At 36.3% G+C, this 288,358-nt stretch overlaps 1 protein-coding gene and 2 pseudogenes across 1 annotated transcript in view; 2 read left to right on the top strand and 1 right to left on the bottom strand.

Moving 5' to 3' along the window:
- The first annotated feature begins 218,922 nt into the window (after nt 1-218,922).
- Nucleotides 218,923-219,394, top strand: LOC141502570 (large ribosomal subunit protein uL23-like; annotated as a pseudogene).
- Nucleotides 219,395-276,054: 56,660 nt separating this feature from the next.
- On the top strand, nt 276,055-277,843 carry LOC141498488 (DNA-binding protein RFX5 pseudogene; annotated as a pseudogene).
- Nucleotides 277,844-283,842: 5,999 nt separating this feature from the next.
- Nucleotides 283,843-288,358, bottom strand: part of NPTX2 (neuronal pentraxin 2) — a 19,835-nt gene continuing 15,319 nt past the window's right edge. The window contains exon 5 of the mRNA XM_074202605.1: nt 283,843-285,337. Coding sequence (XP_074058706.1) covers nt 285,110-285,337 — 228 coding nt within the window. The 3' untranslated portion in view covers nt 283,843-285,109. The remainder of the gene's footprint in view (nt 285,338-288,358) is intronic.

The following is a 288,358-nucleotide window of genomic DNA, read 5'->3' as shown; positions in this document are numbered from 1 at the left end:
AGGTCTTATGCTCTCTAGCCTGTGCTTTGATATATAGATTGCCCCATACTTCCCTCTGCCCTGTGGCTATAAGGAGAGATCCATCTTGGTTATTTAGTATGGAAACCCAAACTGCAATATTTGAGTGTAGAAAAACAGAAGAGTCCTACCCCTGGGAGAGCAGAGAAATCTTTGCAGACTTTCCTTACCATCTCTGGGGGTACAGACTGCTTTCTCCCGATTCTTGCTGCAGATTCTGTGCTGTGCTCCTCACTGCACACTCACCCAGGTGCAGCAGAGTTCTCCCCCTGTCCCTTCAAGCTGTTTTCGGTGATCTCTGGGCTGTGCTGGGCTGTGCTGCCCTGGGTTGGGCTGGGCTGGGCTGTGGCTTTTTTTCCAACCCCCATCCTGGTGAAACACACCTTTCCTGTGGAACTTCTAAATTGTCTTGGACTGGGAAGATGTATGACTTGGTCTTTCTATGGGTTCTGCCCCTCTAAATTTTGGCTAGATCCATCCTTTGCTTGTTTTTTGGGTGGTTTGGTGGGTCAGAGTTCCCTGGAAATGCTGCTTTCATGCCACCATCTTGGCTCCACCCCCCCCCCCCCGTACATATATATATTTAATAAACATGTTTACAGATTAGTAATTTTCAGTATAAGGAATTAGGATTAAGGGAAAGAGATAGATACTAAGAGATAATTTTTATAAAGTATTCATCAGATTCTGAAGGTTGGGTTTTTATGAGTTTTAGTTTTGTTTTCTTTTTCTTCCTCTGGATGGGGATAATAATATAGTTCATAACCTGTCTAATACAGTTGTTTTAGCTCAATGGACTGCTGAGAGGAGCTGCTTCCATCAAGGTTGTTCATCTCACAATATTGTTGTTGATGTGTACATTGTTCTCTTCGTTCTACTCCCTTCGCTCAGCATCAGATCCTGTTAAGTCATTCCATGCTTCTCTAGAGTCTGACCATTTATGGTTTCTTATAGAACAATAGTATTCCATAGTATTCATGTACCATATCTTATTTAGCCAACAAAATCTTCTTTAAGGGATTTCCATGCTGGATCAAGTTTTCTCATTCCAAATTCCTTCAGGTAGAACTTGAGAATGTCCTTGTATTGCTTCTTCTGATTTCATTGTGAATAATTTCCACGTAGGAGTTCTCTGTAAAATAATCTTTTAAACAAAGGTATGTTTGGCATGTGAAAATGTGGCCAGCCCATCAGAGATTTATTCTCTGCAGTAGAGTTTGAGTGAAGTAGGATATAAGAAAACCAGGGAAGAGTTCACTTATCACAGTAAGCCACCAAAGTCAGAGCAGGACCTATGCTTCCCATTCCCCATACAAAGAAGAATTTCCTATAGATTGTGAGGTTCCCCAGTCTTTGCCTGGGGAAATGTTGATTTCCCTCAGTCCTACCCTGGAAGAGAACCTCTTTGAAAGAGATTGCCTAGTATCCACAAAAGAATAATTTATTTAGGAGTAGGGAAAAGAACAAACATTTATTAAATGTTGATTATGTCCAGGCACTGTGCTAAAGCATTTTACAAATATTATCTCAATTGAATCTCACAACAATCTTGGAAGTTAAGTGTGATTCTTATCCCAATTTAATAGTTGAAGATACTGAGTCAGGAAGAAATTAAAATGGATTACAGCTAATAAGTATCTAGGGTTGGATCTAAACTCAGATCTTCCTGATCCTAAGCCCAGCACTCTATTCACTTCATCACCTAGCTGGGGAAGAATGCTATTTAACCATTATGGACAATGAGCTGTACTCAGATTTGAATAGGGAGAACTTGGGCTTGATTTTATTTGGGAAATTGTCCAATAGCTTTCAATGATCTCTACTTTAAACATTCCTATTATTTCAGTTATTTTATATATCCAAAGAATTATGGAACACCAAAATCCTCAATAAATCAAAATTAAATGTGACCAAAAGGACACTGGAGAAATATTTGGTGGAATTCCCTGTTGGGAATAGAGAAAATGCTGTCTGAACCTTTTGATTTCAATGGTATAGAGAATTCATAGCTAGCATTTACCTAATGCTTTAAGGGTTATAAAAGTGCTTTATCAATCTTATTTGATCCTCATAATAGCTCTGGGAGGTAGATACTATTATTATCTTCATTTTATGAAAGGGGATACTGAAACTGAGAGAAGTTAAGAGACTTGTCTCTGGTAACACAGCCAGTGACTGTGGTAGGACTTGAATCTATTCTTCCTGAATCCAAGTCTAGCACTCTGTGCTCTGTGACAACAAGCAGTCTAGGATAACAGATTAAGAGCTTGAAGGGAGCCAGTTATCATTAATTCCATGTAAGGATACTGATTTGATAAGGGTACTATATGATTCCTTATCATACAGATAAGGAAACTGATTTGTCCCTCTACCAATGGTAGTACCTTTTCCTCCAAGATATTGTTTTAGAACTGAGGTGTCAAACACATTTCCTACTTTGGGATCAGACTACATTATTGCCTAGTATGGCAAAACCAGATTAAAATGTAGTTCCTATCTGATTTTATTTTGTATTAATGTAATAATTCTGTTGTTTCTAGCTTGTATCATCCTGGGCAAATCACTTAAACTCTGTGGAACTCAGTTTCCTCATCTGTTAAGTGAGGGTCTTGAACTCTATGACCTCTAAGCAACCTCCCAGCTCTAAATAGTTTTGTTCTGTATCATACTGATGCTGGTCTAGTGCTGATAGAAAGGGCTTAGGGACATTTATTATTATTTTTCTTTGGTAATATTTTCAGCCTCATTGGTCAAATTTTAAGTTTTACAACTTGTTGATTTTATTATCTCTTTCTAGATTCAAAGAAACTACACGAGACCTTGATCCTCGCTAGTCTTTAGAAGAAGCTCTCAAGTTTAGGCTCTAGTATTCATCCAAGCAAGTCAAACTTAATGGCAGTATTCAGAAAGGTCTGTTTTTGATTGGAAATAAATAGTCTAATTTATCTTCACTTAATTCAGATATGATTTCCTATTTGTCAGACCAGGGATGAATATGGCCAATTGGAGGGACCCAATTAAATGCTCTTCAATGTTGTATTGGTAACAGATGTGCATTATTGACCATTCTAAGTAAAAGTGATGGTTACATGCTGTCCAACCTGCATAATAAGTGAATTGAGGACACAGTTATCTCAATAATAAGCTCCAAGCTTCCTTGAATAAAGAGCAAGGGAAATCTTTTTTTAAGTATAATTAAAACATAAGCAAAGAGATGATTTGAAATTCCCTTTCTGTTCAGCAATCAATTGATTTTCATTTTGAATTTTAATTCTCTGATGACTTATCTGCAGGCATGTTCATTATCAGAATTCAGAGCTTGCTACAGCTCCCTCCTTTAGTTGAGCTATACGTGTCCCCATGGTATCCAGAAATAAAGCCTTCAAGTAGCAGAAGCTAAAATGATTAAATCTGACTTTCTTGTACCTTGCTGACTATACTAGCAGATGGCCATGTCTGTGATTATTGGATAAGTTAAGACAAATACATACTTTCATTGTGGGGAGGGAGGATTAGGGGTATGCTTAACAGATATTAGAACAAAGGTTTTCAAGACACCATCTGCAGCAATTTCCTTTCTAAAAGCACCTGCTCCAATGGGTTTAAAGTAGTTGGATTTCTCCTTAATGCATTGTTAATGTATCTATTCATAAACCAATATGAAGCTATTAAGAAAGCAGGCTCTTAATACCTTATATGCCCTTCTGACCAGATCCTAAGTGATCTTGGTGGACCAGGAGAGTGAAAAAATATTTTCATTCAGAGTGTCTGAATTTCTTGAGTGTCTACTATGGACAAGGTAATCCCCTAGATTCTCTGAAAGATATAAAATAACTGAGATTTAGTACAAACTTTCAAGGAGTTTACAATCTAATATGGTTGCATTTTAGGCAAAGTTGCTGCTATATACTTTATATCAATAAGACCTTTTTGGTTTAGTATTTTTATTCCTGACACCTAATATGGTGATATGCATGTAGTAGGTGTTTGTTAAATACTTGTTGAATTCAGGTGACACAGTTAAGAGCATACTAATTAATGCCAGAGCTTGGACTAAACTCCAATTTCCAGGTTTCTAGTGTACATTCCACCAAATAGATATGATCACTTCCCCTGCATATTGCATTTCAAGAAATGACTTTTTCTAGAGACAACAACTGTTACCCTATTATTGTCTCAGATGTTTGGCTTTTGTCATTTCATAAATGGGACAGAGGATATTAATCATAGATGACGTCCCTGACTTCTTTTAAGTCTCAATTAAAATTTTACCTTTTCCAAGAAGCCTTCCCCAACATCTCCCAATTCCAATACCTTCCCATCCATCCTGTATACAATTTGTTTTACATGTTTGTTCATATCTTATCTTCCTATTTAGATTTTAAACTCCTTGAGGGAGGAAATATCTTGAATTGTATTGTTGGAATTATTATGGAATTATTAATTGATTTATTGAAACTAAAGAAAAAAATTCTCTTTCTGAAAGGTAACACAAGATTCAGCTGCCCACCTTTGCTTTCTATCATGAATTTCTCACACCACATTTGTTCACATGTAGGTGTGGCTATAAACATTATATATTCTAAGTCCTGATACTCTCAGTTTATGATCAAAGGAATAAGACCACTAAGGAAGTCCTGTAGGTTCCAAATACTTTAGGATACTCTCCAGGAAAGACCATAGTGACTGCAAGCAGGGAGTAAAACTTCAGTCACCTTTTAATAAGTTGTAGAGAATACAGAAGAAGACAGGGTGGGGACAGGAATGGGGTGATGGAGGAGGTAGGCAGTGGTGGGAAAGAGAATGGAGACGGGGAGGCACACAAAGAGTCATTTATGTAACTGTAGATAAGATTTGGAAAGAATTGGGCATCATGGACTCTTAGAAACTAGAGGAGTGTCCAGGGGACAGGGGTTTGGAAAGCCTTTTTTTTATAGGGTTTTGAGAGGGGTGGCTATCATTTATCCATGCCACTTAAGTATTAGTTCATTAACACATAAAAGTCATCTCAAAATTATTAGCAGCTCCTTAGAGTTTTATTAGCATTGTGTTTTTCTGGTGTTTTTTTTTTACTGGTCTTACTGAACATATCTGGAGCTTATCTGAAGCTTACAGACCAAGGACAATTAGCAGTTCTGAACTAAGACCTAGATAGCTTTCCCTAATTTAGCACATATCTAAGGATATGGCCTTAGTTAATTTCTGAGAACATTTGCAAGAAACTGTTATATACCCTTAATTTATAGAAGGCCTGTCATTGGCTTCTCTTTTACAATCTTACTTCCTAATATTGATATTTAGGTAACAAGAACAATGTAACTTCTTAAAAATTTACTAGCACTGGTGGCCAGAGGCACTAGGACAAGATTTAATTTCATCACAGGAGGGGAAAGTAATGAAATTGTTGTAAAAATAGATATAATCATAATCAGAGTCAAAATGATGTTTAAAGATCAGTTGTTTCAGACCTCATTTTACAGATAAGCAAAAAGATCTAGAGAAGGTAAATGACTTACCCAAGCTTACAAAGTTAGAGGCAGCACCAAGAATCCAGATCTTTTGAGTCCCACACCAGTGCTATACCATACTGTCTCTGCAGAATCGAATTAGTGAATTTTTTTTTCAAGATATTCCAGCAACAAAGTCTACCTTCAAGAAACCTTTCCTTGGGCAGCTAGGTGGCACAGTGGATAGAGCACCAGCCCTGGAGTCAGGAGTACCTGAGTTCAAATCTGGCCTCAGACACCTAATAATTACCTAGCTGTGTGGCCTTGGGCAAGTCACTTAACCCCATTGCCTTGAAAAAACAAAAAAACAAGAAACCTTCCTTCTTTGCTACTAACCCATGGCAACCTGCACTACCTTTTCTCTCTCTCTTTGTTGACTGACTGCTTCAAGGGGATGCATTCTCTCTTTCTCTCTCTCTCTCTCCCCCTCTCCTTTGCTTTTATCATATATAAAAATACATATATATGTGTACATATGTATATAGGTACTGGACAGGGTGGCAGAGTGGGAGACTTTAAAAGTAATTAATAAAATTCCTTACCAGTTTTATCCTTGTTTGTAGCATTATAAGGACAAAGGAAACTATCAGATTTCTGGAGCCTATCAGATTAGTCTCTGAACAAGACACAGAATGTACATGAAATGACTCATGGGAGTGGGGGTGGATTTTGCTGAACTAAATCTAGAGCTGCATTAAGCTTAGTGCATTATTTCTTTTTAGTTATCCCTCCCTCCCTTTCTCCCTCCTTCCTTCTTTCTTCCCTTCCTTCCTCCTCCCTCCCTCCCTTCCTTCCCTTCCGTTCTTCCAGTGACTTTGGCTACCTCTGACTATGTGACATTATATAGTCAATGGCTTAAATTCCTCTTCAGTATTGTCCTTTAAATGAAAGTGAAAGGATAAAGTTAAACAGATTCTTTATTTGGGGAGAAAGGGGAATGAATGATAGATCAATATTCATATGATATTATGAAATATTGCTATTGTCCTTAAGAGAGAACAGTTGTAGGTTAATATGAATGGATTAGATAGAAGTATGCTAGAGGAAGGAAGATTAAGAATGACTTATTAAAGTCATGGTGCTACAGGTAAAAGTCATTTAAATATAACTGTGGTCTGGTGATGGTGATGTAGGGTGTGAGAGAAGGGATACATATATACATCAGTAAAAAGTGGGTGGAATTGTTTGTGGAATGGCAGTGAAGGCTAGAATTAGATTGTTTCAAGTAGAATAAGGTGCCAGTACTTAATACTGCTTAATAAATTGTAATATACAATTCATCCATAGTCATTCATAGAATAGAGTTAAAGAATAAATTAGGAAACAAAACCCCCAAATTTTCTACATATAAGAACACTTGAAACATGAAGACGATGTAAGGGGCATAGATCAAAGGAGTTCCTACTCAATTAGAAGAATTCCACAATTAAGCCTAAAGACATGGACCATTATGTAAAGGTAACTACAGAACTCAGTGATTAGCTCATTGAGGATCAATTACCTTTTATAATGTTCTATAAAATAAATCAGGTTACATTCTGTCATTCTTTTTCTCTCCAATAATCCTTCATTTTCACCTTGTATCTTCTTCCAGAGAAATCTGAGGGTAAGGAGGTAATTTCTTCCACTCTCTGTTACAGCTTGGTATAGATAAAGCACATGGAAGTGGTAGATATGTATTATCAAATGAGAATTTCAAGGATCTTATTTCTGAATCACAACCTCCTTTGTAAAGGAGGGAAGATTTTTAATTTCCCAGGCAATGTGGCAACAGATATGGCTAGTAAATAGAGATTTTCTGGGAAATCTTTCCTAAAGCACCAACTTTGGGAATTGCCCCATGAGTAAACAACCCCAAGTTTGAGAATTCTTAAGTTCAAATGCTCAGTCAACAGCTCCTCTACAGAGAAAAGATTTCCTGAAGAAGCATACTACTTGTAAAAAGAAAATAGTCCACGTTTTCTCTGAAGAATTCTGTTTGGAGAACAAAATCAGTAACTTGCTTGGGCAATGAAGCTTTAATGAGAAGCAGCTTACTTTTTCAGTAAACTCAAATATATGTTTACCTTCTGGGATATGTCTTAACTGAATGGCACAAGACTGTTTCAATAGTAACTTCAAGTTCAATTTCCTTCTTGTGGGAACAGATTGGGCTCAGCCTGTGTGAGTTAAGAACCCTTTACAAAATTATGGGACATAGGTTAAAGACATACATAAAATGTATTTAAAGTAAAATTTTATTTCTATTTTTCTTTTTATCATCAAAATTTTTTGATGATTTCCTCTCTTTCCCAGAGAATTAATTTATATATGCTTTTATATACTTAATTTTATTGGTTTTATAATAAAAATTAAAAAGAAAAGAAAAACATTGAAATAGAAAATATCTGACATTATGTACAGTATTCTTCACCAACAATCCTTCATTTCTGCAAAGATCCAGGTGGAAGTGCTTTCTCATATTTCTTCTTCAAGGACAAACTTGGTCATTATAAATTTTAATTGCTTTGTTGTTATTACTTCTGCTACATTGTTGTAGTCATTGTGTACTTTGTTTTTCTGATTCTTCCGGACTGTGTCCCCCCTGGATTCTAACACAATTAGATTAGAAAAGATTAAAAGAACTAGAAAAATATATGATTAAATTCTATATTATTGGGCCCAAACTCCTTCTTGAACTCTAGTCCTACATCATCAACTGCCTACTGGATAGTGGGTGTCTCCTTCTGGATGTTTCATTGACCTCTCAAACTCAGCATTTCCTTTTCTCTTCAATTTCTTCCTTCTTAAAATTCCCCTAATTCTACTGAGGGTACTGTACACCACATTCCTAGTCAAATTCTGTATATTCTATTAATATCTAATTCCAGATATTAATTCTTTTTTAAAGAATGTATTTGTTTCCATTCTAAACTTAACTAACAATAGATAAATTGGAGATTTCTGTACACATAGAAAAAAAAGAGTGGAACATATGGTTAAAGTACTATACTTGGAGTCAAGAATGTCTCTGACACTGATTGTTCCTAGACAGATCACTTAACCTTTCTAAATCTGTTTCCTTTTCTGAAAAAGGAGGCTAGTCCAAAAAGTTGGACTAGAGGACTTCTAAGTTCCTTTCCAACTTTAGAGCTATAATGACCTTATGATTCCCTTATCATTCTATCCTATATCTGGATCATTACTTCCCTGCCTCTACCTCTCAGAATCTCTCCAGACTTTCCTGGTCTGACTTAGTTGTCACCTGTTAGCTGTCTAGACTTAAGTAAGCAGATTAGTAAAGCGGATGAAACTTAAAAGTGGATGTGAAACTGTTTTTTTTTTTTCCCCACCAGAGTCTGGTTGTTAAATATTTACCAACAAACCACTGTATTACTCTATTATAACTGATTGAGCTCAGCAAGAGTGCAATAGGAAATGAAATCAACACCACACTGGAAGTCTAGTGATTGAAGAGTAATGATAATAAAATAAGAACATGAACAACAACTGCTTTTGATAAAGAGGTTTATATAGGGCTTTACATCCATTATCTCCATTAAACCTCATTCTTTTAAAACTCTGACTAGACAGTTTATCTTAAGAGCAAGTTTCAATTCTGTATCAAATAGTAGTGGAGCATTCCTTCCCCATTTCACTTTCACTTCATTCTCTATAATCAGAGTTAACATTTAAACCAGACCTTAAATTTTCCAAAGATGACTTCATATTTGTAATGTGCTTTCTATTCCTTGCCTTCTTGGGGAGGATGCAGGAAGTGTAGGGGGTGGGGAGAGAATTGAATCTGAAAAATTTAAATTAATTTTTTTAAAAGTTTACAAATAATATTTTTACATATAATATTTTATTTGATCTTCACAACACTTGTGTAATAGGTATCATTATTGTACTCATTTGACAGATGAAACCAACCTTGAGAAAGATCGAATATTTTGCCTAGGATTATATTGTTTATAGATGTCAGGATATGAATTCTGATCTTCTTCATTCCAAGTCTAGCCCTTTATGAACTCTGCCACTTGAATCATAACTAAATAACCTCATAACAAAGGTTTCCAAAAAGAAATGAGAAAACTGAGGACCAATAGAAATGTTAGTTTGTCCTAAGCAAAATACTAAGGCAAGAAAAGTCTGTGAAATAGGTAAAGTGGGTCTTTGGGGCTCCCCACCTCTACTTATCCTCTTAGAGATCTCTCTTTTCCTCTTCATTAGCATCATCTTCTACCCCTGGTGACTTTCAGTATACTACCTGAGTCACCAGGACCCCAGCTAAACATATACTCCTTATTAGCCATCCATGCTCTGGGCAGCAACCTCCATTCCTATCATGAATTTGTTCTCAATATCATTCCCTCAGAGCCTTACTTTGTACTAGATAATCTAATAAAGATAATAAAACAATCAGGTAAGGGATAATGTCTTAGCTCATTAATGCATTATCCTTTCCAGAAAACACTGAATTTCTACAGGGATCTTTTAAGATAAAGACAAGATGAAAGATGAGAATTTCTGTCTTCATGGAAGTCCAGTAACGGAGAAACTTGGAAATAAGAGGAGTTATATGGGAGACTTCTCACACATAAGCAAAGAGTAGGAGTCCTTAGTTTTAGCCTTCAGTGGGCAAGTTGACAGATGTCTGTGAAATGACAGTTTCAAATCAGCATAGGAAAATGTGAAAGCAAAAAAGAAATAAAAAAAAAACATTCTGCAATGAGGGCAGGTGACATGAATACTAATTCACTCTTTAAAAACACAACAAAAACTTAGTATTTTTTCCTGTACCTGAACTAATAAAATCAGTACAGATATAAAAATCCCAGTATCTTTTCTCCCCCAAATGCAATGAGGTAAATTGGGTTAATAATAAAGATGATAAGCCCAGGCTGCTCACCAAATGACCTAGTTCATTGCCTTGATCAGAATGCACTGCTCAGTTTCATTCTTGGGCAAAGATCACCAGCATGTAATCATCAACCACATCTTACCACCACTGAGGAATTCCTAGTTAAAAAACATCTGTAACTTGTTCTGCAGTACAAATTCTGAATATGAGTAATTTAACCCCTTCCTTTTGCAACCATAAGAAAAAATAAAAGCCACCTGTTAACAAATTCAATCATTTCTCATATTCCCAATGGCTATCATCTACCTTTTGTCTCCAGCAGCTCTCCAGGGACTAGAAATCATGTGCAGAAATATTTAGCTTTGCTCACCTTTACAAAACACATATGAGTTTAGTTAGAGTTCTATAGACTGTAGGAGAAAAGGGTAATCACTGTAGCTGAAAAATGAATTTGTCACTAAATTATAAATTGTAGATCCCAATGAGTCTAAGGATGTTGGTCTACCTCTTAATAACTTTTTGTTTGTTTTATGGGGGGGGGGTTTGTGTGTGTTTAGTCCAAGTGTATTTTCCATAGTATCATAGATTTAGAGCTGAAAGAATCCATCTATTGTGACCACCTCACTTTATTTAACATTTGAGAAACCTGAAGCTCAGAGTGGTTGTGAGCAAGGCATTTCATTTCTTAGCTTAGCTTGTAGCATTATCTCTATCTCTGACTGTTTCCCGTGCCAGAAATATACTCCCTCTTCCACTATTACTACTTACCTCCCTGACTTCCTTTGTCTGATTTTAAGATCCCAACTTCCATAAGAAACCTTTCCCAACCTCTCAATTCCACTTCCTTGCTTCTTTTAAGTATCTCTTATTTATCTTGCATATAGCTTGTATCTGTACATATTTGTTTGTATGCTGTCTTCCCCATTGCATTATAAGTTTCTTAAGGTCAGAGACTCTTTTTTGCCCCTTTTTTGAGGTATTCCCAGCACTGAGCAGAGTGTCTAACACATTATCATTGTTGTTGTGTTTTCAAAAAGGACCAATAACATCATGGAGTAGAGACTTGGCTTGCTCATGAATTGGACATAAGTAAAACAGAGTTGTAACTTTTTTGCATGGCACATGGTGAGTATTTAATAGATGTTTATTAATTGATTGACTGAATGCATAAGATTGTGGGAGTGCTAAGTTGAATAGTTATCTGTAAAAGGAAGTTTTCTTTCTGGACCAGTGTTTGGGGAAAAAAAAACACCTAATATTTGCCTGGAGGCACTCTTCCTGACTTTTTTGTTAGCTGGGTTCATGACTCTGAGGAAAGAGATGGCAGTCATTCTTATAAGGGAGAATTTCTAGCTATTGTATTCTATCAGATTGAAATGGCTTGACCAGCCTTGAAGAGGGAGCAATGCTCAAGCAGAGAGAGACACTATGGTAAGCAAAGACTATGAACACAAGACCAGCATAGTCTAATAGAGCACAGACATTATGCTTTGGAAGAAAAAATCCAATCAGGTGAGCACAATGCTATGACATCATCAGAAGTCTCAAACTCTGATTGTTAAGGATTGACATATATTTAATATTCTATAATCTCTATATTATCTTTTTGCTCCTGGCAACATCTCTAACTTCTGTCCCTGACACACAGAACCACATTTTTTCCCATGCAGAGATAACTTATAGCTAATAATAGTAACAGACAAATATAGAATTGTGATATTTTTGGAAGAGTGACAATTGGAGATAAGTAATTTGCCCAGGGTCAAACAGCTTATAAATAATTTGAGACTAGACTTCCACTCAGGTCCTCCTGACTCCGTGGTCATAGTGTGATGGTTTTAACTTCATTGATCTCCAAAGAAGACCAATCTAGAGGTGCAGGTGTTTTCAGAGCTTGAAGCATCAATAAAGTATACTAGCCTCTGCCAGTCCTAGTACTCAGTTTTTCATTCTCTCATTTATCATCTACTTGTTTCCTTTTCTTTGGGATGTCAAGATCCATGCCAGCTTCACCCATAATCCTAGTCTCTTATTCTATCATCTTTTCTGATGCATCTACTGACTCATAATCATCTTTGTACCCATATTTTACTTCATTTAGCCACCTCTTCATTCTGGAATAAACAAAGACAGGGATTAAATTTTGTACCATTCTGCCAATAAAGTTAGGTCATCAGAGTCAAAAGAAGGTCTTGATGCTGTCTTGAAATTTGGGGAATAATTCACGATGGCAGACAATTGTATGAACATTTGCAGTTTCCCATTTTCTGCTTTCTTCTTGGATTTTCAACTGTAACATAGGTCTACAATGCTAAGTCTGATTATCTTGGTATTTCCACAAACCAGTTAAAATCAAGGTGCAGCCACTTTCCAGTGTCTCTAGCTCCTCAGAAATATCATTTCCATCTTTATTGTGCTAGCAAGAAGACAATCAACACACATTTATTAAATGTCTAATATGTGCTAGACACTAGGTTTAATATGAAAACAAAAAATAAAACAGCCTCATGGAATTTACTTCCATCAGGTATCTAGCTTTGAGTATTATTCCTCTATAATTAATCAAAAAAATAATTGTTAAGTAAATTTGAGAAAGACATAAAGAAGATGGCATGCAATGCAGATAATGAAGGATGAATATTAAAGTAAGGAATGGAATTATAATATCTTTATATCAAAATGCTGAAACTTAGAATAAGCTGAAAATGGCAAAGGGTTAGGATAACAAAAATGAATTGTATCCTTTTTGCTTGCTTGTTTTTTAGCTTGACTGGGGAATATAGAAGGATCAAGTAATGATAGGAATGCACTACTATGGAGAGAAAATGATGATGATTTATAATACAAAGAAAACAAAGCTACATAATTTTAATTTTGTTGCTGTTTTCTCTGCCAAGAAGAATGATTTTAGGACAGGAAAGGACATGATCTTCTTTTTCATTATTGTCATAGTAATAACTCACTTTTAGATAGTACTTTAAGGTTTGTGGTTTTATTGTTGTTGTTGTTGTTGAGTCATTTCAGTTTTATCTAACACTCCATGATCCCATTTAGAGTTTTCTTGATAAAGATATTGGAGTGGTTTGCCATTTCCTTTGCAAGTTCATTTTATATATGAGGAAACTGAGGCAGACTGGATTAAGTGACTTGCCCAGGGTCATATAGTTATTGAGTCTCTGAGGGCAGATTTGAACTCAGGATGATGAGCCTTCCAGACTCCAGGTCTGGCACTTTATCCACTGTGCCACCAACTTGTCCCTAATGTTTGTATAGCATTTTACATATTAACTCATTTCCTCCTCACAGAAATTTTGCTGGTACTATTATCCCCATTTTACAGATGAAGAGACTGAAACTGAGAGATTAAGTGATTTTTTCAGCATCTTACAGTTATTAAGTATCTGATCAGAATTTGAACTCAGGCCTTCCTGACTCCAACCATTTTCTTTTCTATTTTTCTTTTTTTTAAATTTATTTTTATTAAAGATATTATTTGAGTTTTACAATTTTCCCCCCAATCTTACTTCCCTCCCCCCATGGAAAGCAATCTGTCAGCCTTTACTTTGTTTCCATGTTGTACATTGATCCAAATTGGGTGTGATGAGAGAGGAATCATATCCTTAAAGAAGAGACAATAAGTCTAAGAGGTAACAAGATCAGACAATAAGATATCTGGTTTTTTCTAAATTAAAGGGAATAGTCCTTGAACTTTGTTCAAACTCCACAGCTCCTTATCTGGATACAGATGGCACTCACCTTTGCAGACAGCCCAAAATTGTTTCCAATTGTTGCACTGATGGAATGAACCAGTCCCTCAAGGTTGATTATCACTCCCATGCTGCTGTTAGGATATACAATGTTTTTCTGGTTCTGCTCATCTCACTTGGAATCAGTTCATGCAAATTCCTCCAGGCTTCCCTGAATTCCTGTCCCTCCTGGTGATTCCAACCATTGTCAACCATTCCTCCACTTAGCTGCTTAGGAGTTAGTACTCTGCTAGTGGACAGGGGAAGCATTTCTTCCATCCCTGATGGGGTCAAATGGTCAAACTTGTGAATCCTATTCTAGTTTGAGACTCTGTCTGACTCAGATGAACTATATCTTAAGGTCCTGAAAGAGGTGGCAGATGTAATTGCTGAACCAAAGACTGTAGAGACCAGAATGAGTAAGACATGAAATTGAGATCTTAACCTAATCTTAGAAAAAAAATTGAATGCTTTTAAGGACCTGGCAAAAAGAGATAAAGAAAATCCCTGCTCCAAATGAATTTACAGATAAATTCTCCAAAACATTTAAAAAGCAAATACTATCTATACTGCACAAATTATTCTCAATAGCTGAGAAGCAAAAAAGAATTGTCCAATTTTCTTTATCAGATAAACATCATATTCCTACTAAAACAAGAGAATCATAGGTCAATCTCTCATAAATATTGATGTAAACATTTGAAATATAAATTCTAGCAAAAAGAGCAGAACAATGTATATTTCTTAAATATCAAATTGAATTTATGCCAAGGATAGAAGTATGGATCAATATCTGAAAAACAACAAGTATAATTAATCATTAAAAACAAAAAATAGCCTAACCCAAATGATTATATCAATTAATGCTAAAACAAATAAACAAAACCCAAACATTACAAAGTATAGATCAAAGACTTATTCAGAAGCCTCACAAATCTTATCATGACTACTTTCTTCAACAAATGAGTTTTAAGGCAGTGTATATGACAAACACAGTATAATAGCACAAAAAGTAAAATTGACTATATGTTAACATATAGAAAATGACTACTGATATGAGGATAAATTCTGAATTAACCAGATTACCATCTTGTTAGTACAAAAATAAAAAATCAACATTAAGCTAGAGTACAGACAAAATGAAAAGGTACAGAATGAAATTATAATAGTTCCTACCTGCCTGTTCTATCCAAAAAACCCTATTGATATTGAAAAATGGGAAATGGACAAAGGAAATACATCGATACAGGAAACCTTTATTTCCTACAGACAACTCCCTATTGAAATTTAGCTAATGCACTGCAAATGCCACAACAATAAGGCCAATAAAGTATAGAAAAGTTTTCAGCCAGTAGCAATTGATCTTTCTCTTTTGTAGAGAGGGATCCAAGGACAGTACTAATTTAGAAATTTTAAGAATATGATAGAGAAAAATGTTGGAAAATTATGAGCAATGTTGCCTTATAAAGTGGTGGAAATCAGCAGGGGGAAAAAACCAATCTTCAGGAACTTTGATTTGAGTCCCAATTAATCTAGTTTATCCAAGGTATATGTTAAGGGTGAGACTACAGAGACAAACAACAGATGAAAAATAGAATAGATATGTCTATATTTCTAAAGTATTATCATCTTTGTTGTTAGTAGAACACTGAAATTTGGATTCAAACAATATGCTATATAAAGAATTAAGGAGGATATGATTGGTTTATAGATATCCACCTCTATTCTTACAACAGTAACTTTAAATACATCTGATGAAAATGGGTATAACAGGGATTGGCTAATGAAAGTCTTTTATTCTAAATGTGAAAAGGATCACTGATTTCTACCCAGGAGCATACTCCAGTAATCTGGGACTACTTGATGATCCATTTATCATGAATGGCTTCACATGGAACTGATTATATAGTAAAGATCACAATAACTGTAATCTCTTTTCTTTCCTGATAGTGAGTGAAGCAAGTATTGCTGCTAAGCCTCTAATTGGGAAGGGGCACGGTAACAAGGACAGCAGTGGCCTTCTGCAGCTAGCTACATATATCCTCACCTGTACATGTTCATGCATGTAAAGTCCCTAGTTCTTTCTCCCTTTATATTTATTCTTTCCTGCTCTGAGAAGAATTAGTATTAGAAATGAATTACAACTTGGGAGATCTCAAAAGGTCCAGGAACATTCAGTTTCAGATCACTTGACAATGGTTCAGCATTACATCTGCCAGTTCTTTCAGTACCTTAAGATACAGTTCATCTGAACCTGCAACTAGAATAGGATCCAAGGGTTTGACCAGGCACCACTATCTGGAGTGGAGGAAATGCTTTATCTATCCATTAGCTGAGGGCAAACTCTACTAGCAGAGGACAACTAAGTGCAAGAAGAATGGATGGAATATAGAATTTGGAGTCAGAAAAACCTGACCCAGGTGAGGCACCAATGCTGCCTTGAGGAGAGTCCTGTAGAATCCATTCAACCAGTAAATTTAGGCCCCCACCCAAGAAAAAGACTCCATCCATCAAATCAATAAACATTCATTAAATGCTTACTATAGAGGGCAATTAGGTGGAGCAATGGATAGAGCACTGGTCTTAGAGTCAGGAGGATGGGAGTTCAAATCCAGCCTCAGATACCTTGGGCAAGTGACTTAACCCTGATTATCTCACATCCAGGACCATCACCTATCATCCTGATTCATATCTGGCCAGAGGAGAAAGTGAGGTTTGTGATTTAGCACAGCATCTGCTAACTCAAATCTGTTTCATATGCTTGTCATGGCATTACCTCCCCTGATATCAGGGTCTTCTTCCAGAAGGTAAGACAAAGAGCAGCTATATTGCCACCACTGTCCTAAGTTGGAGTTACAAAGAAAAGCAAGAGTTAGTCATTGTTCTCAGGGAATTCATTCATAGCCTAATGAAGGAAACAATACTAAAATTACTTTGTATAAACAAGACATATACAGGATAAATTGGAAATAATCAACAGGGGAAAGACATTGGAACATAAGGAAATCCGGAATAGAATGTAGCATTTTAGAAGTAGGGAAATAGAGATGAGGAGTTTGAAAATTCCAGGTATGGCAAGGAAAATGTCAAGAGTCAGTTATGCTACATTTGGAAGTGAACTTGCTGGGACAAATATTTTTGTATATTTTAGCCCATTATCCCCAGAGATCAATAGGAGAGAGCAGAAATTAGATTTATACTTTGATTCTTACTATATCTTTTCAGTGTATATTCTTTATAAAAAGTTAATTCATGGACAACTAGGTGGATAGAGCACCAAAATTCAAATCTGGCCTCAGACACTTAATAATTACCTAGCTGTGTGGCCTTGGGCAAACCACTTAACCCTGTTTGCCTTGCAAAAACCTAAAAAAACCAAAACAAACAAAAAGGTAATTGATGCTCATTGGCCAAATTACTTGTTGTTCAGTCATTTCAATCAAGTCTAACTCTTTTTTGACTTAATTGGGTTTTTTTTTTTGGCAAAGATATTAGAGTGGCTTAGCTACCAGAAGAGCTAAATTGTCCTGCACTACTAATTGCTAGCAATTGACATAGAGAAGTGGAGTTCTTGAGTTGATAACATTACAAAAGTTCCTCAATCCCTCAGAAGTACTCTTACAACTTTCTGGGGAAAATGTAGCTTTATTCTGGGACCTAACTTCTCAATGAGAATGGGAATTGGAATGAGGATTTCCAGAGCTAATAAGGGCTACAGGGACATAATAACTGAATAATTATCACAGTCCATTCAACTTTCCACTTAAACTTGTTTGTCTATGCAGTAGCAAGAAAACCGATAGAAAATAAGCAAATGCACAACTTAGATTGAGAGGATTTAGCCCTTGCATCAGTAGCAGCTGGTGTTCCAAGTGTCACTTTTGAGTTTTTAGGATTTATGGGAGTTCTGTTTATAGAGCCAAAATGTAATTTGAGTCCTGAAAAAACCCTCATGATAGAATCAATCATTATATATGAAATTGCAGGGTAGGTTAATGAAGCTAGTATAATAATAATATATCCTAGCCAGTGCAGTCATTTTTTTAATATCACCATTTAAAGAACTAGTTTTGGAAGCAAGAATTCTCTTTTCCTCTTTCTTGTTTGGTCTCTACACTTGACAGAGATTCATGGGTCATCCATTTTATTGCATCTGAAACCTCAGTGCTCTCATAACTCCATAGTAATTCAAGAAATAAACCTGAAGGCTAATCACCCCCAAAATTGCTACCTTGGAAGATGAATTTTTCTCATTGCTTAAAACACAATTTAAAAATATATTTCTATGTCAAATTGGACCAGAACCATGTCCTTGGATGACTTCTCTCTGTCTCTATTCATCAGCAAGATCCTTTGGAGAATTCCATTTTTAAAATGTAATTGACCATGTATAAAACAAAGACAGTTAATAGTTATGTGTGTGCATGTGTGTGTGTGTGTGTGTGTGTGTGTGTGTGTGTGTGTATGTGTACAGTGTCTAATGGGCTAATTTTCCCACATTTTAATTACAATACTGGATTGCATTATAATTTTGTGTTCAATTAGACTCAAGCCATCAACTTTTGAATAAATTATAAATTTTGTTAAATCAGCCCAGCTAATGTTATAAACAGCACCATATCGTCAAGCAAAGATTCCGTTGTCATATTAAAGTAACTCTACCCTTCCAAAGAGAAACATGTAGTTGTTGAAATGGTTAAATGAATAATAACCAACATTTATGTAACACTTAATGATGTGTCAGTGCCTAACAAATATCTCATTTGATCCCGTAACAATACTGGAATTTATTAATATTATCCCTATTTTATAGTTTCAGAAACTGAGGTAGGGAAAGGTTAAATGACTTGATCACACAAAGAAGTCTCTGAGGTGGAATTTGAACTCAGTTAGTTCTTCCTGATTCCAGGACTTCATCCACCTCACCATCTACACATACATTGTCATTACTACACAAGGACTAAGAACACCAGGACTGTCTAAGGCAATAACCCAGAGGTTACAGGAACAATAATGTGTGAATCTGGCTTTGGAAGATGCTGAGAAAGAAAGGAGAAAGTTAAACTTGTCAGGCCTTGGGGGAGGAGCAGGGGGTAAGTTGAAATGATATACTGGCTCTTTACCTGACTCTTTATTTTTCCCTTGTCCTGAGAGTCTGGCAAGTTGCCATTGCAGGATGATCAAAGATTCACAATGCATCAAAGAAAGTGTGGGAAACTAAGAGAGTGCACTGGTGAGACAAATTCACATACTCTCGTCCTTCATTTCTCTTCATCCCTTTCTTCATTTCCCCTTCTTCCTGTGATCTGCATTCCAGATAAAAGAGCAGGAGGCAACTAGCTTGGTGCAGTGGATAGAGCACTGGCCCTGGAGTCAGGAGGACCTGAGTACAAATCCAACTTTAGACACTTATTAATTGCCTAGTTGTGTGACCTGGGGCAAGTCGCTTAACCCCATTGCCTTGCAAAAACAACACCAAAAAACCAAAAATATTGGGAATAACAGGGCCTCATCTAATACATTAGATTTCTTTTATTCCTCTCTTCTGGAGAAAAGGAAAATATTAAAGGAAGAGGGGTATTCTTTTTCTGTAACTAGCAGTAAGCAACTTGGTCAAATAAATTGTTCTCCTTTCCAACCCAAAGCCCATTTCAACAGTATTCAACAGTATTATTCCCTTTGATATAAATGAAAATTTTGTGAGTGCTAATTCTGAGTTGGGGGGAGATTTTAGTCCTTTTTTTTTTATAAGGCTTTTGCAAGGCAAATGGGGCTAAGTGGCTTGTCCAAGGCCACACAGCTAGGTAATTATTAAGCATGTGAAATCAGATTTGAACTCAGGTAACTCCTGACTCCAGGGCCGGTGCTCTGTCCACTACGCCACCAAGCTGCCCAGAGATTTTAGTCCTTTAAAGAGATGGCAGACAGTTTTTTTAAGCAAAATATGATTCAGACCAAAAGCAAGATATGGGTCTGTCAACAGATAAACAGAGATTTACTTAACAGGAGTAGGATATTCAACAACTGAGACCAGTTTGAATCAGTTAAAGGAAGCTCCATTGTAAAGCATCTGAAAATTCTCTTTCCTTCTTTCAGGTTGTTGCAGTTGCTTTTGTAGTCAGGCAAAGAGAAAGTGAAGTTAGTAAAGACACTAAGTGGCACATTGAGGAACATTTCAATACATTTTAAGAAAAAACTTTGCCACAGAGATGATTAAGATATGATTCCTTCCACAGGGAGGGTGAGAATGCTTCAAAGTTCCTATAAGAAAGACAATGTACAAACCAAAATCATCTCCTAGATTTATAAGAGAAAGCATGTATTTTTAAAAAATATTGATTTCCTTTTATTAATTTTATTATTGGGTATTCAAAGTCATTTCTTCTGGTTAGGAGGTTATTTAGTTACTTGGAGCTAGGGGATACCCATCTATTGGGAAATGGTAAATGGTTGTAATGGAATATTATTATGCTATCAGAAATGGAAAAACTTTATATGAACTGATGCAAAGTGAAATGAACAGAACCAGGAGAACAGTGTACACAATAACAGCAATATTGTGTGATGATCATCTATGAATGACTTCATTATTGTCAGCATTACAACGATTCAAGACAATTCTGAAGGACTTAGGATATAAAAATCCTATTTACCTCCATAAAAAGAACTGATAAAGTTAGAATATAGGCCAAAACATACTTTAAAAAAGTTCCTTCATTTTTCTTGGTTTTGTTTTGTTTTAGTCTGTGTTTTCTTTTACAACATGACTAATGTGGAAATATGTTTTCTATGACTGCATATGCATAATCTATATCAAATTGCTTGCCTTCTCAATTATGTGGGAGGTAAGGGGGTAGAGAATTTGGAATATTTTATTTTCCCAATTACAATTTTTACATCCATTTTTCAAAATGTTGAATTCCAAATCCCTTCCCTCTCCCTGAGATAGTGAGCAATTTGATAAAGGTTATACATGTGTAATCATATAAAACATATTTCCATATTAGTCATGTTGTAAAAAAAAGACACAGACCCAAAGAACCCCATAAAAATAAAGTGAAAAATAATATGCTTTGATATGCATTAAGACACCATCAGTTCTTTCTCTGGAAATGGATAGCATTTTTCAACATAAGTCATTTGGAACTGCTTTGGATCTTTGTATTGCTGAGAATAGCTGATCATTTTACAATATTGCTGTTACTGTGTACCCTGGAACACAACATCTGTAAAAAAATGAATAGTAAAATTTTTACATATATTTGGAAAAATATTTTTTATTAAAAAAAAAGAACTATATAAACTTTGTTAGAACCCTAATGTGGGTTCAGAGTTATTCTTCTGAGCTCTAAACCTATGCTTTGAAACAGTAAAGATCTAGGTCTAAACTTCCAGAACTTTTACATTGCAATAGTGATTCAGCAACAGTTACCTATTACATAAACTCAATGGAAAAGTTTTTCCTATATTATATTGGAGTCATATTATTCTAATGCTTAGGACCAACACCATTACATATGAGAACTCTTTTCTCTCAATGTGAAGATCTATCTGTAAGAATAAATTGTAATCTTATGCCATCATTAGACAAGCACTGTTCACCCTCCCCTTGCATTATGTATCATTTCAAATCTTCAAGAGAGAACTTCCAGATTATATGAGGCAAAGAAAAAATACTAACAAATTATCCTGTCTCCTCATTATGTATAGAAAGAAACTGAGGTCCAAGGAAAGCAATTATTTTATACAAAATTATATAGTAAATTGCTTGCAGATTAAAACTCAGGTCTCTTGTCTCCAAGATGAATGTTTAATTCCAGTTCTCATCATGATTCTATCCCTCTTTCTTTCTGTCTTAAAAAAAAGTCAGTTTCTCTACTCACCATGGGAGGAAGAAAATTAAGAAAGCTATCTCAACAATCCATTTAAGAAATGTGTTGTGCTATTTCTTCAGATCTAAATGATCTACCACTGCTTCTCCAAGGCTGCCATTTTTAGAAAGGAGTAGGGAGTGATTCATCCTGATTATCAGTTTACATTGGTCAAATAAATACTCCTGATAATTGCTCTCAGTCACTTTGTTAGTGTATCTTAGTGTTTGCAAAGCATTTTATCTTCAATGAATGAAATATGATATAATGGAAGGAACCCTGTGCTTAGCATTTCAGTTCCATCCCTTACTAACTCTGTGACTGAATAAATTTCTTTATCTCTCTGGGTCTCTGTTCCTTTATTTGCAAAAAACCAAGGTTGTATCAGTTGATTTTTTGAGATCCTTTCCATCTCTTACATAATGTGAATGAATGATGCTAATTTCATTCAATTCAACAAAGATTTTTAAACCTCCACTATATGCAGATCAGAGCAGGGGTGATACAAAATTTAGACATACTATAAGGCAGTTGGCAGAAGAATTCCCTAACTAACTTGATGAAGTTACAGGAGATTGTGAATATAATCCAAGATGGGTGTAAACAGGTCCATTAACATCTCATTGAGGATAAGTGATTACAATTATCCCTTCCACATACCAGGAGTCAGGGTCAAGGGTGTCATCCCTGAATCCCCTGTAAAATTCTTGGCCTTCCCTTCATAGAATTTCTGAATTTTTAAACTTTTTCCTGTATTGTTTGCTGGCCTTCCTATATCACCTACAGCATCCACAAAACTCTGGAAAAAATTCCCATTTCATTTCTTATACCAACCTGTGATATATCTAAACTGTGATGTGGAAAAGATAACTGTACTTTTAAGAATTTGGAAATGATTTGCTTATTGAAAACTGATGTTTTTGGACCTATAAAAGAGAGTCTTGATTGAAGAATTGGGTTTTTTTCCTGAATTATTGAGAAAAGAGGCATAAGAAAAGGTTTTGTCCTCCAAATCTACCCCCAAGAGGATAAAGCCTACACATTAAGGCACCTTCTTTGCATACCCACCAAGATCTTATTACAACTAACCCACAAGACCAAAATAACAGCCTTGCAGAGCAAGAGAATTGCAGAATATCTAAATCTGAAGAAATTATAGGAACAGTTCATGGACCCTGAGTTCCTTAACCCATCCATGGAGAGCTAGTGACAAAGGTAGATTCTAATTTCATATGTTTTCAATCATGGAGACCTCAAAAAAGGAAAACCATATGGTCAAATGGTAGAAATTCCTGAAACTCAGGAGGGTTTCTTCTGGAGGAAGGTCAAGCATTTGAGGCAATAGGATGGAATGAAAATGTGAATTTTGCTATCTAGTAGTATCATGATTTAGATATACAATGCAGATGTAATGCTTTGTGAATGAGACTGGCTTTTATCTGATGACATTAGTTGCCTTTCTAGAGGAAATAAACCCCCAACTGAATAGTCTAAGGTTTTTTTTTTTTAGGTTTTTGCAAGGCAAATAGGGTTAAGTGGCTTGCCCAAGGCCACACAGCTAGGTAATTATGAAGTGTCTGAGACAAGATTTGCACCCAGGTACTCCTGACTTCAGGGCCGGTGCTTTATCCACTGTGCAACCTAGCCGCCCCTATTATAAGGTTTCTAAGATGCCTAAAATGGCTTCGCATGGAGAAGAAAAGACTCAGTGGAGTATCTAGAGATTACCTCTCTGGTAACCCCACATTGAGGGACTATAAATCATATAGTTACACTTGGAATCTTTAGGACTATATTGATCCCTGGACAAGTGAAAATTCAGAAAGACTTGCATTATCATTATTATTAGAGGTTACTGTGATTTTTTTTTATGTGTTCTTTCTGTAGGGCGAAATAAACTGACTTGTTTTATGTATATATTGTTACCTTGACTGCTTTCATAGGAAGTTGGAATTCTTTTACTCATTAATAAGAGTGAGATTCTTATGAGATTCTCATAAGAAATTATAGGTGGGGGTCCAAAAGACGTAATCTGGGGAGGGGACTTTCTTCAAGACTGAAATTAGTATGTATAAGTCAGAATGCTAGAGCCAGCTCTAACTGGGCTCTTGAGAAACAATTGCTAAATTTTCAGTGAAAGCATTTACTTATAGGAAATCAACAAAATACTATAAATCAAAACTTGATTTATTATTTTGTTACCTAGACATAAGAAAATGATGGAGAAAATGTTGATGATGAAAATTAAATTTTTAAGTTTATCAGTTAATATTCCATCTCTTCCCCCAGATAGCTGTTAAACATTTATCAAAACATCATTGTTTTGAGCCTAGAATCAGGGATACTAAGTCATAGGCTTGAAATATAAAACAAGGTCCCTGCCTCCAGAGAGTGAATTTGATTTTCTTACTTTGCTTTACAAATTGAAGTCCTAAAAATGAAATGATTGATGATTCCTACTTATTCCTACAGACCCATTTTATCCTAACTCTGATATTGACAGTATATAATCAAAGTAACTGTAGAAAATTAAATGAGCAGAACTTGATCACAGAATCATAGCTCTGTTTTGCAAGGAAAAAAAAATCCCTTACTCATCAAGAAAATTATTGGAACTTACAGTCTCAATTAACATCTTTTTATCATTATCTAAATAAAATACTTTAACATCAAGTTATTCTTTATTATCTTCAAAATAATATCTAAGGAGTCTTGGAAGGAGAATTTGCTTGATCATAGAACCACATAATTTCAAGGTTGACAAGGTCTTTTAAGATCATCTCCTGAGTCAAGAGTTACCTGAACAAGAATTCATTTCACAACATACTTATCGAGTTCTTTTCTAATCTTGCCTAAAGATCTTTTAAAAAGGGAACTCACTATTTTCTGAAGAAAATCAAATTACCAAAGACCCCTGTAGTCACAAAAATGATAAATACTAATTTGCAGTTCTCTCTGGTTTTAGCATAATATTTTCTGAGAATTATTTAGAAACAAAGGCCTTACTTCTGAAGGAAAATTTAGCAAGTGGAGGTATTTGTAGCAGTAGCCTTGAAGAACTCATTAATCATGTGAATAGTCTCAATTTTATCATATATATGAGCCAATATTTTTGCATCATGCCTGTTCAATATATGTATTATTTAAAATTAATACTGATGAATTTAAAGGAATCAAGAAGGTCAAGAATAGAGTGGACTGCTAGAGATGTTCCTGAGTAGGTCTTTAGACAGCCAAGGAGTTCTATAAGGAGGCAGCATAAAGTTAAACATTTTGAAGTGGGAAAAAGAAGTCATATGATAGGAAGGTAATTGACAAAAATGTAAAGAAATTGCCACCCTTTAAGGCCTTGCAAAATATCAATGATGTTATAGATCCTTTAAATAGGAAAAAAAAAATTAGAACTCTGAGATTTCATTTCATACTTATCCAATTAGGAAAGATGATTAAAGATGGAAATAGTCAAAGCCCCAGTCACTGTGCTCCCCCCACCTAAGATAACCAATTGAAAATATTTAGTTTTTAAATGGGGTATTTATTAAAATGGCAAAATAAGAACAGTTGATATAAAAATATTCATTCCCTCCACCCACACTCCCACAAGTTGGTGATACATATATATGCAACTATTATGTATGTGTATATATATATATATATATATATATATATGTGTGTGTGTGTGTGTGTGTGTGTGTGTGTGTGTATTATATATATATATATATATATATATACATATAAAATATTTATCTCACAAGTATGTATAGAATCTAGGGGAGGTGGGCTCAAGTTTAGAAAGTTTGACAATTCATAATTCACCATTGCAGGAAGATCTGTTCTCCCCTTTGTATATTACTCAAAAAGTTCTCTTTAGATATGGTATAGCTTCTTTGTTGAGCAATTTGTTCAGTTGTGAATTGGCATCCAATCTGTCATTGATTTCCAATTTAAACAAACGACTGCTGTCCTTTGAGTATAATGTTAGGACCACAAAAGAAATGTGAGAAGTCTGAAATTCTCTGGACTCTTTGAAGCTCATGTTGGAGATTCTGTTCTGACAAAAGGTGAAGAAGAAAGGGGAACAGGAGGGAGGAAAGATACCAAACTGCCCATCCTTACCCTGCCCAAGCAACTCTTTCTGGAGAGGCATAGATATAATCTTTCCTTGTTCACTACTCAAATCAGAAAGCTTGAAAAATATGGGTTGTAAATTAGCCCTCTATTTAGAGATTATCTACAGGATGTGACAAAGTTTCCTCAACCAGTTTTAACATTCTTCCCATCAACTTCATTCTGGTTCATCCAAGAAATTTCCAAACTTAAAATATTTGATTAATTGGTTGAGACTTGCTATTAGCTCATTTTATTATTAGCTCTTTTATTTTAAATGATTAGAGATGACTTGAATGATTTACTTAATCAATAGTACTTAATTTAACTTAGTAATCAATTTAAACAATAGGGGAAGACAAAATATGTAGAATGGTGTGTCTGGGAAGTTTTTATTTGGTAAGTCATAGAGCAATAGATTGGCAAATTCTTTCTAATTCAAATGGCATAGTTGATTTGGTTGATTTGATTATGGTTTCAAAGTCATAAATGGGAGTGGAGATGAGGGAGAAAGTCACATGAACATGATAATAGTCAAGATGGTCTGGTAGAAAATGATACCTGATTGGTGTTAACTAAATATAGTAGACCATATGAAATACTCATCAATCTGATTAGGGAAAGGCTTCAGTGTGAGAATTCCATAGTTGTAAGTGGTGTGCCCTCTTCTGTGGGTAGAAAGAAAATAGGTGAGAGAGAAGGGGGGGGTGGGTAGAGAGGCAGAGGCAGAGAAAGAAGAGAAAAGGAGGGAAAAGAAGGTGAAATAGAAATATTGTTTGTTATTTTTCTTTCCTCCTAGAAACCTTTAACTGTCAAGTAATATGCATATATAGTAGCAATTTATATAGCCCCTCTCACAAAGACTATAGATGCTATCACTCTTCATAGGTAATAGAATGTTGGAGAAAGACAGTTTAATTGTCATTCTGGAGAGAGTTAATGGTAATATTAAGAAAGATTTCATGAAGCACACAGGGAAAATATTTATAGTGTTTCTTTCTCAAGAGAATGAAAGAGTTAACTGTCATGTATGAGAAACATTGAAGAAGCAATGGGAAATAAATGATATAAATTTATTGCTTCTGGATGAAACATTTTAAAAAGATTTCTTGAGTTACTTGAATTATCATACTGAGAGAACTGTAGTTCTAGAGGTATGGAGTCATATGGTTAGAGATGATTTGGCTATAATTCTTCTCATAGCTAATACATTGCTGAAGTATTTAAATATGTCATTTTATTGTTTGTTATACTAATAATAAATTATATAATCAATGATATCAATGTTATTCAAGTCCATGAATGAATGATTGAAATTTTTATTAAACAAATTGGGCATAAAACAGAAAAATATGACAGTTCTTATTCTCTAGGAAGGCATTCTAATAGGGGAGACTACATATATAGTAGGTTTCAGCTATAAGTTAGGTAGAAAGATCCCAAGGTCCTTAGGGTATAATAGTGAAGTGGATGGTGATGTTTCCTCTTTATAAAGTAATTTTCATAAATCATATTAGTTTCTATTGTTGAATAATTTGTCAATGCCATAAGAATCTTCTTTCCTGGATCTCCAGTTGCTGTTGCTATAGAACCTGTTGGAGTAGTTACCAGGCTGCATCTTCATAGCATCATTAACCACAGGAACTGAGTAAGAAGCATTGCTATTCCAGAGACTGTTGGGTTTAGAGTTCTAGACTGCCTCCATCAGATTCAGAGGGAATGTGATGATCAAGGTGGGGAATAGTGATGCGGCCTCCTGTCTCTCCCTCAAGGTGACTAGTTTCATCTTTGATCATTTGTTTATCTACCCTATGAGTGTCAACTGTTTGGCAGTTGACAGAAATGACTAATTTCTCCTCCAGGAGTTGTTTCCTTTGGATGATGGCTCTGAGATCTGAGCTGTAAGTAGGATCAGTAGATTGGATGCCCAGTCATAAAGTCAGGACTCTTGTTTTGTGACTATTGGTGACTGCTGGTCAGCATTTATTGCTGGTGGTGATAAGTAAAGTCTGCTCCTTCTTCACAACAATTTCCTCAATGCTGACTGCAGCAGCTGAACCAGGAGTTCTAATGATTTGGACATATTGTTATTTCTAAAGCTCTTGGGCCCTGGGTCCTAAACTATTTCCATCATTGGGATGATGGTTAAAGCAGTAGAAGGAGAGAGAGAGAGAGAGAGAGAGAGAGAGAGAGAGAGAGAGAGAGAGAGAGAGAGAGAGAGAGAGGCAGAAACAGATACAGACAGAGAAACAGAGAAACAAGGGGGTGGTGGTGAAAGGTCCTGATTTCTCTGATTTATTTATAAACAGTAAACAGGGGGTGGGGGGTTCAGAGATAATTGATTAATTAATGAGAAATTGTTCATTTTGGTTAAGAAGAGTAAAATTGAAAACATATCCTCTTTATTGCCTTAGAACATGGGTAGTAAATTAGCAAGTAAACGTGAGTTTCAGGCACTGCACAGTCATATTCAAATTCTACCCATATAGTATGTTACTTGCAGTGATGGTACCCCTTAATTTTGTTCCACATAAGACTAAGGAAGGGTATTCTGATATCTTTCTCATTAGAGCATCAAGAGCAGTAAATGCAAAAGGTTATTTGAAAAATATTGTGAGCTCCCCAAAAGAAATTTGCTGCCTCTCTACTAGGCACAGTTTTCTCCTTTAACAGATTTCCTAATAGGTTTCAGATAAACACAAATGAGGTCTGAGTTAAATACACTGAATATTTTGAACTCACTAAGCTGAGATAAGTGAAATTTTCTTCCCCAGGATTTCAAATTTAAAATTTAGCAAATATCATCTAATAGTATTTCGCCATTCCCCACCCTTCCCTTTCTAATTTCAGTTTCCTTGGAAGGTTATATTTATTTTTTAAGTGAAGAGAAGATTTCACCCTTATCAGCATCATTTCTAATTCACTATTTTCTTTTCAACAATAAAAAAAGCCTCAGTGGCAGCTCCATTTATGAGAGTATCTAGAGGCATTTGCATTCTGACAGCCTAAATCAAATATTTTAAGACTGGTCATGGAGAAAGCAGTAAATCCACAGCTGGGCTGCCATCCAAATAAATAATAAAAAAAGATTTTACATCAAAGTAATAAACAATAGTAACACCAGTAACACATTAGAATTCAAGGTCTGCTAACATGACTGACAAATATTTTAATAAAAAGGGAAAAGAGTTTCAAGAAATCAAAATGTTGGTTTTTCTCCACTACTATTCAGTCTTTTCTGTGTTTTTAGGTTTCATCATTACATTACTATCTGATTAGTTCCTGGGATAAGAAAGTACCAGTATTGCTTCAGTTTTGATAAATGCTGCCAGTAACAGAAATGGGTGGGGAGAGGGTATAAAGGATAAAGAAATAAAAGCTGTGGTGAGCAATCTTTTCTAGGTGAATTTCACAGTAGTTAAAAGCAGTCAAGACAATTCAAATTTTATAAATAATCCTCTTCTGCTCTCACAATGTTTTATTTTTTGACCCAAATTACTCATCATCTAAAGGGCATATGTGATATCGATTTAAAAGGGAGCATTTTGTACAATTATGATTACTTACATGTGGGTGTGGATAAAAAGAACTGAGGTCATAATTGTCATCTATAGTACAGTCCCAAAAGGTACAGTGAGAAGGCTGATGGATTTGGAATCAGTTCTACCACTTATTGCTTGTGTTTCCTTGAGCAATTTAGTGATTGTCTCTGGGTCTCAACTTCCTCATAGATAAAATGAAGGCATTAAGCTAGATTCTTTAATCCCATAAATTAACCCCCCAGGCCAATCAAGCACTGTGAGGTGATATAATAGGAAGAGTGTTGGGAATTCAGATCTGGATTCTGACACAAACTGTGATCCTAGACAAGTCACTTAACCTCTATCTGTCTTGGTTTCCTTGGTTTCCTCATCTGTAAAAGGGGGATGAAAGTAGCACCCATCTTCCATTATTTTTCTGAGGATCAAATGAAGTAAATATTTGAAAAGTGCTTTTAATACCTTAAAATGATAGTTATTTCTACTATTGTTATAACTGCTGCTGTAGCAACTGCTGTAGCAACTGCTGCTACTATTACTTTGTTGGTTGTTGTTGACCTTCATTCTCAAATAGGACCAAAATGACATCACTACATTAGATTCAAGTTACTGTGTGTCTGACTGGGGCTGATTCATGCCTATATGAACTCAGAATGCTCTACCCACAGACTGGGAATACATAGGCCATGTGAACATTTGAGGTGGACTCTCTAAACTTGTGCATCTCATGTCTCTTTTGAAACTACCACTACTACAATTACTACTGTTACTTCTACTTCTACATCTACTACCACTAATAATTACTGCTACTTTCTACTACTATTATAGTTACTACTTTGGATGTTGATGGATTTTTTTGTCCTTTATTCTAGAAGACCATGACATCAAGGAGATGATACCATGACAGGCATGTGAATTGTATTTCAATGAAGAGATACTGTGCCAAGTCACTAGCCTTACTTTCTCCTCTGGAGCCATCTAGGTCCATTGCTCAGGCCCTGGATATGAGATAATCAGGATTAAATATCTTACCTAAAGTTACACAGTAAGTGTCAATTATCTGAGATCACATTTGAGTTCAGGTCCTCCTGACCTAGGACTCTTTCCACTTCATCATCTAGTTGCTCTTTTTTTTATTATTACTATTACTTCTACTACTATTACTATTTCTATTTCTACTCTACTATTACTATTACTTTTACTTCTACTATAGTTACTACTAATACTTCTATAACAACAACTACTATTATAGTTATTATTTCTACTACTACTATTACTACTTCTACTACAACAATGTCTACTTCTACAACCACTACTGATGCAGGGAATTATGGGCATAGGAAATATTGCAATTGGAAACAAATTTTGTAATCTTTTTACACTATTAAAATCCTATAATCTTACTGATCCTTGTCAATTCCTCTTGACTTTTACTTTTGACCTTGGCCATGCTTATACTAGTGAGTCAAACTAGAAGCTAGAATACACAGGTGTGACAATCATCTTAAGCCACAGAAAATGACATGTTGGATTCAAAAGTCACACCCTTTGGGACAGTGTGAAGACCTTCACTGTCTTGGCCACTCCTTGTAGGGCTGCTTCTATGGCATGAATATTGGAGAGTGCCTGGAGTCAGATGCTAAACCACTTCCCAAGCACCACTCTTGTCCAATCCACCATGAAAATATATTTAAATAAGAAATCCTGGAAGAGAATCTCTCTTCTTTCTTCTTCCCCCCTAGCAGGATAAGCTAGAACCACCAGCTCTCAGCCTAGGCTGCCTCTATTCTTAACCTCCAGCAATCTCATCTAAAACTTCACTGTTCACCCTGTCCTCAAACTTAAGTCCTCTCCTCCCTGGCGGGGACCTCACCCAAATCTCAGATCAGTCAGGCCTTCTGACAGCTTCCCTTTCACTCCTCTCAGGTACCTCCCTAGTCTTTTGTTTTAATCTGTGAATTATGTAGGCTTATTAAATAAATGCTAAGCTGTTTCAATTCCAGGACTAGTAGTGAATTCTTTTACTTTCACAAGAGTTCTCAATCTTTATTAGCAACAACAGCAATAGTACTCCTTCTACTGCCACCACCACCACCACTACCACCACCATTACCAATAGTACTACTACCACTACTACTACCACTATTACTACCACCACCACCACTACTACTACTACTGCTATCACAACTATTACTACCACAACTACTACTATAATTATTATTTCTTTTTCATATTTATTATTTCTACTACTGCTATAGCTATTACCTGTACTGCTTGTACTAACACTACTATTTCTACTAGCTATCCTATAACCAAATGTACCTACCTGAAGATCTTCAAAATAGTCTTATTTGGTTAACAAATCCTTCTAAGAAGGATAAACCCATAAGCAAGATATCATCAGGGATAAGAAGAGAGATAAAAGGAAAGTGAGAGGATTCCATAGGATTTAGCACTGGAAGGGAGCTGATCACTAAGATGATCAGCTAGTCTAACACTCTTATTTTGCAGTAACAGAGACAGAATAAGAACCTAGGCCCTAATTCTAATATTCTATTGTTCCATAGGGATTTTGTGGTTGCTATTGTTGCTCTTGCTAATGTTTAGGAATGAACTTGATTTAACTTATTATAAGTAGCTATGTGATACAATGAACTAGGCTTGAAGTCACAAAGACCTGAGTTCAAATTCTGTCTCAAACACTGGCTCTATAACCCTAGGCTAGTCATTTAATCTCACTCTTAGCTTCGGTTTTCTTCTTTGTATGTAGCTGACCTTGCTCTGGGAGAATGAGGTTATAGTCTTTCTACATGTAGGGTTCATTTGGAAAAAAATTGAGGTTTTGGGATTTTCAGGACCCAAGGAGAGATTCTCTATTCAGTGTCTTTCATTTTTAGATACCCTAGTTTGACGGCATCTCCATTACAGAAAAAAAAGTCTCTCTTTGTTTAGGCTGTAATTGTCTAGTGTTTCCTTACAAGTTAATTCTTGTATAGACGAATTTTGCAGACTCTAACATTTGGTGGTTCAGTGAATGTTTAAGTACTGAAGCTTACTGAATCCTGTATAAGTATTGATATGGAGGTTAATATGAGAAGCACAGACTTTGAATCATTAAAATGCTGGCAACTGTCTGAAAAATGCTAACATTTTTCTTTTTTGGGTATTGCAGACATAGCTAGACTACTAGCTTTATTCTGAGACTCTTCTACACTGCAAATCCATGGATTGATGTTTGCCTGTTGGCCTAGGAATTCTAAGTAACCAAGCCTAAATGTTTAATCTCTTTTTGGGGGAAGAGATCCTTACCTTAATTTATGAATTATTTCATCTTATTTTTTATTGTCACTATCTGAGCTTTCTTGTCTTGGTATAAAGGAAGTTTAGCATTTTAATGGTGATGCTCTTGTAGCAATAATGATCCACTGGAATAAATTTCATATTCTTTTTGATTTTGGTACCTAGATTACCTGCACCTCCAAAGGAACAACTTACAAGGATCCCTGGAGAAATGTTGGTGAACCCCTACTTAGAAAATTTTATGTAGACCTTAGTTGGAGGAGATGATCTTATGTGCTAAGGGAAGCAAGGAAGAGTTTTCATATAGGATAATTTGATGTCTCAGCTAGAAAGGTGAGAGGGTGACTGTCAGAAAATACCATGTGCTAAATCACCTTGTTGTCTCCCAAAATTGGGAGCTTATCTGGGAATCTCTAGGAAGATGATTTTCTTGCCTTTTTCTTTTCTTTATTGTCTTTGGATCAGACAAGGATATTTGGAGCCCTATGAGAGGCCTTGCTTAGTTGAAAATTAAGTAAGCTATAAGCTTTGGTAGACTTTGATAAAGTATTAGTCTATTAAATCTTCATAACTTTGTATTTGAAGACAACAGCAATTTTTGCTGATACATATTATATCATGCCACATTGATTGTTTAGAGAAGTAAGTGAAAGGACAATGCTTCCTGAGACCTCAGGAAAGTATTGTTCTAGCTGTGGCTCTGGATAATATGTTCAAAGCATACTCCTTACAATTTGCTGAAAAGAGTAAATGTTTTAAGCGGTATGTGGGGTGTTCAGGAGGACTAGCACCTCTGGTATGAGGTCTTTCCAAGCCATTTTCAAGAGTTCATCTATTTATCTATCACCCAATTTTCACCTGTGGCTCCAAGACATGCACATTAACCACACTTTGGTAAAATCATCTGAACAGAAGAACTGATCTAGATTTAGGGTAACTGACAGGCCTCAAACCAATGGATAAATTCTAGGGATGTTTACCCCAAGCCTGTGAAGATTTTTCCCCAAAGGAATGAATGGATGAGAACAATTTATTCCAACACTCATAAAGATGGTTGAAGTAGACACTGTAAAGCTTGGTCAGATAATGAAGATGCCAAGGCCATACTCTGCAAACTAGTCCATTGACTTTGTCCTGACTTTTATCATTCCACTGGACTTCAATGATGCTACAAGAGAGAGTGAGGCAAACAACTTTGTACAACTCTGTTTCACTTGAATCAAATTCACATGTCTTGACATCATTCTAAGATGTCACTGATCCTTTTTGAAAATGAAGGATAAAGGACAGATTTTTAAATGTGAAAGACATACACTGTGATCATGTGGCTGATTATCTATATAGATATTGCCAGACAATATTTAAGGGGCAATGAACAACAAAAGCAAGATTTTTGCTTTTTTTTAGTTCCTTCTTGCCTAAATGCTATTCAGGTGAAAGAGACAATGATATGAGAGGAGAACCCTCAGACCCTTCCCATCAAAAACTGATTATGGGCCTCTAATCTTTGTCTCTGTATTTGTTCTTTGCTATTTTAGCTGGAATATGAGTAGCAATGTTCTGGAGTCTTCTTTACCTGGTTGTTGAGAGCCAATTATTAAATTATCAACATGAGTACTTGAATCTCAGAGATATCAGGTCATGAGTTATAGTTTTAATGATTGTCTAGACTGAAAAAAGTGATGTACAAAATGTTAATAAAAAAGATTAAGCATAAAAGTGTGTCTTGAATACATTCCACACCCCCATCCCCAGAGGAAGGGCTAGCTGCTAAATATTTGCCAGCAAATCTCTGAGTATGGGAACTATCTACACCCTTATAAGCTTTGAAAGGTCAAGATAGCAAACCACAAGAAGAAGTTCAGGGCTAGAATCTATGCTAGAATTTGTTGAGTCAGATAGTAAAGAGCAAGTCCTAAATTTCCTCAGTCCAATCTAAAAGGGCTAATCAAATCATACTTACTTATTTATCAGTCATGTTGTATTTGGAAGTAAATTTGGAGTAAATGCTTTTTAGAAACTGTTTTAAGTCTGAATTCATTCTATCCATGAACTAAAGTAGTACAGGAGAGTGTATCCCCTCAGGTATTGGGAATAAATGTTTATCACTTCTGTTCTTTCTATATAATCAAAGTAAATAACTCCTTGTACAAACTATTTGATGCTAATTGGTTAAATAATACTGCAGGTGCTAATCACTGATTAACACTGAGAAAAACATTGCAATTGAGGCTCAAGCTGAGAATATTAGCAGAAATGGATGGGGTTTTATCCAAAAACTTTTTTTCTACATTAATTGATATAATCATAATGTCTACTAGTATTAAGAGAAAGACTTCTCCATCCCTGTAGGAATACCACTAGAACTCTGAGTGGAAGATATAGCCAGTCTCACTCTTGAACAGTGAATTCAGGGTCTCACTACATATAAAATGAGGGCATAAGACTCAGTGGTCTCTAAGGTCCCTTCCAGGTCTTTGATCTCCCCCCACCTTATATCCTTATTTAGCCTTCTAGTGGCAGCTTTCAAGTAGTGGGTAGAGAATTCTGAATTCAGTGCCTCTAAGACTTACTGTTTTGGACCTATCTAAGCTTTCTTTATTTGTAAATGGTAGATAACCATACGTAATATTCAAAATCATTAAGGCTCTCATAAGATATTTAAAAACATGATCTCCAAATTTTAGAGCACTATCTAATTGTCAATTGTTGCTATAATAAATAAGTGAAATGAATTTATAGGAAATAGACCAATTAAAAAACTAACTTAGTAAAAAGATATTTAAAATACAGCTGAAATTATCTTGATTTTTCTCCTTTTCTTCTTCCTAGGATTAAAGTAAAAGTTAGGCCACACAGGGCTTCATTGGACCTAGACTCAATAGGATTTTCACTACTGGGCTAATTTAGTTGTGATTTGTTGGAAACATTTACAGTTTAATAAAATGACTGTTCAGTATGGTGCATTTATCACAACTTAAGACAAGGAATCTCACTGGGAAAGCATCTGGTGCTGGTTATTATTAAAATAAAAATACTTTTGTAAGTAATTTTATCAGGCTCATTTAAAATTTGACTCAACTTACCCAAAGCTAAATTACATATTTTATAAAAGATGAGCACACTTATGAGAATGGGGTAATGGTGTGAGAATTATAGCATCCTAGCGTAATGCATTCTGATAAAAAGAGGTGAGAAACTAATTAAGCCTAAAAATTCCCTTTTGCCTGTGGAGCAAGTCATTTAGTCAATCAATAAACATTTATTAAATGCATGCTATGTGTCAGATCCTGGGGTGGGTGGGAGAACAACATGAAATAAAAAGCTATTAGAAGATTAGGTTGTGGAGAAGGTACCAGTTACAGGACATGGTAAAGTCCAGTTCAAGGTGCACAGCTAGTGGGAAATGAAGAATTGCCTTATCTGTGAGCCTTCTTCAAATGAAGGCTTTAGAAAGAATTCTTTGCTCTGCTCTCCTGTCTTCCAAACAGAAGGGCAGTAGGTACTGAAGGAATATAAGTATCAAAAGTGATGCAACCTCACAAGACAACTAGAGAAGGACTGAAGGACAAACCGAGCTTCATTCCAGATGCCTTATCATTATGTAAACTAACACTTGAAAAGAAACATTCCTTCACTTTACCAACCTTTAAGGAAGTATGTTCCAACTAATAATGAGACATACAAGAATTACTTTGAGTTCTTAAGGACACAAGTTCCAAATGCCACATGAGGAACAAGAGAAGCCCAGTATTCAGATCAGTTTGAAGTAGGTGAGTGGTAAATGTCAGACTAGCTAGTGAAAGTTATGAATTATAGACTCTTTAAAGAAACCTGGCTATCTCTTTCAGTGTAGGAGCATCTTATGTTGATAAATACATGTTTTCTGCAAGTTTTATTTGTCATTTAGTTGTTTTAGGTTCATTTATAGGGTAGTTAGGAAGAAAATAATGTAAACTGCAGTTGTAATTGATCCTTTGTGAAAAATCATGTTTTGGCCCAAATTTGGCACCTATTAAATATTCAGCACTGGGACAAAAGAAATTTTTTTCCAGCACTGAATGGATTAAAGTAAATTAAAAGAACTATTTAAAAAATTTTAATATATACACTAATAAGGGCTATCAAGTATTTCAAGAAAAGCTCCTACTTCATTGAATAGATAAATGTATTTGTAATAATGCCTTCCCTTTGTGATTATCTTGTTTGTACATAATGTGTTGTAAATGGTCTCTCTCATTAAACTGTAAATTCCTTCAAGGAATTTTCCCCCCCTTTCTTTATATTCCCAATGCTTGAAACATTTTAACAAATGCTTGTTGACAATTTGTCTTAGTGGTCTCTATTGGTAAACAAATATAATAATATGCTAAATTTCTCAAAGCAGTTTATAACCTTTAGACCAAAACATTCAAAGTTCTGGGATTATACCAGTCATATTCAGTCTTGGGGGGTCTTCTTACACCCCAATCCAGGATCTTCTCTGGATCATCAGAATTTAGTTTCTGTCTGGGTCCTTACAACATAAGAGAAAAGAACCTTAGATCTTATACATGCATATAGGCTAATAAACTATGAAACATAGGTATTGAAACCATGAGAAAAATATGAAGACTCTTAACCAAGTCCATAAACCAAGTTCTTTAATTGGGATTGAGCTTTTCCCAGAGAACTGCAGTATTCTCAAACCTGAAATTATTACCTTGTTTCTGAGGGTAATGTTACCCTCCATAGATACTACTGCAATCCATATTATTCCACAAAGAAGAGGGAAAGTAGTCAGGGTAGTAGAAAATTAAGAATCCTCATGGTTAGCCCTACTTCCCTCAGGCCTTTAGATTGATATTACTATCCTCAGGGTTCTGCTCACCAACACTGCTAGAAAAGAGAGCAGGTTTCCCTAAACCTGCACAGTCCTCATGACTCACAGTGTCAATGAAAGACATGCTCTTAAGGGAGTAGCCACTAGTCTTTGTTTTAATATTTGTATTCCCTGTATGGGAGTCAGGTGACACAGTGGATAACTAGCCCTGAAGTCAGGAGGACAGGAGTTCAAATCTGTACTCAAACACTACATTTCCTAGCTGTGTGACCATGGGCAAGTCACTTAACCCTGAGTACCTCACATTCAGGGCCATCTCCAGTCATCCTGTTTCATATCTGGCCACTGGACCCAGATGACTCTGGGAGGAGAAAGTGAGACTGGTGACTTAGCACAGCACCCCCTCACTCAAATCCAATTCATGTGCTTGTCATAGCATCATCTCCTTGATGTCATGGTCTTCTTCAAGAACAAAGGACAAGAGTGGCTAGGTGGTGCAGTGGATACAGCACCGGCCCTGGGATCAGGAGTACCTGAGTTCAAATCCAGCCTCAGACACTTAATGATTACCTAGCTGTGTGGCCTTGGGCAAGCCACTTAACCCTATTTGCTTTGCAAAAAAAAAACAAAAACAAAAACAAAAAACAAAGGACAAGTATCATCATCATTTCCTGTCATTTGCCATGATTTGGAGATAAAAATTTTAATAAATTCACTTTAGCTCATTTGAGATAGAACTCAGTTTCATTTTTGGAGCCAGTTGTCTAAAGATAGGATTGCTTAGATTAGTGAAAACTTATCTTCATGTCATGGATCTGTCCTTTAGTTCTCCTCACCATTGGTTCCTGCCTGATCCACAAACAGCTCCATTTTGCTTTGGAACTAACTCACTGTTTTCCACAAATTCCTTTTCTTTACTCAAGGAACTTAATCCAGGAATTACTCCTCTAATCTAGGAACTCTGCTACCACTCCTCGACTTGCTGTCCCACTGATACCCACTCAAGTTCCTACTGCTCCCTGTTTGGTGCAAGAACTTTTAACTATTTCACTGCTGCCAGTGAAATAGTATCTCTGGTATTATGTGACTCTCTGATGGGTTTAATTCCCTGGAGGGGTCATACAGGTTTCCATCTAGTCAAGTAAAAGTTCATATGTTTCAATTACTTTTCTCTCTGACCAGCTTAGTTCTATTTCTTTCAGTATCTGTCTGTTGTCTTATATTGCCTTTAAGACTAAGTCCCAGAATAAACAATAAAAATTCCTTGGAATGTCATTAAAGAGGAAAAAAATTATTTCTTCTTGTGGAAGTAATATCTCATCAAAGAGGTAACCTTGTCAATGGCATTGTACTTTGTCCAGGAGGCAAAAGGGTTTCAGAAAGGTCCTTTCTGGGTATATTATAAATATTTTCATTTAGGTAGATTTAACATACCCTAATTCTAACTCCTCATATTGTCTACATTATTAATTTGCTTAGCTAAATCTCCTTACCAGAGAGAGCAAAGTTATATTTCAGTTCTATTGACATCAAATTCTTCCATATTCTTAATTGGTATGTCTATATTCATAAGGATTAATTGTAAATATACATATTATTATCAGTAATCGATATCACTGTCTCCAAAATTGTTGCCAGCAAGATTCAAAGTTTCCAGGTCTTTCCACCTGGAGAAGAGAAGGTTAAGTAAAGATGTAACCATTATCTTCAAATATACGATGGGATATCATTAAGCAAAGGAGGGTGACTGGACCAGTTAATTTCCATTTGCACTGAATAGGGCTCAAGAAGAAATCAGTTTAAATTATAACATTAGTCATTTAGGCTCATGGTAAGGGAGAACTTCCTGAAGAAGAGTGGTCAGACATATAAAATGAGACTGCACTACATTTATGGAATCTTATTTTCTGATGATATAGAACTCCACATATGAGTATTGATGTTGAGTTAGTGAGCCTAGGGCCAGATGCCCACACCAGATGACCTCTAATTTAGAGGTCTTTTCCTCTTCCTTTCAACTTTTTCAACTTCATCTCACTTTTTCCACTGTACCCTCCTTCCCTCACCCTTTTTATAGCAAGACATTTAAACTAGTCTAGTTACAGCAAATCTTCTGTGGCATAAAACTAAAAATAAAAGCTAATGAGTCACATTCTCCCAGGGCAAAAGCTCCTCCCTGGGAGTAAGTTTGGTACTTCAGAAACTGCATTAACACTTTGAGGTTACCTAGGGAGCAGTTTGTAAATTGCCACCTCAGTGTCTGATCTAATTCTCCTGTCTTTAGACTGCTAAGAAAAATGATATTGGGCTCCATTTCAGATGGATTAAAATTAATGTATTTCCATTTGCATTGATTTGAAAATATAAAAATTGAACCAAATAGCAGCAGTCAGTTCTTTGGTGGGTGGAGACTGTCCTTATGATCCTATGGACAACATATTGGAGCTACACACATACAAACACCAATCTTGCCTATGTTTATTTTCCACATGTGACTCTCCAATTGATCCCACATAAACTTATTTTAATATCTCATTAACCTTGAAACCTTATCTCAGGGGGAGGGGGAGGATCTGATTTATTGAAGGAAAATCTTAGAGAAACTTATAATTACCATGAAAAGAGCAAGATAACTAATTATATTAATTTGAGCACATTCTCTGTCCATTTTTTGCTTATTATGATGAAATTTTGTTCTAAAGAATAATTGGATATATATTGAATAGGAAAGATCCTAATTTTTCACAAAGGATAGCTATTTTTCATTCTTTCCCCTTTAAGTCATTTGCAAGTATGAGACAACATGTTTTGACTAGAGTTTAATGAGGACAAAGAAACATTTTATGTCTTTGTTGTGTTCAGTCATGTCTAACTCTTCATGACCCCATTTGAGTTTTTATTGCAAAAATACTGGAATGGTTTCCATTGTTTTCTTCAGCTTATTTTACAGTTGAGAAAACTGAGACAAACAGGGTTAAGTGACTTGCTCAGGGTCATACAACTAGTAAAGGTCTGAGACTGGATTTGAACTCAAGAAGAGTCTTCTTGGTTCCCAATCTAGCATTCTAGCCATTTCACCACCTAGCTACCTTATTTGTTTAGTCTATTTAATTCCTTTATTTATATATCTCTAATGTTTAAGTCTGGACATTCCCAGTAACTACAAATGCTTTACCTGATACATTTACTTCACCTTTTCTATCTGTGGGATTCTGTGCAATTTCTAGGTCTTTCTTGTCCCTTCCTCAATTCTATTCACTTCTTAGTTTTCTATGCAAGATTGCAATTCATACCAAGTATACTCCTACCTATGCTTTATTATTTTTCCTTCTCTTTTTTCCATTCTCCCTCTCTTCTTTTTCCTTCCCCTCCCTTTTGCCTTTCTCTCATCCCCTCTGTTTCCTTTCCTTCCTTTTCCTTTATAGCCTGAACATATAATATCCCAGATTTACAGAATCACTGAATTTCAGAGTTGAAAGATATCTCAGTGTCCTCCCACTCCAAACCATACCCAAACAAGAATCCTTTCAACCCCACATCCTGGAAGAAGTCAACCAGTTTTTGCTTAAAAACCTTCAAAGAGAGGGAGACTATTAATTCTGTACACAGTTCATTTCTTCTTTTGGACAACTCCAGTTCTTAGAAAAATTTCCTCTATATCAATCCTAAATTAGCCTCCTTTTTACATCTTTTATTCTTCTTTTCAGAGTCAAGAAGAAAATATTTATTACTCCCTTCCAAATAAAAGCTTTTCACCTACCTTTAGATTTAACAATTTGTTCCTTAAGAACTTTGCCTTAATATAATATCAAACAAGCAGCAGAGTGAAGCACTTTGAATCCATCCTATGTGAGAACCAGTTAAAAACATTTGGGGTATTTAGTTAATGGAAGAGAAGATTCAAGGAGGACATGATAGCTATTTCCAAGAATTTCATAGAATTATAGATTTAAGCTGGAAGAGACATTATTAAGTTACCACGTCCAACACCTTCCTTTTACACTAAGGAAGCTGCACTTGAGAAAAGTTGTGATTTACTCAGGGTCACTTAGCTAGTAAATATCTGAGACAAGATTTGAATATAAGTCTTTACTCCAAACTTAGGTGTCTATTTATTGTGATGATTCTTTTCAGTGAGTAGAGGTTGTAAAGAGGCCTTATGTGCAAAAAAAAAAAATTGAAATTTGAGAAGATATCCATTAACTGGGGAAAAAGTTGTGGTATATGATTGTTTTAGAATACTATTGTGCTATAAGAAATGAATAGCAAGATCTCAGAAAAATCTGGAAAGACTTAGTCAAAATGATGCAAAGTGAAGTGAAGAGAACCTGAAGAACATTGTATTCAGCAACACAAATATTATAAGAATGATCAACTGTGCAAAACTTACCTACTTTGATCAATACGATGATCCAAGAAAATTTCAAAGGACTCATGATGAAAGATACCATCTACATCCAGAAAAAGAACTGATGGAATCTGAATGCAGATTAAAGCATACTATATTTTTGCTTTATTTTGTGTGTTTTCCTTTCAATCTATTTCTTCTTTCAGAACATGACTAATATGGAAATGTGTTTTATATGATTGTACATATGTAGCTTGTATTAAATTTGTTTACTGTCTTAGGGAGGGGGGAAAATGAAAGAAGGTAAAAATTTGGAACACAATTTTTTTTAAATGAATGCTAAAAATTGTCTTTTCATCTAATTGGGGAAAATAAAATACTATGAAATTTAAAAAAATGTAAAGGTCTTATGTAAGGGAAGACTCCCCCAACAGAGTGTTCCAAAAACAAAATGAATTTTTGGAAGATGAGGGGGTGCATTCCTCCTCAGTAGTCTTCCAGCCAATGCTGCATAGCTAATCACTTTCTAGATAAATTATAGTAAGAATTCTTTGGGGATAAATATTGGACTAGATGGCTATGGAGATCCTTCTAAGAGTTCTTTTCCTTGCCTGTAATGCTCTTCACCACTCCTTAGTACTCACCTGTCTTACAACTTAGCCAAAATTTTCATCTGTAATGGGCAATACTTCCCATAGTAACCTTCCTCCTGACCCATCAGATTATGCTACATTTTCAACATCTGAATGCTCTGTTTGTACCACAGTATAGTCATTTATTTGGGAGGTGGGGTTGGTTTTAGTTTTTGTTTATTTGGGTTTTTTTTAGGTTTTTGTAAGGCAAATGGGGTTAAGTGGCTTGCCCAAGGCCACACAGCTAGGTAATTATTTTAGTGTCTGAGATTGGATTTGAACCTGGTACTCCTGACTCCAGGGCTGGTGCTTTATCCACTGCGCCACCTAGCTGCCCAGGTTTTAGTTTTTTTAGACTTACTCCCTCTAGATTACTCAGGCTGGAAGTACAGCAGTCACCCGTGCTGAATCCCATTACTGATCTCCATGGAAGCTGTAACTTTTTCTCTTTTTCCAATCTGGGCTGGTTCACTCCTTCATAGGCATCTTGGTAGCACCTCCCTGCTTGCTGTATTTATCTCTCTAGTCCCTAATCTCTCTTTAGAGTTTACCATATAGCTTCCACCAATCTTAGCCTTTCCTAGCCTCAGGGATTATAGGCATGCACCTTCACTGAAGCCAAGGTATTCTTTTGTATAGAAATATTTTTGTATAGTACAAAGAATGCTGGACTTAGTCAGGCAGACAGACCTGTGTGCAAATCTTTCCTCTGACACTTATTAGTTGTGTCACCTTGGGTGAATCATTTATCTATGTGCTTTAAATTATAGTCTAATAGAAAGAACTATTCCTCATAAGGAGTTTTCTATACTGGAAATTCACTTGATCACTTAGCCTGCAATCCATCTTTCACCTTACTGCTACATACCAACACCCACTACTGTGTCAGGTAAAATGTGCCCTCCATAGGCTGAGCATGGAAAGGATAAAATTCTAGAGACTAATACACAAAATAGCTAGATGACACAATAAATAAATTTCTGGGTCAAGCGTCAGTAAGACCCGAATTCAAATCCAACCTCAGACATTTATTAGCTGTGTGATGCTGAACAAGTCACTTGATCCTGTTTATCTTATTTTTTTTCATCAGTAAAATGAGTTGGAGAAAAATATGACAAATCATTCTAATATCTTTGCAAAGAAAACCCTGAATGATTGAGGCATTATACTCCACACCACAGACAAAAATAAGTTTATCCCTGACCTGAATTAGCTTATATTCTACTAGGAAGGAAGCAGTTTCTACATAGAAATTTAAATTCTAACTATATACAAAGTAAAAAAAAAATGGGGCAGGGAGTTTTTTTTGCGGGGGGGTAAATAAGGCATAAAGGAGAGAGCTGGCAAGAACAACTATTCTGGGTTCAAATTCAACCCCTGACATATATTGGCTGCAGTCGCTTAACTTCTAACTTCCCTATGGAAATAACTCTAAGACTATCAATTGCAGAAACGGTACCAACATGTACTGGTAGAACACTAGTGTTCTCCATACCTAGGAAATCACAATTTCAGTTCCCATTCCTATTGTTAATTATAGAAGAATTGGAATTTAAAAAACACCTTGATGGACCAAGATGCATCACTTGACACAGTGCATTTTTTTCAGTAGAAAAAGTCATGAAACGTGAAGTAAAAATAGCTAAATCTTTTTGAGTTTCAAGTATTATCAGATTTTATATCAATTGATGCATCTGGTCCCTGATTCCTTGAAGGAGAACCCTAACAACTGGAGAGATCTGGATAACTTTCCTATATGAGCTTACTTTATATTTTTCCTGTAGGAGCTGAACTTTAATATAAACTAGGTATTCTGGTAGGCAGAATCAGTCTGAGCAAAGTTACAGAGATGGGAAATGGAATATCACAGATGGGGTACAGCAAACCGAACTCTGGCTGTGTCTACACATCGATTCTTTAATTTGTCTTAGGTGGTGAAGAAATTTAACTCTCTGGAAGCTGAGAAGATAATAAAACTCCTTTGATATTGCTCAGATTCTACTTTACAGAATACAAAAATGACTTGAACTACTTGTAACTGAAAACTGACTTTTTTTGTCACTGTTGAGTAGCACCAAGACCTCATTGTAATACAAGGTTTAATACTTAAGCCACAGCTATGGAAGCAGATATAATACCTTGAGTTTAAAAAAGTAAGTCTTAAAAGAAAAGCAATTAATTTTGCACTCTAGAACACAAAAGTTTTAATAGCCTCTTCCTCTATTCTCTCTTCTATTGCACTTTGGTCAAGGAGTCATCCATTTTTCAATCAAGTAATTCTTCACACCATCACAATAAAAATATTATAATCCTCTTTTCTCTTCGTTCTGTCTCTTTGCCCTTTTACTTCTGTTTGTGTCTTTCTGTGTCTTTCTTTGTCTCTCTCTTTCTGTCTTAGTCTCTTTCTCTCAGTCTCCCTCCTTCTAAGAAAGGAAAACAAAATAATTTCAGTACCCATATTTTTCCCCTGAGCTAAGTAGGCCAGGATTCATCAGGGAATGCTCATGATTTGTGTTTGATTCATTTTTCTTCCTTATTTGGTTAAGGAAAATACTTGCCTCTTAAAGAAAAGGAGGAGGGAAATGAAGGGAAGGGAAAAAGAGAAAAGAGATAGGAAAGAAATTATTCATTTATATATGTTTTGTAGAATGAAAAAAAAAACCTTATTACTCAGCACTACACTCTTCTTTTATAAAATGGGAATGTTCATTTATTACTACCCACCTCATGGGATTGTTGGAAGGCAGGTATTCTATAGGGTTTAAGGAACCATAGAAGTATGACTTTTTATTGTTCCCAAAATCCAGCTTCTAATAAATCTGGTGGGGCAAACTAGAAAGAATTGTCCCTCCAAATTATTTTGCATTTATTAAAAAAATTTTTTTTCTATTTACCTATCTATATATGTCTTGTGGAGGAGAAGGCAAAGAAAGGCTAAGGGGGAAAAAAACCTCCAGCAGAAAGTGGGATTTGAACTTGGACTTGTGTGAAGCCAGAAAAACTAGGAGGTGGAGATAAAGAGAGGGAACATTTCAGGAATGGGGATAGCAAGTGCAAAGATATAGTATTTGGAGATAGAGTGTAGGGAATAGAAGGTATGAAAAGGAATTAAATCCTAGCCTGGGTAGAGGAAGAGTAACACTCAACAGACTTGTTGAATTAAATTGGTGACCTCAGAATGAGCTTATTCTTAAATTTGGTGTGTGCAAGGATTTTCAAAAGTTGAAGGAGAAATATTAGGGAAATATTATTTTGGTCTTTCCCATAATATTAAGGAAATATTTTCTGTGCTACTCTGGCATTTTCGGTGAGTCTCTGACTTCTTCCCCATTCTGAAATATAAATACATTAAGATAAAAGTAACAACCTCAGCCCCTTCCCCTCTCCTCCTTCACTCATCTGGCATGTATCCTGCCAAGATATATGCTTGACTCCAGCTTTGTCCAGGTGGATTATTCTTTGACTCCTTCCTCTGACTCCTCCTTGCACAGGGGATGAGCTAGGTTCCCTTTAAAAGTTCTGCTAACCCTCCAGGTTGATCTCAGCTGATCCATGCTGATTTTACTTAGCACAGCCATCATCTTGAGGTTATTCCTATCTTTTCTTCTTCTCCCCTCCCCCTTTCTCCCTTAACTGTCCTTGATGTTCTCATTAGCCCAGCTTGCAGTTGTTACTTTTTTGCTTAAACTTCAGTATCTCTATCCAAAACTCACTTTCTTTTCTTTGCTGCTTCCCTACAGAATTCTGTGAATTAACTTGTAATTTTGTACAGTAACCTGTGAATTAAAATGTATTAGTCAGAGAGCCTTGTGATATCTTCACTGACAAAGGAATGCCTACCAATCTTGCAAGCCCCCCTCCCCCAACAAATCACCCTTCTTCAGTAAGAGGTTAGTATCTAAACTATCCAGAAAAATCTGCATTGTATACCTGGTTCTTTCAGATTGCAACCTGTAATAGAGCTTCTTGTGCTTCTTAAATTTCTTTTTATTTTCCTACTTTAGGGTTTCTTAGAATGGAGTGTATACAATGTTCAAGATAGAAGGGACCTTAGAGATTCTCTAGTTCAATCTTCTTATTTTACAAAAGAAGAAACTGAGGTCCAGAAAGGAGAACTTAGCCAGGGTAATATAGTAAGAGTTCAAGATCAATACCAAGATATCTCCCCTGTTGACATAAGAGCCTGAAATTATCATATGTATTACCTTCAAAGACAACATCCAGAAAATAGGGAAACCCTAAACTGTTACACTAAAATGAAAACAAGACTAAGCTGAACTATAGTTTAGTTCTCCCTGAAGTACTGACAGAAGGAATTTTTTTTGGTTCCTTCACATAGTGAATGTATTTTGTCGGCCTCTATAAGAAAGTAGTAACTGTATCAAGTTCTTTTGTCAGCAATATGCAAAAATTCATTGCTGGGGAAGCCTTGAGAATGGAGGAAGCAGTATACAGGTGGTGACTACAGAGAACACCTGCAAGGAATTCCATATGGAAAGGAAAGGGACAGTAAATTACATACTGAGTGTTTGTTGTGCATGGATTCTGACTGCATAAACCTGATGGTGACTTAAAACTAACTCATCATGATTCTGTGAAGATTAAGTGAAAGAAGAGCAGTAAATGCACGGGAGGGATTGGAGAGTAGACACTGACTCCTTAGGTCAATGAAGTGAAGTTGGTCTTGGGAGACCTGAATTCCTAACAACTATGACTCTTTTGGGGTTTTGGTCAATTCACAGTTTTCTGAGAGTATATCTTGTGTCTTCAGTCTCTTAGAACAGCTAGTTTCTGCTCTTATATCTACATGCCTATAATTGTATTCAAAGCAGAAACAGGAATAGTGTGATCATCAGAAGAAAATCTAGGGTTGATGGGAGGTGTTCTCTCCCCAGATCCCAAGGATTTGCTTCATGCTGCAAACCTGATGCATTTTGCAAACATAACCTCTTTTTTGGTGACTTTTTCCTCAACATTTTCCTCTGGCTTCTGGTGCTGCAAAATCCAGATTAAATTTCCATGAAGAATAAGCTCAAGAATTATTTTTCTCTTAAAAACTTCCCTAAATAATCCTAGACCACCCCCATCATTCTTGCAATTAAATCCCCTCAGCATTTTAAGAATTAAGAGGTTTTGGAGTTAAAAACTTACATATTATATTATTATATTAACTTTGTACTCAATCATAGTCTGTCCAAATTATTTTTTTCTACCTGTCATAAGTATTCATGTTTCATCATCCTCAAATATAAGTTTTTCAAGTAGGAACTGTTTTCTATTTCTTCCTTTTCCTCCAAAGTACCCCCTATAACAGATATTTAATGATTGCAGTGATCAAACAATATTGCTTCCCGAGTTTCCAAGCTTCTTCATGTAAACCAAAACTTTTTCCTTCACTTAACCTTAGTTCCCTCATCTGTAAAATGGGGAGGGGTGATGATAGTATCATATTTCCTCGTGTATAAGATGCATCCTTTTTCAAAAATTTTTGGATTCTAAAAACTGGGAGAATCTTATACAGTGGTTGTGGATTTTTTTACTTGTATTTCCCACTTTTTCACCTTTGTTGTCTTTGCATTCATTGTTTCTCATTTGTTAGCAGTATATCAGGTTATGTTTTGACACATTCTGCCCAGAAATGGCTCAGAAAAGATTTTTGACCAGTGCTGAATTCAAGTTCAAAGGGATTCAGTTTGCCAAAGGGACTGGAAATAGTACTGCTGAACATCAGTTTGTTACTCCTCCAAATGGAAAAAAAAATACAGGACTGGCTACAGAAAAAAGAAACCCTACTGAAAACTTCATGACAAAAGAAGGCCATGAGAGGCAAGTCAGCCAAATGACCTGAATTAGAGAGGGAATTGAAGTGATGGATTGAAGAGCAATGGGCCATTGGAATTCCTGTATCCACAAAAATGGTTCAGAAGGAGGCAAGAAGAATTGCTGATTTCAAAGGAGGACACAACTGCTTCATGAAATGGAATAGACTAAGCATGTGTATACCCACCAGACTTGTCCAGGGAGAGCTTGTGGTCAACCACAGACCAGAGCACAGACAGGAGAGCAGTCAGAGCCTCTGCTAAGACAATGATTCATCCTCTAACACAGATGAGGACAAGCTAATAGATGGGAGATTTGGCAGTGATGAGAACTTGTATGAATTTTTTGATGATTAAAACTTGAATTTAATAACTTTATGTAATATATTTTTTCAAATTTCAGGCCCCAAAATTAAGGTGTATGTCTTTTACATGAAAACATCTTACACATGGGGAAATACAGTATATATATATATAACATATATATATAATATAATATATATATAATATAACAATAATAATAATAATAATAATAATATATCAGCCCACATAGAGTTGACTTTAGTAGGAAAAATTAATTCAATTATTCTGTGGGATCAAACAACAATTGGACTGCATTTTTCACTTTTTAAATAAATTGCTTTGCCTTTTGAGATTATAGCCTTGGATCTGAAAGATCCTACTCATCCTGACCTTGGATCTTTATGGAAGACTTAATGAATGTTAACATTTCCTCCTGAAGTTTGATTCTCTTCCTCCATCCTCATATTTTGACAGATTGACACTTTTGTATTAAATACTTGAAGGCAAATGGAAGAAACCACGGAGGTGATAGAAATGAACACTGAAAACACAATCTGGACCATAAAATCAGTTTTAGAATAAAGTTGAATCTGACTTTCTTGAAACTAATGTTAAGAGCTTTGGTAGTTCTCCTTTCATGAAAGAGGCTATCTAAATATTGCATGGGATCTCTTTTCTCCTAGGGAATCTCTAGTGTTTCATCTTTTTCCTCCATCAAAAATGAGCTGCATATATCATGGAATTAGAGATTATATGATGTAGACTCACTGGGAGCTTGTGTCTGAGCTAGCATTTTCTAACTACTAAACTTGCACCTAATTTACATAGTTTATTATGCAATTAACAAGCATCATGCTAATGAAGCTGAGGTAATAGGCACAATCCTCATGTGGGCCAGTTAGTTCTGTTCTTTTCAATAATCAAAGACTCTATCCGTAGCCTTAGTCCTATCCCTAAAAAAAAATTTGGAAATATGGGTTGTGGGTCATACTGTCAACCAAGTAAGAGAGTGACTCAGTATAATCCACACTCACCTAGAAAAACAACTATGCCATGCTAATAGGGAGGATCTATATGCAGAAGACAAACTCAAAAATGTGTTTTTTGAATATCAATTTATTCTTCAAGGCCCAGCTCAATTCCCACTGCCTCTGTAAAGTTTTCCATATTCATAACCCAACTTCCATTCAACAATTCAATTCAGATGGCATTGATAACCATTCACTGGGGGATCCCACATTCACTCTGGTAGTTGGTATATTTCTTTGAAGGGCAAAAATGCTGAGAAGCTTTTCTCAGCTCCATAGTTACCAGAATCAGTAATGTACCATCTCTCAGTTTTACTGCTCTGTAGGGAGTAATAATTCATTGTATGTGTGTGTGGGGAAGTATCAGGGGAGGAGTGATGGTGGTGGTGGTGGTATGAATTTGTGGCTCTACCCAATTGGAACTTAGTTCTGAGCCCTACACATTAGTGAAACTACCTGCCTTCTTTGAATTTGCTTTCTTTCAGTGAGCACAAACCATAAGACCTTGGCATAAAGGTCTCTGCAGAAGTAAACATTCATGTTTGAATACTGCAGGCAGTATTTACTCTTAGTCTAGAATCAATAAACAAATAGACAGTACATAATAACAAAAGACAATATAAAACAAAATAATAAAGCATTTACCTAGCAGCTGTGAGCCTGCTGATCCTCAGAAATGCTCCAGACAGCTCCAGAAACTGTTTCAACCTAGGAATTCTAGAAAGTGTAGTTTGAATTTGTGCTCTTTTAAGCATGAAAATGATTGTAAATAATACAGTTGCATCAGCATATCTAGCCATTCTTCCAGTAGTACTGGTTCTCAGAAACACAAGAAGTATTGTAGGAATGTTAAGTTGATTTTGGATTTATGGATTTGTGGACTTGGGATCTTGACTCAGCCTAGCTACCATTTCATTCTTCTTACATCTTATTTTCCTCCATACTGTGCAATTGATCTTCTTACTGTTTCTTAACCAGGACACTCAATCTCCCAACTCTGGGCATTTTCACTTGTTCTCTCCCATTCCTGGAATGCTCTCCTCCTTGCCAAAAAAAGTCATACTTCAAAGGAGAATCTAGAGTGAAACCTAAGTTTTATTTAAAAGATGACTTTTTGTCTCCAAATCCTGGCTTCCTTCAAGTCTCAGCTAAAATGCTACCCTCTTGCAAGAAACCTTTCTCAGCTATCTTTAATGTAATGTCTTCCTTTAGAGATTATCTCCAATTTATCCTGTGTATATTTTTACTCATAATTGTGCCTGGGACATTTGCTGTTGCTGTTCAGTCATTTCAGTGGTTATCACAATTATGGTTTTTGGTTTTTTTTTTGCAAGGCAATGAGATTAAGTGACTTGCCCAAGGTCACACAGCTAGTAATGATTAAGTGTCTGAGGTCAGATTTGAACTCAGGTCCTCCTGACTCCAGGGCAGGCATCTATCTAGCTGCCCCCATTGTAGTTTTCTTACCAAAGATAATGAAATGGCTTGCCATTTCCTTCTCTAGCTCACATTACAGATGATAAAACTAAGGGCAAATAGGTTAAGTGACTTACCTGGGATCACATAGCTAGTAAATATCTGATATGAATTCAGAAAGATGAGTTTTCTTGACTCCAGACCCCATACTTCAGAGGCTTGCCAACTAGCTGTCCAATGGCACATAATGGATGCTTAATAAAAGCTACTTCACTTGACTGGAGCTCTTGTTCCTGGCCAAGACTTCTCAGTTAGCTGAATAATGTCAGTAACTGACCCCAGTAAAAGCATTATCAACCTTTATCCACCACTATGCCCTTTCATCTCCTTCATTCTGACCCTGAGTTTCTATGCAATAGCTTTCTTTCCTCCCCACTCTGGCCAAATTCCTGTTGTCTTTCATGACTGGGTGGGAGGTAGGCAAACAGATTGAAAAAGGCATTATATCAACAAGCATTTCTAAAAATGGTTCCAGGAACTTTTTTTTTTCCTGCTAGGGAGGTAGACAACTATATGAAATAATCTTTACCTTAGAGCTTATATTTTATTGGTGATAATCCAAGGAAGTGCCCCACTCCAATTTCACTGTTGGTAAAAACTGAGGCCTGAGGAGCTTTAATGATTTTCCCAAGGTTATGTGAGTCTCAAGTGTTAAAGTGGTATTTATGGAAATAAGTCTCAGTCTGACACTCAAGGCCCAAGCAATCTATTCTGCTGTTTTTTTGTTTTTTTGTTTTTTTTTTGCCAGGAACACAGGTGATTAAAAGCAATCTTAAGTGTTGGACTTTCTAGGCCTTAATATTTTGATAATTCCTAGGTTTCTCATTTGGTACTGAGATGGTAACCACTGACAAAAAGTCATCTCCAAAAATATTTGTAGTAGCTATAGAAAGCATTTAGTACTAACCAGGTTATCTAGTCCATTTCCTTCTTTTTTTTGTTATTTTTGTAAGGCAATGGGGTTAAGTGACTTGCCCAAGGACACACAGGTAAGTTTTAAGTGAGGTCAAATTTGAACACAGGTCCTCCTGACTCCAGGTCCAGTGCTCTATCCACCGTGCCAACTACTTGCTCCTAGAAAATAAGAACCTTATGTGAGTTTCTCTATCAAAGAGGGTGAAATGCTAATTTAGTATTCCCACATAGTATTTCATGTTAGCTATCTTAAATCTCAACCTCTGTGGAGAGTATAGTAGGAATTATGAGTTACTAGGTCATGTTTTAAGTATTAGTGCATCTTATGAGTCTTTTGCATTTTAAGTATCTTTTTGTGGTGGAGTAAATAAATTACTGTCCTATACATGCTTTTCTTTGTATAGTGACTATCTTTCTAGAAGGAACCTGTTAAACACTTTAGACACAAACTAATCCTAAGAGATGATCCCTAGGTTGGAATTCTAGTCTAGGGTGGCAGGGACATAATGAACTAGATAGTTTGGGAATAACCTGACTTTTTTTTCGAACTATGTTCCCCTAGAACTGGGTCTTTAAGTGGAACGGAATTTTCCCACCCCAAGTCCAACAGATCCATCAAAAGTAATAATAATAATAATAATAATAATAATAATAATAATAATAATAATAATAATAATAAAAATAATGACAATAATAGTAATAATAACAAACACATACTAAAGATAAATACAGAATCATTTTGGTAGTTGGAGGGAACTCTGATAATTGGATAATTACAAAGACCTAATTTGAAAGGGCATCTAGGTGACTCAGTGGATAGAGCACTGGCCCTGAAGTTGGGAGGACCTGAGTTCAAATCAGACACTAAACACTTACCAAGTTGTGTGACCTTGGGCAAGTCACTTAACCCCATTGCCTTGCAAAAAAACCCAGACCTGATTTGAATTTGAAGAAAGCCAAATGGGTGGTGAAGTGAATAGAGCAATAATGATACTATATTATGATATGATATGACATAACAATGTAATTATTGTAATGCAATATATAATATAAGACAATGTGATACAATATAATAAATATAATATAGCAAAATAAAGTGTAATATAATATGACTTGACGTTCTATGACATGCCATAACATAAATGACTTGACATGACATAGCATAGCATAACAAAAACAATATAATATAACATAACACAATATATCATAATAAATACAGAATAAAAATAAATACAGAATCATTTTGATAGCTGGAGCTCTGATAACTGGAGCAATTAGGAAAGACCTCTTAGAAGAGGTGGCACTTGAATTTGAAGAAAGTCATTTAGGTGGTGAAGTGAATAGAACTTTGGGCTGGCATCCAGAAGATCTGAGTTTAAATCTAACCTTAGACACTTCCTAACTGTGTGATCCTTGGCAAGTCACATCTTCTACTTCAGTTTTCTTATCTGTAAAATGGGAATAATAACTGCATCTTCCTTCCAGGTTTGTTTTAAGTACTAAAAGAGATAATATTTTAAAGAACTTATCACAACATCTGACACTTAATAAACACTCCATAAATATTAACTGTAATTATGATTATGATTATTAGGCAAAGAGCATTCTAAGTCATGAGGAAAGCCAATGCAAAAGCACAGAGGTGGAAGATTAAGTATCATAATAAATCTGTTAGTTGTGCCAAAACATAGACTGTGTGAGGAGGAATAATAAGCAATCAACCTAAAAAGCAAGATTGGAAACCAATTGTAGAGGACTTGAAATGCTACTCAGAAGAGTTTGCATTTTATCTGATAGGGTGAATGCACAATATTGAACTACTAGACCCTTAAGTCTATCCTTTTAAGGGGTGAAAGGCAAATGCAGCTGGTCCATACTAGTCCATTGTTTAAAAGATGATGCTTGTGGTCCTGTAGCAGACCCAAGGGCTCATGTAGGAGACAATCCTCTGGCCCTTATGACCCAAGCTTATTCTTGGTCCTTCTTATTCCCTCAGATCCATTTCTTTCTTGTTATTTGGTATTCTCATCCAGTTTTACCATTTCCCAATCTCTGCTTTTCTCCCCTTTCCCCCTCTGGCTTGATGACTGTTTGATCTTTATTATAGTTTCTGATGCTTAGTTCCTTCTCTAAGTTTTCAAACTGCTATTTCCAATCAGCACTCAAACCTGACTGCAGTTCTAGTCATTATTCCTTATTTTTCACTATTTGGTAATGCCATTTTTAGCTACATCAGCCAATGATGATTTGTTCTTCTTACAAGCTATCTTTATCACTCATTTGACTTTTACTTTGATATAACCTCAGGACAAGTCTTCAATATCCTATATTCTTATTCAATACTAACCTTGTCAGACACAATGAAGTCCTACTACTATGCCCCATTTTGACATAGAGGTGACTGGTTTCTCAAAGGTTATGTCATAGCTGTTTCTAAAAAATTATCTTGAGGTTTCAACTAAAGACCTTTGCCTGATTGAATCTGCTATCCTAGGATCAACCTGGTTAAGAATGGAAAACCTCAAAATATCATTTGGCCAGTAAGAAAAAGTAATATTATATTATTATAGGAACAATTCTATTAATATGTGATCCTAACTTGGTCATCTCCCAATCCCAAGACATCTAAACTCTGCAAAGGACCTTTACCTTTTGTCTATTCAGCAAAACTTTTTAATTACTCTGCTCATAAAAGCTAACTTCAGTCCTAAGGCATGTCTCTTTATCCTTAATCTCCTCCATTAGAGTTTAGGAAGACTCAGCACATGAAGGAGAAAACTAGCCAGAGAGGTCTAAAAGACTTCGATCCCAGATCCCTTGGAGTTGTTGGATCTCATGATCAAACCAAGGTTGTAGCAAGAGGAACTGAAAACTTTTAGCCTGCCAATTACTCCTCAGGAGAGTTCCCTATCAGAAGGTATACACCCGATTTGATGTGTTTCAGAGCTTTTCCTGGCATCTTTGAATACCAAAATCACTGATCATCAATTTATTGATAGTTAATATAATTGATTAATAAATTGATTACCTGGAAATTCTGTCTCATGGAATTTTTATTTGTTATTTCATGTGGTAATGAATGCTTGGATCATAGCTAATGATTACTAAAATAAAATCCCCTTAGTCCTATGCAGTCTTCTTTTGCTGCTATTGGAATGGCAGAAAAGGAAGTAGAGGGTGCAAAGGATAACTACATTATTATGCACTGGAAAGGGAAACTGGCCTAGGAACCAAGAAGACTTGGATCCTGCCATTGATTGATACTGACTGTGTGACCCTGGACAAACCTCTTGACCTCTTAACATTCTTGGTGATTCTGTTAGACTATTGCAACAGAAAAGTTGCCAATCTACTTTAGTAGAGGGGAATCTTCTTATACAGTAGTTTTGTGTGTGTGTGTGTGTGTGTGTGTGTGTGTGTCTTTGTTTTGTTTTTTGGAGGGTCTGTGCATTTTAAATTTTTATTTATTTTTTATTGTTTTCCAGTTAATATTTTATTTTATTTTTCTAATTACATATTATAAAAGTTTTTCAACATTCATCCACATGCATTTGCATATTGATAAATTACATAATTTTCTTCCACCCTCTCTTCCCACCCTCTCCTCTGAATAGCTAACAGTCTGGTGAATATTATGTTTAACATGTTTACAGATTAGTCATTTTTTGTATGAAGAATTAGGTCTAAGGGAAAAGAAAGAAAACCATGAAAGGAAAGAAAAACATAAGAGAAAATTTAAAAAAAATGAATGTAACATTCATTCAGATTCTCTAAGTTTTTCTTTGTTTTGTTTTTCTTTGTTTTTCTTCCTCTGGATGTGTATACCATTGTCCATAACAGGTCTCCCAGGATTGTTCTAGCTCTCTGAACTGCTGAAAGGAGCTGCATCCATCAAGGCTGATCAACTCACAGTATTGCTGTTAATATTTACAATTTTCTCTTGGTTGTTCTCCCTTAGCTCAGTGTCTGTTCCTGTAATTCATCCCATGCTTCTCTGGAGTCTGACCATTCAGTTTCTTATAGAACAATAGTACTCCAAATCATTCATATATCATAATTTGTTTAGCCATTCCCCAATTAATGAGCATCCGCTCAATTTCCAATTCTTTGCTGCTGTTGCAAAAAAAGAGCTGCTATGAATATTTTGGAACATGTGGGACTTTTCCCATTTTTTATGATTTCTTCTGTATATAGGCTTAGTATTGGAATTGCTGGGTCAAAGGGTATGATCTGTTTTATGACTCTTTGGGTATAGTTCCATATTGCTCTCCAGAATGTTTGGATCAGTTCATAATCCCACCAACCATGCATTAATGTCCCAATCCTCCCACAACCTCTCCAACATTGATCTTTTCCTTTTTGTCATTTTAACAAATCAGATAGGGGTGAGTTGGTACCTCATAGTTGTTTAATTTGCATTTTTTCCTCTAATCAGTAATTATTTGGAACATTTTTCATATGATTATATATAGTTTTAATTTCTTCATTTGGAAACTACAAAGAAATCTACCAGCTAATATCATTTGACCATTTGACAATTGGGGAATGACATGTGATCGTATAAATTTGATGCAATTCTCTATATATTTTAGAAATTAGACCTTTATCAGAACCCCAGCTGTGAAAATTGATCCCATCTTTTTGTTTTCCTTCTAATCTTGGCAGCAGTAGTTTTATTACTGCAAAACTTTTTTTTAATATAGTCAAAATCATCCATTTTGCAATTTATAATGCACTCTATTTCTTGTTTGGTCATAAATTTTTCCTCTTTCCATGGATCCAATAGATAGAGTGTTTCTTGATCTATTAATTGATCTGCCTCATACAGTTTTTATCCTTCCTTGCAAGTTTGGGTCATATTTCTTCCTCTACTTGACCATCGCTGCTCTGAAAAGTCAACTTTTGCCTCATCTTACAGGGGCCCAAGACTTCCTATCATTTTTCATATACTTCCTGTCATGTAATTATATGAATACTCTCCCTTTCCAGTTCCCCTTTATGTACTGCATTCTATTATTAGAAAGTAAGCTTCTTGAGGACAGACAATGTTTGTAATTGTCTTCTCAGTTCTTAATATAAGAATGGCCATATAGTTATAAATGTTGAGGTGTTGCATTGGCTAAGAACATCAGGACCCAAGAAGACCTAAGTTGGAATCTGACCTCAGATATTTTCTGTTCAAGTCACTTAGCCTCTGACTGCCTCAGTTTCCTCAACTATAAAGTCGGGAAAATAATAGCACCTACCTTGTAGGGTTGTTATGAGAATCAAATAAAATTTTTGTAAAGTCTTTAACAGTGTTTGGTCCATAGTATAAGCAATATAAATGCATATTTTCCTCTCTCTCTCTCTCTCTCTCTCTCTCTCTCTCTCTCTCTCTCTCTCCCCCTCTCCCTCTCCCCCTCTCCCTCTCATTCTTGCTCTCTCTCTCTCTCTCCTCCTCATATTAATTGTAGAATAATATAAATGTGGGAGCTTTATCTAAGGAATAACAAATTGATATACTTATAGGAGGAACTGAACCACATTAATATTGATAATCTTGCCATAATTGGAAGAGGAGAAGGCTAAAAGAAGTCACAGCAAAATAGAAAGGATGACTTAAAGATTGTCCTTGGAGCGGCAAGCAAGCGAGTTGTAGAGTTGGTTTCCTTTTGACCAATACAACAAGAAAAAAGCATTTCAAGGACACTTAGCTGTCTCAGCACCAGTGGTCATATGATCCTAAGCAAAAACATATCATAAAGATAATAGCAGTCTGCCATGGATGAGTGGTGAAGAAATTCTATCAAAAACTTAAAATATTCTCTCAACTAAATATAGCCAGACTTTGATTCTCATTGACTTCAATGCTAAGGTATTTACAGGGGAAGATGGCAAAAAATGTTGTAAAATAAGGATCAGTTTCCCTCTATCATTGTTTTCTCCTCTGAGTATTGTAATGTCAAAGTCATCTTTTCCCTGTGGTCAGCTGAGGTCAATATCTGGAACTCAATACTTTTAGACTCATGAAGTTATTATCGATACCAGAGGTATCCATTTCTCAGGAGTATCAATGACCATTCCTAGGGAAGGTAACATAAAAAAAAGAAGCAGCAAGGGAAGTGAAGTGTCTTGATTGCCACTATAAGCAGCTCTTATTTATAACCCTCACTGAGGATAGGGAGGGGATGTAAATCCCTCTCTGCTCCAACTGGAAATCTCAGCATTAGAAAAATTGCTAAAATTGAGAGGTTTCCCAAAAATACTGGCTTAGGGTTTTTCCACTGCTTTGATAGAAAATAAATAGGGAACATTCTTCGGATAAGATAAGACTCCATTCCTTCTGTTGACCAATAGGCATCTTCCATGAAACTATCCAGTACTTAGGGTCTCTTCAACAATTGCTGAATCATGTGGCAAATAAAGTTTTCCTACCTACAATAAAAGAGACTGTGAAACAGCTCTGAACCAAGGGCACTTTATTAAGGGGTTCATGGTCCCCTCTAATGAAATGGATCTCAGATATTCTTTGCAATCAGAGATGCCCCCCTTCTTCTAGAACTTTATTTTTAATAGGATTTGATACCCAAATATGCAAAAGAGGCATGACGAAATACAGACTCTCATTGGTTGATAGACCTTGCTCTTAAGGGCCAAAAATAACATATTAGTGGGGGATCATAGATTGAGTGAAGTATAGGCTATCTCCATTGACTAAGTGATCATAATATAGTCATAAGATGGACAGGCTACTTCTTAGTTTGGGCACGGGGAGATGGCACAAACTATACAGCCTGACTAGGTGCAATAAGTTGGACACTTGCTTGGTCCAGAGGCAGTTGGATCATCTCTGCCACATGGGGCTTGATCATCAAGATGAGGAAAAACAACATTGGAGGGTCTCTAGCTAACTTCCTGTGATTGTGCAAGTGACCTTATAATCTGCATTTCACAACTCTGGAGCCCAATATGCAGAGCTTAGAACCATGTCAGATTGATACTAATTAAAATTTGAGTAGGGGTCCTCACGAATTAAATAAACTTTATCAGTCATCTCAAAAAGGTGCATATTTTTTTTAGTGAGGAGGTAGCATATGTAATAACTCTATGGAATAATACCTCACCCAGAAAATTGGGGCTTCCTTTATATACCTCTGCTACTCTTTTTTTTTTAATTAAAGATATTATTTGAGTTTTACAATTTTCCCCCAATCTTGCTTCCCTCCCCCCACCCCCACCCCACAGATAGCACTCTGTCAGTCTTTACTTTGTTTCCATATTGTACCTTGATCCAAATTGGCTGTGATGAGAGAGAAATGATATTCTTAAAGAGAACAGAATTCTCAGAGGTAACCAGATCAGACAATAAGACATCTGGTTTTTTTTCCAAATTAAAGGGAATAGTCCTTGTACTTTGTTCAAACTCCACAGCTCCTTATCTGGATGCAGATGGTACTCTCCTTTGCAGACAGCCAAAATTGTTCCCAATTATTGCACTGATGGAATGAGCAAGTCAAGGTTGAAAATCACTCCCATGTTGCTGTTAGGGTGTACAGTGTTTTGCTGGTTCTGCTCATCTCACTCAGCATCAGTTCATGCAAATCTCTCCAGATTTCCCTGAAATCCCGTCCCTCCTGGTTCCTAATAGAACAATAGTGTTCCATGACATACATATACCACAGTTTGTTAAGCCATTCCCTAATTGAAGGACATTTACTGGATTTCCAATTCTTTGCCACCACAAACAGGGCTGCTATAAATATTTTTGTACAAGTAATGTTTTTACCCGTTTTCCTCATCTCTTCAGGGTATAGACCCAATAGTGGTATTGCTGGGTCAAAGAGTATGCACATTTTTGTTGCCCTTTGGCCATAGTTCCAAATAGCTCTCCAGAAGGGTTGGATGAGTTCACAGCTCCACCAACAGTGTAATAGTGTCCCATATTTCCCACATCCCTTCCAACAATGATCATTATCCTTCCTGGTCATACTGGCCAATCTGAGAGGTGTGAGGTGGTACCTCAGAGAAGCTTTAATTTGCATTTCTCTAATAATTAATGATTTACAGCATTTTTTCATATGGCTCTGGATTGCTTTGATCTCCTCATCTGTAAATTGCCTTTGCATATCCTTTGACCATTTGTCAATTGGGGAATGGCTTTTTGTTTTAAAAATATGACTCAGTTCTCTGTAGAAATGAGTTCTTTGTCAGAATCACTAGTTGTAAAGATTGTTTCCCAATTTACTACATTTCTTTTGATCTTGATTACATTGGTTTTATCTGTGCAAAAGCTTTTAAATTTAATGTAATCGAAATCATCTAATTGGTTTTTGGTGATGTTCTCCAACTCTTCCTTAGTCATAAACTGTTCCCCTTTCCATAGATCTGATAGGTAGACTGGTCTTTGATCTTCTAATTTGCTTATAGTATTGTTTTTTATGTCTATGTCCTGTAACCCTTTGGATGTTATCTTGGTAAAGGGTGTGAGGTGTTGGTCTAATCTAAGTTTCTTCCACATTAACTTCCAATTATCCCAGCAGTTTTTATCAAAGAGGGAGTTTTTATCCCAGTGGCCGGACTCCTTGGGTTTATCAAACAGCAGATTACTATAATCATCTCCTGCTTTTACACCTAGTCTATTCCACTGGTCCACCATTCTATTTCTTAGCCAATACCAAACATTTTGATGACTGATGCTTTATAAAATAATTTTAGATCTGTTAGTGCGAAGTCACCTTTGTTTGCATTTTTTTTCATTAGGCTCCTGGCAATTCTTGACTTTTTTATTTCTCCATATGAATTTACTTACAATTTTTTCTAAATCATTAAAGTAATTTTTTGGAATTTTGATTGGTAGCGCACTAAACAGATAGTTTAGTTTTGGTAGAACTGTCATTTTTATTATATTAGCTCTCCCTATCCATGAGCAGTTGATATTTGCCCAGTTATTTAAATCTGATTTAATTTGTGTGAGAAGTGTTTTATAATTGTTTTCAAAAAAATTCTGAGTCTGTCTTGGCAAATAGACTCCCAAATATTTTACACTGTCTGAGGTTACTTTGAATGGGATTTCACTTTCTAGCTCTTCCTGCTGTTTCTTGCTAGGTATATATAGAAAAGTTGAGGATTTATGGGGGTTTATTTTATAACCTGCAACTTTGCTAAAATTGCTCATTGTTTCCAGTAGTTTTTTAGATGATTTCTTGGGATTCTCTAGGTAGACTATCATGTCATCTGCGAAGAGTGAGAGTTTTGTCTCTTCTTTCCCAATTCTAATTCCTTCAATTTCTTTTTCTTCTCTAATTGCTGATGCTAACATTTCTAATACAATATTCAATAGTAGTGGTAATAATGGGCACCTTGTTTGACCCCTGATCTTATTGGAAATGCCTCTAACCTCTCCCCATTGAATATAGTGCTTGTTGATGGTTTCAGATAGATACTGCTAATTATTTTAAGGAACAGTCCATTTATTCCTACACTCTCTAGTGTTTTTAATAGGAATGGATGCTGTATTTTGTCAAAAGCTTTTTCAGCATCTATTGATATGTTCATATGATTTCTGATAGGTTTGTTATTGATATAATTGAGTACACTAACAGTTTTCCTAATATTGAACCATCCCTGCATTCCTGGAATAAATCCTACTTGATCATAATGTATTATCCTAGTGATGACTTATTGTAGTCGTTTTGGTAAGATTTTATTTAGGATTTATGCATCTATATTCATCAGGGAAATAGGTCTATAATTTTCTTTCTCTGTTCTTCCTGGTTTAGGTAACAGTACCGTATTGGTTTCATAGAAAGAGTTAGGCAGAGTTGCATCTTTCCCTATTTTTCCAAAGAGTTTATATAGGATTGGAACCAATTGTTCCTTAAATGTTTGGTAGAATTCACTTGTGAATCTATCAGGCCCTGGAGATTTTTTTTTAGGGAGTTCAATAATGGCTTGTTGAATTTCTTTTTCTGAGATAGGGTTTTTTAGGTATTTAATTTCTTCTTCATTTAACCTGGGCAACTTATATTTTTGTAAATATTCATCCATTTCACTTAGATTATCAAATTTATTGGCATAGAGTTGGGCAAAAGAATTTTGAATTATTACTTTAATTTCCACCTCCTTGGTGGTGAGTTCACCTTTTTCATTTATAATACTAGCAATTTGGTTTTCTTTTTTCTTTTTTTAATCAAATTGACCAGAGGTTTATCAATTTTATTGGTTTTTTCATAATACCAATTTTTGGTTTTATTTATTAATTCAATAGTTTTTTTGCTTTCAATTTTATTAATTTCTCCTTTACTTAATTGGGGATATTTGATTTGTTCTTTCTCTAATTTTTTAGTTGCATGTTTAGTTCATTGATTTTCTCTTTCTCCAATTTATTCATATAAGCATTTAGAGCTATAATGTATCCCCTGAGAGTTGCTTTGAATGAATCCCATAGGTTTTGGCATGTTGTTTCATTATTATCATTATCTAGTATAAAATGGTTAATTCTTTCTATAATTTGTTTTTTGGCCCACTCTTTTTTTAAAATGAGGTTATTCAGTTTCAAATTTGCTCTGGGTCTATAACTCCTTGGCCCAGTATTGCATATAACTTTTATTGCATTGTAATCTGAGAAAGATGTATTCACTATTTCTGCCCTTCTGCAGTTGATCATTAGGTTTTTATGTCCTAGTACATAGTCAATTTTTGTATAAGTTCCATGTACTGCAGATAAAAAGGTATATTCCTTTTTATCCCCATTCAGTTTCCTCCATAAGACTACCATATCTAATTTTTCTAAAACTCTATTTATCTCCCTAATTTCTTTCTTGTTTGTTTTATGATTTGATTTATCTAAATCTGATAGCGGGAGATTGAGGTCTTCTACTAGTAGAGTTTTGCTGAGTATGTCTTCCTGTAATTCTTTCAGCTTCTCCTCTAAGAATTTGGGTGCTGTCCCACTGGGTGCATATACATTCAATATTGAAATGACTTTATTGCCTATGGTACCTTTTAGGAGGATAAAGTTTCCTTATTTATCTCTTTTAAGGCTATCTATTTTTGCTGTTGCTTTGTCTGAGATAAGGATTACTACTGCTTTTTTTACTTCAGCTGAAGCAAAATATATTTTGCTCCAACCTTTTACCTTTACTCTATATGTATCTCTCTGCTTCAAATGAGTTTCTTGTAAGTAGCATATTGTAGGATTCTGGTTTTTAATCCACTCTGCTATTTGCTTATGTTTTAAGGGACAGTTCATCCCATTCACATTCAAGGTTATGAATATTAATTCTTTTTTGCCCTCTGTACTATCTTCCCTCTGTTTGCATTTATTCCCCCTTCCCCCACTTTATCCATATTCCCCAGTATTTTGTTTTTGAATAACAACCCCTTCAGTGTGTTTGCCCTCCTATATCACACCCTTCCCTTTCTTTCCCCTTTCCCTTTTCCCTTTTCCTTCCTTTTCTTTTGTTATTTCCCCTTATTTCCCCCACTCCCCTTCCCTTTCTCCATCCCCCCTCCCCTTTTTCCTTTTTATACTGGAAAGGTTAGATGTTTTAGAAGTTAACTGAGTATGTGTAGATTGACTTTAAGCCAAGTCTGATGAGAAGAAGATTCAGGTGTTTCTCTTCTTCTCCCTCCCTTCTTCCCCTCTATTACCATAGGTTTTTTGTATCTCTTAGTGTAATGAGATTTGTCCCATTAAATCCCCTCCCTCCTCCCGTCTCTTTCCTGTCCCCCTTTTTAGGGAGGTAGTATATTTTTTTAGATCATTCTATCTAGGTCATAGAAAATTCTGAGTGTCTGTCCCTTCTAGTTCAGTATATTCTATTGAATAGAGTTAAAATTCCTGAGAGTTATTAGAGTCTTTCTCCCAAGTGGGGTTAAAGCCAGTTACATCCCATTAAATAGCAGTCTCATGGATAGGTCATGGATATCCATCATTTCTGGCTAGGTGTATTCTCTCTATTAGAGTTACGTTTCTCAGGATTTATGAGAGTCTCTCCCCCCACCCCATGCTGGAGTATAGCCAGTTTCAATTTACTGGATTGCATTTTTTTCCTTTTACCGCCCCCCCCTTTTTTTTAACCTTTTCATGTGTCTCTTGAACCTCCTGTTTGATATCCAAATTTTCTGTTTAGCTCTGGTCTTTTCATCAGAAATTTTAGGAATTCTTCCATTTCGTTAAATGTCCATCTTTTTCCCTGGAAGAGAAGGCTCGGTTTTGCAGGAAAGTAGATTCTTGGCTGCATCCCATGCTCTCGTGCTCTTCGAAATATCTCATTCCAGGCCCTTCAATCCCTTACAGTTGATGCAGCCAGGTCCTGCCTGATCCTTACTGTGGCTCCTTGATATTTGGATTGCTTCTTTCTGGCCGCTTGCAGGATTTTCTCTTTTACCTGATAGTTCTGGAGTTTGGCCACAAGATTCCATGGTGTTTTCTTTTTAGGATCTTTTTCTGGTGGGGATCGATGTACTCTTTCAATAACTACTTTGCCCTCCAATTCCATGATGTCAGGGCAGTTTTCCATCACTAGATCCTGTAATATTAAGTCCAGGATTTTTTTTCTCTTCAATGTTTTCAGGAAGTCCTATAATTTTCAGGTTGCCCCTCCTCGATCTATTGTTGAGGTCAAGTGGTTTTGTTGATGAGGTATTTTACATTTGCTTCTATTTTTTTATTTTGTTTAACTGACTCTTGCTATCTCATGGAGTCATTAGTTTCTGTAGACTCTGTTCTTTTTGGGGCAGGGGGAGGAGTTTTCTTCATTAGCCTTTTACAACTCCTTTTCCAATTGGTCAATTCTACTTTTGAAAGAGCTTTCCATTTGACCAATTGAGGTTTTGAGAGAATTAATTTATTTTTGCAATTGCTCATTTGAGGATCTGAGAGATTTATTCTCCTTTTGTGTTTGTCCAATTGTACTTTCTAAGGTTTTGTTTTCTTGTTGCAAGGTATTAATTGTCTCTCCCAAATTTTTGAGCTCCTTCCTTATTTCTTCATGGAAGTCTTTCTGTGCTGGAGACCAGATTGTATTCTCCTCAGAGGTTCCAAGTCTCTCTGAGTTGGGGTCTTTCCCTTCCAGGAATTTTTCTATGGATCCACCTTTACGCTGACCCTTCTTCATTGTGCTAAGACCTTGAGTTGGGTGGGGGGGGGTGGCTGGTTCACCTGGCCTTGGGATCGCTAAAGGCTTTACTGAGTGCAGTTTCTCTGGCTGGCCAGTAGGAGGTGCTGGTTGCCCTCTCTGGAGTGTCTGTGACCTTGGTTGGGAGGCCTTCTTCCTTTGCCCAAATAGAGGAGTTGGAACCATTGAATTCTTTTGCCTTCAATCAACGGTGGGCTTTACCCTGGCCTGAGGTCATTCCTCAGCTGGGCTGGTTCTTCTGCTCACGAACCTGGGCCTGAGGCAGAAGTAATTTGCATTTGTTTCAGAGGAGGCCTCTGTGCAATGGAGGCATGGACTCAGAGTTTCTCAGACCTGAGGAGCCCAGTGATGGTGTCCGCAGCTCTCCTGCACCAGACCTCTCCCCGCAGCCCCTTCCCCAAGCTCCAGGGGGACAGCACCAACACCAGCGCCTCTGCTTCCCCTTGGACCCAAGCCTCCTTTGTACAGCCCTACCGCTGATCCAGCAGGTCCGGCTCTCAGGCCCTCAGACTCCTGGTCCCAATTCAGCTGTTAATCTGGCTGATCCTGGGCTGATCTTATCTCAGAGCCCAGACTCACCTGCCAGTACTCAGCCAAGGCTACTGCAGGAGACAAATCCCGAGGTAGATTTTCCACTCTTGGCTTTTCTTTCTAGGTTTCCTGGTTCAGATTTCTTTTAAGAGGTTTGTTTCATGTGATCGATGGGGAGGAGATCAGGAGACTTTAGAACTGTGCCTGTCTTCTCTCCACCATCTTGGCCGGAAGCTACTATTTTTTTAAATAACAATATATTTTTATCAACAACAACCAAAGAACCACCACATTGGAATCCTCAGAACCCAAATGCTAGGTGAAAAGTTGAAACAACATTTAGGAAAATAAAATTGGTTAGTGTGGTTAGACTAAATCAAATATACCTCTAGACAATCTGTGTTGGAGGAAAAAACAATGATTATACTATACTATACTATGCTATACTATGCTATATCATGCTACACCATGCTAAGCTATGCTATACTAACTTTATTATACTATATTTGACTAGAGTAGATTATATTATACTAATTAGATTATACATAGTATAGTGTACTATACTATTACTATACTGTACTTTCTGTGCTATGCTGTACTATATTATATCATACTGTACTATATACTATATAGTACTATACTAATACTGTACCATTCATCACTGTGCCAAGGGTGTCAGGCACAGCTGCCAAAAGAATGGGAGAAATCATGTGCATCCAAAGAGAATTAAGGGAAAAATCAGAAATTACTGACCAAATATATGAGAAAGTTTTAAGCAGATTTTATCAACAGTTCTCTATAGTAAGTTATATCTTTAATCTCCTGAAAAATAAAGATGATATATTATGCTATTGAATTTATTGTTTGTTGATTATAAAAGAGCATTCCATTAGTTAAAGCAAAACATATCTTTAGAGGTTCTCCTCCTACAAGGAGGCTCTTGTGTATATGTTAGGATCATAAACATTCCTTGACAAATGCTGTCAGAGAGATAACACTGTTCAATGACCCTCTTGGATTGCTAATGTCAAACAAGGTATTAAATAGGAAGATGTATGCTTGCCAAAGAGGTTTGCCAGTAAAAAAGAGGATATTGTACATTGAGTTAAAATAGGAAAAAGATTAACTATGGATCAGAGTAGATAAGAGATTCTTAACCTTTGTGTATATGTCTCATGTTCTCTTTGGTGATCTGATGAAGCTGATAGACCCATTTTCAAAAGAATATTTTCTTAAAAAATGATTTAAATGCTAAATCTCAGTAAGAGGTTAGTGAAAATAAAGATATAATTTTCCCTTTATTAAAGATCCAAGTTCTTAGTTTAGAACACATGTTATAGATGGTAAAGTCCTCCAAATGTTCCTATTAACAGATAATATTGCATTCATTATATCAGAATATTATAAGATTAGATTGGTGAGATCTGTGGTTATTCAAAGGATATTGGTCTAGCAATTAATAGAGAAAAAATTAAATGATGAAAAATGTTTGCTGTTCATAAGTCTTTTGGGACATATTATATATATATATACACACACATATATTCTTGGGACAAACATAGATACACAATGAGTTGGATTTAGAGGAAGGGAGTGGGATTGCATTTATGAAATAAGCCATTGTTGTTATTTAAAAAAAAACTTTAAACTGTTCCCCCACGGAAAAAACACAGATTTTTAACATACATATTTCCACAGTTATGTTCTATGGTTTTAAAAAGCTTAAAATACTAAGATCTCAAATAAATTAAAAGTTTAGGTGACCCAAAGGATGAGGGAGATATGCAAAGTTCAGTCAAGTAGAACATAACTTCATTGATCACTTCTGCTCAGGAATCAAAACAAATTATATTATGGAGTAACTGTATTCTAAACATTCTTGCTGTTCCTTGAACAAAATATTACATCTCTCAACTCCAACATTTTCACTAATTTTCCCTCCTATTTAGAATGTTCTTCCTCCTTATATCCTCCTCTTAACTTCCCCAGTTTTCTTCAAGTCTCAGCTAAAATTCCACCTTGTACAAGGAGCCTTTCCCAATCCACCTTAATTCTAGTGTCTCCCCTATGTTGATTATTTCCAATTTATTCTTTCCATTAACTGTGTGGATTTAGTTGTATGCTTATTGTCTTTTCCATTATACTAAGAGCCCTTCAAAAACATGAACTACCTATTCTTTTCATTATATCCCAGCATTTAAGGCAGTATCCAAAATATTTTAAATGCTTAATTCGTGTTTACTGATTGATCAACAAGTGAGGGAAAATGGATGGACAATTTGGATATTCGTTGATATACAAGAAATGTAAAAAGACCTTCAATGAAGGAAAGCCTATAGATGGATTTCCTAGTAGAGGATCTTGAGAAGGAATATGTACAAGAATCATCAAGGGGGTGTGGCTAGGTGGTGCAGTGGATAGAGCACCAGCCCTGGAGTCAGGAGTGCCTGAGTTCAAATCCAGCCTCAGACACTAAATAATTACCTAGCTGTGTAGCCTTGGGCAAGCCACTTAACCCCATTGCCTTGCCAAAAAACACAAAAGGATCATTAAAGAGAAAACATAGTGGTTGAGATCTGAATCAAAGAGGAAAGTAACCATCTAGTTAGAAATGTAGATCCATTGATTTAAACATATTTTGCTTTTTTTCTGCAAATTCTGCCATGGATTTCATGATGGTAGAATCCTTGTATTGTACTTCTTAGTATATTTCACAGGATCAGCTCAGATATATGAATATGTGGAATGAGTGCCCAATATATATTTCCTAAATAAATAGATATTATAAAATTTCTTTTGAAAATAAGAATTTTATCTTACAGTGGTGAGAATGAGTTCTTTCCTCTTAGAACCAAAAATTCACCCTTCTGATTAGAAAAAGATTCCTAAGATTCTATTTCTCACATGAAGACACACCAGATAGCTATAATCAATTCTCTCTTCTGATTTCTACTAACTCATATGGAAAGGGAAGTAGGAATCTGAAGAGAAAGGAGATAAAAATCCTAACTTGTTTAATTTAATAGTTAAACAAGATATAGACTAAGAAGAAAATCATACATGAGATTCATAGCCATTGCTATAAAGGAAGACAAGACAGACACTGATTACATATATGAACTAGTGAAACTAGATCTGAGTCATGAGCTGATACAGATGTTCAATACCAAATCAGGGAGATGAGAGAAAGGAAAACAGAGAAAATGGCAAAGTAGTATAAACAGAAGCAATGGAAACTAGAAAGAAACAGAGTGGAGACTTTTGAAAACAAGGTGAGCTAAATTTCTGAAGTGAACCTAGAAGCGATCCCTCTTTTCCCAAAAATATTCAGTGTATTTTAGTGTAAGGGGTGACTAAGCCCAGTTCTTAAGAATCTTCCAAGATAGCATGCTCTACTAATATAATTCCTTGTGTGTAAGAAGCTGGGAAACTTATTTCTGGGAGAATCATGATGGTATCTAATGGAAGAGCCTTGAAAAGACTTGGGAACATTCTGTAATTGGTTCTGATTGTGTAATTGCATGGTGAAAATTGGCTGAAGAGGCATTTAAAAAGATATTATTCAGTCTCCTCTATTCCCTCTTAGCTTGATCTCTCTCATGGTTTGAATATATTTCTCTGTCAGACTTTTTCTTGGTCAATGGTGAAAGAAAAGGGGGACAGGGGCGGCTAGGTGGTGTAGTGGATAAAGCACCGGCCTCGGAGTCAGTAGTACCTGGGTTCAAATCTGATCTCAGACACTTAATAATTACCTAGCTGTGTGGCCTTGGGCAAGCCACTTAACCCCATTTGCTTTGCAAAAACCTAAAAAAAAAGGGGAGGGGAGACACAATTGGAAAATTCTCAAGCATTCTGCTCATCTGAGCCCAATCTGTGATTCTATGATAAAAAGACTTTGGTTCTTTGCCTTTTTCAGCCTAAGATAAGAGGTCGTTGATCTTACAGCATTGTCTTTCATTAGATACCATTGAAAAGGAAAGACATATTGAACTTCCAAAAGGAAATAGCAAAAAAAAAAAATCCTGGCCCAGGTGAATTTAGAGGTGAACTCTATCAAACTTTAAAAGAATAATTAATACTTATTATTATTATTGTTATTGTTATTATTAATAATAATATTAAATTTTTTAGACAAAACACTGTCAAGATATTATAATTTATCCAAAATAAGTACTATGAATAAGTTAGCTATATGTTATGGAAACAAGATGGTTCGACATTAGAAAAAATGAACAAAATTGTTTAAAACCATCCAAATTGTTTTAAACCATCCAAAACCACATAATTATCTTACCAGCACTCTTTCATACTAAAATGTTTGAGAATAAAAAGATTTTTAAAAATATTAAAAAGTATATATATATATATATATATATATGTAAAATCAAAAACTAACATTATATGCAAAGGGAAAACCCTAGATAACAACCCAATAATTTTAACATCAAAAAAGATTCCCCCTTTCCTATTGCTCTTTGAAATAGTTTTAGAAATGCTAGTAATAGCAATGACAAAAAAATTTAAAGTTATAAACAAAGGCAAAGGAGAGATATAATTATCTTTATTTCTCATAATGGAATGAATTATCTAGGAAATCCCAAAGGATGAGCAAATAAATTAATTGAGACAATAGTTTCAGTAAAATAGTGGGATACACAAACAAACCTATAAAATCAATGACAGTTCAATGAAACTATAGCAAAATTTAAGAGGAAATAATAAGGGAAGTTTCATTCAATATAAATGTATAAAGTATTTGAGAGTAAATCTACCAGCACAGATACTTGAACTTGGCATAGGTATCATTACAATATGTTCTCTAAAGAATTTAGACTTAAATTAATGAATTATTTAATGTTCATTATGGTTGGAGCCAAGAGTAAAGGTTTGTTTTCTGGGAAAAGACATGAAATCAGAGATCAAACCATGGAATTTCCTAACTGTAACATTTAACAACTAGAGTGTGAATATCAATTATTCACCAAAAAATCTAGGGCCTTAATTGAATTGATGTTTGTCCTTCATTCTGAAAGATCATGATATCAGAGGAGGTGATGCCATGACAAGCATGTGAATTGGATTTGAGTGAGGGGATGCTGTGCTAAGTCACCAGCCTCATTGTCTCCTTCAGAGCCATCTGGGACCAATGACCAGATATGAAACAAGATGACTGGAGATGGCTCTAAAAGTGAGGCAATCAGGGTTAAATGATTTGCTCAAGATCACACAGTTAGTAAGCTGAGGTCAGATTTTAACTCAGTTCTTTCTGACTTCAAGGTTGGCGCTCCTCTCATTGTGCCATCTAACTGCCAGGACTTTAAAAATAAGGTAGCACACACCCAATAATAGTAATAATAACAGCTAGTTTAAATATAGCATTTTAAAGTTAGCAAAGTACTTTTTAAAAACTATCTCCCCTTATCTTCACAATATCTTTGGGTGTTGGATGCTGTTATTTTAATTTTACTGATGAAACTAAGATTAGGTGAATTACTCAGTTTCACAAGTCTAGTGTCTGATTATGAGATTTGAACTCAGAGCTTCCTCATTCCAAGTCCAACTCTCTATCAACTGCAGCACCTAGCTTCCTCTTTGGACACTTTGAGGAAATCAAGACAATTATTGATTAATGACTATAAATGATTTATAAAGGATTCTGAAAGAATAGGGACTAGAGACATACATACTACATTTTCTGTGATCATATCTTGTGATAATTTTATCTCTGTGTCTAGAAAAGGAAAGAGAAGTTAGGAAATGAAAGAAAGTGTTTGCTTTTTTAAAAATTTGCATTTTTACATTGATTTACCATCATTAAGTGTAGGTCAGGAAGGAAATTCAGGCTTCTCAAGATGGCATCATAAAAAAAGACCATTATGAAATGTCATTTTCAAATCTTTTTTTTAATAAGACCCCTACTATGTGAAAAAGTACCAAATGAAAAAAGGCAAGATTTAAATGGTGATTTATAAGATTAGAAGGAATTATTTCTTATTCATCTTTGTGAACTCCAAAACTTGTCAAAGTTAGAAAATAGAAAACAGAGTTAAAAGATGTTAATACTATTGAATTGAAAAAAAATAGCAGAACCAACATGGTCTACTACTCATCATTTCATTTGCATGAGGTAAACTCAAAGAAAATTTAAAAACCTAACCATTCTTAGAATACCAAAATGTTCCAGTCATAGTGGGACAGATCTATAATTTTAAGTATCAGGGAGGCTGAAGTTGGCATATCTCTTGAGGTTAGGAGTTTTGAGCTACATTAAAGTAAAGCTGGTTTATTTTCCTGCATTATGTTGGATAATATTATGGTGAAGAGAAGGAGAACTAGAGGAAGAGAACTGGCCATTGAAAGGAAAGGAGGGGGGAGTGAGGGATGGGGAGGGGGGAGAGAGAGAGAGAGAGAGAGAGAGAGAGAGAGAGAGAGAGAGAGAGAGAGAGAGAGAGAGAAGGAGAGACAGGAGGGAGGTGTGAGAGAGAAAGGAGGAAGGGAGCAAAGAAGAAAAGAGGAAGAAAGGAAGGAAGAACAGAACGAATGAACGTGTAGGTAAAGAATACCACAAGGTTAGAATAGTTCATTTTCCTTACATCAATCAATTAGTTAATTATTCACCCAGTAAGGATTTATTGATCCTCTAATTAAATGCTTTGTACCAAGTGTTGAGGGAGATGAAAGACATGTAAACATTGTCCTTTCCCTAAGAGTTTAGATCAATTAGGAGAGGCAAGTTATATGCATTTGTCACAACAGTGAACAATACAACACAATAAGTGCTCAGTTGTAGAGTACAAGTTATAATTGCTATGGAAATATAATAGAAAAACAGAATCTGGATAGCAGAATTTGAGAGTTGAAAAGATTGAAGGGACCGTTTCCATCTAGTCAAACTCATACCCCAAAATGAATTCTCACTAAAGCATATCCTGTAAGTGATCATCCAGACCTTATCTGATGATCTTTAATGATGAAGGGAAGTTCATTAATCCCTATAGCAATTCATTATATTTTTGCGTTAACTTTAATTATTAGAATATTTTATCTCCTCATATAAAGCCTGAATTTGCAATTTTTCAACTCACCTGCATTATTCCCATTTCTCTACCCTGTTTCAATAAGAATAGATCAAAAACCTTCATCCATGAAAGTCCTTCAGCTTGAAAACAGTGCATTCCTCTAAGTTTTTTATTCTCCAGACTTATCATCCCCAACTCCTGCACAATGTCCTATCGGGCATGAACTCAAGACTCTTCTCCTTTCTGCTTGCTGTCCTCAAAATAATCTCTAGTTAATTATTACCTAATTTGTGGTATCCAAAATAGACATAAATCTCCAGATGTATGCCTCCAGGGCAGGGTATAGAGAAGAACTATCTATCGCCCATTTAATCCTCAATTATGACTTTTTCTTTTTTTTAAAGTTAATATGTGTTGATATCTTTTTATTATATCATGTATATTTCCCAATGAATCCTTGTCCTTTTTCTATTCAGAGAACAATCCTTATTATATAGGATAAAAGGTGGAGGAATTGGACCTGTGATTTCCTTGGAACAGGAAACTCCCATGTGAGGCAAATCCCTAATCATTCAGTTTGACATCCTCTCTGAATTTTACAACCTTAGAGAATTACTCAGAGTCCTGGGGCAAGGCATTAAGTAATTTGTTTCAGGTTACATAGCCAGGATATGTCAGATAGAATTTGAACCCAGATTCTCTTGGCTTCAAGACCACCTGTCTATATGCTATAAACCATTTTCTCCTTTAAAAAAAAACAAAAAAACCACCCCACAATTCCACAAAACTAAGTAGTAAATAAAAAAATTTTGATATATATGCACATGCATAGTACTATACCTTTATGAAAAAGCAAAAGAGGAAGCTTCTCATGTATGGTCTATGAAGTCTGGTTAGATCTCTATGAGACATCTAGGTGACTCAATAGATAAAGAACTGGGGCTGGGATCAGGAAGACCTGAGTTTGAATTCAGCCTCAGACACCTTTGGCAATTCACTTATCCTCTGTTTGCTTTAATCCACCGGAGAAGGAAAAGTTAATCCACTCAAATACCTTTGCCAAGAAAACCCCATGGACAGTGGTCAACAGGATCATGAAGTAGATCTGACTAAACAACTCAACAAAAAATTGGTGCCTATACTAACTCAAAATTCATTTTTTTTAAAAAAAAATTATTACATGAAAAAAATTTAACAATTTTTAAAAATTGTTGGACAAATAGGTATTTTTACTTTTTCTTTGATCCCTTTGGGATAGAGACCTAGTAGTGGTGTTGCTGGAACAAAGAGTAAGCATAGTTTTATAGTCTTTTGGGCATAGTTCCAAATTGTTCTCCAAATGGTTGAATCAGTTCACAACTTCATAATTAGTGTCTCTTTTTTTTTCACAACACCTCCAACACTTATCATTTTCCTTTTTTGTCATCTGATAGGTATAAGGTAGTACCTCAGAGCTGTTTTGCTTTTTCATATGAATACAGATAACTTTGATTTCTTCTTCTGTGCTTATCCTTTGATACTTGGGGAATGATGTCAATTGGAGAATGACTTGTATTCTTACAAATTTGACTCAGTTCTCTGATTATTTGAGAAATAAGACTTTATCAGAGTTATTTATTGTAAATCCCCCCCCATCTTCTGCTTTCTTTTTTATCTTGGTTGTATTGGTTTTATTTGTGCAAACCTTTTTTAATTCAATGTATTCAAAATGATGAATTTTATATTCCATAATACTTTCTGTTTCTTGTTTCATCACAAAGTCTTACCTTCTCTAAATCTAACAGGTTTCCATACTCTCCTAATTTCTTATATCACCCTTTATGTTTAAATTATGAACCTATTTTGAGTTTATCGTATTATACAGTGTGAAAGATTGAACTATACCTAGTTTCTGCAAAACTGTGTTCCAAGTTTCTCAGTTATTTGTTTGTTTGTTTATTTATGCAAATAGTAAGTTCTTGTCTTAAAATATGGATCTTTGGGTTTGTCTTGTGTGCCTAATCTATCCCACTGATCTGCTATTAATTTTTAATGAAGTTTGAGATCTGATACCTCTAGGTCACCTTTATTCACAGTTTTTCCTGATTCCTTGATATTCTTGACCTTTTGTTCTTCCAGATGAATTCTGTTAGTATTTTTTCTAGCTCTATAACTTATATGTGTATATGTGTGTGTGTGTTTTTCTATATTGTATTTTGATTGGTATGGCACTGAATAAGTAGATTAATTTAGGTAGAATTGTAATTTTTATTATATTGAACAAGCTATCCATGAGCAATTAATATTTCTCTAATTGTATAGATCTAACTTTATTTGTGAGAGAAGTGTTTTGTAATTGTGTTCATTGTTTTGTCTTCATATGTAGACTAGTACTTTATATTGTCTACATTTATATTAAATGGAAATTCTCTATCTTTTGCTGCTGGACTTTGTTGCTAATAAATAGAAATGTTGATGATCTCTGTGAGCATTATTTTATATCCTGCAACATGACTGAAGTTAATTATTTCCATTAGATTTTTATTTGATTCTCTTATTTGGTAGTATACCATCATATCGTCTGCAAAGAGTAATAGTTTTGTTTCTTTATTGCCTATTTGAATTCCTTCAATTTCTTTTTCTTCTTTTATTACTATAGCTAGTATTTCTAGTAATATAATGATAATAGTGATTTAATGAGTATTTTTGCTTTGCACCAATCTTATTGGGAAAGCTTCTACACTATTGTCATTACAGATAATGATTGCTAAAGGTTTTAGATGAGATACTACTCGCCATTTTAAGGAAAGTTACATTTATTCCTATGCTTTCTAGTGTTTTTAATTAGGAATGAGTATTATAAAATGTTGTCAAAAGTTTTCCTACATCTATTGGTATAATTATGTTTTTTTTATTTTGTTAGTGATATGATCAATTAAACTAACTTTCCTAATTCTGAGGCAGTCCTGCATTCCTGGTATAAATTCCATTTGGTCATAGTATATGCTTTTTATATCTTGCTGAGATCTTCCTAAAATTTTATTTTAAAAATTTACATCAATATTCAATAAGGAAATAGGTCTATAATTTTCTTTCTCTGGTTTGGGTTTTCCTAATTTGGGTAACAGTAACATATTTGCCTTGTGAAAGGAATTTGGAAGGACTCCTTCTTTGCATATTATTCAAATGGTTTATATAGCATTGTAATTAATTGTTCTTTGAATGTTTGATAGAATTCACTTATCAATCTATCTGGTCCTGGAAGTATTTTTTAGTACATTGATACTTTTTCCATTTCTTTTTCTAGCATAGGGTTATTTAAGTATTCTATTTCCTCTTGTTAATCTGGGCAATTTATATTTTTATAAATATTCATCCATTTACTTAGATTATTAGGTTTATTGAAATATAATAAAACAAAATATCACATAATAATTGCTTTAATTTTCTTTTCATTAGTGATGAATTTACTATTTCTTAGTAAATTCACTCTTTTCAAGTTTTATACTAGTAATTTGGTTTTCTTATTTTCTAAATCAAATTAATCAATCAGTTATTAAATCTATATTTTTTCATAAAACTTGCTTTTAGTTTTATTTATTAGTTTAATTTTTAAAATTTTCAGTTATAGTAATCTTTCATTTTATTTTCAGGATTTCCAGTTTGGAGTTTAGATGAGATTTTTAATTTGTTCTTTTTGTAGTTCTTTCAGTTGTATGCCCAATTTTGAAGAGTATAAGCCAATTCTGATCTTCTCTTTCTAATACTTTATTGCTTGTTTAGAAAAAAATAAAATTTCCCCTAAGTACTATTTTGACTGTATCTCAAATATTTTGACATATCCTGACTCCAGGGCTGGTGCTCTATCCATTGTGCCACCTAGCCACCCCTCAGGATGTTTTTCAAATAGTTTTGTACAAATGTAATAGACTTTGAAGAACAGTTGGGTAATTTAATATTGTGTAGTCTTCAATAAGGTTTACTGTTGTTGAGAAGTTTTTATCAGTTATGTGATCAACTTTTGTAACTGCAGAGGTATTGTATCTACAATTATATGGTATTTCTTATGAAAATATAAGCTATAAGTCATTTGTGTTACTGTAATAATGTTGAAGCCTGAAGTTAGTCATTGATTACTCTGTAGCCATAATGAGGGGAAATATCAAAGACCATGCCCCTTCTCTGGCATCCCTGAAATTTCCAAACAAGACCTGTGCTATTAATAATGAAAATATTGTATTGTAAAATCTAATCATTAATGTGTAACTTACTACTGTTGTGTTACATTTGGAATAACACATGTTGAAAATTTAAAGTCACCTAAGATTTCTGGTGGTTTGAAAGAATTTTGAAAGCAATGATTTATGGCTAATAATTTAACTATAGTTAAGTATGGTTAATAATTTAACAGGTTTAGTGTTGAGTTGTTTTCATGGAGGGGGCAATTAGGTGGCACAGTGAATATAACAACAGCCCTGGAGTCAGGAGTACCTGAGTTCAAATCCAGCCTCAGGTACTTACTAACTTACTAACAACTTAGCTGTGTGACCTTGGGCAAGTCACTTAGATTGCCTTGCAAAAAAAAATTGTTTTTGTAAAAATTTTCCCATTCTCTATGTAAATTAACCCAATGCACAAATAGTAACCACTCTATATGTAAATTTTCCCATTCTTTATGTAAATGATACTGTTGACTTTGAAGAAAAAGTACCTGATTAACATGAAAAAATAATTTTTGAGATTTTTACAAAATCTCTTGCTATTTTTGATGTGAGATTATAATTAGTATTTAGCCCTTTTGAACTGAACTCACTTGAAGTTCTGCTTAAATGGAGTTTGCTATTTAAGATCATATGGGGTTTTGTTTGCAAAACCTACCTTAGAAGAAGGGATTGAGTCTTAGGAGCTCTCTGATAAAACTCATCAGCTAAGGACTCTAACTAAACTTTCGAGAGACAGAACCCACAAAGGGACCCAGTGAGGCAGTTCTCCTACTCAAGGTAACCTGGAAAAGAGCAGAAAGGCTCTGCTCCCTGGGGTCGGAGGGGCGGCCTGCCAGAGGGGGTGGCCTGCCAAAGCCAAAGAACTTCAGCCTCCCGGGGGGCAGCCCCAGGGCGCTGGGAGTCTCAGTTCACAGCAGCGGGGGGAGTCTCCTGAGCTGCACCCCGAGGAGCATGGAGCACAAAGTGGGGGAACAGAGGGGGAACTCTGCCAGAGCGAGCACAGCCCTCGGGGCACACAGGGAGCAGCTTGGTCTTTCTGCAGCCCAGAGCCAGAAACAGAAGCAGGTGGAGCCGGTAAGCAGGAGCCCCCAGGGCATGAGACCATTGAGCTGAGGGAGGGGGAGTGAAGAGAAACTGAGAGCTAGGTTCTCTGGCCCTGGAACAGGACTCTGGGGCTCTGACCACATTCAGATCCTGATCACAGTCTAGGCCCACCCCATAGAACAGCAGGGCCCCCCCCCACCTCAGCCCCGTAACAGAGGGGGGTGCATATGGTCATTCACAGACCAGGAGGGAGGACAGAGCCTCACACACTGAGACCCTTGTGGGAGTGTCCCAAAAGCTCAGGAAGCACCCCAAACCAGGCCCAAGCTGGGGAAAATGAGCAAGCAGAGAAACAAAAGGAAGACTATTGAGAAATATTTTGCAAATGAGCCCAAGAAGGATCAAAATACTCAGTCTGAAGATGAGGAAGCACAAGCTCCTGCATCTAAAGACTCCAAGAAAAAACAGAAATTGGGCTCAGGCTATGATAGAGCTCAAAAAAGACTTTGAAAATCAAATGAGGGAGTTGGAAGAAAAACTGGGAAAAGAAAGGAGAGAGATGCAGGAAAAACATGAAAATGAAGTCAGCAGCTTAGTCAAGGAAATCCAAAAAAATGCTGAAGAAAATAGCATGCTAAAAACCAGCTTAGGTCAAATGGATAAAACAGTTCAAAAAGTTATTGAGGAGAAGAATGCTTTAAAAAGCAAAGCAAAATTGGCCAGATGGAAAAAAAGATAAGAAAACTCTCTGAGGAGAACAAATCCTTCAGACAAAGAATAGAATTCAGGGAGATTGATGAATTTACCAGAAATCAGGAATCAATACTTCAAAACCAAAAAAATGAAAAATTAGAAGAAAATGTGAAATATCTCATTGAAAAAACAACTGATATGGAAAACAGACTTAGGAAAGATAATTTAAAAATTATTGGAATACTTGAAAGTCATGATCAGGAAAAGAGCCTTGACATCATTTTCAAAGAATTACTTTGGGGGGCGGGGGGAAGAGGCTTGGCGGTCGCTCAGAGGGGGAAACATAATCACCTTATAAGGGAATGTTACAGAACTCGGCCCCTCATTGAGTAAGAGTTCATGGGAGGGAGGACAGAGGGGATAAAAGTGTCTGCTGAGAGGTGGGGGGGGGCGGGAATGTGATCACAGAAGAATAAAGACTCATTACCCACCTCAGGCGCTCTGTCTGGTTCTTCCCCCATCAAAGAGTGGGGGCCGGAGGTACCCCGAAGACTCATCACGCGTTGGACTGGTGAGTAAGAGGACGGACTAGCAAAAAGAAGCCGGCGTTGTGAATAAAAACCCGGCAAGTGGCGCCCGAACAGGGACCTGATTTTGCTAGGGAACGTCTGAATCCGCTGGTCGGATTCTCCAGACAGCCTCGGTCGTTTCTGACCGGGAGGAAGGAGAGGGCGTTTACTCTCAGATATTGCCTGAAGGACATACCCCTATTGTGTTGACTATGCTTCCTTTCTCTTCCCTTTCTCCTTCTGCTCTAATCACGCTCCTTGCCGTGCTGGCCTGTCTGATTGTGCCCTGCTGCCTCCTTCTCTTTTGCCGAACGGGAACTTTCCAGTTCTGCCACCTGTTAGGATTGCAGCCTCGGCTAGTAGACAGCATGGGGGGCTGGAATAGTATTCCCGCCTTTGAGCCGGAGGAAAAAGAGGCCGTTGCAGGGCAGCTTTATAAACTCTGCGCTAAGCATGGCCGTAAATTACCTATCAAGACGTGCCGTGCTTTTGTTGAGAATATCTGGAACATCTGCCCTTGGGTGCAACATAGTGGGATCCAACCAGATAAATGGAAGGTGGTAGGGCAGCAGATGGCCTCCTATAATGACACCTGCCCGGGAAAACTGACCCCCAAGGATTTTACAGTGTATAAGATAGTGGATGCAGCCCTGCATCCCCAGAAGGTGACTTTGGCACGAACAATCAGCACTCAGGTGGGTAGCTCGTTGGCGGGATCGGATTCAGAGAGCTCAGAGGAAGAGAGAAGGCCACCCCCTCCCCTGTATCCGTGGGAGGAACTTAGAAGAAACAATGGGGGAACAAGGGGCCCCCAGGGAGAAGAAAATGCCGCATGCCCCTCCTTACCGAGACAGAATGAAAAGGGGGAGGGCGATGAATGTGGCACACTTAGAGATTCAGGGCCGGAAGTTTCCGAGCGCGGGAAGGGAGGGGTGCAAACAGTCCTCAGGGGTGGCAGGAAGAGGAGCGTGAGTAGGTGGGACCGGGAGGCTGCTGACGAGGAGGGAGGAGTCCGCGCTGATTGGACAGCTGCCGCGCCCCAGGCTTGGCGGCCCAGCCAGGAAACAGAGGCAAAAAATCCCCCATGTTCCTTGTCCGCCCTTCAGAGATCCCCTCAAGGGCTCCGCCCATCCGGCCTACTTGCCACCAGTGCCTCCATAGCAATAGAGAAAGGGGAGGAGGTGGACTGGGATGACTGGGGCCTCTACCCGGTATTTACGGACCCCCTTACCGGAGCCCGAGACTACCGCCCTGTCCCTTTTAAGATGCTTAAGGAACTTAAGGAGGCCGTGACTAAATACGGCCCAAGCTCCCCTTATGTAAAAAGACTGATGCAAAACCTCTTTGCTACGCACCCTTGGACCCCTGCTGACTTTGACGAAATTGCAGCCGCGTGCCTAGATGCCTCCTTATATTTAGCTTTTAAGGCTCAGGCCCGCAGAGAGGCCTCTAAGCTGGCAAAATCCCGGGGTTATACTCCCCTGGATTTAGCCATTGACCTCCTGTGTGGAACTGGAGCCTATACTGACCCTGCTGTTCAGGCCCAGTATGGCCAGTTTGAGCTAGAGACTGTTAAAGAAACACATGTTGCAGCTTGGGATAAGATTGGAGCCATGAAAGGGGGGAGAGCCACACAGAAGTTGGTTGGGCTGAAGCAGAGAGCAGATCAGACACCCCTCTCATTTGTGAACGAGGTTAAAGAGACAGTGACTCGTATAATGGGAGACACCCCGGGATCTGATCTACTTATGAGACAATTGATTAAAGAGGGTCTTCGCCCCAAAGGGATCGCAGCCATTAGCAGCCTTCCCCCCGACGCTTCATTAGAAGGAATTGTTGACAAATTGCTGGACATGCCCAGCGAGGATTCAATTCAAGCCTTAGTGACTGCCATGGAGAACCGGGAGGATAGCCTCCTGACTGCCCTTCACGGTATGCAGGTGAGACCCACCTGTTTTGGGTGCGGAAAGCCAGGGCACCTCAAAGCACAGTGCAGGCAGCGGCCCCCCTCCACTTCAGTTCCGACCTGTTATTCCTGTGGAAAGCCAGGTCACATAGCCAGGTTCTGCCGATCCAAAGGGAAGTCGGGAAAAGGGAAAGGGAGGGGCCCGGCCGCGGGCCCCCCCCCCCGCCGTGCTCGAAGACAGCGGCCCCACTACTGTGACTATCCCCGTGAGGGTTGACTATAGAGAAGGGACACAGCAGAGAGAGATCGGGCCTTGGGAAACCTCGATGATTCCCATCGAGCTAAATATTTTCCCAGCGCTCATCACAGGGGCTGAGAGATGTGTGGACTTAGTCACCCATACCCAGGTCATTTTTGGTCCCGGAAGTCCCACATCCGTAAGGGTCACAAACCCCCACCCCTTTCCCACCTTGGTAAAACAGGGCCAAGAGGTAGGAAAGGCGCTGCCCTTGCGGGCCCCTCCCGCTCATGTGAACTGGGTCCACCCGGTCAGCTCTGGGCGACCACTGTTAACCGTCACGGTGGAAAATCAGAAGCTCGAAGGGATAATTGACACTGGAGCCGATTGCTCTGTCATAAATAGGGGACAGTGGAGGCGCGAGTGGCCACTCCTACAGAGCCCTCAAGCAGTGACAGGGGTGGGGGGCAATAGATCTGCCATGAAAGCAGCACACGCCTTACGGTGGTCAGCTTTGGAAGAATCTGGACTCTTCACCCCACTGTGCCTACCCGACCTCCCTTATGCATTATGGGGTAGAGATATCTTGAGCCAGCTTAACCTGACACTTGCCACCCCTGATAGCCTGCGGGGAAATTAATTGGGGCCACTCTAGAGATGAGCTTTTCCCCCAGAATAACATGGATTAATAAGAAACCTATTTGGGTTGAGCAGTGGCCCCTGACAAAAGAAAAGCTCATCGCCCTCACAGACATAGTAATGACCCTCCTGCACGAGAACAAAGTGGAACCGTCCCTTAGCCCGTATAACTCCCCCGTCTTTGTCATAAAAAAGAAAGGGGGGAGTTGGAGAATGTTGATTGATCTTCGGGCAGTAAATGCCAACATGGTACCCATGGGGACCCTCCAACCTGGTCTCCCTATGCCCACTGCAGTCCCGCAAGGGTGGACTATTATAGTGATTGATGTTAAAGACTGTTTCTATAGCATTCCCCTCCACCCGGAGGACAAAGAAAAATTTGCCTTTTCCCTCCCCGCGATCAATTTCCAAGCCCCCCAGTAAACGTTATCAGTTCACCGTCCTACCTCAGGGAATGGCCAATAGCCCCACCCTGTGCCAGCTTTACATGGATACTCTGCTACATCCTATCTTTTTAAACAGAAAGGGGGAGTTGGCAGGTCACTGACCCATTCAGACCTGTCTCAGGTACTATTTACCATGAATTTCCTACAAGTCAGGGATGACGGCACTACAGCCGCCCAGAGATTTTTCTCCCCAAAAGGACATGCTAAGAAAGAGCCAACGCTCCTGCCCTCTCCCACCAAGGCCCTACCAGGCTCTAAAGTCATGTGGAGAGATGAAGAGGGAGGTTGGCATGGCCCTGTAACGGTAAAGAACAGAAGACAGGGCCACCTGTCATTTCATCCCGAGGATAAGATAGAAGAGCCAGAAAGATGGCTCCCTGTTTACAAGATTAGAGACCTTGATTAATGCCCAACCCTACGGGGTGAGAGGAATTTCTTTCTTTTTCAGGCCTTCTGATCATCATAGGGATCCTTGGAGGTGCTCCATCTGAAGGAAATCCGACATGGGGAATACTCCGAGTTATTCCCTCTCCCCTTCCGGTAGCACGGAACTCCCCGATCTACCCTCGCCTGCTAGTGACCAATACATCGATGGGGCTCCCTTCTGCCTCGGTGGGGCCCCTCATGTGTGGCCACAGGGGAAGACATCGAGGATCCCATACCATGGAGGGATTGCCAGATGGCGGGAGGATACCCCCTTGAGGGTGAACAAGGACGCTGATTCTGGGAATCACCCTACTTGTTGTCTGTTTCTGCCGCCTAGCTAGGCGACAGAGGGGCTATATGCTTCTTACTCAGAAAGCCTTCATGGCCATGGAGACGGGGGAGGATCCCCAAGTCTGGCTAGCCACCATGCATGACATGTGACACCTAGGGGTAAGACGAGGTAAACCCCAAGACGGGCAACTTCTCCTGACCCAGCCACCTAAGACGGGCAAGGTCCTGGGTTGAAGGAGATGACCTAAGACAGGGTTCCTCGCCCCCGGCGGATCCCCAAGTCTGGCTAGCCGCCATGCATGACATGTGACACCTAGGGGTAAGATGAGGTAAACCCCAAGACGGGCAACTTCTCCTGACCCAGCCACCTAAGACAGGCCCTGAGGGTGTCGGGCGCCTAGGACGGGCAAGGTCCTGGGTTGAAGGAGATGACCTAAGACAGGGTTCCTCGCCCCCGGCTATCAGAGGCCAGTAGAAATGACACCGCTTAAGGCTAACCCCAGCACCGCTTAAGGTCACACCAAGTGATAACCTTGTAAAACAGAAAGGGGGAGATGTTGGGGGCGGGGGGAAGAGGCTTGGCGGTCGCTCAGAGGGGGAAACATAATCACCTTATAAGGGAATGTTACAGAACTCGGCCCCTCATTGAGTAAGAGTTCATGGGAGGGAGGACAGAGGGGATAAAAGTGTCTGCTGAGAGGTGGGGGGGGGGGGCGGGAATGTGATCACAGAAGAATAAAGACTCATTACCCACCTCAGGCGCTCTGTCTGGTTCTTCCCCCATCAAAGAGTGGGGGCCAGAGGTACCCCGAAGACTCATCACGCGTTGGACTGGTGAGTAAGAGGACGGACTAGCAAAAAGAAGCCGGCGTTGTGAATAAAAACCCGGCAGAGGTTAATGCAGGTTTGTAGGTGAGAGATGATGGGTATCTGGAATAGGACTAGGAAATAAGAAACAAATGTGTGACATAATTTTAAAAAATTAAAACATTGACAATAGAGTCATTAATCAACTGACTGGGGAAATGGGAACAATATTTGTCAGAGGAAGGCAAGATTGGAGGAGGAAGTGAAGAATGGAATGTCAAGTTTATTTGAGATTTACGGAGTTTGAAATGATGGCAGAATATATGTTTGTGGGAAGAGTATTGACTTTGGAGTCAGAAGACCTAAGTTAAACTCCATTTCTAGCATTATCTGTCTGACTTTGGACAAATGACTTTACTTTCCTGATTCTCAGTTTCCTCCTCCATAAAAAGATATTATTGGATTAGGTGGCCTCGGAGGTCCCATCCAGTTCTAAATCTATAATCCTATGGACCAGCAGAAAGTCTATAAAGAAGGCATTTGAAAGTATGAGAGTTTTACCTGGATGAGAATACAGAATTGGAGGTATAAGCCTTGGGAGTCATATGTTATAAATGTAATGGGAAACCAATGGAACCATGACAATGAATGATCTCTCTGCGGGAAAGATAGAACAGGTGTTCTAAGGGACAAGGCTGTAGAGAAAGGAGGAAGAGGAGTCTCTAAGGAATCATAGATGAAACTTACACCTGTAGACTGAAATTTTTCAAGGTGAGGCAGATCTAATGATGAAATCCAAGAAAGTTGAGATTTCTGATTCAAAAAATTGAAAAAGCAGATATATAGAGAGATGAATGAAAAACACAAGTGCTCAATCTGAGTAAAATTTGTTAAGATCATGGTTAATCTTTTCATTAATATAGTTATATGATTAAGCAAAATGTAATGTTTTTATATCTTTAAGCTTATAAAATGTAGATTAAGATTCTGGGAGGAAAAAACTTAGAGGATAAAGGTTTTCAGAGGTCCCACAGACAGAAACTTTTAAAAGATAGATTTCCGTATTCCCAAATAAATACATATGACATTAAAAAAAAGATTTTGGGGACAACCTGTAAAATATAATTTATATATAAGAATCAATGTGGTGTAGTAAATGGAAATCTATCTTTGGAATCAGAAAGACTTGAAATATATTGACTGTATAACTGAAGGTAAGAAAGGTAAGAAATTAAAAGAGTCAAGTTCTTCTACTGCATATGAAGCCATCTCTACTCATCTTGAATTTGTCTTGCCACTGGACCCAAAAGGCTCTGGAGTGAGATTGGGAACTTGGCACAGCCCTCCTTCACTTAAGTCCAAATTATTTGCAAATGAAGACATGACATTTTTTTATATCACTGGTCCTCTACAAGAATGAAGAACAAGAGACTTCCGGCCAAGATGGCAGAGAGAAGACAGGCACAGTTCTAAAGTCTCCTGATCTCTTCCCCATCTATCACATGAAACAAACCTCTTAAAAGAAATCTGAACCACGAAACCCAGAAAGAAAAGCCAGGAGAAGGAACATCTACCTCATGATTTGTCTCCCACAGCAGCCTTGACTGAGTACTGGCAGGTGAGTCTGGGCTCAGAGGGAGGATCAGACCCGGATCAGCCAGATTAACAGCTGAATTAGAACCGGGAATCTGAGGGCCCGAGAGCCAGACCTGCTGGATCAGCTGTGGGGCTGGATGAAAGGGGCTTGGGTCCGTGGGGAAGTAGAGGCGCTGGTGTTAGTGCTGTCCCCCTGGAGCTTTCAGAAGGGGCTGCAAGGAGAGGTCTGGTACAGGAGAGCTGCGGACATCATCACTGGGCTCCTCAGGTCTGAGAAACTCTGAGTCCATGCCTCCATTGCACTGAGGCCTCCTCCAAAACAAACAATTGCAAAGTACTTCTGCCTCAGGCCCAGGTGTGTGAGCAAAAGAACCAGCCCAGCTGAGGAATGACCTCAGGCCAGGGTAAAGCCCACCATTGATTGAAGGCAAAAGAATTCAATAGCTCCAATTCCTTCCCTCAAGGAAAGGGAGAAGGCCTCTCAACTAAGGTCACAGACACTCCAGAGGAAGAAAACAGCACCTCCTACTGGCCAAACAGAGAAACTGCACTCAGTAAAGCCTTTGGCGATCCCAAGCCCAGGTGAACCAGCCGCCCCCACCCAACTCAAGGTCTTAGCATAATGAAGAAGGGGCAGCATAAAGGTGGATCCATAGAAAAATTCCTGGAAGGGAAAGACCCCAACTCAGAGAGACCTAGAACCTCTGAGGAGAATACAATCTGGTCTCCAGCACAGAAAGACTTCCTTGAAGAAAAAAGAGAGGAGCTTAAAAATTTGAGAGAGATAATTAATACCTTGCAACAAGAAAACAAAACCTTAGAAAGTACAATTGGAGAAACACAAAAGGAAGATAAATCTCTCAGATCCTCAAATGAGCAAATGCAAAAAGAAATTAATTCTCTCAAAACCTCAACTGGTCAAATGGAAAGCTCTTTCAAAAGTAGAATTGACCAATTAGAAAAGGAGTTGCAAAAGGTTAATGAAGAAAACTCCTCCCCCCAAAAAAGAAAGGAGTCTACAGAAACTAATGACTCCATGAGACAGCAAGTCAGTTAAACAAAATCAAAAAATAGAAAAAATGGAAGCAAATGTAAAATACCTCATCAACAAAACCACTGACCTTGAGAATAGATCGAGGAGGGGCAACCTGAAAATTATAGGACTTCCTGAAAACATTGAAGAGAAGAAAAGCCTGGACTTAATATTACAGGACCTAGTGATGGAAAACTGCCCTGATATCATGGAATCAGAGGGCAAAGTAGTTTTTGAAAGAGTACATCGATCCCCACCAGAAAAAGATCCTAAAATAAAAATACCAAGGAATGTTGTGGTCAAACTCCAGAACTATCAGATAAAAGAGAAAATCCTGCAAGCAGCCAGAAAGAAACAATTTAAATATCAAGGAGCCACAGTAAGGATGACGCAGGACCTGGCTGCATCAACACTAAGGGATCAAAGGTCCTGGAACGAGATATTTCAAAGAGCATGGGAGCTTGGAATGCAGCCAAGAATCTACTTTCCTGCAAAGCTGAGCCTTCTCTTCCAGGGAAAAAGATGGACATTTAACAAAATGGAAGAATTCCAAAAATTTCTGATGAAAAGACCAGAGCTAAACAGAAAATTTGGACATCAAACAGGAGGTTCAAGAGACATATGAAAAGGTAAAAAAAAAAGAGGGGGGGAGCGGTAAAAGAAAAAAATGCAATGCAGTAAGTTAGTTGAAACTGACTATATCCCAGCATGGAGGTAAAAAAAAAAGATTCTCATAAACCTTGAGAAATGTAACTCTAACAGAGAAAATACACCTTGCCAGAAATGATAGACATTCATGACCTATCCATGAGACTACTATCTAATGGGATGTAAGTGGCTTTAACCCCATTTGGGAGAAAGACTCTAATAACTCTCAGGAATTTTGACTCTATTCGATAGAATATACAGAACTAAAAGGGACAGACACTTAGAATTTTCTATGACTTAGAATGATCTAAAAAAACCACTACTGCCCTAAAAAGGGGGACAGGAAAGAGATGGGAGGAGGGAGGGGATTGAATGGCGTAAATCTCATTACACTAAGAGGTACAAAAAACCTATGGTAATAGTGGGGAAGAAGGGAGCAGAGGAGAAACACCTGAATCTTCTTCTCATTAAACTTGGCTTAAAGTCAACCTACACATAGTCAGTTAAGTTATAAAACATCTAACCTTTCAAGTATTAAAAGGGGAAAAAGGGGAGGGGGGACAGAGAAAGGGAAGGGTAGTGGGGAAAATAAGGAGAAATAACAAAAGGGAGGAAATGGAAAAGGGAAAAAGCGAAAAGGGGAAAGAAAGGGGAAGGCATGATATAGGAGGGCAAACACACTGAAGGGGGGTGGTTTTCAGAAACAAAATACTGGGGAATATGGATAAAAGGGGGAAAGGGGGAATAAATGCAAACAGAGGGAAGATAGCACAGAAGGCAATAAAGAATTAGTAATCATAACCTTGAATGTGAATGGGATGAACTCTCCCTTAAAACATAAGCAAATAGCAGAGTGGATTAAAAACCAGAATCCTACAATATGCTGCTAACAAGAAACTCATTTGAAGTAGAGAGATACATATAGAGTAAAGGTAAAAGGTTGGAGCAAAATATATTTTGCTTCAGCTGAAGTTAAAAAAAAGCAGGGGCAGCAATCCTTATCTCAGACAAAGCAGCAGCAAAAATAGATAGCCTTAAAAGAGATAAGGAAGGAAACTTTATCTTCCTAAAAGGTACCATAGACAATAAAGTCATTTCAATATTGAATATATATGCACCCAGTGGGACAGTACCCAAATTCTTAGAGGAGAAGCTGAAAGAATTACAGGAAGACATAGACAGCAAAACTCTACTAGTAGAAGACCTCAACCTCCTGCTATCAGATCCAGATAAATCGAATCATAAAACAAACAAGAAAGAAATTAGGGAGGTAAATAGATTGTTAGAAAAATTAGATATGGTAGATTTATGGAGGAAACTGAATGGGGATAGAAAGGAATATACCTTTTTCTCTGCAGTACATGGAACTTATGGAAAAATTGACCATGTATTAGGACATAAAAACCTAATGATCAACTGCAGAAAGGCAGAAATAGTGAATACACCTTTCTCAGATAACAATGCAATAAAAGTCATATGCAATACTGGGTCAAGGAGATATAGACCCAGAACAAATTGGAAACTGAATAACCTCATTTTAAAAAATGAGTGGACCAAAAAACAAATTATAGAAAGAATTAACCATTTTATCTTAGATAATGATAATAATAAAACAACATACCAAAACCTATGGGATTCATTCAAAGCAACTCTCAGGGGATATATTATAGCTCTAAATGCTTATATGAATAAATTGGAGAAAGAGGAAATCAATGAACTAAACATGCAACTTAAAAAATTAGAGAAAGAAAAAATCAAAAATCCCCAATTAAGTAAAAAATTAGAAATTCTAAAAATTAAAGGAGAAATTAATAAAATTGAAAGCAAAAAACTATTGAATTAATAAATAAAACCAAAAGTTGGTATTATGAAAAAACCAATCAAATTTGATTAAAAAAAGAAAGAAGAAAACAAAATTGCTAGTATTACAAATGAAAAAGGTGAACTCACCACCAATGAGGAGGAAATTAAAGTAATAATTCGAAATTATTTTGCCCAACTCTATGCCAATAAATTTGATAATCTAAGTGAAATGGATGAATATTTACAAAAATATAAGTTGCCCAGGTTAAATGAAGAAGATATTAAATACCTAAACAACCCTATCTCAGAAAAAGAAATTCAATAAGCCATCATTGAACTCCTCAAGAAAAAATTTCCAGGGCCTAATGGATTCAAAAGTGAATTCTACCAAACATTTAAGGAACAATTGGTTCCAATCCTATATAAACTCTTTGGAAAAATAGGGAAAGATGCAACTCTGCCTAACTCTTTCTATGAAACCAATACGGTACTGTTACCTAAACCAGGAAGAACAGAGAAAGAAAATTATAGACCTATCTCCCTGATGAATATACATGCAAAAATCCTCAATAAAATCTTAGCAAAATGACTGCAAGTCATCACAAGGATAATACATTATGATCAAGTAGGATTTATCCCAGGAATGCAGGGTTGGTTCAATATTAGGAAAACGGTTAGTATACTCGGTTATATCAACAACAAACCTATCAGAAATCATATGATCATATCAATAGATGCTGAAAAAACTTTTGACAAAATACAGCATCCATTCCTATTAAAAATATTAGAGAGTGTAGGAATAAATGGACTGTTCCTTAAAATAATTAGCAGTATCTATCTGAAACCATCAACAAGCATTATATTCAATGGGGAGAGGCTAGAGGCATTCCCAGTAAGATCAGGGGTGAAACAAGGGTGCCTATTATCACCACTACTATTCAATATTGTATTAGAAATGTTAGCATCAGCAATTAGAGAAGAAAAAGAAATTGAAGGAATTAGAATTGGGAAGGAAGAGGCAAAACTCTCACTCTTCGCAGATGACATGATGGTCTACCTAGAGAATCCCAAGAAATCATCTAAAAAACTACTGGAAACAATTAGCAATTTTAGTAAAGTTGCAGGTTATAAAATAAACCCTCGTAAATCCTCAACTTTTCTGTATATGTCTAGGAAGAAACAGCATTAAGAGCTAGAAAGTGAAATCCCATTCAAAGTAACCTCAGACAGTGTAAAATATTTGGGAGTCTATTTGCCAAGACAGACTCAGAATCTTTTTGAAAACAATTATAAAACACTTCTCACACAAATTAAATTCGATTTAAATAACTGGGCAAATATCAACTGCTCATGGATAGGTAGAGCTAATATAATAAAAATGACAATTCTACCAAAACTAAACTATCTGTTTAGTGTGCTACCAATCAAAATTCCAAAAAATTACTTTAACGAGTTAGAAAAAATTGTAAGTAAATTCATATGGAGAAATAAAAAGTCAAGAATTGCCCGGAGCTTAATGAAAAAAAGGGCAAACGAAGGTGGCTTAGCACTACCCGATCTAAAATTATATTAGAAAGCATCAGTCATCAAAACTGTTTGGTATTGGCTAAGAAATAGAGTGGTGGCCCAGTGGAATAGACTAGGTGTAAAAGCAGGAGAGGATTATAGTAATCTACTATTTGATAAACCCAAAGAATCTGGCCATTGGGATAAAAACTACCTCTTTGATAAAAACTGCTGGGATAATTGGAAGTTAGTATGGAAGAAACTTAGATTAGACCAACACCTCACACCTTTTACCAAGATAACATCCAAAGGGTTACAGGACATAGACATAAAAAACAATACTATAAGCAAATTAGAAGATCAAAGACCAGTCTACCTATCAGATCTATGGAAAGGGGAACAGTTTATGACTAAGGAAGAGTTGGAGAACATCACCAAAAACCAATTAGATGATTTCGATTACATTAAATTTAAAAGCTTTTGCACAGATAAAACCAATGTAATCAAGATCAAAAGAAATGTAGTAAATTGGGAAACAATCTTTACAACTAGTGATTCTGACAAAGAACTCATTTCTACAGAGAACTGAGTCATATTTTTAAAACAAAAAGCCATTCCCCAATTGACAAATGGTCAAAGGATATGCAAAGGCAATTTACAGATGAGGAGATCAAAGCAATCCAGAGCCATATGAAAAAATGCTGTAAATCATTAATTATTAGAGAAATGCAAATTAAAGCTTCTCTGAGGTACCACCTCACACCTCTCAGATTGGCCAGTATGACCAGGAAGGATAATGATCATTGTTGGAAGGGATGTGGGAAATATGGGACACTATTACACTGTTGGTGGAGCTGTGAACTCATCCAACCCTTCTGGAGAGCTATTTGGAACTATGCCCAAAGGGCAACAAAAATGTGCATACCCTTTGACCCAGCAATACCACTACTGGGTCTATACCCTGAAGAGATGAGGAAAAAGGGTAAAAACATTACTTGTACAAAACTATTTATAGCAGCCCTGTTTGTGGTGTCAAAGAATTGGAAATCCAGTAAATGTCCTTCAATTGGGGAATGACTTAGCAAACTGTGGTATATGTATGTCATGGAACACTATTGTTCTATTAGAAATCAGGAGAGATGGGATTTCAGGGAAACCTGGAGGGATTTGCATGAACTGATGCTGAGTGAGATGAGCAGAACCAGAAAAACACCGTATACCCTATCAGCAACTTGGGAGTGATGTTCAACCTTGAAGGACTTGCTCATTCCATCAGTGCAACAATTGGGAACAATTTTGGGCTGTCTGCAAAGGAGAGTACCATCTGTATCCAGATAAGGAGCTGTGGAGTTTGAACAAAGTACAAGGCCTATTCCCTTTAATTTAGTAAAAAAAGCAGATATCTTATTGTCTGATCTGGTTACCTCTGAGAATTCTGTTCTCTTTAAGGATATGATTTCTCTCTCATCACACCCAATTTGGATCAAGGTACAACATGGAAACAAAGTAAAGACTGACAGAGTGCTATCTGTGGGGTGGGGGTGGGGGGAGGGAAGCAAGATTGGGGGAAAATTGTAAAACTCAAATAATATATTTAATAAAAATAAATTTTAAAAAAATGAAGAACAAACACCAACAATAATTCTAGGCAAATCACCTTTGAGGGTCACCCTAGGAAACCCTCAAAGTCTAAGTTGCTGAGAAAGTACCAACCTGAATTGATCAAAGCAGTTTCCTACTCTAGGAATTCCTTTTAGTAGTAAAATGAAGGTCCACTCTCTATCTCTATGGTCCCTATGTATTATCTATTTTCATTTATCAATGCAATTTTAAACTTCTTGAGAATAATGCAATTTCTTGTGATTAAAATGAACCTACAGTGCTAGTAAACACCCAGCCCAAATATATAAACTTAAAGAACATGTCCAGGTCTACAAATAAAGCAAGAAAATTCTCTGAAGCAATAGTGTCAAGCAAATAGAAATGGCCTATGGGTCACACATTGGCTTAGTTTTAAAATGTTACCTATGTTTTATTGTATTTTTATTTGTTTTGTTAAATATTTCCCAATTACATTTTCACTTGTGAGTCTTATAAGCAACAGATTTGATGCCTCTGATCTGGAGGACTGAAACCCTAGCTTTCAGCACCACCAAGCATCACCACTTGTGGCAGTGTGATAGATGTAACTGATGCTTTCAAGCCCTCAGAGATTGTGTCATAGAGAAAACCGACTATGCCAAATTCTTCTATTGTCTTTCATGGAAAGAGTCAATCTAAAACATTTAAACTTTCCTTCAAAGACCACATCACCTCTCACTTTATTCCATTGTAGTATTTTTTTTTAACTCAAGGAAGACCAATGTGAAGAAATATATTCATGGGAGAAAAAGTAAATTGGCATATTGAAGCAAATATTCAGGCAATTCAGCCCAATGTGAATCCCAAAATAACCATCATAAAAGTCCCAGGTAGCTAGGTGGCATAGTGAATAGAACAGTAGTTTTAGAGTCAAGAAGACTTGGATTTAAATCCTTCCTTAGATTCTTATTAGTTGTGTGATCCTCTCAGTCTCAGTTTCTTCTTCTTTAAATAGGGAGTTGGGCTTAATGGTCTTTAAGGTCCCTTCAACTTCTAAGTTCATGAACATCTCTACCTAGAAAAAAGAAGAAAATGAGATTCAGAAGGAACTTCAGAAATCACATAGCCTATTTTTTTTTATTTTACAGAAGAAGAACTTAAGTTCTAAAGGTAAAGGAACACACTAAACTAGGATTTGAACCCAGATTCTCTTATTCTAAATTTAAATGGGGCTTTTTGGTTTGTTTCTGATATCTCTAGGATAATTGTTCAATAAACTGACTTGCTTCACCTAAGTAGACATGGTGGCATTAGGTCTATTTTCTTAATATGCTTGTAATTGACTCTAATGCTTCAAAAGAAATGAAGAATAGATATGTAGCAATGGTATTCTAAAAGAAAAGTAGGAATAAAATACTCACCATGGGTTTAGAATCCCCCTCTTTTGGGGGAAGAGAGAGTCCTACTATTGATTTTTTTTCAAAATATTTTTGAGAAAAAAATGTATTGATGTGTTTTAATTTTATATTCCATTTACAAATTTTTTCTAGACCTTGAAATGTCTCATTCAACAAAGTAAAATGATTAAACAAAATTAAAACTATAGTGTTTTTATCTAAAAGTGTGTACAACATTTGACATTTAAGGCACTCTTTTAACTCACTTTTTTGTTGTTTTGTTGTTTTGTTTTATTTTGTTTTGTTTTGCAAGATAATGGGGTTAAGTGACTTGCCCAAGGTCACAGAGGTAGGTAAATATTAAGTGTCTGGTGTCTAGTTTGAACTCTGGTCCTCCTGACTCCAGGACTGGTGCTCTATCCACTGCATCACCCAGTTGCCCCTAAATCACTATTTTAAAATTTATTTTCCATTAACAGAAACCTATTTTCTCCTCCTTCATTCTCAACACCCTATTGTAAAAACAAGGGGAAAAAAGTACTTGTAATAGATATGCATAATCAAGTAAAATAAATGTCATTATTGACTATAGACATACAAATGTTTTATATATATATATATATATATAATATATATGTTATTTATAAATATATATGTACAAACACATATATATGGTTCTGATTATTTTATTCATCAGTCTAATAAAATACCTAAAACTGATTATTTTTATAATATTGATGTAACTGAAAAAATTTTTCTCACTTTACATTAGTCTTTCTCCTTTCTTTGAAATCATTTCTTACCTCATTTCTTATAGCACAATAATATTCCATCAGATTCATGTACCATAATTTATTCTGTTATTCCTCAATTGCTGTACAGCTTTTTGTTTTCCAAAAGTTTTTGATTCTTATTGTTTTTTAACTACCTCAACAAGAGCTGCTATAAATAATTTTGTACATATAATATATATATATATTTTTTAAAAGGGGTTGGTGGAGCATTGGTCTAGCAGTGGTACAGTTGTTTCAAGAGGCATGTATAGTTTAACTTTTTGTATAGAGCTCCAAATTGCTTCCCAGAATGGTTGTAGTTATTCACAAGTCCACAAACAGTGCATCAATGCTGCTGTTTTCCCACAGCTCTCCATTTATCATTTTCTTTTTTGTCATCTTTATCACTCTAATGGGTATATGGTGGAATTTTAGAATTGTCTACTTTGTATTTCTATTTTTAGTAGTTTGGAGCACATTTTTATATAGCTATAATTTGTCTGGGTTTTTTTTTTGCCTTCAAGAACTGCCTATTCATATCTTTAAATCATTTATCAAGTGGGCAAAGGTTCTTATTCTTATAAATTTGAATTAATTCACTATGGACCTTAGAAGTAAGACCCTTTTCAAAAAAATATAACAATTTTCTATTTTCCTTTTAATTTTGGTTTTATTAAATTTGTTTGAGAAACAGTTAAATCTTTTATATAAACAAAATTATTCTCTTTTTTGTTTGTTTTTTTTTGTGAGGCAATAGCATTAAGTGACTTGCCCAAAGTCATCAAGCAAAATAATTATTGAGTGTTCAGATTTGAACTCAGGTCTTCCTGACTCCAGGGTTGGTGGTCTATCCACTTCACCACCTAGCTGCCTCCAAAATTATTCATTTTTGACATTTCTCTAATTTGCTTATAAAGTTTTTTTTTATATTTAGGGCAGATATTCATTTGGAGCTTATCTTGGCATAAAAGTATGGGATGTTAATTTAAATTTAATTTCTTCTATATTTACTGTCTAATTTTATCATAAATTTTTGTCAGAAACTGAGTTCTTATATTAGTATCAAAGGGTGTTTGTGTTTATTAAATGCCAACCTACTAGATACATTTGATTCCATATGCTAAAAAATTAATCTGTACCATTGATTATCTCTTTACTTTTAAAAAAAATCAATACCTTTTTTTGAGAATAATTGCTTTGTATGTATAGTTAAAGAACTGGCACTGTGCAGCCTTTTTTTGTTTCTACTGAATTTCATTATTTCCCATGACATTCTTGACCTGTTTTTCTTCTTCCATGTGGATTTAGTTATGATTTTTCTAGTTCTGTAAAGTAAACCTTTAGGAGTTTAATTGGTTCCCACTATCAAGATGATATCTGCCTCTCTGTATATCTACTTACTGCTCCTAACTCTCTTGTCTGAGGCCAAGTTAACAAAAAGTCATTTCTTTTACCTATGTAATCTTTCAAATATTTTTTCAGACAGAGACAACATAGCATGGTAGAAAACTGCTTAGCATTTGGAGTTAGGGTTTGAATCCTGTCCCAGAAACTGACTCTCACTGCTACAGGAACACCATATTTACTGATGATCACTTGCATTTACATGGTCCTTTATGATTACCAAGGACTTTCCTTACATATCTCAGTTGACTGCTATACCACTAGATACTGACATTCTCATTTTAAAGATTCAAAACAGAATTTCTGAGAGGTTTGCCCAAATCCACACAGCTATAAATGTCAGAACTGTAACTCAAACCCAGGTATGCTGATTCTTAGTTTAGTGGACTCTTTTTTTTTTAAACAACTCTTTACTGCAATCTAGAAAGAGCCTCTATATCAGGACGATTTTACAGTACACATTTTTATATATCATGACTGGGAAATGGGATATTCTAGCTAATTAAATCTGATTCATAGAGAATCAGCATAAAAAATAGATAACATGAACTGAATTAGAATTAAAATGAAATATACAACACTAAAACCAAACTGAAAGTGGCATAATCTTTTTTTAAAAAATTCAGAAAACACATCAGGAACTAGATTTGAATTTGATGTCTGAAACTTATTATCTGTATAAACTTACTCACTTAACTCCTGAGTCTTGGTTTACCTTTCTGTAAAATGAGGTGGCTGTACAAGAAGATCTTTGATGTTCCTTCCACTCCTGGATCTATGATCCTGCAGGTCTTCAAGATCATCATTCTGATCCCAGTTATGAATTATCTCTGAGTTGATAACATACAGTAGAGTGTTCCAGGGATAGGATAATTCATAATCAGGGGTATGTTGAATCAAGTCTAAGAATGAATGTTAAATTTTCAGGGTGAGCATTTATTCCTCAATGGCTCCAAATAAGGGCCTGCTTTATTGTTTTTGCGTTATTGATTGATTAGATGTAAGAAAGTGCTAATGATGCAGATTAAACTTAAAAGAATCTCAATATAATATGAATCTATGCTTAGCATGTTTATACATATATGACTTATATTAGATTGATTTCTGTCAGGGGGAAGGGAGGGAGGGATAAAAATGCAAAACTCAAAACTTTGCAAAAAAGATTGTTGAAAACTACCATTGCATGTAGCTGGAAAAACAAATAAATAAAATATTTAATAAGAAAAAAAAGTGTCTATGCCTGCGTTTTCCTTTTTTTTGAGAGCTCTGTTAATAACATTTACTGTATATCCCTGTTCATAAGTATGGGACTCTCCTTATTGTTGCATACCAATACCATGAACCTATATAAGAGACAAGGAAGAATACGTAAGTATAGAAGAACTTCACTGTCTTTAATCTTCCATGGTTGCTTTCAGTTCCTTGAGTTGCTTTAAGCCAGGGATGGGGAACCTTTTCTCTTTCAAGGGTCATTTGAGTATTTATAACACCATCAGTGGGTCAAACAAAATTATCAGTTTAAAAATTAACTTATTATACATTTTTTGGATTTCAAGTTCCACTTGTGATTGCTTTGGCAGCACCAACCCATATGATTTCACCAGTCTTGTTATAAGACCAGTCAGCCAGACATTCACCCCTGAAGCCCCATAGTTATTTCCAGCTTTGAGAGGAAAGATGGAAGATGCCAAAGCTACTTCAGATTGCTGAAGTAAAAGAATCTGGAAGAAAAAAAGAAAAGAATCTGGAAAAAAGTTAACATGAGAGGAACTGGCAATATCTGCCATAACCCTATCCCCATCTTGCTACTCTAAAAATTGAGGAACTTCTTCTTGGGTAAGATCTAGGATGCTCTCTCTGGGTAAAGCTGAGTTGCTTCACTCCCAAAAGAAGAACTCCCTTATTCTGTATTATCTGGTATATTTTTAGATAGATAGGTAGATAGATAGAAAGAAAGACAGATAAAACCTCCTCTGATTTCTGTTTTGCTTCTAATTTAGATAAATGAATCTTCTTTGATAATTACTATGTATTTTCATTGTAGAACTAGTATTTGGAGGGAAAGGGGGATCAAGCTTTGAATATAGAGCTTGAGGGCATGTTTTTGCTCAATAATGAAATAGCTATTTGAAATTAGATAGAACCTGAAATTCATATCCCCTAGACAAGTAATATTTAAGGGAACAGAGATATAATTCTAGCTTAGTACCCCATCTCTCTAAGGAGATCAGAGTAGTCTACATTTTCAACCTTCACTTTCCTTTCTGGCAGGAATCGAAGTCTTCCTTAAAGAATCGTGAGGGGAGAAAAGTCTTCAGATATATACATATACATACATACATATTATATATATATATATATATATATATATATATATATATATATGTATATGTATATATATATATGATACCTCCATGTTACAAATGTAACCCATGGAGCATTCTTACAAAGTTTACTACATTTCTTTTTCACCAGAATAACTTTATCTTTCATTATGATCTCATTGACCTGAACAACACAAACTTACCATTCAAAATTCAGGAGTTACAACTATATTATGTAACTAACTGGATAAAGTTTATAAACAAACTCTTTGTTTTGGCACCCTGTACAGACATAACTTGTCTACCAATTTCCAAGAAGCAGACTGAAAATTTCTCCCTCAATGCTAACTCATCCTGATTTGTGAGTTTATTCTCCCTTCCTCCACCCCCATTATATTTGTTTTCTCTCCTTGAAAAATCAAATTATAGATTATCTTGTCTACTACTATCATTTTATAGATGAGAAAACCAGGGTTCAGGGAAACTATAAGTGACTTGCCCAAGGTCACACAGGTAGCAAGTAGTTGGGCCTACAATTTAAATTTAGGTAAGAAGAACACAAGTTCAGTGCTCTTTGCACTGCCTCATGTTGGTTTATTAAATATGTAGCATAATGATGAAATTACTTATAGAACCCAAATAGGGTGCTTATCTTTTTTAAGCAACTGCTTTAATTTTGCACTTTCAGAATAACATTTATTCTTACTCTGCAACTTGGCACAATCCTATATTAAGGTGTCAGCACAAGGCTTTTTAGAATGAAGTACAGAAGGCACAATAGTGGAATTGAACTAATTAAAGATGTGTATCATCAGTGAAAATGTCTCTTTGGAATCAAAAAATTAATTACAATATATCTGGCCTGGGTACCAGATGTTGAAAACAAACTAACAGATATACATGCTACTTTTCTTCTTAATATATTCCTATTAAATTTTCCTTTATGTGCATGTTCTTTTTTAACTTAGGTGGATACAAAAAAATAAATACTTATCAGAAATCCCAAAGGAACTGACCTGAAGCAATATTTGGAGATATTCTCTTTACTTTGATGGAAACTATGACAGTGGAGAGGAGAGGTGAATTGGATTGAAGAATTTTTGCTTCCACAAAAATTTTGCCATCAAATTCCAACAAAAAATCATAGAAATCATATGTACCAGAAATCAGTTGCTGGCATTAAGATGAAGGATAAAATTCTCCTTGTACTCAAAGTCTTTAATAGCATCAAATCAACTTCTAGAAGTAATTCATAAAATTTTTAATGGTTTAGGATGGAATGAAAAAAAATTAGAGATGGGCAGCTAGGTGGCACAGTGGATGGAGCACCAGCCCTGGAGTCAGGAGTAGTTCAAATCCTGCCACAGACATTTAATAATTACCGAGCTGTGTGACTTTGGGCAAGTCACTTAACCCCAGTGTCTTAAAAATAAATAAACAAACAAACAAACAAACAAATAAAAATAGAGAGCTGAAGAATCTTTGGACAATGAAATAAATTGAGAATGGTGAGACATGCCTATAAACTCTACTAACAAGGAAATGAAGGCTAGTGGATCTCTTGAGCTAAGAAGTTCTGATTTTCAGGGGGCTAATCCAGCAGGGTGTCTAATATGGTAAACTCCTAGAAGCAGGGAAGTCACTAGGCTACCTAAAAAAAGGCAAACAAGTCTAGGTTGGAAGCAAAGCAGGTAAAACTCTCTTACTAGGTGAGATAGAGAGAAGAAGGAAGGAAGGAAGGAAGGAAGGAAGGAAGGAAGGAAGGAAGGAAGGAAGGAAGGAAGGAAGGAAGGAAGGAAGGAAGGAAGGGAAATGCTGTACAATGAATAGTGTTCTAGAACTGAACTCAGAAAGACCAAAAAAAAGTAAAAAGCAAAAAAAGAAAAAAATGGGGCAGCTACGTGGCACAGTGAATAGTGCACTGGCCTTGGAGTCAGGAGTACCTGGGTTCAAATCAGACCTCAAGCACTTAATAATTACCTAGCCGTGTGGCCTTGGGCAAGCCACTTAACCCCATTGCCTTGAAAAAAAAAATTTAAAAAATAAGAGCAGAAAGACCTGAGTCTGAATCATGATTCTGTTATCTGATTCATCTAGGTTGCACTGTGCTAGACTTGGAGTCTTACTAATTTTCTGAATTCAAATTTTGACCCAAACACTATTTTGTGACCCTGGATAAATCATTAACCTCCCTTAATCTCAGTTTCTTTTTTTTGTAAATGGAGATTGCAAAGGATAATGGCACCTCCCTCTCAAGGTTGTTGTAAGATTCAAATGAGATAATATTTGCATTTTGTGCAAAACAAAATTTGTTTTCCAGTGGGTCATCTATAAAATGGGGATCATCATACTTGAAGTATTTGACTCACAAAGGTTAAATGAGACTTAAAGGCTAAAAGGTTAAATGAAGAAAACACTAAATGGGAGTGTCCCCAAAATCTAAGAGCAGTTTTAAGCTTTAATGCCTTAAACCTACACTAAGACTTTTGGGATACCCTGAATAAATGTCACATTATTATTTAACTTATTAAAATTATTATTATTATTAAGCATTCTCATTGGAGGGATGTCTTTGGAGATTTCTAAGAATAAACTGGGTGATCAATCATTCTGAGATCTTAGATGATAATGAAGGGAAGACTAGTACAATGTCTCCCTTGAGGATCATTCCCAAGAAGGTGGGAAGTCATTTGTCCTTATTCTCAGTGCCTAGTAATCTACTAACAAGCACCTCCTTTTAACTTTCCTTTCTGAGCTCATTGTTTTTATATATTGCTCCAAATAAAAGTAACTGATTAAACATGTGTGGGTGGTATAGTCCAAAAAAAATACAACCTGCATGCATACATTAAGAAATCCAAATTCCATAACCTGGATTTCAAGGCCTCTCAATAGCCTGGTTCCAACTTATCATTTTTTCCCCACTACTTAGCCTACAAGTATTCTCTATTTTAGTCATTATTTCTAAAACCTTTCACTTCCCAATTTCTATATCTTTCCCTTAAATCATTTCCTAACACAATTTCCCACACTTGTATTATACTTCCCTCTCCTCCCAACCTAGCAAAATCCTACCCATTCAATAAAATCAAGATCAAGTGTGGAAGCCAAAAATAGATTTAAACTTAGAAGACTGGTTCAAATCCTAGCTGTGCTACTACTACGTGACCTTTGGTTAGTCACTTCTCTTTTGTTGGTTTTAGTTTCCTGTTACAGCTTGTGAATGTTTAGTCCAGAGTGATTAAAATGTGTTTTTTTTTTTAAGATATCTTAACAAAATAGCACATCTCTCAAGATGGGAAAGAGGGGCAGGGAAATATCAAAATGCAAGGTCCTTTATGCACCTTGAAAAACTTTGTTCCTGCCCCCTCATGCCAGTCATAGCCTGGGGTCACAATCTAAATGGAACAATCTAATTGATCCCCCAGATATTTCCCCCACTCTGCTTATTATTCTAATGAGAAAGAACAGCCATCTCCTTGAGCATATGCAAAGACTAGGTTAACTTAAAAACAGGTGGGAAGTTTTTGATCAAATGGAGGCTAAATCTTTGATCTTAACTCAGAACATGCCCATACAATACAGGCAGACCCTAGTCTTTGTAATGTAAACTAACAATTCTCCCTTCACCTTCTTGTGGAACCCAAGCACCCACATTATTCCTCACATTCCCTCATCTATAAAATGAGTAAGGTAAGCCAGCTCATCTGTCTTCTTTCAACTCTAAATTATGTGAATTCTATAATGTCTTCCCTGTTGATCCCACTCATCAATGGTTTTAACTTTCTCTAAACTCTTATAGAACTTATTTATAAAAGTTATTTAGCTGCAATAATTTACAATCTAACATTTGTTATCTTAATTTCCATGTTCATCTAGATGTTGTCTCCTCAACCTGAATGGAGAAGTGTTTTGATATGAGAAGACTGATGCAAGGAATTATGAATGTAGAAATTGGGTGGAGATGTAAACTGACTGACTACCACCTACTCTTGAGATGTAAATTGACTAAAAGTAGAGAATTGTAATTGTAACAAACAATTTGTAATCTCAAATTGGGTGGAGTTCACCATTACCATTGAGTCATTGTTTAATGCAAAATTTATATCCTGATCTCCTTAGGCTTTACCCTCTATCTAATTCTTGATCCAGTATGGGGAAGAGAGTTCACCTTTTGCCTTCTGGATGAGAGGAAAGACATAAAACCTGGGTTGGACTAGCTCTAGAATCTTAAACTAATGTTTTTTTTTTGCTGCCTCTAAATACTACATGTGTGACTATGAGCAAAATCTTTTAATTTCTCTGGACTTTAAAATACTTTTTCCTAAAATGAGGGTCACAGGGCAGCTAAATGGAATGGTGGATAGAGTGCTAGATGTGGAATCAAAGGAAGACATCTTCTCAAGTTCAATATGATCTCAGATACTTACTATTTGTATGACCCTGGGCAAATCACTTAACCCTATTTGCCTCAGTTTCCTCATCTGTAAAATGAGCTAGAGAAGGAAATGACAAACAACTCCATTATCTCTATCAAGAAAACCCCAAATTGGGTCACAAAGAGTGGACAAAACTGAAAACTGAACAACAACAAAAAATGAGATTTGAACTAGATTTCTTTTGAGGTCCTACCTAGATCTATGCTCTGATGACTAAAAGCTCCCTGAGAACAGGGAGAATGTCTTATATCTGTCTAGTCTTCTAGCTCCTGTGGAGACATTGTACATAAATAGATGTTCAACAAATATTTGTTAAATAAATAATTAATTTTTTATCAAAATCACTAACTATATTAGGTGGTTTTACTTTATTTCTTTTCATTAAACAGAACCATGGGAAGAGTTGTAATTGATTTTTAACATCTAAAACAATTTTGCTGGTCAATGCAATTTCTGTCCTTTATTGGCCTCCTTGTTGTGGTTATTGCTTGGTATCAGTTACATGTTTTTGCTTTTATTCATTTGTTGTTTTGTCATAGTAGAGAATTTTATTGAAAAGTTTGAGGTATAATTGCTATTATCACATACAATGTCACCTTCTCAGGTGTAGTCTTTCCTCTGATTTGGTGTTTGTGATGAGCTGCCTGTTCAGTGCCAGAATCTGCCACCAGGAGGCACTCTTTTCTCTAAGGATTTTGAATGGAAATTAACCTTGCAAATCAAGCTATCCGAGAATAAGGGATACAGTTGAGCTTAAATTGTTTTACTGCCTATTCCTCTGAGTTCCAAAGGGTCAGGAGCTATAATTCTTGACCCATAAAGACACGTATGAATATTCCAAAAACACCATCCTAAGAACACAAGGAAAACAAAGTCCAGGAATTCCAATAATGGAATGAGGAACTGTTCCTTACATTCTCAACCCATAATCTGCTCATTTTCAGTAGCTGTCTGATCAATATCTCATCTTAATTCCTTCTGAGGCTCAAAAATATGGTAGCAGCAGTCTCTTGGAAGAACTGAGAATGTACTCAGGTCTTCCATTTCACACTGCAATGGAAAGAGCATTAGTTCTGAGATTAGAGGATCTGTGTTCAAATTCAACTTCTAACACTATTTGTGTAATTTATGATTTTTTCCCTCAGAAGACCACAGATTGGTTGTTACCAAGCATAACCCAACTATCATGTGAACTTAAGGAAAAACACCTTCTGTTTCCAGTTTAGGACTTTAGATTTACAACTGGAACGATCTCAGAAATTATCCAGTCCAACTCCATCATTTGACATTCAGGTAAAATATCAGAGTCAGAATTCAAACTTAAATCTTCTCCCTCCAAATCTAATGTTGTTTTCCTATGGCACCATTAAACATTGTTTAGCACCATCCTTGGAATCATTCAGTCATAGCCCACAGCTATCCTAAGCATACTTCCCCAAAATCAAAACTTTTAATATGTGTTTAGTTTATTTAGCATTGTGGGAACAGAAAGGTTGCAAAAATAGATCCATAAATTAGTTTTTTAAAATGTGTTGTACACACTATGGAGCTGGGGGTAATTGAGCTTAATTTCATCTTCACCTGAAGCTTGAGTGTCCAAATTGGAGACAAAACCACATGGAGTAGTCAAATTGGAGAATATCTATTTGAGTAAGAGGAAATGGAATTGTTGGAAATGGAAAAGTTTGGTGGGTGGGGAGTTCTTATAAATCTCTAAAAGTTGAAAACCACAAATGGCTAGAATGTTTGACTTGGAGTCAGGAAGCCATGAGTTCAAATCTCATCTCAGCTATTTAATTCTGTGTGATCCTGGTCAAGCTACTTAACCTCACTGGGTCTCATTTCTCCTCAGCTATAAAATCAGGCAGTCAGACTTAGCAACGTCTAAAGTTCTTCCCAGTTCTAAGTGGAAGTGATCTCATTTTACAAGCTCCAAAATGCCTTATTACTCACACCTCATTAATATTATCTACCCCTCAGATTGGAGGGTGGAACTCTTAAACCTCTATATAGAAGTTATAGGATAGATATTTCCTACTGACTGCATTCATATTGGATTTTTAACTTCTTCGCCATGACTCTGAACTGGCTATCTTTCTTCCCTTTTGCTTTTTGTCTTCCCCCATTAGATTGTAAATTCTCTGAGGAAGAAACTGCCTTTCTTTTTCATATTAGTATCTCCAGAACTTAGCAAGTGCTTAGAATATGCTAAATGTTTAATAAATGTTTCTTTATTATTGTTTGAAATGTGTGCACCTATGAACCTGGTATGATTCCTTGGCTTCATAGGATACCCTATTTCTTAATCTCTAGATTCTCTGATTCTAACCAATTTGTTATCATGCCCTGGCACTTTCCAAAGGGACACCAGAAAGGGTCAATGCATTTAATGGCATAAAGAACCCACATCCAGCCCACATCCTCCACACATCTCTTTTTACAGGAACATTTTATCAAGAAGACCAATATATCCAACACCACTTAGGGACAGTCCTCTCATAGACCACCCCACCCTCCTCAATGCCCCAACTTTATGCATATTTCTTGCAGAAACTGATCACTGTAGATAATTCATGGAGAGAAGCTACCCAAAAGCCAGAGTTAAATTTATAGGACAAAAAAGAATAACTCATCATTGTCCACAATGACAAGAACCTAGATCACCTCTGGAATATCTGGCAGCTCAATCAGCATCAGATCTACAGGGAATTATTTTTAATAGTTTCAGTTATGTTATTATCTAGGTTGTTCAGACATTTTGAGGGCAGAAAGACTATCCCAGATATCCAAATTTGAGCATTAAACAGATTATGGTATGTTAGATTTAGAGCTAGAAGGGGCAACAGAGATCATTGAATTCCACATCTTCCTTTTATATACTAGGAAACTGAGGCACAGAGAAGTTAAATGATTTATCTATGATCACACAGATAGTAAGGATAATGATCAAGTCAGTGAAGGCTAACTTTAATATAGCACTTTAAATTTTTCAAAGTGTTTTACATATGTTTTCTTACTTGATCCCTATAATAACTCTGTGAGACAGGTATTGTTAATATCATCCTCATTTCTGAGAAGAGGAAAATGAAGATGAAAAAAGCTAAATGATTTGCCCATGGTCACACACGTAGTATTTGATGTAGAATTCAAACTTAGGTCTTCCAAACTTCAAGTGCCATTCTCCACCCACTATATCATTTAGCTCCTTAATCTACTACCACTCACCGACCCTTTGAATAGATTATAAACTTTGCAGAAAGGCAGTGTGGTATAAAGCCAATCTCCTAGCAAAAAAAAAAAGAAAAAGAAAAAGAAAACAAAATAAGACCTGGGCTCATGTCCTGCCTTTGACATATACTGTCTCTGTGATCCTGGCTAAGTCATTTCATTTAGTGACTCAGGCAACTCTCTAAGACTACAGAGTTGCTGATCTGCCCTAGTAGGCATTTCCCATCCAAGGATCCTCTATATTTTTTCTTTTAGGTTTTTGCAAGGCAAATGCGGTTAAGTGGCTTGCCCAAGGCCACACAGCTAGGTAATTATTAAATGTCTGAGATCGGATTTGAATCCAGGTACTCCTGACTCTAAGGCCGGTGCTTTATCCACTACGCCACCTAGCCGCCCCAAGGATCCTCTATATTAATGAAATCACAGGTCCAAACTCCAAAACAATGAATTTCTCCCCTCCCTCCCACCAGAGTCAATCCCCTTCCCTAATTTTAGTGGTAAGCCCAGGATTTCTATTTTATGCTTTCTGACCTTTAAGCAGAGACTGTCCTTATTCTATTGGGACATATTAAACACCTACTCTGTACCATTGCTAAGCACTAGGAAATGTTGAAAAAAGAGGCAAAAGACAGTCCCTGTGCTCAAGGAACTTACAATCTAATAAGACCTTACAATTCAAGGGATGGTCAGTCTTATATAGGTCCCTATGCCTTTACTTGGGTCTACTCAGTGATACTCAGTGAGCAATGCTTTGACTCAGCCTAGTAATGCATCACAAGGGCTTATTCAAGACCTTGCACACAGACACTAATGAATTTTGTTAACCAATAAATATATCATGATGTCAACCAAAATTTTCAGTCATATGAAATATATGTCCTAGTGCAAATCAAGCAGTCTTCCTGAAACCTCTCTCTCTTCCATATCTTGAAGATTATGATAGATTTCATACTGATCCTTTACTTGCATCTCAGGAGTACAATACTTTGTTGTGGTCATAGCTAACCCTGACTAAGAATGCCTATTTTTCTCCATTCGATGGGCTTCCATAGGTTATGGCTGTCTACTTTTCAGCAAGAAATTTTCAGTTCTACCACCTTAACTCCTGTCTCATCTCTGATGCCCAATTTCTGTCATATTTCTGGAGTGCTTCTTCATAGCCCTTTAGATCCATGGAAGAGAACCTCCTGTGAAATGGGCATACAGATCTCATAAAGCAAACCCTGTAATAGTATCTCCAATGTTATACCTTCGAGTAACAGGATAACAGAATACTAATTCCACCTGGATAACTTTGTTACTATAACTTGGTCAGCTTGTTCACACAGAACATGATCTTCTCTGTGAACTATGTTTTCACCTTTAACTCTCTCCTGAATTTATCTTGCTCGCTGTTATTCCTATAATCAGTAATTATATGGGAGAGATTTCAGCAAACTACATGGATGTGGTCAGGGCAGCAGAATATTAGATTTGGAATTAGAGAGGCCTAAAATCAAATTCCACTTCTGAAACTTACTATGTGCACTCCTTCTGGGTCTCAGTTTTCTCATCTATAAAAATGAAAGGATAAGATAAGGTCACTTCTATGATCCTTTTTTTGGTTTATTTATTTTAAATTATTACAATAATTTTGTTATGAGTAAACATAAACCCCCCCTCCCCCAAGAAGATGAGAAACCTCAAGAATAGTGAGAGAGAGAGAGAGAGAGAGAGAGAGAGAGAGATACTTCAGTCTGTGTTCAGGTTCCAATGGCTCTGTCTCTGGGGTGAGTTGCTTTCTTTATCATAAGTCCACCCGAGAAGTTACTTCAATATTTTTCCCACAGTTGCTATTTTTTTTTAGGTTTTTTTTTTTGCAAGGCAAATGGGGTTAAGTGGCTTGCCCAAGGCCACACAGCTAGGTAATTATTAAGCGTGTGAAATTAGCTTTGAACTCAGGTAACTTCTGACTCCAGGGCCGGTGCTCTATCCACTGTGCCATCTAGCTGCCCCTCACAGTTGCTATTACTAGCTGTATTTCCCTCCACTGTATTCCTTCCCACTCTCACTTATTCTATTCTCTCTCTCCTTTCATCCTGACCCTGTCCAAAAGTGTGTTGTATCTGAGTACCTTCTCCCACAATCTTCCCTCTCTTTTATCACCTATTCCCCCTCCCCCCCCCCATTCCCCCTTATCCCATCCCTTTCTTCTTATTTTTCTCTAGGGTAAGATAGATTTCCTCACCCTATTAAGTGTGTATGTTATTTCCTTTCTGAGCCATTTCCCCTTGCCTTCCCCTGTTCCACTCCATTGAAAAAGCTTTTTCTTGATTTTTATGTGAAATATCTTAGTTCCTTCTTCCTCTCCTTTCTCTTCTTCCCAGTACTTTCCTTTATCATCCATTGACTCCATGTTTTTACTATATTATGCCATTATTATACTATATTATACCACTCATTCCTATGCCGTATATATATATGTATATATATATATATATACATATATATATATATATATGCTCTTTCTGACAGCTCTTATAAATGAGAAAGTTCATATGAGTTATCAATATCTTCTTCCCATGCAAGAATACCAACAATTCAATGTCATTACATTCTTCATAGTTAGTCCTTCTCATCCACCTCCTCTATGGCTAAACATAATCCTGTACTTGAAGATCAAACTTTCTATTCAGCTCTGGTTGTTTCAATATGAAATTTTGAAAGTCCCCTGTTTCATTGAAAGTCCATCCTTTTTCCCTGAAAGAGGATGTTCAGTTTTTTGGTGTAGTTGATTCTTAGTTGCAAACCAAGATCTTTTGCCTTACAGAATATCATATTCCAGTCCCTAAGAACCCTTAATGTAGATACTGATAAATCTTGTGTAATCCTGACTATAGAGCCATGGTAGTTGAATTGTTTGTTTCTGGCAACTTTTAGTATTTTCTGTTTGACTTAGGAGGTTTGGAATTTGGCTATCATATTCCTGAAAGTTTTTCTTTTGGGATCCCTTTCAGGAGGTGACTGGTGAATTCCCTCAATTTCTATTTTACCTTCTGCTTCTAAGATCTCAGGGAAATTTTGCTGTATTATTTCTTGAAAAATGAAGTCTAGGCTCTTTTCCTGATTGTGGCTTTCAGATAGCCCAATAATTTTTAAATTATTTCTTCTGGATCTGTTTTAGAGGTCAGTTGTTTTTCCAATGAGGTATTTCACATTTGTTTCCAATTTTTAACTTCTTTGGAAAAGTCTTATTTCTTCCTGATTTCTCACAAAGTCACTAACTTCCTTTAGTTCCATTCTGCATTTGAAGGAGTTATTTTCTTCAGAGAGCTTTTTTATCTCTGTTTCCAGCTGGCCAATTCTGCTTTTTAAGGCATTCTTGTCCCCATTTCCCTTTTGTTTTGCTTTTTTTCAATTTGGTCTAAATGAGTTTTTAACATATTATTTTCTTCAGTATTTGTTTGTATTTCTTTCACCAAGGTGCTGATTTGGTTTTCATGATTTATCTGCATCGCTCTCATTTCTCCTCCCAATTTTTCCTCCACCTCCCTTAATTGCTTTTCAAAGTCTTATTTGAGCTCACCCATAGCCTGAGCACATTTTCTATTTCTCTTGGAGGTTTAAATACAGAATCTTCAGTTTTGTCATCTGAGTAAGCGTTTTGATCTTCCATAGGACTAAAGTAATTTTCTATGTCAGATTCTTTTTCCTCCTCTGTTGTTTGCTCATTTCCTCAGCCTAAAACTAATTTACAGCACTTTCAAAGCTTTGGGGTTTTTTGGGGGACACCCCACTGGGACCTTTATTCCTCCGGGTCTTATGTTCTCTTGCCTGTGCTTTGACATGCAGATGACCATGGGCACTCCCCTCTGCCCTGGAGCTGTGAGGAGGATCCCTGCTATCTTAGTATGGAAGGCCAAACTAGAAACTGGACCTGAGTGTGGGCAAACAGCAGAGTCCTACCCCAGGGAGAGCAGAGAGTTCTGCAGTCTGCCCAACCCCCTTACTGTCTGTGGGTTGTGCTTTGAAGGTGCAGGCTGGTTTCCCAATTCCCACTGCAGGTTCTCATGCAGGGCTGCTCTGAGGCCTGAGCTCTTCACTCCACACTCATTCTGGTGCAGCAGAGTTCTCTCATTGCTCCCTTCAAGTTGTTCCCGGTGGTCCCTGGGCTGGGCTGCACTGTGACCAGGGCTTTTTTCCCAACCCTGGGTTTTGACCATAATAATATGGTGAAACACATCTTTCTTGCAGAACTTTTAAGTTGTCTTGGATTGGGAAATTGTATCACTCAGTCTTTCTGTGGGTTCTTCCCCCTCTAAATTTTGACTAGAGTCATAATTTGATGGATTTTGGAGTTTTAGTTTCCAGGAAATGCTGCCTTCATGCCACCTTCTTGGCTCCACCACCTATGATCCCTTTTAGAATTAAATCTATGATCTAGTTCTGTTATAGCTGCAGAGAAAATATGGGATCCAGTGCACAGTTTGTGTATATTTCATAAATGGTAAAGGCCTTCTACTAATAGCATCTCATAGAGCAAATTAAGTCATTTTGACTATTATAAAACCCTAAATTAACTTCAAAGACATATAAAGGAAGATGCCATCTGAATTCAGAGAAAGAACTGAAAAATAGTAGCAGGTATAGAATGATTTTTTTCCTAGGGCAGGAGGAGGGAAAAAGGGAAAAAAGAAATTTATACAGTAATTTTATTATGTTTTTAAAAGGAATAACAAATTATGAATACTAGAACTACAGTTTCAGGTTCAGTCATCTGTTTTATTCTACATTTTTTTTAATTAAAATAGCTTTTATTAAGACATCTTAACAAAAGAACCACCTCTCTCAAGGAAAGAGAGGCACCAAATCATGACAAGACTGGGTCTTTTTTCAGTTAATGTTTTCCTTTTCCAAATAAATGTTATGAATTTTTTTTTAACATTCATAAATATGCCTATGCACATTTCCAAGTTACAAAATTTCCTTCCATGCTCTCGTCCCACCCCCCTCCCCTCAGTGGCAAACAGTCAGGCTAATATTGTACTTACATATTTGTGCCAAGCCAATCTTTTACAGGTTAGCCATTTTGGTATGAGGAATTAGGATTAAGGGAAAGTTAATACATAAAGATTTTCTTAAAAAAAAGTGAATTTAGTGTTCCTCAGATTCTGAAGAATGTTTTTGTTTTGTTTTGTTTTGTTTTCCTCTGGATGGGGATAGCATTGTCCACAGCTGGTCCAATACAGTTTCTGTAGCTCTCTGAATTGCTGAGAGCAGCTGCATCAAAGTTGTTCATCTCACAGTGTTAATGTATACATTGTTCTCTTGGTTTGATTCCCTTCGCTCAGCATCAGATCCTGTTATTCCTTCTATGCTTCTCTAGAGTTTGACCATTTATGGTTTCTTTTGAAGAATAATATTCCATAATAATATTCTTTAGAAGAATAATATTCCATAATCTTCACGTATTATAACTTGTTTAACCATTCCCCAACTGATGGGCATTCCCTCAATTTCCAATTCTTTGCCACTACAAAAAAGAGCTGCTAAGAATATTTTGGAACATTTGGGATTTTCCAATTTTTTTATGGTTTCTTCTGGTATAGGCCTAGAATTGGAATTTCTGAATCAAAGGGTATGAAAGTGTTATTGCTCTTTGGGCAAAGTTCCATATTGCTCTCCAGAATGGTTGGATCAGTTCACACCACCACCACCAATGCATTAATGTCCCAATCCTCCCACAACCTCTCCAACATTGATCATTTCCCCTTTTTGTCATCTTAACCAATCTGATAGGTCTGAGGTGATAACTTATTCTACTTTGTTACACTTTACTTTTTTTACTTATCTATTTACTATTTATTATTATTAGGCTTGTTTTATTTCAAAAACCAAAAATAATTTTTAAAAGAACAGAATAAGGTTTTATAGACCCTACCTAGACAAAGTATTCCATTTATGATCAAAATTATATAAGATTAAAGGATTGACCCAAGATCACAGAATACCAGAATTGGATTTCAAAGATCATCTAATTCAACTTGTACCTACACAAGAATCCTCTCTATAATATACCTGACCCATGTTCAATCAGATATTGCTTAGATTTTCAGGGTGGGGCAGAGGGAAGTGTTGCCTCCTGGGACAATCCAATCCACTTCTGCAAAACATCTATAATTATTAGGAGATTTTGTTTTGTATTTAACCTGAAATTGCCTTTTTGCAACTTCTCCACCTATTATTCCTGGTTTTGTTCCCTGGTTCAGAACAAGTTTAAATCCTACACTGGGTGATTGCTTTTCAAATATTTCAAGACAGTTAAAATGACCCTTCTTCTCCTTCAAAGCATTTTTTTCCTTTAAGCTAATCTTCCCCAGACACTTTAACCAAACCCTACATACCATGACTCAAGTCCCTTTGCCTTGCTGCCCTTCCTGGACACTTCCAACTTAATAATGAAGTTGGAAATATGGGGTACATGTTGTTCTAATTTTCCACAAAAAATGGGCAAGAAAATAAAAGATAATGGATTTAAAAAACTACACAATAAAAATGCAGTTTTTAAAAACGTGCAAAACAAAGAATGGTGACTAAATTTTAAAATATTGTAGAGTCACTAGCTCAATTAAAATACTAGGTTGACTAGAAATAAAAAAGCAGTCACATAAAATATTGTGATAGACATCTTCAAAGGAACAATTCAAATAAATTAAGGTTGTTATTGATAATGGTAATAAAAAGCTACTACAATATAAAACAAAAATAGAATAAGTGCACACGGGGAAGGGACCACATGAGCAAGTGTTAAAAGTCATTGAAAAAAGAATGAGGAAAATTATCAATAATAGAAAATCTAATAGAAAAAAACTTAGAAGAAGAAGAAAGAAAGAAAGAAAGAAAGAAAGAAAGAAAGAAAGAAAGAAAGAAAGAAGAGGAAAGAGGAGGGGAAAGAAAATAGGAGGAGAGAAAAAAGAAAGAAGAGGAGATGTGAAATCACTGGAAGTTGTCTTAGAATGAGGATAAACTTAACAATCACAACAATAAGTGAAAATGGTTTAAACTACCCAATAAAAGCAAAATAGTAGCAAAAAATAGTGAAAGACAGAAACTAATGAAACACCACTTGTGGTAATCCAAAAACAGATTTAAATAGAATCAAAGCAAAAGACTGGTCTCAAATTTATCATGTTACTTCCAAGTCACAAAAAGTCATTGACATTAATGCAAGCCAACAAAATTGAACTCAAATCAGACAGAAAGAAATAAACAGGCCATCATATTATTCTAAAAGGTACTATATAATATAAAGTATTATTAAATATATAAGTATTAAATATATAAAGTATTATTAAATATATAAATATGCACCTAATAATTCTACAAAAAATTATAATAAAAACTTTACAGCATTGAATAAAGAAATGTTTTTAAATAGTAGAAGATAGTGGTAAATACAATAAGAATGATTAATAAGAAAGAAATAGAATTGAAAAAAGTACTAAAAAAGAAGACTTAATGATATATGAAGAGAACTCATTGGCACAAGCAAAAATTATATATTTTTTCTTTCATCTTTTCTGGCACTTCACTAAAAATGACTGTGTGATAGACTAAAAAAGAAAACATGGGAAGATATATAAAAGAAAGTTTCTAAACTCTATATTAATTGACTATAAATAATGTTGCAATAAATAAAGAATATGGGCCTTTGTGAAAACAATAAATTAGTAAATAATATTCTATAAAATAGCAATTAGATAAGTGGAGGAGGGATGTCCACAAATGATTGCATTATAAGAACAGAAAGTATCAAAAAATCTTATTTTAACATTTTCTTGACTGAATACAAAGGCAATAAATAGCGATACTTCATATTTCCCTCTCCTCCAATAATATTGTGTTAATTGTATTGCACCTCAGAACACTACAAAATCTTCTCATAATAGCAATGTGAATAAGATTTGTGTAGTCATCCATTCTGGGGAAACAACTTTAATATTTTGAAGTAGTTGAAAATTTGATTATTTCCTTCACTGTGGCATACTATTGGATGGGCAGCCCACATATTTAGTGTATCAGTATGTATCATATTGAACAAGTACTGCACATGATTTATGCATTGGGATCATAATTGAGTAGAAGTTCACTGGAAACCTAGACAATTGTTCTCTGTCACAAAAGCTTTTTATGTTTTATTTGTTTTTTTATGAGGTAATCAAGGTTAAATAACTTGCCCAGGGTCACATGGCTAGTAAGTATCAAGTGTCTGAGATTGAATTTGAACTCAGGTTCTCTTAACTCCATGTCTGTGCTCTATACACTTCTAAAACCTTTGTTTTTAACAACATTTTTCTAGTGGAAGATTACAGTTACTACTAATAAAATACAATGATCTCAGAAAAACAAAAATTACAAGTAACCAATGGGCAATGGAGATACATCATGGGCACAAGATGACTGAAGTACATTAGTAACAATTTCTATTAAGAAACGACATAAAAGATACATTCAGTATAACATGTATGACTGAAAAAGTAACAATGGACAATGTGGACTGTTTGGATAACTCCTTGTTACCCCCTTGATATTCTAAAAGAACAAGAAAGTTTTTAGGATATAGGGTGGATACTCTAGTAAGGATTTACGGGAAAATATACAAAAGAAAATGACCATGATAAAAAGGCATGGGAGGGTTGCAATCTGAACTGGTAAAGGAAGTGAGGATAACTTCACCAAGGTACCAAAGTACAAAGATCAATCGATCTGTGAATCAATAAACATTTATTAAGTACTCAGTACATTTAAGATACTATGCTAAGTGCTGGAAACACAAAAGACAATCCTGATTCTCAAGGATCTTGCAATAACTAATTAGACAATGGATCAGAATGCTTGACTTGGGAAGCAGGTTAATCAACGGGTTTTTAGGCAGCTTGTGCATACATGAAAGAAAACTTGTATCAGTCATTCTCATTCTATTGTTTCAAACTGCATGGCCCAGTGAAAGTACATTAGAAAGAGTGAAGAAATATGCTCAAGTTTCAGCTTCACTCTTACCTAGCTGCTGAACTTGGTCACTTGACCTGTCTTTCACTCAGTTTCTTCATTTGTAAAATGAGGGCGTGAGACAAGATAATAATGTCTAAGGGCCCTTCCTGTTCTAGCGAGTTATGAATATAAGTCCCTAAGAATAATATGGTAGGTAGGTCTGAGACCCAGAAAACACAATCCTATGTGGCATCTGAGAGTTTTGGAGTTGGAGGAGATCACATCACATCACAAATGATATAATTGAGGTTCAGAGAGGTTAAATGACTGTACCCAAAGCCATAAAGAGTTAGTTCCTTCTGTTCCTGTTAACAAAGATTATATTTGGAGATTAAATGGCTGGGAAATAGAGTAATGCAACTGCTAAATGAGTTTCATAATTCTTGTAATAAACAGGGGAATTCTTCAAAATTGCCAGCTTAGGAAGGCTAAAGTGAGATTTTATCTGATCAACTTTTAAGCTCTAAGACTAACCAATAACATGGCTTGAGGCTACAACTGAAGTAACAAATTACAGTCATGCCAAAGCTGTTGTTGAAATTTGAAAATGGAAATAAGAGAGGAAATGAAATAACATTTTGGGATAACTATTTAAAGAAGAAGGACAAGATTTTAGAATAATGAAAAAGAGAACTTGACTTCAGCCACTGAAAATAGATATATTATTATGCTAGTTCTCTTCCATGAATTTGGGGCTTAATAGACTTTTTTGTGACATTCTTATTCTCTTGAATTTGCAACCCAAAGCATATCTTTTGGAAATGATACCAATTTATATATGCACATATATATCTACATAATTATGCTAATATTATACTGCTGTATATAAAAGCTTATAACTGCAGAATTTCATTAGTTTTCTTTTGGTAAATCACTAATCTAGATTTTGGATAGTCTTTTTAAAAAGGAAGTAGGTTCTACAAGTGGTAATTGGTTGTATGTGAACATGGCATAGCCATTCTGTATTTACAAACCACAGTCAAGGGCTAATTATGCAGTCAAATTATTCTGGTCACTTCAGAAGTCTACTTTTCATTGTATAAGAAAGAACATTTGTTTGGTGCAGTGCCTTTATTTGTTTTTTATTTATATATTACCTAATTTGAAACAATCAGTAATTCACAGTAGTTCTCCTGGTCATTAGTTCAAATTAATGAGATGCTACACTATAGCATTTCAATTAAAAGATGATACTTCCTGTCTCTTGATTTAATCTGTCTCTTTTCATTCTGCCAAATGAATCCCATGAATTAAATGATGTGAACTAAATCTGACAATTGTTTGTTTAAAGATTTTCAGGGACTAAGGGCTTCTAGAATGTTGACCTACACAGATCTAGGGGCAAATGAAAGGGGAGGGAGAGACAGAGACAGAGAGAGACAGAGAGACAAAGAGAAACAAAGAGAGACAAAGAGACAGAGAGACAGACACTGATACACACACAGCCAGCCAGAGGCAAAGGAGAAGAAGTGGTAAAAGAAGGACAGAAGAGAAAGAGACAGAGTCAGATGGAGCCAGGGACAGAAATACCTATGCACACAGATAGAGTTGAACAATGAAATCAGGCCAATTCTGACAGTCTCTCAGGTATTGATGGGGAAGTAGGAAACAGCCTATCTTCTAGAAATATCCTTTTCCCCTCCAGTGATATTTCAAAGTTTATCTTTAGTAAATTACTCTGCCTTAAGTCTTAAAAATCATCTATCTGAAAGATTTGTGCCTTTTAAGATTGGATAGGTCTTTTCAATAGGAAAAAAATATTGTCCTCCCACCTCAAACCCTTAATATTTATTTTGTGTTGAATAATGGAAAGAATGGGGCAATATGAGCTTGAGATAGAAAACATGGGTTTTAAATAACATTTTGGGTTTTTTTTTCCTGGCAAGGCAATGGGGTCAAGTAACTTTCCCAAAGTCACACAACTAGGTAATTAGTAATTGTCTGAGGTCTGATTTGAACTCAGGGCCTCCTGACTCCAAAGATGCTGCTCTATTCACTGTGCCATCTAACTGCCCCTGGATATGGGGTTTAAAGTAACACTCAAGAGATACCAGGGACACTGTCACATAGTTGGATATGCAGAGAATAGTAAAATTAAGTAAGAGATGAACTTAATAGGTTGTTTTTCAGAGCCTAGAGTATTTGGGAGTATGAGTAGAAACAAATTTGAGGTCACACCATCTCATGTGGGTCTCCCAAAAACCCACTCTCACTTTATGGCATTCAAAAACATGGTTCATGAAACCCCATCAGTGTGTACATTTTTACTAGTCAAATTAGTTCAAAGCAAAAGACATTAAATAAAAGGATGTAGTAAATAAGGTGAAAAAGAATCTCACCCTCTATAGTCACAAAGGTACATTCTCACCAAAGTTAGCACATACTAGTGGGTCTGATTACACATAAAGGGAGCAAACATGGCCAGGCAACACATATGAAAGAACACTGCTAGGGAAAATATATAGTTAAGAAATGTGTAGAAAGAAAAACAAACTAAGAAACATGTAGAAAGAACATATCAAGAACCCAGGTAGTCAAGGATCACTTATGGGAAATACATTCCAATAGCCTTTAGCCACAGCATACACCTAGTACTAATGTCTCTGATTCTACAGAGCTGTTGATGACTACAGTCAATCTCATCATGCTTCCCTCTTCTAAGTATTATGTCTCTCCTCTCTGTATATCAAATATACTTGATTTCTGCTTAGAATCTCCGTTCTACAAATATAATAGCAACACTAACAACAAAAATATTAGCTAGAATATATATATATATATGCATATACATATATATATATATATAGTGTTTTAATGGTAGCAAAGCACTTATGAACAACTTTGGGAGATAAGTGCTATTATTAGCACTCCCCATTTTATAGCTGAGGAAACTGAGTCAGACAGAGGTTAGATTACTAGCCCATAGTCACAAAATAATTTTCTGAATGAGAATTTAAATTCAAAGTCCAGCACTGTGTGCTGTGTCATCCAGTTGTAAAAGCTATCAGTTCTGCAGTTTTCAAAGAAAGAAATTCAAGCTGTCAATAATCATATGAAAAAAAATGCTTCAAATCATTGACAATAGAGAAGTGCAAATTAAAACAACTTTGAGATCCTACCTCATACCTATCAGATCAGCAAAGGTGACAAAAGAGGAAAGTGACAAATATTGAGGAATTGTAAGAAAACAGTCATATATATTCATGTATTATTGGAAAAGCTGTGAACTGCTCCAGCTATTACAGAAGGCAATTTACTACCATGGCCCCAAAGTCATTAAATTATAAATACTTTGGGACCCTGCAATATTACTTTATTTGTAAAACACTAACCCAGTACCTAGTTCATAATAGGTACTGTATAAATGTTATTATTTTTATTATCCAAAGAGATCACAGAAAGAGAAAAAGGACCAGTATGTACCAAAATATTTATAGCAAATATATTACTATATATGCCACATTATATGCCTTAGCATATAATAAGAACATGGATATCATGATATATTGTTGTGTTATAAGAAAAGGTGAAATTGACAGTTTCAGAGGAAATTGGGAAAACTTTCATGAGTCAATGCAAACAAAATAAGGAGAACTGTGAATAATTTATACAATTATAAAAAATAACTTTGAAAGATTTTAGAATTCTCTTCAATTCAATGATATACAAGAGTCCAGAGATCTGAGGTCCTGCCAGAAAGGTGAAGGATCTATGATGAAGAATGACACATATATTCTTGGAAATGACCAGGGTGGGACTTTGTTTTGCTTTGCAGGCAAAGAATATTTGTTATGAAGGTTTTCATTTTTATTTATAATTGGTCAGTTGGGTAGGGGATAGTTGAAGGGAGAAAGGACAAATGTTTGCAAAAATAAACATTTAAAATAAAAATTAAAATCTTAATGCAAGTTTAATTATAAGCTGTGAGTCTTTACTCCCAAAATGTTTGGAGAGACTAAAAAAAAAGTCTATGAGAACTATATGAGGAATAGAATCATCACTACCCTTGTTCCCAGGAAGGTTTCTAATGGGCATGCAAATAAAGGTCAAGAACAAGAGCTTAAATAAAAGCAGAGCCTTCAGCTTTAAACTTTGATCCATTTTAGTATACCTTCAGTATGCATATTTGTCAACAATAAACTTCTTTTGCTGGCCAACAAGATGGTCTTCCTAAATAACATTGATCATATAAAACTAGGTATGGTGAATTATAGATGATGGCAGTGTAGGTAGAGAGACTAGAAAACTAGGAAGCGGGATTAATATGGCACTTGTATATATGGGAACTGTTGGGTTTTTCTCTCCTTTGGTGAGCGTGGGTATGTTTGAAGCATATACATCAACTGGTTTCATTTTTTGTATGACTCCAGAGGCCTAACAAAGAATAATTTTGTTACCTTGAACAAGTGACAACTTTAAGCCTCATTCCTCATCTATAAAATAAAGGGATTGGTCTAGATGGCTTCAAAAATCCTTCTTCAAAATTTAAATCTGAGTCTATACTGGAATAAAGCTTTAGAGCTGGTTGTCTTATTTGATTAATATTAGCTCACTCCCCCCTCCCTGGAGAAGAGTTGACTTCTAAAATATAATAAACTTGTGATGATGCAGAAAAGTCCTGGGATCGAAATCAGGAAATCTAGTTACTAGTTCTGATTCAGCTAACTAAAATTCACTATTGAGGTAGGTCTCTTTCCCCCTCTGGAGCTCAGCTGCCTTAGCTATAAAATGTGGTGGTTGGACTTGATAATCACTTTAAACCCTTTAAGAATTCCATAATAAGTAAGGTTCTATAACAGTTTTAAAATGAGAATCTCATAATATTTGGTTCACCCTGAGAGTTGCTTATGGGAGAGCTTGTACTTAGAATAATCACTGGTTAGTAAAACTGAGCAACCATAGGTTGACACCTCATCAGGGGTTCTGGGCCCTTTCTTCCTCAAAGGTAGCTAAATTGAGTTTCCTCTTAAAATGGCAAATCTTATCTGTCAAGGAAAGAAAGCTTCTTCTGGAAAGAAGCTGCAAATACCAAACACCACCAATTACTCTATGAATTTTATGGGAAACATAAATATTAGATAAGATATAATTTTCATATGCTTTGGATGCCAAGAAAGCTGTTGTTTATAAACTCTCCAACATCCTTTAATTGTTTAGACTCTACCAAATTAGAACTTTACCAATAACAAATGTTATTACTAATAGCCTTAAAAAGCACCAGTAGTAATTAAAGGTCAGCTTAAGGTAACTCTAGCTTTGGAGAAAGGTGACAATCTGTTTATCAGTCTTCATGGAAGAAGCCAACTTCTGTTTTCTTTTAATTCCCATGATTTCTGAGGACAGTAACAGCTATATAGAATCTAAATTAAATACATATTTTAAGAATTTTAATTTAAGCATTACCAGCAATGTGCCACTTTGGGGATGAATTATTTATTTGTGTGGAAACTTGTTTGGTCCCATCAAGGAGAAGTCTGCACCAGTCGACTGAGGCCTTAGGAATATTCACAAATAAATTAAAACTAAAGTCCGTAAGCATTTATCTAATTTGATCTCTTGCCTACTTAATTTGCTGACATACTCCTTGGTCTTTCACATGGAAAATAGTGTACACCCAAGCCCTGAAGAGATATGGTTTTGTTGGGGTTTTTTAAATGTTTCCAGCTCTTGTTTTCTAAATGGTCCTTAGGACATTTAGCCTTTGAAATATTTTTCTAAAGTATTTCAGATTTGCAAAATGTTCTCCAAACACATTTTTGTTTTTCAAAAGTAGTTGAAATTTTCATAGTCAACTGAAATACTTTAGAAAAAGACTCTTCTTGTGGTCACAAGTTTAAAGCTGGGAGGATCCTAGATCTCTAGGACAATTAGTTCAACCTTTTAATTTTACTGATGGAGAAACTGAGACCTGAAGAAATGGTAATTAGCTCAGTTAGCAAGGAGCAGAACCAGGATTAGATACCAAGAATCCTGTCTGATTCTTAATTTGCTACTATTTCTATTATAGGAATATGTATTAGATGACCTTTAAGAAGACTGCAAGCACCTTATAAATCTCCTGGAGAGATTAAAAGAAAACACTATAGATATTTTTAGAACAAAGCATAAAAATTCATTCATATAGACCAATAAACAATATAGCAGAAATTAAAACAACCTTCCTTAGCCTATTTCCATCTCAGCCTTTTCAGCAAGACATCCCTCATATGTAAAATTGTTATTTTCAATCCATCTGCAGTATCCTTAGGGATCCTTCATTCACTCCCTTCCCTCTTCACTCATCAGTGGTATAGATAGTCTTATAAAGATAATAGTACTACTAATAACACATTTATATAATGTTTGGAGGTCTATAAAATGCTTTTCTCACTGTGACATAGATAGTGCAAATGTTGATTGGGTTGCCTTTAGTGTGAATCCCTAAAAGGTATGTCCAAATTCAGGTTATTCAAGTCCACAGTTCATGAATCCCTGCTAATACTTCCTTTGTACTTGAACAGATTACATGTTAAAGTAAATTAAAAGCCATTTAATTAAGACAGAATAACAAGAAAATAATGAGCAAGATCCTAGGTTCCTGCCATGCCAATGGGAGAGCAACTCAGGCTCTTAGATCTTCATGCTAACCACATTTTTCTACTTCTAAAACTAGTACTGTTTCCCCTCAGAATTGCTGATAGAATCAGTTGAATGGTTTTCTCCAACTCATGGGCTGCTGGGTCATCTACTGAGCAATTCAGGGAAACCTACAAGGTCATATTTGTCTCCTCGCCTTCTTCAATTCACATTGGTCATTTTCTGTATTTTATTGGTATTTAGATATTTGTCACTGGTACTTTTCTTGGATTCTATCTCTTGTGAATTATCAGACTTCTCTTCTACCTTTTTTCCTTTATTTTCTTGTTCTCTGGTGTACACACTTGTCAGATCTATAAATGACTTTCTCTCTCCCATTTCCCTTTTTAGCTTAAAGCTGTCTTGAGTAGATTTGGCAATATGATATTACCAGACCTTGTTAGGCACATTCCGTTCCTTATTGAGAGAGCTCATGATTTCTAAATTTTTAAGCCATTTTCCGGAAATCCATTCTCTTAGTCATCCATTTAATTCCAAAATCTGCCTTTCTCTTTTGAATTGCCTACCTTGAATCAGTAACAATAATAAAAACAACACCTGTGCCCTCAAGGTCTTTTTATTTTTGCCCAGAGCTTCATAAGTGTGTTCTGGGCTCATTCTAGTGCTATCATATGTTCCCATATGAATCAACAGAAATGGGTAGTTTGACAGGCTTTCTCTTCCTCATATCCCAGATATATGCTTTAGAAAGCCACCAGATTTTCCTAGTCTCCCGTTCTTTCCCTTCATTCTTTAGCCAAGTTTACCTTTGCCAAACCATCTATGTTTACACAGCCTGTTTTTTTGGATTCTGGTTCAGTCAGGTTTTCATTACATGATAGGGAATTAATTCCCATCCCCATCACCCTCAGGTGTTTTACATTTCCACTCCTCTGATATAAAGTGGAATGTCTGATAGAGGTGACAGCTTTAATTTCCCTGACTATCTGAGGGCTGCCTAGTCACTCATCACCTATTTTCTACAAATAAGGTAAAAATCAATTCTGTTGAACTATTGTATCAGAGTGCCAGGGTGTTTTACTGGATAGTTTGGGCTTTTTTTTTTTGAGGTTGTAGTGTTTACATTAACTGAAAATCGAGCAATTTGATTTTGTTTCCCTCGTAATCACTGTTAAAATTGTAAGAGGAAATGGGAAGTAGGATACTGGTAGTAATTCTATACAAAGGCACAGTTACCTCTACCCCACCCTTGTGAGTTCATGACAACTATAGTAAGCTACCTACTTACTAATGATGTTTTCTGGCTTGCAGTCAGAGCCACCTGCAGGGATGCTGTTGTAGTCCAGAAAAATATCCAGTCTATTCAGACTATCTGTGTTCTAACCACAGTTCCTCCTTCTATCTAATACCTCTTTGACCTGCCATTTCTCAAATTTGGAAATTTCCAGTTTCCTAGCTGATAGGGCAGTTCCCTTCCTGAGACATCAGAGATGAGAAATTAATCTCACTTAGCCAATTAGGACATTTCTCTTCCATATGAAATCAATGAACTTCCTTAATCCTTTAATTGCACTTATTTCAGATATGGAGTGAAGATAGGTGAACTTGGGATTCCCAGAAAACTCTTGATATAATAAGGCTGTAATACTAGAAGCATCTTCTGGAAAGATCTTTGCAACCTCCTTCTTCTTGCCATATCAAAAAATATCTTGCCCAAGGGCTTCCCCAGTCCAATTTAAGAGTTTTCCAGTTCTGGTAGGCTGCCCAAGGATATAATACAAGACAACAATCCAGGCACTGTACTAAGAACTTAAGGCATTTACAAAGTAATGGAAGGAAATAATGACCAAAAGGAGGTAGGAAAAGTGGGAAGAGGAAGGGAGACCAGTAGATATGCAGCATAAAGACATCTTATTCCATAGAGTTGAAGCCAGATAGAGGAGCAGATGCAGGGTGGAATGAGTGACCTTACCTTGTTGTCCCTGACTTCCCCTCACTGCTTCTTGGGATGTCCCTAATGAAGTTATGTGACCTTCCTATAAACACATCAAATAAAAGGTCCTATTTCTTTCCACATTGACTGCTTCCTCTAGTACTTTGAGCTCCCCAAAAGTGTTAGTGATAGACCCCAAGAAACATAAAAGAGAGTGACTGCAATGCCTTGGCAAAGGGAAAAGTCCTTCTCAAGGGCTTAGTATGGAGAACTCAAATAGCTCAGGGCTGGTGAAAGATCAACCAGACAATGAAGTTTCAATTGAGGAAACTTGTATAAATCCTCAAATTAAATGATTCATTGGGTTCTGACCCAACACTCTCATTTCATAAATGAGGAGCCCGGGTCATACATGGAGTAAGTGGAAGAGCAGGGATTTTAATTGAGTTCCTCTGATTCTATATTGATTGTTCCTCCTAGTATACCACACTACCAGACCTCCCACATGGTATGCCTGCATCAAAGAAGGTACTATGTTCTATGAGAAAAGCAGAATTACAGTAGCTCAAAAGAAATGTGAGATATGAAAATTTAGATACATCTCCACCTTGAATATTCATGAATTTTATTTGACCTATGGTAGAGGGCTCTGAGCTCATGTTGGTCTGATCAACTACAATCAGACACACTGTACCTTAAACCCAACATAGTGATGCCATTTGAGTCTTCTCTGAAAAGGAAGGACAACAATCAACTAACAAACCACCAGACCAAGGAAGGCAATGACACACTATGGAATATCAAATGAAGTCAGTCTGTCAAAACCCACTCTGCCTGAGCCATAACATAGGATTAGTCATAGGCCAGATTCTCAAATAATTATAGAATATTAGATAAGGATTTATTTTGACAAGTCAATAGTAAAGTACTCTGAATGCTTTCTGACTTCTCTATCTTTCTAATTTTCCTCTTTATCCTTACACACAATGAAGTCAGACAAATATCTATATACCAATAAAGCATGGTCACTGCTAAGGAACTCAGACCTTCTCCTCCAAGGTCTATTATGGTTTCACTTAAGGGGATCTTTAGGAAGTGGACATTGGTCCCTGTATGTTAGGAAACAACAGTGTATGAAATGCAAATCCTTTGAAAATCCTAGTGAATTTTGGCTTTGTGAGGAAAAGATTGCTTTCATTTTAAAAGATCTATTTCTGCATATTTCCTTGTCCCCATCTTCTTTCAACCTGAGTCAAAGAAAAGTAACAGTTCTTCCAGTGAAAAAGGGATCATTTACAGTCAGCTTGAGATGATCTGTTTTTCAGAATCTGTTTTTTTTTCATTTCTAGCACTGACCTCAGAGCCATTAGAACCATAGTAAGGGAGCTAGAAACTCAAGTAGTTTGGCTATTTCCAGAAAGCACACAATTACCCTTTGTCCTCCATTGGTTCTATCAGTTTGGGGAATGGTAAATGGGGGAGGATGGGGGTGTCATAAAAGGGAAGGCCTTGTTAATACCTTTATAATACCTTTAAGGTATTATTTCATACTCTTATTTAAGGGGGAAAGGGAAAGAAATTCCCTTCCAGGCAATCCTCTGGGAAAACTAACCTATTTTTCTTGGGTTCATTTGTTTGTTTGTTTAAATTAGATTTTTCAGCCAGTAAGAGTTTAACTTTCTCAGATTTTTCTTTGATCTGAAGTACTCTGGAGTTTTCATTAACATCAGTGGTCTAGTTTCCTTCTCTGACTCCAAAACCTATTCTGAAGCAGGGAATAGAACAAAATTAAGAAAAGTTAAATGGAAGAATCTGTGTTCCTTCAGTGCTTTTGTATTGTATCTAGCTCAGGGATTCTTAACCATTTTTGTATCATGGATCCTTTTTGTAGAATAGTGAAACCTATATCCCACACTTGGAAAAATGTTGTTAAATGCACAAAGTATTAATTATTACTATATGAATTTTTAAAATTCATGGACCACAGGTTAAGAACTCCTGATTTAGTTTCCCACTCAAAGGGTCTTGTGGTAAATATTTAATAACCATCTTTTGGGAGTCATAATTTGCTTTGTTTGAAAATATTAATTTATATTAACATTTTCTCTTTCACTTTCTTAATTTTAGACAATCCATAAAACAATACATCAAGTGTTAGCTGATTTTTAGATACAAATGCTCACACTTGAGGATTTAACATTCAATTCTTCCCAGTCAGTAATGATCTGGCTCCAGTACCCCCTCATCCATCCACCTATATTCTAGAGCTTTCCTGACTTCCTTTTCTAAAATCAAAACTTATTTATTTTATGTCCTATTCTTTGAGAGTGGCTTTTCTCTGGCTTCTAGTTTGATAAATTAGCTGTGGGGTTAGTGAGTATAGGGTCATTTTGAGGGCTGTAATCATAAGTGCAAGACTCAACGAATGGGAGAAAGTTTTCAAATAGAAAAACAGATATTTGATCATAAAACTAAGAAATATCTTACAGGTTAATTAGTCTGACTCTTTATATATATATATATATATATATATATATATATATATATATATATATATATATATATATATATATATGTATATATACAGATAAGGAAACTGAAAACCCAGAGTATTTAAATGACTTGTCCAAGGGTATACAGGTAATATGGAAGACCTTATAATTGAACATAGATAATTTGACTCAAAGTTATGACTGAACTGTTCCACCAAACCAAGGGCCACCTTTGACAAACTAAACTTTTCCAGTACTCCCAGACCTTGGGGTTTTACTATCTACCAGTATCTGAAAGGGGATTGGGAATGGGATAGGGAAGAGGGCATTGAGTCTATTGAAAAATGTGATTCCACATACTTAAATCCCTTAGATCAGTTTAGCCATAAGAGAACTCCATCTCTAGGGATCTCAAATAACTCTCTGCAAGGAGAAGTCCTACAAAGAAACCCTGGCTTCAACTGACAAAATAGACCTCTGAGACAAGAGTCCATTTTCCTGAGTCCATTTTTCTTCTTTTGATTCCATTAGAAAGGTAGTAATGACCATGTTAGAACACATCAAGGAACCCTCCCAGAGGCTTCCCTGGAACACTGAGCAACAAGCCCAGATTCTGAGATTACATACATAGAAGAAAAGGTATGAGTGGGTATTAGAAAGCCTGAAATTTAGGAACATTTTTAGTTATTTGTTCAAAGTCAGAACTTACTGGATATGATAAGGTCTGGGACTGGCAGAAAATTCAGAGCTGACTGACAGTGGAGAGAAGGCGTTAATGAAACAGGGAGGTTCAAATAATCAGAATCTCTCCCAAGCAGTTCAACAAATATTTCTTAAGACCTATAATGTTCCAAAAAGTATGCTCTGAGAAATGTAAGGAGAACAATGAGATCTAGTCTAAGACAGAAAAGCTTGCAATCTAATAGATAATGAGATTTATATTCTATTTTAGTATTATAGCTATATCATTCAGATAAGAAGCTATAAGAGCAGAATTTTTTGGTATACTTGGGAAAGTAGGAAGGGATAGCCAGCTCTTGAAAGTACTTACAACTGTTCTCTCAAAGAATATCTGCAGTCATAGATAGAAAGAAGACGTAGATGTAGCTGGAGAGATATGCCTGTGACTTGCTGACTGCATTTCCCATAATCACTCAATAGCCAGTAATTCACAAACAATTATTTATAGACCAGATGTCTGTCTGTATGTCTTTAGATCCAGGGTTCTGTCTACAAGCCACCACCTGGCTGGTAAATTTTCATTAAGAAGGTCAAAGCTTTTGCTAGGGAGGGGATATGTATAAGGTACAAAGAATTCAAAGCTTTTGCTAGGGAGGGGATAGGTCTAAGGAACAAAGAATTCTAGGCAACCAGGGAGAAGCATGTAGACATTGGGTGCCTGAGCATGAAAATATCGACAACCCTGACTTAGCAGCACTGCTGAGGACATATCCTAGCTTTGGGATATATGTTTCAATACATCAAAAGAACCAGAAAGAACATATCAGTTCCCTGTGCTGTCAGTCTACCACTGTTACATTATCTTTCACCAATCACAGGAGAGGGAAATGATTTCTCAAGAGATTTGATAAAACTGGTGTCTGTTTGGAATTGCTATTAAGATACTAATGCTCCTAATTTAATTTTTACTTCAAGTCACTCTCTAAATGAGTAACAAGTGCAATAGAGAATAAAATCCTAGGATTTTAAGAATAAAGTCAATAAATGAATGCAAACAATTCAGCTTTCTCTAATATTGGAGTACATGGTACCTTGGACATATACAATACATCTGGAATGAATAATGACTTCATCATATGCAATGCATTATTCTTCCAAGGCCCTTACCTAAAAATGAAGTCAAGATCTTTCTCCTCAACCCATTACTTTTGAATTTTCCTGTTATGCTAGAGGGTACTACCATTCTCCCAGTCATCTGGGTTCATAATCTTGGTGTCATCCTCAAAACCTCAATCTCAAATCCCCACAGAGACAATCCATTACCATTTTTACTTCCATATATATACATACATACCCTTTTCTCCAACCATATTGATACAATATTATTCATATTCAGTTCATATCTATACAGTGCATTAAACATTTTCTCTGATCCCCACAACTTCTCAGAACTCTCCAGATATTATGCTACAAATATAAAGCAATTTAAAGTGTCTCCATGATCTAGGACACCAAAATCAAAATAAGACGAAAAAAGGAAACCATAAATTGTTGCCTACCCTGAACTTACTGATTCTCCCTCTCTCTCTCCTAGCTCCCCACCCCCACCCCACTACCTCCCATGCTACTGACAGTGAGGCTATATTAATTAACCCTAAGACTTGGTACCCAGGCTTAAAACAAAACCAATCCTACACTCTGGTTCTTCCTCCGTCCTTCTTCATTTTAAAAATTTTGTTTTCAATTTATGGAATAAAATAATCATTTTAAAAAAGATGATTATATATAAAACTGCAAATCCACTATGTACAATTTGCTATTTCTTTCAAATATACAATAAAATATCATGTACTTTTTCTTCTTTTTCCCTTCCCTTCTCTTTAGAGATGGCTACTGTTAGATACAAATATATGTATATGTACATATATATATGAAATTATTCTATATATTTCTATTTATCATTTCTTCTCTAGGTGCTTCCTTCTTTCCAGTGACATGGAGATTGGTCCATGGTAAACAAATATTGTTTCAGCAACCTTTCAGGATTAAAAGTTCTGTGGGGGAGCTATGACAGATAGTGGTGGGCAACCCTATAGCAAAAATGGAACAGAGGGAATGGGATAGGATACGAGGACAAAACACCATGCTGTATGTGTTTGGGGGCAGATGATTAAATAACACTCCACTATACTGAGGGAAAGATGTCGGCATCCAGCTGGTGCCAGTTTTATTTACCCAAAAGTCAGAGCAGAGATATTATTTGTGGATTGTCTAGCATGGAAGGAGTATGAGATACTTTGAGATCCAATCTACAAGGAAATTACTACCAGAAAAGTAAAACTGGAAAGTAAGCAATTAGGAAAAAACAGGAGGAGCAGCTAGGTGGCGCAGTGGACACAGCACTGGCCTTGGAGTCAGGAGTACCTGAGTTCAAATCCAGCCTCAGACACTTAATAATTACCTAGCTGTGTGGCCTTGGGCAAGCAACTGAACCCCGTTGCCTTGAAAAAAAAAAATAAAAAAAAAACCCAAAAAACTAGGGAAAAAAAAAAACAGGAGAGGAGAAAAAAAACCCTGAAATTACCAACAATCTTAGGAAGAAGAAATCTCCAATATTATTAGTTATGTGGCTCTTGGTGAGTTACTCAATTTCTCTGAAACTTAGTTTCTTCATCTGTAAAATAGAAGTTACAATAGCGTCTACAATTTTGTTGTTGAGGATCAAATGGGATAATATACATAAAACTTTGCCAGTCTTAAAGTATTACATAAATGTTAGCAACTGTTATTGTTATTTTAACAATAAAACCCCTTGTAAGCTATAATGCCTCAAGCTAATGTCAGCTCGAATCATGTATAAAGTAGATAGGTGTAAACCACCATTATTATGCTGATCTTTATCCTAATTTAGTCAATAAACAAGCATTTATTCAGCACCTCCTGAAGGTGTTTTATTAGGTGCTAAAGATACAAAAATAGACATAACACATTTGCATTCCTGGAGATTATCATCTAATGGGAGGGAGGGGGTTATATTAAAAAAAGCAATTATAGAAAAGTGAATGAAAAAAGGCTTAAAGGAGATATCCAATCAAAGTGCCAGGAGATATTTGAAGGAGAGGTCATTGGGGTAGGAGTGCTAGGAATATAAGAGAAGGGTTTTTTGGTAGAAGACATATTTGAACTTTGCTTTTAACCATTGGAGAGACTTCAAAAGTAATATGGAGGAATCTATTCCTGTAATGAGATACAGCATAAGGAAAGACAAAGAGAATCCTACAAAAATGTTACCTGAAAGGTAGTTTAGTTTGATTAGAATGTAAGATATATGAAGAAGATAAATTTAAGACAATGCTAGACAGGTAGAAAAGCCACTTAAGTACTTCTGTTTTTGTGGTATCTTTTTTCCTATTATTTGAAGCAGTAAGCTCTCCTTTTTTCTATTTCTTTTCTTTAAAAAAAAATCATATGGGGGCGGAGCCAAGATGGCAACAAGAAGGGATCAAGTCTTAGGAGCTCTCTGATAAAATTCATCAGCTAAGGACTCTAAACTTTCGAGAGACAGAACCCACAAAGGGACCCAGTGAGGCAGTTCTCCTACTCAAGGTAACCTGGAAAAGAGCAGAAAGGCTCTGCTCCCTGGGGTCGGAGAGGCAGCCTGCCAGAGGGGTGGCCCACCAGAGCCAAAGAACCTCAGCCTCCTGGAGGCAGCCCCAGGGCGCTGGGGGTCTCAGCTCACAGCAGCGGGGGAGTCTCCTGAGCTGCACCCCGAGGAACACCCATGCACAAAGTGGGGGAACAGCGGGGGACCTCTGCCAGAGTGAGCATGTGGAGCCCAGCCCTCAGGGCACACAGCAAGCAGCATAGGCTTTCCCCAGCCCTGATCCAGGAAACAGAAGCAGATGGAGCTGGTAAGCAGGAGCCCCCCAGGGCATGAGCCCATTGAGCTGAGGGAGGGGAGTGAAGAGAGAAACTGCAGAGCTCTGTCCTCTGCCCCTGGAACAGGACTCTGGGGCTCTGACCACATTCAGATCCTGACCACAGTCTAGGCCCCCCCATAGAACAGCAGCTCCCCCCCACATCAGCCCCTTGGCAGAGGGGGGCGCTTATGGTCATTCACAGACCAGGAGGGAGGACAGAACCTCACACACTGAGACCCTTGTGGGTATGTCCCAAAAGCTCAAGAAACACCCCAAACCAAGCCCAGGCTGGGAAAATAAGCAAGCAGAGAAACAAAAAGAAGACTATTGAGAAATATTTTCCAAATGAGCCCAAGAAGGACCAAAATACTCAGTCTGAAGATGAGGAAGCACAAGCTTCTGCATCTAAAGACTCCAAGAAAAACAGAAATTGGGCTCAGGCTATGATAGAGCTCAAAAGAGACTTTGAAAATCAAATGAGGGAGTTGGAAGAAAAACTGGGAAAAGAAAGGAGAGAGATGCAGGAAAAACATGAAAGTGAAGTCAGCAGCTTAGTCAAGGAAATCCAAAAAAATGCTGAAGAAAATAGCATGCTGAAAACCAGCTTAGGTCAAATGGATAGAACAATTCAAAAAGTTATGGAGGAGAAGAATGCTTTAAAAAGCAAAATTGGCCAGATGGAAAAAGAGATAAGAAAACTCTCTGAGGAGAACAAATCCTTCAGACAAAGAATAGAATTCAGGGAGATTGATGAATTTAACAGAAATCAGGAATCAATACTTCAAAACCAAAAAAATGAAAAATTAGAAGAAAATGTGAAATATCTCATTGAAAAAACAACTGATATGGAAAACAGACTTAGGAAAGATAATTTATAAATTATTGGAATACCTGAAAGTCATGATCAGGAAAAGAGCCTTGACATCATTTTCAAAGAATTACTACAGGAAAATTGCCCTGATAGTCTAGAAGCAGAGGGCAAAATAGAAATGGAGAGAATCCACCGATCCCCCAGAGAAAGAGATCTCAAAAAACCAACCCTTAGGAATATTATAGACAAGTTCCAGAACTCCCAAGTCAAAGAGAAAATATTACAAGCAGCCAGAAGGACACAGTTCAAATATTGTGGAGCTGCAGTCAGGATCACACAAGACTTAGCAGCAGCTACATTGGAAGCTCGTAGGGCTTGGAATACAATATACCAGAAGGCAAGAGAGCTTAGAATGCAGCCAAGAATGAACTACCCAGCAAGGCTGAATGTCCCCTTCCAGGGGAAAAAGATGGACTTTCAATAAGCCAGGGGAATTTCAAAGGTTCCTTTTGGAATGGCCAGAGCTGAACAGAAGGTTTGATCTTCAGATACAGGACTCAAGTGAAGCATGGAGATTGGAGGAGAGGGGGGAAATATGAGGGACTTAATGAGGATGAACTGCATGTATTCCTGCATAGAAAAATGACACTGATAATACTCATATGAACCTTCTCAGTTAATATAGCAGGTAGAGAGAGCTTTTATAGTTGAAGCACAGGAGAAAGATGAATTTGAAGATAAAATATGGTGTAAAAATGGAGTCAATAGAAAAAAAAAGGGAAATGGAATGGGAGAAAGAAAAAGGAGAGGGGGAATAGTCCAAGATATTTCACATAAGATTTTTTTTATTACAATGAGCTATTGCAATGATATGGAAGGGGGGAGGCAAGGGGGAATGAGAGAACCTTTGCTCTCATCAGAGATGGCTAGGAGAGGAAACAGCAAATATACTCAATGGGGTATAGACATCTGGAGTAAGAAGGAGGGGGGAGCAGGGGGAGGGAGTGGGGATGTGAATAAAGGAGGAGAGGATGGACCATGGGGGGAGAGTGGCCAGATATAACACATTTTCTTTCTTACTTCTTGCAAGGGGCTGGGAATGGAAGGCCTGTCCAGGACCACAGGGCCAGGTGGATTCTGGGCCTAAGGGGTGGTATGGGGGCTCAGGGCTTCTTGGCCCCGGGACCAGGGATCTGTCTGCTGCGCCACTCAGCTACCCTACAGCAGAGTCATAGTGAAAGGAGAGAGAAAATAGAGTACATGGTAGTGGAGAAATAAGAAAGGAGGGAGTTGCGATCAGCAGTGGCAGTGGTGGAAAAATATGGAAATAACTTTTGTGATGGACTTATCATAAAGAATGAGATCCACCCATGACAGTGTTGTTGGTGTTGGAACAAAGACTCAAGCACATTTTTTGTTATGATTATTTGGGGGAGGGTGTAGGGCAAGTAGGGCTGGATGGCCTGCCTGGGGCCACATAGCGGGGTGATCTTTGGGTGTCTGGGGCCAGATGTGGACCCAGGTGCTCCTGGCTCAAGGGCCAATGCTCTGTCTGTCACCCAGCCACCCCTCCTATTATTACTATTTTATTTTATTTGGGGTCTTTTTTTTCTTTCTTTTTTTTTTTTTTGGTTTTTGCAGGGCAGTGGGGATCGGGTGGCTTGCATGTCACATGGCTGGGTGATTGTTGGGTTCACGAGGCTGGATGTGGACTTGGGTGCTCGTGGCTCCAGGGCTGTTGCTTCATCCATTGCGCCACCTGGCCATACCTACAATTATTACTATTGTTATTTTTTTATTTTAATTTTTTTCTTCTCCCCTTTACTTTTTTCGCCCAAACAAGTCTATCTATATTCATGGGAGAGGCGAAGGGGTATTTTGTTTACTTGTAAAGAAGAATATTTTATTAATGTAAAAAAAATTTGTACAAAATAAGATTAAAAAAATAAATTAAAAAGTTGCTAAAAATCATATATTTTTTAAAATAAGATAAGCATTTTCATACATATAGTAGAACAGGAGAGGATTATACATGAAATTGTGGCTTTCTAATACAAGGGCTTAGTTTTCTTATAAGATATAATAAATGTAACTTTCATGTAACTTTCAAAGTTCTCTTGTATATGATTCTTACCTTTCTTCTGTTTTTCCTTTTTTGGAGGGTGAGAGAGAGAACCCCATTCCTAGTTTTCTTTTCCCTTCTACTTCAATTCCTTTCAAATAAAAAATAAAATAATACAAAACCTTTGTAATAATATTGCTTGAACAAGTTAGGAATTCAAAATGTCCAAAAAAGTATTTATCTCATTTTGCATCATCTATCACCTCTCTATCCAGTCTTCCCCCCTTTCCCATAATTTTTATACTCCTATGTCCCAGAATTTATCATCCAGATACTATAGTTAGGCTACTCTAAGTAATAATTAGATCTCAGTTACTGTGTCTTATGATTCAAAGTCTAGATTTAGTTGTAATGAAATCTGGGTTTAATAGATATCCTGAACATTTTTCCAAAGAATATTATTTTTTCCTTTTGTTCACTTATATATATGACACCTCTATTTTTAAGGACTGGGGATCACACCTTAAAGAAATGGTGTACCAACTTAGTCAGCCGTCTTTGAATAAAATTCATTGATCTTGATTTGCTAAAACAAAGTTGTTTGAATTCATTGAATTGATAAGATATTATCATCATTATTCAGGAACATTGTTTCCCTAACATTACAATTTTGTTAACAGTTTTTAAATAGCTACCTTGCATAGAATCATAGGAATAACCAATCAACATTCATTTATTAAATATCTTTAAAGTACTTAGCATAAAGTAGACACTGTATACATTTATTTGTTTCCCTTCTGTTTTATTCTGTCCTGTTCCCTTTCTTTCCCTCCCTTCCCTTCTTTTCCCTTTAATGTGTCAGGTTCTATGCTGTACTTGGAGATAAAATAATAAGAATGAAACAATTTCTGCTCTCAATGAGTTTAGATACTATCAGAACTATATACAATCTGTATATTTATCAAACTATGAGTTTAGCTATGTCTTATTTTAATTACCTTTTCTTTTGAAAATCATTTTAAAATATTGTTGCCTTGCAAATAGTGTTGCCTTGTTGTTTATCTTATAATTTGTGAGCAACTCACAACCAGATTAATTAGAGCTAAAGCTATTTTTTTTTTTGGTTTTTGTTTTTTTCATATTGAGTAGTAAGAAATAATCACCTTACCAAAAACACAAACCCACAGGTAGTGAAGTAAAGAGAATCCTTTATTGAAATGCCCTAAAGGAAGGGTGAACCAATAGAAATGAGAGCACATGGCACATGAAATCATGACCTTTTATCTCGTCTACAAACACAAATCCCCCTTATGTCCCCAATTGTTTGGGCATTGTAGTACCTAATTCTCTACCCATGTGGGTTCAGATTCCTTATCAAACCCCCTCTTTTCCACAATTTGGTACCCAGGCCCTTAAAAGATATAACACAGATGTTTGACTCTGACTACTGGTGGCAGTTCATTCACTAATTCACCTTCTAATTCTATGGTCCCTTGCTTCCCTGTTGCCAGTCTATCCCCTTCCTCTTGTCCCCAGGGGCATGTAAATTAGTTTGATTTACTTCTGTAAGTCAACATTCCTCTGATTCTATCACTTTAGCTTCTTTCCTCATCCTTCCTACCTGTTTTTCTATGAGATTTAAACTTATTTCCTCAGTTTCCCATAACTAATATAGAAATGAAAATGAATCACTTATCATAGGCAGTCTGTTTTTATATGCAGATAACCTAATTCTCATATGAAGTAGATTTTTGAATGCTTCTGCTAATGAAATCTTGTTTTACCATTTGATACCAAGTAAATGTAGCCCTATAAGAGTGCTTAGCTCTCATTATCTATGTACCCCACAAGTCGGAGACTAACTAGTATAAGGTTTGAAGATTGACAATTCCATGATTTCTTTTCATATTCCTTCTATTTCTTTGAAAAATATTTGTCTAAGTAAACAGAAGTTTCTAATTCTATAGGACTGGAGATCAGTCAAAGCACCATGGCTAGATCAATTCAATTCCATATATACTCAATTAATTCTCATTTATCTGCTACTTACAGGTCTGTTTTGTGGCTTATCCAAGGCCAGTCTTAAAAATCAACCATGGGTTTGAAAAGTGATCAAGTTGCTATTTACCTCTGAACACAATTTTTTTGCATTCTCACCTCCTCAATATTTACATTCTCAACTCCAGCCATATTACCTAGATAGAAATAATTTTGAGGGTCTCCTCCCACTCAGATTCAGGAAAAGCTTTTATTTTATTTTAATTTTGCTTTTTGCAGGGCAATGGGGTAAAGTGAATTGCCCAAGATCACACAACTAGGTAATTATTAAGTGTCTGAGGTCATATTTGAATTCAGGTCCTCCTTCAGGACCAGTGCTCTATCCACTGCAGCACCTAACTGCCCCCAGGAAAGATTTATAAGCTCAAAGCAACATCTCCCAACAACACTCCAGTGTGAAATAGTATAGCAAGATGTAAAGGAAAATTAGAGAGAGAGGTAGGAGATGAGACATTGTTGATTTCTGACAAGCAGAGAGTCTAAAGTTTCTATTTCATTCTGATTCTTCCCACAGTAAGACTTATTTAGTTGGGAGAGTGGTAAGTTTCAAGGACATTTCTCATATTAAACAGTAAGTATGACAATCAAATTGAATTTTTTTAAAGTAACTTTTTGTTCTAGATTAGAGAACCTACTATTCTATCTTTCCTTGCCAGTCCAGAAGACCTAGTTACCTCTAATTGGACAAAGTTATTCAAACTAATTAATATTTTAAAATGATTTTCAAAAGGAAAAAGTAATTAAAATAAGACATAACTAAACTCATAGTTTGATAGATATACTGATTGTATGTGGGATGCATTCCAGGTAAGAAAAAAATGAGTACAGAGAAATTTCAATTGACTAGAGTCTAATTAAAATTCTCAATAAATCAGATTTTTAAAAATTCAATTCAAACATTTGTTAAACTCTATGTGTAAATTACTGCACTAGGTGCTGAAAATATAAATATTAACAGTGATGATCCCCAGATAGTATATGTATTCTATTGAAACACAATGTGCAAAAATAAATAGGTAAACATAAGGAACAGGGAAGGCTTCTTCACTACATTTCACTTCCTTTTAAGGAAGAAAGACTACCTCAATACTTCAGCAAATCCCATTAAAAGAAATACACTGATATCTTAGGTTTCTTCAAACAAGAAAGTTCTGAAAGACATCTTGGGATCGTCCCACATTCATCTCAATTTCCTTCATTTTCAACTACAGTCACAGTTAAGAATTCATGTTCAGAATGATGATGCACCTAAGACCATACAAGTACTTAGAACCATAGAGCATTTAAAGGGGAAGAGATCTCAGAGAAGAACTTTTCCAAGCATGCCACCTAGGGCCTACAGATTTCAAAGGGCTTCTTTGAGCTCCTATGAGTATATCTGAGAGAGAGAGAGAGAGAGAGAGAGAGAGAGAGAGAGAGAGAGAGAGAGAGAGAGAGAACATAATAGAAGATAGATTTTTTAAAAAGAGGAAGGAGAAAAATAAAATAAAAAATATACAGCAGAGAATAAAAGAATATCTTTATAAGGAAGTGAGGAAAAATGGACAATTTTCAGCACAAATTATAGCATTTATTATATAGACATTCTTGAAATGGAAATTTATTACTTTATATTTTGAATTCTATCTTATGTTCTGCTGTGCACATGGAAACTTCTTTGTTCTTTTATTTTGTTTTTCAGCTTAAAATTTTAAAAACCATGAAAAAACAAATGGCTAAAAAATAGTAGAGATAGACATCATTAAGTAGTTATAATAGATAATAGATGATAGAGACAAGATCAGTAGAGATAGATGATAGTGAAATATTTCAGTAAGCTAATATGCATTTATTAACATGAAAATAAATCCCTATAAAAAACTATAAATAGGACAAATAGGTGGTTATCAACAGAGGAAAGGCATCACAATTAAGAGAGATTGGGGAGGTGGGTTTTAGCTGAGGCCTGCAGGAAGTCAGGAGGTGAAATAGGCATCCCAGTAATGAAGGACAGTTAGTGAAAATGTCCGGAACTGTAAGGTGGAATAACTTGTTCAAGAAAGAAGAAGGAGGGGGCAGCTAGTTGGTACAGTGGATAGAGCAAAAAGAAAACAGAAAAAGAAAAGAAAAAAAAGGAAGAAAAAGAAAAAAGAAACAGAAAAGTTTAGAAGAGGGATACATTTGAGGTTCTCTTTTGGACAAGTTGAGATACCTATGGAATGTACAGTTGGAAATATCCAGTTTGTAGATAGTAATACCTACCTATGGAGTTCAGGAGAGTTTCCAAGGCTGCACATATAGATCCAGAAGTCATCAATGTTGCTATTGCTGTTCAGTCATTTTCTGACATTTTTCTTTTTTTATTGATATTTTATTTTTCCAATTACATGTTATGAAAGTTTTTCAATATTTATTCATATGAATAAGCATATTTTTAAGCTACATTATTTCCTTCTACCCTCCCTTCCCATCCTCCTCCCCTCAGCAACATACAGTCTGTTGTACATTGTACATACAAATTTGTGTTTAATATGTTTACAGATTAGTTATTTTCTGTATAAAGAATTAGGATTAAGAGAAAAGAAAGCCATGAAATAGGAGAGAAAAACATAAGAGAAATTTTTTAAGAAGTGAATGTACTATTCATTCAGATTCTCTGTTTTTTGTTCTGTTTTGCTTTGTTTTTCTTCCTCTGAATGTGGATAGCTTTGTCCAAAGCAGGTGTCTTGGGTTGTCCAAGCTCTCTGAAGTGATGAAAAGAGTTGCATCCATCAAAGTTGATCAATTCACAATGTTGTTGTTAATGTGTACAATGTTCTCTTGTCTCTCCTCCCTTCATTTAGCATCAGTTCCTGTAATTCATTCCATGATTCTCTACAGTTCGACCATTCATGGTTTCTTATAGAATAATAGCACTCCATAACATTCATATACATAACTTGTTCAACCATTCCCAAATTGAAGAACATCCCCTCAGTTTCCAATTCTTTCCTACTACAAAAAGAACTGCTATGAATATTTTGGAACATTTAGGACTTTTCCAATTTTTTCTTTATTTCTTCTGGTATAGGCCTAGTACTGGTATTTCTGGGTTAAAGGGTATGATCAGCTTTATTGCTTTATAGGAATAGTTCCATAGTACTCTCCAGAATGGCTGGATCAGTTCATAGCTCTACGAACAATGCAATAATGTCCCAATCCTCACACAACATCTCCAACATTGATTTTTTTCCCCTTGTTGTCATTTTAGCTAATCTGATAGGTGTTGTTTTAATGTGTATTTCTCTAATCAGTAATGATTTCAAGCATTTTTTCAAATGATTACATATAACTTTAATTTCTTCATTTGAAAACTTTTTTTAACCATTTATCCTATCCATTGACCAAATCAATTGGGGAATGATTTTAGTCTTATAAATTCAATGTAATTCTCTAGGTATTTTTGAAATGAGACCCTTATCAGAACCCCTAGTTGTGAAAATTGTTTTCTGTTTTTATTCTAATTTTGGCAGCATCAGTTTTATTAGTGCAAAACCTTTTTAATTTAATATAGTCAAAATATACAATTTATAATGTACTCTGTTTCCTTGCTTGGTCATAAATCTCTCCCCTTTCCATGACAGATAGAGTATTTTTGATCTATTGTATTGCACTTTATGTCTAAATCATGTACCCATTTTGATCTTATTTTGCTATTGGGTGTTAGATGTGAGTCTCTGCCTAGTTTTTGTCATACTATTTTCTAGTTTTCCCAAAATTTTTTGTCAAATATGAGTTCTTAACCTAGAAGCTAATGTCTTTGAGTTTGTCAAATAGTAGATTACTATAATCATTTTCTACTATCTTTTGAACCTATCCTAATCCACTGAATCATTACTCTATTTCTTAACCAGGACCAGTTTTGATGACTGCTGCTTTATAGTATAGTTTTAGATATGACAGAGCTAGGCCACCTTCCTTTACATTTTTCATCAATTCCTTTGATATTCTTGACTTTTTGTTGCTCCAGATGAATTGTATTACTATTTTTTCTATCTTGATAAAATAATTATTTGTTAGTATGATTGGTATGGCACTGAATAAGTAATTTAATTGTAGAATTGTCATTTTAATTATATTAGCTAGACTTAACCATGAGCAATTGATATTTTTCCACTTGTTTAGATTTGACTTTATGTGTGTGAGAAGTGCTTTGTAATTGTGTTCATACAATTCCTGGGTTTGTCTAGGGAGGTGGATTCCCAAGTATTTAATGTTGTCTGCAGTTACTTTAAATGGATTTTCTCATTCTAACTCTTGCTCTTTGGTTTTGTTGTTCCTATATAGAAATGCTGATGATTTATGCGAGTTTATTTTATATTGTGCTACTTTGCTGAATTTGTTAATTGTAACAAGTAATTGTAACAAGTAATTCAGGTTCTCTAAGTACACCATCATATCATCTGCAAAAAGTGAAAACTTTCCTTCCTCATTGCCAATTCTTCTTCCTTCAATTATTTTTCTTTTTTATTGCTAAAGCTACCATTTCTAATACTATATTGAATAGTAATGGTAATTATGGGCATTCTTGTTTCATCCCTGATCTTACTGGAAATGATCCAAGTTTATCCCCATTACATATAATATTTGCTGATAAATACTCTTTATTATTTTAAGGAAAACTCCATTTATTCCTATAACTCTCCGGTGTTTTTAATAGGACTGGAGGTTGTATTTTATCAAAAGTTTTTTTATATAATCAGATGATTTCTGTTATTGTTATGTTCAAAATTGTTGAGTGTTTTCCTAATATTGAACCATCCCTGTCTACCTGGTAAAAATCCTACCTGATCATGGTATATTATCCTAGTAATAACTTACTTTATTCTCTTTGTTAAAATTTTATTTAAGATTCTTGCACCGGGTGGCTAGGTGGCACAGTGGATAGAGCACCAGCCTTGGAGTCAGGAGTACCTGGGTTCAAATCCAACCTCAGACACTTAATAATTATCTAGCCATGTGGCCTTGGGCAAGCCACTTAACCCCACTGCCTTGAAAAAAAATTTATAAAAAGGTTCTTACATCAAATATCATTAAGGAGATTGGTCTATAATTTTCTTTGTCTGTTTTGGTTCTTCCTGGTTTAGGTGTCAACCATATTGGTGTCCTGAAAGGCAGAACTCCTTCTTTTCCTATTTTTGTAAATAGTTTATATAGCATTGGAATTAATTGCTCCTTATATGTTTGGTAGAATTCACTTATAAATCCATCTGGATCTGGAGACTATTTTTTAGGAAGTTCATTGATGGTTTCTTCAATTTCTTTTTCTGAAATGAGGTTATTTAAGTATTTTATTTGCTCTTCTGTTAATCTGGGAAGTTTGTATTTTTATAAATATTCATCCATTTCACTCAGGTATTCAAATTTATTGGCATATGGTTCAGCAAAATAGCTCTGAATTATCTCTTTAATTTCTCCTCATTGGTGGTTAGTTCACCCTTATCATTTTTTATATTGGTAATTTGGTTTTTTTTATTTTTTTTAACCAGATTAACCAAAGATTTATCTATTTTATTGATTTTTTCATAAAACCAGCTCTTAGTTTTATTTATTAAGTCAATGGTTTTTTTGCTTTCAATTTTATTAATCTCTCAATTTTCAGAATTCTCATCTGGTATTTAATTGAGGATCTTTAATTTGTCCTTTTTTAAGTTTTTTTAATTGTATATTCAATTCATTAATTTCCTTTTTCTCCATTTTATTCATATAAGCATTTAGAGATATAATATTTCCCCTAAAACTGCTTTGGCTTCCTCCCACAAATTAGTTATCATTTTTAATGAAATGATTGATTATTTCTATGATTTGTTGTTTGATTCACTCATTTTTTAAAATTAAACTATTTAGTTTCCAATTAATTTTTGATTTATCTTTCCATTTTTCTTTATTACAGCTAATTTTTTTTGCATCATGACCTGAAAAGTATGCATTCACTATTTCTGATTGCATTTGATTATAAGGGTTTTATGCCCTAGTACATTGTCAATTTTGGTAGAAAAGAAAAAGGTATATTCTTTTCTATCCCCCATTAAGTTTTCTCTATCATATTTATCATATCTAAATGGTCTGTCATATCTAAAATTTTTATGATTTTATTCACCTTCATAACTTCCTACTTATTCATTTTTTGTGATTAAATCCATCTAGTTCTGAGAGAGGTAAGTTTGTTGTCTATGTCTCCTTGTAATTCACTCACCTTATCCTATAAGAATTTGGATGCTATACCACTGGGTGCATACATATTTAATAATGATATAGCTTCATTGCCTATGGTGCCTTTCAAGAAGATGTAGTTTCCTTCCTTATCCCTTTTAATGAGATATATTTTTGCTTTTGTTTTTTATGAGATTAGGATCACCGCATCTGATTTTTTCACTTCAGCTGAAGCATAATATATTTTGCTCTAACCTTTTACTTTTACCCTGTGTGAATCTCTGCTTCAAGTGTATTTTTTAAAAACAACATATTGTAGGACTCTGTTTTTTAATCCATTCTGCTATTTGATTCCATTATATTTGTGTTCATCCCATTCCCATTTATAGTTAAGATCACTAATTCTGCATTTCCCTTCATGCTAACATTCCCCATTTATTCTTTTCTGTTTCCTTTCCTCTTATTACTCCTCACCAAAGTTTTATTCCCTTTCCCCTTTAACTTCTCTTTTAAATTTGAACTTTCCATTTATTTTCACTTATATACTTCAACTTCCCTTTTGTCAGTTCCTTCTATTTTCTTTCCCCTTTTCTCCCCGCCCCCCACTTTCCTGGAGAGTAGCATAGATTTTAAACCCAAATGGGAATGCATCTTATTCCTTATGTGTCAAATCTATTGAATAGGATTTACTTAGTGTTTATACTCTCCCTTCTTTCCCTCCACTAAAATGGGTCTTTGTGAGGCTTCACCTGTTGTTTTTTATCCACTAATGCCTAGCCTTCTCCTTTTTATCTTTTTGTTGTTTTAATTTACTTCCCTTTTATCAAATTATATTCCTTTTACCTTATCTGATAGAAGCACTATCAATCAAATGTTGATTAATTGATCTCTTGATTGCTTGATAAGCTCAAAGTATTATCAAAGTATAATCACAGGTTGATTAATTTATTACTTGCTTGATTGATAAGCAACATTTTCTCATAGTCACTAAGTACCTTCCCACCTTCTTCCCATTAGAAATACATTTCTCAAGAGTCATGAATCACATCAAAGAAACTCGTTATACCTTATCCCCTTTTCAAGTACCCTCCATGGATACACAATCCTCATGAGCCAAATCATTTGATAAACCATTTGTACCCCCCACCCCCCTATAGCATGTGCTTTCCCATATTCCACCCCTTTAGCTCTCCAATCTTGGTACTTAAACCCTCATTAACTAAAGTAAGTATTAAGATAAAATCACTCTAATCTCTTTATGCCAAACCCTTCTAAATAGATTCCCACTCTTTGCTCCTAAATTACCACAAACCTCTAAGTAACTAGTAAAGTCACTTCTGATTTAATTAACTATAGAATCTCTAAGTACTCCAAGTACTGGGACACTTTGAAGATCTCTCTTAAGAACTTTACAATTGATTGTAAGGTATGAGAGACACTGGCTCAGGACTGCACAGTATAGGATGCCCTCATCAGAGCAAGTTCTAAGCATTATGAGAAAGAAAGAATTAAATTAGGTCAAAGGAAATGTGATACACATAAGTTTAAAGTAAAACCCCCAACTTTTCATCTGGGCTATTTGTCTCAAATATAGTGAAGTCATCTTAGTCCATTTCAATGAAAAAAGACAAGAATCAACCATACTGTCTCCTCTAAATCAAATCTCTTCAACTATATTCCACCTTCCAATCATCCTAAGAAAAAATACAATTCACAAGAGTTACATGTGTTATATTTTCCCTTGTAGGGTTGTATACAGTTTAATGTTCTAGACTAATATTTATTTTGTTTTGTTTTTCCCCCTTTCCCTTTACATTTTTATGCATTTCTTGAGTCTTGTTTTTGTAGATTGAATTCTCTGTTCAATTCTCATGTTTTTATCATGAAATTCTGGAAGTCCTCTATTTCATTGAACATCCATAATTTCCCCTGAAAGAATATGCTGAATTTTTCAGGATAGGAAATTCTTGGTTTGTAATCCAAGGTCCTCTACCCTCTGAAATATGGCATTCCAGGTCCTCAAGTCCTTTAATGTGGAAGCTGATAAATTCTGTGTAAGTCTGATTCTGTATGCTTTGTATTTAAATTGCTTTTTTTTTTTTTTGCTGCTTCCAATATTTTATCCTTTATTTGAGAATTCTGAAAGTTGGCTATGATAGACTGTGGAGTTTTTATTCTGGGTTCTCTTTCTGAAGGAGTTCATAAAATTCTTTCAATGCTTATTTTGTCTTCTTAATCTAGAAGATTTGGACAATTTTTTCTCTGATAATTTTCTGAAGGATGTTTTCCAGGTTCTTTTTTTGATCTAGGTTTTCAAGTAGTCCAATAATTCATAAATCATCTCTCCTGGATCTATTTTCCAGGTTGTTTGCTTTTCCTAAAAGATACTTTATATTTTCTCCAACATATTCAGCCTTTTCACTTCAATAGAAGCTTGTAGTCTCATAGATTCAAGGGTTTCTATTTTCTATTTTCCCACTTTCAATTTTTAGTTAGTTTTTGTCTTTCCTTTTCCAATTTTACTTTTTGCTGAGCTGTATTCCCTTTCCAGTTGGTTGAGTTGAGTTTTAGATGAATTGCATTCTTTTTCTAGTTGGTTCTTTTTACTTTTAAATGAGTTGTTTTTTTTGTCAATTCATAATTTTACTACATGACTCTCATTTCCTTTTTTAAAATTTTTTTAAATTTTTTTAGTTTTTTGCAAGGGGTTAAGTGGCTTGCCCAAGGCCACACAGCTAGGTAATTATTATGTGTCTGAGGCCAGATTTGAACTCAGGTACTCCTGACTCCAGGGCCAGTGCTCTATCCACTGCACCACCTAGCTGCTCCACTTTCATTTCCTTTTTCCCTTTTTCTTCTTCCTCTCTACTTTGGTTTTGAAATTATTTTCTTAAGCTCTTCTATGAGCTTTTGAATTTGAGTCCAATTCATAGACTTTTGAGATTTCCCATGTAGGTAGTTTTTCACTGCTTCTAAATCTTTATCTGCATAGTAATTTTCTATGGTTAGTGGTCTTTTAGTTTTTTACTTATTTTAGTTGTTTGAGTTCTGCTCCTAGGCTATAGGGAACATAGACCCAAACTGGAGCTGAGATCTGATCCCTTACTTATCGTTGGCTAAGATGTTGCCTATGCAGTCCAGGCATTCCTTTTGCTGAGATTTGTTTCCCTCCTTTATGTCCAGGTTCTGCTTATGCAGTGGTTTATTACAAATCCAGTCCTGTCTTTTGCCCCAGTGTTCCCAGGTTCAGACTATGTTTGAGTTTGGGATCCTTCCTGTTGGCTTGCTATGTAGCTCCTGGGACCTATGCAAATTATTGTCAAGCTGTTGGGATCTGGATTGCACTGTGGCCAAAAGCCTCCCTCTGTTTTTTTCCCTGCTTTTTCAGCAAGCTGGGCTTTACTTCCCCTTTTCCTTCAAAGAGGTAGACCTTCACTAAAGAGCTTACATAATATCTATATTTGAAAATTGGTTTTGATCTTTTCTTTTTTTTTGACAGGATCTGGAGTTTTAATGCCTGTGTAGAGGCTTCATTTAGCGTTGTGTAGGGAAAAGTTTGGACAGCATGCTAGCTTCATGCCACTATCATGACTTCACTCTGGATATTCATTTTCTGACTCTCTGTGATGCCATTTGGGGTTCCCTTGGCAAAGATACAGGAATGGTTTGCCATTTCCTTCTCCAACTCATTTTTAGGGATAAGGAAACTGAGGCAGACAAGGTTAAGTGACTTGCCTAAGGTCACACAGTAAGTATCTGAGGTCAGATTTAACTCAGGAAAATGTTTTCCACCAATCCACTGAGTCCCTACCTCTCCAACTACATAGAATTGATAAATAAATTCACAAGAGCTGGGGAAGTGGTAAGTTAGAATGTAAAGAGGAAAGAGAAAAAAGCCCAGTATAGACCCTTGGGGCACACTTACAATTAGTAGGCATTACATGGATGAAAATTGAGTGAGAGGGATTGAGATGACAAGGTGAGTCATGTAGGAGAATCAGGAAAAAAATAATCTACAAAAATCCAAAGATGAGAGTGCAAACAGAAAGAGAGAGTGGTCAATAGCATCATACACAGCAGTGATGTCAAGAAGGATGAGGACTAATAAATGGAAAACAGTCTTAGTTAAGTGTTAGAAATTTAATTAGGGAGGAGTGAGAAGAATACCAAGAACAGAACTCAGGTTTATAAATCCTCAATCAGGAAAGAAGTTTTCCATATTTTCACTATATAGAATTTTAATATTCTATGGAAATTGATTTTCCTGGATATATATCCAGGAAGAAGACATATTTTTAGGACATCCTTAACAAAAAAACTTAATAAAAAAAGAGTTTATGGTGAACCCCAATAGAATGTTCAATTACCCAGAGCAACCCTTCCCCCAAGCATTCTGATCAAGCAAGATTTTACTATGTATGAGAAAAAAGTATAAGGAAAAGAACAGCTATGAAAACTTTTTAAGACTTGGTTGCATAAAGAAGTCTTATCAGCCTCAAGGAAATTTGAAAGCAACTATTAAATAAGATCTCAACCTCCAGATTAAATAATAGACAGCCTTCCTACTGCATCATCAAATTTAATTAGAATTTCAACAGCTGTCCTTTGATCTGACCGAGGTGATAAAGCCATTGTGTTTTTGCTTCTATTCTACCTTTGCTGAAAGTTTTTATGGTGGAATTGAAGTTGCTTTGCCCTGATACAGCATCTACTTTCCTCATGAGGAGGGCACACAGAAATATCAGACCAAGTCATAAAGTGAAAATAGGACTCCATCCAAGAGCTTTGCAAACTAGTTAGATCTAGACTAATGTCTTTAGAGGGGATGGTGAGGGCTATCTCAACCTTGATATTCCTCACTGGGAGCAAGCTCTGAAAAGATACCAAGATGAACCCCAATGAAGCACATCTCCCCCAATTCCAAGCAACCTTTCTAGGGACATGGCTTGGCTCCATAGTTTCACTGGCACAAGGATCTCCCCTCTTGAGAAAAGCCCTTCTATATATGCAATTCAATAACTTCTTTGCAATTTATGCTTTTAGAATTTCCCCTACTGAGCAATAAGAGATATAGTGATTTATTCAGGATCACACAGTCAGAAGATTGAACCTAAATCATCCCTTATGCCAGGCTATATTTTTTTTGAGATGTGTACCTTTTTCCTTTCTTTCCACAATCCCTCCTTTTGATAATAGACTTTCCTGTATTTCTGGTCCCTCTACCCACTAGCTGCTAGTGACTCACTATCTTCCAAAAACTACTTTGGGGCAGTTAGGTGGGACCCTGGAGTCAGAAGGATCTGAGTTCAAACCCAGCCCCAGGTACTTAGTAACTGTGACCCTGGCTAAATCACTTAATCCTGAATGCCTCCAAAGAAGCATTATGTTGAATTTTCTTTGTATATATATATTTCTGAATAGGCATATTGTTTCCCCCAACTCCCAGAACAAAATGTAAGTTTCTTGATTTCAGGAACATGCTTCACTTGATCTTTGTATCCTCAGCAGTATCTGGAACATCGTAAGTACTTAATAAATATTTGATGATCAATTGTCTGATTTTATTTTATTAATTTGGGGAAGCATGGATTCAATCTGCAGCTGAAATGATATCTTTTCCTTTATGTGATACTGCATAGCATTACTAATGATCTGCAGAGTCTCTTGTCAAGGACAAGAAATATTTGATTTTTGATTCATGCTGGAGTCTCTTTCCCTCCAGCTCATCTTCCACACAGTTGCCAAATTGATATCCCTACATCCCAATTTTGACCATGTCAAATTTTATTTAAGATACTCTAATGCCTTCCTCTTGTCTCTAGGACCACCCAGCAGTCTAGTGAAGCCCATGAACCCCTTCTTGCAATAATGCTTTGTCATCTACATTTCCTTTTTTTTTAGGTTTTTTTTGGCAAGGCAATGGGGTTAAGTGGCTTGCCCAAGGCCACACAGCTAGGTAATTATTAAGTGTCTGAGACCAGATTTGAACCCAGGTACTCCTGGCTAAAAGTGCTAAATTTTAAACTAGATTATTAGATTATAAATAAAAATTATTTTTCCATTCAAACTCATCATCCCCTTGCAATATTTCCACAAACTTGAAAATGGATAATCTTTTGTTTGGCATTTAATGTTTTTCATAATCCACTTCCAATCTAGCTTTCTAGGGCTATTGTATATGGCTCAAAAAAAAAAAACAAAACAACACCACACTGTTCCAGACTTGGTGTTTCCCATCCATGACATTTCCCTCCCTCTTTCCGTCCCTTTCCATTGGCTGTGCCCTAAGTCTAGAATGCACTCACAGTTCCTGGTGTCCTTCAAAGATTAATGTAAGTGCTACTTTCTACAAAAAGCATATCTTTTTAAAAATTTTACAGTTATTTGCAATGGTAGTTTTTTGACATTCCCACATTTGCAGATTTATGAATTCCACATTTTTCTATCACCCTCCCTTACCTCCCCCCTCCTCATGGCAGTAGACAGTCTGGTATAAGTTGGATATGTACATTTGTGTTTAACATTAAATATTAGTCATATTGTGAGAGAGAAATTAGAACTAAGGGGAAAGGAAAAAGCAAGAGAAAAAAATGAAAAACACAAAAGAAGTTTTTTTTCAACATTCATCCATATTCATAGATATATTTTTAAGTTACAAAATTTCCTTCCACCCTCCCTTCCCACCCCCCTCCCCTCAGCAGTGAAAATTTGTGTTTACATTGTACATACATATTTTTGATCACATTTTTACAAATTAGTTATTTTTGGTATGATTAATTAGAATTAAGGGAAAGAGATACATAAGAGATAATTTTTATAAAGTGTTCATCAGATCCCGAAGGCTGTTTTTTTGTTTGTTTTGTTTTGTTTTTCTTCCTCTGGATGGGGATAACATCATAGCTGGTCTAATACAGCTATCCTAGCTCTCTGAACTACTGAGAGGATCTGCTTCCATCAAGGTTAATTATCCCTCACCATTGTTGTTAATGTGAATATTGTTCTCTTGCTTCTGCTCCCTTCACTCAGCATCAGATCCTGTAACTCATTCTATGCTTCTCTAGAGTTTGACCATTTAGGATCTCTTATAGAATAATAATATTCCACTATATTCATGCACCATTCCCCAATTGATGGGCATCCCCTCAATTTCCAATTCTTTGCCACTACAAAAAGAGCTGCCATGAATACTTTGGAACATGAGGGATTTCCCCCATTTTTAATTATTTCTTTTGGACATAGGCCTAGAATTGGAATTGCTGGGTTAAAGGGAATGAAAATTTTGATTGCTCTTTGGGCATAGTTCCATATTGCTCTCTAGAATGCTTGTATCCATTTACAACTCCACCAGCAATGTCTCAATGCCCCAATCCTTCTGCAACCTCTCCAATATTGATCTTTTCCCTTTTTCTCATTTTAGTTAATCTTATATTTGTGAGGTGATACTTCATAGTGGTTTTAATTTGTATTTCTCTAACCAATAATGATTTGAAACATTTTTTCATATGAATATATATATATATATAGCACTAATTTCTTCACTTGAAAACTGTCTATTCATATCCTTTGACCATTTATTAATTGGGGAATGACTTGTAACATTTTAAATTTGATACAATTCGCTATATATTTTAGAAATAAGACATTTATCAGAGATCCTATGAAGATTGTTTCCCAGTTTTCTGCTTTCCTTCTAATTTTTGTAGCATTGATTTTATGAGTACAAAACCTTTTTAATTTAATAAATTCAAAATCATTCATTTTGCAGTTTGTAATGTACTCTAACTCTTGTTTGGCCATAAATTTGTCCCCTTTTCATAGATCTGATAGATAGAGTCTTTCTTGGTCTATTAATTTATCTATTATATATTGCCCTTTATGTCTAAATTCTGTACCCATTTTGACTTTATTTTAGTATAGGGTCTGAGATATGGGTCTATGACTAGTTTTGCCATACTATTTTCCAGTTTTCCCAACAATTTCTGTCAGATAGTGAGTTTTTATCCCAGATGTTGATGTCTTTAGGTTTGTCAAACAGTAGATTGCTGTAGTCATTTACTATGGCTTCTTTTGAACCTATCCTAATCCAGTGATCCATTATTTTATTTCTTCACCAGTACCAAGTAGTTTTGATGACTGCCACTTTATAGTATAGTTTTAGATCAGGTAGAATTAGGTAGCCTTCTTTTACATTTTTTTCATCAGTTTACTTGCTATTCTTGACAAAAGATTTTTTTTATTATTTTTATTTTTTTCTTTAGAAAGATTTTATTAATTTTGAGTTTTGCAATTTCCCCCTCATTCTTGCTTCCCTCCCCCCCCTCACAGAAGGCATTCTGTTAGTCTTTACACTGGTTCTATGTTATACATTGATCTCAGTTGAATGTGATGGCAGAGAAATCATATCCTTAAGGGAGAAAAATAAAGTATGAGATAGTAAAATTACATAATATTATAACTTTTTTTCTAATTTGATGGTAATAGTCTTTCAAAGTTCAAAGTACATAATTCTTTCTCTGGATACAGATGGTATTCTCCATTGCAGATAACCCAAAATTGCCCCTGGTTGTTGTACTGAAGAGATGAGCAAGTCCATCAAGATTGATCATCACCCCCATGTTGCTGTTAGGGTGTACAATGTTTTTCTGGTTGTACTCATCTTGCTCAGCATCAGTTCAAGCAAATCCTTCCAGGCTTCCCTGAATTCCCATCCCTCCTGGTTTCTAATAGAACAATAGTGTTCCATGACATACATATACCACATTTGTTAAGCCATTCCCCAGTTGATGGGCATTTACTTAATTTCCACTTCTTTGCCACCACAGACAGAGTGCTATGAATATTTTTGTACAAGTGATGTTTCTACCCTTTTATCATAATCTTCTAGGGTATAGACCCAGTAGTGGTATTGCTGGATCAAAGGGTATGCACATTTTTGTTGCCCTTTGGGCAAAATTCCAGATTGCTCTCCAGAAAGGTTGGATGAGTTCACAGCTCCAGAAACAATGTATTAGTGTCCCAGATTTCCCACATTCCTTCCAACATTGATCATTGTCCTTTCTGGTCATATTGTCCAGTCTGAGAGGTGTGAGGTGGTATCTCAGAGATACTTTAATTTGCATTTCTCTAATAAACAATGATTTAGAGCAATTTTTCGTATGACTAGGGATCATTTTGATTTCCTCATCTGTAAATTGCCTTTGCATATTCTTTGACCATCTATCAATTGAGGAATGGCTTGTCTTTTTTTCTTTTGAAAATTTGACTCAGTTCTCTGTATATTTTAGAAATGAGTCCTTTGTCAGAAATACTAGTTGCAAAAATTGTTTCCCAATTTACTACATTTCTTTTGATCTTGGTTACAGTGGTTTTATCTGTGCAAAAGTTTTTTAATTTAATGTAATCAAAATTATCTAGTTTGTTTTTAATGATGCTCTGCAGCTCTTCCATAGTCGTAAACTGCTTCCCTTTCCATAGATCTGACAGGTAAACTACTCCTTGATCTTCAAGTTTGCTTATAATAATGTTTATATCTAAATCCTGTATCCATTTGATCTTATCTTGGTACAGGTTGTGAGTTGTTGGTCTAATCAAAGTTTTTTTCCATACTGACTTCCAGTTTTCCCAACAGTTTTTTATCAAAGAGTGAGTTTTTATCCCAATAGCTGAACTCTTTGCGTTTATCAAACAGCAGATTGCTATAATCATTTCCTTCTATTGCACTTAATCTATTCACTGATCTACCACTCTATTTCTTAGCCAATACCACAGATGTTTTTAATATAATTTTAGATCTGGTAAGGCTAAGCCACCTTCTTTTTCACTTTTTTTCATTGAATCCCTGGAAATTCTTGATTTTTTATTTCTCCATATGAATTTACTTACAACTTTTTCTAACTTGTTAAAGTAATTTTTTGGAATTTTGATTGGTAGGGCACTAAACAGGTAATCTGGTTTTGGTAGAATTGTTATTTTTATTATGTTAGCTTGGCCTATCCATGAGCAGTTGATGTTTGCCCACTTATTTAAGTCTAATTCTATTTGTGTGAGAAGGGTTTTGTAATTGTTTTCAAAAAGTTTTTGATTGACAAAAGTTTTTAAAAAATGAACATAGTAAACTTTGCTCTGCATTCAGACTTCATAGTTGTTTTTTTTTCCCCTCTAGATATGAATGGCATTATCCATAGTGGTCTCTCAGGGTTGTCCTTGAGACAACTGCTGAGAGAAGCTGCATCCATAATAGTTGATCCTCTCACAATGTTTTTGTCAATGTGAACAATGTTCTCTTGGTTTGTCTCTCTTCACTCATCAGAAAGCTTATCTGGATTCCTCCTAGTTGCTAGTATTGACTTCGATATTTCTTTGCATCTACTTTATCGTCAAGATGATTTTCAGTTGTGTCTGATTCTTTTTAGTCTCATTTGGGGTTTATCTTGGAAAGGATACTTTTCCTTCTTCAGCCCATATTTGCAGATGAGGAAACTGAAACAAACATGGCTGTGGCTTGCTCAGGATCACACAACTAATATCTGTGGTCAGATTTAAACTCAGATCTTCCTGACTCTAGACCTGGCTCTTCATACACAGTACCACTTAGTTACCCCATCTACTTTGGTTGGAAAACATTAACTCATCTTTGATGGATCTGGTGGCCATCTCTATATAAGTCGAGGAGATAGTGATGACCATCATTGCTAGAGGGAGTTTCTTTGTCCAGAAATTCTCTAAACTGATGAAATCAGAGATACATTGATCTCTTTGGGTTATTAGCTATTCTAGGTAGATAAATAATGAAGAAGAGTAATATGGATATTTCAAAACCTACCTCAAATACACACTAGATGTATGCCCTTGGGCAAGTCACTTAATTTCTTTCAGTCTCTATTTCTTCATCCATAAAATGAGGCTAATAATAGTACCTACCTCCCAGTAAGGATAAAACTTGATGTTTATAAAGTGCATTGCAAACTTTAAAGCATTATATAAATTATTATTAGAAAAGTTCACAGGTCAATTGAGTTGTCATTTGACTGGAGTACTTCTCAATTGATAAAGAGTTGGATCTTTCTGTAGTTATTCCCTCACTAGCACTGCTATCTTCCATGTGAGATCATCTATTTCAAGTTTCCTGATTCAAAAAACTCAATCCTCTTTTCTGGTTTTTGAAAATGGAAACAAAAGGCAAATAAAAATGCTAAGATGAAACTGAAGAAGTAAGATAGAGTTGATCTTTATGTAAGTAGAAAGGATGAAACTAACCCATTTAGGGTATTTAGGGGTAATATATACATTAAAGTTAGAATCAACAGACACTATAGGGGAAACCAACCAGTATTGGTGATGCTGACTTGGCCCATAAGACATCTTGGATTTTATGGAGAACATTCATCCCTTTGGCAGTGTTAATGCTGTTGGGGGCTGTTGAGGCAGAATAACGGTACCATTTATCCTGACAGCCAGCAGCCTCTATGATCCAGAAAGAGAAGTTCATTCCATTTCTGGTTAACCTACTCTGGCTCCCCTTAATAGTGCACTAAAGATTTCTCCAGAGAACAATCATAGGATCAAAGATTTAGAGCCAGGAGGAACCTTAGAAAACCATTTAATCCAAACATTTAATTTCACTGATGAAGAAACTGTGCCCCCCCCCCAAAGGTTAGCTGACTTATGTAAAGTTACATAGACAATAGATTCTGACCTTGGGTTCTAGGACTCCAAATTCAGTACTCTTTCCATGTATTACTCAGCTCTGAGCATTTTACTTGGGCATTAAAGGGTTTAATGCTTCAAGAATATCCACCCAGGAAGCATCTAATGCTCTAGCCTTTCAGCCCCAGTATTATCAGCTGTGTGTTACTTGGCCCAAGACAGGGGTGACTTACAGGGTTGGATTTATTATGTCTTCTTCTGGAGCTCAGGTTTGACTCATAGGGTCCTCTTGGTATTTTGGTGTTTTAGGTGGTGGAAATAACAAAGATTCAAGGGAATCGGAGATTGGGATTGATTTAGTTGAGTCATTGATACAACCTAAGGTGGAAGTTGACATGAAGATTAGTCCATTTTTATATCTCTAAGACATATTTTAAACCAATCCCCTAATCCATCATAAGAGGAAATAGAATGGAGAAGCTATGTAAACTTGTGATTTGAAGACCTTGAACAAAAATATAAAGCAAATTCCAGAGTTTATAATGGGTATTAAAAATGAAATTCATTATTCTAAGAGATGGTTTGGGTTTAAAAAATGATTCAAGAAGAGTTAAGATAAGAGTCATAACAATTTAGATAATACCATAACTATATTTCTTGGCATATGCCTAGCACTCTTGAAGGTTACATCATACATGGCAGACAGCCAGAACATTCACCATTACCATAAACCATCCTTTGATGGCACTGTCTGAGACTAGGCTGTACATTTCACTTAACCTGATTCAATTATACAATCATTTACTGGTATTATGGTAGATGATACTAGAGAAATTAGACAAAAACAAAACAATCTGCCAACAGGAAACTTACAATCTATTAGAGGAAATAGCATCTTTTCCACCAGGTAAATAATCATACCTAAAATAATAATAGGTTCTGAGGGAGGAGAGGGATACTAACAACTTGGAAAATTAAGGATGGTATCTAGTAAGAGGTATTATTTGAGGTTATCCTTGGAAAGAGCTAGAAGGTTGCAAGAGGTGAGATAAGGAGGAATTCCAGAAATATGGAAGACAACCTATACATTTGCATAGAGAAAAGCTAAGGAATATCCTCTATGAGGAACAGAAAGTGTGTCAGTTTGACTGGACAGTAAGGTGTGCCATAGAATACTGGACTTCAAGTCAGAAAGACTTGACTTTGCCTCAGTTTCCTCATCTGTAAAATGGGAATAATAATAGCTCCCACCTACCAGGGTTATTGTGAGGACCACATGACATAATATTTGTAGTGTATTATCTGGTATATAGCAAGGATTATATAAATTTTAGCTATAAATCAACCTGGAAATTCAGATTGGAGTCAGACATTGAAAGGCTATACACATCAAACTTAAGAGTTCATATTTTGTCCTAGAGGCAATAGGGGAGGCATATTTTATCCTCTAGGCAAGGAAGATGACATTTCTAATCTTAAAATGTCAATAATGAATACATACATACATATATATATATATATATGTATATATATATATATATATGCATTTAGGGCAAATTTCAGGATGGGACTTTTAAAATAGTAACTTAAATAGTAACTAATTACTATTTTAGTAAAATAGTATAACTATTTTAAAATAGAGTAATCTAAGATAGTGTTATCAGATAAAAAGCAACACTGAATCACTGACTTCTCGCCTCCAGAAAGGCTAAAAGAAAAGGAAAAGCATCCTTTTTTCCCAAATGGAGACCCATGCTCTCAAGGGATCTGCCTTCCTAACAGATGAAATTAAGGAAAGGTCCAGGCACATGGAGTTCACATCCATAGATTCCTTGGGTGACTGATGAAGCCAAGAGCTATTCAGCCACTTCTAGGTGAACTGACCCTTGGCAGGGTGGGGAAACATTGTCTAGAGGCTTGGTTTAAGTTACTATGCCAGAAAGTGTGAAGGAAAGAAGATGATGATAGGAAAGCCAACAATCTGGGCTCTTTGCCACTTTAAATATTAATAGGGGGGAAAAAGCCAATTTATTTATTGTACTGATTTATAACATCATTATAAGGTACCTAGAGGCCCTAATGATACAATTATAAGGCATCTCAGGAACGTTCTTGATGATAAGCCAACATTAATGAGGTGTCTTACAATATAATTATAAGGCCCTTCAGTAATCAGCTATCCTGATAATTCCACATCCTCTTCCTGTGCAGTGACTAATCATGGATGAGTCCAGTCAAAGGAGGAAATAGTGATGGGCCTAAGGATTTGGCTCTTTATTTCTCAGAACACTGGTGACTAAGGATAGGGATACGGGCACTGTAGCTCACATGTTTCTGAAGTATAAAATGAAGTCCTCTCTAGGTACTTCTTTAGTGGTCTACTCTACCTCAAGTGGTTAGTGTTGGATGGTTGAAGGAAGCCATGTCAATAAAAGAGTCAAAGAGATGATTCACCTTCAGGTACTACTAGGTTCTATGTCTGCCTTGGTCACTGACTTTCCATGAGATTCAGGAGAACCTGTTATTTCCTTTTATACTTTGATATCCCTTGCATGTGATAGGGAGTATAAAGCACTGAATAGAGAGTTGGCCTCAGAGTTAGAATATACTGGATTAAAATCTTGTCTTGATTATTTAATGGCTTTGGGTCCCTGGGCAAGTCACTTAAGGTATTTATACCTCAGTTTCTTTACCTGTAAAATAAGGGATTGGACTGGCTGGCCTCTAAGATAATATGTAGATTTATGATAATTTATATAATCTGATAAATATAATCTATATCTATAATAACTATCTAATCCATATTTTATAATGGATCTATAATACCAAGTAGCAGTAAGGATGCCAACCTGAATTGATAGAGGGATTTTACCTATCCAAAAGTCTGTGATCCTTAAGTTCAGAGAGAAATCACACTCTTGGGGCTGGGTTAAACTTCACCTTATTCTCAACCCTTCAGACCTAGAAACTGTGTTTTTCTCCAGGAATTTTAGTTTTACCAAAGTATTTTAACATTAAAAATAATGCCTCATAGGTCTAGACACTTATCACCCTGATTATTCTTTGTTATTTTGATTACTGAAGGTGCAACAAAGGGGACATCATCCCCTCTGGATGTTGAGAGGAACATTTCTATTTTAGTCCAGAGAGAAGTTTCATTTCAGGTCATCCATCTCAAGCAATGCTGACAGATGAACTTGACATATCCCTGAGTCTTAATGTGATCCAAAACTGACCCTCTCTTGTTTGGTGTTTATTGCTTTTGTCTGATTTGTTCCTTAATGTTACAGGAAAATACTTTGTTCCTTGGCAATAAGATTTCAGATTTAATAATCTTTCATGTTTGGCTGGTTGCATCCCAAATTGAAATGACAATGCAATCATGGGGGCTATGGACTCAGGGCCTAGTGTCTGAGAATCACAAAACCCTCCATAGTCAAGTGGCTGTTCTCATTTGACATAAGAGGATAGCAAAGCACAGAGAGGTCTAGAGACTTCTCCAAAGGTCCAGAAGGACTTTTCTATGGAAAAAAAGAGAATTTTTTTCATTGTTCTCCACTTTATTAAAAGGGAACTTTAGACCCTGTCTGTCTTGTTTCTTTTTCTAGTCCCAGTCTGTCTCTTTTGTTTAGCCTCAGTCTCTAGAATTTATCCCTTCTAATTATCATTGAAATTAATAAGAATTTTTCATTAAGTGATAAAAAGCTATAAAGAATAAAAATAATAGGAGTAGTGCAATGTTTAAAGCATCAGACCTAGAATCAGGAAGATCTTAGTTCAAATCTGACCTCAGACACTATAACTCCAGAAAAGTAATTTAACCCTATTTGCCTTAGTTTCCTCATCTGTAAAATGAGCTTGAGAAGGAAATAGCAAATCAATCCAGTAATCTTTTCCAAGAATACTTCAAATAGGATCACAAAGAGATGGAAGTGTCTAAAAATAACAAAACAACAAAACAAGAAAATCAGTATCTGTTAGGTAGAGCATAAGAAACAGAGTAGGGCAAGAGAGAAAATGATAGAAGGACAGCCTTAAGGTCAGATCTAGGTTCAAGTTCTGTTTCTAACATTCACCACTTATGTGAGTTTGATCAAATAGCTTAACCCTTCAGAGTCTGAGCTACTCTCTTAGATGATAAATTAAAGAGGAAAGATTAATATGCTTTGGTAGAGGTAGTTTCCACACTAGAAGTCCCCTTAACCAATTGGAATTTCAAATTGGAAGAGGGATAATGTGCATAACATCAGGGAATACAAAGAAAATAGAATTTAAATCAGTTAATTGAATACCTACTCTTTTATTACTGATTCAGCACTAGATTGGAGTGCAAAGACCATACTAGTTGAGTAACTGAGGAGTTCACAACCTCTTTGAAATTCAAGTTCTTCATCTGTGAAATGGAGACATTAACATTTGCACTACCTACTTCATAGGGTCATTATCAGGATCAAATGGGATATTGTACCTGAGGTCCTTTGAGCTACAAAGTATTATATAAATTTGAGTTGTTATTACTGATGCATACTCAACTCTTTTGAGGACCATGGAGACAATTCATTTTTCCTTCATGTCAAAACTCATTTCTCTCATTTTAGAGCTAGTAATTTGCAAATTTCAGCTCTGGTTCTGGCTGAGACCAGTTCTGATTCTGTTGGGGACCACTTTGGTTTTGGGGCTTTTGTGAGACCTGGTCCTTCTTCGATGAGTGAAATGACCCACATTGAGAAATACTGGTAACATCACAAATTGCTTATTCTCACTGTTTGGCTTTTGAAGCCCTTCACCACCTGACTCCTTCCTCCTTTTCTCATTTTCTTATGCCTTTCTTTCCTTCTGATCCAGTGACAATGAAATACTGGTAGCATCACAAATTGCTTATTCTCACTGTTTGGCTTTTGAAGCCCTTCACCACCTGACTCCTTCCTCCTTTTCTCATTTTCTTATACCTTTCTTTCCTTCTGATCCAGTGACAATGACCTCTGTTGTTCCCCAAACAATGTACTCCATTTCCAGACTTCAGACATATTCTCTGGTTGTCTCACATACCTAGAAAGCTCCTCTTCCTCAACTCTATTTTGAAACTTCCCTGCCTTACTTCAAGCCTCAGGTAAATTTCCAGTTTCTGTGAAAAGCATTTTTCCACTTCTCCTTCATGTCTTCCCTCTGTGATTATCTCCAATGAATCCTATATGTAATTTGTACATAGTTTGCATATACTGTCTACCTCATTTGGCTGGTGAGTTTTTTGAAAGCAGGGACTATTTTTGGTCTTCATATCTTCAATGCTTAACACAGTTCCTGTAACATAGTATTTAATGAGTGCTAATTGCCTGACTCATTTTCCTAGTTTAATGTATACTTAGTGTACAATTAGGAAAGTATAATAAGGGATTGTTCAGATAAACTTTAGAAAGTAGGAGACCTGTGTTCCAATACTGGTTTGCTATTCACAGCCAGGAACTGCTTACTCCCTATGACTTGGACTAGTAGTCAGAGTATAATTTGCATTCTCTAAGATCTAGATCCTTAATAGCCAACCTTTCTTTACATTTTAAAAGATGCCTGGAATTAAGGCACTGTCTCTAAAGGGAACTTTTTTTTAAAGCAGCACTATTACCTAAGAGGTGATAAGGATCCATTATACCTTTACTGGGAGTAGTTTATCTGAGAATCTAATCCAAGGCCACTTAGCCAAACATTAAATTAGATTGGAGTGGATGGGAGAGATAAAGTTTGAAACTGGTGGAAGAAAGCAGAAAAAAAATCTGGAAGAAGTGCTATTGAAGGCCAGGGAACAGTTTGATGATGGGTGGGAGAGAAGGGGAGTGATTAAAGAAGAAATCACCAAAGAACAAATTTTAGTTATTTTACAACTTTATTAAAGCCAATCCTGTCTAGGTTTGCTTTAGTGATCTATACCTATCCTATGACTCAGGGTTGTTTCTAGATATTGTTGATTCTATCATGAAATTTTATTCCTTAACCTTAAGCTTTCTTTTTTCTCTGCCTGAGCCCTAGACAGCACTTAATGCCACATAAACCAATAATTTCTAGTGAACGAGCCCTGGGAAACCTAGTTGCAAAGTACATGTTGACCATATCTTCTGCACAAACGCAAACACAAATTATCACCACAGTCCACAGTCTGCCCAATAAGGGATCATTCCTTATGTTTATAAAACCAGAGTACTTAATTCTCTACAGCTCTATTATTCATGAATTCTGTTTTTCCTCTCTTCAGAGTCAGTCTCTACTTTTAATGTCTATTTGAAATCTAGACTTTTTCTTTAAAATAATCCACATTTATTTTCCTGAATTTCTCTTAAAAGTTTCCTTGTGTCAAACTCCTTCCTCAATAAGAAACTGGATAGGAGTTGATAAGAAAGATTATTTTGAAGGAAAAATAACAAATGTCAAAATCTGTCTTTGCTTTTTACTTTCTTCCTTCATCCCTTGTTCGCTTTCTCTATTTCCCTTGCCTCTTTCTTTTGCTTCCTTCCTTTCTTTCTTTCTCTCTTTCTCTTTCTTTCTCACTTTCTCCTCTTTCTTTGTCTCTCTCTCTCTTTCTTTCTTTCTTTCTTTCTTTCTTTCTCTCTTTCTCTTTCTTTCTTTCTTTCTTTCTTTCTTTCTTCTTCCTTCCTTCTTTGTTTCTTTCTATCATTTCCCTTCCTTCCCACATCCCTACCTCCCTCTCTTCTCTCAGTCAGTCAATAAGCATTTATTAATATTCTATAACCCAGGGGTCAGCTAAGTGGCCCAGTGGATAGAGCACTGGTCCTGGAGTCAGGAGGACCTGAGTTCAAATCTAGCCTCAGACACTTAATAATTGCTGAGTTGTCTGACCTTGGGCAAGTCACTTAACTCCATTGCCTTAGATTAAAAAAAAAAAGATTCTATAGTCCAGGCATTGTGCTAAGTGCTGAGGATACAAAAAGAGGCAAAAGAGGGGCAGCTAGGTGACACAGTGGATTGAGCCCTGGTCCAGGAGTCAGGAGGACTTGAATTCAAATCCAGCCTCAGATACTTAATAATTACCTAGCTGTGTGACCTTGGGCAAATCACTTAAACCCTGTTGCCTAGGGAACACCAAAACAAAAAAAAAAAAGAGGCAAAAAGATAGTCCTTGCCCTCAAGGTGTCACAATTCCTTCTTTCCTCAGTTCCCCTCTTTCTTCCTCCTTTTCTCCTTTTCATGCTTCCTCTATCCCTCACTTCCTTCCTTCCTCCTTTCTTTACCTCCTTATCCTTTCTTCTCCTCCTCCCTCCTCCTTTCTTCTTCTCCTCTCCTCCTCCCTCTCTTCCTCCTCTCTTTCCTATTCTTTCTCCTCCTTCTCCCCTACTCCCCCTCTCCTTCCCTGCTCCTCTCCTCCCCCTCTGTGCCTCCTCCTCTTTCTTTTTCTTCTTCTTCTTCTTCTTCTTCTTCTTCTTCTTCTTCTTCTTCTCTTCCTCCTCCTCCTCCTTCTCTTCCTCCTCCTCCTTCTCTTCCTCCTCCTCCTCCTTCTCCTCCTCCTCCTCCTTCACTATAATGACTAAACTAAATAATTAAACTAAATTATTGAAAATTTAAAACTAGGAAATGGACAACAGAAATTACATCATCACTGACTACAACAGTTTTACCCTGAATGTAAATTAATTGCCACAATGAGATCAAAAGAGCCCAGAAAGTGCCTTTGTCAGCATGCATCTGATATATGAGATAGAAGTTTGAGCACAGAATTCAAGTACAGGAGGATAATGAGGTTCTCCCTCCAGATGCTCTTTTTGGTGAGTGACCTCATTGCATCAACTCTCAGAACTATGGATCTACAATCCATAATCCAAACTCAAGAGAATTTGAGCTATCCCTCCACACTGTAAATGGAAAGCACATGAAGAACATCCCTTGCTCAGATTTCAACATGCATTGGTATAAGCAGGTTATAGAACTCTACCAATTGTGTGTATATCTGGTACAGAATGTACAGATGAACAATAAACTAAGTCCAGACTTGAAGAAAAGGAGGAGGACAGAATGGATTGCTTTGCGGAAATTTTAAGGCAATGTTACTGATTCAAGGCTTTCCATGGGAAGGAAAAGTCCAATTTTATTATACTAACATTTGTTTGGTGTTGCTCTATAGTGAGAAATGAAACAGAGAATGAAGAAAAAGTCAATTGTGGGTGTGAAAGGCAGCAAAATATAAGCAATACAGAAATCTATAGAATAGGATTAAGGATGTTATCAAGGAATTGTATAGTATGATGAGAGCAAGGGATGGTAGCCAGGGTGTTCCACTGGCATCCTAGATATATTGGGAGAGTAAGGAAAGGACCAAAGGCATTGAGTGGATCACTTGTCAATTGGTCAGTGAATAAACATTTATTAAGTGACTCTATGTTCCAGGTACTGTGATAAGGTCTGGAGATACTAAAAAAGCCAAAAGATAGCCCCTGCTCTCAAGGAGCTGACAATCTAATGGAAGAGAAAACAAGCAAACAAATATGTATAAACTATATAAAGAAAAATAGAAAGTAGTTAATAAAAAGAAGGCACTAGAATTAAGGTTTGGGAAAAGCTTCCTGTAAAAGATGAGATAGACTTAAAGAAACCTTATGGCAAAATTTAAGGAGAATCTGGGTGATTCACACTAAATAGGCAGGCTTAAATGAGATGTTATCTGTATCCTTGGAGGGAACTCAGGAATTCATGAGATCAAAGATTCATTTGAGTAATGGAGTACTGCCCACCTCATGGGGCTGTTGTTATAGTCAAATAAGGTAAGGAATGATATAGAAATATTGCTGTTTTTTATATCATAATGCACTGTAGAAAAGTAAAAATAAAATTGACATGATGCTTGCCCTTGGGCACATTCTAATTTGCATATATAATCTATAAACAACATGTATAAATGAAAAACATAATTCATCGAAATATAAGTAAGTACTTCAGGATTTAGGATGAAGGAAAGTTACTTTTAGCTAGAGAGACGAGAGAAGACTTCATCAAAGAGATATTTTTTGATTGAGATCTTGAAGGATTTAGTAGGAATTTAGTAAAAATTAATGCAGGGAAAAGGAGTATTCAAGCAACTACATGGGCAAAGGCAAAAAAAGTTGGAAAGAAATTGGGTGTGGGAGTAAGCTGAAGTCATGTCATATGAGGGTCAACTGGAAGAGCTGGAGATAGAATCTGGAGAAGAAATGGCTTGGGGGTAATGTGAGATCAGCTTTCAAGTATCATAATGGCTATTATATGGAAATTGTAAAGGATTTATTTCACTTGGTTCTAAATAACAAAAAAAGAATCAATGAAAAGAAATTGCAAAGAGGAAAATTTTGACTTAGAAGGGAAAAGTTCAAAGATTAGGGTTATGAAAAATTAAATGGGAGGTGATAGGGTTTCCTCAAGAAAATTCAGTTGAGTCAGCTATATAGTCAATCAACAAGTATGTATTAAATAGCTATTATGTGCCAGCACTGTGCTAAGCACTGGGAATACAAAGAAAGAGGAAAAAACTAGTGTCTATTCTCAAGAAGTTTACAGTAAAATAGGAAAACAGCATGCAAATAACCATGTGCAAACAAGATATATATATGATGAATTGGGTGTCATTTTAGAGGGAAGACACTAGTAGTAAAAGGCAGTTGGGAAAGGCTTATTTAAAAAAATTTACATATTAGTACATATTTACATATTAGTCATTCTATACAAGAAGACTCAAATAAAAGAAAAGGAATGAAAGTAAGAAAAACAACAGACTTCAGTAGCTATTAAAACAATATCATTTGTTTCTCTAGAGGCAGTATGCTTCATCATTAATCCTTTGGTATTGTCTTTGATCATTATATTGCTGAGCTAAGTCAGTTCTTCATCATACAATCTTGCTGTTGTGGTGTCCAGTATTCTCCTGGTTCTGTTCACTTCACTTTGCAACAGTTCATATGTATATTTCCACATTTTTAAAAAAAAAATCATCCTGCTTGTTATTTCTTAAAACACAATAATATTCCATCATAATCATATATTTCAGCTGTTTTAGCCATTCCCCAATTGTTGGGCATCTTTTTGATTTTCAATTCCTAGCCACCACAAAAAAAAACTTCTATAAATATTTTTGTACAAATAGGTCCTTCCCACACCCCCCCCCCCTTTTGAATGTGTTTGGGATATAGATCTAGAATTGGCATTGTTGGATAAAAGCATACACATGGTTATATTTCCCTTTGGGCATAGTTCACAAATTGCTCTCCAGAAAAGTTGAATCAGTTCACAGCTGGGAAAGGCTTCTTGACAAAGGTGGGATTTTAGTTAAAACATTAAAAAACTAGAAAGGTTAAAATGTGGAAGATCTTCAAGTAGAGGTTGGATGACTATTTGTAGGAGATATTATACCTTTTTCAGATAAGGGTTGGACAAAGTGACTTCTAAAAACCCTTCAAACTCTTCTGAGATTCTGTGGAGTGTATCTTCTTAATATAAAATGCTAATACACTACATTTTTATCTATTATAATTTTTTTTTGGAATACAGTATCACTTTCCATTAGTTATATTCGAGACTTAAGTGCTAATCCTTCAGGAGGTCTCAGTAACCTGAGGCACGCCATATTAACACAGAAAGATGGCCTTCAAAGATATAGGTTCAGGTACCACCTCCGCCACAAACTGATTCTGTGACCCTTGGCAAGTCACTTAGCATCTCTCTGCCTCTGTTTCCTCAATGGTAAAATGGAGATAATAGTAACACACACCAAACAGAGTTGTTTTCAGGACCAAATGAAATAATAAATTTGCATGTAAAAACACTTTACACAGAGCTTGGGACAGAGAATGTGCTTCATAATGATTGTATGTGGATTGTTTCCCTAGTAATTATTTTCTTCAGACTTAGCAGACCCAGTTCTTTAACCCCTTTTCAAGTGACATAACTTCCAGTCCCTTTACTGGTCTGGTCACTCTCATGTACAAAGTTACATGTTCATACCACAGCTGGGTCTGTACCCTGAAGAGATCATGAAAAGGGTAAAAGTTCCACATGAACTAAAATACTCATAGTAAGTCTTTTGGTAGTGGCAAAGAATTAGAAATTGGAGGAGTGCCCATCAATGGGGGAATGGCTGAAGAAATTGTGGTATATGTATATAATGGAATACTGTTGTGCTATAAGAAATCACGAGGGAAGGCATTTCAGAAAAACCTGGAAAGATTGCATGAATTGATGTGGAGTGAAATGAGCAGAACCAGAAGAACATTGTGCACACTGTCAGCAACATGGGATGTTGATCAACCATAATGGACTTGTTCATTTCAGCAGTACAGTAATCAAAGACAATTTTAAGGGACTTGTAATGGAAAATCCCATCTGAATGCAGCAAAGGAACTGTGGAGTTTAAATGAAGACCAAAGCTTATTATCTTCCATTTTTAAAAGTTGTCATGTATTATGTCATTTTGTTATCACTAATGTTGTCTTTCTTCCTTTTGGATCTGTTTCTTCTCTCACAACGTGTTCTATATTGATCCATGTTTAGCACGGCTGCAGATGTAGAGCCTATGTCAGATTGCTTTCTGTTGGGGGAGGGGAAAGGAATGGAGGGAGGGAGAAAAATTGTAAAACTCAAAACTTTGCAAAAAAAGATTGGTAAAAACTATCACTGAATGCAGTTGGAAAAAAACAAATAAAATATTTATTTATATATGTACATACATATATATATATATATATATATATATATATATATATATATATATATATATATATACAGGTTCCATTTTATCAATCAATGTCATTTCAATCTTCATCAAAACTGAATATAATATTCCAGATGTGGCATTATCAAGGTTATCAGTTCCTTTGTTCCAGACATTGTATTACCATTAAAATAACCTTTGGCTGCCACTGAAGGACTCATAAAGACAACTAGGTGGTAAAATTGTTAGACCGTGGAGACTTAAAATAAGGAAGATCTCAATTGAATCTTCTGTTATCTGGAAAATGAAAATAATTAGAGCATCAATTTGGCAGAATAGATGGGATGTGGATATCAAAAGAAATAATATATGTTAAGTGCTTTGTAAATAAACAAATGTTAGTGATAATGATGTCGAGTTTGTAATTCATGAGAATCCCTCGATTTTTTCTCACATAAAACTATTGGTGCAGTGGAAATCACTGATTTAGTATCAGAAAACCTAAGTTCAAACTTTGATTTTGCCACTTGCTAAGGTAATCTTGGGCAAATTTAGGGGACAAGACAAGGGACCCTTATGTCCCAGTGTCCTCATCTATAAAATGAGAGGGTAAACTGATAAAGTTTCTAAAGTCCCTTCCTGATCTAAATGTATGATTCCTCCATCCTTTACTTATGAAATTGATTTTAGAAAACAAAAAACCAGGACTTTAATATGCTTTTGGGCACATTGTGCTAGCCTCACTAAGCAAAAGGAGCCCTGCCTGATCATCATTTGAGACTGTCCTACTCAGGACCTACATGGGCCAAAGTTGGAAATCATAATCAGAACAACTAGAATTTATACAGCCCTTTAAGGATTGCAAAGTATCATTCATATATTCATTCATTTGAACCTTAGAATTCTGAAACATAAGTGCAATGATTATGCCTTTTTCAGATGGGGAAACTTAGGTATAGAGAGATTTAGTGATTTATCCATAATCAAGAAACAGTTGTCTAAAGCAGGATTTGAACTCAAAGATTCACTCCAAGAGCTACACTTTTTCTTTGTGCTACTTTCTAGGCAAAATTTGTTCTCATCCTATCCTCCTTCTTTTGTTCAGTACCCCCCCCCCCACCCAACAACCTATTTAGTCACTTGACTGCCTGGTATCCCCATTGCCTGACTTATGCTTTGAATCTTCCCAAACAAAATATCTTCTTCTTCTTTTTCCTCTTCTTCCTTCTTCCTCCTCCTTCTCCTCCTTCTCCTTCTTCTTCTTCTTCCTTCCTTTTCTTCTTCTACTTCTTGTTTCTTCCTCCTTTTTCTTTTTCTTCTCCTCCTCTTCCTCCTTCTTTTTCTTCTTTGACTTCTTTCTTCTTTTTGCTTTCCTTCTTTTTTTCTCATTCTCTCTCCTTCCCTTCTTTTCCCTCCTTCTCTTTGTCTCTCTCATTCTCTGCATCCTTAGTGTCTGTCTCTCTGTCTCTCTCTAGTTCTCTGACTCTCTCTTCCTCTGTGTCTGTCTGTCTGTCTGTCTGTGTGTCTCTCTCTCTCTCTCTCTCTCTCTCATTTGCTCTGTCTTTTTCATTCTCTCTGTCCCTCTCTTGTCTCTCTGTCTGTCTCAAATATGTTTATCTCATCTCTCTATCTCTATTTCTCTTAGGAATCAGCTACATAATATAATAAAATCATTTGTACTCAGATGTCAAGAAACCCCAAATGGGGTCATAGAAAATCAAACACAACTGAAACAACTGAACAACAAGTTAATGGGTAATGATTTTTCTTGCTCATCAAATCATAGCATATAGGAACTAACTATTCCCTATAACTAAGTAGATCCTGATTTTATCCTACTCCCCCTCCCTACAAAGTAACAAAGGGTAAAATCATCCAAATCTACATGTATCTGAATAGTGAGGAGTTAGTATTCCAAAGAACCCAAGTAAAAGCAGAGTCCAAAAAGTTCACGAGAGCTGAGAGAAGGAGAAAAAAAAAACTTTACTGTGACTTTAATTGAAAAAGGATTCATTTTCTCTGTTCTCTTCAGGCAGCCTGAGCACTTTGAATTAAACATGAACAGTCATTTATTTATCAAGTCTTTGAAAAATTCTTTCACCAAGCCCTTACTAATTTATATGACTCCCAGTTAACCCTTACCATGCTTCAGGTCAGGTAGGTTTCCCAAAGGAACTGAAAAAATACAGAAAGTCCTATTTGAGTCAAGCTCCCATATAGGAAGACCTCATTATGAAATGCAGAGATCTCTTTCTAGGGAAGTCTTCTAATAAAATAGAAAAAAATACTGGATTTGGAGTTATATGAACCTAAGTTTCAATCCTGGTTTTGCCACATAATATCTCTGTAGCCTTGGACAAGTCATTTACCTATATTGTGCCTGATGTTCCTTTTCTAAAAAAATGAAGACAGCTATTCTTGAACTTTTTACATGTCATCATAGACACTTCAGAATATTTTTAAAAGGGGTGGCTAGGTGGCACAGGGGATAAAGCACCGGCCCTGGAGTCAGGAGTACCTGGGTTCAAATCCGGTCTCAGACACTTAATAATTACCTAGCTGTGTGGCCTTGGGCAAGACACTTAACCCCATTGCCTTGCAAAAACCTAAAGATCATAGGAATTTTGATATAGAGTTCAAAAGAACCTTAGTTCATTGAGCATAAATCCTCATTTTATAGATGAGGAAATTAAGGTTAAAAGATATAAAGTGACTTATCTACAGTCATATAACTAATAAATAAATTGAGGGAGAATGAAAATCTGGATCTTCCTGATTACATTTCTAGTATTTTATCCATTAAGGTCTCTATCTGAAGCTATACCCCTTTTTATTAGCAATTTCTAGGATCTCTCTATTTTTTATATCCTAGTAATATTTTTCTTCAAATATATATAAGATAGTTTTCAACATTCATGTCTATAAGATTTTGAGTTTCAAATTTTCTTCCCTTCCTCCATTCCTCCTTTCCCTCCTTTCTCTCCAAGACAGCAAGCAATCTGATATAGGTTATACATATACAATCATGTCATATAACTCCTTTTTAGTCTTGTTGTGAAAAATGAATAAGAACAAAAGGGAAAATGATACCATTCTTTGTTCTTTCTGCAACTGTTCACAGAGTCAAAGAATGTGGATTGAAAGGGAATCTCGGGCGGCTAGGTGGCGTAGTGGATAAAGTACCAGCTTTGGAGTCAGGAGTACCTGGGTTCAAATCCGGTCTCAGACACTTAATAATTGCCTAGCTGTGTGGCCTTGGGCAAGCCACTTAACCCCATTTGCCTTGCAAAAAAAAAAAAAAAAAAGAAAAGAAAGAAAGGGAATCTTAAAGATCATTAAGCCAATATCTTCTATAATCTAGAAAAACGGGGCATCTAGGTGGCACAGTGGATAGAGCACTGGCCCTGGAGTCAGGAGGACCTGAGTTCAAATGCAGCCTCAAGACCCTTAATAATTGACTGACTGTGTGACCTTGGGCAAATCACTTTACCCCATTGCCTTAAATTAAAAAAAATTAAAAATGTAATCGAAAAAACTGAGATCTTGAGATGAAATAGGGCCAAGATCACACAAGTGGTTGAAACCCAGGTATTCCAATTCCAAAGTCCTAGGTTCTTTGCAAACAATCTACTGTAATAAGATTGCCCTTTTTTTAAAGAAAAAAAGCAAGTTCACACAATTGTTCCAAATTAAAAATGCTTTAAAAGATCTCATGTTTTCATATTTCTTTCTACATCAAATTATACATGCCTTGGAGTGCTTTTTTAATACCTACAGTCAATTCTCAGAATTATATAGTGTATAATTTATCCAGATCTCTAATTTTTCTACCTTGGTAGAAAAGTTTCTACTTTTTTCTACTTTGCTTTGGTTGACTGCCCACCCCCTTTCCCCAACTTCCCCAATTTGATTGACCAGGAGTTCTGAGAGTCTACCACTCCCAGATTTATTTTTTTTGACTTAATAAAAGAGGCTATTCTTTGCTTCATTTCTTTCTTACCTAGCCCAAATCACTGAATGAGCATTGCCTCAGTCAAACCAAAGCCTGAGAAAGTCCTTAGTTTAAAAAGGTCAAGGTTTCCCACTGCATCCAGGGCCATCTCCCAGATAGCTCCAGAGGAGAAAGCGAGACTGATGACTTTGAACAGTTCTACCTCATTTAAATCCAGTTCACTTACATCTCTCTGATATCACAATCCTCTTCCAGAATGAATTTAAACAACAGCAATTTTCCTTTAGTTATTTTGACTGCCCACCCCCCCTTCCCTAATTTTCCAACCTTGATAATTATATAGTATTTTTTAAAGAGAATATTTATTGATATCTCAATATATTATTAATTTATAATTCTATATGTTTTATTTTATGCTTTTAGAAACATTCTGAGGTGTACATGACATATAAAAATTTTAAGAAATCCTATATTGGAGGTTATATAGTCCAACTGCTTCATTTTTTAGAAATGGGAAGGAGAGAAAGGAAAATTTAAGTTAGTTCACTTAGTTTCTTATTGATAGCTCTGGTTAAAAAAAAAAAAAAAGGTTGGTGGAAGGAGAAGCTGAAGCTATTGACCAGAATGTGGCTTTGAGATTGAGGCTGGATTTCATTTATCTGAGCAACCCCTTTTTACCTTTGAATTGGGTAAGGAATTTTCCTCAGAGGTCTGTAGTGATCATCTTTCTCAAGGTTTTCTCCCTCCTCCATTTTTTAAATCCATTTAGTTCTAGTGTCTACTCTATATGAAGTCAAGTTCCTGCCTCTCTTCTTTCATCCCATTTTCTTCTGCTAAGGGGTTTTAAACCTCAAAAAGGCATTGATTTTATTTGTGCCAGCATTGATTGTGAATGGCTAGATCACCTCAAAGAGAGCAAGGACACGAACAAAGATGATTTGATTAACTTGTCTAATAAACTCTGATTTTAACTTATTTTTTCATGACAAGTTTATTTTCTCTCTAAATTTGTTATTGATTTTGAATTCACTGAGTCTTCAGCATAACAATAAAACATATTCTGTGTTCATAGAGAGGGAAGTAGAGACAGGACAGATTGCTAGGCCTTATGACGCAACATTTATCTTTAACTAAATTGCCATCTAATGACCAATTCTTAAAAAGCAAGATCAATATTTGTTGGTAGATGTGGTGATAAATCTCATTCTTCCCACCATCTCCTTGTCAAAATAGCTAGTGAGCTGGCAAAAGCATGCTGCTAATTAGGTTTAGCTTGTAGATCTGACACCTGTGTAAGAAAGTTAGTTTGCTCCATGATTCCTAAAGTCCAAGTTGTTGGCTATCTGGTAGTGTAAGAATAATTAGTCAGTGTATTAAGTCCTTGCTTATTTTCAAAGACAATCAATCAATGAACTATCCAGATTAATGCCATGAACATAAATGATATTGACATATTAAGTTTCATTATCTTATATTATCCTCATCAATTTGAACTTTACATTAGATTTCCTTCACCACAGTAGTGAATGCCTTTAGTAATTATACATTTCCCTGATACTTAAGGACAAAGGATCATTGAAGTGGGCTGTTTATGTTACTAAATCTTTCAAGAAATCATAATGATTTTGATCATAGAGACACCATATTGAAAGACACTAAAAGGTATAGTTTCATTCTATGACAAACAAAAACATTGAGAGATACTCCAGTGATCTTTGTTAATGGCAAACCCCAGGACATTTCAGAATCTCCTAGAAGAGATATTCAATCACTTGGAGCAATTTGGCCTGACCATGCACAAAGGAAATACCAAGCAGATAATCTATTCTCCAGAGTCAACATGTATTTGGAAATATCAGGAAAAATTGTGGAAGGTCTCCAGGATGATGAGCTTATAGGAGGACATGGACATGAGTCAAACTGGACAGATAGACATGGATGAATTATGGATTATATCATTAGAGGGAAGTCCTAAATAGATGAGAGCACCAACTAATGTGAATAGAGTATCAGAAGTAGGAGCAGGCTGTACTATGTAGAATTTTGAACTTAGAATGAGATAGTCTTAGGTTCAATTCCTGCTTATGACTTTTATGTGCTCTGAAATCTTGTGAAAGTTACCTAACCTCTTATAGACAACTTCTTAGTACTAATCTAAGAAACAGATTTTGATCTTCAGGTCTTCAGTCATAAAAGTCCCTAAACTGATAAAATCACAAATCCTTCCTATGTTCTTCTATATATAATATTAACAATAATAACAATAAACCTCAAAATAATCTTATATCTAAAGAATTGACAAAGATTATAAAATATGCAAATCATCAATATTAAAGGGACTTTGGAAAGTCAAGCACACTATTAGGCTTGCTATGAATTGATCCAGCCTTTTTTTTAAAGTTTTTGCAAGGCAATGGGGTTAAGTGGCTTGCCCAAGGGCACACAGCTAGGTAAGTGTCTGAGGTTGGATTTGAACTCAGGCACTCCTGACTCCAGGGCTGGTGCTGTCTACTGTGCCACCCAGCTGCCCCCCAGTTATTTTTTAAAAGCAATTTGGAATAACAATAAGAAAGTGACTAAAATATCCATGCCTTTTGGCATAGATACAACATCACTATGCACACTCCCCCAAAAGGAGAATAGAAAGAAAAAACCCATAGGTAGCAACATATTTATAACAATACAGCAAAATATTGGAGGTAAAGTAAATATTCATTTCTTGGGGAATAGCTAAACTAGTTGTTCATGAATGCAAAGAAATGATGATAATGCAGAATGTAGAGAAATATGGAAAGATTTAAATGAATTGATGTAAACAAGGTAAAGTAAGTAGAAAGAGGAAAACAATTTGCATGATTACCACAATGTAAATGGAAAGACTTTTAAAAAATCAGTTAATAAGCTTTTGGTAAGTGCCTACTATGTACTAAACTCTGGGGACACTAAAAAAGCAAAAGACAGTTCTTGACCTCAAGGAACTCACAATGTGGTGGGGAAAACAACAGGCAAAAAATGTACAAACAATTTATATGTGATAAATAGAAAATAATTAAGAGAGAGAAGGCACTAGAATTAAGAGGGATCAAGAAAGGCTTCTTGTAGAAGATGGGATTTTAATTGGGACATAAAACAAGCCAGTAACTATCACATGTAAGCACAAAGGGAATAAAAGAATTCAGTACTCCTCTAGTATGTACAAAAATATAAGCAGCCAACAGAAGCAGCCTTATCAAAAGCATTCTTAACATGTTGTTATAGGAAACAGAAATTATGTTGGCCATTATTTTTAAGGCAAGCTAACTCTTTTGGCTCTGTTGTCTATTAGAAAGCAAATTCTAATCACATGTCCTAGAAGTCACATTTGGCCTTGATTTACTGCTTAGTTTGCAAATGCACTGCTTTGCTTGGAATTGGCACATATCCTCATCTCAAATGTATTCCTCTTTTATATAAAGATTCTCTGAACCAGGTGCGGATGGTGCTGGACTAGTTGCCCTCAGGAGCTAGGGATCATTTTTCTAGTGATCTGTGGGATGACTTGAATTTTTTCTAAGTTTGGGACAGGGCTTAGGAGAGTAACCTTGTGTACTTTTAAGTGTGAGCATCTTTTCATAAATAGTTCACCTTTGGAAGTCTGTACAACATCCTGACATCAGGGGAAATTGCCAAGACTTCCTGAGCATTAATTACTCCTTCCAGAAATTTTTCTGTATATCCCTTTATATCCCAAATAAAGAATAATCCCAGAGTCATCAATAGCTTTCAGGAAGGCTGCTCCCATGGGGGGCAACTAGGTGGCAGCTAGGTGGCACAGTGGATAGAGCACTGGCTCTGGAGTCAGGAGGACCTGATTCCCAATCCAGCCTCAGACACTTAACAATCACCTAGTTGGGCAAGTCACTTAACCCCACTGCCTTGCAAAAACTCAAAAAAAAAAAGGCTGCTACCAACTATGTCCTGTTCCCTTTTTCATATCACCCTTCTTGTCTTACTTTGTCTTGCACTTCTTATGTTTGTGAAGACTACTTGAAGTCGGTAATTTTCCTCATGGTGGGAACTGATAGATCCAGGTAAATTCCTCTGTTTTAGATTTATGTCTTAGAACACTATTGCCTCTTTGGAAAACCAAATTTCCCTAGGAAAGGAATGCTATTAACACTTCATGGTGAATTCATTTATCAGAGAATCCTCCCTTTCTCCCCTACCACCCTAGGATTGCCAGTTGAGAGAGCAGGAAACAAATGTTTATGGTTCAGTGAGTAGGATATAGGAATACCCTGGAATATTATATAGAACATATATATATATATATATATATATATATATATATATATATATATATATATAGAGAGAGAGAGAGAGAGAGAGAGAGAGAGAGAGAGAGAGAGAGAGAGAGAGAGAGAGAGAGAGAGAGAGAGAGAGAGAAAGAGGCAATGTTGGGAGTAGACACTCTGGGCAACCAAAATGCAAATAAGGGCACTTGGTGAAATGGAGGTCAGTTTAGGTTCTTTGAGGATGAGCCTGAAGTGGAGTTTTCATTGTCTTTGTGCCCTGTCTTTCCTTCAGAAAGAGCTTGGTTCTCATTTCCCAGAACCAATGTCCAGCTAATACCAAAGACCAAATGAGTTTCTTATTCAACACCCTGCAAAGCACCTGATTATGGGACAAATGTACAGTGACTATTTTTTCTAAACCAGTAATCAGAACACACTAACATAGCACCATGATAGCCACATCACCTATGCTGCACATACATAGCTATAGACTCCCATAATACAAAACCAGGATGTGCATGGTTTTGTGAGAAATTTGAGATTATTTGGCATGTATTTCCCTATCTTTTCTGGTTGTCAATCTTTAGGAAATACTTTTATTGAAATGCTAACTGTAATTTCATTCATTTGTTGTTCAGTTGTTCAGTCTTGTCCAACTTATGTGAACCCATGGATAAAGTCCATGGGGTTTTCTTGACAAAGATATTAGAATGATTTGTATTTTCTTCTCCAGTGTCTCCCCATTTTGCAGATGAAGAACTAAAGCAAACAGAGTAATTTGAAATTAAGTGATTTCCCCCAGGTCACAGCTAGTAAGTATATGAATCCTAATTTGCATTCAGATCTTCCTCATTCCAGGCTTGGTGTTCTTGCCTCAGCACCATCAAGCTACTCATACATTTCTTTACTATTTAATAAGATATTGGACTTTTGAGGATATGAGGACCCAGAATTTATTTCTTGAGTAACTGAATAGAAAATTTGAAATCTGAATTTTTCTAGAAAAGTGCATAGTATTCATAGTTTATAAGTGTTCACTTATTTGTTATTAAGCAGATTTTCAGAGAATTTTTTGTTCAGATCTGAGATTTCACCACAGTGCAAAATCTTTGGTGCCTATATATGGTGGGGTGGAGATGTAGAGGGACTCTCTCCATCTATGTCAATTGGCAATTCTTTGGCACCTTACAATTTTTCCTAGGAGATTCAAAAGTGATATGACTTGTCATTGTCAAATAGCTTGTAGGTGTTCAGAAGTAGGATCAATTTCAGAAAGACAGAAATAGTGAATGCATCTTTCTCAGATCATAATGCAATAAAAATCATATGCAATACTGGGCCAGGGAGCTATAGACCCAGAACTAATTGAGAACTAAATAAACTCATTTTAAAGAAAGAGTGGATCAAGCAACAAATTATAAAAAGAATTAATTACTTCATCCTAGATAATGACAATAATGATACAACATGCCAAAACCTATGGGATACACTCAAGGTGGCTGTCAGGGGATATAGTATATCTTTAAATGCTTACATGAATAAATTAGAGAAAAAAGAAATCAATGAACTAAATATGCAACTAAAAATTAGAGAGAGAACAAATTAAAACCCCCCAATTAAATACCAAATTAGAAATTCTAAAAATTAAAGGAGAAATTAATAAAATGAGAGCAAAAAAACCTATTGAACTAATAAATAAAACCAAGAGCTGGTTTTATGAAAAATCAAATAAAATTGATAAATCTCTGGTCAATTTGATTAAAAAAAAGAAAGAAGAAAACCAAATTGCTAGTATCATAAATGAAAAAGGTGAATTCACCACCAATGAGGAAGAAATTAAAGTAATAATTTGGAATTATTTTATCCAGCTTTATGCCAATAAATTTGACAATCTAAGTGAAATGGATGAATATTTACAAAAATATAAGTTGCCCAAGTTAAATGAAGAGGAAATTAAAAACCTAAATAACCCTGTCTCAGAAATAAAGAAATTCAACAAGTCATTATTGAACTCCCTAAGGAAAAAATCTCCAGGGTCAGATGAATTCACAAGTGAATTCTATCAAACATTTAAGGAACAATTGGTTCCAATTCTATATGAACTTTTTGGAAAAATAGATGAAGACAGAACTCTGCTTAACTCTTTCTATGACACCAATATGGTGCTGATACCTAAACCAGGAAGAGTTAAAACAGAGAAAGAAAGTTATAGACCTATCTCCCTGATGAATATAGATGCCAAAATCTTAAATAAAATCTTAGCAAATAATTACAAGTTATCACTAGGATAACACATTATGATCAAGTGGGATTTATCCCAGGAATGCAGGGTTGGTTCAATATTAGGAAAACTTTTAGTATAATTAATTATATCAATAACATACCTATTAGAAATCATATGAACATATCAATCGGTGCTGAAAAAGCTTTTGACAAAATACGACACCCATTCCTACTAAAAACACTAGAGAGTGTAGGAATAAATGGTTTGTTCCTTAGAATAATAAGCAGTATCTATCTGAAACCATCAACAAGCATTATATGCAATGAGCATAGGCTTGAGGCATTCCCAAAAGAATCAGGGGTGAAATAAGGATGCCCATTATCACCACTACTATTCAATATCGTATTAGAAATATTAGCCTTAGAGGCAGTTAAGTGGCTCAGTGGATAGAGCATTGACCCTGGAGTCAGGAATACCTGAGTTCAAATCCAGCCTCAGACACTTAATAATTACCTAGCTGTATGACCTTGGGCAAGCCACTTAACCCCATTTGCCTTGTAAAAACCTAAAAAAAAAAACCTAAAAAAATTTTAAAAAAAGAAATGTTAGCCTAAGCAATAAGAGAAGAAAGAGAAATTGAAGGAATTGGAATTGGGAAGAAGGAGACAAAACTCTCACTCTTTGCAGATGACATGATGGCATACCTAGAGAATCCCAAAAAATCATCTAAAAAACTACCAGAAGTAATTAGCAACTTTAGGAAAGTAGCACGATATAAAACAAACCCTCATAAATCCTCAACATTTCTATATATGACTAGCAAGATACAGCAGAAAGAGCTAGAAAGAGAAATCCCTCTCAAAGTAACCTCAGACAAAATAAAATACCTGGGAGTCTACCTGCCAAGGCAGACTCAAAAACTTTTTGAAAACAATTACAAAACCCTTCTCATGCAAATAAAATCAGATTTAAATACCTGGGCAAACATCAACTGTCCATGGATAGGTCGAGCTAATATAATGAAAATGACAATTCTACCAAAACTAAACTACTTGTTTAGTACCCTATCAGTCAAAGTTCCAAAAAAAAAAATACTTTTATGAGTTAGAAAAAGTTGTAAGTAAATTTATATAGAGAAATAAAAAAACCAAGAATTTCCAGGGATTCAATGAAAAAAAGTACAAAAGAAAGTGGTTTAGCCTTACCAGATCTAAAATTATATTATAAAGCATCAGTCCTCAAAACTGTCTGGTATTGGCTAAGAAATAGAGTCATAGATCAGTGGAATAGACTAGGTGCTATTGCACCTAGTCTATAACTCAGCTCTATACACTAATCTGCTGTTTGATAAACCCAGAGTCCAGTTATTGGGATAAAAACTCACTCTTTGATTAAAACTGTTGGGAAAACTGGAAGTCAGTATGGAAAAAACTTAGATTAGACCACACTGGCAAACAGATGATAAGACCTGATGGCCCTCCATCTCACCACAATGATTGTAGTTAAGAATACTTTGCTAATCTAAGTAGTGTGAGCAGCCTTGTTCCTACTAACCCAGATGGGATATGAGTTGCCAGGGGCTAAGAAGGAACACATTAAAATTAGGAATACACTTAGTGAGGAAAGGGACCTGTTTTTCTTTGAATTCCTAGCACTTAGCATGATACCTGGTACACTGGGTTTAATAAATGTTTATTAAGTGACTGGCTGAATTTTAGTAGCTGGAAGTCTTAGCTTTTCTTCTGAGTTTCTCAAGATCATGAAACTACTTTTCTTTACTTAAATACATTATTCCTCATGAATACATTAAAAACAATATGGCATTAGTGGCACCATTTTGTCCTTATTTACCATTTTGTGAACCTAAGTTTCAGGTACTTGTAAGTCACCTGATTTTGGAGAAATCAAAAATTATTCCCTCTCCTAAAGGTCACACAATTTAAAAAATGTCACAAAACTACACCTCCCCCCCCTCAGTTGTCTGATAGCCCACACCAATGAGAAACCAGAAAATTCTGTTTTTCGCTCCTTCCAAAATGTATGTGAATTATGTAGAAGCCAAACTTTTCAGTTATTGGTTGCTGAGAGCCTTGGTCTTGGTTTGTTTTGTGACCACACACATTATAAATCATGTCTAGATGTAACTAATAAGTTTCTTCATTCCACCATAACAAAATAAAGGGAGGGCAAGGGGGAAGAACACCCTATTTGAGGTTTTTTCCCCAATCTGTGCAGTCCAGGGAGTCTGAGGAGGGAGGGAAGACAAAAGGAAAGCCTTCTTCCCCCTATCACTGCATTCCAAAATAAACCCTTTGTAAAGTGAGTTGTAAACTATAACTCATAATTACATAGCACTTTAAGGTTAACAAAAGGCTTTCTCTTCTATAACTCAAGGAATTAGATGGGGAAAGCATTATTCTCTCCATTTCACAAATAAGAAAATTGAGTCTTGAGTATTAAGTGACGTTCCCAGGATTTACAAAGTAAAGGACAGAACTGGGACTTGAATTAATTTTTCTGACTTCAGTCCAGATCTCTCATTCATTATAATCCTGCAAATAATGATCCATTCTTATTTTTAAATTAGAGGGCAACTAGGTGGTGATGTAGATAGAGCTCAGGACTTGAGGTCAAGAAGACTCATCTTCCTGAGTTCAAATCTGACCCCAAACTTACTAGTTGTGTGACCTTGGGTAAATCACTTAACTCTGCCTCAGTTTTTTTCATCTGTAAAATGAGCTGGGAAGGAAATAGTAAAGCATTCCAGTACTTTTGCCAAGAAAACCAATAGCAAATGGGATCATGAACAGCAGACAAGGCTAAAGCAAATGAACAACAAATCTTAAATACCAAATCCATACAGAATCATGGATAAAATGTTAGACTTTCTAGTTGGAATTTCTGGGTTCAAAACTTGCCACAGACAAGCTACCTAAGGTTAAGTCATTTAGCCATTTTGTGTATAAGTTTTCTTATCTGTATATTGGGGAGGTTGGACTCAATAGCCTCTAAATCTATGACTGGGTTTCTCGTTTCACTGAAGTTATTCTTCACAGGCACTATTTTCATTAAGAAGAGAAACTTTGGACAGCAACCCAAAGCACCACTCCATCTGCCACAATTCTCTTTCCCTATGGTTCTGTTGCCAGGTGCTGGGTTTCCACAGGCATATAAATTCATTGGTGCTTTCCATGCAGATCTGCTTCTTTTGCCCACCCCCTGAGGCAGGATTGCTTTGCTGACACCAATCAACACGTCAGACAGGCCTCTATGGTCCTTTCTCATGATGCCTTTAGAATGCATTTTTGTTCTGTATCCCAGGTAGGGGAGGAGAGAGGGACTGAACCTCAGGGCCTGGGGAAAGCAGAACTGACATGCCTGAAAGAATTTTTGATAAAATTCATGGAGAGAATGCTTATTTAATGGGAATCATTTGCATCTCTCTGGAGAAATGATTTTTCTGTCATTAGTGGCAGAACTGATTTGGCCCTGCGGCAGAATTCCAAACAGCCTTGAAGATTGACTGAATGAGGAATTGCATTGATTCAATCCTTGAGGATTTATGCTCATGCCTTGAGGTCAAACCCATAGAAATGATTGTGGTTTCTGGCAGTGTTTCTGTCTTACAAGGCAGTATTCGCCTACCATGTCTTAGCTTGTCTTCCACATATCACAAGAGGTAGGAATAATATGGACACCTGCAAGTACATCCATCTTTTCAGATGATTCTCATAAGATCACAAATCTAGAGTTAGAAGGGATCTAAGAGGTCATTGAGTACAATGCCCTCATTTTACAGGTGAGGAAACTAAAACACAGAGAGGTTTAATGACTTGCCTAGATTCACACAGTCTAGTAAGGGTCTGAAGAAGAATTTCAATCTGAGCTTTTCCATCTTCAAATTCAATGATATTTTAATTCTGCCATGTAGCCTCTCTAACCTGTCAAGGAAAAAGTGCAAGTCTAAACAGTATTGGACCAACTGTATGACAGATAATGTAATCCTCTGGACTATACTAATTCCAACTAGATGCATCAAATTCTCTCTCACCCCCTACCCTTGGCCAGACAACTTTTTAAATCATTTGTTTATTTTTAACATTTTTTTCTTTTAAAATTTTGAATTCCAGATTATGTCTCTTTCCTTCCCACCCTTTCCCCCACCACTGAGAAGGCAAATAATATGTCACTTTTATACATGTGAAATCACGGAAAACATGTTTTCATATTAGTCATCTTTTTTGTTTTTTTTTTTTTTTAGATTTTTGCAAGGCAAATGGAGTTAAGTGGCTTGCCCAAGGCCACACAGCTAGGTAATTATTAAGTGTCTGATACCAGATTTGAACCCAGGTACTCCTGACTCCAAGGCCGGTGCTTTATCCACTATGCCACCTAGCCGCCCCCATATTAGTCATATCTAAAAGCAAAGCAAAAATAAAGAAGAAATCATACTTCAATTTGCACTTAGAGTTCATCAGTTCACTCTGTGAAAGTGAATAGCATTTCTTCATCATGAATTCTTTAGCATTGTCTTGGATCACTGTATTGATCAGAGCAGCCAAGTCTTTCATAGTTGATCATCATTACAACAATGCTGTTATTGTGCATAATGATCTGCTGGTTCTTTCCACTTCATTTTGCCTTAGTTCATATAGGTCATATTTTTCTGAAACCACCCCCTTGTCATTTCTTATAGCACATTGTGCTGGTATTCCATCACAATCATATGCTTGTTCAGCCACTCCTTGATGAGCCTCCCCTCAACTTTCAATTCTTTGCTACTGCAAAACGAGTTGTTATAAATATTTTTGTACGTATAGGGCATTTTTACTTTTCCTTTTATCTCTTTGGAATACAGATCTAGTAGCAGTATTTCTGGATCAAAGGTTATGCACAGTTTTATAGCCCTTTGGGCACGGTTCAGATTATTTTCCAGAATGTTTGGATCACTTCACTACTCCATCAACATTTCATTAATGTACCTCCTTTTCCTCATCCCCACCAGTATTTTTAATTTCTAATAGGTGTTAGGTGGCACTTCAGTGTTGTTTTAGTTTCCCTTTCTCTAATCAATTTATGACATCGTTTTTTATAAACTACAGAAAGTTTTGATTTCTTCTTCTGAAAACTGGCAATACAATCATTTATTAATTGGAAAATGACTAACTTATATAAATTTGGTTCAGTTCTCTATATTTTTGAGAAATGAGGCCTTTATTAGAGAAACTTGTAAAAATATTATTTCATTGTATATGATACCTTTTAGCAAAATGCAATTTCCCTGATTATCTCTTTTAAATCTATTTTGATTTATCTGAGATCATGATTGCTACCCCTATCTTTTAATTTCAGTTGAAACCTAATGAATTCTTCTCCAGTCCTTTAACTTTGTGTGTTTCTGTTTCAAGTGTGTGTCTTGTTCACAGCACACTCTTGGGTTCTAGTTTCTAATTTGTTTTGGTAGCCACTTATTTTCTCCTCTACTATAAAAACTTTTTCTTGCACCCTTCCCTTATGTGAGACAATTTTTCTTCATTCTATTTCCCCTTTCTCACCATGCATAGCTTTTTTTTTCCACCCCTACATTTTTGGCTTTGGATTTTGGCTATGATATCGCTCCCAAGAGGCAGAGATGAGAAGAGAAAACATTGAGTACTCAAGAGTCAGGGGATGAAGTGTCTTGTGATTGAATCATTGAGGAAATGTAACTGCAGAATATGAAAACTCTGTTTAAATTCATTTTCATCAGGAAGCCTGCATTAATTAATTCTGGTTAGTTCTGATCACTCCATATTACTCTTCAGTCCATAGATATAGGGTCTGAATAGTATGTTGTGAGTTTCAGATTTACTGGGAGACATCTTAGCAAAGTGGAAAAAGTATAGACTTTGATTAACTGTGCATCAGTATCTAAGTCACTTCTCTTTTCTGACTGAAGTAAAATAGAAATTTCTTCAATGGTAAGATAGAAATTATAATAATACCTCTGGTATCTACCACACCGAGTTTTGTGAGGATAAAATAAGAAAAATCCATATCATATGTTTTATCAACCTTAAACTTCAATGTAAATATCAGGTATTATTGCATGATTTACACTATGAATTCTAGGAGTATCCCATTATGAATAAACCATCAGATAACAAATCTAGCATTCCTGTTACAAGCTTTCTCAATATGGGACATGCCCTATATAGGGATATTAGAAGATCTTCAATTCAGTTGAATTTATGAAGGGGAAAATGTCTTTTTGAAAATAATATTTATTTAAATGTAGAAGAGGTTCCCAATTTACTAATAGATTCCAAACATTCAACAAGTATTTATTAAGTCCTTCCAATGCACCAAACACTGTGCTACCCTCTGGAGTTACAAAGACAAAAATGAAACCATTTTTGCAAGCACGAAGTCTATTTTCTTGGAAGGTACAGATATGTATCAAAGTTTATGGGGTTTTTCCCGGAAACTTTGTACATTTTTTTCCCCCTAGAATGGCTTTGGTGGTAAGATACTCAGTCTAGGCAATTTCAGATATCTCTTGAATACATTCAGCCTAAAGTATAATATTCTTCTAAATAGTGCTGAGTTCAGAATGAGTAAAAAATAATGTTTCTATGGGGAAATATTGTCAGATTTCCAACTTTGAATGCCAAGAACACACCCTATTACTGCAATGGAGAGTAGTCAGAAGGATGGACCTCCTTTGCCCACTGCCTATGCTTGCCCAGTAGCCAACTGGTTTTTAATTATTTATTAAGCACATAAAGCATCTACTAGGGAGTAAGAACAGGGATTTTCACCTTCAGATCACTTATGATGATTTTCAGAACCTGGGAGAGTTGTTCTAGCTAGGAAAGGACTGAGAGAATATTGGAGGATGAGGACAGGGGCTCCAAGAATCTGACTAAGACTAGTCAACAAGTATTCAATAAGTGTTTCTTACTAGGTGTGTGGAAAATAAAGAAAAGCAAAACCAGTCTCTTCCCTCAAGGAGCTCACATTCTAATGGGGAGGACAATTTATGAGTAACTAGGTAGACCCAAAATATATACATACATATATATATATGTATATATATACATATAATATATATATACATATATATATATATATATATATAATAAACGGAAAGTAATCTTTGAAGGGAATGGATTAGCAGCTAGAGAAAAAGGGAAAAATCAAGGAGGATCTTGAGGTTGAGAGTTTGGAAGGATGGTGATACCCTTTGACAATAATAAGGAAAGTTGGAAGAGAGGTAGGTTGGTTCTTGATCTTCATTATCAAAGAAGACTAAAATGACATCACTATGTTCAAGACAAATTACAATGTGCTTGACTATGACTAATCAGCATAATATGAGCTCAGAATGCTCTACCCCAGATTGGGCACAAAGAGTCCATGTGAACACTTGGGGTGGATACTCTGAACTTACGTATCCCACATTTCCTTTGAGCTGCTTCAATTCTGTCCTTCTCATAGAGTATAGCACTTTCACTGATGAGGGAACACCGTGCTGGATGATCCTGGCCAGGCCAGTGTCTCCCATGCTATACAATCAATCCAAGGATCTTAAGAGAGACTTTCAGAGTGTTCTGGTAATGCTTCTTCTGATCCCCTTGTGAGCACTTGCCCTATGCGAGTACTCCAAAAAATAGTCTTTTTGACAAATTACAGTGTGTCCTACTTTGGCTGATCGGACCAATATGAGCTCAGAATGCTCGAGCACAAAAAGGTCATGTGACACCTGGGGTGAGTATTACTAAACTTACAGATGTCGCCTTTCCTTTGAATTGCTTCAATTCTTCCTTCCTCCCAGAGCCAACACCCTCACTGATGAGGGCACACCATGCTGGGTGGGCCTGTGCCAATGTCTCTCATGCTGTACAATCAATTCTAATGTTCTTCAATGAGATCTTCAGGGTTTCTCAGTATCACTTCTTCTGACCTCCTTGTGAGCACTTGCCCTGTGTGAGTTCTCCATAAATAGTTTTTTGCCAAGCATATGTCTGGCATTCTAACAATGTCCAGTCCATTGTAATTGCATTCTCTCTGTAATGTTGGAATGTTAGGTAGTTTAGCCTGAGAAAAGACCTCAGTATCTGGTATCTTCTTTTACCAGGTGATGCTTAGAATCTTCCTAATACAATTTAAATGGAAGTGATTCAGTTTCCTGACATGGCTCTGGTAGACTGTCCAGGTTTCACAGGCATGTAGCAATGAGGTCAGAACAACAGCTCTGTAGATCTTCTGTTTGGTAGTTAGTCAAATACCTCTTCTCTTCCACTTTCGGGGCTTCCCAAATTCTTAGCTAGTTCTGGCAATGTGTGTTTCAACCTCATTGTCAATGTGTACCTCCCTGGAAAGAACACTGCTGAGGTAAGTAAACTTGTTCATAGTACTCAAAACTTCTCCATTTGCAGTAGTCAATGGCTCCACATATGGATGATGTGGAGTTGGCTGATGGAGCACCTGTGTTTTTTTGGTGTTAATTGTTAGACCAAAATTAGCACAGAAACAGAGAATCAATCTATACTTTGTTGCATCTCAGCTTCAGAGGCTCCAGTGAGTGCACAGTCATCTGCAAACAGAAGATCATGCACCAACATGCCTCTACTTTGGTCTTGGCTTGTGCCTTTTCAAGTTGAAGAATTTGCCATCATTATGGTAGCTGACCTTGAGGCCTAAATGAAGGCATTTGATAACATGTCAGAAAAATCATTCTAAAAAGCATGGGAGTGAGAATTCAACCTTGTTTCCCTCCATTGGTGACTGGAAAATCTTGAGAGCATTGTCCACTATTCAGAATCCAGGCATGCATGCTGTCATAGAACTGATGTACAATACTGATGAACATCTCCAGGTAAACACATTTTGACATAATTTTTCATAAACCCTCACAACTGACAGTATCAATGGTTAAATGGCATGAAGAGGTTATCCCCCAAGAATTTGATGCCTCCATCATCCATCTCTATAAAGGTAAAGGGAATGGATTTTCCTGTCACAATCACAGAGGTATTTCTCTTTTAGTCACTGCTGGTAAGATTCTTGCCGGAGTCATCCTCAATAGGCTGATCCTTCACCTTGAAGAGGTCACCTCCTGAGAAAAATGCAACTTCAGAAAGAGTAGAGGAACAGTTGATATGGTGTTTGCTGCCTGAAAACTCCAGGAAAATGCCAGGAACAGAACAAAAGTCTGTATATGACATTTGTATATCTGACTATGGCCTTTGGAAGAGGGTTAGATTTTGATTAAAAGAAAATGGGATGAGGTTGGTGTTGAAGAACCCAAATCAATTTTGCCTTCTCATGCTGTGGAATTCACTCTGTCCTATCCAAATGAAAAGGGGAGAAGGATTCTTATGCACCAGTCATTGCTCCAGAAGAAAGAACACAACCAAGAGGCACCTGCCTTAGCTGTATGTCACATATTCTATAAACCCCATCTATCTATAAATTCCAGAGGATCAAATATAGAATCCTGTATTTTTAAAACTCTCCATAACCTGGAGCCTTTCTATCTTTACAATTTTTAAGTGTCTTACAATTATTAAGTATCTAAGGCTGGAGGTGAACTCAGGTACTCCTGACTCCAGGGCTGGTGCTCTATCCACTTCTGTGAAACCTGTGAAATGCCTGTGAAACCTGGACAGTGGATAAAGTAGCCACCACTACAATTTTCTTAAAATTTACATCCTCCTCCCTTCCTTCCACATAATCTGCACTCCATTGACACTGAATTTCTGTTTCTCATACCTAGATTTCCATCTCCCTCTTTTATGCATTTTTACTGACTGGTTTCCAAGACTGAAACTCTTTACCCTCTCATCTCCAAGCTTCTCTGGCTTTCTTCAAGTTTCATCAAACAGCTATCTGCTGTAAAATGTCTTTTCCCAGGGTGGCAAGGTGGCGCAGTGGATAAAGTACCGGCCCTGAAGTCAGGAGTACCTGAGTTCAAATCCGGTCTCAGACACTTAATAATTACCTAGCTGTGTGGCCATGGGCAAGCCACTTAACCCCATTTGCCTTGCAAAAACCTAAAAAAAAAGTATTTTCCCATCCCATTGAATGCTAGTGTTTTCCTTCTGTCGATCATCATCTCCAATTTCATATATGTGTATGCATGTCTGTATGCATGTCTGTGTGTGTGCATGTGTGTGTGTGTGTGTGTGTGTGTGTGTGTGTGTGTGTGTGTATGTGTTTGGTAAATGGAGTGAATATTCCAGGGTTTGGTGTTGAAGGTCATTGTTCACTCCAACCATTTTATGGATACACACATACTACATGGCCGAGTGGATAGAACATTAGGCTTAGAATCAGGAAACCTTATCTTCATGAGTCTAAATCTGGCCTCCAACATTTAGTAGCTATGTGACCCTAGGCATGTCACTACACTCCTCAGTTTCCTCATCTATATAATGATGATGATGATGATGATGATGATGATGATGATGATGATGATGATGATGATGTTTATCCTTCATTCTCGAAGAAGTCCACAACATCAGGGAGGTGATATCATGACAAGCACATGAATTGGATTTGAGTGCAGGGGTGTTGTGCTAAGTCATTAGCCTCACTTTTTCTTCCAGAATCATCTGGGTCCAGGGACCAGATATGGATTAGAATGACTAGAGATGGCCTTGGATGTGAGGTAGTCAAGTTTAATTGACTTGCTCAAGGTCACAGAGCTAGTCAAGTGTCTAAGGCTGGATTTGAACTTCCATCCTCCTGACTCCAAGGCCAGTGTTCTATCCACTGTACCACCTAGTGGCCCCTATCTATAAAATGGAAAGGTAGAAAAGGAAATAGCAAACTACTTCAATTTCTTTAGTCAAGAAAAACACTCAAAGGGGGTCACAACTGAAACATGTCAACAACAATAATACATATATGCTTACATACATATATATTTTGATATAAATATTTGATATCTCATTTATATATTGTTTGCATGATTTTCTCCCATTAGACCGAGTTCCTTGGGAGTAGGGCTGTTCCATTATATTTTAATCACTTATCACATTATCTGCTATATAATTGACACTTAATAAATGCTAACAAATTATTTCTTATGTATCCCCATGGTCCCTACCCTGGACTAGGCATGCAATACATGATTAGTAGTTTATGGTTGACTAAATAAGTTATGTGACGATGGACAAACTACTTCACTTTCTCTGAACTTCAGCTTTCTCCCCTGTAAAATGGGAATAACAATACTTGTCCTACTCTCCTTACAAGCTTACAGTGGGGAAAGCACTTTGTAAACTTTAAAACATTATAAAAATGTGAATCATTATTTCTGATGAATGATATATCATAGACTTTAATACCCTAGTGAAATCTTGGGTAAGAAAACTGTTCCTGTTTGATTATGATGAACATAAACCTTTCATTTTGTTCAGACATTTTTCCAGTATCTAAGCAAATATATTCTACTCTAATTTCACATTTTTTCAAATTCCTTTCACATAACTTAGTATGAGTTTCCCAACAGTAATAAGATGGTACTAAACTACTCCCATCCTGTCCTTTTTCTACCTTTCTCCACCCTTGTAACATTTTCTTTATTTCTTATTATTCTTCAGACATGTCAAATTCTTTGCAGTACCATAAATCATACTGTCCATGAGGATTTCTACCAAACTGGTCTGCCATTTTCTCCTCCAATATATTAAGTCAAATGGAGATTAAATAATTGCCCAAGGTCACACAAGTAATAAGTGTCTGAGGCTGGATATGAACTCAACTTTTCCCAATTTCAGGCCCAGAAGTCCATCTGCTGAGCCACCTGACTCCTAAGTAAACAGAAGTAACTTGCCCAAGATTACACAGTTAGTAAGTATCTGAGGTTGTACTCAGGTCTTTCTGACTCTAAACAGAGTGATCTCTCCACTGAGCCATCTAGTTGCCTTAAAGTATCTAACTAATTCTCTTTTTCTAAACTGGGTTTGGAACTCTCATGGAAGATAGATGTTCAAAGGAACTTAGATGGAGTGCCATTCACAATAGCCCCTGGCCTCTTGAACACAGGATGCTGAATCTTTTTAGTAGTAGATATTATGGCTCGTTTCCTCATGTACTGATGTTTTAATAATAGAAATAGAAAGATCTTTAGAGGTGTCTCAAATATGTGACCAACTAGTGCAATCTAGGGCCAAATTTCATCATTGCCTCTCTTTATTTTCTGATAAGTCAAGGGGGGTGCCCTCCAACATATTCTTTCTGTCCAAGAACTAATACAAACCATTGGATTCTCTATTCAAAGACTTTCATCTTATCAGGAAAACACAGTCAAGACTCTGGGGTTCAATCTAGAAGAAGGGTAAGATTTAAGAACACTTAAGAGTTCATAAGAGTTCACAAATAGAATTTCTGAATTGCAAAGGGTGAATGACATCTCCCTGTTCCATAATCTCAGTTCAATTCCATGTCTGTAAACCACAAACCATCCCCATGAGAATCTGAAATATAATGAGAAACAACTTTCAATCAAGAGATATCAGCATAAATTATATCTGCTGGTAGTTTTTATCCCCTGGTTATTAATTGGCCACGTAGAAGGTGAAAAGTGGATAAAAAATGACCAAGTTATACAACCTGCATGGGGACTGAAGTATTTATGCAGGTTCCCTTCCTGCCTTGTTCTGATGACTTCCCTAGTATGGTAAGTTTAGTTTTTAATGACTTTATATGGCTCTCTTATTTTCCCTCCTGATTCCTGTTTTGAAAAAAAAGTTGAATGTTTAATAGGTATCAAAGAAAGTCTTATAAAAGAAGACATAAATCTTAAAAGTTAATCATTGAGGGGCAGCTAGGTGGCATGGTGGATAGAGCAACAGCCCTGTAATCAGGAGGACCCAAGTTCAAATGTGACATCAGACACTTAATAATTACTAGCTGTATGACTTTGGGCAAGTCACTTAATCCCACTGCCTTGCAAAAAAAAAAAAGTTAATCATTGTCCCTCATATATTTCTAATATACCTTTAGAAATATATAAAGGATCATCTATTCTTGAATTTGTTCAGACTCTTCCTGAATACATTCATATTTTCTGTCCTACTATTTCTTAGGATTTTGGAAATAGTAAGAGATGAGTTTCTGTGGGTCTATTAGCAACTATTTAAATTATCATATCCTTTTATTTGTCCTAAAATTGCCCTTTTCAGACAATTTTAGTTCCAAGAAAATTGTAATATTTCTCCATCCCCACAAACTAGCCCTGTAGTTTCCTCCCTCTGCATCTACATTGATTTCTCTACCTGAAATGTCTTTCATCTATCTACTTTTTAAAATTCTACCCATTCTTCAAGATCTAATTCAAATGCTTCCTCATTCATGAAACCTTCCATGATTCTCTAGATGGAATATCATCTGATTCCATTCTTTTATGTACTCATAATTTTCTTTTTAAGGACTCTTTTTATCTTAAAATATCTAAATAGCAAATAGACAGACAGACATAGATGGTACATAGAAATACAGTTAAAAATCACTTGATTTAGAAAAGGGATTGTGTCTTATTTATCTTTGCATCTCTTCTGCTACCTATCACAACATAACTCATAAAAACTGATTCTGAGGTCAGGAAGACCTGAGTTCAAATCCAGATTCAGATATTTACTAGCTGTTGTGACCCTATTCAAGTCATTGAGGGGCAGCTAGGGCAGCAGGGATTGTCTAAGTTTACCTAAGTTTCTTCAACTACTAAAAATAAAAAGCACCTATCTCCCAGGGATGTTGGGAGGAACAAATGAGATATTTATTTAACACAGTGACTTGATAAGACAGTATACCAATTATATCTATATATAAAACATTATAAATAGCATTATAAATACTTATTGCCTTTCCCTATCATAATACCTTGAATATAGAAGGTGTTTAATAAATATTTGGTAAATGGAGTGAATATTCCAGAGTTTGGTGTTGAAGTTCACTGTTCACTCCAACCATTTCGTGGACTCTTTTTTTTTTTTTTTGCAAGGCAGTGGGGTTAAGTGGCTTGCCCAAGGCCACACAGCTAGGTAATCATTAAGTGTCTGATACTGGATTTGAACTCAGGTACTCATGACTCCAGGACCAGTGCTCTATCCACTGCACTACCTAGATGCCCCTTATTTTATGGACTCTCAAGTTTCAATGTGTCAGGTTGAAAAAATGTTTTTGGCATATTTTCATCATAAGATCCTAAAGTTAGAGCTAAAAGGGACCTTAGCAGCTATTTAGTCCAATATCCTTACATTACAGATAAGGAAGCTGAGGTCCTGAAAGGGTCAGGGTTACTGACTTGTCCAAGGTCACACAGGTAGTAAGTGGTAGAGTCAAGATTCAATTTTAATTGCCCTCTTCCAGACATTTTCATTCCATCTCTTAGAATTATTGTTCTCTATCGAATTTCATTTCACCTCAGCAGGGATTGCCTAACATCCTGCCCACACTTTCTATATTTTACTTCTCTGGTTTTTGTTTGGAAACCCACTGAGCAAGGGCTGTATCTAATTTCTCTGTATTCTAATCTCCTTGGGGTACTCAGTAAATATTATTTTAATAAGGATATCACTTGTTGGAACCACACTCCCAGAGAGCAAGTGTTTTGACTCAAGTTCATCTTCAGTTAAAGATTCAACCAGAGGATAAATGAGATCATAAGTATATCAGGCATTATTAAAGATGTATGATAAATCATTTTCATGATAGCCAGGGAAATGAGAAAAGGCAGAAATTAAAAGCCTAAAATAATAATGAGGAAAGAAACTCTAACAAGGCAGATTTAATGGGAACAAGGAGCTTTATCCCGAACATCCCCATCTGGTATAAACTTCCTCAATTCTCCAGAGTTTAAGCCATTGTTTCAGCACTTCCTCCTAGTGCCCTTAATCTTTGTATCCATAAAATCAAACTAAGAGCTTTACACACCATGGATACTTCATGTGCATTTATTATTTTATAAAATTGTATTACTTCTTGCTTTAATATTATTTTCCCCAGTTACATGTAAAGACAATTTTTAACATTCATTTGAATGAATAACTTCTATTATAATAGGAATAAATGCTAATTTGCACATTATACACCCCAAAAATTAAGGGAACTCTGAAAGGGTCCTTGAGAAATGATCATAGGTTTAAAGGTAAAAGGGCTCTTAGAGGTCCTCTAATCTGGTCCCCTTTCACTTTACAGATGAAGACCAAGGCCTCTGAGAGAAGTTGAATGTTATGCCCAGAGTCACCCAGTTAGAAATGGAAAAATCAGAATTTGAAGCCAGTTCCTCTTATTCCTGAGCAAATGCTCTTTCTACTGTATGAAGTTACCTCAAATATAATTCTTGTGTCATCCTCAAAAATAGACTGCCAACTCTGGTAGGATTTTGTAGGACAGTGGTTTCTAAACTCTTTTAATAGTGAAACCCTTTCCCCCTAATATGGTTAAATATATTTGTTTATAAATTATATGTCTGATACCAATAATTCAGTAAATTAAAATTTTTTTCAAAAAATAGACATTTAAAAAAGATTCTTACTCTAAATCTAATCCTAAGATTATGTAGTCCAATTCTGTCACTTTATAGTTGAAAAAATGAAGACCCTTAAATAGGAAGTGGCTTTATCTGATATCATATATCAAGGTAGTCTCAGAGTGTAGACCAGAATCTATATCTTTTCCAGTTCTGTGTTCTTGCTTCTACAACATGTGTTTAAATTTCAGGAAAAAAGTCAAACCATTGCTATCATATTTTGAGGTGCTCAGAGATTACTAAATTAATCTTTAAAGATCAAAGTATTCAAACAAGCACAATTTACTAATTTGCTGATTATTTTTTAACATTAGTTTGTTTACTTTCTTAAAATGTGGAGCATCTAGATGGTGAGTGGGTAGAGCATAGGACCTAGTGTCAGGAAAACTCATCTTCCTGAGGTCAAATCCAGCCTCAGACATTTACTTGAGCAGTGTGACCCTGGGCAAGTCTCTTAACCCTGTTTGCCTCAGTTTCCTCATCAGTAAAATGAGTTGAAGAAGGAAATGGCAAACCACTTCAGTATCTTTGCCAAGAAAATCCCAGATGGGGTCCCAAAGGATAAGAAATGACTGAAAATGACTGAACAACAGCATTCTTAGATATTTGCCTGAGCACCAAAAGGCTAAAATGATGTGCCTAATAACATCCCACCAGTATGTGTCTAGCATACTGGACAACCCAATGTCCAGCATTACTCTAAAACAGACTCATAGACTGTAGAGTTTAGACACAGTCTTTAGCCTTGTCATGCTGAATATAAAATAGCCAGGTGGCTCACCAGATTTAGTGTCATATAGACATAACCACTGATTTATGATAATGTTTTCCAGTGCAAATTTGTTAACACCCCAAGGATTTCCATGATTCTGAAATTTTCAAAAAAAAAGACTATTTTGAATTAATCTTTGGAAAACACACACACACACACACACACACACACACACACACACACACACACAAACTCTAAACCAATAATATAAAGGGGAAGTTTTGTCATGCTGGTAGGGTATTTCAGGGTGTGTAGGTAATACAATGTAGAAAGCACTGGTCTTGGAATCAGGAAGACTCATTTTCATGAGTTAAAATTTAACCTAAGATTATCTAGCTGGGTGACCCTGGGCAAGTCACTTAACCCAGTTTGCCTCAGTTTCCTCATCAGTAAAATGAGCTGGAGAAGAAAATGGAAAACGACTCTAGTAAATCTGCCAACAAAACCCCAAATTTGGGGAAGGGGGAGGATTATGACAAGTTGGACATAATGGAAAAATAATAACAGCTAAGATCTGCATGGACCCCAGGGATCATAGAAGGCAGGGATGCTAGATGCTGCAGAACACTTAGTGTTGGACTTAGGATAAGGATAACCTTAGTTCAAATCCTACCTTAAATATTTTTTTGTTTCGTGACTTTGAGCAAGTCATTTAGTCTAGTTCAGTTTTTCTCATGTGTAATAAGAACATCATTTTGCTGGGTTGTTATGAGGATCAAATAAGATTATATTTATGAGATGTTTACAGACCTTAAAGCATTATACAAATGCTAGTTGTTGTTATTATTATTATTATTATTATTATTATCTAATTCAATCCCATCATTTTACTCCTATTGAGGAAGGATCTTTTGTTAGTTAGAGTTAGATTGGGGATTAAAATCCAGCTCTCCTGCCTCTCAGTCCAGTGGCCTTCTGTCTATGCCACATATTTCCTTTCTTATTCAACTCACAAGTTCCAAACAGAGATGTGTCCCTGTGGCAGATCCTAAGTCACACAAAAAGAGAGTGAATATGGTTCAAGGATTTGAGCAGGGGCTCTGGAGAATTGGAGTAATTTCAAATTTGGCCCCTCAATCACTGTGCAGCAATTTTCTCTCTTTCCTTCCCCCCTCAGAGATATTGAGAGCATAAAAGAGTTGTTATTTGGGAGACCCTTAGAACTCCTCCAAAGAAAGGTGCTAAATAAATTTGAAGTATTACTGCATTTTTATTTTCCTGAGTCTGCAAATTAATGATCCCAGACCTGTGAAATCTCTAAACTTCAGTTATAGATTCACAGTAAAGGTTGTAAATCTAAACTCCTTTCAGGGAACATTGAGTATAGTATCACTTGTTTAAAGGCTTATTCCTGAAGGCAGGGGGAAGGGCGGGAGGGAAAAATTGGTTTTATTCAAGGGACAGAGCAAAATTATCATAAAAATGGTTAGGAATCCCAGTGTGAATGAGATATCTTTGCTCTCTTCCATGGTACGAGTTTATTCCCACTAACTCCAATCAATGATTTTTAAAATTTATTTATTGGATTTTTTTAATTCAAGAACTTTAAGAACTAAAACATAGTAAGAGAAAAAATAAAATTTCACATGAAACTGCAAGTCTCATATATAAAATTTTAATATATAATAAAGTCATCATGTAAGTTTCATTTTTCCCTACCACCCTATCTTTGAGATTGCTATATTAGAAATAAATATGTGCATATTTTATGTGTTTTTATAATATACATAACCATTATAGATATATATTTATTTCAATTTATTATATTTTCTCTGTGATTTGCAAATGTGTGTTATTTATGGATTTGAAGACAGAAGCCCTGGGTTTGAGACTTGGAAATCTGTTGCAAAATAGCTATGTGATAACATGACCAAGCTAAAATTATATAATTTCCCTAAAACATCATTTCCTCCTCTGTAAAATGGGTACATTAATACTTATGAGGAAAATTTTTACAAAATGTAAAATATAATATAAATTTAAGCTATTTATCATATGGGAGACTCAGAGGAAGGTTAAAAATGGCACAGATTCTCAGTTACCAGAGAAGATGTTCAAAGTGCAAAAGGTGACATAGTCAAATGGATAGAGTGGAGGACTTGGAGTCAGGAAGATCTAGTTTCAAATCTTATCTCTGATTTTTACTAGCTATTCAACTCATTAGAAAAAGTTGTCTAAGCTCTCCAAATTTCTATTTCCTCAACAATATAATGGGAATAGTAGCAGGAGTAGGACCCATCTCTCTCAGGATTGTTGTGATCCTCGAATGGTTTAATTTATGTAAAATGCTTTGCAGATTTACCTACACTAACTTTTCAAACTTTACAGTGCTGCATTAACAACAACTGTAATACAACTAGCCTCCAAAAGGAGGATCTAATTTCCCTAAAGCATGAGGCTCCCAGCTGGCAGTGAAAAACTAGAATATAGATAATGGCAGGCCTTGGTAATCAATATAAAAGGTTCAGGAAGCTGCCTACACTCAGTTTCCATGAAGACACATACATCAGAGGAGGAAAAGTAGGCTTTGAAGGGTTTCACCCTTCAAAAGAAAATATTGAACAAATATTCAATACCTAAGCCTATAAGGCTCCCAGCAAAAAGTCAATCTGGAAAGCTCCTCGTAGCTAAGAAAACATACCAAGCCTATTGAGCAGGTTACTGATGATAGCAGCCCTCTTAAAAAATGACCCAGAATCACAGCTATTGATTGGCTCTCTGGGGACGTGGCTGAAAGGAAAAGCTCATCTAGGGAAAAAATACAGTCTAAGTTGTGTTGCATCACTACCTTTTGGACTGACCTAAAGCTAAAGTGTAAGTGTCTTCCTGGTTGCGATTTAGTGACAATGGCAAGAGGGCAATTAGCAGATTATGGTGGAGATAAGCCAGCTGTGGCTTAGCATACACAATGACATGTATAAGAATCATTCTATCAATCCACAAGCATTTATTAAGGGCTTGCTAATTATTCATGATACCAAATGAGGAAAAAAAATGTAGTCCCTGCTCTGATGGAACAACCATTCTAATGGGAGGCATCATGCCAAAAAAAAAAAAAAACTTTACAAGATATATACAGTGTAAAAGGAAGGCAATTTCAGAGAGAAGACTAAAGAAAGCAAGGAAAGAGTCATTATTTGTTTATCTTTGTCTGGGATTGTAAATTCATGGGTTCAGGAAATTCCCCAGTGACAAAATTCACTCTACCTATAAAAATTGGCAACTTCCTTGCAAATTATATTCTCAGAGATCTGCCTGGGATGCTAAGAAGTTAAGTGCCTAGAACCAGGACTTCACCTCTCCAAACCTGGCCTTCAATCCAGTTCAAATGAGTTCAGCAAACAGTAAGTTCTTACTATGTGTAAGCTTTGTACAAGACTCTAGGAGTACAAAGGCAACATTTAATAAAATAGTCCTTGTGCTCCAAGCACATACATTCTGGAAGAGCAAGGAGTAGGAAGGAAGGCTTGCAATATTTACACAAACACACAAAAAAGTCTAATTTGGAGAAAAAGTAAACGTTACAGACTAAGAAGGCCAGGATAAGTCTTCATTGTGCTAGGCTGCAAGACTAGAAAAAGTGATGAGCTCATCATGTAATGAGAATGAGGTATGCCAGGTGGGTAGCCTAAGTGGCAAACTGATTTCCATGAAAAATTGAAAGAACCAGAGGAATGCCTCTGGCACATCGGACAGACCCCACAATGGGAAATTTATGAAATGATTCCAACAAGAATCACGTAGGAGGTAACAATTTGTAGTGTCCATACCAATGAGAATGTGAATCCATTCAAGTATTGAAGTCTAATCTGTTCTGTTGGTTTCCTTCTCTCCTATTCCCTCTTCTCTTCTTAATTTTTGTTTTCCCTTCTCCTTCCTTTTTCCCTTCCTTTCCCTCCTTTCTAGCTTTTTTTCAGTATCTGGGCCAAATATTTATATGGAATTGAAGATCAAGGTGTCAAGAAATCACCTCTCACCTTGCCTTCCTTATACACCATATTATCCCATTTTTTCATGAATTATTGTATATTATCATTTTATGTGTTTTTGTTTTATTCTGTTCATGATATTAGAACTCTCTGTTGTAGTGTCTTATCTAAACTTTTATTTTCCCCCAGTCTAGAACATTAAAGATGCTTAATTAATGTCTATTGAACTGAATTGGGCCATCTGTCTTGTAATGCCAGGAATCTTTAACCTTTTTTGAGTCATGGACCTCTTTTGTAGTAAAGTGAAGCCTATGAATCCTTCTCAAAATGTTTTTAAATAATTGGAAGAAAAGATAAATTTCAGTTAGAAGTTAGTGAAAATAAAGATGTCGTTTTTTTCTTATCCAAGTTCTTGGAACCCTTGAAATCTTTCTTTGGGGTCCCAAGGACCCAAGTTAAGAGCCAACACATCCAAATAAATCATTTTACAAATCAGAATACAGAGGCTCAAGTCACCCAAGGAGTATCACAGAGCTAGACAGATTACTGAACACAGATGCTCACAGTCAGGTCATTCTTCCTATACTATACAAGCTCCATCAACCCAAATGGAGGCATTTATCTTTTCTACCCTTCATTTGCTTTGTATATAAATTGAAGATGCTATACTAGATGATATATAAAGATTATTCCAACTTTAAATCTAGTTTAAATTTTATAATAATGATGGTGACCAGCATGTTCTAAAAATCTTAGTGAAATTTTAAACTTTAATACATGAAAACTGCATTAAAACTTTTGAACATCTTATACAGTATACCTCATTAAGACAAAGGGTTTTCAAATTGTGATCTATGATTGTGACGGAATACTATTTTGTTATCAGAAACAATGAATACGAGGTTTTCAGAAAAACCTGGGGAAATATATGAACTGATATAAAGTGAAGTGAGAAGAGTCAGAAGAGCATTATACATAGTAAGAACAATATTTTAACAATGATCAACAGTAAAAGACTTAGTGACTTTACTCAATATGATAATCCATGACAATTCCAAAGGACTCACTATTAAAAATACTATCCACATCCAAAGAGAAAACTGATGAATTTTGAGTGTAGTTTTTTTCCACTTTATTTTCCTTTTTTTAGTGCTTTTTTTTAAATTTTGCATTGGCTAATATTGAAATGTGTTTGATGACCTCACAAGTCAAATGGGTATCATATCGCTAGCTTCTCAATGGTTAGGGAAAGGGCTGAAGGGAGGGAGAGAATTGGGAACTCAAAATTATATCAAGCATAAATCTACATCTTTTTCATTTCACCATATTGATCTTAGTTCTGCCTTTTGGGATCTGGTAAAACAAGTCTAATTTCTTTTCATATGATAGTCTTTCAAATGCTTAAAGACAGCTATCATGTCCCCCTAAGTCTTCCTCAGGCTAAATATATATATATATATATATATATATATATATATATATATATATATATATATATATATTAGAGAGAGATATAGATATAGATAGATAGATAGATCTACTTTATTTGGTCAGAACTTACAAGTATTCCCTGTCACTAATTAAGAATTCTGAAATTCCTTCATTCCAACACAATCTCTAATTATTCTTTTCTTGATGCTTCATTCCATCTAAACCTATTGCTGGTCCTCACTACCTTCTATTCTCTCATCCCTCAGTACTATAGCAGGAGTTATTCCTACTCTTTTCTCCCTTCTCAATCTAAACACAGCAGTTAACCAGTTTAATGTTACACTGTTCTCCACTATTGACTCCTTTGTCTTATCTATGCTCATCCCTTCAAAAGAGCAACTAGTTGTGCAGTGAATAGGGCAATGTCCTTGGAGACAGGTCAAGAGTTTGAATCTGGCCTCAGCCACTTGACAGTTGTATGACACTGGACATGTCAACCCTGATTACCTTGCATCCAGCACCATCTCCAGTTGTCCCTATTCATATCTGGTCATCAGATCTAGATGGCTCTGGAAGAGAAAGTGGGGCTGGTGACTTAGCACAGCATCCCCTCTCTCAAATCCAACTCATGTGCTTTTCCTGGCATCACATCCCTGATGTCATGGTGTTTAAGAACAAGGGACAAACATCATCACCATTATCATCACCCCCTCATAAATTCAACTTTGAATTGTTTCAACCATAGTTCTTCAATTCCTGCTTACATGATGTTAAACAATGGCTATAGGAGTCTCACAGTGCACTTACTGGGGTCACTACAAATTCGTCCTATCTAATCTCATCTGGACCTTTTCTGAAAAAAGGCAATCTTTTTACTCCTCCCCTAATTGATTCTCTATCACAGGCTCCACAATGGCCATTCCAGACCCTCTCTTCTCACCTTAAGGTCCACATGATCCTATCTTCTCATTCTCTCATCTCATGCTTTATTGAAAACCTAGAGACCATTTTCCTGAGTTCACTTTTCTTACCTCAGCATTTTATAAACTCCTCAACAACATGCTTGATTCATTTCTCCTTTACTCCACAAAAAATGTAGTCCTTTTTCCTGTTAAGGTTAACCTCTTTATATGCATCCTTTGTCCCATTACCTCTCATCTCCAGCTATTCTGGCTCATAATTTCCCCATTTCTCTAATCTTTAATTGTCTTCACTATTGTCTACAAACATTCCCAGCTTCCACATCCTAAAAATAAAAGCAAAAACAAAAACAAACAAAAACCTTCCCACCCTCCTCTAGCTGTCATATTATCTCCTTTCTTTCTTAGGAAAAGTCCTAGAAAAATAAATCTGTCTACTCTCATTTTCTCCCTTTCCTCTCCTTTTTACTCACTTTTCAGACTGACTTCTGAACTCAGATTCAATTGAAATTTCTCTGTCCGAATGATCTCTTAAATGGCAAATCCAGTATCCTATTCTCAATTCTCATCCTTCTTGCATTATTTTACACTTCTCCTCCTAGCTATTTTCTCCTTTCTGGGGTTTTCATGACATTTTTCTTCTTTAGTTTTTCTCCAGCTGATTTGCATGCACCCTCTAATTTACCATTACTTGACCATTATCTGTATTGTTCCCCAAAACATGTTCCCCTAGGCTATGTTAGGGTCTCATTTCTTGTCTTCACTTCTCTGTCTCTCTGTCTCTGTCTCTGTCTCATTCTCTCAAACTCTCTCTCATTCAGTCATTACCTCTAGGCTGACAACTCCCAGTTCTATATATCGAGTTCTAGTCTCTTTCCTGAGCTCCAGTCTTGTATCACTAATTGCTTATTGAATGTTTTGAATTGGATATCCCATTGGAATTTCAAACTCAATATGTGCAAAATAGGACTCAATTTATGTTCATTAAAACCTATTCTTATTCCAGATTTTTTCTGTTTTTGTACAATGTATCACCATCCTTCCAGTCAATGGAATCATTATCCTTCCTTTCAACAGTATCACCATCCTTCCAGGTCCCTACAAGTCATCCTTGACTCTTTCTTATCCTACATACCCAGTCAATTGTCAAATCTTATCAGATCTTATTCCATAACATCCCTGACATCCATCCCCTCTTTTCTACTTGCATAGCTACCAACCTATCCCAGATTCTTATCACTTCTTGCTTGGACTTTTAGTTCCTGGTTTCTTAATTGTTCTTCCTATCTCATCTTTCCTTTTTCTAAACTATTTTCCACATAACTACCAAATTGTTTTTTCCAAAGCACAAATCTGACATGTCAGGCCTCTGTTAAATAAATTCTATGACTTCCTTTTACCTCTTGGATCAAATATAAGGCATTTAAAACCTTTCACAACTAGGACTCATACTGCCTCTCCAGTCTTCTTTTCACACTATAATCTAATCAATTGCCCTTCTTGCTTGTCTTCATGCCAACAATACTCAAAGTCCTATCTCTGGGTCTTTCCACATATGTGTCAACTCAGAAGGACTTTTTCAGTAAAGTGTTCCCAGGACTCAATGTTTGGCCCTCTGTTATTTAATATCTTTATAAAGGATTTGGGTAAATGCATAGATAATGTGCTTATTAACTTACTGACACAAAGCAAGAAGGGAGAGCTAAGTAATGAAATTCAAAAAGATCTTCAAGTTGAATTAAATAAAGTGAATTTTGATAGAGATATGTATAAAGTTTTACACTTAGATGTTAACAATCAACTTCACAAATATAAGATGGGGAGGCAAGATTGAATATGTGAAAAACAAAAAGTCTAGAAATTTCAGTGGACTATTAAAACAAGACAACAAATAGCAGCCCAAATATTGCTACTAGGATTATAATCCCAAGAAGATCATTTTAAAAAGGGGAAAAGAACCATATGTACAAAAATATTTATAGCAACTTTTTGGAATTGCAAAGAATTGGACATTGAGGGGATGGCCATCAATTGGGTAATGACTGAATAAGTTGTGGTATATGAATGTACTATAATGCTATTATTCTGCAAGGAATGATTAACAGGAGGATTTCAAAAAAACTAGGAAAATTTTACATGAACTGAAACTGAGGGAAGTGAGCAGAACCAGGAAAACATTGTACCAGGAATACATTGTAACAGTAACATTATGTGATGATCAACTATGATAGATTGCACTACAGTGATCAAAGACAATGCTAAAGGACTTGTGATGGAAAATACCATCCCCATCCAGAGAAAGAACTATGGAGTCTAAAGGCATATTAAAGCATACTATTTTTCGTCTTCATTTTTTAAATTTGTTTTTGTTTTTATCTTGCTCGTGATTTTTCACTTTTGTTCTGATTCTTCTTTCACAATCTGACTAAAATGGAAATACAGTTAGCATATGTAGCCTATATTAGATCTCTTGCTTTCATGGAGAGGGGGGAGGGAAGGAAGGAAAGGAAAAAAATTTACAAAAATTAATGATGGAATAAATGTTGAATGACTGTAAAAGAAATAAAATAAAGAACTAAAAAAACACAAATGGAAATCAAGAAGGCTAGAACATAAAGAGAAGCAGAGAGTTCAAGACTAAGGAATTAATAACAATACTGACTCTTTTTTGGACTGACTATATATTGAAAAAATGTGTTCAGTTCTGTGTACAGCATTTTAGGAAGAACATTAATAACATGGCGAGCATCCGGAGGAGGACGAGTATGATGAACAACCTTCAATTCATGGTCTATCTACTCCTTGTCAATTCAGTTCAACAATATTTAAGATGGGGATAGGTTGAAGAAAGTAAATATATTTAAAAATTAATAAAAAATATTTACTAATGTCTGCTAAGAACCAGTTACTGTTCTAAACACTGAGAATACAAAAATAAAATCGAAATAACTCTATTCTTAAAGAGCTTTGAAAGAAAACACAAGTGGAAATAGATACAATATATATATATAGTACATAAAACATATATATATATAATAAATATAGTAATTGAGTATAGATTTTCAAAGCATTTTATTTTTATTATCTCATTTTATCCTCACAAAAATCCTGGAAGATAGCAGAGACATGCTAGTAAATGTTTAACAACTAGCTTTAAAAAAAAGGATGTATGTGCAGCACACTTTTAAGTTCAATCTGCATTATTAATATTTTCTCTACTATGTTCTACAGTCTAGTAACAGAATAATAAATCAAGCCCTGATTTGTAGCATTTGATAATTTCCAAGTTGTAAATATTTACAGTGAAAATTTAACTGACTTTCTGCTTTTATGTGCTGGTTTCATTACACCATAGGACATGGAAGATAAGGGAAGACAAGGGAAAAGAAGAAAAGGAAAGGGAAGGAGAAAGAAAGAAAGAAAGAAAGAAAGAAAGAAAGAAAGAAAGAAAGAAAGAAAGAAAGAAAGGAAGGAAGGAAGGAAGGAAGGAAGGAAGGAAGGAAGGAAGGAAGGAACGGAGGGAGAGGGAAGGGGAGGGGGAGGGAGGGAGAGAAATGTGAATAAACAAACTGACAATTAAAAAGAACTAATCAATACATAAATAGTTACTAAGCATTTAAAAAGTATCAATCACTGTACTAAGTACTAGGGACACAAAGAAAAATAAAATATGGTCCCTATCTTCAAAAAGTACACCATCCAATGGGGAAGGCAGCAACTATGTACAAACAAGTTATATACTATACAAGTAATATAACATTCTATATATGAGAGACAGACAGTGAAAATGCTCAGTGTCTTATGAAAGGAACAGTGTCATTGAATCTCAGAGCTTAAGGTGTATAGAGGGTGTAAAATATAAAAAGACTGGAAAGGTAGAGAGGGAAAGTTATGAAGGATTTTGAATACCAAACAGGTAAGTTTATCTTGGAAATGATAAGGAATCAATGGAATTTATTGAGTAGGGAAGGGAGAGGAATAACATAGGCAAACCTGTACTTTTAAGACCTTAAAAATCATTTAATCTTACTCTCTTCATTTTGCTAATAAGAAAACTGAAAACTAGAGAAGCAAGATGACTTTTACCTAGAGTCATATGGATATCCTGGTAGAACTTGGACTAGATCATGGGTCCCCTAAATCCCAGCCTGGTGTTTTTGTCTCTATCCCATATTATCTCCACCCTTAAAGATCAATTGTTCATTGGCTGTGACAACTGGAAAGAATCAGAAAGGAAGACAAAGCTTCTCTGAAATGATAGTGTCAATCAAGGAGAAAGTAGAATTCAATTTACAAAAATTCAATTTTACACTCCATCTTTCAAAATACACACAGTGAAAAAGAGGAGGAAAAAAAACAACCCTAAAAAATTGATTGTTGGGTTGACTACAGCAAGTTTTTGCAATAGCAAGAATTTATCTTTGGTACACTTTCACTGTCATATCCTAAAAAGTAAGAGGACTGAGAAGGGTAACAGCAAGCAATGGGTCCTATTGATTCAAAAGGTCAGGGCAACTGAGGATTTGATGGAAGCAGAAGGAAAGACCAAAGGAGCCACCAGGTTCAGAATTCAAATGCCAGGTTGCTCCAAAATGAGTCAGTCAAACAGAGAAAGGATGTTATACCCATAAGAAAAGTCAAGAAGAGTGGGCAGGAATGAGCAGTAGGGCAGACAAAGTTACAGAGCAGAAACAGAGCATGGAGTCAAAAGGCCAACTAGAAAGTCCTACATGGAAGTGAACTGTGGTGGTGGTTTTTTCAAAGTGTGCTTTGAAGGGCCTGCATCAACTTCTTGTTACCTTGTTGGGTGTTATAAGAGTTTAAACTTTATTCATTAAGTAAAAGGGAACCATTAAATACTTTTAAGCAGAATAATATGCTTTAGGAAAATTGATCTGTCATCAAGAAGTTGGGCAAAACTAGAGACAAATTGGGAATGTTGGAATATGATCTTGATTTAAAAAATAAATCTTTCTTGATCTTTGAGAGATGTCACCTACTATTTCAATAGATTGTAGATTTAGAGCTATAAAGGATAGTTAGAACCCATCTAGTCCAAGTTCCTCATTTGTAAAATGAGAAAACTGAGACAATTAGACAATTTAAGTGACTAACCCAAGATCCTTAACTACTAAATGGCTGAACTCAAGTTCATTGACTACAAAACCAGCAGAATATTTTCTGGGTCTGGCCATAACTCTAGGAGCTTAGATTTTTGCCAGTTGTCCATGTGGATACCTCCACCATCAGTGTAATTCAACAGGCTGCAATTTATTTGCAAATCAATCATTAGTCTTCAAGAGTCATTATGGTGTAAAAGATTTATTGACCCACAACTAAGTAAGGAGTATCTATATGCTTAACCAGGGTATAAGTCTTTCCAGATTGTTAACCCTGGCCAAACTTTACATTCCTCTGATATAGCCTTTGAGAATATGGACTAATTTCCATGCCATAAAGAGCCAATGAGGACAGCTTTAGCTTTAACTAATTTCTTTCAGGCCTTGCTCCCAGAAGTCCAACTACGTCTAGTTGTCAATTTGATCTGCCTCACACCTCCATTTCTAGAAACAACTGTATTTTTTCCCCCTTTTTCAGACAGAGACTCATATCATCCCAGGGGAAAATTTACCAACATATTAACTGAATTAGACCCAGGAAATCTGTTACTAAGAATTTTGATTATAGCTTAAGGAGGTTGTTTAAAAGGAAAAGGGACCTTGTTGTTCAAAAAATATTCAGTTACTTTATATGTAATGGTTTAAAAAAAGCCAACTGGGTGGTTTGAAAAAATTGTCCTAGTAAGTGCTTAACTGATATATTCACAGAATTGGATACTGCTATGTCCTAAAGAAATATGGAAAGATCTGTGCCAAATGATACAAAATGAAGAAAGCTGAATTTGATTATATACAAAAATAATAATAAGGCTAATAGCACTAAAATATCACCTTATATTTTGCAAAATACTTTTCAAGCATTAACTCATTTTATCCTCACAACAACCGTAAGGCATTCATGTTTTTATTACAGATGAAAAACTGAGACAGAGAGATTAAGTGACTTGTCCACATGATAATTTACTGTTTGAGGTTAAATTTGAACTCAGGTCTTCTTGACTCCAGGTCCATGATTCTATTCACTGAACTATCTAATTGTCATTTTTCCTTTGTTTTATGAGTTCCTGAGTGAAAGAATTCTTTATTTAGTAACAAACTTCTTGGTGATGGGGTCTTTCTATACTTTGCTAGTCAGGTACTGAAAAAAACAGGACTGTGACTGAATATGCCAAAATAAACAAAAACCAAAAATGCAGCAAGAGAAAAGATCCCAAAACTTTATTCTTCCGCAGACAGAGAGATCATAATAAAGATCATGTCAATTAGTCTTGTTCTTTTAAAGTTTACCTTGTCTTTTCTTTCTCTATTTTTTATTTGAGGTTCAATCTGATTTCTAAGTTTCTCTCCACTCTAGTCCATCCTCCAGTAGCTGTGAGATTGATCTTCCTAAAGCATAGGTCTATTCAAAAAAATAAAACTCTAGTGGCTCCCTATGACCTCCAGGATCAAAAAGAAAATCCTCTCTCTGAGACTCAAAGCCTTTATAGTCTGACCTTCTCTAACCTTTTGAATTTTACATTTTACATCCTGCAAAGCATTCTCTTCAATCCAGTGACACTGGCTTCCTTGCTAGTCCTTACTCTGATTTGGAGCATTTTCAGTCTGTTGCCTATGCCTGGAATTTTCTCCCTCCTCATCTCCATCTCCTGTGCTCTCTTGACTTCTTTCAAGTGTCAGTTAAAAGTCATATCTTTTACAAAAACTTTTCCAATTCTTCTTAATTCTAGTACTTTTCTTCTGTTGATTATGTAAATCTATATAAATATAGATAAACTATATCATTATCTATACATATATATATATATATACAAAGATATGTACACATATTTATTATATGTCTGTGTGTTTGTGTGTATGGAAAGAGAGAGAGAAAGAGGGAGAGAGATAGAGAGAGAGAGAGAGAGAGAGAGAGATCTTGCTTATGCTGATTGTATACTGTCTCTCCTACCAAACTGTAAGCCCCTTGAAAGCAGGGGCTGTCTTTTGCCTTTCTTTGTATCTCTGGTGCTTGGCACATTATGTCTGTCACATAGTAAGAACTTAATATATTCTTGTGGATCAACATACTATTTGCTAAAATAAATTTGTTGGAAGCATAACTCTTTCAATTAAATTTTTTTTTTCCAAACAGAAATTCCCAACAATAAGTGCCTTTAGCAAGACCTGATAGCAGACTTCAGGCAACATTTAAAATAGGGCTAAATGCTGTTGTCCATCTCATTCTGATCTATAGACCTTTTTTCAAGCTGATTATCTGAAAGGAAACTAATTTCTTCTTTTTATTATGAAAAGTTCTATATCTCTAATCCCCTGTTTGGGTCATCTAGGATGAATCATTGTAAAAGCAGAAGTGTTTTCTGTCCTTCACTCCTATTCTTAGGGCCCAAATCTAAGCAGCCAGACTTAATTAATATGCATTGCAGGATGGTTCAAGGCAGCTATAACATATTTTAAGGGAAAGCAATATATAGCCTCTCTTGTAAATGTTAAATATTACAAAAGTCTCCCACTGGGGAACCTGAATTCAGGAACAATGGGGTAAATGGGAAGAGGAATGGGTAAAGTGGTTCAAATGAGCAAGAAACTAAGCTTATCTAATCAAGTCAAGTTTCCTACATAATGTAATTCCTTTATATTTGTAGAGTATTTATTTATTTTCATTTTGAGGGAACCTGATTTGATCCTTTTCCTTCTGAGGTGCTATATTGTTCAAATGACTCAGGTGAGATGAGAATGATCAACTCTGAGATGGAGGACCACCACTGCCCTACCTCTCCTCCCTGTAGAGTTCTGGTATCATCAACTGACTTCCTAATAGAACCTAAAGAGCCCTGGACCTTTAGACTACCAGGTCTTCCTAGCTTTTCTACAGCTGAACTGTCTCTTATATGTTGTCTCTCTCAGTTATAATGTGAGTTCCTTGAATGCAAAGACTGTCTTTGTTTTTCTGCTTGTATACATAGCACCCTTCCTTTACCCTTTTTCTTTTATCCTTTCATTTATTTTCCCATGATTTGGAAGGCATACATATTGAACATACCTTTTAGCTACAATTTTCCCCATTCTTTCTACATTATCTTTCTATCTTTTCAGTATCATTTAAACATTCTCTTGTGATTTCATCTTTCTTTGGTTTCAGGTCTCTTTTTGTCGTTATCATTAGAGCACAATGTTTCACAAATATTTTTAGTTGCTGATTTGATTTATTCTATATCATATTCAAACCAGAGTAGAATAAAATCAACACCCAATGGAGCCATATTGCCCTACTGCAGGCCAGAATGGTAATATGGAAAGAGAACTGGAGTTGGAGTCAAGGGCCTATGTTTGAATTTGACCTCTAATTTTTTGCAAACAGTGAACTTGATAAATCATTTATGTTCTCTGAACTTCAGGTTCCATTTCTGTAAAATAAAAGGAAATGGATTAGATAACCTCTATTGTAGACTCTAATTTAAAAACTATGACCCTATGGAATAGGAGTTATAGTTCTCCTAAGGAATCATCTGGCTATATCAATAGGGAGATGTGAAATAATAATCTACATTGAGTTTTAAGATATAGAGGGTGAGAAGTTTTAGATCTATAATTTCATTAGCATAGGGAATTCCTGGTATAAAAGCTCCTTCTACCTATGGGGATTGTGACTCATTAATAATTTATACTCTGAGCAGGTTGCAAAGGGCACTAATAAATAAGCAACTTACTTGTAGTGAGAGAATATATAAGAGAGTAGACTTGAATCAGGTCTTTCCAACTTTTGGTCAGTTTTCTCTCTCTCAAGACTGCTGCCTTTCAGTAATACAGATTAAATTTGCATAGAAAGGATTTCTGAATAGCTCATATTGGTCACCTTCACTTATCAAGCCTATCAGAGAATTGCTCATTTCTTCTTTTCACTCTGCAAGTATAGATTTTACCTAAGTAACATTAGCATAGGCAAGCTCAGAGCATTTCCACAGTGAGCTCTCTGGCTCAGAAGAGTTCACAGCACATCTCTTGCATCCAAATTGAGAAGGCACAATTTTGCCTTCATGTACTACCCCTAAAGCATCATTCAGATAAATAACTAAGCTGAATAGAAATCCTTTGGGTGGGAATTCATGTCATAGCATTGATTAAATAAAGAATCATGTGCATCATAAGAGAATTTGGTTTTTCACATATTCAAATAAAACAGGGCATTGTGTTTCTTGGGACTACCTTTAATTATCTGTAACTGTCAACATTATGCCAGAAAGCCACCCACCATTAAATTTTCTCTTTGGAATTCAAAGGAAGAATCAAGTTCAGAGGCACACAGCTGTATAGCAGAATCAGGTGGCTCATAAGTTGTTATTCAAGTGTGCCAGTGTGCCACCACTGCCTTCTCGGCCAACTGGCAATTTGCCTTACATCCTCTCCTCCTGGATGCTCTCTCTCTCCATTCTGTAGTTTTGTGTGTGTGTGTGTGTGTTTGTGTGTGTGTGTGTGTGTGTTTGTGTGTGTGTGTGTGTGTATGTGTCTGTGTGTGTCTGTGTGTCTGTGTGTTTGTGTTCATTCTTATTTTCTCATGGTCTTCCTACCACCTGACTAAACTTTCTCAGTTCCCTTTTCTGAATAATCATTCTTATCTTATCATCCCCCCATGCCTCTGTGAGTATCCCCAAGGTTGTCTCCTGGACTCCCTTTACATTCCCTTTCTTGGTGACCTCAGTATTTTCCACAGATTGAATGATCTCTGTGCAGATGATTCCAAGATCTATATGTCCAGTCTTAATTTCTGTTCTTAGCTCTAGTTCTGTGTTACCAACCATCTAATGGATATTTAAAAATATATTTTCAGATATCCTGAAGACTTCTCAACTCAACATATCCAAAGTAGAATTTGTTATCTTTTTCCAAAATCCCTCTTCCCTTCCAATTTTTCCCATTTTTATCAAAGGCACCAGAATTCTTCCAGTCTCTCAATTCTAAAATCTCATTATAATCTTTGACTTATAGTTAGGAGGCACCAGTAGATAGAGTCAGAAACACTCATCCTTCTGAGCTCAAATCCAGCCTCAGACCCTGGGCAAGTCACTTAAACCTCTTTGCCTTGATTTCCTCATTTGCAAAATGAGCTGAAAAAGAACATGCTCAACTATTCTAGTATCTTCGCCAAGAAAATCCCAAATGGCATCATAAAGAGTTGGGCATGACTGAAAAATGACTGAACAACAACAACAAGAGTCAGAGAATCTAGATTCCAATTCTGTTTCTGAATAACAGCAAAAATCTGGTTCCTCACTTTCTCCTCTCCTCACTTATCCATTCAGTTGTCAGACCTGGTCATTTCTACCTCTTCACATCATAAGCTCTTCTCCTCTTCACACAGCCAACCCCTTAGTTCAAGGTCTCATTGTCTTTTGACTAGACTATCACAATGACCTCCTATTTGGTTTCCTTGCTTCATGTTTCTTCCAGCTCAAATACCTCTTCTATACAATTGCCAAAATGATTTTCCTTAAGCATAGATATGACCATGTCACCCTCCTGATCAAGAAACTACTTTAATATCCTTTGGCATCTTAGATCAAATATAATTCTTTTTAAAATTTTTAAGCTTTTAAACTTCTTCATAACCTAATTCATTTTTTTTTTAGGTTTTTGCAAGGCAAATGTGGTTAAGTGGTTTGCCCAAGGCCACACAGTTCGGGAATTATTAAGTGTCTGAAACCAGATTTGAACCTAAGTACTCCTGACTCCAGGGCCAGTGCTCTATCCACTGCGCCACCTAGTCACCCATAACCTAATTCTAACCTATCTTTCTAAACCTGTAATTATACATGTACTTGACAGTCCAATAAAAGTGATATCTTTCTCTTACTTAAGTATGACACGCTTTGCTCATTTTCCCATACCTTTTGACTGCATTGGAGTCAAATGACATATCTGTTGAATTTTCATATCTTAGAAATCAGCATAGGTTATAAATCATGACTTACATGTAATTAATGCATATTAAACTTAAAATGCATTGTCCATTTTTTGAAAACTCTTAAACATTTATCAGCATACTCCTAATTATCTTTATGTTTGTAGAACTCTTCTTATCTCTACTCCATAAATGCCTCTGATTGTATGCTTGAATATAGGGCATCAAGGTGGCACAGTGGAGAAAGTGCCAGACCTGGAGTCAGAATGACTCAAATCTAGATCAGACATTTATTGGCATGTGACCCTGAACAAGTTACTTAATCCTTTTTGCCTCAATTCCTTATTTATCAAATGAACTAGAGAAGGAAATGGCAAGCTACTCTAAAATTTTTCCCAAGAAAACACCAAATGGGAGATGCAAAGAGTTGGATGTGTCTTAAAAAAACTGAACAACAACAAATATGCTTGAAGCTGAATGTGAAAATGAAAGGGGAAAAGTATTCACTCCCTCCTCTGGCTCCCACCATTGGAATGTAGGCATTACCAGATAATTCCAGCCTTTTCATACCTTTTTTCTTTTCATCATCATTGATTTCCCCCTCCTCCACAGAGAGCTTGTTCTGCACAGAAAGCATGTGGGGAAGAATAAAAGGAGCAAATGATCAATATGATCCAATGTTACAGCTATATCTCAAATAGTAAAATGACGTAGTGACAAAGGCAGAAAATCCCCAGATCCATTTTAGTTCCACCTTTAGGGAAGTTTATCTTTAAAATACTAGTAGTTAAAATGATAAGATTCTCTTTTATTTTTTAGCTCAGAAACCCAGCTAGTAATTTTTTAACTCATATTTTATACAAAAGGGTCATACCTCTGTATTTCTCTCAGTATACCAATATCACTGCTGTTTCTCCACTCCTTTATTGCTTGCCACTTACCTTTAAGAACATACATGAATCTAAAAGCAGTTAGGATCAATCTCATTTTTTAACTAAAGTGAGCTAGCTTTAAATTATTAATTAAATTAGGGATTGTGAACAAATTTAAGGAACAGAGAAATGTTAAAGTAAATCTCTGCCATCTCAGATGGTGGAAGGGGGAGAAGAGAAAGTATACAACCTTTTCTTAGCCTTCTGGAGATTAATAACCTAACCTGTATCTCTAGTCTATTCAGTCATAATTTTTAATAGAGATCCCAATGAGAGGGAAGCAGTGACTGATGGAGGGGTAGAAAGAAAGGCGAGAGCAGCTATCCACAACACCAAACCTCTAGTCTTTGGATTCCCATCATGCAACCCCTACTGGAGTTTCTCTCTCTTCTCTCCAGTTGTCTGGCAGTGTTGCAGCATTTCCTACAACACGCAAAACTGAGAATGAAATTACCTACCATGAGTTTCTGCTTCCATCTTGGGTCTCTGGTAAACATTCTCTAGCCATAGCAATCCAGGCAGGTTTCTAGTCTGACACAGAATTTCAACTACCAACAGACCATTTCTCTGTGTCAATGAAATACTACTCATTAAACCTTGTTTTCTTTAAACTTCAGCTCAAGCAATACCTTCTGCATGCACAAAGCCTTTCCTGATAGCTCCAACTACTTGAAAACTATAATTCTAATATAAATGACATTAAAATAAAATCCCTCTCTTGCTAACTATAAAGGTATTACTATATTTTTATTTTTAATACATTAATCTTGCATTTGCTTTTATTTATACAGAAGCATCCAGGTGAAGTAGTGAAGAGAAAACTGAATTTAAAATTAGGAGGACCTGAGTTTGAATCCTGCCTCAGACAAACTAACTATATAACCCTGAGCTAGTCATTTAATCTCTCTTGGTTTCAATTTCCACATTTATAAAATGAAGATAATAATAGCACTTTTTCACATTTCTCAAATGAAACATTGCTTTGCAAATTAGTGGCTAGAGCACCAGGTCTGGAATCAGGTAGAGCTGAGATCAAATCCAACCTCAGAGACTTCCTAGCTGTTTGACCCTGGGCAAGTTAGTTAATTCTGTCTCAGTTTCCTTATCTATAAAACGAGCTGGAAAAGAAAATGGCAAATCACTCCAGTACCCTTGCCAAGAAAGCCTCAAATGTTGTCACAAAGAGTCAGACAAGGTGAAAATAATTGAACAACATAAATGCTAACTACTATTAATGCTATGGTTGCTATTATTATAATACATATTTTTCTGTTTAGTCATTTCACTAGTGTCCAGCTCTTTGTGACATACTATGTAATGTTTATTTATACCATTATATAATGCTACATGTGACATAAATTATATTATTTCCCCCAAAAGATTATAATCTTATTGAGAGTAGGGCTTTTTTTTACTCTGGCTAATCAATTCTGAGAACAGTGTCTGGCACATAGTAGGTGATAGATAAATATTAAATATATTGATTGAGTAAATGCATAAAGTTTAGTAGTAAGATCACTGACAGGATGCGTCTGCTTTTTAATCTTTATGAGTTATTGTCTTGAGGATGGTGGACCTGGATTAACTAACTAGAATCTTTTATCTATGATTTCTGTTGCTCTTACTCTCCAACTTCACCATGTCTTTGAGCTCCCCTTACCCTATGTGCATATGTGAATGTATGTGTGTGTGCTTGTGTGTGAGTGTATATCTATGTGTGTCTGTGTGTGAGTATGAGCATGCATCTGTGTGTGATTTGTTTATGTGTGAGTATGTGTGTGTTTGTATGTGTGTGTAAGTGTGTGCTTATGTGGGTGTCTGTGTTTGCTTATGTGTGTGTGTATTTGTGTGTGAGAAGGTATAACTGTATGAGTCTATGTGTGTGTGTCTGTGTGTGTATGTCTGCGTGATGTATTTGTGAGTCTGTTTGTGTGTGAGTGTATGTTTGTATGAGAGCGTGTGTTTGTGTGTGTGTTTCAATCAACAAGCATTCATTAAGTAGTGATTCTGTGTCAAGCACTGGAATGTATGCTAAGGATACTTATTTCAAAACAAAACCCACCCCTGACCTCCAGCAGTTCCCATTCAGCTGTGGGATCCACAAAGTGCAGATTAGGAGGAAGCAGCTTTCAAGGGGCAGGTACTCATAGGGAGAGACCTGACAGACCAGCTGCAGAAGGGGGGTTTGAGGTCTTTATCTGACTCTTAAAAGTCCCCAGGGACTTTAAGAGGTAAAAGGAAAGTAAAAGACAATTCTAGGCATTGTGGCAGCCAGGGCAAAGACACAGAGGCAGGCCATTTATTGAGTGTTATGTATAAGGAATAACAAATAAGGTATTTTGTCTGAATGCATCTAAGTAGACTGGAAAGGGAAAAAAGGATCATCTTGTAAAGAATCTTAAGTGCCAAATAGAGGTTTTTTTTTCTTTCTATCCTAGAGATAATAGGGGGACAATTAGGAGACCTGTTCTGGAATCAGAAAGATTCATCTCCTGAGTTCAAATCCAACCCCAGACCTTACTGTTTACCCTAAACAAGTCACTAAACCCTTTTTGCTTCAATAATTTGGAGAAGGAAATGGCAAGTCACTCTGGTATCTCTACCAAGAAAAACCCAAATAAGGTCAAAGAGTTAGACACAAATGAGACAACTGAACTACAATAAAAAGATAATAGGGAATTACCGAAGTTTATTGATTAGGAGGGATAGGACAGCCTGGCATGAGGTTTAATTAAACCACTTTGGAAGCTGTGTGGAGGCTAGATCAGAGTAGGAAAAGATTTGAAGCTGGGAGGTCAAATTCAAGGCTATTACTAAAGTACAGCTAAGAGGTGATGGGGGTGTAAGTGTGTGGAAAGAAGAGGTTCATATATACATATATATTCACACACAAACATATATAGTGTGTTCAGAATGAGGTGTTGAAAATAACACTGAGTTTGCAAACCTGGATGACTAGGAAGAATGATGGTGCCTTCAATGGCAACAGGGAAATTTGAAAGGATGACTTTCTGAGGATAGATAATGAATTCTGTTTTAGACATGCTAAGTTTTTAATGTCTCCAGGATATCCAATTAAAAATGTCTAATAGGCAACTGGTGATGTGAGACTGGAACTCATAAGAGAGATTGGGGATGAATACACAGGTCTTGGAATCATATGCATAGAGATGCTCATTGAATCCATGGGAGTTGTTGAGCTCAGAAAATGAAAAAATCTAAAGAGAAAAAGGTCACATGCAAAGTACACCCCCAGTTTGTAGACATGACATGGATGGTGATAGAGCAAAGTGGCTAAGGACTGACTAAACAAGTAGGGCAACAAGAGAGAATAATACATGAAAAGAGAAGTGAACAAGTTTTTCTAAAACCCCCTTCTATTTGCTACATAGAACACTACACTAAGCACTTTATTTTTTTTTATTTATTTGGGGTTATTTTTTTTTTGGCAAGGCAATATGGTTAAGTGACTTGCCCAAAGTCACATGGTCAGATGATTACTAAGTGTCTGAGACCAAATTTGAACTCAGATCCTCCTGACTCCAGGACCACTTCATACCTAGTTACCCATCACCAACTAAGGACTTAAAAAATTATCTCATTTGATCCTCCCAAGAATCCTTCAAGTCAATTCCATTTTAAAGTTGAGGAAGCTGAGGACAAACAGGTTAAAAGACCTGCCCGGGGTCACCCAGTAAGTGAGGCCAAATTTGAACTCAGCTTTTCCTAACTCCAGGCTCATTGCTCTATTCATTGCACTACCAACTGCTTCTAGACACAGGGAGAAAAAAAAAAGACTATCTCATAGGAAAATTTGGTTGACAATATCAAATACTTCACAGAGACCAAGAAGAATGAGATTTTTAAAAAGTCCATTAGATTTGGAAATTGCAAGATCACTGTTATCTTTGAAGAGAACATTTTTCATTGAGTGATAAGGATGTAAACTGGACTCATAAATTGGATGACTGGACTCCAGGATTAATAATTTGATGTCAGATTGGAAGGAAGTCTCTAATGGAGTGCCTCAGGGATCTGAGTTTGATTTTGGGCTATCTAACAGAGTTTAGTCATTAAAACTGCTGCTGGACCCAAGGGGCTCAGGTAATGTAATCTGTCTCTCTGTTCCAAGGGGGTCCATCTGCCTGGAGCCATGCATGTGATTAGAATGTCCTCTAGTAAGAGAGGTTAAACAACTTTTATCACACTCTTTGGTTCATTATACCTACCACTACTGTGTTCTGGGAAAAAAAAATTAAAGTTTAGATTTGGCTCACGTTTAAAGTTTTCCCAAAGGGAGAAGTATTTTGACAATGTACAATATAAATTAAGTATGAAACAGGTATTTGGTCCCCCCACCAAAAAAAAAAAAGAAATACCACATGCAAAGAACTGTCACCATATTACATTGACAGAAAGAAATGAAGCAGGATTCAATAATTTGCAATTGCTTTGTACTCTTGACAGAAATATAAACAAATAGACAAACAGTAGTATAATCTGTAATTGTAATTGTAATACTCTGCTAGGAGCTTGAGACAAACAGTTTGAAGCCTGCTGAATAAGTACTGCTTCATTTTACCTCATCTCTGTCCTGTACAAACAACTTCAGGTTCATGTCTTCTCTCTCAAGCCATATCAGAGATTGAGTTCGACCTCTATCAGGGGTCATTTTCTTTGTTGCAAAAAATCCCTTTTCTGATGCATAAAATTACTTAGCTACCTGTCAGAGGGCTCCATCTGATAGATTCAGTTCAACCCCTTGAGCTCATGAGGTTGCTTCCAAGATTATTTCAGGTTCTTATTCAGTCACTTCTATCATCAAGCAAAGAAACCAAGGAGAAGAGGCAGCCAGTCACCAGGAATGAATTAACTTTTGTTGAGTCCCCCTTTCCTTAGTTACCACTTAAAAGCAATTGCTAGACATATGACTAGAATAGAGAAAAATAATATATCAATATAATTTGATATATTAATATGATTATCAATATAATATGTGTTTTGCTTACCTCACCAAACTCCACTATAGTCACTTGTAGGATCATAGATTCAAAGCTTAAAGATTATATAGAGTCCAACCAGTTCATTTATAAATGAGGAAAGTGAGGCTCTTCTTAACTGGAGTTAAGTGATTTGCCCAAAGTCATATAGATAGCAAACTGCAGAGTTGAGATTTGAACTCAAGTCTTCTGACTCCAAAGTCCTGAATTCTGCTGCCCCCTGCATACACACTTAGGTATATGAAATTGTTTTTACTAAGCAGTCAATTAATTGCCCAGTCATTTACAGGGGAAGATGGGGTTACAATTTAATCCCTGTCCCAGAGCTCATTGAAATGTAACTCTCTCTTAATTGATGGAGAACAAGTTCTGCCCTCTATTCTAGAGATGTAACAACAAAAATGTAGCAGTCCTTTCCCTTTAAATTCCAGTTGTGCACAACTTTTTCATCTTCTCAACTTCTCAGATAATTGAATATTAACCTTATTAGGAAGACTTCCCAACTATAAAATCATCTGGATCAATGAAAATAAAAATGAACATAATTCATTCTAAAAAAAAGAAGTCTTTATTTGAATAAATAACTTTTACATTGGGATGGCTAGATGGGACAATGGGTAGAGGACCAGCCCTGAAGTCTGGTGGACCTGACTTCAAATCTGACTTTAGCTATTTACTAGCTGCGTGACCTTGGACAACACATTTAACCCTGATTGTCTTGCATACAGTGTCATCTCCAGTCATCCTGATTCATATCTGACCACTGGACCCAGATGACTCCAGAAAAGAAAGTGAGGCTGGTAACTTAGCACAGCACCCCCCTCACTCAAATCCAATTCATGGGAATGGCATGGCATCACTTCCCTGATATCATGGTCTTCTTAAACAGCAGCAGTAGCTAAAGCTGATATAGAAACATTAGAGGATTTTAAATGTCCTTGGAAGCAAAAACTTATGGTAAGAATCAGAAACCAAAAGAACTAGGAAGATAATAATCTCTGGAGTGTTAAGAGTTGCATATTTCTGTTGCAAATATTTTTTTCAGGGCATCTTATAACAATAATACTAATATTTGTTAGAGAATACAATGTTCATTTGAACTATTTGTGCCTTCTTTGTGGCAAAGCCTTCTGAGTTCGTGTCACACTTTGACTCCAATATAGTCATATCATTTTGGTTCCATTCAAGAATGAAGGACAAGAACCATTTTTTCCCTTCATAATATCTCTCAGATCTCTATACTATTCTATCCAATTATATGGTTATTACTTCAGTTCAGCTTTTATCCATCTCTCACTTATACTGTTTCAATGACTCTTGATTGGTTTTCCTACTTTCAGCTTCTCTTTCTAATCCATCCTCCACTCAGTTGCCAAATCAATATTCTTATAACATAAATCTGATCATGCTACTTCCTTACACAAAAACCTTCAATGACTCCCTATTATCTGTAGGATTCAATAAACTATACAAGCCCTTCATGATCTGGCCTCCTCTCTGCCACTTTATTTTATATTACTCTCTGTGATAAGGGAGGTAATGTGGTGAAGTGGATAAAGAAAAGCCTCAGAACCAGTAAAACCTAGGCTTGAGGCATGCCTCTGACACATTCTGACTCTGTGTCTCAGAGTAAATATTGAACCTCCAGTGCTCTAATAATAGCATTTACAATTTTAAAGTTTGCAAAGTGCTTTACATGTCATCTCATTTAATATTTATATAAAATTCTTATTATAATTAATAATTATAATTAATACAATGACATTATAATTATATCAATATAATTTGATATATTGATATAATTAATATGATTATCAACATAATTAATTGATACAACCAAATCAATTAATTATATTAATTGATAATTATAATCAATATGTTAATATAAGTGGTAATAATAACTTCCAGAGAAGTTGTCAACCTACATTGAACAATGGAATTTTCTAGCTTTCTAGTTAATTCTCTATAACAAGGAAATGACAAGCAGTTCCTCTCTCTGTGATGGTTTGATTATTGAGGACTTTCTGAGACCTGTAAGTACCATCTGCACTATGGTTACCCCATCTGCTGCTCCCTTCCCTGGAAATTCCTATGTACTGTGCTTTTTAGTCCCTATTGGATTTACTACCACTCTCTGTCAGTGGCATCAGTGATGGGAAATCACTGAGGCAAAAACTCAGTGAGAACTTGCCCTTTACCTGTAAAACCTGAGATTTTCATGGTCTTTCCAAGTTTTCATTTCCCTGGTGCAGAGGCAAAGGATCCAGGCATGTCATATACTCACCAGAGCAGGGAGGGCAAGTTTAGCAAGGCTGTGTGCTCCAAGTCCCTCCCTAAGGGAGCAGGTACAATGCCCCCCCGCTCCCTATTTCTGCCATGGCTTGAAGATCATTACCTAAAGTTCCAGATATGATCTCCCTCTGACTATGGAGACCCAGTTGCTTCTTTCCCTCCTAGTGACAAAGTCCTGTGTGTAACCATTGTTGGAAGTTAACAAAAATAATAACACCAACAATAATGATGATAACAATAATATTGTTTTATTTGGGGTTTTTTTTTTAGGTTTTTGCAAGGCAAATGGAGTTAAGTGGCTTGCCCAAGGCCACACGGCTAGGTAATTATTAAGTGTGAGGTTGGATTTGAACCCAGGTACTCCTGACTCCAAGGCTGGTGCTTTATCCACTGTGCCACCTAGCCGCCCCCAATAATGTAGTTTTAAGAATAAGTTTAGGGGACCTCAGACACTTAATAATTACCTAGCCGTGTGGCCTTGGGCAAGCCACTTAACCCCTTTGCCTTGCAAAAACCTAAAAAAAAAAAAAAGAGTAAGTTTAACTACTAAGTCATTTTTGCTATCATAAATACTCAAATTAACTATAAAGGGCATATGAAGGGAAATGGCATCTGCATTTAGAGAAGGAACTAATAAGGAGTACAGAATATATACAGAATGGTTTCATATATATACATTTATATAAGTATTTATATATACAAAGTTGTGTCTAATAGTAGCCATTTTGGGGGGTTGAGTGAAGAAAAGGAAAAAATTTACATGATAATTTGCATGATGTATCTAAAAGGAATAGCAATAATAGATTTGTAGCCTCGTGTGCAATTATTTTTTTATTATACTGTTATAGAAATGCTTCTTTCTATTTGATAAATTAAAGCTCTAAATAATAATAAAAATAGTTATGATTATATAACGTTAATTCTATTGCAGGTTCTGTGCTAAATGTTTCACATTGATCATCACAACATCCCAGGGAGGTAGATACTATTATTATTCTCCATTTTACAGAGGAGGAAACAAAGGCAAACAGAGATTAAACGACTTGCCCTGGGTCAAACAGCTAATAAGTATCTGAGACTGGATTTGAACTCAGTGTTCTTGACTCCAGGCCCAACTCTCTATTCACTAAAGTCACCTGGCTTTCTAGGTAAGTTAAAATGCACCATAATTTTAAAACTTACTAGATTTTTAATGCAACATTAATTAGCCTATCCGACTGGTGAAGATTTCTTCTCAGATCCTAAACTAATAGACTGGAAATAGATGAAAATGTTTTCTATCACACGCTATTCCCTATGTGTGTGCATCAAACTGATCTACTATCTGGTTCCCTGAATTTGACTTTTTCTCTCCTTTCTCTGTGTTCCACAGGATTAGAAAGTTTCCCTTTCACCTTTGTTACCCAGAATCCCTAGCTCTCTTCCAACTCATAACCCTTAATTCTCAACTCAATGAAGGATGATAATGTGAAATCAGGTTAGAAAGGAAAAGAGGAGGTATCAGGTAGTGAAACACTTCCAATGCAAGAGGAATTTGTATTATATCTTCGAGGTAATAATGAGCTCCTGAAGCAATTTAGGTAGGTGAGTAGTCAGACCCATATTGGGGAATATCATTTGAGCAACTTCATTAAGAATAGATTGGACCTTTCCCCCAAGATGGCGCCACAGGCCAAGAAGGAAGCCATCACCCCCCCCCCCCCAGACAGAAGCCAAGGCCAAGGCCTTGAAGGCCAAGAAGGCAGTGTTGAAGGGCGTCTGCAGTCACAAAAAGAAGATCCAAACCTCGCCCACCTTCCAGAGACCCAAGACACTAAGACTTCGAAGGCAGCCAAAATACTCTTGGAAAAGTGCCCCTGGAAGAAAAAAGCTTGATCACTATGCCATCATTAAGTTCCCCTTGACCACCAAGTATGCTATGAAAAAGATTGAGGATAATAACACCCATGGTCTTCATTGTGGACGTCAAGGCCAACAAGTACCAAATCAAGCAGGCTGGAAGAAGCTGTATGACATTGATGTGGCCAAGGTCAACACACTGATCCGGCCTGATGGAGAGAAGATGGCCTACATCCAGCTTGCTCCAGACTATGATGCTTTAGATGTTGCCAACAAGATTGGAATCATCTAAACTGTCCAGCTGCCCTGCTTCTTCACCCACAATAAAAAAAATGTTTTCCAGGAAAAAAAAAAAGAATAGATTGGAGCAGGGTAGCTAGGTGGTGCAGTGGATAGAGCACTGGCCTTGGAGTCAGGAGTACCTGAGTTCAAATCCTACCTCCAGACACTTAATAATTACCTAGCTGTGTGGCTTTGGGCAAGCCACTTAACCCCATTGCCTTGCAAAAAAAAAAAAATAGATTGGAGCAGGAATAGGCTTAAGCCCAGTTGGAAGATAGTTTCAACCTTCTAAGCAAGATGGAACAGTAGATAGAACATGGAGTCAGTAGGACCTGAATTCAAATGTGGTCTTAGATACTTGATACCTACTATCTGTATACCCACTTAACCTCATTGCCTACCCCCCAAAAAATGTAATGATGGTCTGAAGTAGGATATATTACTATAGTATGGAATATTATAATATGGAATATTATAGTATAGCTGAAGGTCTGAAGTAGTCTATATTACTATAATATGGAATAGTGCCTGGAAGCTGGGAGTATGGGAGCCAGACTTAAGGCTCATCTGCCAAAGTTTGCACTTAGCCTTTGAAAATCCAAAGTCTCTGTGGTACAATGGGACCTCAAAGGAATATATAACTGAAAAGATTTAAAAATGAAAATTTAATAGTGTAAGATGCATCTTTAATATAAAAAAATCAGGAGTGAAATAATGAAGTGGATTTATCTGCTTTTTGGTATATTGGGGGGAGGGGTTATTTATTTACTAATACTCTTTTCCATCAAAGTTACATTTGCTAATGCATTCTTCATTATTAAATTTTCTATTATGAACCTATCAACTCTGGACTCATATTTCACTTAGAGAAGTAAATTTAGATCCTATTTGAAGTCTTTCTGCATTCCCACCTTCCTTCTCCACCTCAGCATCCAAAGATCTAGTTGAGTCTATTTGTCTTGGAAAGCAAGCACAGTTATGTCTGAAGATGCAGTATACATTATAAATACAGTGCAGCAAATAATATTTTGTACAAGTAGAATGTCAGACTGTCCTGGCTAAGAAGTATTTGAAGAGAAAACATCACATTGTTTCTCCCCTTTGTTGAGAAGCACCAAGTAGGATTTGCAGTTTTGAGGCAGCTTACCCCAGAATCTTGATTTCACTAGTCTTGAAATCAGGGTAGAATAAATTCACTAAAGCAAGCTTAGAGAAATACCCACCAAGACAGACAAAACTGACTTTATACATAACAGAGGACTTTTATTCAGTTGAATCTACTGACTAAAGCACTAGACTTGCAAACTGACCTTGTTCAAATCCTGCCTCCAATGGCTCACTTGCTTCTGTGACCATAGACAAGACTTTGAGCCTCAGTTTCTTCATTAGTAAAATGAGAATACCAATCTCTTCTGTCTAGAGTCAAGAAGACTTAAGTTCAAATCGGACCTCAGATGCTTGTAGTTGTGTGACCATAGTGAAATCACTTTTATCTGCCTCAGTTTCCTCAATTACAAAATGAGAATAATAATTGCACCTACTTTAAGGATTGTTGCACCTGGCACAAGGTAGATTTTTAATAAATACTCTCTTCTCTTTCCTTCCTTCCTTCCTTCCTTCCTTCCTTCCTTCCTTCCTTCCTTCCTTCCTTCCTTCCTTCCTTCCCAAATGAGTCAGCTTCTACTATTGGGTCTGTTCCCAACCCAGATTAAAAATATAGAGAAATCTCTAAAATAAAGTTTAGATATAAGGGTTCCCTCCTGCAAAGTTACTCATTATGTAATGTGGATATGAGGTACAGGACAACTTTTTATTTTCTCCACCATAGAGTGCACATAATACAAAGAATTCACCCATGAATACAAATAGAAGCATAAAAGACTTTAGCAGCCCCTTATATAACCCATTAGACTCCCTCTGGAAGGTGAAGGCACTCTACAAGACAGCTGAAGAGATTCACCCTGGACCTGAACCACCCAACAAATTCATACAGTTCAGAGACTGGTAAAGTCCAGATCTCCTGACTAATTCTGGCATGACTTTAGTCCTCTGGCTGTAGGCCAGTAATAATAGAAGAAGCTAACATGTATATAGAACTTTAAAGTTTGCAAAACACTTTTCAAAGCCCTGTCTCATTTGATTTTTCTTTTTGACAATTCTCTTCTCCTCTGGGACACATGCTGTTAGGCACTGTTACTTTAGGAGGTCAATTCCCCACTCTCAAACTAAGACATTTAAACTGAGTTCTCAGATTCAGATCCAGGTTGTCTCTTGGGCTGGAAACAGCCATTCTCAGTATTACTGATCTCTGACCTGTCCTCAGAAAAAGAAGCAGATAGACAGAGGAAGGCAAGCAGAATTGAGAGCCCCAGGAGCTACCCACTCAGGATCCCTTTGGCAAACCCAAGCTTCTCTCCATGGGGTCTCCATCTTACTGCTTTCTGCTCCTAAAGTTGGATGGTAGAGAGTCTCCTCTTCCACTGTTTTCTGTAATCATCTGGAAGTCCAGGGGTAAGGAAGTACTTGAAAAGAAAAAAATAGACAAAAGAGATGGGCCTTTCTTAGGTCTTATAGAATACAGAGAATTCTTTACCATTCATTAGTCATTTTATGGTAGACATGTCAGGGGAGTTTCCTACATTCTCTCAGCAAGGGGCTTAGGCAAGGCCCTCACCCTCACCAGAGCTCATGTCCAGTACTATGGGAGATGTTCCCTCTGACAAAGTCCCATGTTCTGTAATCTCATAAAGTCAATTGGGGGATTCAAATTGATCAAGGGCTCTCCCAATCATTCCCATTATTTTTATTATGGAATAAAAGGTTTTTTTAATTATTGAATAACATAAGGTAATAAATTGCAAGGTAAATGGAAAAGAATTCAGGGTGACTTTAAAAAATGAAGGCAGAATCCAGTAAAGGGTCCCAAGAATGTCTCTATATAATGTAAAAACATAAGAAACACAAAGGTCAGCATACTATATTGATTCTGTGAAATAAATTCTTGCTGCATGCAAGCCACACCAGTGATAGAATCACAAGTTTAGAGCTGGAAGTGACACCTTAAAGATTCATAAATTGAGAACACTCCCCTCCTCCACTTCACAGATGAGGAAAATGAGTAAAGTGACTACAGGCCATAAACATAAGAAAATTTGAACCCAAGTGTTCTGATTACAATGAGTTCACTCTGATGTAACAGGTCATCTAGTCTTATCTCTTTATTTTACAGATGAAGAAACTGAAGTTCAATGAAGTTAAAATTAGACAAGTAAAAGATGACTGAGTCAGGATTTGAACTGAGTCCCAAGTGTCTTTCTATATTGTATTATGCTACTTTCTCTATACTGGGTCCCTATAGCGGGTCCGCTTGGTGGGGTTTCTGCTGTTCAGTCATGTCCAACTCTTCTTGATCCCTTTGGGGTTTCTTGAAAAAGATACTGGAAAGATTTTCCATTTCCTTCTCCAATTCATTACAGAGTAGGAAATTGAACTAAACAGGGTTAAGTAACTTGCCTGGGGTCACACAGCTAGTGCCTAAGGTCAGATTTGAATGCACAGAAATGAGTCTTCCTGACTTCAGACCCAGTGCTCTCTCTATTGCTCCACCCTGCCACCTACTTGGTAGAATAGTAGGACCTTAAACTACTTGCTACTTGAGAAGGAAGTGAGTCTAGCCCTGGGAAGGAAGAGTGTTTCTTTGGGTTTTAGGTGACATAATCCTAAAAAAAGAGCTAACCCCTTCCATGAAACCAAGTGCCAGAGAACAAATGACCTTCAAGCTGCTCCTAAATTAGGAGCCAGTTGAGGCCTACTGCCCAGAACAAGAGAATGATTTAGATCTTCCCTGAAAAGCCAGTCAAATATGATATGACTCCTTCTCTCCACTCCAAGGGCAGCTTCCCTCCCTCCCTATTCAGGGAACACTCACCAGTGAAATGTTGTTCCCCGGGGGGACAAGTTGGTGAAATCCAATTTTGCTTTAGGAAAAAGCACATCTTGGCTCTAGTGGCTGGCCAGGCAGCCATGTGGAGGCACACTGGAGATAGCCCCACTTGGAGTGTGTTGAAATTAAGATTCCTCAAGAGGGAAACAATTTTGTGATTTTAATTCATTTGTCAGCCCTGGCATTGAAGAGAGATCTAATTACTGGGATTTCACATTTTTCAAATGAATGGGTAATTATTGGATTCTCTGATCCGTCCAAATGAGGAGGAACCTTAACCATCCAAACCAGTAACAAGGAGGGCTTATTAAAAAGTGGGTAATGTATGGAAAGGCTACTTCTTAACCCCCATTCCCCCACCACCACCACCACCATCCCAGCCCACCCAGGGAATACATTTGAGGAGGTAAAAGCCAAACAAAAACAGACAAAAAAACATAACAACCCAAGGCTCTGGAGGCCTTTCCTAATATGCACAGGACAGAAAAAGCCCAAATTGAGTGCAGCCTACTGGCAATAAGAGAAAGGGAGTGGGGAGAGGGGGGAAACCACAGAATGGAAAAAACCCAAACTTTAGTGCTTTGGCAAAACATAACCCTCCTCCAGTTTGACTGATGATTTGCATGTAAATGATTATTTCCCCTCCCCTAAGTGTCTGGGCTTCTGGATACCAGTGCTACTCATTAGCAGATTCACCCCCACACTGTAATTTAACAGGGGCACCCCCTCTCTCCTGCTCCCAGCCTTGCTTTTCTCCCCACAAGTATTCAGTGTTGGAAGGAAAGCACAACCAAATAGAATGCTTCATGATTCAGAAGCACTGACTTGGAACCTGGATGTTCTGTTACCCACCCACCCCAACTCTGTCCCCATCAACAATTGCCTGAGATTTTATTGTTGTTAGTTTTCCCCTGGAGGAGAGGTCTCCCTCCAACCATCTTCCTTTTCTTTTTTCTTTTGTTTTTTTTTAACTAAGAGACAGCAACTACAATAGAAAGTGGGCTGAATTTGAAAGTCAGAGATGGGGTGGCTAGGTGGCTAGGTGGCAGTGGATGGAACATTGGCCCTGGAGTCAGGAGTACCTGAGTTCAAATCTGGATTGAGACATTTAATAATTACTTAGCTGTGTGGCCTTGGACAAGCCACTTAACCCCATTGCCTTGTGTAAAAAAAAAAAGTCAGAGATTCTGGATTCCAGTTCTGTCTCTGATAATTTCTCATTTTGTGACATTGGGCAAATCACCTAAACTCACTGAACCTCATTTCCTCCTTTATAAAATGAAAATTAAAAATTCTCTTCCACCTCCAAATCTAATCTAATTTAAAATAGTAAGTGGGACTATTGTTAGAGATAAAGGGTGGTTTAATGGAAGGTTTATTGGATTTGGAGTCAAAATCCAAACACTAGGTTTGAATCCCATTTCTATTGCTTGTAATCTGTGTTAACTTGGGTCCAACTTTCTTGACCTCAGTTTTCCCACTTATAAAATTTTAAATTGGACTGGATAGTCCCTAAAGTCTCTCCTTGTTTTTTGATCAGGATCATAACTAGAAATTATACTGCCTAGAATAAGTGTTCAAAGATGGGGAAGAAACTGCATTGCAATTGCTTTCTGATCTGTGGGAGGACTTTAGGATCCTTCCTCCAGCATACACTAGTCTTTGCCTTCATTTACTCATAGATGGTTTTCAAGACAGACGCTACCGTTGAAGATGACATGCTAGGGAAGGGACATTTCTTCCCCAAACATTCCAGCCGGCATTCCTACAGCACAAATGGCAATCCTTCAGTTGCCAGAAGGAGGCCACAGTCAGAAACCCCCACGGTGGGAGAAATTGCAGCAGCAGCCATCTGCCTCAACCTCAGGAATATGATAAGAATATATAGCAGATGTCTTCATATGCATAATCGATATCAAATGACTTGTCTTCTCAAGGAGGGGAGAATGGAGAGGGGAAGAGAGAATTTGGAACTCAAACTTTTTAAATGATTATTAAAAATCATTTCATATGTGGAAATATTTAACAAAAAAAGATAAAAAAATAAGACACTGCAGAGTCATGACAGAGACCACCATTCCATGGCAAGTGTCTCAAAAAGAGTCAGAAACAACTGAAATAACTGAACAACAATCCAGTGTCTTCACAAAACTGAAGGAATTTCAGGTGAGGAATTGTCCCTCTAAATTTCATCAGCCTGGGAAAAGCCCTAATCCCCCCACCTCTGTTGTAGCTATTCTGTGATAATAGAGCTACTCAGAACAGATAGCTCATGATGAGTCTGTTGCCTGAGATACTCTTTCTGACTAACCATATGGTTATTAGGGTCTTCTCACACATAGTCCTTCCCTATGGGTCAGACTCCCTTCTTTGCTTCCCCTGTATCCTCATCTTTCATGGGGAAAACCACAGCCCTCTCCCTCACATGAACAAATAGTCTATATATCAACTCATAGGCCATATATCAACTCAAACTCTAATGGCCAATCCTAATTCTTGAAGTCATGATGCTTCTTTTACCATACCCAGGGGCTAGTCAGGCCTCTTAACACCAATTTTGAGGGTATATACAAACGAGTCACAGTCAATAGCTAGGAACATAGGAACATCTGTGCATCACCCCCCCTCCCAGATTTCCTTCCCCCAACCTCAGCTGTTCCTCCTTGCCTGGAATTCTCAGACTCTGATACCTGAAATGTGGCTAAGGAAGAAGATGCATTAATACCTAAGTGGGTCCCCATGACATTGCCCCATCAAAATGTTACAATATGATGTCTTTCATAATAGTCATCATTTGTGAACGTGTTTATCTTATCCCTGTGGACAATGTCTGGTAATCTTGAAGAATGAACAGGTTGACAAATTCAGCATTTTGCTCCATGGGGGGGGGGGGGGATCCTGGTAAATGCATCCCTTTTAGAGAGTGAGGCATTCTCCCCTTGCAGCCTTTTCTCCTCCCTAACCCCACTCAAAATCTGACTCCTCTTCATTAGTATATTAAGTAAGATGAATTCAAGAAAATATTTTTCACTTGTTTTGTTCTATTTTAATGGCATGCCAGAAATGGATTCCCATCTAAAGGATTTGAATTACTGTCTCAGGGAATGATTTTGGTTTTAACAAGCAGAAAATTTTCCAGTCTTCAGTTTTAAGGTTTAAAGTCCATTTTGGTCCAAGACTGAGAATAATGTGTAGGTAATCATGACAGCACAACTCAGAAAAATGTAAACTATTTGTAGAAGATAAGAGAGAAGAATCTAGGTAGTAGAAGGAAAAAAAAGGAGGTTAAAGAATTGTATTGAGAAATGTGCAAAAGGGGTAAACAGTCACAGATAAGAATTTAATCCAACTGCCCTTCTGCTTATGTAACTTTTGTCCTCTCCCTTAGAGATTTTGGTGGGATTTGTTAAAGGATGGTAGGAGCAGAGTCCAATTTGAGCAAATTAAATTGCTTACTGAATCTCTTAATCTCTTCCTGAGTCAATTTTGCTATGTTCATGTCAGCATATGGCAAACCCCTGGGTCTTTTCATTGTACTTCTGGCCCTCCTCAAACCTCTCCTGGAAAAGCACTGCACAGGAGAACAAGGTCAAGGTCAATGGGGGATCATCATCCTCTCCCCAGAGCTGAATAGGAAACTAGGATTCTAGTTTGCGTTAAAGGGTTCAGGTCTCTCCCCTGGATTGGATGTTCTTCCAAGAACCTCTGTTTAAGGAAGTCTACCCCAGTTCAGCCATGTCTCATTGCTCTCTAACTATGCACCAGGCTTCCTCCACCATGTTTCCTGTCTATAATCTCCTGACCAAGGAGATAGATGGTCATTTGTGCTTCAGGAGGGTGGGCTAGATTGTTTGGGGGGGCTGACATGACTGCACCTGAGGAGTGTCTCATATGAAAATCTTCTATGACTAAATAAAGGCAGACTGGTGTATGCTAGGTCCTGAAACCCTCCTCTGTATCAATTAGCAATAGCCATGCAGTCTTTCCCCATCATTGACCTCTGCCATCCATAAACTTTCATTTCACCAATACCACCACATTTTCAGTTTCCTTGTATGTGTTGTTTTCCTCCATTAGAATGCAAGCTCCTTGAAGATAGGAATTGTCTTTCTGCTTACATTTGTACTTGCTCCTTAGCACAGAGTTTGCTTGGCACAAAGTAAGAGTTTAATAAATGTTTGATGAGTTAACTGTTGACAGTCTCAGGCTTCAACTGGTCTCACTCTACACTGAAAAAAAAAATGCATCACTGTTTTGTCCTCTGGGGGTATCCCCCACTTCAATTGCAGGGGACACTGAACTCCACAAATCTCTTCAAAATTAAATCTATGTTCCCTTTACAATCCAGTAGGTGATATCACTAGAGGTCTATGAAGTGTATAAGAAATTAGAATCATCTGCTTGGCCCCAGAGGACAGAACTATGAACAAAAGGCAGAAATTGCAGACTATTTTGAATCAACATGAATTCAAAGGGAATCAGTAAGATTACCACTGGAAAAATTTTAAATTCTACCAGCTTTCCCATGGGAGACTATAGTAGTTAAGTTTTGCCCCAAGGAAGATTTATTTCACAAATTTAAGGGGAATGTAGTTCCCAAAAAGAATATGACATTATGCCTGTCTCTTTCTTTTGGAAATCTCTGAGACTTCAGGACTCATCCCACAATCACCTGAAAAAGTTAGTAGATCTACATTTCAAGAGAAACTTGCTAAGAATTACAGCCATCTAAAAGTAAAATGGACCACTAAAAGGAGTCATTCCTCTCCACCCTCACTGGAGAACTTCAAACTAAGACTAAATGACTATTTGCAGGGGATGTTATAGAAGAGATTCTGACTCTTAGATTCTTTAATTCGTAAGTGCCATCTTCTCTATGAAAACCTTCCTGATTATCCTATTTCAGTGACTGATAGCATTTACTTGTCTAGGGCAGCAAGGTGACACAGTGGATAGAGTGCCAGATCTGAAGTAAGGAAGACCCAAGTTCAAATCTGACTTCAGACATTTCCTAATTGTGTGACTCTGGGCAAATCACTTAGCACTATTTGCCTTAGTTTCCTCATCTATAAAATGAGCTAGAGAAGAAAATGGCGAATCATTACACTATCTTTGCCAAGAAAACTTTAAATAAGGGTCACAATTATTTGAACATAAACAACTACCTCACAAAGTAATGAAACTACAAGCAGATAATTCTAATTTCTTATGCACTCCATAGACCTCTAATGTTAGAATTAGACTTCTAATCCTATCCATAACCTTTATATCTGACTTTAAATTCCCAGGAGAATGGGAAACCAGAATCAGAACTCTGATCTCAATGACAAAGGTACACACTTTGACTTCAGTAAGCCCCTGTACAATTTCTATATTTATCTAGGTCTAGACAGATCAATTATGACTTTTTATGCCCATATATAGATAAAGTCAAGATTTATCTCTTCAACTTTCAGTGCTCTCCCTCTCAATTACTTTTTTTAAACCTCTTTGGACTTATTTGTGCTTATCACTTTGTATTTATTCTGTACATAATTATAAATATAATTAACATATTTAAACAAACATATATAAGCATTTATATATACATATATATATACCATTGTTGTCTCTACCATTAGACTGTAATATGAATTATTTAATTGGATCTGAATTAATGAATGAAACATTTAATAAGTGCTTACTATATCCTCTATGTAGTATGCTTACTACACTATGCTCTAAGACAAGAATTGGGGATACAAATGGAAAAAGTCAGATAGTCTCACATTCTAATGGAGAGACAATGTATGGAAAATTTCAGCAGCAAGTCTGATTGAAAGGTCTCATTGCCCTAACAGTGCAGCAGCAAAGCAGATGGTAATGCCCCTTCTTTAAGGCATTTCCACTGGTAAAATTACATCAGTTTCTGCTGTCAAATAACTTCATAGTGCCAAAGACTTTGATGGCAAGAGCTTCCCTCTCTAGATCTTCAAGATCTTCTAGATCTCTAGATGTAGCTATAACATAAAGGAACAGTTGTCCAGCTGCAATTTCACAGGAGTTGCTTGCTAATATGATGACTTTGGGGTGTGGGTTGAAAGCATTGCTATCTCCAAGTTCTTAAGATCAAGGTCCCAGGCTGTCTCCAACAGAATCTGGTGGTCAAGGTAGTGGGGATGGTTTGATTATCTGATACAAAAGACTTGTCCCTTCCTCATAAAGTCCAGATGCCTTATTGTTTCAGCCCTGCAAGTGGCAGTTGGTGAGGGGAGCTGACCCATTCTTCCCTGTAGTATTGCTGTGTATACTAGGCTAGAAGAAGTGGTGATATGAAAGGTACTGCCACTCGGGCTCTTGTGTTTATCAGCCTTTTGGTAGCAATTGGCTTGCAGTTGTTGCTGGAGGTGATGAGAAAGGTAGAATCTTCCTCCCAAGTGATTTATCCCAAGCCTATATACAGTACATCACAGGTTTAATAAATGTTATTTCTTTATGTGTGCATTTATATTTTATATACATATATAAATGTATCCATATATGTGTGTATAAAGATATATGCATATTTTCATTTATATTTGTACATAAGTATATGCATATATCAATAAACAAAGAAATATGGGCACAGGCAGTACTGCACAGGAGACAATATCAAAAAGCAACTCTAGAAGACCTAGAAAGCAAAATGACTATGTGATGAGACTTTACAAATTGCTGAGAAAAGAAGAAAAGCAAAAGGGAAAGGAGAAAAGGAAAGATAAACCCACCTGGATGGAGAATTCCATTAAGTATAGCAAGGAGAAATAAGAAAGTTTTCTTAAATAACCTATACAAAGAAATGTATGAAAACAATAGAATGAGAAAGACAAGATATATTTTCAAGAAAACCAGATATCAAGGGAATGAAAGATAGGAAAGGTAAACAACAAAAAATAATAGGAACTTAACTGAAACAGAAGAGATTAAGAGGCAAGAATAAAAAAAGAACTAAACAAAAAAGATCTTATCACTGATAACTATGATAGTATAATTACTGACCTAGAACCATATATCTAGTAGAGTAAAGTCAAGTAGACAACAAGGAGATCAAATCAGTCAATACTTAAAGGAATTAACTACTATTCATCGAAAGGACAAATACTGAAACTAAAGTTTAAATACTTTTACCACATGAGAAGATAGGACTTGTTGGAAAAGATTCTAATACTGGGAAAAAGTAAAGCAAAAGGAAAAGAGAATGACAGAGGAACAGATGGATAAATAATGTCATGAAGCAATGAACATGTTGGATAGACTTCAAAAGATAGTGAAGGGTAGAAGGGTCTGGCTTGCTATAGTCCATTCCATCATAAAGGGACAAAACACTCGAAAAACAATATAAATATCTGTATATAAAATATATCATGAAATTATCTAAGGAATAAGAAAAATTTCAGAAGAAAAAAAATCTCTCCTCTAGTTTTCTCTCAGTAGTATATTAACTTTTTCTTTCCTTCCTTCCTTCCTTCCTTCCTTCCTTCCTTCCTTCCTTCCTTCCTTCCTTCCTTCCTTCCCTCCTTCCCTTAAACACAATTAACCTACTCAATGAATTCATCTATCTAGATTACAATTAAAATATAGAAAGGGAGCAGAAAAGCCACAAGTGACAAATATTTATTAAGTACTTACACTCACTCACAAATTCTGTGCACTAAAAAGTTTATAAATTTATTTTTGGAAGATCCTTCAATCCCTCACACAGAGTGTGTTGTGTTTCATTTTACCTGAAATTCTTACAAGTTTAAGTCTAGTTTCTAAGTCAAATAGTAAATTAAAAGGGAGAAATAATCTGCTATGAGAAGATACATGAACAGTACTTGATGACTCGATGACAAGAGAGACAAAGCAAATTCAAAGCACAGCAATCTGAGACCATTAAGGGTAGGGATAGATAGTTGTGCACATCTCAGGATGTCCTGAGGACATTATTAGATTACAATGCATCACTGTTCTTGATTTTCATGATGATGGTCCTTAGTCATGAAGAAAAAAAAATTATATGAAGTATCTGTGGAGAAAGGCAGGAGCTTATACCATAGATTCTAGAAAGATTTTCATCCAAAATAATCAAAATAAATGTTGGAGATCGGGCAAACCCTCTGCTATCTAGAAAGTTCAGTTCTCCATAATAATTCATTTTTTGAGGGTTCAAGAGAACTGAAATCTTAATACCCATGGAGAGGGTACTATTTATTATTCAACATCAGGAAAGTATTGCTTTGGATTGCTTTTTCTAGTGACAGGAATGTACATACATTAGTTTCTCATCTCCCCAACCTCACTTTAATTTGATTTTTTTTGGTTTTTCTTTTGCATCATTCAGTGGATTTTTTTTTCTTACCTACATGTAACCAAGTTGGAATACTCCTTCCTGTGAACAGCTTGACAGAAAAATTCATTCTTCATTGCCTGAATCTCTCTCCCCAGCTTCAGACCCACATATCCAGTTCCTGGAGATGCAACTTCTCTAATATCCAAGTGATTGAGGGTTTAGAGTAACTAGTTAAGCTGTTAGAGGTCAGTTTCAGTCCACAGGACTGAACACATTTCCGGCTTTAACATTTCCTTCAGTATTTAAAACCATGATTATTTATAGTCCATGATTTGAAATACTTGTGTAAAAGAAATAGGCTTTCACAGTGGTAAGGATTTGGGGATTACTGAAAGCATTTAGCAGTATTCCCAGTACAATCCAATCTGAACTGCTACTCACTTCCAGACACAATTCATTAGTCACTTACCACTCTCATCCAAAATAAACATACTGATAGGCTAATTTAACAAGTTGCCTGTCCCTTTGAGTGCCATAATTTGGACAATATTTGTTTTTAATCCACTTTGTGTAAATGGAATTGAAAAAATGTCATCATCATTAATAAAAACATTAACTAAGCACCATTGTATGCCACACATAGTAAACTCCCCTGCCCCCCCCAAATTTAGTAAAACAAAGTTTTTGACCTTAAGTAACTTACAAATTAGTAAAAGGATAATATATCAGAAAAATTATTATAATACATAATATATGAAAAGTGCATCAAAGGATAAGGAATTCACAGATGAGGAAACTCTCTTGACCAACACATGTTGTAACCTTTCTCTAAAACAAAGAGTTTTTAGGGAGTTGCTCAGATCCCTGAGAAGTTAAGTGACTTGCTCAAGGTAACTGAGGTCCTCTATCCATACCATCTAAGTGTTTTAATATAAAGGATCATGTGAAGTCTGAAAGGATAGTGTATTACCAACCTAGAGCATCAGGGAAGACTTGATGGGTAGGTTTTCAATAGATGAAGGAGTCAGAGACCAAAGAGAACAAAAGACGGCAGATTTGTTTTTAGAAGCATAGACAGTTTTTTTTTCAGTTTTCCTGGAGCCCAGAGTGTAAAAAAGTTGTAATAAGAGACAAGTCTGGAAAGGAGGGGTGGCATCAGGGTGGAAGTAAGGCTTTGAATGCTACACAAAAGATTTTAAACTTAGCTCAGAAAGCAAGTCAATATTTTTTTAACAGATGAGTGTCATCAATGTATAAACAATCAATCAATAAGCATTTATTAAGTACTTACTTTACTGTAAGCCTGGCACTATACTAAGATACAAAGAAAGGAAAAAACACACAAAAAAAAACAATCCTTACCCTCAAGGAGCTTTTATGCTGAAGGAAGAAACAACATGGAAATAAAGAGACAATTCAGACAACAGGAAAAAGGATAGGATCTGAGATTGAGAGCTGGAAGGAACCTCAGAGACCCATCAAGCCACACTCTTCATTTTATGGAGAGGGAAACTGAGACCCAAGGAAGTGACATGTCTTGATAAGGGTCACATGGCTAGTAAGTTTCTGGGGTGATGTTTGACCTCAGGTTTTCCTAACTCACTATGTAAAAAAATAGATAAATGATGATGATGAAGAAAATAGAAAGATAGGAGAGAGAGAGAGAGAGAGAGAGAGGGAGAGAGAGAGAGAGAGAGATGGATGAATAGATAGCAATATGGATGGGTAGGATGGATAATTCAATACATCATTAGGTGATAGAGATGATGGATAGACAGATAGTTACATAGATAGGCTAGATAGATGAGATAGATAGATAAATAGCTAGATAGATAGATACTATCAATTTAACTATGAGTTAAAACAAACACCTAGGTTCAAGATTTCAAGAAAATTGGTACTCAAGGACATGAACTTTATAGTTATTTTGCTGCAACATGCAAGAAACTCACCCTAACCAGAGGGTAAGGAAGGTGAATTGAGAAGGAACTCGGGGTTCAGGCTATAAATTTATATATTTTAATAATGGGTTTAGTTGATAACAGGTGCCTTCTGCTTAGGGTGAGTTTCTTGCATGTGGGGACAAACCTCTATCTGTTTATGTTACCATAATGTTTGTCTATATACTTTATTTATCTGCTTGTTGTATAAAATAATAAATTTCATGTCCTTGAGTATCACTTTTCTAGAAATCTTGAAGCTATGTGTTTTCTTGAACCCAAACTAGAGCTAAATAAAGAAATGGAAGGAAGCATTCTCAATAAGACCTAGATGTGGTAGAAAAGTTCTCCAAGTCTTATATTGATAACAAGCTTAGATGAAGTTTGGGTAAGAGGAATTTCTTTATCAGAACCACAAAGTGGTAGTTGAATCTAATGTCTATCAAAGCAGCAGAAGGCAAATGACTCCAGGAGAAGCAGGAAAAGAAGAAGGCCCCCCATAGCAGGTCAAGAATTAATCCAGTCAAAAATATAAAAGTTTTATCCTTTTGACACAGTTTTAACAGTGGAAAAGTACAAATTGCTTTGCCTATATATTTCAATAGGCTTTAGAACCACTTAGCCTAAGTGATTCCATATTGTAGTGCAATCATTATAAATATAATATTAAAAAATTCATAACATCAGAAATATAAAGATTACAATGAACACAGAAAGAGAGAAAGAGAGAGAGAGTGGGAAAGGAGAAAAAGTTCCCATCTTGAAGCTAATTTAAGTCTTACTGCTGATGCAAATTGACTTGTTGACCCCAGGCAAGTCACGCAACCTTTTGATGTCTTAGGCAACTTTCTACAACTTTCCAAGACTATAAGTGTGAGAAAAGAGTGTCAATCTATATTGTACTTTAAGTCTGAGCATGGAACTTGGATCCAAGTCTTCCTGATTCTAAAGTCAGTGCCCTATCCCATTATACCAGTGGTGTCAAACATGAGCCCAAAGGACACATTCATATGGAATACTTAATAAATGTTGATCCTAGAGATGGTAATTATAAAGCCAGCAGGAGAGGCAAGTTAAAAGAAAAAAAAATTGACTTTGGTTTGAGACATATTGAGTATAAAGTACTGTATAGATCATCAGGTAGAGATGACCTATGGGTACTTGGGATTGTGGATCTAGATCTCCAGAGTAAGGTCAAAATTAAGATAAAGATTTTTTCAAATCAGCTCCATATAGAGAGAATAAAGAAAACTGAGAATGAATGAGATTGCCAAGTTCAAAGAAAGGAAAAAAGGGGGTCAAAGATATACTCTAAGGAAATAACCCTCTAATGGGTTAGAAAGAGGAGAGGGAATCAACTAAAGGAGAAAGAGAAAATATTATTAGGGAGGCAGAAGAACTAGAAGGTTATGATTTCTTTGAAGCTATGGGAAGAGAAATTAGTTAGTTCAGGTCCAAAATATCAAAAACTGAAGAGAGTTCAAGGAGAATGAGAATAGGAAAACATAAAAACATCATTGAACTTGGACTGATGGATTGAAAGGTCCTTCCAATTCTAACAATCTTTGAATCTATGACTTGAATATGAGTAACAGCATAAGAGACATTATCAATGATACATATGCTTGGAGAAAGTGGAAGAGCATGTATTTTGACTGGGATTCAAAAGATGGATAGTCCTCAAGGTAGACTGATATCGCTGAGCATTACTATAGACTAGATCTATGATTTCAGATACTATGATACTATGATATAAGAAAGGAAACTGCCTCCACAAATGTACTCTTGATACCTTCTCTACAATTTAAAATTTATATTAGAGAATTGTCTAGAATTTGAATGACTTGTCCAGGTCACATAGCTTAGATGTGAGATGTGCAAATTGGATCCATTCTCACTGAATCATTTTTCACCACCTCTTTTGTATCCATACACCTATCTAACTTAAAGAAAAAGAGAAAGACCTTTCTTCAAGAGGTTGTGTACAACAATTAAAAAACATTTGTGGACAAATACTGGACAAAGTAAGAATCTATTGCTGAGTTTCAGTCGTCACAGGTGAAGCTCATGCCAATTCCATGATCTTTCTTCAATATGTCAATGCATTCTTTAGAAACTGTTATTGCATATAATTTTAATTAATTAGTATCAACTTGTGACTCACTAATAGCAACAGAATCATTAAATCTTTGAGATAGGAGACCCCCCTAGGTGATCATTTGATACAACTCCACACATCCTACCCCCACCCCCAACCACTGTTCTTCTGTAACAAAGACAAGTGGTCATCCTGTTTGAATATTTTCAGCAACAAAACTCATTCTTTCCTACAAGATAGACCATTCAATATGGGAACGGCTGTAATTTTAGAAATCTCATTCCTTTTCTTTAAGCAAGCAATCTTTTATTTTTTTAATTGCATATAAAGATAGTTTTCAATATTCATTTTTATAAGATTTTAGTTCTAAATTTTTTCCTCTCCTTCCTAAACCCCCTTCCTAAGACAATCTGATATGGGCTATATACATGTGCAATCATATAAATCATATTTCCATATCAGTTTATTATGTTATGAAAGAAGGAACAAAACAAAAAAGAAAAGTCACAAAAAACAAAAAAAAATGAAAATACTATGCTTCAATCTCCATTCAGACTCCATAGTTCTTTCTCTGGATGTGGATAGCATTTTCTGTCATGAGAAATCTCATTCTTATATAAAGCCAGAATAACTGAGCTAGCCATTACAGACAAATTATCTCTGTTTTTTTTTTTTATCATTTGCAAGATCTAATTCCATGAATCGAGTCAAGAAGATCTAGGTTAAAATTCAGCTCTGAGGGCGGCTAGGTGGCACAGTGAGGGGTGGCTAGGTGGCACAGTGGATAGAGCATCAGCCCTGGAGTCAGGAGTACCTGGGTTCAAGTCCAGTCTCAGACACTTAATAATTACCTAGCTGTGTGGCCTTGGGCAAGCCACTTAAATCCATTAGCCTTGCAAAAATTAAAAAAAAATTCAGCTCTGATACTAAATTTCCCATTTGCTAAATAGAACTTTCTTATTAATATATTATTATATTAATTATTATATAATCTATATTATTTGTATATTCTATATAATATATGGTTTCTATTAATATAATATGTTAATAATATATTATTAATAAACTTACTTTGAAAAGCAAAACATTTAATAATATAATAACAAAATTTATCTAGGTCTTGCTTTTTGGTATGCAAAGTATTTTATATATTATCTCATTTAGTCTTTCTCCCCCAGAAAAACAAACTGTGAAATATGTGTTATTATTATTATTATTATTGCCACTTTATAGATGAAGAAATTGTGGCTGACAAATATTAAATGATTTGTTGAGAGTCACTTTGCTAATATCTGAGACAGAATTTGAATTCTAACCTTCCTGACACCAAATGCAGTATTTTATTGACTGTACTATGTATATAATGCTTATATTTGGTATATGTGAGTATATGTATATAAAATATAATAGCATTATAACTAGAGACAAAGAAAATTAGAGATAGATAGCCTACCCTGAAGTCAATTCAGGACTTACTCTAAGATATACTATTTAGGTGACCTTGGACAAGTCACTTAGCTTTTCATACTTTATGTAATTCTCTAAAGTTACAAGTTTCAGATTACATTAGCTATGTAATCACAGGGCCAATAGATGTTTCTATATTTCTACTCTATAAAGCATGATGTAAATTGTAAAACACTATAAATATGTGTTAATATTATATCCAGTATCAATATACCCTTTAATCCCTCAAGTAATGAAAATGCATGCTATCGCTTTGCAAGCTATAGTCAAGCTTCTGGCAATGGATGCAACCAGTTCTCCCTAACCTTGACCTTCTCTGCTTTGTTAATCAAACATTGTATTTATGTCCCATTCCTTTCTGAGTCTGGAAAATCTGAAATTGAATCCCAGGTGTGGTTTCAGCATGAATCTTTGAAAATGCCTTTTGAGTTGCCTGCCAAGGGAGTTGGCTCATGTAGCTAGAGGTTTCTATCTGCAATCAACATAGATAATTGATAATCACTGAGATTTCTGGTATCTGCTGTCCTAGGGAGGAGCAGAAATGAATTACATCTTTTCTCCTTGGAATTGACCAAAAGGATCTTTTGGATTTGAGAACCTGTTGTAAAATGTCAAATTAGTTCCATCTCACCTACTCTGGAGTGCAACTGCTCTTTCCCATCCCCATAGTTTCTTCAAATTTCACAAGTTATTCACCAAGTCAACTACTCTTTTTTTTTCCCCAAGTGCAGCTTTCAGCAGCTTTCCAAGGTTTTTAATCCTTGGGTTGCTAAATTGAGCTTGATTCTAAGTTTAGGAACCAAATTCCCCCAGAGGTGAAATGTTTGCTCTCTTCCTCTGCTCCCAGAGGGTAATCCATCCTCAGAAATAAACTATGAGTTGTATCTCTTGGAGACACCACAAAACATATTTGTATTGTATATATTGTTCCTTGTGGAAATAGTTCGTGTGCAATGAAGAATCTCTAGCCTCTTTTGAAACAGTCCAACTGATAAACTGAGGAACAGATATAATCTCTTAGGAGGGTTGGAGTGTGCAGGTGGCCTCACTGGAAATGTATTTCCCCAAAGGAAGAATAACCAAGAGCTTTTCATCACAGTATACAAACTATCCACCTGATCATTCCTTGGCTTGCAGTTTATGAAAGAAAAATCAATCTAAGAGTTATATAAAGTGTAAGATCTGGAATCAATGAATGAACAGGCATTTAATAAGTGACTTTATGTTTCAAGCACCAGGCTAGGAGTTCGGGATGAAAAGACAAAAATGAATGTCTCTGCCCTAAGGAATTTAAACGAAATTAAGGAAGGAACAAGGGGGGATAATACATACATACATACATACATACATATGTATAAATATATAGAAAATATAAAAGAAAACTTAAAATTAAGTAGATATAGGGTTTAGAGGTCATCTACTCAGACCCTCCCATTTGGCAAATGAGGAAACCCTAAAGTCACACAGCTAACTAATATTTGAATTTTGATCTTCTGACTCCAAATACTTTCTATTTCCACTTCATATTATATTATAAATTCAAATTTATATATTTACATTTCTACTTTACATATGAGAAAATTCCAACTTTTTCATTTTTCAGAGAGGGAAACTGAGGCCCCGAGAGTCACAGTTGGAGGCAAATCTGGAACTAAACCCAAGGTCTTCTGACTCCCAATATGATAAATTCACTTCACTAGTGAATATCATTCAAGACCCCACTAAAGCTTTTGTGTCAGAAAATCAACTAATTCATTAAAGGATAATCCTAGACTCTTCAATCTTGAGTCATCAGAAGGAAGAGTTCCCTTTTAGGGTTATGACTTCCATTCTCCTACTGATGCAGGGAAAAAAATGTAGAGATTATGAATGTAGCAGAAACAAAATCTGTGTGCTAAATCTTGTAAAATGGGTGGAGGTTTCCTACTCTTAAGATGTAAATTGACTTGATGTAGAAAATTATGAATGTAGCAGAAACAAAATCAGTAATCTCAAAGGCTGTTAACTCTTGTTAAAATGGGTGGGGGTCCCCCACTCTTGAGACATGAATTGATTACCATTGTTTCATTGATTAATGTAAAAGTTGTAGCCTAATCTCCTCAGGTTTCAACCCTCTACCTAATTCCAGGGTGGTAAGGGGGAAGGGAATTCACCTTTTGCCCTCTGGATAAGGGGCAAGATCATAAAAATTTGGGTTACTCCGACCAGTCATCTCTGACTCTCTGGCCCAATCAACTCTGCAAGACTGTTCTTTTATCTCTGTCTCTCTATACCTATCACTTTCTTTTGTATTGTAACCTCTTTTAATAAATCTCTACTTCTTCCACACCTGCATTCCCAGGTCTGAATTGTGTTTCTTCACAGACAATATCAAACTCAATCTAGCAGCTACACTATGATCAACACTTGTGGAACTATGACCATAGAAACATTAAGCCCTAGGAATTCTTTGCTGTCACTGTTTCAGCTTCTGAATCTCTGATTTCTAATTTTACTTGCTGTTCTTTACCCAGGGCACCCTCTCTCATTTCCATGCTATCCACCATGCCTAACCTCTACTTCTTAGAATTCTTGGTCTCCTTCAAGATTTAATTCAAATGCGGCTTTCAAAGGATATTTTATGTCTACTCTGAATGTGTCAGCTACAGATGTCCTGAAAGTCTCTGCGCAGTTTTTAATCTATTAAAATTCAATAGCTTAAAGTTTTAATGTTAATAATAATAATAAACATCTGTATAGCACTTACAAGGTACTAGGAAATGGGCTAAGCACTTCCCAAGAATTATCTTATTTGATCCTCACAACAACTTGAGAAGTCTGTTGTTGTTGTTCAGTCATTTAGGTTGTGTCCAACTCTTCATAACCCCATTTAGGGTTTTCTTGGCAAAGATACTGGAATGGTTTTCCATTTCTTTCTCCAGTTCATTTCAAAGATGAGGAACCTGAGGCAAATAGAGATTAAGAAACTTGCCCAGAGTCATACAACTAGCAAGTATATGAGGTCACATTTGAATCCGTATCTTCATGATTCCAGGTTCTGTGTTCTATCCTCTCCACTGTATGCATCCATATTTATGAACATTTTATCTCTCCTTACATTGTGAACTCCTTGAAGGCAGAGGCTGTTCTTTGCTTTTCCTTATTTATCCTTCAGGGCTTAGCATAGTGCCATTGAGGTGTTAGGTACTTAATTAATGATTATTCATCGCTTGACAGAGCCTAACAGCCTCAATACACACCTCCTCTTCTTTACCATAAAATAACTCCCCTGTATTTGACTCCTCATCTTCCTAGTCCTGAGATATCTCTGCCAGATTCTCCCTTCTTTGTTAAATTTTGGTCCTGACACCTGTTGTTCAGCCCTGTTTTCTTGGTACTGGTGTCTCAGCATAACACAACTGTGAGGAGTCCTAGAACTTTAAGCCTGAGAGCTCTAACAACTTAATGGTTATAGAAAGTGTAGGAGCTGGAATTAATCAATAAAAAGATATTTGATAAGCATCTTTATGTATCAACTAAGTGATGGGATAGAAGCTGGGACACAAAGACAAAATGAAACATTCTCTGCTGTTAAGAAATGTACATTATATAGGGGCATATAACATGTACATGTATACAACATTTGCATAATTTTTTATCTAATATAAAAATACTTTTTAAAAGGTTTTTAAATAATCTTTTTAAAAAGTTTTTGTTAAAATTATAATGACTCAGAATTACTCATTTAGGAACAAGTTTATGAAAATCAACTCAGATCCAGAGATTCTTAACCTTTTCTTATGTCAAAGATCCTTTTAACAATCTAATAAGACCTATGGATCCCCTCTCCAAAGAATGTTTTAAATACATAAAATAAAATATTTAGCATTACCAAATAAACAAACAAAACCAAACTTAGATAAAATGAAAACATAATTTATTTTTTCCCATCCAAGTTCATGGACCCTTTGAAATGATGGCTCCCCCTGTCCTACACCAGAGGTAGAAAACACACACATACACCTGCTGACTGTTGAGGGAGGTCCATACCAGATTACATTATAATTGGAAAATATTTAACAAAATGAGTAAAAATACAATAGATTATGGACAATGTTATTATGTGTTTTTATAAGCCAACATGCACCCTAAAGAGATTCTAAAGAATGAGTAAGTGCTTTCCCCTCCACCTCCAGTCTTTCCTTTTTGAAATTGAAAAACATTGTTCTATCCCATCCCCAGAAAGATGATCTAGCTTCTGTTTAGATAATAAGTGAATTCTCTGTCTAGCAGCAACGAGTTTTATCACCTCAAGAGGCCTTCCCAATCTACCTTTCCAGATTTTTTTCATATTAGTTAGAACCTCATTTTACATTCTAACCAAACTTGCTGTGGCTCACACACACAACATGCCTTGGCCTGCCTTTACAAGGCCTGGAACATACTCCCTCTTCAATGCCTCCCCTTAGAATCCTAACTTCCTTTAAAGCTCTGTAAATGTCACTTCCAATTATATGTTTTTTCATATTTTTAACTCTATCCTACCCCTCTAGGCTCCCCGCCCCCATTTGCTATTGCTTTGGCCAAAATTACTTTGCATTTACTTTTTATATTAACATGTGACATATCAATTTTATATTAAGTAATATGTCATGTTACTTAATTTTACAAACTATTTTCTCCAACAGAATGTATGCTCCTTGAGGACAGGAACTGTTTTCATTTTTTTTTTCATTCTATCATCAGTACCTAACACAGTGCCTTCATGTTGAATGAACAAATGAAGGCCACTCATTCCAGAATAGCACCGTATATGCTATGTCATTTGGTCTGAACAATAACCCTGTGAGATCATCCTATTATCTTATCCATTTGGCAAATGAAGAAAACTTAAAAGGTTAAGTACTTTGTCCAGCTGCCATATAGTTGAGGACCTGAGATTTAAACCCAAACTTTCCTGATTCCATGGTCATCCCTCTACTACCCCACCATTAGTTACTTCTGTTATTGAATGATGAAACCTGTTTATCAGCTCAGTTTTGAGCTGAAAACACTCAGATGAAACTGGGAACTGAAATTCAGTTTAGCCAAAAACCTCCCAGTGTCTGGATAAAGATCTACACAATCAAGGGTGTGCTGGCACCATCTCAAATCAGGTCCCTAGGGGAAGATTGTTAAACTTTTCTGCATCAGCATTTACATCTTAGAAATCAGCAAATACTACACCTAAGGGCTTGATTGATTTATTTTTGTTCATGATTTTCTAGACTTAATAAAGATGGAAAAAATGTTAACAATAAAATTTAAGCTCAGAATCCTTACATTCCCCCATCCTGCCCTGAAAGCTAAACACTGTGACCACCTCCTGAAATATTTTTTTCCTTTCTTTCCAGTTGGATACAGATAGGATTGATCCAAAATAAAAATTGTGAAGTAGATGAAGTTTATCTCTAATGACTCATAGTTTTTCACAATAAAACTTCATGAATGATGATCAGCAATTTTCTTCCACAATTTATATTTTAATAGGATCTTTCAAAGGAGTTTTCAGTGGTGGGTATTTCCCCCATGCTGATCCAGAAATCAAGGAGACAATTCAGGTATGAATAGAGGGTTAGGGAAGAAGAACTCCTGGGCACTCTCAGTTATATAATGATTTGATATGATGATCATACTGTTGAAAGAAAAATTTTTCCTTTGGGTTTTTCCTCTGATTAATGAAGCAAAACTCAGGATAAAGAGCATTAAAAGAGTTTATTATAAGTATGTCATGGTAGCAGCACATTACCTAGTTGATCATTGAAGATTGGCTTTTATTGGGAACTTTGATAAGATAAAGATAATTAATATAGGTCAATGTCAGCAAATGAGCTTGGGCTCTTGCATCTCATTTCCTTCAAAAGGTAGCAAAGTATGTGACAATTTCCAGATAGGAGTAACAAAGTCAGAGTTGGGGTTCATGACAAAGAGCTGGTGATGCAAAAACCTGCAGATTGATTCATTGTCACCTTTCCTAACAAAGCCAACCTGCCCCAACACTGGGAACCATGGGTCATTGAGTCAACATAACTTACAGTAATATCATGACATATCTAGTGTCTACTTGTGTAATGTTGCCATGGTTAATGTTGCCAAGCTCTTAGATAGTCTGGAATACTAAAGTTAAGAATGAAGTGTCACTTGTGTGAATGCTTCTTCCTTTCCGGTACCCTGGAACATCCCTTCACAATGTAGAACAAAAAGTGGGCCAAGGACCTGGAAACCCAAGGAATATGGGATATATTTTTTTAAAAGCATAGTTATGAAGGTGACTAAGACTTCCCTACAGGAAGTGAAATGAAAGGTTTTGACTGTCCCTTAAAAGCCTCTTAAATCTCTCCCTAACCAGCCCTCCTGCTACCCCACAGAATACTCATATGTTTCATCTTTTCAAAGGTAGTAAATTCAACACGGCTTGAGTTCCTGGCAGTAAGTTGCTTTTTTGGTCCCTGTTTTTTTGGCAGTTAGTTTCCCACTGAGCTCAATGCTATTTATTTTCCTTTTACATTTACGGACAGCTCCAGGGCCACCTTGTTTTCAGGTCTTGCCAAGCTATCTTAAGTCCGAGTGCTAGAAGGAAAAGAGCAAAGGGCTTCAGATCTGGATTCTAAATCTGGTAGATTGTTAAGATCATAGGCAAGATATCGGATCTCAAGGAGGCAAAAGATAGCTCCAAAAACATGGAAGGATTGTAGATCTAAAATTGAAAGAAACACTTCAGATGCTTTATTCTAAATCTCATTTTATAAACAAGGAACCTTACACTCAAAGAGTAATTATTACAAAGATCACACATCTACTACAAGAAGCCCTTCTCAGGCGGCTAGGTGGCGAAGCGGAGGGTGGCTAGGTGGTACAGTGGGTAGAGCAGCCTCCCTGGAGTCAGAAGTACCTGAATATAAATCCGGTCTCAGACACTTAATAATTACCTAGATGTGTGGCCTTGGGCAAGCCACTTTACCCAATTGCCTTGCAAAAACTTAAAAAAAAAAAAGAAGCCTTTCTCTATCCTTTTTAATGCTAGTGCCATCCCCTTGAAACTAATTTCAATTTATCCTGCCTATCTTTGTACATAGTGGTTCACAAAGTGTCTCCTTCTTGCCCACCTCCCCTACCCCACTTGCCCATTAGACTGTAAACTTCTTGAGGATAAGTACCATCTTTTGCCTTTCTTTGTATGACGGGCATTTCAACCCAGTATCTGGCAATTAATAAATTTCTCTGATTCCAAATTCAGTATTTGTTTTACTATTCTAAGCTGAAAAGGATCTGGAGCCTGAAGTGAGCTATACATGCATATATAAATGTAAGATTTATACTCTTCTTTGTAGAACATTTTAATTGTAGACAAAACTGAAAGAGTTTTCATCCTATTAAAACTAGTTATTAAGCACTTAGCACTGTCCTAAGTGTTGAGGATACAGAGAAAAAAATGGAAATAGTTCCTGTCCTCAAGTACCTTATATTCTACTGAATACATGTGTGCAGATAGGTAAAGACAAAGTGTAGGGGGACTGCTTAACTGAATATGATACCTCCTGGATGTTCAATTTTGAATGCAGCTAGGGATTCCAAAAGACAGGTGATGAAGAGAGAGAGAACATTCCCTGAATTGGGAACAGACAGTATAGTTACCTCAAGTTGCCAGATGGAACTGTAAACCACTAATCCAGTCCTTTATAGCACCTGATTGATTCCTTCCCATCCCTCAGCGTTCAGTTAGCATTCCAATCAAGAACATGGAAGTTTGGCATGGACCTGCTTCCAAACATTTGTGAGAGAAGGATTCTTCTTTCCCCACTTCAAGGAACTCACAGATAATCTGATTGCTTAATACTGGCATGATGGCTAAGGGGTTCACACCATGTGGCAACAAAAAAGCCTACATTGTCTGCTGACCCTAGTACTGAAGGTCTGATCCCTAGCCCTTAGTGTCTTCTTTCTGACAAAATATAAGGAAAATTCTCTAAGATGTCTGGATGAATAGAAGAGGGTCAGGGTATACTTTAATCTGGTCTTAAACCAAGAGCTCAAGACCCTCCTTGGCAAGCCTGTGCTGGGGATGAGATCACCTCCTCTTTGTGTTTTCTTCCTTTAGTAGAACTTGTAAGATCTTGAAAGTAATTACTGCAGGAAGGAAACTACCAGAACATTTAGGGTAGCAACTGTAACAGAAATAGACCAGCCAAAAGGGAAAGAGTCAGATTTAAACAAATAGAAAGAGAGAAAGACAGAAATGGAGACATAGGAAGGAGAGAGAGGCAGTGTTGGAAAGAACCTGTTTGTTGTTAGAAGACTGTAATTAGTGGAAAGTGAAAAAAATGACTAGTAACATAAAGACACTATTTGCAAATGTCCCACTGAGACTTAAATAATATCCTTTCGACCACAGGAGTCATGCCATGATTTTTTATTGTTTATCATTCTCTTTTCTGTGACAATAAAACTACCTGCTATATACCTGATTCATATTTGTACCCCATGTATCTGACTAGGGAAAATCACTTACACTATAATAGAATTATTCCTCATAAATCTAAAGTGAAGGTATAATTGAAGCAGACGTATATTTTTTCCTATTGAGAAGGCAGGTAATGCAATGAAGGGAAGGAAAGGGAGGAAGAGGGGGTAAAGGGCAGGGACTGGCAAAGGTTTCCAGTTCTTTTTAATTTGGTTCAACAGTATCTGACTGGTTTGAATGATATAGTATTCAATAAAAAGAAGAATCAGAAACTCGCAGTCCTTTAGTCATGTTGGTGGTTATAGTGTACTACCTCACTGAAAGGTAGTTCTGGGGAAGTGTCAAATTCTTTATGAATCTTAGGGAATTACTTCCTGCTCTCCAACTCCATCTTTCTCTGAATGACTGCCTTTTTATCATTGGGAGGGCTGAAGAGGGTGATCAGTATGAACTTAACCAAACAGATTCAGCTTGGAAAACCCTTTCTAGTGTTCAAACTCCACTTCTTCTCTGGCCTTGCTATGCCAATCTCTAGTCACATGACTTTGGCATAACCATTCATCCTTCCCACAGGAATTGAAATGTTCCAAGAATAGGAGGTTGCCTGTGCAAAGAGAGAAAGATTGGAGTCAGAAGGCCAGTGTAGCTAGAAGATAGATTATACTACAGTGAATAGCATAAATTAAGTCAAAATGCCTCTTGAGTTCAATAATCCCTATGTATGGTAAGCTCCTTGAGGAGAGGAATTGTTTCTTATATGATTTTGAATTAGCATGGGTTCTTTTATATAATGACAATTAAGTTTATATAGGATGGATGGATGGTTGGATGTTTAGATGGGTGGATGGATGGATGCATGGATGGATGCATGGATACACTGATGAATGAAAGAGAGTGGCTGCAAATTGTGTATGGTAATAAGGTATATAAAGCATAATCCTGACCCTCAAGGAGTTATTTTTAACTTCCACCTAATGCCTCCTCTAGATCTATTGTGGGTTTTTTTTTGAACTAAATAAAACATTTTAGTGACCATTTTTTTAAATTATCAAACTAACACTTAATTTAAACTAGTGCCAAGCAACCAGCAGCCTGAGAAATTCACTTGCAGTTGAGTTTATTATGGGATTGGCCTAGAATTTGTTCAAAAGATGAGTAGTCAGGCCTTCCCTACAACTGGATCCAGAAGAATCCATCTCTACAGAGAGAAGGGATGGTATTTTCTCTATTTTCCCTCAAACCTGTTCTAGATTCTCATACCTGATTATGTTTCTTTTTTTAAATTTGTATTCCCAGTATTTAGCAGGTATCTGGCCCATTATACTTAATAAATGTCTATTAACTATTGAACTCCAGTATCATATAATTAATACTTTAACCCACTTAAAAGATACCTTTCAATAAAATGCAGTGAAATCATGAAATTAAATTAAACGCACCAGTGTCCTTAAGGGGGTATTTCAGACCTTATGATAGGTGAGTGAAAGAGACAATTTTGGACAGAGGGCACTTTCACTGGGACTTGCTTGCTAGTGTTACACATAAACTACTTGCCTATTTTATGAATGAGGTCAATTCTGAGACTGCATGATACTACCAAATTTGACCTGTGACCATACCCCAGAAGAATTTTGAATATTTAAAACTAGAAAAGGAATTCAAGATACAGAATTCACTGGCTGCAAATAGCTTATCCGAACAAAGTATGTTTCTTTTCCTACTATCAGGATACAAAAACTTATAGGAGTCATTGACAGTACACTGTGGGTTGAGAATCAAATGTAAAGGGGGGGGAAGAGAACATATCTAAATAATGCTAAAAAAAAATTGGTGGGAGGTTCAGAAGGGGTGATTTTATTGACTTGAGAAACTCCCAGAGTAGAAACTCATTCCACCATCATGAAGAGGCAACTTATCTTACAATCTTAGAAAGTTTCATGGAATCCTGAAAGATTCAGTAATTTGTCTATATAACTAGTATCAGAGGATGAACTTGAATCGAATCAGATCTTTCTAACCCAAGGCTGGCCCTCTGCCTACTATGCCATATTGCCTGACTTAGAAATAATAACAAAATAATAATATTAACTCTGTGCTTCCTCAAATCTGAATAGATCCTTCTGTCTGAGGTCCTCCCTTCAAAAAACTTCAAATATTTTAGCACTAACCTACTCTGCAGTAACCTTCTCTGCCACTGGATGATACAATAATTTTCTAGAAAACAGAAGAAGTAACAGAATCAGGTGCCAGGGCCTTTAACTTAAACTAAATAATGGAAGTGAAATACCAAGCTTCAATCTATAAATCATCTTTATTTCCAGGTGTAATCAAAATAAGTTTCTATGGAAAAGCCATCAAATTTTGCCCTCCCCCCACTAACCTCTACCTGCAGCTTCTCACGTTCAAAATTAATCAAAATAAATAATATTTATTTTTCGGTGTCACATACCCAACTGCCCTAAGGCCCCTTAATGAAATTAAATAAAGAACATTGTGGAACTAACCAAATAGCTCCATATGTCCCATCCAACGATATAACCAATAAATCCCCAGAGACAAAGTTAATACACATACCTTTTATACTCCATGACCACAGTTCAGACTGGGAAAAAATTGGTGAAAAACTTACTGAGTTTAAGTCACAAAATAAAAAACTTTGAACTTTCTTCATCACCATTATCATCATCATCACCACTACCCCCAACTTCCCCCTCATTCAAATCCAATCATGGGGCAGAGCCAAGATGGCGACATGAAGGGATCGAGTCTTAGGAGCTCTCTGATAAAAACTCATAAACTAAGGACTCTAAACTTTTGAGAGACAGAACCCACAAAGGGACCCAGTGAGGCAGTTCTCCTACTCAAGGTAACCTGGAAAAGAGCAGAAAGGCTCTGCTCCCCAGGGTCAGAGGGGCGGCCCACCAGAGGGGTAGCCCGCCAGAGCCAAAGAAATTCAGCCTCCCGGAGGCAGCCCCAGGGCACTGGGAGCCGGGGCTCACAGCGGTGGGGGAGTCTCCTGAGCTGCACCCTGGGGAGCACTGGCACAAAGTGGGGGAACAGCAGGGGACCTCTGCCAGAGCGAGGATGTGGAGCCCAGCCCTCAGGGCACACAGCCAGCAGCTTGGTCTTTCAGCAGCCCAAATCCAGGAAACAGAAGCAGGCAGAGCCAGTAAGCAGGAGCCCCCAGGGCATGAGCCCATTGAGCTGAGGGAGGGGAGTGAAGAGAGAGAGAGACTGCAGAGCTCTGTCCTCTGCCTATGGAACAGGACTCTGGGGCTCTGACTACATTCAGATCCTGATCCCAGTCTAGGCCCCCCCCCCATAGAACAACAGGGCTCCCCCACCTCAGGCCCATGGCAGAGGGGGGCGCTTATGTTCATTCACAGACCAGGAGGGAGGACAGAACCTCACACACTGAGACCCTTGTGGGAGTGTCCCAAAAGATCAGGAAGCATCCCCAAAAAAACAGGCTTAGGCTGGGAAAATGAACAAGCAAAGAAATAAGAGGAAGACCATTGAGAAATATTTTGCAAATGAGCCCAAGAAGGATCAAAATACTCAGTCTGAAGATGAGGAAGCACAAGCTCCTACATCTAAAGACTCCAAGAAAAACAGAAATTGGGCTCAGACTATGATAGAGCTCAAAAAAGACTTTGAAAATCAAATGAGGGAGTTGGAAGAAAAACAGGGAAAAGAAAGGAGAGAGATGCAGGAGAAACATGAAAATGAAGTCAGCAGCTTAGTCAAGGAAATCCAAAAAAATGCTGGAGAAAATAGCATGCTAAAAAACAGCTTAGGTCAAATGGATAAAACAGTTCAAAAAGTTATTGAGGAGAAGAATGCTTTAAAAAGCAAAATTGGCCAGACGGAAAAAGAGATAAGAAAACTCTCTGAGGAGAATAAATCCTTCAGACAAAGAATAGAATTCAGGGAGACTGATGAATTTACCAGAAATCAGGAATCAATACTTCAAAACCAAAATAATGAAAAATTAGAAGAAAATGTGAAATATCTCATTGAAAAAACAACTGATATGGAAAACAGACTTAGGAAAGATAATTTGAAAATTATTGGAATACCTGAAAGTCATGATCAGGAAAAGAGCCTTGACATCATTTTCAAAGAATTACTACAGGAAAATTGCCCTGATATTCTAGAAGCAGAGGGCAAAATAGAAATGGAGAGAATCCACCGATCCCCCAGAGAAAGAGATCCCAAAAAACCAACCCCTAGGAATATTATAGCCAAGTTCCAGAACTCCCAAGTCAAAGAGAAAATATTACAAGCAGCCAGAAGGACACAGTTCAAATATCATGGAGCTGCAGTCAGGATCACTCAGGACTTAGCAGCATCTACATTGGAAGCTCGTAGGGCTTGGAATACAATATACCGGAAGGCAAAAGAGCTTAGAATGCAGCCAAGAATGAACTACCCAGCAAGGCTGAATGTCCTCTTCCAGGGAAAAAGATGGACTTTCAGTGAACCAGGGGAATTTCAAAGGTTCCTTTTGGAATGGCCAGAGCTGAACAGAAGGTTTGATCTTCAGATACAGGACTCAGGTGAAGCATGGAGATTGGAGGAGAGGAGGGAAATATGAGGGACTTAATGAGGATGAACTGCATGTATTCCTGCAGAAAAATGATACTGATAATATTCATATGAACCTATCTCAGTTAATAGAGCAGGTAGAGGGAGCTTTTATAGTTGAAGCACAGGAGAAAGCTGAATTTGAAGATAAAATATGGTATAAAAATAGTCAATAGGGAAAAAAAGGGAAATGGAAAGGGAGAAAGAAAAAGGAGAGGGGGAATAGTCCAAGATATTTCACATAATAAGATTTTTTTTATTACAATGAGCTATTGCATTGATATGGAAGGGGGGAGGCAAGGGGGAATGAGGGAACCTTTGCTCTCATCAGAGATGGCTAGGAGAAGAAACAGCAAATATACTCAATGGGGTATAGACATCTGGAGTAAGAAGGAGGGGGGAGCAGGGGGAAGGGGTGGGGATGTGAATAAAGGAGGAGAGGATGGACCATGGGGGGATAGTGTTCAGATATAACACATTTTCTTTTTTACTTCTTGCAAGGGCCTGGGATTGGATGGCCTGCCCAGGACCATAAGGCCAGGTGGATTCTGGGCCTAAGGGGTGGTATGGGGGCTCAGGGCTTCTTGGCCCTAGGACCAGGGATCTGTCTGCTGTGCCACTCAGCGACCCTACAGCAGAGTCATAGTGAAAGGAGAGAGAAAATATAGTACACGGTAGTAGAGAAATAAGAAAGGAGGGAGTTGCGATCAGCAATGGCAGCGTTGGAAAAATATGGAAGTAACTTTTGTGATGGACTTATCATAAAGAATGTGATCCACTCACGACAGAGTTGATGGTGTTGGAACAAAGACTAAAGCACATTTTTTGTTATTATTATTTGGGGGAGGGTGCAGGGCAAGTGGGGCTGGGTGGCCTGCCTGGAGCCACATAGCAGAATGATCTTTGGGTGTCTGAGGCTGGATTCGGACCCAGGTGCTCCTGGCTCAAGGGCAAGTGTTCTGTCTGCCACCCAGCCACCCCTACTATTATTACTATTTTATTTTATTTTGGGTCTTTTTATTTTTCTTTCTTCTTTTTGGTTTTTGCAGGGCAGTGGGGATCGGGCGGCTTACATGTCACATGGCTGGGTGATTATTGGGTTTACGAGGCTGGATATGGACTCGGGTGCTCATAGCTCCAGGACTGGTGCTTCGTCCATTGCGCCACCTAGCCATACTTACAATTATTACTATTATTATTTTTTTAATTTTAATTTTTTTCTCTCCCCTTTACTTATTCACCCAAGCAAGTCTATCTCTATTCATGGGGGGAGGGGTATTTTGTTTACTTGTAAACAAGTATATTTTATTAATGTAAAAAAAATTTGTATGAAATGAGAATAAAAAAATTAGAAAATAAAAAAATAAAAATAAAAAAAAATCCAATCATGTGCTTGTCATGGCATCATGTTATTCTCTGAGAATGAAGAACAAACATCAGCAATGTCATTTGGTAATTAATAATAACCAAAGAAACAATTCAAACTACACATTTTATTACAAAAAACCATAATCCCTACACTCCTATAATTACCAAGACCATTTTCATCAGCATATAAGCCATGATGCTAACATTTATATGGTTCTTTAGGAATTGCAAAGTACTTTATAAATATTTCATTTTATCATCATATTCCCTTGGGTAGGGGATGGGGTAGGGAAGTGCTATTTTTGCCTCCATTTTACAGACTGAGGAAACTGAGGCAGTCAGAAGTTAGTGGATTTGCCAAGGGTCAGGACTTCTAGAACAGACCCTTGGTGAAAGACAGACAGCCCCTGTTCAATTAAATTCAGCAAACATTTATTGAACAGAAAGATAGCATGGCATAGCAGATAGAGAGCTGGTCTCAGAGTCAGGAAGATCTCCATTCAAGTCCTTCCTCTGAAAGGCAGAACTCTGGGTAAGTCACTTAACAGTATTCCCAAGCAACTCTCAAAGACTCAAATAAAGAGCAAGTGTTAATCTGCGTTGATAGAGTGGGCATTTACCCACAATATTGGTAATCAAAGTTCTTTCTGAGTCTTCATGATCCCATTTGGGATTTTCTTAAATTGCTTTGCCAGTTCCTTCTCCAGTTCATTTTTATAGATGAGAAAACAGAGGCAAACAGGGTCACACAGCTATTAATATCTGGGGCCAAATTAGAACTCAGATCTTCCTAATTACAGGTCTGGTACTCAACTCACTGTACTTTGTTACCCTTACTCAACATTTTTTTCTTTCTTTTATTATTATTTTTTTATTAAAGATTTTATTTGAGTTTTACAATTTTCCTCCCAATCTTACTTCCCTACCCCCATCCCCCCCATGGAAAGCAATATGTCAGTCTTTATTTTGTTTCCATGTTGTACATTGATCCAAATTGAGTGTGATGAGAGAGAAATCACATCCTTAAGGAAGAAACAAAAAGTATAAGAGATAACAAGATCAGACAATAAGATATGTTTTATTTTCTAAATTAAAGGGAATAGTCCTTGAACTTTGTTCAAACTCCACGGCTCTTTATCTGGATACAGATGGTATTCTCCATTGCAGACAGCCCAAAATTGTCCCTGGTTGTTGCACTGATGGAATGAGCAAGTCCATCAAGGTTGAACATCACCCCCATGTTAGGGTGGACAGTGTTTTTCTGGTTCTGCTCATCTCACTCAGCATCAGTTCATGCAAATCCCTCCAGGCTTCCCTGAATTCCCATCCCTCCTGGTTTCTAATAGAACAACAGTGTTCCATGACATACATATACCACAGTTTGCTAAGCCATTCACCTATTGAAGGACATTTACTTGATTTCCAATTTTTTGCTACCACAAATAGGGCTGCTATGAATATTTTTGTACAAGTGATGTTTTTACCCTTTTTTCATCATTGCTTCAGGGTATAGACCCAGTAGTGGTATTGCTGGATCAAAGGGTATGCTCATTTTTGTTGCCTTTTGGGCATAATTTCAAATTTCTCTCCAGAAAGATTGGATGAGTTCACAGCTCCACCGACAGTGTAATAGTGTCCCAGATTTCCCACAACCCTTCCAACAATGATCATTATCCTTTCGGGTCATATTGGCCAGTCTGCTTACTCAACATTTTTTTTTAAAAGTGCATGACAACACAGTAGGCACTGGGGATACTAGGATAGTACTTGTCATCAATAAGCTTCCATTCTACTTGGAGTTGTAAGATGTAGTCAGATTAATAAAGACAAGTAATTTGAGGAGAGTGAGAGTATTAAGGGTTACAGAAGGGCTTTCTGAACATGATATACCTGAGAGGAACCTTGGAGGAAGACGAGGAATTGAAAGAGAGAAGAAAAGAAGTGAGGATGTACAGAACTAGAGATTGGGCAAGATGCAAGAAATGGAATGTTGTGTTTGGGGAACAGCCAGTAGGTTGTTCAATTTGGCAGAAGTAGAGGATGATTGGGAAAGGACAGGAGAATGAAGCTAGATTGTGGAGATCCTTAAGTGATAGATTAAGAAATTTTATCTTTTATAAGGAAAGGAACCAGGAACCACTGACAATTTTTGAGAATGGGAATGAAAGACTAGAACTTTGTCTTAGGAAAATTATTCTTACAGCTTTGTGGAGGATGATCTGAAGAAGTAGAAGACACCAGAAGCAAAAATTTGGAGTTAAAAACTCCAAAAGATCTCCAAGGCCTGTAGCTGTTCCCTAAGGACTGTTTCTTCTGTGTACTTTGCTACCCTAAATTTGAGTGATTCTTGTCCCCCCCCCAGCTGTTGATGACCAACAAACTCACTACAGATAGCATCATCCCTATCATTAGCTGACAAATACCCAGTAACTACCACATATATTGTTCTTTAAAACAGGGAGACAGAATTAGTTTCTGTTCAAATAACAATGCTATATTTGCAAAATGAACTTGAGAAATGAGGCAATTATCTAGATAACTCATAGTCTCAAGTCACCAAAGCCTGATCTCAAACATTTCAGGTGAAAGCATTTTTTTCCTTTGGTCTGAATATGCAAGATATGTGCCTCAATACTCTACTTAATGCTTCCCATTCATTTAGGGTTTTTTTTAAGATCTAAAAGGACTTTCATATTCATTATCTAACCTTTACCTATGTAAATCTGATCATCCTCTTTAGACAGGCAAAATGAAGTAAGAGATTAATTGCGATGATTCATTTCCATCTCCCAAACCCCACTATATAGATTTCCCCAAATATACATATATATTTAGAAAGAAACAGAAAGAGACAGAGACAGAGAAAGAGAAAGAGAAAGAGAAAGATGGATCTTAAATCTAATACAGGGGGCAGATGGCAGTGCATAGGACAGAGACCTGGAGTCAGAAACACTTATCTTCCTGAGTTCAAATTCAACCTCACACACTAAAGGTATGACCCTGGGGCCTGGATAAGACACTAAACTTTGTTTACCTCAGTTTCCTCATCTATAAAATGATCTAGAGAAGGAAATGGCAAATCATTACACTATTTTTCCAAAAGATAAAAATCCAAGTGGAGTCACTTAGAGTCAGACTCAACTGAAAAACAAAAACTGTAGTGGATTGCTGGGGGGTTTTGAAGACTATTGAATTTGAAGTCAGAATTAAGCATTTTTATAAGCATCTGCTATATGCAAGGGAATAATTATTAATAGAATCTCATATGTCTCTAAATGTGTTCTATTAATATATAAGGTCTTTTTGTTTGTTCTTTGTTTTTGCAATGCAATGGGGTTGTGACTTGCCCAAGGTCACACAGCTAGTAACTGTCAAATGTCTGAGGTTGAATTTGAACTCAGGTCTTCCTGACTCCAGGGACAGTGTTCTATCTACTGGGCCATCTAGCTAACCCTCAAATAGTTATTAATAATGATAATAATAGCCAGCATTTTAAAAATTCTTTAAGCTTTACAAATATTACATTTTTCTCATAAAGATAGGCAAGAGTATGTTGGAACAAACTCAAAACAGTTCATGAGAGTCAGATTCTATTGATAAAATTTCAGGACATACATTTACCCCTTGGTTAGCAACAAAAGTTACAAATCAGAATTTGATTGGGGTTTTGCTGATTGTATAGGCTTTTTAAAGGTGATAGAGAAAATGTTAAAAATTCAGATTAAATTTAAAAGTGTTATGATTATATGTCTTTCTGAAGAATTAGTCAAATACAGATATTTATTTTAAATTTTATTTTAACATTTATTTTAACATTTTATTTAACATATAAATTTTAAATTTTAATTAAATTTTATTAATTTAATTAAATTTTTAAAAGTTTAAATATTTTAAATTTAGCTTAAATGTTAAATATTTAAATTTATAGCTTCTGAGATATCCTATTATTTACATTTTTGTAGGTGAGGAAACTGAAACAAACAGATGGAAAAGTAGCTTACCTAGTTCACACAACTACTAAGCATCTGAAATTAGAGTTGAATTCAGATCTTTCTGATTCTCTGGGTCCAACACTTTATTCACACACCTTATTCTAAACATTATGCTAAATGATGGAGATACAAAAATGAAAACTAATGTAGTCTTATCCCCCAATGCAAGGAAGCTAATATGGATATTATGACATGTTGAGATATACATAAGGAACTCTGAGTCAAGGTAGAATGTGAAATAAAGAAAAAGTCCAACCAAAATACTTATGAAAATGTACTTAATACTTTACAAGTTTTCAGACTTTCTTAATGTATCGATCAGTTGTGCTGACTTTTTTTCCTCTGTAAAAAAAAGCACTATTTGTCACATGAGATAGTTCTCAGGGAAGTAGATGGGGAACATGAAAGTTACATGGAATATTATGGTGATGTAAGAAACAGAAAAGATCAATAATTTTTTTGAATTATACCCATAGAACTTGTTTTATGGGATTGTATTATCCAATGAAATATATAAGGGTTTAAACTTTAAATTTCTATACAAATGTCAGCCTTATTGGAGAAATTAAGATAATTTATCTATTATGGTAGTGTAGTAATTAGAGCATTAGGTCTTGAGTCAGGAAGATCCAAGTAAAAATCCAATCTTTGTGACCCTGGTCAAGTCACTTACTTTTATTGTCTCAATTTTCTCATCTATAAAATGTAGATAATATTTGGAGAATCAAATGAGCTAATAATTATAAAGAGCTTAACCTTTCTTAAACTTAGTTTACTCATCTGTAAAATGGGGATACAATAATGATTGTATTACCATATATGAGATTAAGAACTGGAATAGATCTTAGAAAGTTATTGTAAGAATCAAATAAAATAATCTATTTAAAATGCTTTTTAAATTGTAAAGCATGATGTGAATATTAGCTGTGACTATTATTATTCTAATTATTGAGACATAGTCTGGAATAGTGGATAGAGAACTAGTTTATATCAGGAAGACTCAAGTTTAAGGCAAGTCTCTGATACTGCTTAATCTTAGAAAAGTCACGTCTTGTCGCCCACAGTAATTCTCTTAAGATTGTAAATGGCACAGTTGATATTCATCTGCATTGGAAGAGGTTCCATTGCTGGAAATTCTCTGTAATCAAATGTCTAGTAAAAAAGCAACAACAAAAATTATTGCTGCTTAGTGGAAAAACTTTGCTAGTTATTAGTCCAGAATCTATTGAAAGGGGGAAAAAAAGAGGGAGGGGGCATTTTTATGAACTGTTGTCATATTTTTAAATTTATTTTTTCATTTTATTTTCTTTTTTAGCTTAATCTCATACATTCTCTTTTTCAGAGTATTCATGGATTTGTTAATATCTTTTAGTTTTTGTGCTAAAAACAATACATTTCTTGGGAAGTTTTCATTAAGAGCTCTAATTTCCCTCCTTGTCTCCCTTCACTTCATTAGTTAAGTTTTTCAACATCTCTGGTGATTGTTGTGGTCATTTCACTTTCTTTTCTGAAGTAAAAGTAGTAATAAAGGCAAAAATATTTTTGTTTATTTTGTTTATTCCTTAGTATTTTTAAAATTCAAATGGCATAGTAAGATATGGAAAAAGTTTTGAAACAGTAAAAATCATACCTCAATTAGACCTTATCAGTGACTATTGTACCACTGCAAATATTCAAGCATGGATAAATATCCAACCACATTAAGAAAGATCTGCTTTAAGTCCTGTCACTGACACATACTGGTTGTGTCTATGTAAGTAGCTAAGAAAGTTACTTATCTACTGAGTTGATGTAAGTGCTATGCTATTCTGTTACCTCTAACTCTTTCTGACCCATTTGAGATTTTCTTGGAAAAGATGCTGGAGTGATTTTTCTAATTCCTTCTTTAGTTCATTTAACAGAAGAGGAAACTAAGACAAACAGGGACAAGTGACATGCTCAGGGTCATATAGCTAGTAAATGTCCAAGGCCAGATTTGAACTCAGGAAGATGAATTTTGCTGACCCTAGGCCCAGCACTCTATTCATTATTCCACCTACCTACTCAGGAGAGATAAATATTGTAGGAGCTAAGGAAAAAAAGGTATTAACTTTCACAGTAGACTTCATGGAGGAGATGGAATTTAATTCAAATAATGACTACCTAAAATTTGCAATTTTTATTATTTGATGATATATTTGAGATTTAATAAATTTAAACATCATTTTTAATTTTTCAAAACAAATATAATAAAATCAAATTAAATTAATTCCATTTTATTTAAAACCTAATATAATATTTTTTTCTTAACTTTGATTTTTCTACCATGAATTTAACAATTTATGCTGTTATACAAATTCACTTTTGTTGTTTAAATTATTGAAAGTTCAGTTTCCATTTTAATAAATAGTAGTCATCATCATAACAAAAATATATTTATCATTTACTATGTGCCAGGCACTATCCTATCCTAAGCACTTTATAATTATTAGCTCATTTGATTCTCCAAATATTATCTACATTTTATAGATGAGAAAATTGAGACAATAAAAGTAAGTGACGTCCAGGTTCACAAAGGTTGGATTTGAACTTGGGTCTTCCTAACTCAAGACCTAATGCTCTAACTACTACACTATCATAACAGATAAATTATCTTAATTTCTCCAATAAAGCTGACATTTGTACAGAAATTTTAAAGTTTAAACCCTTATATATTTCATTGGATAATACAATCCCATAAAAAAAGTTCTATGCATATATTTGAAAAAAATATTGATCTTTTCTGTTTCTTACATCACCATAATATTCCATGTAACCTTCCTGTTCCCCATCTACTTCCCTGAGAGCCTTCCCATATGACAAATAGTGCTTTTTTAGAGAGGGAAAAAAAGTCAGCACAACTGATTGATACATTAACAAAGTCTGAAAACTCACAAAGTATAACATCTGTAGAGTTCCCACCTCCACAAAAGGTTGAGGGTATTTATGTTTTCATTTGTGTTGCACTTCATCACTATAAATTTTGTTACAGTTATTTTTAATTTTTTGGTGTGACATTCTTTTCATTTATGTTGATGTAGTTGTTGTGTATATGGTTTCATTCACTGCATCAATTAATGTTGATCTTTACCCATGCTTCTCTGTATTCATAATGTACATTATTTTTTATAGTATAGTTATATTTTATTACATTCATATATATATATATATATATATATATATATATATATATATATATATATATAAAACCAGTATTATCATCCCCATCCTACAAATAGGGAAACTGGAACTCAGAAGAGTGAAATCAATTGATTCATGGTCACAAATCCACTAAATTTTGGAGATAAGATTCAGATCTCTTGACTTCCAATATTGCCCTTTTCCACTAAACAATCTTCCAAACTAAACATTTTCCCATCATTGAAATACACAAATTAAATAATGGTGAAGTGCTTGTCCTTTACATTCTTAGATATTGGGGGGTGATATTGTGTTGTTCATTTTTTTTTTCAGTAATACAATCCATCTTTCTACACATTTTTCAATTAAAAATCCTATTTTAAGGGACAATTTCAGTCATGTTTTTATTATCAATATCTTGCCTGAAATCATCCCTTAAAATAGGATGTTTTTAATGGAATAGAATATATAAAGATAGATTGAGTTCACTCATAAATAACCCAGTGGGCTAGACAGAGTACTGTGATGAATCTAATAATATAACATTCAATAGAGATCAGAGTATAACATTTAGGTTGAAAAGATCAGCCAATATATGATGAATATCACTTACAAGATTGGTGAGGAATGGCTAAACAGTCTTGTCTGAAAAATCTATGAGAGTTTAATTATCTGTATTTATGAAAAATAAATCGAAACAATTAGTAATATCAATAAAGTAGTATTTACTTATTTTTGTTTCTACTTGGCTATGCATTTGCAAACTCTGAACTAGTACATGTTCCTAGAAGTCTGACTAATGGAGAATAGGTACTTTTCTATCAGTGAGAAAGCTGCTTCACTTACAAATGATGAGAATTGCCCACCTCAATTTGTATTTGTCCTATGTTTACATGAGCCTTTTGCTATGAGTGGCTCATTTGGATCCCAAGCTACCCCTTTCAGGTTAATAATGTTAGGTTGACAAGAAGACCTTTTTACACAAGATATCTTTAGCTAGCTTATTTGACTAGTCTGATTCTAATACTTAATGAGGGTTGACTAGGTGGTGGAGTGGATAGAGCACCAGCCCTGGAGTCAGGAGTACCTGGGTTCAAATCTGGTCCCAGACACTTAATAATTACCTAGCTGTGTGGCCTTGGGCAAACCACTTAACCCCATTTGCCTCACAAAAACCTAAAAACAAACAAAAAACCCCATAATACTTAATGGACAGAGAGGGATATGGTTCCAAAGAATAGACCTAGAAATGGTAGTGTACTTCTACCAGTACCAATACTAGAGCCATGGCCTCAGGGTTGGTGAAAAATTTCCCCAAAAGAGACGGAGCTTAAATAAAATAAAGGATTAACTCCCTGATCCTCCATTCCTAATCCTCCTTAATGTTAGTACTTTCTCTCTTAGAAAATTTCCAATTTATCCTCTACTTCTTATTTGTATATAGTTGTTTGCTTGCTCCTCCATTAGGCTGTGACCTCCTATAAAGCAAACAACTATTTTTTGTCTTGCATGGTATCCTTGATTCTTAGAATAACATTTGGTATATAGTAGGTACTTAATAAATACAAGTTGATTTAGGTGGACTGGATTGGACAGGACTGGACTTCTTGTATTCTGACTCCTTTCTAGTGGAAGAATCACTCAGCATTGAGCTCTCTGATCAGCAAGTAATCATTTACTCATCTGAGTCCTTGGGAGCTCAGTTCTCTGAAACTTTCCAATAATTGACTCATCCAAACTTTTCAATTATGTCTCATCTTCTCTTGACTCAGGCCTCACCTCCTTAGTCCAGGGATTACTTTTCTTCTTAGCCAGGGTTTACTCTAATGACTGTCATGTCCCAACCTTTCCTCAGACTGGGCAATGTAGCACTTTCATTTACTAGATGATGACTTGTGGTAGACTAAAAGTTGCAATGGAGTAATAGAAAGACATACAAAGATAGATAAGGCATAATTCCTACCTTCAAGAGGTTAAAAGTTTTAATAAAGAATTCACACAAATGGATAGAATGCTACTTCTTCCATAAAGCTTCTTCTAAAGCTAGAAATAATCTCTCCCTTATCTTAGCTTGTAGGACTTGAGAGTTCTTATTATTATTATCATATACAGTATTCTATCTAATCCAATCTAGTTTGTAACCTGTCTGTTGGCAAGGGGAGTAAGCATTCTTTATCCTTGGTCCTCTGGAATCATAGTTGGTCCTTGAATTGATCAATTAAGTCTTTCTAAGTTGTTCAATTTTCCAATATTGTTTTCATAGTATAAATTATTCTTCTGCTTCTATTCTAACTTCATTCTTCATCAGTTCATGCAAGTCTTTCCAGTTATCCCCACCCCCCCAGTGGGCAGGGGAGTGGAAAGGAGAGAAAAATCCAGGGTCAACACACAGGGTCAGCTCTGAAATCCTGGGCAATTCACTTAACCTCTGTTTCCCTTAGTTTATTCCATTGTAAAATGCAGGTGATAATGGTACCTACTTTCCAGATTGGTTGTGGGGATCAAATAAGATAAAATTTGTAAAAATTACCACAGAGCCAGGCAGTAAGTATTAAATTAATACCTATTCCCTTCCCCAGGCAATACTATAGAATGCTATCCCTTTTCCAGCTCTATGAGACCATAGAGGACCCCTCCCTTCATTTTTCAAATGAGGGAACTGAAGTCCAGAGAAGATGAAAGGCTTGCCCAGTGTCACATCGTAAATAACAGACTGAACTTGAATTCAAGTTCCAAGGTTCCCAATTCAATATTGTTTCCCCTGTACTACATGGATTTCCTCTTTGTCTACCTAAAGGCTGGAGATGATTGAAGTAAGTGATCTCTCAAGGTCCTTTACACAGATTTTCACAATTTTATGAATTCACCAGAAAATTATTTGAACTGGTCACCATGACACTATATGGTTTGTAATATTGGATATACCCTGAAATATAGTCAATTCATACCTTTATAGCTCCATAGTGGGCTCTTATACCATTGCAGCAGCCATTTTAAGCAATGAAGAATATTTTCACCTATTCTTTTAGTGGATCTTGAGATATTACCCTAAGGACCCTATGCAACACACAATAGGTCAGGAGAAGTACATTTTTAAAATAATGAAAGGGTCGAATATGAAAAGCTGGAAAGAATTCTGACCAGGGAATCAAGAATTCTGATTTCTAGTCCCTTTCTCCCACTAATTCCCTGTGAGTCCTTTCCAGTTTCTTGATCTTAATTACCTCAACACTCAAATGAATTCAATTCAATAAATATTTATTAAGCACCTTTGTTGATGTTATTTAGTCATGTCCAACGTTCTATGACTCCATTTGGGGCTTTCTTGGAAGAGATATTAGAGTGGCTTGCCATTTACAGATGAGAAAACTGAAGCAAACAGGGTTTGGTGACTAGCCCAAGGTCAAACAGCTAGTCAATGTCTGAGGCGGGATTTGAATTCAGGAAAATTAGTCTTCCTGATGCCAGACCCACACTCTCTCCACTCTACCACCTACCTACCTTATTAAGCACCTACCATGTGTTAAGTACTGGAAATACAAATAAGAAAAAGATCACTCTTGCCCTCAAGAATAGAGAAATATCATAGAGAAGATAGAGAAAGATAATGCCCAACAGAAAACTAAAAGGGAATAAGGGGTGACCACAGAGAGGTATTCTGCTCAAGGAAGCCCAAATGAAGAGCATGAACTAGATCAAATGTATTTCTATTTACACTTCTAGTTGCTCTCTAGTGCTTCCTGAACCAGATGAAAATCTAATTGAGAAATAGTTAACAAAAAAAAAAGTTCAGTAAAACATTGTTGTTATTGTTGAGTTGTTTTTTTCAGTCATGTCTGACTCTTCAATGACTCCATTTGGGGTTTTCTTGTTTAGGTTTTTTTTTTTTGCAAGGGAAACGGGGTTAAGTGGCTTGCCCAAGGCCACACAGCTAGGTAATTATTAAGTGTCTGAGACCGGATTTAAACCCAGGTACTCCTGACTCCAAGGCCGGTGCTTTATCCACTACGCCACCTAGCCACCCCTGGGGTTTTCTTGATAAAGATAACTAGAAGAGTTTGTCATTTCTCCAGTTCATCTTACATATGAGGAAACTGAGGCAAACAGGATTAAATTGTTTGCCCAGGGTCACACAGTTAGGAAATGTCTGAGGCCAGATTTGGACTCAAGACAATGAGTCTTTCTGATTCCAAGCCTAGAACTCTGATCACTGTGCCACCTAGCTGTCTGCATCCAATAAAACAAAAATAATATTAAATTTTTTAACTAAGTCAATGTGCTGACTGCAAAGAACATTTTGAATAATTTAGTGCCACTGTCACCACTCACCTCTCTATTTGAGTTTGACACCTCTAGACTCTATCATCTCTAATGTTTCTTCCAACTCTTTGTTCATTCTCAAAAACAACTATTTAGGTTTTGCCAGATTTAGTTGTTATTCTTTTAACCATCCTGTTTACCTCTCAGTATGAACAATGATCTATCCATAAGCAAATAAAATCAGCACTTTCCCCTCTTTACTCAGAAAAAAAAGCATCCCTTGCCAAATGGATGAATAGGTTTGATTATTATAATGTCTACTTCAATCAAATGCTAGGTTGCTTGCTTTATACCTGTTTAAACAAGATTTTAAAAAATTTACTCCTGTATATTTGCACTGACTATAGGTTCTAAGAGATAAAAAGAGAAAGCAAGTCTACTTTGCTGAAATAAAGCAACACAGTAAATTTACCTTGTATTTCCTTAAACAAACATAGGCAGATTGTAGGAGAAATTTAGAGCTAGAAAGTCACAGGTCAAATATAAAACTAATTCTTGTGGATTGAAGCCACTTATTTCATTTACATGAGGTACTGACAGTTGCTCAATAGTATTATATCATTGTTTAAATAAGGATCATTTCTAAATAGGAAGGCCAATCCTTTCAAGAGTATGTTGGAACCAACTCTAACTAACTCAGAGAGCCAATTGTTAAGTTTTATATAAAAGCATTATTTATACATTAAACTTAGCAAATGCTATAAATCTGGACTTCATTTATTTTTTATTGGTGACTTTAAAAATGGACAAAATGGCAATAATGCAGTTTAAATTTGTATCCAGCATACATTCTTATCCCTGAACTTTTCTCTAAATTCTTACCAATACTCAGATTGTCCCAAAAGTTTTTAGGCAGGGATGTGCTGGTAAATGTTTAATAACTGACTCTCATATTATATACATATATATATATATATATATATATATATATATATATATTTATATATGACACTGAAGTTTAATTTGCAAAATGAATATTTTCCTCATCAGGTTTTTATATCTAGACAATCAGCAAAACAATACATAAGTTTGTACCTTTTGCCTTTTCTGAGATGTAAATGTTATACCTAATTGATAGGGGATATCTCAGATCTATACTCTCATGAGTATAGATGAGACCCTGATCCCTAGACTCACACCCCAAGGAAAGATGAATTCTCCACATGAGGATGAAAGGGAAATTAGTTCATTATACAATGGTTGAATACTACTGTTTCTATTAGTGTTGCAAATTTTCTCAAGGATAATTCACTTGGTATGAGCAATGGCAAAATGGCTATATCAGGTCAGCATGAGGCTATATAATGCAATACAATACAACCAACATTTATTAAATATCTACCATGTGCCAGAGGAACAACTGGGTGGCTCAGTGGTCTTGGACACTTACTAGTTGTGAGACTCTGGGCAAGTGATTTCATTCTGCTTGCCTCAGTTTCCTCAACTATAAAATGAGCTAAAGAAGGAAATAACAAAAACTTTAGTACCTTTGCCAAGAAAACCATGCCCAGATGGGATCACAAAGAATCAAACAAGACTGAATTATTGAGTCTTTTGGGGGTGGAGTCAAGATGGAGATGCAAACCAGCTCCTGGAACCTATCCCTACCAAAGATACATGAAGCCTCTACTCTGATACTCACAGGACAGATCCCACCAAGAAAAAAAGAGAAGATTCATATAAGTTTTCAACTGTATGCATCGTGGAGGATCTTCAGTGAAGGTCTATCTCTTTGGAGGAAATGGGAAAGTAAAGTCCAGGGGACTAGAGAGCAGAAAAGCCATCAGGAGGCTTTTAGCCACAGTACAATCCAGGTCTCCACAGCTTAATAATAACAGAGGTCCTGGCAGCTGGATAGCAAGCCACCAGGGAGGATACCAACCCCAAACAAAGTCTAAACCCTGAGACAGAACTGGGTGGGGAACAATCCTGTTAAGTCAGAACCTGGACATAAAGGTTGGGGGTATTAAAAAAAAAAAAACCTCTGCAAAGGCAAGGTCTGGACTCATAGACAATATCTTGGCCAACAACAAGTCAGGGATCATACCCCAGCCTCAGCAAAATAAAAGCTTGGATCTATACTCCATGTACCCCAGGAGCATAACTACAACAACAACAAAGATGAGCAAAAAAAGCTAAATGAGTGCTCACTATAGAAAAATACTTCACAGATAAAAATGACAGCAATGCCATGTCTGAAGAAGAAAGCTATGAAACATTAATCCCAGGAAAAGTATCAAAACAATGTATAAATTGGACTCAAATACAAAAACTCATCAAAGAGCTTAAAAAAGAATTTAAAAACCAAAGAGGAGTGGAAGAAGAAAAATGGAAAAAAGAAAAGAAAGTCATTCATGAAAATTGTGAAAAGTTGACCAGAGAATTCAACACTCTTAAAAAGGAAACACAAAAGGTAATTGAAGAAAATAAAATCCTAAAAAGTAGAATTGAACAGTTAGAAACCAATTAGTCTACAAGACTACAAGATTCCATCAAACAAAATTAAAAGGCTGAAAAAATTGAAGAAAATGTAAAGTACCTTCTAGGGAAAAATGAATGACATGGAAAACAGATCCAGAAAAGACAATCTACAAATCATTAGACTACCAGAAAGCCTGGACCAACAGGAGAACCTAGAAAACATCACACAGGAAATTATAAGGAAAAACTGTCCCAATCTAGTAGAGCAAGATTACTATATAACAATTGAAAGAATCCACAGAACCCTTCCAGAAAGAGACCTCATAAAAACTCCAAAGGCTGTAATAGCCAAATCTAGAACCCTCAAATAAAAGAGAGAATATTGCAAACAGCAAAAAGAAAACACTTCAAATACAAAGGGAACATAATCAGACCAACAACAGACCTATCAATCTCAACACTGAAGGATCAGAAGAACTGGAATAACATCTTTCAGAGAGCTAAGGACCTGGGATTACAACCCAGAATGTACTACCCTGCAGAATTCAGCATCTATTGTCAGGGAAAAAAGATGGATGTTCAATTAAATACAGGACTTCCAGAATTTCCTGACACAAAGACCAGAACTGAACAGAGAATTCAATTGCCAAATACATGACTGAAGAGTTACATTAAAAAAAAGTAAATGAGAAAGGAGACTGAAAAAACAAAAATGTTGTAAACAAATGTTGGGCCCTAAAAGGGAAGATATAACAATTTTAACTCATTAGAACCTTACTTCTCGAAGGATAATTAGAGGGTAGAATATAATTGAAAATAATGAACCTAAGGGGTATAGGTTTAATTGGGTTTTGTATCTCAACTGAAGAGGTCCAAGATCACTCACATCAAAGATGTTTGAGATAAAAAGCCCTGAAAAAAAAAGTAAGAGCGTCAACTTTAAAGTAAGTATTTCATTATACTCTGACTGGCTTTAATCACAAAGTGCTAAGTACCTTGTCTAATGAGGGCATCATAAGCTGCAAGGACCAGAGACAATATCTCTATTACTTTACAATCATTTGGAAAGTTCTCAGTGAGACCTTCAGAGTCTCCCAGTACTTAGGGATGTCAAGAAACTTTCAGTTTATTAGATCAGGATGCTTCACTTAACAAGGTGTTAAGTACACTGGGTGGGAGCTGTGGAGGTAATGTGTGAAAGAAAGTAAGCCTGGGGGAGGGGCACAAATAGTTCAAGAAATGATATGGCTTTGGAGGATTCCTTGGCTTGTAAAGAGGATTGTGTGTACTTGAAAGATACTTGAAAAGGGTGTAAGATAAAAATTGATCATAATTATAATTTGATGCAATTTGAGTCAATGCTGCTTATCAAATAATCAAGTAAACAATCTATGATGACATCTTGATAATAATAGGATGTTATCAAGCATATTAGAGCACCAAGAGAAGAGGCACAAAGATTTATAATTTTAGAGGAAAAGAAGGGAAAATGTGAATGCTGTGTAAATTATATTCAATAGATTTAGCCCAGTGAGGAAATAAGATACATTTCCACTTGGGTTTAAAAATTAACTTAATTTATAGGAAAGGGGGGGCACTGGGAAAAGGGGAAGATAAGGTAAGAAGGGATGGATAAAAGGGAAGGGAAAGTATAACTGAAATTTAAATTTTTAAAATAAATCAAAGGGGAAAGGTAGCAAAATTTTAGTGAGGAGGAATAAGAGAAAAGGAAAGAGATAAATATAAATGAAGAAAAATATCATAGAAGGAAATACAGAATTAGTAAACGTAATTGTACATGTGAATGGATTAATTGTCCCATAAAATGGAAATGAGACAGTAGAATGAATTAAAAACCAGAATCCTACAATATGTTGTTTACACGAAACACATTTGAAGCAGAAAGGTACACACAGGGTGAAGGTAAAAAGTTAGAGAAAAATATATTATGCCTTAGTTGAAGTAAAAAAATGTGGGGTAGCAATTCTAATCTTAGAAAAAGTAAAAGCAAAAATCAATCTCATTAAAAGGGAAGGAAGGAAACTACATCTTAAAAAGCACCATTGGAAATGAAGCTATATCATTACTAAACATGTATGTACCTAATGGGACAGCTTCCAGATTCCTAGAGGAAAAGTTGAGTGAATTATAAGGAGAAATAGACAGCAAAATTTTAATAATAGGAGACCTCAACCTCCCTCTCTCAGAATTAGATAAATCTAACAACAAAATAAGCAAGAAGGAAGTTAAGAAGGTGAATGAAATCTTAGAAAACTTAGATATTGTTGAGTCCCTTTCTGGACTCCCTTATCCTTTCCCCAGGCAAGCTTGAAGGATCAGGAGACAAGGAAGACAAGTTTCTCCCTATATACCAAGGTCTCCAAGGTCTCCAAGGTCTCTGCTTTTTGAACCAAATAGGAGTGCTTAAATATCCTTCTCAGTCCCTTAATCCATTCCAGATAAGGCTCTTGTGCTCAAGGACACCAGGTGAAGATAATTTACAGTGCTCCCATACACAACAGTCCCTAACAAGATATGATAGACATCTGAAGAAAACTTAATGGGGACATAAAAAAATATAACTTTTTCTTGGCAATACATGGCAGCTGCACCAAAACTGACCATGTACTAGGGCACAAAAACCTAAAAACCCAATGCAGAAAGGCAGAAATAATAAATACACATTTCTCAGATCATGAAGCAATAACAATTACATGTAATAAAGGGTCAGGAAAAGATAAACCAATAACTAATTGGAAATTAAATAACTATCTTAAATTATGGGTGGATCAAACAGCAAATAATAGAAGTAATCAATAATTATAGCCAAGGAAATGATAATAATGAGACATCATACCAAAATTTATGGGATGTAGGCAAAGCAGTTTTTTAAAAGAAAGATTTTATTTATTTTGAGTTTTATAATTTTTCCCCTATTCTTGCTTCCCTCCCTCATGCCCCATAGAAGGCAGTCTGTTAGTCTTTACTTTGTTTCCATGCTATACATTGATCTAAGTTGAATGTGAAAAGAGAGAAATCATATCCTTAATGAAGAAAAATAAAGTATAAGAGATATCAAAATTACATAATAAGATAATGGGTTTTTCCCCTAAATTGAAGGTAATAGTCTTTGGTCTTTGTTCAAATTAGACTATTAGACAATTCTTTCTCTGGACCTAGATGGTATTCTCCATCACAGATAGCCCAAAATTGTCTCTGATTTTTTGCACTGATGAAATGAGCAAGTCCATCAAGGTTGATCATCACCCCCATGTTGCTGTTAGGATGTACAATGTTTTTCTGGTTCTGTTCATCTCGATCAGTATCAGTTCAGACAAATCCTTCCAGGCTTCCTTGAATTCCCATGCCTCCTGGGTTTGTTTGTTTTTTCCAGGTTTTTGCAAGGCAAATGGAGTTAAGTGGCTTGCCCAAGGCCACACAGCTAGGTAATTATTAAGTGTCTGAGGCTGGAATGAACTCAGGTAATCCTGACTCCAGGGCCAATGCTCTATCCACTGCTCCCCTCCCTCCTGGTTTCTAATAGAACAATAGTGTTCCATGACATACATATACCACAGTTTGCTAAGCCATTCCCCAATTGAAGAACATTTACTTAATTTCCAATTCTTTGCCACCACAAATAGGGCTGCTATGAATATTTTTTCACAGGTGATGTTTTTATCCTTTTTCATAATCTCTTCAGGGTATAGACCCAGTAGTGGCATTGCTGGATCAAAGGGTATACAGCCAAGGCAGTTTTGAGGGGAAACTTTATATCTCTAATAGCCTATATGAACATGTGTGGAATAAAAATCCACTTAAATATAGAGACTCCTCTAAGCAAAAAGAAAAGTTTATTTTGACTTTCCTTGAGAAACAGGCACTCTCCAAATCTCACAAAGGTAGTGAAGATCAAGGAGCTGCCCCAAATAAACAGTCAAGCAAGATTATATGGCCTAACATGATCCCCTCCTCCTTAGCCCCCTCTCTTCCAATTCAATTGGTTAAGGTTCTCAGAGTTACAATCTTTACACAAAGAAATCGACATGGTAACAAAGAGAAGAATAAAATGTTTTCATAGAATATTACCTCACCATCCAGATGATGAGAATATCAGAAGATTTCTAATGACCCTTTGTTGTCTATCTAAATGAATTAATGTCTGAGTATGCAAGGTCTTCTAAGAAATTCTACTATGGGGTGGCTAGGTGGTGCAGTGGATAAAGCACCAGCTCTGGAGTCAGGAGTACCTGGGTTCAAATCTGGTCTCAGACACTTAATAATTACCTAGCTATGTGGCCTTGGACAAACCACTTAACCTCATTTGCCTTGTAAAAACCTAAAGAAAAGAAAGAAAATCTACTGTATTCTTATTTTACCATTTATCATTAAACAAGAGGAGGTTTATGAGCTCCTTTGGAATGCAATATTTTCCCCTGAGAACAGTCTACTGTTCTCCCAGTAAAGATAATTTTATCATCAAACAGGTGACTAACTAAAAAAATTCAATGTCTCTCTAGAAATAGTCCACTGTCCCCCCACCCAAAGGGAGGGTGCCTGACTTGAAATGCAAAATCTCTCTCCCTCTTTCTTTTAAGAATAGGCTAAGAGTGGGGCAGCTAGGTGGCACAGTGGATAAAGCACTGGCCTTGGAGTTGGGAGTACCTGGGTTCAAATCCGGTCTCAAGCACTTAATTACCTAGCTGTGTGGCCTTGGGCAAGCCACTTAACCCCATTTGCCTTGCAAAAAACTAAAAAAAAAAAAGAATAGTCTAAGAGTAATAGTCTGTCTTTGTTTAATATTTCTTAACCCTGAGAGGACTTCACTAGGAATATTAACCCTGAAATGGTTTTATTGGGAATATTTCACCCAAATAAACTAGAGAAAGAGGAGATCAATGAATTGGGTATGAAACTAAAAAAGCTAGAAAAAGAACAAATTAAACATCCCCAATTAAATACCAAACTAAAGCTGAAAATCAAGGGAGAGACTGATAAAAGGTTAATAAAATTATTAATAAAATTATTAATAAAATTAATAAAATAGAAAGCAAAAAAGCCATTGATCTCATAAATAAATCTCAGAGTTGGTTTTATGAAAAAAACCAATAAAACAGACAAACCTCTGGTTAATCTGATTTTTAAAAAAGAGAGAAGATAACCAAATAACCAGTATCAAAAATGAAAAGGGTGAACTAACCACCCAATGACGAGAAAATTAAAGAAATAATTAGGAGCTACTTTGCCAAATTGAATGTCAATAAATTGGACAACTTGAATGAAATGGATGAATATTTACAAAAATATAAACTGCCCAGATTAATAGAAGAGGAAATAAATTACTTAAATAACCCCATTTCTGAAAAAGAAATTGAAGAAACCATCAATAAACTCCCTAAGAAAAAGTCTCCAGGTCCAGATGGTTTTACAAGTGAATTCTACCAAATATTTAAGGAACAATTAATTCTAATTCTACATAAACTATTTGAAAAAATAGGAGAGGATGGAGTTCTACCAAATTCATTTTATGACACCAACATGATACTGATACCTTAAACCAGGAAGAACCAAAACAGACAAAGAAAATTTTAACTCAATCTCCCTAATGAATATTGATGCAAAAATCTTAAATAAAATTTTAGCAATGAGACTATAGCAAGTTATTACCAGGATAATACACCATGATCAGGTTGTATTTATACCAGAAAGGCAGGGTTGCTTCAACATTAGGAAAACATTCAACATGATTAAACATATCAAAAGTAAAACCAACAGAAACCATGATTATCCCAATAGATACTGGAAAAACTTTTGATAAAATACAACATCCATTCCTATTAAAAACTCTAGAAAATATAGGAATAAATGGAGTTTTCCTTAAAATAATGAATAATATCTATCCAAATCCATCAACAAATATATTTAATGGGAATAAATTCAGAGAATTTCCAAAAAATTCAGGGGTGAAACAAGGATGCCCATTATCACCATTACTATTCAATATAGCATTAGAAATGCTAGCAGTAACAATGAGAGAAGAAAAAGAAATTGAAGGAATCAGAATAGGCAATGAGGAAGCAAAACTTTTACTCTTTGCAAATGATATGATGGTATACCTAGAGAATCCAAGAAAATCATATAAAAAACTCCTTGAAATAATTAACAAATTCCGCAAAGTAGCAGGGTATAAAATAAACTCACACAAATCATCAGCATTTCTATATATTTATAACAAAGCCCAAGAACAAGAGATAGCAAGAGAAATTCCATTTAAAATAACTCTAGATAACATTAAATAAACTTGGGAATCTACCTCCCAAGAAAAACCCAGAAATTCTATGGACACAATTATAAAGCTCTCCTTACTCAAATAAAGTCAATTCAAAATAACTTGAAAAATGTCAAATGCTCATGGTTAGGTTGAGCTAATATAATAAAAATGGCAATTCTACCCAAATTAAATTACTTATTCAGGGTCATATCAATCACAATACCAAATAACTACTTGACCAACCTAGGAAAAAATAGTAACAAAATTTATCTGGAGTAACAAAAGGGCAAGAATAGCAAGGAAATTGATGAGAAGGAAATGTAAATTAAGGTGACCTAGCTCTACCAGATCTAAAACAATACTATAAAGTGGCAGTCATCAAAACTGCCTGGTACTGGTTAAGATATAGAATAATGGATCAGTATATTAGGATAGGTTCAAAAGAAGCTGTAGTAAATAACTACAGCAATCTACTATTTGACAAACCCAAAGACATCAGCCTCTGAGATAAGAGCTCACTATTTGACAAAAATTGTTGGGAAAACTGGAAAATATTATGGCAAAAACTAGGCACAGATTCACATCTTACACCCTATACCAAAATAAAGTTAAAATTGGTATAGGATTTAGACATAAAGAGTGATACCATAGATAAATTAATAGAACAAAAAAATATTCTATCTATCCTGATCTATGCAAAGGGGGAAAATATGTGATCAAACAAAAATTAGAGCACATTATAAACTGAAAAATGAAGGATTTTGAATATATTAAATAAAAATATTTTGCACTAATAAAATCAATGCTGCCAAAATTAGAAGAAAAGTGGAAAGCTAGGAAACAATATTCACAACCAGGAGTTCTAATAAAGGTCTCATTTCTAAAATATATAGAGAATTGCATCAAATTTATAAGGGCATTCCCCAATTGATAAATGGTCAAGGATATGAACAGACAGTTTTCAAATGAAGAAATTAAAGCTATATATAAGTATATGAAAAAATGCTCCAAATCACTATTGATTAGAGAAATGCAAATTAAAACAACAAGGAGGTATCATCTCATACCTATTAGATTAGCCCAGATGAGAAAAAAGAGAAGATGATCAATGTTGGAGAGGTTGTCAGAGGATTGGGACATTGATGCATTGCTGGTGGAGTTATGAATGGATACAACCTTTTTGGAGAGCAATATGGAACTATGCCTAAAGAGCAATAAAACTGTTTATACTTTCTGACCCAGTAATTCTAATTCTAGGATTATATCCAGAAGAAATTGTAAAAAATGTAATATTCATAGCAGCCCTTTTTGTAGTGGCAAAGAATTGGAAATTGAGAGGATGTCCATCAATTGGGGAATGGCTAAACGAGTTATGGTACATGAATACTATGGAATATTATTGCTCTATAAGAAACCAATGACTTATGGGATCTGCTGCTGAGTGAAGGGAGTAGAGCCAAGAAAACAATTTACGCATCAACATGAGATGAACATCCTTGATGGAAGCAACCCCTCTCAGCAGTCAACAGCATTTGACAGATTATGGACTATGCTATACTCAACCAGAGGAAGAAAAACAAAACAAAACAAAACAAAATACACGAAAATAAAAACACCCCTACCAAATCTGATGTACACTTTATAAAAATTATCTCTTACATATTTCTTTCCCTTAATCCTCATTCCTCATGCCCAAAACTACTAATTTGTAAATATATTTAACAAAATATGTATGTAAAATTGCTAACATGTCTGTTCCCAACTGAGGGGGGGGTGAAAAGGGGGGGTGGAGGGAAACTTTGTAACTTGGAAATATACATGTGCAAATGGAAGAAAATAAGTTTTAAAAAAGAAAGAAAAAATCTTTTAAAAAGTCATGACATCAAGGTGGCTAGGTGGAGCAGTGGATAGAGCACCGGCCCTGGAGTCAGGAGTACCTGGGTTCAAATCCGGTCTCAGACACTTAATAATTACCTAGCTGTGTGGCCTTGGGCAAGCCACTTAACCCCATTTGCCTTGCAAAAACCTAAAAAAAAAAAGTCATGACATCAAAATAAAAAAAAAGGACTGAATGATTGAAGGGCAGCTAGGTGGTAAAGTAGATAAAGCACCAGCCCTGGAGTCAGGAGGACCTGAGTTCAAATCTGACCTCAGACACTTAATAATTGCCTAGCTGTGTGACCTTGGGAAAGTCACTTAACCCCATTGCCTTAAGTAAATAAAAATTTTTAAAAAGACTGAATGGCTGAATTGAATGACCGACAACAATTATGTGCCAGACCACATGCTAAGCAAAGGAAATACAAATAAGAAAAAGAAAGACTGTCTGCTCCTCAAGGAATCTATAATGGAAGACAATATACAAAGGAAGATGGAAAGAAGGAGACTGTGCAGGGGCATCTTGTTTCATGGAGTTAAAGCTTAGTCAGGGCTTGATGATGGGGTAGGGTTGCGGGGGGGGTGGGGTGGGGAGAAAACTGTGTCAGCTGATGATAACCTCCAGGAAAGCTTGAAGGTAGCTAGGTGGCACCATGGAAAGATTGCCAACCCTAGAGTTAGTAAAATTTGATTTCAAATCCAGCCTCAGACACTTACTAGCTGCATTACAGTGAGCAAGTCAGAATCAATGATTCTTAACCTCTGTTTGCCTCAGTTTACTATAAAATGGGAGTGATAATGGTACCTACTTCCCACAGTGGTTGTGAGGTGCTTGGTACAGTTCCTGGAACAGTAATACTACACTTATTAAAAAATTAATAAATATTTATTTCTTTCTTGCTCTTCTCCTGAGTCTCTTTCTCCATCAGTACCCAGTCTCTTACATTGTTTTACAGGCAGAAGCGTTCTACCAAATACATTAAATCAGTTGTCTCTTTTGGGGGAGAGGGTGGGAGAAGGGAAATGGTATGCAATGAATTATTAAGAGCTATTCTTGAAGTACTTGAAGAACTTCTAATTGAGAACTGTGATCCAGAACCTGAACAATCCCTACCAGGTTACCTGGAAGCAGGATTCCCAATATTCCACTAGACAAAACTAACATCCATCACTACCCCCAGGTAGAACAGAAAAGCTTAACTATTGGCTAAGACCAAAATATTGAAGCTTATTATAATAGGGGCTGGGAATTTGATAGCTGACATTTATATAGTACTTTTACACATCACTTTACAGACATTATCTCATCTGATTTCTCACAACAGTTCAACCAGATTTGAATAATAGTAGTATATAAGTGAATACTTGATATTATTATCCTGAAGTTACAGATGAGGAAACTAGGCTCCAAAACAGTTTTATGATTTGATGGGGTTGCCAGGGGAGATTGACTTTCCCTGTCTCCATGGTGTTATTTGGTTGTCTCAGTTATGTCTGACTCTTTATTACCCTATTTGGGATATTTTTGGAAAAGACACTGAAGTTGTTTGCCATTTCCCTCTCAAACTCATTTTACAGATGAGAAAACTGAGGCAAACAGCCCAGAGTCACACAGCTAAAGTGTCTGAGGCCAGATTTGATTGGTACATATAGGTGCTTAATACATGTTGACTAGTTGATTGAGTGTGCTTTTAGAGTCCTTATTATAATTCCTTAAAAGTTGACAATTCTCATCTAATTGAATCATTGATGCCATTTGGGTGGCATGATGGATAGAACAATGGATGAATCCTCTTGACTGGGGACCCAGAACTCTATTCACTGTGACCCCTAGCTGCTGTCTCTAAGTCACAGACAAATTCCACTTTTTCATCTTGTTAGTTTTGGCCCACTTAGTTTTCAACCTGGGTCAGTTCACCTGTGGCAGTCAACTTGTACCCCCAGTATGCCATATTGGTGTTGCATGGTGAATGTACAATTAGATTTCACTCAGAACTCCAAAAATTAAACAATCCACCAGTCTCAGCCTCCTCTAGTAACAAAATTACAGTGGTACACCTTGCAGTCAAAAAGCTTAAAAAAGACTTTTGCTCATATTACATAGTTAGTAAATATCAAAAATGTTATTTGAACTCAGGTGCCTTCCAATGCCAGATCACATGCTCACTACATGCTACAGGACTTAATATTTCAGTTCTGACTGTGCTCCTAATTATCTTGGGTCAAGATTCTTCATAGTAATCTTCTCTCTTTAAAGATCCTATAAGTCCCAGTGATCCCATAATACATGAAAACAAAGCCAAACTTCAGTGAATATCCCAAATATATCAGGGCACAATAAACCTACATTAGCAGGGAGTTAAAACAACAAAAAAGTTCAAATAACATATACACATATATTAATTTTTTTGGTTGAAAATTGATGCTCGACGTGAAGTCGACCCAGAGCTGAGGGGCTCCGAGCAAGGCGTTACAGAGCAAAGTGGAGGGCATCCTGCAAGACGTGCAGAGGTTCTCAGACAACGACAAGCTGTATCTTTACCTTCAGCTCCCCTCGGGCCCCAGTAGTAGAGACAAAAGCAACCTAGAGCCAAGTGCCCTCAGCCACGAGGAGTATATGTATGCCTGCAAATGGATCCGAGATCACCTGGAAGAGCACATGGCCACCTGTTTGCCCAAACAGGATGTTTATGATGCTTACAGATACTGCTACAGTGGTATCCGAAGAAAGACCCTGGTATCTATGCCACTTTTGCCTGGACTTGACCTCAAGGGTTCAGAGAGTCCAGAGTTGGGCCCAGAAGTGGGTCCAGGTCCTTGTTATGAATTAGTGGAAGCAGCATGTGCCCTGACCTGTGACTGGGCAGAGCGTATACTGAAACGCTCCTTCAGCTCTATCGTCAAGGTGGCCCGATTCCTGCTGCAGCAACATCTCATCTCTGCTCGATCTGCTCATGCCCACCTGCTCATGGCCATGGTGCTTGCTGATGAACCTGAACGGCTCCCAAGGGATCCCTCATCTGCTACCAAGAATGGTGTGGAGGACCCAGATGGAAGAGCCTCGAAAGGTCAGCCCCAGCCCTCCAATGAAATGGAGCCCCAAACAGGGTCTGCCCCCCCCCTAGTTAGAGGGGAGTGAAAGAAAACTGCAGAAACATCCGCTCCAGCAGCCAGCAGCCCCCAAGTGAATGCTCTGGTTGCCCAACTGCCTGTGCTCCTTCCACGAGTACCCCATCCACAATTTCCTTGGCCTCTCCGAGTCTCCCCACCAGTCCTAGCCCCCAAACTTCCCTCAGGTACCTTAAAAGTCACTACACTGCCTTTGCCCAGTGAGGCTGGGGTAGCCCAGGGAACTCTGCCTATCATCAACATAATTTTGCCCACTGTATCTGCTGTGCCTATATCTGGGTGAGCCCCCCCAGAAGGTCCCATCCAGCCCCAGGGCCTTGAGAAAAACATAGTGATAGGCCCAGGGGTGGACTTGGGACCACGGGGCAAGGGAGTAAAAAGAACAGCTGAAGTGCCTATGAATGACCCCAAAGGACAAGAGCTAGTAGCCAAAGTATTAAGCCAGGATACAGAAGAAGTAGGGATTGATGCCAAGCGTAAAAGAGGGCATCCTCGAAAGAAATCAAATGGTGAGCAGGAACAGAGCTCCTCCCCTGACAAGCCACTGCCTGCTACTGATTCTGCCCATTCCCCCAGGGTCCCACAGGAGTCTGGGGGCTGTGGAGGAGAGAATGAGCTGACTAGAGGGTCAGGGGAAAAGGAGAGAAAAGTGCCTTCTCTTGGCCAGAAAGATAGTAGACCTAGTGCCCAACATGCCAAAGAAATAGGGGACAAAACTCTTGTCACTCCTAAAGTGAGTGTCATTAGGGGCAACAAGAGCTGGGGGGAAATCCCCAGGCCATGGGCAAAGAGGCCACAGAACCCCCAGGGAAAGGTCATAAAGATTCAAAAGGAAATGTGTCCCAAGGCTCCCTAGTCTTTGGACATAAAGATCCCAAAGCAGCACCCCCTTAATAGTCTGAATATGCCTACATGCACCCAATCTGTCCATCTAAGAAGGATCCTTTCTCTCTGATCCTGCTTATTTGGCCATACCCTTCCCAAGGAAGACTTGTCATAGTCCTTCCCCTTATGGACTTCTGTGTTCTTCAATCTGACCGTGTCTTGCCCCTCCCATTGCCTTTCCCAGCGTAGTGCCCTTGGCTTCAATGCTACTTACCAATAAACCTGCCATGCCCCCTAAAAAAAAAAAAGAAAAAGAAAAAAGAAAATTGATGCTCAAGATAATCCTAATAATCTGGATGTGACCCTAATCATACAAGAATCAATTTTTGTTTGGTTCAGTGCCAATCTCTCTTAATTCTGGTAACTTTCCTCTATTAATCATTTTTTCTTTGTTTATATGTAATTGTTTGTTGGTTGTCTCCTCCATTAAATTGTGAGCTCATTGAGGGCAAGAATTATTTTCTGCCACCTTTTGTTTCCTGGGAGCTTAACACAGTGATTAGTACATATACATGTTTAATAAATGTTGACTAGTTGATTGAGTGTGGTTTTAGAGTCCTTATTATAATTCTTTAAAAGTTGACAATTCTCATCTAATTGAATCATTGATGTCATTTAGGTGGCATAATGGATAGAACAATGGATAAAGAATAAGGCAGACAGGGCAGCTAGGTGGTCTAGTAGATAGAGCATGAACTGCTCAAGAGGATCTGAGTTCAAATCTGACCTCAGACACATATTAATTGCCTAGCTGTGTGACCTTGGGCAAGTCACTTAACCCCACTGCCTTAAATAAAAGTTTTTTTTATAAAAGAGTAAGGAAGACCTGAGTTCAAATCTAGCCTCAGACACTTTCTAATTATGTTATCCTGGACAAGTCACTTAATCTCCATCTGCCTCAGTTTCCTCAACTGTAAATTGGGAGTAATGATATTATCTACTCCACAGTGTCATTGTAAGGTTCAGGTGAAATAAAGTTTGTAAAATACCTTATGAATCTTTTTTTTTTAGTTTTTGCAAAGCAGTGGAATTAAGTGACTTGTCTAAGGTCACATAGCTAGGTAATTATTAAGTGCCTGAGGTCACATTTGAACTCAAGTCCTCCTGACTCCAGGGTTGCTGCTCTATTCACTGCACCACCCAGCTGCCCCCCCAAATCTTAAAGCTTTATATAAAATCTAGCTACATGTCCACATTCACCCAGCTCTCAACTGTTACTCCAATAAGCTACACCCCAGTAAACCATCTGGGTAGATGGGCTGTACCAGGTTGAGGGTAACTAACAGCCCTCAAACCTTTTGGTAAGTTAGGGGTTGTTTACCCCATATGAAGATTTTCCCCAATGAAATCTATGGTTGAGAACATTTTGTTCCAAAGGGCTTAAAGGTGAGTGAGGCAGGAACTATGGAGAGCTTAGAGCTTGATCAGGCATCAAAGACATCAAGGTCATCCAATTAGACAACTTTTGTCTTTTGATTTTTGTCTTGCCCCCAGACTTCTATGACTGTAATAGAATGAGGTTGATGATTTTTTGCTACTCTGCCTCATTTAAATCCAATTCACACAAGTCAAGGTATCACCCATTGGTTCTCTTTGAAAATGAAGGGCAAGGGGTAACTAGGTGGCACAGTAGATAGAGCACTGGCCCTAGAGTCAGGAGGACCTGAGTTCAAATCTGGCGTCAGACACAATAATTACCTAGCTGTGTGACCTTGGGCAAGTCACTAAACACCATTAACTTGCCAAGAAAAAGAGAAATAAAATGAAAGGCAAACAATGACAGATTTATTTTGCAGCTAGCTGCCACAGCGGATGAAATACTGGGCCTGGAGTCATCTTCTTGAATTTAAATGTAGACTCAAATACTTCTAGTTGTGAGACCCTGGGAAAGTTACTTAACCCCAATTGTCTCAGTTTCCTCATCTGAAAATGAGATGGAGAAAGAAATGGCCAACCCCTCTTTGCAAAAAAAATTCCAAAATGGGATCATGAAGAGACAGATACAACTGAAAACAACTGAAAACAACTAAACAATAACAAATAACAAATGATTATTTTTAAGATTTAGAAAATACTTTACCTAAAAAATACTTTAAATAAGTTATATCATTGCTAGAGGCAACATAGGATCTCAGATTTAGAGCTAGAAAGAACCTTAGAGACTATCAAATCTAACCCCTCACTTTACAGATGAGCAAACTGAGTCACCAAGAACTTAAGTTACTTGCCCAGCATCATATAACTGGTCAATATCTGAGATTGGAATTTACCTCTAGCCTTCCTGGCTTCAAATAAAGTATTTTATTCACCATACTAAGCAGACTCTGCTCCCATATTTTACAGAAGAGGAACCCTGTAACTCAGAAAAATTGGAACTTGCCAATGATGGAACTGAAAGCTAGTCAGTCCCATAGATGAAAATCAAAACCACTCAGGTCTACCATATTAGACTAATTCTCCAGCAGAAAAAAGAAAGGAAACAAGAATTTATCCAACACTTACTATATACCAGACAGTGTTTTAAATACTTTACAGATCTTATTTCCATGTCATCCCTTTTCTGGGTAAACTAAACTTTGCAGTTTGCCTAGTTTGACCAACTATCAAACTCTAAAGAACAAAAGAAACCGGGATAATGACTAAAGGATAACCTGGGTTTTAGTTTTTCTCAGATTCTGAAATGGACAACAGCACAGCAAGCTTATTAGACTAATATAAATGTTGAAATTATGTCCTTTTGTGCTGGAAAAGTCTCAATTGGAGAGGGCCTATAGCGGCACAAAATTATAATGATTCTATAAAGAGCCTGAGGCCATGACAGATATGATAAAGTCCCTTTTAAGCTGCTCATTAGACTGGTTACACTCAGGCAGAACTGGATTATAATCATTGAGGAGCATTGTGGTCAAATGACTTGGATTTCACTGCTTTAATGCTTAATAGATGTGAATTTTCTCCATTTCTTAGAAATGACACATCAATGACTTTGTTATTTTTCCTATTAGAAAAGTAACTTCTGTATACTTCCCATTTGATAAATTTCTCAGTCTCTTGTACTGGACAGATCTGAGAAGTTTTTTTTTTCAGGGTCTTCTTTGGGTTATTAACCACCAAGAAGGTTCAAGGGAGCTAGTTCCATGTAAATTGTTCAGCTTCTTTCTTTAATATAGACTCCGAAGGCCCTCAGGCAAGAAACCTTGCCTAATTACATTTTCTGTCCAACACCTAATAGACTATTGATGTTCGATTCTTGTCATATGAAAACAATTTGACAACACTGAATCTTTGTTCCAGAAAACTTAAATGACCTGATATTTTGCTTAGTAGATGTTAGTGTATTATTTGTAGCATATCTCTCAAGGAAACTAAAAGTGTGAAAGTAATTTGTCCCAAAGCTCTGCTTATTTTCTGATTTTTTTTCCTAAAATTAAGGTCTTTTCTTCTCAATAAACTCCAATGACTCCCTATTGCCACCATGATAAAACATAAACCCCTTTGCTTAACATTTAAATTCCTCTACCCTATAATCCCAACCTTTCCAGCCAAATTACATGTTTAAACAATTCTCTAAACCCTTCATACACTTCATTTCCCCATCTCATGCCTTTGCACTGACTGTTTCCAATGCCTCTTTACAACCCTGATCTCCTTCAAGATTCACCTTAAGTACATTAGTTTAAAATAGTGTTTTCACCATTGCTGCCTTTGGATCTGATTCATCTCCTCTTTGAGACTCAGTTTCCTTCTCTGTAAGAATGAAGTGCTTAGACCAAATAATCTCATAGGTTGTATCCAGTAGCAATGTTCTAATGCTTGTGTATTTAGTTAGCTGATAGTTTGTCCTTCATAGTCTAATTCTTCCCAAAAGTGGTCTAGCAAATATATTGAGAGAAATAGACAAAGTTGTGCCAGGAAATAGTTCTATTTTTATTGTCACCACATGAGTACACTCCCTCATTTCCACATCTCCAAGACTACTACAATCATGTTTGTCTTTCATTTGCATGTTCAAATTGTCCTCCTTACTTTTTTCTTACATACATCACCTCATTTCCCCTCTCCATGTCTTTGTACTGGTTGTGCCTAGCACAGTATCTGGCAAATAGTGGGTTCTTAATATCTACCCACTGACTAATTGATTGATCTTATGCCATACTCCATCTCTTGCCCTATGACTTTGCTTAGACAATCATCACTCCTGGAGTGCACTCTCTTCTCATTGTACAATATCAACTTCAAGGCTCAACTGAAGTACCTCTCCCACATGGAACTGATCCCACCAATTTCTAGAATTTCCTTTGGGATCATCCTCACTCCCCCTGTTCCTCTCCTCCCACCATGTATTTATTTTGTATATATGCATATGCCTCTGTGTTGTCTTCCTTAATGGAATGAAAACTCTTTGGGAGCAGAAATGTTTTCACTATTGTTGTATCCAAGATTCTAGCAAAGTATCTGGTACTTAATAGATGCTTAATAAATACTTGTTAACCAATTGATTGATTCTCTCTCCTGGGAAATCATGCTATTTGTTTTCCTAGAATGATACAATAGAATAACAACAGCAAAAAACCATTGATTTGTAGTCAGTGGACCTGAGTTTTTCCATTAACCACCAGTGTAACCTGAGGTTTAACTTCCAGTGGTTGGTGATGGTGGTGGGGGTGTGTTTCAGTTTCTTCAAGGTTCCATTGCAGAGTTCTTTTGGTAAAGAGATTGGAATAGTTTTCCATTTCTTCTCCAGTTAATTTTACAGATTAGAATCTGAGGCAAATAGTGTTCCATGTCTTGCCCAGGGTCACACAGCTAATAATTGACCAGATTTGAACTCAGAAAAATGAGTCTTTCTGATGACAAACTCTGTCCTCTTTCTGCTGAGCTGCCTAGCTGTTCCAATTCTTTAGATTATAGTTTCTTCAATTGTGAAATGATGGGGTAGGTTGAGGGAGACTCAAGTGCCTTCCCAACTCTGATTCCCTCATTCCCACCTCCACATCATCCTACTTTTGTGTTATTTTTCCCATTCCTCTTTTTTCTATTGAATTACTATTCATTTTTAAAGCCTGGTCCAAACATTGCCACTCCTAGGAAACCTTTCTACTTGTTAATGACTTTTCTCTATACCTTACTTTACATTTCCCTTAGATATTATAGTTGTTTTGTGCTTATTCCCTTACTAGTTTGTAAGTTTCATGAGGGCAGAGTCTCTCTGTCTTATTTAAGTTTTGTATTTTTCCCAGTACCTGGTTTAATGTTTCACTCATTGTAGGTACTTAATAAATGTATATAATATGTAAATGAAATTATAAAACTCTGTAGAGATGGACAGTTAAACCAATCTTCTAATTCTGGAATCTTTGTCACCTCCATTGCTTAATCATTCAAAAGCATTAAACTAAGTATGAAACCTCCTTAATCTATTTGGAACTGAGAAAAACCCTTTGATGATGCCCAGGAAGTAAATTGGGATTCACTAAAGAAGTTCATTCATACCCTGTGGGTCTTAAATAAAATAGAAATCCAAGATTCCAATGGCAAATCAGCTTAGAGAGAAAAGATTCAGCCAAATCCCTGAGAGGAGATTGCTTTGGGAGAGGGGGAAAAGATATATTCTCTTAAGTCCTCCCTCACTTAACTATGGACCACAGAAAACTTTCATGATCCTTGAAAGTTTGGGAGATTTTAGATTTTCAGGGATTCTAGCAGTAACTCTGGAAAAGCAGTTGTCTGCATTGAGAATTGAAGACAAACTGGAACCACTGAAGAAAAGAAGCCTCTTATGAAGAGAACAGCAGAAAATTACACCATATCTAAGGTCCATACCTGGACTCTGTGTTTACTTGTTCACCTAGTGAGGAATGTTTTTCTATCAAGTGTTCTTATTATATCATATAAGTAAATACTCATTTCTTAAAGCTAATAAATCTAGATGGCTAACTAATAAAACTGATAATAAAAAAAGGGAACACACTGATAGGAGCTTGGCAAATTCATTTCCTAATTTCTCAGTTATCTGGAAAATCTTAAGGAGAAGTTTTTCCTGCTAAATCCAATGTAATTTGGAGAGTAGCCTCTCAAAGTTTGAACAACTACAACTACAAAAGGATACCAGTTATCTTGACTATAATCTGCCACCAGAGAGTATGACACATCAGTGCACAGTCCTTGTGGAAAATAAATACAAATGTAGTCTTCCAATGCATTTTTAATTAAAATTTTGATATAAGAAAAATTCTTATAGCATAATATGTCTGAATGGGAATGTCAACTTTATTTTACAAATGGAATTTTCACAGATTTACACTTCAAACATTTATGAAAAATAAAATATATAATATTTAGCTTTATAAATTTTTCCCATATAATTACTTTATCTTTAGAATAAAATATTAGCTTTGTCTGGTACGTTAAGCAGTCTGCAATCCCCAACCAAGTGGCAACCATTTCTGCAAAATTACTGGGAAAAAATACTTTGTGGAAATTTTCAAATCCATACAGAAATAAACATGAATTAGAAACAAGCACACCTACTTTGGTGGGAAGAGAACAATCCACACCAAGAGGCTTTAAAATGGCTACTCCTTTGTACTGTTGGCAAGAAACATATTGATTTGTCGTAAGAGCTAAAACTGAACTTTGGCACTGGCTCAGAAAAAGGCTTTTCAAAGCCAAACCAAATGATGACTCACTTGGAAAGTGTTTTGTATGAAAAGCAGATGACAGCATCAGGGACAATCAAGAGCAAAGCTTTACATTTCTGAGGTCCACACACACTTAGCAGTTTCCAGTGTTCAGAACATTGTCTTCTTCCTGATTGTATGCATGGACTTCTTGCCCATCCCCAGCAGTTCCTAGTTAACCAGGGAAGACACATCTTCTGACTCTCTCTGCCAGGCTTTATAGTTTCACAAAACTGACTTAAAATACACAAAAAATTTAAAGAAAAAATCTTTGCAATACAGGAGACAGTTTACTGCAATGCTGAAGCATTTGACATGAAAGAAAATGATAGCTGCAGCCCAAGGGTGACACAGTCTTTTTAAAGGACATAAAAGTATTGCACACAACACATGAAGGATTAGGACTGGAACAGGGCAGAAAAGACTTGACTAGCATTTATATTGGCTCTTACAAACCTCTGGAGGTGCTTAATGACTCTTGGCTTCATATACTTTTATTAAATGGGCAGTTTAGTCACATGGCAAAAGATGTTTACATGTGACTTCCCCCCCTAGAAGATTGACAATACACTATCTTGGCAAGAAAGGTGTTTGATTCTTGCTAATGAATTAGATAAGGTAGATGAAAGATGCTATGATATGGCCTTAGAGGTATTTCTTTCACCTGAAGGTTTTATCCCAATAACTATGAACTTAGTTTGCACTCAGCACACTTCAAAGAGATTTGAACAAACTTCATCTGGGGAAATAAGTGCCTACCAAACCTCAAAAGAGATTGTCTCAAGAAACTGGGACACTTCAGTGGAGAATGATTGTAGCTATAAATCTAGCAAACGCTCTTCGCAAGTCTCCACAGGCCATTTGGTTGCACCTCCAAACACATCCACATTGTTATCGACCCAGGGAATGATATTGCCTGGCATGTTGGTAGAGCAGTTAGCAATATTCATGATTTCTTGAGCTTTTAAGACCCGATCCCATATATTAAATTGACTTAATTCTCCAACAAAGGCTTGAGTAGCATCAAATCTTCCACCCACGGTATCCTTTGAAAATAAAACAATGAATAATGGTTAGGATTTGTTTTTGTGTGTATTTTTTAAAAGAAGGAAAAAAGCAACAAAATATTTTCCTACTGTATAAACTACTTCTTGGGGAAAGTCTTGAGTTGAGGGAGTGTCAGTAACAGAGGCTTGAAACACCAATCCTTCTTTCTCCTAATTCTGATCACATTCCCTTGTCTGCTGCTTCAAAGAACAGGAAATCTGGAAGGTACCTTAGATATACCGAAAGTCAATCCCCTCATGTTTTTACAAATGAGGAAATAAGAAGGAAGGAAGGAAGGAAGGAAGGAAGGAAGGAAGGAAGGAAGAAGGCAGGAAGGTGGGAAGGCAGCTAGGCAGGCAGATACATTGTGACCAGTGACTTAACCTTTCTCAACCTTGTTGTCCTCATCTGTAAAATGGGATTGTGAGGATCAAATGAGATAATATATGTAAACTTTGCAAACCTTAAAGCTACACATACACATTTAAATTTGTGTGTGTGTGTGTGTGTGTGTGTGTGTGTGTGTGTGTGTGTTAGCTATCATTATTATTCACCCACTCACAATCCAAATGTTGCTTCTCTTCTAGTTTCCATTCCACCTTAGGGTTGACATAAGGTCTATGCAAATTAAGCTAGTTGGGAAAAAAGTCTCAGGTAGCTAGTTGCTGCAGTTGTTTATTGCACAGAATGCCACCAATCAATCTGAATGATTTTGTTTCTTAGGATCACTGTATTTCCAAAGAAATTGTAAGTTCCTTTAAGACATCAACTATATCTTAAAGGTAACATTCAATAAATATTGATTGATGCATCCAACTAAACAGGAGTCTGAATCAGTGAACATTTCATGGTCAAAGGTGATACCTGAACTGAGTACCAAAAAAAACCCAAACTAAAAGCCAAAAAAAAACAAACCCTCAAGGGATCTTTATATAAAGATCTCTAAATTCAGACCAGAACCCAAACAAGAGGCCCACTGTTTCATTGAGATTTTGGAATGGGGTAATTTTATCTATTTGTTTTGTCTTAGAAAAGGTCAAAATTTGATCAAGAACAAGAAGTCTTAGAGTCTTAAATTCTATTTAACAAATGTATGTAAAGGATCTCTTCATTCAAAGGTCTATGTCAGCAAGAGATACAAAGTGGAGCGGGGCCCTGCTCTTATGAAGTTTATAGTCTAATAAAGCTCATAGAATCCAATCTCCTCATTTTATAAGAGGAGGTAAAGTGTAAACAAAGTCACTTGCCCAAGGTCATCCAGCTGGTAAATCACAGAGCCAATATTAGAACTAAAATTTCCTAATTCCCAGGACAGTACTTCTTCCTTGACACCAGGATGACTTTCTTTAACCCCATTAAAAATGACTAGTTATCAAAACTCAAGATCTAGTTCCAGGAATGAGAGGAGCTCCTAACAATGACACAAACACATCTCTGCAAATACGCAATGTATTAAGATATATGTGCGGCATACTTCATTGGAAAAATGTTAAGCTCGTGAGATTAGAGCTGTTCCTGTCTCAGCTTTAGCTAATGCTTTCCAAGGTCATCTAACTCATGTCTCATTTCAAATAGCTTTTAACCAAAAAACAAACACAAAAAGCAGCTCTTCTAAGTGCTAATGGCCCTGAAAAAATAAATGTCACTAGGCAAGAAAAGTACAAACAGATTCCAGAAGCACATCTGCTGACGTTTGTCACTATTCATCAGTCCTGCATTGTGTTTCTGTGATCAAGCCAGTTCAATCCAGCCAAAGTAAACTCTTATACCAGTACTGGTAGATGCAGAGTTGAGTGGACAGTCATCTTACATAATGCATGATGCTGCTTCCCTGCAAGGCTGACCTTTCCCTTGATGATCTGAGGCATTTAAAAAAAGGAAAACTAATCATCAGTTAGAGAATAGCTAAACAAAATGTGGTATAATAATAAACTAATGTTATCATACAGTAAGAAATGCCATTATGAAAAATTTAGAGAAACTTAGGAAAACTTGCATCAGTGAATGTAATGGAGAGTGAACAGAACCAATAGAACATTCCCACTGTGATATCAATGATGAAAAAGAAAAAGCACAATGAAAGACATCAGGATCCTATTCAATATAGTCATCTATCTTGACTTCAAAGGATTACTATAAAGTATACCTTCTTCTACTTGACAGTGAAGATGGGCTGATTTTTGCAAATTTGTAAATTTTGTTAAAAGCAAGTACTCAGGTGGGGTATGCTTGTTGTAAATTGGTGTGTCTGTATACACACACAAATACACATGTAGACACACATATATATTCATCAAATAACACATTTAAGACAAAATTATGAGTAGGATAGGATTAGATATTGCCATAATTTTTAGGGCAATTGTCATTGAATTAAGTCAAACTATGATCCCCTGGGACCAGTGAAGGGCCTGTTATCCATCATCTTATCGATAGGTGATTGATTCGGGGTGTAGATTGCAACATATATTTTTGGGCATGAACAATATGGGGATTTGTTTGGCTTGATTATGCATATTTGTTACAAGGGTTTTCTTTTTCTTTCTTCCAGTCAGGGGAAGAGAACGGAGGGAAAGAAAATAAATTCTGGTAATTGAAAAAAATTCCAACAAATATGAAGCATACCTATGTCCTTTTTAAAAAAGAAACTAAATCATAATTTTCCAATAATCCTAAGTATTAAAACAAGAAAAAGTGTACTAGATATCACTGTATTGAAAGAAAACAAAAATGGTTTCAAAGAACAAGTAACAAGACATGAAAAAAAGAAATTTGATCCAAGTGCCAAATTGGACTTAACCAGAAGGCCTCATTCATTTTTAAATGTCCTTAAATTTGGCCAATTCAATTATTCTCCTCTTGTATAGGCATTTTACAGTGTCATACCATTGAAAATGTTGTGTCAAATGCAAGACAACTTAGGTAGAAATATAATATAATTAACATCAAAAATTTATTTTGCTATTATTAAAGTATTTACCCTCTGTATCTTTTAATGCATTGGATGCTTAATGAGATCC

This window comes from Macrotis lagotis, chromosome X (assembly GCF_037893015.1).
Source record: "Macrotis lagotis isolate mMagLag1 chromosome X, bilby.v1.9.chrom.fasta, whole genome shotgun sequence".
NCBI lineage: Eukaryota > Metazoa > Chordata > Mammalia > Peramelemorphia > Peramelidae > Macrotis > Macrotis lagotis.
This window is presented reverse-complemented; position numbering and strand designations above follow the sequence as displayed.